The following is a 269,382-nucleotide window of genomic DNA, read 5'->3' as shown; positions in this document are numbered from 1 at the left end:
CCACTAACCACACTGGTCTAATTAGAAAATGTTCCATTTACCACCACTCTTTGTAATCTATCCTTCAGCCAGTTCTCTATCCAATTACAAATATTATGTTCTAGGCCAATATTCCTCAATTTGATCATTAACCTTCTGTGAGGTACTGTATCAAACGCTTTAGCAAAATCTAAGTAGATGACATCAACTGCCATTCCAGCATCAAGGTTCCTGCTCACCTCCTCATAAAAGGCAACTAAATTAGTCTGGCAAGATCTGTTACGCATAAAACCATGCTGGCACAAACTAATAGTATTGTGAACTGCAATGTATTCAACTATCCTATACCTTATTACCCCTTCCAGAAGCTTTCCTACTACTGATGTCAGACTAACAGGCCTATAGTTTTCAGGCTAAGAACGAGATCCCTTTTTAAATAACGGCACCACATTAGCAATTCGCCAGTCTCTCGGCACCATGCCAAACCTCAACGAATCCTGAAAAATTATGTGAAGATGCTTGGCAATCACACCGCTCAGCTCATTTAATACCCTGGGATGAATCCCATCCGGCCCTGGACCTTTGTTTACCTTTACATGTTCAAGTCTCTTTTGAATTTCCTCCTGAGTGACCCACGCGTCAGTAGCTAAATTACTAGAACTGGGTATATTAAAAGGAAAGCCTTCATTATCTGGCTCCTCAGATGTATAGACAGATGAAAAATAAGAGTTCAAAATTTCTGCTTTTTCCCCGTTCTCATCAACCAACGTACCCCCCCGTGATAATAAGTTTCCCACCCCTTCTTGCTTCATTTTTTTACTATTCACATAATTAAAAAATAATTTTGGATTCTTTTTACTCCTAGCTGCAATATCCCTTTCCATCTCTATTTTAGATTGTCTGATAGCTTTTTTGCGTGATTTATTTGCTTCCTTGTACCTGATGAAAGTTTCCGCTGTCCCAGCTAACTTGAATGCTTTAAAAGCACATTTTTTATTACCAACCTCGACCCTAACTCTTTTATTCAGCCATAAAGGTTTTGCTTTGCGATGCCTCTCCTTACTTACAAGGGGAATATACTGTTGTGTATACCTGCAAAGCAATGTTTTAAAGATGTTCCATTTTCCTTCTGTGTCTAACCCAGGGGTGGGCAAACTTTTTGGCTCACGGGCCACATTTACTCACCCCCGGGCCGGACCGGGCCAGGGCAGGCCCCCTTCTCTCTTTAATTCCGGCACGCCAATGACACCAAGTCTCGTGTGATGAGACTTGGCGTCGTCGGCGGGCCGGATTAAAAAGGCAAAGGGGCCAGATGTGTCCCGCGGGCCGTAGTTTGCCCACCCTTGGTCTAACCCCATGAAAAGCCTTTCCCAGTTGACACATTGCAGAGATGCCCTTATACTGGCAAAGTCTGCACGTCTAAAATTGAGCGTTTTAGTTACTCCCTTATAGTTCTGTCTCTGCAGCATTATCTCAAAGGAGACCATGTTGTGATCACTGTTCCCCAAATGCTCACCCACACAAATGTTAGAGATGAGTTCAGTATTATTAGATATTACCAGGTCCAAAATAGACTCATTCCGAGTAGGTTCTTGAACCACCTGAAATAAAAAGTTGTCATTTAGCATGTTTACAAACCTACTAGCTTTGTCTGACTTAGCCACCCCATTACTCCAGTCAATGTCCGGATAATTAAAGTCCCCCATAATAACAACTTGACCCAATTTTGAAGCCTCCTCCATTTGCAAAAGTAGCTGGGACTCATCCCCCTCATCTATACGGGGTGGTTTATAGCATACACCAATGATCATTTTCTTTGTGACCTTCAGCCCTACTGAAATTTCTACCCAAAGAGATTCAACGTTTTCATTGGTAATGTCTTTATTACATGGCTTTAAATCTGACTTTACATAAAGACAAACCCCTCCACCCTTTTTAATCACTCTGTCCCTCCTAAAAAGGATTCAGTGACTCTCTTCTTTGTTTGTTTAGTGACACCGTCTTCCCAAACATCTCTTTGTTTATTGTTTGTGACAGTGACAGTTGGAAGCTGATTTCCAAAGATTGCTTGGATACCTATCAATGTCTTTTTCACCAATATTATTTAATGAACATTGTCCAATATAACAGGTTCCCTCCTAGGAGAGAGCAGGAGGATCCTGGCAGCAGAGTTTAAGATTGATTGCAGGGGAAGGTGGGAGTCTGGGAGGCCAGTTAGTAGGAGATTGCAGTAATCTAAGCAGGAAAGGATAAGGGCATGTATAAGTGTTTTTAGCTATTACTTGTGAAAGAAAGGGGCGTATCTTGGCAATATTGCGGAGGAAAAAACGGCAGGTTTTGGCAGCGTTATTAATATGGTTAGAGAAGGAGAGTGACTGGTCAAAGATAACCCCATGGCAGTGTGCAGAATTAACAGGGTTTGATGGTCATGCCATCAATAGTAATGGTGAAAGGAGGAGGAGAAGGGCTAGGTTTGGGCGGGAAGACTATGAGCTCTGTTTTAGCTAGGTTAAGTTTGAGGTGATGTTGGTTCATCCAGGAGGAGATCGCCAGGAGGCAGTTAGCAATCTGGGTTTGAACATCAGTGGTTATTGCAGGGGTGTCTAAAAATATCTGGATGTCATCTGCATATAAGTTATATTTAAGACCAAAAGAAGAAATAAGGTCTCCTAAAGAGAGAGTGTACAGGGAGAACAGCAAAGGACAAAGTACAGAGCCCTGAGGCACTCCCACACTAAGCTGAACCGGGGTAGAGGATATGTTAGCAAGAGCAACAGAGAAGGAGCGGTAAAAAAGATAGGAAGAGAACCAGGATGCAGTCTGATCCCGGATAGCCAGAGAGTAGAGAATTTGCATAAGGACAAAATGATCGACAGTATCAAAAGCAGAGGAAAGGTCTAGGAGAATGAGGACTGAGTAGCATCCTTTGGCCTTGGCAGTCTGGAGTTTGTTTGCGATGAGGGCATAGGATCCAGTGAGCAGGTTGTAGGCGGAGAGGAACTACAAACTCTGTTACGAAATCAGCAAAGTACTGGGGGGGGTGTTCAGATACGATTGATTCAATAGGTGATCGTGCACAGGAGCACAGGAATCGTGTCTGAGGGTTATGCCAAGGACAGGGATTACGGGCACGACTGCGTTGTGGCTGCAGGGGGGAATGGGTGTTTATTACCGATGATAAAATAGAGTTGTAGATATTTACCAGTAACTCAGGATCAGAGGAAGCACAGAAGGAGGAGAGGTTAGAACTAAGAGCGTTAGAGAGAGCAGTTATATCAACCATTCAAGTGTTGCGAATCAGACTTACCAATCTATACTAAAACATACATAAACTATATATACAACCATTAATACTAACTGTAGATATTAGTATCACAATAGCCTTGGATTCTATGCTTGTTCAAGAACTCATCCAGGCCCCTCTTAAAGCGGACCTGTCACCTTAAGAAATAATTTCAAATTGTTTTCTATAGTGTTTGTCAAGCAAAATAAATTTGCTTACACTATATCAATTATTTTAATCTTATTTTCTTCAGCCTTGGAATTCACAATTGCAGCCAGCAGGCAGGTGCCATTTTATGGACACTGTTATCAAAGCAGGCATTGCATCCTGCCAACATCTTGTTTCTGTGCTAATATGGGGGGACCTGATACCCATGTCCATGCACTGGTTACATAATTACATGGTGAGGAGGGAGGGGGAATGTGAGGGGTGCAGCAAAATCTAAGAAGTTCTGAATTGAAAGTGAAAGTAACTGTCTGCCCCACCTCTATGCCTAAGGCATAGAGGCGGGGCAGGCAATATATGATTGACAGCTGGGATTTTAAAATGCCTTTATAATGGGTATGGATGTGGTAATAAAAAAAATATTTTGAGTTTCATGTTTAATTTGAAAAGGGCTTTTATTATACAGCTTTTTTTATAGATGCCTTTTAAGTGACAGGTCCACTTTAAAGGCATAAACAGAATCTGCCATTACCACATCACTAGAAAGGACATTCCACAACCTCACTGCCCTTACCATGAAAAACCACCTACGCTGCTTCAAATGGAAGCTCCATTCCTCTAATCTATAGGGGTGGCCTCTGGTGCATTGATTGCTTTTATGGGAAAACAACCCCAACCTCGACAGTCTAACTTCATAGCTTATATCTTCAATCCCCTTTACCAGTTTAGTTGCACGTCTCTGCACTCTCTCCAGCTCATTAATATCCTTCTTAACGGCTGAAGCCCAAAACTGCACCGCATACTCAAGGTGAGGCCTTACCAGGGACCTATAAAGAGGCAAAATTATGCTTTCATCGCTTGAGTCAATGCCCTTTTTTATACAGCACTTTATTTTTGTGCAGCACTTTATTTGCTTTAGTAGCCACAGAATGACACTGCTTGGAATTATCTACAAAAACCCCTAGATCCTTCTCCATTAAGGATATCCCCAACAAACTTACAAAACTACGATTCAGTAGATTATTCGCGTTTATATTATTTTTACCAAAGTGCATAACTTTGCACTTGTCCACATTGAACCTCATTTTCCAGTTTACTGCCCAGTTTTCTTAGCAATCCCACCCCCGTCTTTTTGTGGCACCACTCTGAATGCCCCAATTTTTCCATTGACAAGGAAGATTTTCAAACTGCTGCCACACTTACAGGCTTTAAATGAGAAGAAAAGGCTAATAAAGAGTTAATTTCAAGCTGTAGGCATACCTTCAGTTGTCTCAATAGTGCCCTTAAGTCTCCCCATATTTCACCTGTTCAGATGATCAGAAGCCAAACAGGAAGAAAAAACGCTGAGCTGTGTAAAGTTCCCATAATGCCTCGCTCCTGCACAGACACCCAGACCAAGTGAACATGCTCAGTTAGTTAGACTATAATCACCTTCCTGCTGATTGGCTCAGATCCACATTCCTAAGGGGGAAGAGTGAGTTCTTAGCATTTTTGAGGGAGGGGGGAGCAGGAGAGAGGAGACAGCAGGCAGCTGCGTGTCTCTGGCACATGAATTACAGACACAAAAAATCTTTTCACAAAGAAATCAGTGCAGCATTTCTGCTTATGGCTGTATTTACATAGACATTTCTGATAAAGCTTACTTAGTTTTTACCTTTCTTTCTCCTTTAAAGGTACACTCCCCAAATTTGAACAACACAATCACAGGGTCACCCCCAATGAAACAGCGAGATTTGTAAGATGGCCCAAAGTTGGAGGAGCCAACAACAGCCAATAAAATTTCACCCATTAAAATGGGGATATTGAAACTGCTGCCTCACTTACAGCTTTGAGACTACACTTGCCAAACTTGAATCACATTGAGCCATTCACACAGTAGTAATGCCAGGGTTCCCAAACTTTGTAGAGTTAGGCACCAGGTAACTGTGGTTCAAGGTTAGAAAATCTGGGCAGAGCTACCAACAGCCAATCATAAATTGCTGCCATTCAGACACTATTAAAACCAGGGTCCCAAACTTTGCACAGTGGTTTTTACAATATAACTGTGGTCCAAGGTTAGAGAAACTGGGGGGAGCCAACAACAGCCAATCAGATTTCATTCAGTGACTTCACATTTTTCACAGTTTTTTTTAAGTTATACTGCTCTTACCTGCAGTTGCTGTTATTAAGTAACAGTGGGTCTTCTGACCTTATTGCACTAAAGTAATGCATCATGGTAATGTATATAACTTTAGTTGTAAAAGGAACTGCTATACCAAGCTGTGGCTGAAGAGAAGGAACTATGGCTCAAAGCCAGGTGTTGTCCAGTATCTTCACGATCACACCACTGCCCCATAATCTTTCTTGCCTCACACAACCAGTGCAGTCTCGATTGTAGCCCAACATAGACAAGTTTGTTTTATCTGCACAACATAATCCAGGTATGACTGTACCAACATTTATTAAACACTTGCCTAAGGCAAGAGGAGGGAACCATAAAGTTAATAGCCCCTATGGGTTTAAATTCCTACAGGCTCAGTTCGCTTAGTTGCTGGACAGAATGGAATGGACAGAAAGTTCATTTCCATATAGTTACATAGTTACATAGTTACATAGGGTTGAAAAAAGACCTGTGTCCATCAAGTTCAACCCATCCAAGTAAACCCAGCACACCTAACCCACACCTACCAATCTATACTCACATACATAAACTATAAATACAACCACTAGTACTAACTGTAGATATTAGTATCACAATAGCCTTGGATATTCTGATTGATCAAGAACTCATCCAGGCCCCTCTTAAAGGCATTAACAGAATCTGCCATTACCACATCACTAGGAAGGGCATTCCATAACCTCACTGCCCTCACCGTGAAAAACCACCTACGCTGCTTCAAATGGAAGCTCCGTTCCTCTAATCTAAAGGGGTGACCTCTGGTGCGTTGATTGTTTTTATGGGAAAAAAGAACATCCCCCAACTGCCTATAATCCCCTCTAATGTACTTGTACAGAGTAATCATGTCCCCTCGCAAGCGCCTCTTTTCCAGAGAAAACAACCCCAACCTCGACAGTCTAACCTCATAGTTTAAATCTTCCATCCCCTTAACCAGTTTAGTTGCACGTCTCTGCACTCTCTCCAGCTCATTAATATCCTTCTTAAGGACTGGAGCCCAAAACTGCACTGCATACTCAAGGTGAGGCCTTACCAGGGACCTATAAAGGGGCAAAATTATGTTCTCATCCCTTGAGTCAATGCCCTTTTTTATACAAGACAGCACTTAATTTGCTTTAGTAGCCACAGAATGACACTGCCTGGAATTAGACAACTTGTTATCAACAAAAACCCCTAGATCCTTCTCCATTAAGGAAACCCCCAACACACTACCATTCAGTAGATAGTTTGCGTTTATATTATTTCTACCAAAGTGCATAACTTTGCACTTATCAACATTGAACCTCATTTTCCAGTTTGCTGCCCAGTTATCTAATTTTGTCAAATCGCTCTGCAAAGCGGCAGCATCCTGCATGGAACTTATAGTTTTGCACAATTTAGTGTCATCAGCAAAAATAGAAACAATACTGTCTATGCCCACCTCCAGGTCATTAATAAACAAGTTAAACAGCAAAGGCCCAAGGACTGGGCAAAGGCCCAATGTACGCTATTGGCTAGTGTGCTGCCACGCAGCTTTTACTGTCTAGCAATTGTTATCACATGTTATTGTTATAATGTTATTTGGTATCATCCTTTCACCCCTGCTGTTTCTTGCAAGATAGTTGCTCCCGCCCTCCATTTTGTTGCTGTAACTCCCCTTTTTGTTTAGTGTGTTATGATGGGACTGCAGTGTGTAAGCTGTGTAACTTCATTAGAAATTTACCTATGGAAAAGTCTCTTATGTTTATACCCTTGCTACCTTGAAGCATAAAAAAGCATTGGAAAACACCTCTGGAGTCTTTATTCATTGAGTAAGCTATCTGTTAAGGTGATCATTCATCCTCACAGACTGGGTCTACACTGGGCTTGTGGCAGGTACAACCGACGCTGAGACAGAACAGTAAATTTCTAGAAGAATCCATTGCATGGCTATACTCTGCAGCTTCACAACCGTGAGTAAATATTTGCCTGTGTGAAGAATAAACACCCTAAGACAGGAATTCATCTTCATACTCTGCACTGAGGCCTATCACTGCTTGTGTGTTACTGCTACACTTACCAGAAGCATTGCAATGCGCCAGAAGCCAGCTACCTGCTGAATATTTCCCACAGTATAACCTATTGCCGGTCTGTGCTGTTGGTCAGCCAAAAGTACACTCTGAACTGTGCAAAGACTGTCTATGATTGCTATATAAAGTCACTAGGATCCATTATTGTCAAGCTGTATGGACTGTGAACTCAATATCTGTACTTATAAGAACTACAGTATATTCTTGCCTTTCACAAGGTGATTTTGAACTGTGTTTTTCTTTGCCAAGAATCCGGTTTGAGCTGGCTTGCAGCTCCAGCTCCAAGGCACAGCCTGCTTACAAAGTATCAATACCTACAGAGCTCAGCTTTGCCAGATTTCCAAGACACTAAACTGCAGCACTTGTCATGTCTGACAGAGATTCTACTGAGCCTGCATTTGTTCATGATAAAGCAGACACCTTGCTTCATTCTGCTCGTCCAGTTAGGGCCCCTCATCCATCCTTGAAAGCAAGGGAGGCTTATGAAGCAAATAAGGAAGAGACAGCCGATAACCTGATTGCATTATGGAAGAAAACTTTAAGTAACAGCTGCTAATGAAACTAGCAACAACACTGAGTAATCGAACGCCACCCTCTCAAGGGTTAAGAAGGCATTTGAGAATTATAAAAGACTTTCTGAAAAGTACTTTTCCCTTCTGTCATGTTCCAAAATGGAGGGAGCTTCACTAGAATTAAAAGACTTTATTTCTACTGAGCAGCAGAGACATAGCACATATCTTGAAGCAAAGGTACAGATAGAGGGTAGATTAGCACAGCTTCATGAAACTACATCCTGTATATCTGCTTCTTCCAGACATTCAGGAAAATCATCTAGATCTGCCCTCTCAAATCATAAATCCTCTTCTAAGTCATTGCGGTCCTGCTCTGTAAGGTCATCACTGAGCGACCACAAACTCAAAGCTCGCTAAAAGGCTGCAGTAGCCCAAGTTCAAGCCACCTGTTCTGAAAGAGAAACAGCTTTCAATGCAGAAGCTAAATGCAAGGAAGCCGAAGCACAGGCAGAGGCTAAGCTTAAGGAAGCCGAAGCACAGGCAGAAGCTAAGCTTAAGGAAGCTGAAGCACAGGCAGAAGTTAAGCGGAAAGAAGCTGAAGCACAGGCAGAAGCTAAACGCATTCAAGCAAGAATACAAGCAGAAACAGAGGCTCATCTAGAAATCCTTCAGAAGAAAAGAGAAAAGGAAGTAGCCTTAGCGGAATTATTTGTCTTGGAACAAGCCCTATTGGAAGAAGAAGGAGCGTCTTGTCCTAGCTTGGCCGCCTGTCAAGACCCTGTTGAAAGGACACTACAATTTGTCTTGACCCAGAACCATAATGTCATAGTGCCGCCTACGGTAGTAGATCCATCTCATAATCCTCCAGCAAGTCAGTATGCACCTCCCAACACAGACACTCCACTACTACCGCATGCCACAAAATCAAATGTACCAACCTATGCAGCTCATGTGCCGCCACAACCCCTTGTGAGAAGAGATTACAAGGGCACAGCAGAAGACTTCAGAGTGAACTCTATGCCTCCTGCAATACAGCTCTCTTCAACTTCAAATGCACAAAGACCTTTAGACACCAGACTCTTGCCTGGACTGAACCCACCTGCTATACCTTTCTCTCCACCTACTGGCCAGCATCGGATACCAACCTTGATCCAAGATGGTGCACCATCAGTACTTCCTGTGGGTGTAAAAACCGAAAGCACCGACATTGCAGAGTTCAGCAAGTATATGATCCGGCGAGAGTTGATTGCTACCAGACTGTCTAGATTTGATGACCGCCCAGAGAACTATAGGAGTTGGAGATCTATGTTTAAGACAGTAACCAAGAACTTGGATATTGAACCCCAAGCAGAACTTGACTTACTAATAAAGTGGTTGCGGCGTCAATCCTCAGAACAAGTAAAGAGACTTAAATCTGTCTACATTCATAACTTTGAAGCAGGCCTTGATGCTGCCTGGGAACGTTTGGAACAAGACTATGGGAGCCCAGAAGTCATTGAATCTGCCTTATACCAGAGATTAAAAGACTTTCCTAAGATCTCCGTTAAGGACAATCATAAGCTTAGAGACTTAGGGGACCTTCTTCTTGAACTTGAAATTGCTAAGTCAGATCCTAGTTTGCCAGGTCTTAGCTATTTAGACACTGCTCAGGGCGTAAATCCTATTGTAGCAAAGTTGCCTAATTATCTCCAGGGGAAGTGGACTAGCGTATAAATATGAACACCATGTCTCTTTCCCACCCTTTTCTTACTTTGCAGAGTTCGTGAGGAAGATCGCAAGATCCATGAACAACCCAAGCTTCTTGTATCCAGATACAACCACCCTTCCTTCAACTACTTCAAAGGGTATTGCCACCAACAGTAAATTCTCAAGACATCCTATTGCTGTGAGAAAGACCGCAATTGCATCCAATGTCTCGGCTACAGATACTAAATTACAAGGTACCAAGGCAAGCAATCTTGATCAACAGTGTCCCATTCATGATACACCACATTCTCTCTCCATATGTCGTGCATTCAGGGGCAAGCCTATCGAAGAGCGCATGACATATCTCATAATATCTGTTTCAAGTGTTGCACATCCTCCGATCATTTAGCTAGAGATTGTAAGAATGCCGTCAGATGTTCCCTGTGTAACAGTGCCAGGCATGTGGACGCTCTTCATTCAGACTCATACAAAAGGAAACCTCCGCCTGGCAGCAACCCCAAGACTACATCAGATGATGGCGGGGAGAGAACTAAGCAAAATGCCAATCCTGTAACCACAAGATGTACAGAGGTGTGTGGAAAAGGGCTTCATACCAAGTCTTGCAGCAAGATATGTCTCGTTAGGGTTTTTCCTGAAGGATGCCCACAAAATGCCATAAAAATGTATGCTATACTCGACGATCAGAGCAATCACTCATTAGCCAGTACAGAATTCTTTGACTTATTCAACATTCATGGAGAGACCTGGCCTTACACCTTGCAGACATGTGCAGGACAAGTCAGCACTTCTGGAAGAAGAGCCCATGGCTTCACAGTGGCATCAGAATATGAGAAAATAGAGTTTCCTCTACCAACACTAATCGAATGTGATCAGCTACCGAATAGCAGAGAAGAGATCCCCACACCTGTGGTTGCAAGTCATCACCCTCATTTGAATTACATTGCTGACTACATTCCATCACTTAACAAGGACGCGAAGATCATGATTCTTCTAGGGAGAGACATTCCCAGAGTTCATAAAATAAGAGAGTTATGTAATGGTCCAGATGATGCTCCTCATGCCCAGAAACTTGATCTTGGATGGGTGATAATAGGAGAAGCCTGTCTAGATCGATTGCACAAGCACTCGGATATAGCTTCCTACAAAACCAATGTGGAGAGATCGGAACATACCTATCGGTCGATAAAATGTCCATTGCATCATGTGAAGGAAAGACTTGATTTCAAATCTGAAGCTCCATGTCAAGCACTCCAAGGTGTTACCTGCAAGTTCACTTCTCACATGGACCTTGGTGAGTCAGTGTACCAGACTACTTGTGATGACAACAAGGTTACATATAGTTACATAGTTACATAGGGTTGAAAAAAGACCATTGTCCATCAAGTTCAACCCATCCGAGTAAACCCAGCACACAACCTATACTAACCAATCTATACACTCACATACATAAACTATATATATACAATTACACACCAAAGAAGGGGGAAGGGGGAAGGAGGCTGTTATCTATTTTTATTTTTACTTTATTCGTATCACTGTCAAGCTCACACAGGGTGTTTCCCACCCATATCAATATCAAAATACAAAAAGATTTTTAGTGTGATACCCTAAAATCATAATCTTTATTAATAATACACTTAAAACTGGGGCTTAATTGCCACACACAAATAGCATCAAATATCAGTGATATTCACACTGACAAATGTAGTTTCCAAAGAAAAAGTGGGTAGAGTGATTGGGGGGGAACGACTAGTTCATTAGTGGGTACTTACATACATATATAAAGGTGCAGGGGTTTAATAAGGTTAACTAAAGAGGCTCACCAGAGCGACTGGCTAACTACGAGTCACAATGGCGCCAATTTCAAACTTTGCGGCGATTCACGCCGTTTTGCAGTGACTGACCCCTTAGCAGACGCCGCCTACATTCTCCGTGCGGGTCTGTACCCTGTCATATTCTTACTGAAATCCCAGCGTTTGTCAACTACTCGTCCCTCTCTCACTGAATCCTCAGCCTTCGCCAGATTAACAGGAGCCGCACTGTACTATTTATACTTGTATCTCCAGATATACCTTTCGGCGACCTCTTTACCCACCCCTGCACTGACTCAACAGCGGCTGAAACACAGCCACTTGCCCACCCGGACAGATCAGTCCTGTCCCCTTCATAAGAATCAGTCGCTCCCCTCCACCTCCACAATACCCCACCGCCCTACGCGTTTCGTCACGCTACTCGTGACTTCCTCAGGGGCTATCATTGGTCCGTATCGTATCAGTGTTAAGTATATATACCCTGTTCCTAATGACGTGTTGCCGAAATTTTCACCAGCCCCATCTATTGGTAAAAACTAGGTATTGCAGCCTATCATAGAAAGTGTATATCATATACTAAGGTCTCATAAGAGACAATGTTATAAGCAAGGATTTCAACCATATGTTGCAAGCTAGAAGACAAAGTATCTCTTCTTTTGCAACTTTATGTGTATAGTTAGATTAATTCTTAGAGATGAAAGGAGTAAAAGTAAAGCCTTCATTAAGACCAAAGGGTGACCGTGTTCTTAATTTATAAATCCACTCACATTCCCTTTTCAATAATAATTTGTCAATATCACCTTTCCTTGCCCCCAGCTTCACTTTTTCTATCCCAAAGAAAGAGATTGCTCCAATATCTGAGTTGTGAAAATCTCGGATGTGTCTTGCTAAGGGGGTATTTTTGTTGTTAACGATTGTTCCAATGTGTTCGAGAATTCTTTTACGTAATTCTCTGAAAGTTTTTCCCACATAAAACATGGGACACCGGCACATCCCTATGTAAATAACTCCTGTCGTACGGCAGTTAATGAACTGCTTAATTTCATACGTAATGGAAGAGCCTGGTCTTTGAAAGAATTTCCTTGGCTCCATGTATTGGCAAGCCAAGCAGTTATGACATTTAAAAGAACCCACCGTTGGGGTAAGAAAGTGAGTCGGTATATTGCGTTGCTCCATAAAATGGCTATGTACTAGCATATCCGATAAACTAACGGATCTCCTAGCTACCATCACTGGTCTATTAGGTAATATATGTCGTAAATCACGGTCACCTCTTAAAACGTCCCAATGTTTCCCAAGGATGTTCTTGATACTGGCCCATTGGTTATTAAACGTCCCTATACACCTAATTTTAGTGTGTTGTTGTCCTGTAGGCACTTCTTTTGCACCAAATAGGAGTGTCTCACGATCAGAGTTTAGAGCCCTCTGGTAGGCTCTCTTTAAACATCGTCTAGGATACCCCCTCTGTAAAAATCTATCACGTAGATCTAAAGCTTTACTTTTAAAGTCTTCAATATCAGAACAATTTCGTCTCAGTCTTAAATATTGTCCTACTGGTATACCTTTCTTCAAAGATGTCGGATGAAAGCTTGTAAAGTGCAAAAGGCTATTAGTCGCAGTAGGCTTCCGATAAATTGTGGTAGCGATCGAGCCCATAACCGTACTCTCCAATTGAAGGTCTAGGAATGGTAATTTATCCTGACCAAATTCGCTTGTAAACTGTAGACCAATATCATTATGGTTTAAATGAGACATCATGTTATGAAACTCAGTTTTAGTTCCCTGCCATATAATTAAAATGTCATCGATATATCTCTTCCATAATTTAATATGTTGGAGATACGGATTCTTTTTGGCATTTAAAGCTGTTTCCTGTTCCCACCACCCCAGGTATAAGTTAGCATAGCTGGGGGCACATGAACTTCCCATAGCGGTTCCCCTCTTTTGATGGTATATCTTACCATCAAAGAGAAAGTAATTATGTGTAAGGATAAAGTGAAGGAGGCCTGTCAGGAAAGTAGCTTGTTTTTCCCCATATTTTTCAACTAAGAAATATTTAGCTGCCTGAAGTCCCTTTCCATGTGGGATACTAGTGTAAAGTGCCTCTACGTCAATACTTACTAGATGGCAAGTGGGATCTATTCTTATCCCTTGTAATATCTGAATAATATCCTTAGTGTCTTTTAAGTATGATGGTAAAGTGAGAACAATGGGGGCTAGATATTGATCAACAAATTTGCTCACATTCTCTGTGAGGGATCCGTTTCCTGACACTATAGGGCGTCCTCTCATTCTTTCTGTTTGTTTATGGACTTTAGGGAGACAATAAAAAGTAGCTATGGTGGGGTGTTGATTATACATAAAAATAAGGTCTTGTTTTGATATAACCCCCTCATATTTGCCTTCATCCAAAAGAGTCTTAAGAGTATCTAAAAATGACAAGGTAGGGTCCCTTTCTAAGACTTCATAACTATTTCTATCCAATAGAAGGTCTAATACCATCTCTTTATAATCCGTTTTATTCATCAGGACAATGTTTCCTCCCTTATCAGCAGATTTAATCTCGATTAAGTCACAACTCCTTAGTTCCTCTAGGGCTTTATGGAGATCGGGGCTTAAATTGCCAACAGAGTTTTTAATTTTCATTCTCTCAATGTCAGCCGTCACCAAATTTACGAACGCGTCTATGTGCGAATATGCTGTTATATTTGGTGTAAATTCCCTTTGTTTCTTATAACGAACTATACCCTCATCATTATCTCCTTCATCGCCATTCTGTAGGGCTTCTAAAATTCTCAAAGTGGAAATGTCATCAACAGTAAGACCCATTTTCCTCATTTCAAGCTCATCTTTATTTCTAAAGAACTTGTATAGTGCTAATCTACGAGCGAACAAATTGATGTCTTTTACCCATTCGAACTTGTTTACATTCCTATTTGGAACAAAGTTGAGACCTTTTTGCAATAATTCAACATGGGACTTGCTCAGTTTAAAAGAAGACAGATTTATTATCTGTAACTGCTGTGTGGATTGAATGCTTTGTACATACGGGCCAGGGCATATCACCTGCTCCTCCTGCCCCTGGACCAGTGATACCCCCATGTAGCTCTGTCTCTTAGCTTTGAATTGGGTTCCTTCATGGGTGTTTCCTCTGGGGTTTCCCCCAAAAAAGACACCTCTTTTCTTCTTGGCTGTCTCTTGTCAGCTTTCAATATTGACTTAGGACCTCCGTCTTCACTGTCACTAGTTCTATACCTATCTTCATCCGAAGATGATTCACAATCAGAGACCAACCCATAGCGTCTCTGAAGAGGCTTCCTTGAAAATTTCGTATAAATATTACCCTTCTCATAATCAGCTAAATCCCTCGTAAACTTTTTTTGCTTACGTTCTCTTATATATTTACGGAAATTCTCAATAGAACTTTTGAGTTTTAATTCAAGAGTTTCAAAGCTGGGATTCTCGCACAAAGATTGTGTTTCCTTAATGGCACTTTCTAATTTCTGATTCGAGACTTCCAAAACACCTATCTCATGTTCCAACAAAATGCCCATCAAGTCAAGAGAACACTTTGTTAGAATGTCCTCCCATTTTTTTCTGAAAGAGTCAGATGTAATATGTGATGCTGGGGAGACCTGTATCCTCAGACCCCTCGGAATCATATCATGTTGTAAATATTTCTTTAAACTCGTTACCTCCCACCATTTTTTGATTTGTTGTTTGTAAATTTTGGTGAGTCCATAGAAAGTCCCTTTAATGTCTGAGGGATCATTATCTATCAGTGATGGATTCGTTTGAAAAGCCCCGTCTGCCTCTCTTTGCCAATCCTCTAAATTAATTGGAGTGGAGAGAAAGCCCGCCATTGTATGGGTAATTTTGGTGTTCACAAATGTCACCAACAAAAAACAGGGTATATGTATAAGTTACACAATAAATAGTATTGTAATTACGTGCTTAACAAATTTGCACTTCACATTTATTATAAAGATAACAGACTCATGGAATTGAATCCAAATAAACTAATTACACACCAAAGAAGGGGGAAGGGGGAAGGAGGCTGTTATCTATTTTTATTTTTACTTTATTCGTATCACTGTCAAGCTCACACAGGGTGTTTCCCACCCATATCAATATCAAAATACAAAAAGATTTTTAGTGTGATACCCTAAAATCATAATCTTTATTAATAATACACTTAAAACTGGGGCTTAATTGCCACACTCAATTAATAAAAACAATCAGAGCCAAATAGCATCAAATATCAGTGATATTCACACTGACAAATGTAGTTTCCAAAGAAAAAGTGGGTAGAGTGATTGGGGGGGAACGACTAGTTCATTAGTGGGTACTTACATACATATAAAAAGGTGCAGGGGTTTAATAAGGTTAACTAAAGAGGCTCACCAGAGCGACTGGCTAACTACGAGTCACAATGGCGCCAATTTCAAACTTTGCGGCGATTCACGCCGTTTTGCAGTTACTGACCCCTTAGCAGACGCCGCCTACATTCTCCGTGCGGGTCTGTACCCTGTCATATTCTTACTGAAATCCCAAATCTTAGTTTATCGGATATGCTAGTACATAGCCATTTTATGGAGCGACGCAATATACCGACTCACTTTCTTACCCCAACGGTGGGTTCTTTTAAATGGCATAACTGCTTGGCTTGCCAATACATGGAGCCAAGGAAATTCTTTCAAAGACCAGGCTCTTCCATTACGTATGAAATTAACCCTTTACGTGCCAGCCGAATTCGTCATTTCAGTTCCCCCCAGTGCCAGACGTTTTGTAAACATTCTGTGCTCTCTCAATATAGGGGCTTTTACTGGGGGCAGGGTTAAGTTTAGGTAGGCAAACTATATATTGTTTTTTTCAGGAGAATCTGAGCTTTCCAAATCTACCTGAGTTTTTGTGTATTTCCACTTCTGGAACAAGATTTAGAGCTTGAAATACAAAAAAAAAAAGAAAAAATGCTATTTTTCATGATATAAGGATTTCTACCAGAAACATATTTTATTTTATGGACAAAAATTCAACTGATTTGGAAAGCCTCATGTCTCCCGAATGTGCCAATACCCGATATGTATAGTTTTATTGAGATTTCTGACTTCTATAGATCAAAAACTCCCAGCAGTAAATTACTAAATTTTCAAAGCATTACAGCAGAATACGGCATACTTTACATTCCAAAGCCAAAAATCCTGGAACATTAGGTTTACCCCAGGAAACCATACATTTTTGAAAACTACACATTCTGACGAATCCGAAATGGGTAACTATGTCTTCCAACTCCTAAGTACCAAACGGCAATGCTTTACTGAATTTAGCATTTTCTATAAAAAATTATGAAAATTCTAAAAAATCACCTCAAATCTTCCACTTTCAAGCACCTTATCTCCCACATAACATTAGGTACCAAGAAAACACACCCTAAATATGAAAGCCAGGGGTCCACTGAACAGTTTGATGCCCATTGTGCATAGGATCACAGATGTATCTGGAATTTAGAAACCCCAAAAGGAAGTTAGTACATACAAATTGCCCAGGAGATTTTGCTACTGAAAATTCAATACATTTACTGCATTTTCTGTGGGGTAAAAACACAAAAAAATACATTGACCCCCCAAAACCATATATTTTTGGAAAGTACACATTAGGACGAATTCAAAATTGGTACCCATGTCTTTCTACTCCAAACTACTGAGTCGCAATGCTTTCCCAAAATTGCCAGTTTTGATGAAATACCTAAAAATCACATCAAATCTTCCACTTTCAAGCACCTTATCTCCCAGATAACATTAGGTACCAAAAGAACACACCCTAAATATGAAAGCCAAGGGTCCGCTGAACAGTTTGATGCCCATTGTGCATAGGATCACCAATGTATCTGGCATTTAGAGACCCCATAAGGAAGTTAGTGCATACAAATTGCCCAGGAGATCTCTTTAGCTACTGAAAATTCAACACGTTTACTGCATTTTCTGTGGGGTAAAAACACAAAAAATACATTGACCCCCCAAAACAATATATTTTTGGAAAGTACACATTCGGGCGAATTCAAAATTGGTACCCATGTCTTTCTACTCCAAACTACAGAGTCGCAGTGCTTTCCCAAAATTGCTAGTTTTGGTGAAATACCTGAAAATCACCTCAAATCTTCCACTTTCAAGCACCTTATCTCCCACATAACATTAGGTACCAAGAAAACACACCCTAAATATGAAAGCCAAGGGTCCGCTGAACGGTTTGATGCCCATTGTGCATAGGATCACCGATGTATCTGGAATTTAGAAACCCCAAAAGGAAGTTAGTACATACAAATTGCCCAGGAGATCTCTTTTGCTACTGAAAATTCAACACATTTACTGCATTTTCTGTGGGGTAAAAACACAAAAAAATACATTGACCCCCCAAAACCATATATTTTTGGAAAGTACACATTCGGACGAATTCAAAATTGGTACCCATGTCTTTCTACTCCAAACTACAGAGTCGCAGTGCTTTCCCAAAATTGCTAGTTTTGGTGAAATACCTGAAAATCACATCAAATCTTCCACTTTCAAGCACCTTATCTCCCACATAACATTAGGTACCAAAAGAACACACCCTAAATATGAAAGCCAAGGGTCGGCTGAACAGTTTGATGCCCATTGTGCATAGGAACAGCACTGTATCTGGCATTTAGAGACCCCAAAAGGAAGTTAGTGCATACAAAGTGTATACACTGCAATATAAGCTACCGGCATGTGCATTATGCGGCATAAGACCCCCTAACAGTACAGAGACCCTAGAAAACCATATATTTTCCGAAAGTACACATTCTGACAAAACAAAAATGGGTAAATAAAACTTTCTACTGCAAACTACCAAACTACAAAGCTATGCTAAACAGAACTGTTTTTGTGACATTTCTGAAAATCGTCACAAAGCTTGCATGTTGCCCCATTATGTACCCCACATTTAGTAACGTACCAACATAAAACACTCTAAATATGAACGCCACTAGTCTACTGAACAGTTTGATGCCCAATATGAATAGATTTACATAAACTATGTGGGGTACAGAGGATGCCAAATTGAAATACAGCAGACAAAATGTCCATGTGCAAAGACAAGTAACAAAGAACAATGTAAAAAGCAATAAAATTGATAAAGATAAAAAAAAAAATCACTAAAATCATTTTTTTTTTTTCCCTAATATCTGCGGGAAGAATAACAGTTTGAGTATTTTGGCTTGGGCAAATAAGTTTTACAGACAAAGTCAAGCGAACAACAACTATGCATAACTGAAAATGCTATAAAATGGCTAAACATGCAGTAAAATACCCAAAAATCCACCAAAATCACAGAAAATGTAGTAGAAACACCAAAATAATACACAAAAGGTATTGCGCAGTGCGGTTAGCGAATACATTATCCGCAATGGCAATAAAACATTTTTTTCAGGCAAGAATAAAAACGATGCGATTAGAAAAAAAAAAAATTACAAAATTACATAAGTGTGTAAGTGTGTGTGTACATGTGTGTAAAATGTGTTTTGTGTGCATGTGTGTGAGTATGCAACCAAGTGTGAGTTTTCTCTAAGTGCTGTAAGTGATGAATGTGTGAAAACCTCCCAAAAATGCATGTGTGTGTGTGTAAGTGTGAGTATAAGTGTGTATTAGTGTAATAAATGTGTGATTGTGTGTTTGTGTGTGTATTTGCCACTTACTTGGGGTCTAGGTGAGGATCTGCAGGAGAAACTCGATCTGGCACAGCAACAGCATCAGCTCATGTGAGGGGGCGTGTCAGGAAGCAGGGGGGCCAGAGGGGGAAGCTGCAGAAGGGAGAGGAGCTGCCGGCAAAGCCACGTGGATGTCAGGTAAGTCCCATGGGGCCCCTGGGCGATCGCTACCCAGGGGCCACTCGTTCCCCACCTCTGACTATTGTCTGGAGGCTGGGGAACGAGTGGGGAGCGAAGGAACGGCTTGAAAAGCCGTTCCTCCGCTCCCAAAACCGGAAGTGCAGCAGGACGTAGAATCTACGTTCTGTGGCACTTTGGTCCTTTGATACACAGGACGTAGATTCTACATCCTGTGGCACTAAAAAGGTTAAGCAGTTCATTAACTGCCGTACGACAGGAGTTATTTACATAGGGATGTGCCGGTGTCCCATGTTTTATGTGGGAAAAACTTTCAGAGAATTACGTAAAAGAATTCTCGAACACATTGGAACAATCGTTAACAACAAAAATACCCCCTTAGCAAGACACATCCGAGATTTTCACAACTCAGATATTGGAGCAATCTCTTTCTTTGGGATAGAAAAAGTGAAGCTGGGGGCAAGGAAAGGTGATATTGACAAATTATTATTGAAAAGGGAATGTGAGTGGATTTATAAATTAAGAACGCGGTCACCCTTTGGTCTTAATGAAGGCTTTACTTTTACTCCTTTCATCTCTAAGAATTAATCTAACTATACACATAAAGTTGCAAAAGAAGAGATACTTTGTCTTCTAGCTTGCAACATATGGTTGAAATCCTTGCTTATAACATTGTCTCTTATGAGACCTTAGTATATGATATACACTTTCTATGATAGGCTGCAATACCTAGTTTTTACCAATAGATGGGGCTGGTGAAAATTTCGGCAACACGTCATTAGGAACAGGGTATATATACTTAACACTGATACGATACGGACCAATGATATCCCCTGAGGAAGTCACGAGTAGCGTGACGAAACGCGTAGGGCGGTGGGGTATTGTGGAGGGGAGCGACTGATTCTTATGAAGGGGACAGGACTGATCTGTCCGGGTGGGCAAGTGGCTGTGTTTCAGCCGCTGTTGAGTCAGTGCAGGGGTGGGTAAAGAGGTCGCCGAAAGGTATATCTGGAGATACAAGTATAAATAGTACAGTGCGGCTCCTGTTAATCTGGCGAAGGCTGAGGATTCAGTGAGAGAGGGACGAGTAGTTGACAAACGCTGGGATTTCAGTAAGAATATGACAGGGTACAGACCCGCACGGAGAATGTAGGCGGCGTCTGCTAAGGGGTCAGTCACTGCAAAACGGCGTGAATCGCCGCAAAGTTTGAAATTGGCGCCATTGTGACTCGTAGTTAGCCAGTCGCTCTGGTGAGCCTCTTTAGTTAACCTTATTAAACCCCTGCACCTTTATATATGTATGTAAGTACCCACTAATGAACTAGTCGTTCCCCCCCAATCACTCTACCCACTTTTTCTTTGGAAACTACATTTGTCAGTGTGAATATCACTGATATTTGATGCTATTTGGCTCTGATTGTTTTTATTAATTGAGTGTGGCAATTAAGCCCCAGTTTTAAGTGTATTATTAATAAAGATTATGATTTTAGGGTATCACACTAAAAATCTTTTTGTATTTTGATATATATATATACAACCAGTAATACTAACTGTAGATATTAGTATCACAATAGCCTTGGATATTCTGCTTGTTCAAAAACTCATCCAGGCCCTCTTAAAGGCATTAACAGAGTCTGCCATTACCACATCACTAGGAAAGCATTCCACAGCCTCACTGCCCTCACCATGAAAAACCACCTACGCTGCTTCAAATGGAAGCTCTGTTCCTCTAATTTATAGGGGTGACCTCTGGTGCGCTGAAGGTTGCACCTTCAGTCGAAGACAGGGAATTCATCAAGATTATTAGTGAGGAGTTCTTCAAGGACAACTCCAACAGTTGGGTAGCTCCATTACCCTTTCGGTTACCAAGGCTCCCTAACAATCGAGAACAAGCTTTAGCCAGATTTGCTGCACTTAAGAGAACCCTCCGTAGCAAGCCTGAGATGCAAGAGCACTTTCTAGCATTCATGCAGAAGATTTTTGATAACCATCATGCTGAGCCAGCACCAGACCTTAAGGAAGGTGAAGAACGCTGGTACCTTCCATCCTTTGGAGTTTACCATCCTCGCAAACCAGGGCAAATCAGAATTGTTTTTGACTCAAGTGCTCAATTCAAGGGAACCTCTTTGAATAATGTACTTCTAACTGGTCCAAATTTAACAAACAACCTTGTAGGAGTGTTGATGCGGTTCAGGAAGGAACCTGTTGCTGTGACAGCTGACATCCAACAAATGTTCCACTGTTTCATAGACAGAGAGGACCACAGAAACTTTCTCAGATTCTTGTGGCACCGCAACAATGACATTAACGATCAGGTGATAGACTATCGTATGAGAGTCCATGTTTTTGGTAATGGTCCATCTCCCGCCGTGGCAACTTATGGACTAAGAAGAACAGCGCAGGAAGGTGAAAAGGAATTTGGATCTGACACCAGGCAATTCATTGAAAGAAATTTGCTAAGGATTTGAAAGACCTGGACTTGGGAGTAGATGCCCTACCCACGCAAAGGAGTCTCGGTCTTCTCTAGAATGTAACTTCAGACACATTTACGTTTCAGGTCTCAGACACTGAGAAGCCATTCATGAGACGAGGAGTCCTGTCAACTGTCAATAGCCTTTACGATCCCCTAGGCTTAGTAACTCCAGTTACAGGCCAAGGGTGATCCATACTTCGTCAGCTTACCGAGATAGTGACAGATTGGGATGCCCCTTTGCCAGTAGACCTACTGCCTAAATGGGAGAAGTGGAGAAACTCCTTGAAGGTTCTGGAAGAACTCAACATCCCACACTGCTATTCACCCACTTCTCTTTCAAGAAGTCAGAGGAAAGAGATCCACATCTTTTGTGATGCATCCACAGAGGCTATAGCGGCCGTGGCTTATCTCAAGATCATAGATCCCTCCGGAAGATCCCATGTCGGTTTCCTACTAGGAAGAGCCAAGTTAGCTCCAAAACCTGCTCACGTGATTCCAAGATTAGAATTGTGTGAGTCATTTTGCACAGAGTTTCCGCAAGTCCAATCTTGTCATGGATGGCATACCTGCAAAGAGTCACCTAATGTGTTAGAGTATCAGAAGGCTAGTTAGCATTTTAACTGCATGCAATGTTAATAGTATGTAATAGTATGTAGGAAAATAATTGTGTAGTGGTATCTCACGATACCAGGCGGGGAGTGTGCTGCCACGCAGCTTTTACTGTATAGCAATTGTTATCACATGTTATTGTTATAATGTTATTTGGTATCATCCTTTCACCCCTGCTGTTTCTTGCAAGATAGTTGCTCCCGCCCTCCATTTTGTTGCTGTAACTCCCCTTTTTGTTTAATATGTTATGAAGGGACATACAGTGTAAGCTGTGTAACTTCATTAGAAATTTTCCTATGGAAAAGTCTCTAGGTTTATACCCTTGCTACCTTGAAGCATAAAGAAGCATTGGAAAACACCTCTGGAGTCTTTATTCATTGAGTAAGCTATCTGTTAAGGTGATCATTCAACCTGATGCACTCATCCTCACAGACTGGGTCTACACTGGGCTTGTGGCAGGTACAACCGACGCTGAGACAGAACAGCTAGCTAGTAGGATGACCACTTCCTGCCTCACTTTGGTATAGTTACAGGTGTACCCAGTGCCAGTACCTCTCTAGGAGTGTGAGGCAGTTAGGGTTGAGTTAGAAAGAACAAAATAGGAGACACAGATTGGAGGCATCTCTTCCAGGCCATATTGTGTAGTGTGGGGATCCCAGTAAATAGGGCATCATGTGATCCAGGCCAGGGTCATACTGGGCCATGCTCAGGGGTGGACGTCGGGCGGGGGCCCCTGCAGGGGGTTAGGGAGGCGGCCGGGCGGGGGGACCTACAGGGCCCCTGGGGTGGAAGCCCCGGTGGGCCCTGCATCCCCCAGTCCGACCCTGATCCAGGCCACTATGAGGTGTTGCAGCGTAGTCTGTCCTCAGGGGAGTGTTAGCCTATATTTGGTTTTGCATTTGATATTACCTGTACCAGGTAATATCAGGAGTCTTTGAAGCCATGTTGTGAGTAACCCTGTGGATGTTCAATACATTTTTTTCTGTTTCATTGTTTGCAAGAACCTTTTGCACACTCTGCCTTTATCTTTCTGTATAGCAGCAAAAGAGGTGTAGTTGCACAACACCCTCACCTTCCTCTTCCACCACTTAGCCTATTCTAGGTAAGAGAGTCCATCCAGTGTGACCCATATTGTACTGGTACTAGTCTGTGAAGGCAATTATTGAGTCAAAAAAAGAAGCTACACAAGGTATTCAATTATATCCAGTTGGCTAAATGTCATGCCTATGAATATGTACTTGCTTGTGTTGATTAATTTTCTGGTTGGACAGAAAAATTGCCAGTGGTTAGGGTGAAGACACACAGAGCTACTAGTAGTAGCTACTTGTCACCACTACTAAAATGAACAATGCTGTTCATTTACTGATAATTGTCTCTATGTGTGTTTTAGCAGAGGCAATTCTGGCATTTACTAGCTGCTACTAAGTAGCTCTGTGTGTCTTCACCCCCAAGGTTTCAGTAGCAGCGACAACTAAAAAGACTGATTTTAAAGCAGGTATGGACTGCCTGAGGATTTTGTCCTCAGATCAAAGTACAGGACCCATTATCCAGAAAGTTCCGAATTACAGGAAGGCCATCTTCCATAGACTCAATTTTAATCAAATAATTGACATTTTAAAAAATGGTTTCCTTTTCCTCTGTAGTAATAAAAACAGTACCTTGTACTTGATCCCAACAAAGATATAATTAATCCTTATTGGAGGAAAAACAATCCTATTGGGTTTAATTACTGTTTAAATAATTTTTTGTAGACTTAAAGTAGGAGATCCGAATTATGGAAAGATCCCTCATGTGCAAAAACCCAGGTCCCGAGCATTCTGGATAATGGGTCCCATACCTGTACACATTTCAAGGTAATGCAATTAATCTGCAAAGACATTGTATATGTGAAATCTTCGTATGCCATACCACCCCCAAGCTAAGGGGAAGTTTAAAGGTTAAATGGTGCCATTAAAGACATGGACTCAGTAAAGTGGGTGCAGAGACAAAACTTGTGTCTTATGTCTCTATGAGACACACTGTAAAGTCGTCAATGCTCTAAACATCTGATGCTCCTTTAGATGTCCACACTTATGGCCAAGTACTTCCACCTGCTGATCTACTGTGCATAAACTATGGGTAGTGGAAGTCTGTCCCAACATTTCATTTGGTCACACAAGGAACTAACCAAACTGCATTCTTGAGTTTATTCTTCATTGCCAGATCAGCCTAAAAACGCCGCACAAGCCACACAGTCCCTGACTATGGCGTTTTTCAGCCTAGTACTGGTGACGTAGCAAATCCAGTTTCCCATGGTGCTAATAGTGCGAAATAGTAAGAAACGCCGCGTATTTCCGCTAGGTCTGGCATCTGCCTGTGTGTATACATAGGAATAGGTTGCTGTGCAAATAGCGGCGTATTTCGGCAAACGCTTGAAAAATCCGTGGTAAGGCGTTTTCTAGCGTATTTACTCATTGTGTGGTTTCCTTTGAGTCTTTTCAAGGTATTTCTATGGATGATGATATTGTGCGTTTTTCAGCTGCCTAGAGAATTAGAAAATACGCAGCGTAAAAACGCCATGTGTGGCATCAGCCTAAATGTAAAGGGCGGCCTGATAGGATTCCAGCGCAACACATATTTTGCAACTGTGGGGTAAGTCCCAGGGACCTCAGGTTCTGGTGTTAAGGCAGTAGGTCCCCGTCAAGTGAAGACTACCATGAGCATTACTAGGGTTATGCTAATAGGCCCTAGACCAAATTAAATGACTATACAGTGCCTTGCAAAAGTATTTTTCATGTTTTGTTGCCTCACAACTTGGGATTAAATTAGATTGTTTTGAGAGTTTGCACTATTTCATTTACAGAACATGCCTACAACTTTAAGGATGTATTTTTTTTTTGTGAAGCAAACAACAAATAGGACAAAATAACAGAAAACAGCATGCATAACTGTTCACCCCTCCTAAAGTCAGTACTTTGTAGAGCCACCTTTTGTGGCAATTACAGCTGTAATTAGTCGTATTGGATAAGTCTTTATTAACTTGCCACATCTTGCCACTGGGATTTTTGCCCATTCCTCAAGACAAAACTGCTCCAGCTCCTTCATGTTTGCTGTTCACAAGTGAAAACCATCTATCTTTGTCTGACCACAGTTCCCAATTGGATTGAGGTCTGGACTTTGACTAGGCCATCGCAACACATGTAATGTTTCCCCTTAAACCCCTTGAGTGTTGCTTTAGCAGTATGCTTCCTTTTCTCAGAACCCACGGACGTGTCTAATAAACTTTACCTATTTACCTCAAATTTCTTTTCGTATCTGAAATTTCCTTGACACCAGTATACACAACAGAATCAGCTACAGGCTCTTTGCCAGGGATGGGCTGCACTTCAATGATGATGAGGCAGCTGCTTTGGGGGAGAAGACGGCTAGAGGGTTGGAGATGATTTTAAACTAGAAGTGTGGGGAAGGGGGGAGGGTGCAGTGAGTAAACAGTAGACAAGATAGGATAGATGAGGTAATGGGCATAGTAAGGGAAAATGGGGGAGGAGACTTGCTTCAAGATACTGATAATAGTAGGGAAGGCCATAAGTTGTTTATGCAACATTCTCACGCTGGTACTAGTATTAAATGTATGTTTACTAATGCAAGGAGTCTGACTGGTAAAATGGGAGAGCTGGAGGTACTAGCGTTGGCATGGAAATATGATGTGATTGGTATTGCTGAAACTTGGTTGAATGAGTCGCATGACTGGGCAGTTAATATTGGAGGTTACACATTGTTTTGGAGGGACAGGGACAATAGAAAATGAGGAGGGAGTGTGTCTATTCGTTAAGCAGGAATTGAAAGCAAATATTAAGGACAAAGTGATGGGGGTAACAGAGGGAGCCTTATGGGTTGAGCGTCTTGCAGATAGTAAAGAATCCACCAAATTAATTGTAGGGGTATGCTATAGCCCCCCCCAATGTAAGCGAAGACGCTCAGCTATTGGGTCCCACGGGAGAAAAGCGCTTTACAAATGTTTGTTGTTGTTGTTGCAAATAGAAAAGGCTGCTAGTTTAGGGCAAGTGATAATAATGGGGGATTTTAATTATCCTGATACTGACTGGAGCAACAGTACTGCCAGGACGGTAAATGGGAACAAGTTTATAAACTTGTTGCATGACAACTTTATGTCACAGGTTGTTGAGGAGCCAACCAGGACCCGTGCTATATTGGATCTAGTGTTCTCTAATGACCCAGAACGTATAACAAATGTGCAAGTGGTTGAACCCCTGGGTAACAGTGACCATAATGTTATTTCAGTTGATGTTTGGTGCAGGAAATAAATATACACAGGGGCAACAAAGACCCTGAATTTTAAAAAAGCAAGTTTTAGATCCTTAAGGGCATAGATTGGGGCACTGTGTTTTCTGCTAAAAACACAGAGCAGAAAGGGTTGTCATTTAAAATCATATTAAATCATTACTGTTCTTAAATTATTCCATTAATAAGAAAATGTAGAAGTGTTAAAGATCACCCTATGTGGCTTAATTCTGAAGTAAAGAAGTTAGTAAGGAAACAGAGAAAGCTTTTAATAAATATAAGACAGAAGCTGCTTTTAATGAATATAAACACTATAACAAGTATTGTAAAGGTAGAAAACGAGGAGCCCATTGCAGGCCAAAAATAACCCCACAAAGTTTTTTTCAAGTATATTAATAGTAAAAAGATGCAGGTTGAGGGTGTGGCCTCAGTGATTTATAGTAACAATATGGTTACAGCGAATACAGAAAAGGCAGATGTGCTAAACATCCTTATTTGAAGGCTTGTTTAGGGATCACATACAACGTTATGTAGTGGAGAATGGCATTATGAGCCGTAATCAGCATGGCTTTATGAAGGACAGGTCATGTCAGACCAATTTAATTGCTTTTGATGATGAGGTTAGTAAGAAGCTGGACAGTGGGGATGCAGTAGATGTGATCTATTTGGATTTTGCCAAAACATTTGATACAGTTTCCCACAAACGACTGCTTTCTAAGCTAAGGTCTATTGGTCTTAGTGAAGTCGTTTGCACATGGATAGGAAACTGGTTATAGAGGGTGGTTGTTAAAGGTATATTCTCTACTTGGAATAAGGTTCTCAGTGGGGTTCTGTACTGGGTCCACTTTTGTTTAAATTGTTCATAAATTACTTAGGGGTGGGTATTATAAGCAATGTATCAGTGTTTGCAGATGACACAAAACTCTGCAGACCAGTCAATTCTATCCAGGATGTGGTATCCTTGCAGCAGGATCTTGACAAACTGGCAATCTGAGCAGCTAAGTGGCAGATGAGATTGAATGTGGAAAAATGTAAGGTCATGCACCTGGAATGTAAAAATATGCAAGCCACTTATACCCTTAATGGGACTGCACTAGGCAAATCCATAATGGAGAAGGACCTTGGAGTCCTTGTAGATAATAAACTTGGCTGTAGCAAGCAATGCCAGGCAGCAGCTGCAAGGGCAAACAAGGTTTTGAGCTGTATTAAAAGGGGCATAAATTCACGGAAGGAGGGTGTTATTCTTTCCCTTTACAGAGCACTAGTAAGGTCCCATCTAAAATATGCTGTTCAGTTTTGGTCTCCAGTGCTCAAATGGGACATTATTGAATTAGAGAGGGTCCAGAGAAGGGCAACTAAGCTGGGAAAGGGTATGGAATGTCTCAGTTATGAAGAAAGATTGGCCAAGTTGGGTTTGTTTACACTGGAGAAGAGGCGCTTAAGAGGTGACATGATAACTATGTATAAATATATAAGGGGATCATTTAATAACCTCTCTAGTGCTTTATTTACCAGTAGGTCCTTCCAACTGACACAAGGGCACCCACTTTGTTTAGAAGGGAGATTCCATTTAAATATTCGGAAAGGATTTTTTACTGTGAGAGCTGTACTAGCTGATACATTATATAGCTTTAAGAAGGGGCTGGATGGCTTTTTAACAAGTGAGGGAATTCAGAGTTATGGGAGATAGCTCTTATAACAAGTTGATCCAGGGACTGGTCCGATTGCCATCTGGTCCCTAGTTAAAATCGAGCATTGGATGAATTCAACCCAATATCATCAAATTCTTCAGGATAATGTTCAAGCATGAGTCACAAACTTGAAGTTACACAGGGGTTGGATATTCCAACAAGACAATGACCTTAAACACAGTTGGAAATCTACAAAGGCATTTATGCAGAGGGAGACGTACAATATTCTGGAATGGCCGTCATAGTCCCCCGACTTTAATATCATCAAAAATCTATGGGATAATTTGAAGCAGGCTGTCCATATTAGGCAGCCTTCAAATTTAACTGAACTGGAGAGATTTTGTATGGATAAATGGTCCAAATACCGCCATCCAGACACTCATCAAAGGCTATAGAAGCTGCTACATTTGCAAAAGTAGGCTCAACTAAGTATTGATGTAATATCTCTGTTAGGGTGCCCATTTATGCACCTGTCTAATTTTGTTATGATGCATATTTTCTATGAATCCAATACACTTTATGTCACTGCTGAAACACTACTGTTTCCATAAGGCTTGTTATATATTAAAAGGAAGATGCTACTTTGAAAGCTCAGTCAATGATAACAAATGATAGTCAATGAACAAAACTCCAAAGAATTAGGAGGGGCTCCCAAAATTTTTCATATGACTGTATATGCTTGAGACGGGCATTGTTTCTGGTAAGGAATCTTCCTTTAATTCGGATCACTATACCTCAAAACTGCTAAAAATAATTTCAACATTAAATAGACCTCATAGTAAAACATGATTTGGAAATAAGCACTTTGCAGGTTTACAAGAAACATCTTTATTTTAGTAAAGAAAATGTTTTTTTTCATTCAACATTAGCAACACTTTATAAGATTTTGATCAGAAAGAAATATTAACAGAAAGAAGTTTCTTTAGTTTAGCTATACATATAAATGACCAAGGATCATAGAAAAATAGAATTTTTCTATTTCAAATGATACCCGTTACATGCAGTACCTTGGTCCCTTTAAAAGCAATCATTTACAAAGCTTCTGTAAAATAAATGATAGTGCATAAACTTGGTTCAGATATTTCATGCTTCTCTTCAGTAAATAAAAGATTAACGTCACACATTTAAGAATTCACATTGTGTCCAGCTGATTCTAGTCGCCAACATGTCATGCATTTCCATTTTCATATACATCAGAGGACTCTTATCTCCATGGGTCAGAACCCAGAAATCATGGTCTCCATGATGTAATGTAATGAAGTAAAATGTGCAATATACCATTGTAAATAGTTACAATATTAATTACAAAAAGGATCCTAATTCATTCTAATTCTATTCTTGAGTCACAAGACTAACAAAATATGGGTTCCCTGAATTACAATATTTAATAGTTTTAAATCTAAAAGCAACTGGCCTTGCCAAGTAACTTTCAATACATTTCAATAGTCATTCAGTAGGCCTTTTTAATTCAACTTAGTGATAGGGAATTTCCTGGCATTTTTAAGGCTAATAGCACAATAGGTGTTTTCACCAATAGCATGGCTATGGAGGATACTCATATGCTATTGACTTGAATGCTGCCTGTGTGTGGTGTGTTTTGGCCTGAAAGTGTTTTCATGGATGTTATTAGGCTGAAATCTGTCTTTATTGGGGATGACCAGCGGTTGCAATTAAAATCACTGCAAGGTGGCACATGAGAATACTATTGTATCTGTGGGGTGCTGAAAAAAACACCTAGTTCATTCAAATACAAGCCAGAAAATGGACCACCACCATAAATTTAATCACACTAATTTAAAGGAAAACTACAGTTAATTACTAGGGCAGCCTCCAGTGACTGATACCCCAGGCCGGTGTCATGTGATCTTACTTCCTCTTTTGTCTTCTTTTCTCCAGCTTGGGCAAAAGCATGACAAAACTGACTTTTCAGACCTGTTTTTGTATTTCACTGCACATGTGTAGGTAGAAGCTGAAGAGGGCAAGAAGGATCTTCTGCAGAAATACCCCTTGCCGGTGCAGTTTTTAGCAAACTTGAGCACCGGCCCAGGGTATCAGGTAAGCAAGTATAATCACTAAGGGATGCCTAACATTTTGGCACCCCCAGTGTTGAACTTTAGTTCTCCTTGGATTTTTCAGACAGGTGTTCTCAAATACATGGATGTGAGAATGAAGATCATCATGATCCAATCACAATGATGCCAATAGTTAACTGAGGAAGGACGTAGTTATATGAACTGGCCAGTTGTATGACTGGCCAGGTGCAGTCTTAAAATCTTGATCACCATTTTATTCACACCTCTTGCAATATAATTTGAACAGTTGACGCTTACCTCAATAAATGTCAGTTGAAATCTGTTTTAAAAAAGCTCAGTGGTACCAGTGACTGGATTACAGTAAATGTTAACCTATTAAAGTTGTTAACATTTCTAGAAATTTCATTTCAGTTGATGGCACTTAAGATGGTGCTTGGATAAGTGCTGAAATGTTGTCAAGATTACTCAGCATGTCTAGTGGCTTTAGATTTACTGCTAATAAGTATGGAATACCTTCACCAAGGTCCTCTAATTTAGATACCAAAATAAGGTGAATGCCATCTACCAAGTATTTAGAACATTATCTTCTTGTATTTGGAGTTTGGAATTTGTCCCCGAGACTTTAGTCGCCTGAGGGCTTCTCTCATGTGCCTGGGTTGTAATGGAGGATTATCCCCCCACTTTTCGCATACATCCAAAGCTAGGAGAAAGAAGACAGAATTCAGAAAACAGCATATGGTTAAACTATGGTAAAACTTGTAATGATCAAAAAATTAAGAAGGATATCACCCGGTGCCCTTTAACAGTGCAACCCACTTACAATTTTTCTTAGGGAACAAGTGTGGGTCAAGGCAATGCTGAAAATTTAGACATAGTTACATAAGGTTGAAAAAAGACCAGAGTCCATCAAGTTTAACCCTTCCAAGTAAACCCACCACACACAAACCTATACTAAAGGCTACCTATCTAAACACTCACATACATATACCATATACACACATCAATACGAACTGTAGATTTTAGTATCGCAATAGCCTTAGGTAATCATGTGCCCCCCAACTGCATTTTTCCCCAGAGAAAACAACCCCAACCATGACCACATAGTTTAAATCTTCCATCCCCTTTACCAGTTTAGTTGCACGTCTCTACACTCTCTCCAGCTTATTTATACCCTTCTTAAAAACTGGAGCCCAAAACTGCACTGAGGCCTTACCAGGGGACCTATAAAGAAGCAAAATTATGTTTTCATCCCTTGAGTCAATGCCCTTGCAATGCAAGACAGCCTTGTATTTGCTTTAGTAGCCACTGAATGACATTAGAATTAGACAACTTGTTATCTACAAAAATCCCCAGATCCTTCTCAATTAGGCAGTGTTGGACTGGCCCACAGAGATACCAGGAAAACTCCAGGTGGGCCCAGGTGTCAGTGGGCCCTTTTGCTTCTAGCTATTTGGCCTAATTCATGGTCATTTTTCTATGGGAACAAAGCAACTAAATATATAGAAGAATAGATTATAGTAAGTAAAGATATAAAAAAGCTAGGAAAGTATAGAGACGGAGTAAGAAGTGGTGAAAAATAGTTTGGAGAGTGGGCCCATGGTCTAAAGTTTTCTGGTGGGCCCCTGGCATCCCAGTCCGACACTGCAATTAGGGATACCCCCAACTAACTACCATTTAGTTTGTAACTCGCATTTAAAATTATTTCTACTTTCTAAAATTATTTCTATTTTCTAATGCACTTTTCAACACTGAACCTCATTTTTCAATTTGCTGCCCAGTTTCCAATTTTGTCAAATCACTCTGCAACGTGGCAGCATCCTGCATGGAACTTAGTTTTGCACAATTTAGTATAATATGCAAAAACAAACAGTACATTTAATGTCCACCTCCAGGTCATTAATAAACAAGTTAAAAAGCAAAGGACCAAGGACTGACCTCCGCAGTACTCCACTAACAACATTGGCCCAATTAGAAAATATTCAATTTACCAACACTCTTTGTCGTCTATCCTTCAGGTATGGGATTCATTATCTGGAAAATCCTTATCCAAAAAGTTTTGAATTACAGGAAGGCTATTTCCTATAGGCTCCATTATAAGCAAATAATTTTTTTTATATATTACTTATATATTTAAAATATAATTTTGGATTAATTTGGATTAATTTTACTGCACAATCAAATATTCTTCCCACTTCTTCTTTTCAAATAGTAGCAAGTACTAGACATACTATTAAGCATGAGCCCTTCTTTTGATAGGACACAGAAGGTTTGAGTTCAGATATAGTGTGCATGTAGTCTAATTGTTGTTATGGGCACTGCATTCCAACATCTAGTCTAATGTTAAAAAAGAGGGTACCCTGAGATGGGTGATAGTAAAAGGCAGCATTTTTCAAGCAGTTGCTAAAGTCTAAATTTTATGTAATGTCTGAGATAAGGTACTGGGTAGCAGAAAAGAAAGAAATCAGATGGGCTTTTGGCCCCAACCACTTTTTCTAACCTTGAATACATAGTGACTGTGCAAAGTTTGTGAAGCCCTGGCATCAAACCAATAAAATTCAATAGTTGAAATCTGATTGGCTGTTGGTGACCATCCACTTTTTCTAACCTAAAACCACAGTTACCTGGTGCCTAACTCTGCAAAGTTGGGGACCCAGGTGTTATTACTGTGAGAATACCAGCATATTGAATTTCCTCCATTGAAAGTCAAAAGGTAAAATTGGATTGGCTGTTGCCCACTTTAGGACATCCAACAAATATATTTTCATTTGGGTTGACCCCATGACTATGTGATTCAAACTTGGTGTGTGTAGTCTCAAAGCTGTCAGATTCGCAGCAGTTTCAATTTCCCCATTAAAGTCAATTGTGAAATTTGATTGGCTTTTGTTGGCCCCTTCCACTTTTGGTCATCCAACAAATGTCGCCGTTTCATTCAGGGTGACCCAAGATTATGTTATTCAAGTTTGGGGGGTGTAGCTTCAAAGCTGTAAGCGTGGCAGCAATTTGAAAATCTTCCCTGTCAAAGTCAATGGAAAAATTGGGGTGTCTGGATTGGCCCCACAAAAAGACGGGGTGGGGTCGCTTAGAAAAGCACAAGCAAAATGCTCCACTATAGGACAAAGAAGTATGAAGAATCTGGGTGTTGTACCCCTAAAACTGTAGGAGGAGTAGCATTTAGAAAATGGGGGGCGCTAAGAATAAGAAGCCGAAGAATAAGCTGAACAGTGTGTTCATAATAATCAACTAAGCAAGAGTGGGCTTTCATATTATGTTAGGTTGAAAAAAAACATGCCCATAAGTCTATAAAAAACCTGCATCTATGTTAGTTAATCCAGAAGAAGGCAAATAAATCCTTTTGAAGCCTCTCCAATTTGCCTCAGTGGGAAAAAATGACTCCTAGATGGCTATTGGACTTTTACTCAACCTGAATCAACTTTTATTACAAGCTATTTTCAATAACCCTGTATTTCTCCACATGCTAAAAAGCCATCAATCCCTTCTTGAAGCTATCTTGATGTATCAGCCAGTACAAATGATTCAGGGAGAGAATTCCACAACTTTACCACTCTCACTATTAAAAATCCTTTCTGAATATTTAGATGGAACTTACTTTCTTTTTGAATTGGAATGGATGCCCTTGACTGATTTAAAAGTAGCCAAATTGAGTTATAGCCTCATAGGTGTATGTGTCTAAAAAGTAATTATAAAAGCCATGCACCCTCTTTCATTCAACTTTTGCTATATGTATTTTATTTATTATTGGGGTAAGCTGACAATTAACAGAAAGTATGTCAAAGAGACATGTAAAGGTTTTGGAGGCCCGCCACATAGTATGCTTTTGACCACTATGCAACATGGTTTCCCTGTCTTTCTGTCACAAGTGAACTAATTTGAAATAGAATGAGATGTGCTTGATGGTTTCCTCACTTTAGCTGGAGCCAGATGTGTACAGAAGAAGCTCTGCTGTGGCCTTTTATATGGAAGATACGACCACCACTAAGGAAGGGGGTGGGGGGCTTAAGGGGGAGAGCCAAAACTGCTGCAAACACACCAAGGGGATCAATGCTTATTTTTGTCCCCATATCTTATACATAACTAATTTTCTGCAAGTGCAAGGATCTGCAATAATTATAAAACTACTAAGCTAGTCAAGGTTAGTCATTAACCAATGTAAATACCAGAGGGAGAAGTAGTAATCTCCGCTGCATGCTGGCTAATGCACGGGAGCTTGTTGGGTAAATTAGGGGAGCTGCAGGCTATTGCATGTATGCATCTATGATTTAATTGGTATCACTGAGACCTGATGGGATGAAAAATGCGACTGGGCTGTGAATTTAAATGGTTACACACTGTTTAGGAGGGACAGAGGGATTAAAAGGGTGGAGAGGTATGTCTTTATGTAAAGTCAGATTTAAAGCCATGTGCTGAAGACATTACCAAGGAAAATGTGGAATCTCTTTGGGTAGAAATTTCAGCAGGGCTAAAGGTTACAAGAAAATGATCATTGGTGTATGCTATAAACTACCCTGTATAAGTGAGGGTCAAGTTGTTATTATAGGGGACTTTAATTATCCAGACATTGACTGGAGTAATGGGGTGGCTAAGTCAGAAAAAGCTAGTAAGTTTGTAAATATGCTAAATTATAACTTTTTATTTCAGGCAGTTCAAGAACCTACTAGGAATTACCCTATTTTGGACCTGGTAATATCTAATACTGAACTCATCTCTAACATTTGTATGGTTGAGCATTTGGGGAACAGTGATCATAACATGGTCTCCTTTGAGATAATGCTGCAGAGGCAGCTCTATCAGGAATTAACTAAAACACTCAATTTTAGACACACAGTTTTGACAGTATAAGGGCATCTCTGTGTCAGCTGGGAAAGGCTTTTTATAGGGTTTGAAACAAAGAAAATGGAAGATCTTTAAAACATAGCTTAGTAAGTACAAAGATCAGTATATTCCCCTTGTAAGCAAGGAGAGGCATTGAAGCAAAACCTTAATGGCTGAATAAAAGTGCTTTTACAGCATTCAAGTTAGCTGGAATAGCAGAAAATTTCATCAGGTGCAAGGAAGCAAACAAAGCATGCAAAAAAAAGTCAGGCAGGCTTAAATAGAGATGGAAAGGGGGGTATTGCAGCTAGGAGTAAAAATAATCCAAAATTATTTTTTAATTATGTGAATAGTAAAAAATTGAAGGAAGAAGGGGTGGGAACCTTATTATCACTGGGGGGGGGGGGGGGGGGGGGTTCAGTTGGTTGATGAGAACAGGGAAAAAGAAGAAGTTTTGAACTATTATTTTTCATCTGTCTATAAAACTGAAAAGCCAGCTAATGAAGGCATCTCTTTTAATATACCTATTTTTAATAATATAGCTACTAACGCATGGGTAACTCGGGACATGAACATGTAAAAGGTAAACAAAGGTCCAGGACTGGATGGGATTCATCGCAGGGTATAAAACGAGGTTAGAGCTGTGATTGCCAAACCTCTTTATTTAATTTTTCAGGATTAATTGAGGTCTGGCATGGTGCAGGGAGACTGGCGAATTGCTAACGTGGTGCCGTTATTTAAAAAGGGATCACGTTCTCAGCCTGAAAACTATAGGCCTGTTAGTCTGACATCCTTAGTAGGAAAGCTTTTGGAAGGGGTAATAAGGGATAGGGTACTTGAATACGTTGCAGTTCACAATTCACAATAAGTTTGTGCCAGCATGGTTTCATGCGGAACAGATCTTGACAGACTAACTTAGTCACCTTTTATGAGGAGTTGAGCAGGAACCTTGATGCTGGAATGGCAGTTGATGTCATCTACTTGGACTTTGCTAAAGTGTTTGATACAGTACCTCACAGAAGATTAATGATAAAATTGAGGAATATTGGCCTAGAACACAATATTTGTGATTGGATAGAGAACTGGCTAAAGGATAGATTACAAATAGTGGTGGTAAATGGAACATTTTCTAATTGGACCAGTGTTAGTGGAGTACCACAGTAGTCAGTCCTTGGTCCTTTGCTTTTTAATTTGTTTATTAATGACCTGGAGGTGGGCATAGAAAGTACGGTTTCTATTTTTGCTGACGACACTAAATTGTGCAAAACTAAGTTCCATGCAGAATGCTGCCACTTTGCAGAGCAATTTGAGAAAATTGGAAAACTGAGCTATCTACTAAATGGTAGTTTCCTGGGGGGATTCTTAATGGAGAAGGATCTGGTTTTTTTTTTGTAAATAAGTTGTCTAATTCCAGGCAATGTCATTCAGTGGCTACTAAAGCAAATAAAGTGTTGTCTTGCATAAAAAGGGCATTGACTCAAGGGATGAAAACATAATTTTGCCTCTTTATAGGTCCCTGGTAAGGCCTCACCTTGAGTATGCGGTGCAGTTTTGGACAGAGAGTCCAGAGATGTGCAACTAAACTGGTAAAGTGAATTGAAGATTTAAACTATGAGGTTAGACTGTCGAGGTTGGGGTTGTTTTCTCTGGAAAAAAAGACGCTTGCGAAGGGACATGATTACTCTATACAAAGTACATTTCAGGGGATTATAGGCAGATAGGGGATGTTCTTTTTTCCCCATAAAAGCTATCAGTTTTTTTTTAAACTCTCAGGCTTTTAATTTCATCTATTATCTGATTGCTAGGGCTTAAGGTCCCCATACATGGGCCGATTCTAGCCGTCGATATGGGCCCATGTATGGGCACTACCGACGGCATTCCCGATCGATATGTGGCCTAAAATCGGACAGATATCGATCGGGCAGGATAAAAAATCTAGTTGGATCGGGGACCGCATCGGCTCGTTGATGTGGTCCCCGAACTGACTGCCCCAATGGCGCCAATGTAATTCGATCGTTTGGCCCCAAGGCCAAACGATCGAATTAGCCTACACGTTCCCCAATATCGCCCACCCGTAGATGGGGATATCGGGTGAAGATCCGCTCGCTTGGCGATCTCGCATCTTCACGTGTATTGGGACCTTAAAATTATCAGACAGCAGTTTCAAAGTCAAAATGGAGAATAAATAGGCGAGAGACTGAAAACAGAATAAGCAATAAAATATATAAATGCAATCCACAGAGTCTGTGTGTTGCAACCAGAAAGTGTTTTCATTACAAGCTGGTAATAGGTAGGTAGGTAGGTAATAATTCACAAAACTCATAGAAAACAAATAACAATCCTTAAAAGATTTTTTTTTATAGGTAAGCCTGTATTTGAATTCCATACTTACCTTCTTCTACAACCTCACCCACAAAGACTTTGGAAATGCCAGACATTGCAATGACAACATTCTGGGAAACTGAGCAGCCTGTAATGTTCTGAATTAGCTGTAAAAGTAGTGGGAGATATTGATAATTATTAACAGGTAACTTACGAAGAAAACTTAAAAGGGATGGTTTACCTTTAAAGGGGACCTGTCACCTTAAGAAATAATTCCAAATTGTTTTCTATTGTGTTTCTCAAGCAAAATGAACTTTACATACACTATATAAATTATTTGAATCTTATTTTCTTCAGCCTTGGAATTCACAATTGCAACAGGCAGGTGCTATTTTGTGGACACTTATCAAAAAAGGCATTGCATCCTGCCAAAATCTTGTTTCTGTGCCAGTATGGGGGGACCTGATACCCATGCCCTTGCAATGGTTGCAAAATTACATGGTGAGGAGGAAGGGGGAATGTGAGGAGTGCAGCAACATCTAAGAAGTTCTGAATGGAAAGTAAAAAAAGTAACTGGGCATGGATGTGGTAATAAAAAAATGATTTTTGGGTTTGATGTTTAATTTGAAAAGGGCTTTTATTATGCAACTTTATGTCTGGATGACAGGTTCACTTTAAGTAAACTTTTAGTATGTTATAGAATGGCCAATTCTAAGCAACTTTTCAATTGGTCTTCATTATTTATTTGTTATAGTTTTTGAATTATTTGCCTCCTTCAAACCCTTTGCCGCTTTGAAATAGGGGTCACTGCCCCCAGCAGCCAAAAAACTATTGCGCTGTGAGGCTATAGTTTTATTGTTACTTTTTGTAACTTTCTTTTCTAATCAGCCCCTCTCCTATTCATATATCAGTCTCTCGTCCAAACCAGTCCCTAGTTGCTAAGGTAAATTGGACCCTAGCAACCAAATAGCTGCAGAAATTCCTGAACTGAAAATGAAACTACAAATAAAAATGAATACCAATTGTAAATTGTTTCAGAATATTACTCTCTACATCACACTAAAAGTTAATTCAAAGGTGAACAACCCCTTTTAAGTGAATATATATTTAAAGGTAAGACGCCAATGTTATACCCTTTTAATGGCAGCTTTAGGGAAAGCAGAACGCCTGTACATCTCATATCGATTTAGCTGTTCCTCAGAAAATGATGACACCAATATTCTGTGTGAATAAGAAGTTATAAGTGATTTGATGCAAACTTACTGAAAAAAAAAAAAATCATGTAAAATTAAATTATTTCGGGGGGCGCATGCGCGGCGCCATCAGGGAAAGACGCACCTGATGTGAGCTCCGTATCCAGGTCCGGTAAAAGTAGCATAAAACAGCTATAACTAAGCCAGCAACGAGCAACCCGACCTTCCTAACCTACCTACGCCAGAATGGCACCCCCGGGACCGAAAAAAAAGCTAACGGCCCAAAGCGCACACAAGTTTTTTCAACAACGGAGCCCAGACACTCCGCCATCTTTACCCGCTACGCAGGAACACGAAGAGACACTCTCGCAGGCCGAACAAACAGTAGCACCAATTGACGTACCAGAACTGCTGCAATCTATACAAAAAATGTTCCGGACAGAGCTAGCCGCTGCAGTGACAGAGTTCACAAAGCAAATACAGGAACTGGGCACGCGAACCAACGCCTTAGAACTCCGCACCGAGGAAATAGTGACGGCCATGCAGGCTGACCATGATACCCTTGAAACATACAGGGAAAAAATATACACAATGGAGGAAAAATTGGAGGACCTTGAAAATAGGTCCCGAAGGGCCAACCTCCGCCTAAGAGGAGTACCTGAGACTGAAACAGACTTGGAAAACTTTGCAACCCGCCTCTTCTCAAAATTGCTCCCAACTCTGCCACCGGAGCAACTACAAATGGTCCGAATACACAGAGCGCTTGCACGACCTCGCAATAAAGATTCACCAAGGGACATTGTACTTAAATTCCAATATGAAGCAACCAGGGATGCGGTCTTACAAGCCGCTCGCCAAATCACCAGAAAGGACACTAATCAACTACCTGCAGATATATTCGCTGACCTCGCTCCCACCACACTCCAAAAAAGGAGACAAATGAAGGAGGTTACCCAAATTCTGCAAAAAGCAAAGATCAAATACAGGTGGTGCTTCCCCTTTGCGCTCCACTGTATCATAAATAACAGGTACTACACCTTTAAAACAGCGGACACAGCTCTTCTGGCTCTAAGCAAAGAAGGCCTCACCACACCATCACCAGTGCGATCAACTACCAACAGCCCGAGACCACACAGTGAATGGCAAGCAGCTAGATCCCCGCGGTCTCCAAGCTCCTCCGATCGATCCACTTCCTCACCCAAACCTCAGAGGCCAAGAGCTTACAACCCACACGAGGACCCGGACGCCAACGGATAATTGTCAAACTTACCACTCACCCAATAATGCTGGACATAGCACTGAACATCCTAATCGTTACTTCGGACCTGGAACAGATGCTGCCCACACCACCTAACCCCGCGGCGACAACTTAATATCAGTCGCCACCTGGTCAGGTCATTTATCCCTCCAGAGGGATTTTCTACTGCAAAACATAGTATGTTGACAAACCTGCAACTATTTTTTTGCTTGTTTAGTTTCAATGTTATGCTTATATTAGTTAAAGTTCAAAAGTCTATAAAGCGCTCTAGGTCAAGTAAGACTGTATGGTACACTAATGTCAAATGTATGCATGTCTCTCCCTATCCGCACTCCCACTGTGAGGAATGCAGATACGGACCCTGTTATTCTAAAACTCAAGGTACACCAGGCCCACCCGGCTGCAGACGATCATACAGCATAACAAATAAAAAGCAATGGCATTAAAAGTAATAACCCACAACTCTAGCTCGTAGGCAAGCTTTCCAATGGTATGAACGTCTGCACCCGGATGTTATCTGCATTCAAGAAACCCACTTCACTAAGACCTCGCATCCACAATTCCTCCACAGACAATACTCTAGACACTTTCTAGCATCTGCCCCCCAGAAAAAACATAGGGGAGTTGCTATATTAATACACAATAACCTACCGTTAGTAATCACTGAAACAGAACTAGATAAGGAAGGACAATACATCTCTATTATGGGCACCCTATACGAAAGAACCATACGGATAACTGCTACCTATGCACCAAACGACAAACCTAAGGCCTTCTTTAACCGGCTAGCCAGGATACTTACCCAAACCCCAGTTAATATCGATATATGGTGTGGGGACTTTAATTTCCCGTTTAACCCAGTAATGGACAAATCCAACTCAACACACTCAACTAAAGATAGTAAGGCCGCAAGGGCAACCCAGGACATACTCAACACAACCCATTTTGTAGACACATGGAGAGAGCTACATCCTAAGACAAGGGAATACACATACTACTCTGCCCCACACAAACAATACTCTAGAATAGACACAATTCTACTAAATACACTAGCAACACCTAATCTAAAAGAATCATGTATAAAGCCATGCCCATGGTCTGACCACGACCTCGTTGCCACACTTTTAGTGGTACTAGATACCCCAATAAAACACACACGGTGGCGACTCAACGAAAGCCTCCTTAGCGACCCTCAATTAGTCATAGACTCAAAAACCACCCTGACTAATTACTTTAAAGAAAACAATACCCCAGAAGTAACACCAGATATCATCTGGGCTGCCCATAAGGCAGTTGCCTTATGGGCAGCCCAGATGATATCTGGTGTTACTTCTGGGGTATTGTTTTCTTATAGTTATAAGAGGATACTTCATCCAACAAGCAGCAATAAAACAAAAAAAATAACGAGAAACACATAATAAGCTAGAAAAATCCCTACAAATACTAGAAAAACAAAACCAAACAAAATATTCCCATCAAATAACCAAACGAATCAAGGCTATCAAACAAGAACTGAATACACTGCAAAAGCACAAGGTAGACAAAGCAATAAGATGGACAGACTTTAAATACTATAAATACTGCAACAAACCAGACAGATTTTTAGCAAAACTACTAAAGGACAAAACCCAGATTAATCAAATACCACGAATTAAGACCCCTCAAGGAGATATCACCTCCAACCCAGAGAAAATACGAGACACATTTCTTGAATACTACAGAAAACTATACGCCCAACCCCATAAACCTAACAAAAACGCTACACATAGATTCTTCGCACAGCATCCAACCCCAACCCTTACAATAGCAGAAGTGGAAAGATTAAACGAAAGCATTACACTAGAGGACATAGGCGATGCAATCAAAAACCTTAAACTAGGGAAGGCTCCAGGACCGGATGGTCTATCGGCTGGCTACTACAAAAAATTCTCAGAAATCCTAATACCACAATTGAAAACCCTATACGATTATATTGCCCAAGGCAAAAAAATAGCCCCAGAACTACTAGCAGCACACATCACACTAATACCAAAGCCAAACAAAGACCCTTTACATCCCAAACACTACCGCCCCATTTCGCTCCTGAACTTGGACCTCAAGATACTAACCTCAATCCTCTCCAAGAGACTAGCAGCACTACTCCCCAAACTCATACACAAAGACCAGGTAGGATTTATACCCTTTAGACAAGCAGGAGACAATATTAGGAAAATACTAAATATCATTCACCAAACCAAAAAAGCAGGCACACAAATGGGAATTCTGACATTAGATATAGAAAAAGCCTTCGACTCCCTTGATTGGGATTACCTAGAAACTGTCCTACAATCAATAGGAATAAAAGGCTCTTTCACAAATATCCTACAAACATACTATTCCACACCCACAGCCACACTAAAACTCCCGGCATCCACACAACAAAACATAAAAATACAAAAAGGCACAAGACAGGGATGCCCACTGTCCCCAGCACTCTTCGCCCTGGCAATGGAACCCCTAGCTATAGCGATTAGGCAACACCAAGACATTAAAGGTGTAAAAATTGCGGGGACAGAACATAAAATCTCCTTGTTTGCAGACGACCTATTGCTTACCATCACAAACCCACTCACTACTCTCCCTAATTTACTGAAACTGATTCAGGACTTCTCCCAAGTGTCAGGGCTTAAACTGAATCAAGACAAAAGCGAATTCATGCCATGTTAAATATCCCCAAAAACACGGTAAAACTTATTAAACTCAACTTTGAGTTCCAGATTAGGGAGAAGTACCTACCATACCTAGGCATAAGTTTAACCCCACCCTAGACACTATGTACACACGCAACTACCCCCAACTATATAGAAGTTTAACACAGGAAATGCAGGGCTGGAATAAGAAACAAATTTCTTGGATGGGGAGGGTTAACTGTATTAAAATGATGACTTTACCAAAACTGCTGTACTATTTTAGGGTCCTACCCATAGCAATCTCACAGAGAGACCTGCAAAGCTTCCAGAGAACTGTCATGATGTTTATTTGGAACAATAAAAGACCAAGGATTAATAAAAGAACAATGTGCCTACATAAATCAAAAGGAGGACTCGGAGTCCCAAATCTACAACAATATTACAGGGCAGCAAGATGTGCCCAAATTGCCCCACTACATGGAGAAACACTAGCCCCACTGTGGGTCGAAATTGAATCTGCCCTAATACAACCAACTTCTCTAACGAGCCTAATCTGGAATCCGACTCAAGATCTTAAAATGCTCAAAGACATATCACCAATACCTCGCCAAATGCTGCAATTATGGAACACACTTAAATACAAATATGAGCTAGCATCAAAGCCCTCAAGGCTGACACCAATATGGAGAAACAACCTTTTCACCCCAGGATACAATAAGGACTCATTCAAATGGTGGACTGAGCAAGGAATATCCTTTGCTTACCAACTCACAGACGGATCCAAACCTTTACAACTAACCCAAATAATGCAAAAATTCAAGGTACCCCCAACTGAACACTTCCATGCACTACAAATAACCCATTTTATACAACAACTATGGGGAAAAACAAACATGCATAAAACAGCAATGGAAACCATCTGCGAGGCCTCACCAATGGGCCGGAAAACGCTATCTCTACTATACCACCACCTAAATCATATACATACAAAAAATAAACTGCAACATATGCTAGACTGGGAACAAGACCTAAAAACAGAAATACCCAAAGAAACATGGCTTAAAAACGACCAAAATATATTCAAAGGTAGCTACAACGTAACTATAATGGAAACCTCACTCAAACTATTCCATAGGACATACTATGTCCCCGAACGACTTTCCCGAATTTACCCCACATCGTCACCACTTTGCTTCAGGAACTGCGCCACACGAGGCACTATGTGGCATATATGGTGGACCTGCCCAACAGTGCAAGAACTCTGGACAAAAGTAGCCACTATCCTTTCTAAAATGTTCCATACGGACATCCAACCATGCCCTAAGACAATGCTCCTAGGACACAAACTACAAGGCCTCAATAACTCTGCACAACGCTTAACACAACATATATGCATGGCAACTAGAATCCACATCGCAGCCCAATGGAAATCAAATCTACTATCCATAGAAAAAGTCCTGGACAAAATAGAATATATACACGCCAACGAAGCTCTCAAATATCAATTGGACAACGAAACTGACCTATACCTAAAGATATGGGACACCTGGATACTAAATAAGGACAATCTCTCTCGAACACACTGCAATGGGTAGGACCCCCTCTAAATAAAACGGATAAAAGTAAAAAATAAGTGAAGGTGAAATTGAAATGCTAGTAAGGGACGATAAGTACCAGCTTAGAGACCTAGAGCGCAAAATGTTAAAATGTTTTTTGACCCTTATACCCTCCCCGTTCCCCCCTCTTCCCATCTCCCCTAACCTTTTCTATAATAAACAAAATGATATACATGTAACATGTGAAATAAATGTACCAACGAAACATGTAAAAAAACAAAGTTTACAAAAAAATTAAATTATTTCATTGCTAGCACTGGTTTAAACAATTTTAAGTTTATGGAGTACTCTGGAGTCCGTACCTTTCAAAGCACATTAAAACCTCCTACTGAGACAATTTTTGATCTAAAGAACAATTTTACACTCGCATAGTATATGGTCATGACTCTCCTCTGATCAAACCAGTGATAGGGGTGTATTAATTAACACCGGACACAACCATCACCACTAATGTTGCCCATAGAATCTAATCAGCAATTAGATTTAAGACCTAATTGGTTGCTATGAACAACATAACCAGTGAGGATTATCTCCAGTGTTAATAAATACACCCCTTAGTGTCAACCTGCTATAGTTCCAGGAGCGTTTAACCCTTTAAGTGCCAGCAGAATTTGACATTTCTGTTCCCCTCAGTGCCAGACATTTTGTAAACATTCTGTGCTCTCTCAATTTAGGGTCTTTTATTGGGAAAAGGGTTAAGTTTAGTTAAGCAAACTATATATTGTTTTTTTCAGGAGAACCTGAGCTTTCCAAATCTGCCAGTTTTTGTGTATTTCCACTTCTGGAACTAGATTTAGAGCTCGAAATGCAAAAAAAAAAAAAAAGAAAAATTGATATTTTTCATGATATAGGGATTTATACCAGCATATTTTATTTTATGGACAAAAATTAAACTGATTTGGAAAGCCTCATGTCTCCCGAACGTTCCAATACCTGCTATCTAGTGATGAGTGAAAATGTTGTGCAGCAAAAAAAATTGTCGCCCGCGGCTATTATTTTGTCGCACGGCTATTTTGTCGCCCGCGGCTACTATTTTCACGCCGGCAATTATTTTTGGACGTGCAGCAAATTTTTCCGCGACGAATTTTTTCATCAGTTTCTCGAAACAATCTGCCAGTGGTGAAACGCGGAAATGCGCCGCAAATCCATGCCCGGCGAAACATTTTGTCCATCATTACCGATATGTATAATTTTATGGAGATTTCTGACTTCTATAGATCAAAAACTCCCAGCAGTATATTACCAAATTTTCAAAGCATTACAGCAGAATACGGCATACTTTAGATTCCAAAACCAAAAATCCTGGAACATTAGGTTTACCCCAGGAAACCATATATTTTTGAAAAGTACACATTCTGACGAATCAGAAATGGGTAACCATGTCTTCCAACTCCTAAGCCAAACGGCAATGCTTTCCTGAATTTAGCAGTTTCTATAAAAAATTAGGAAAATTAAAAAAAAAATCACCTCAAAGCTTCCACTTTCAAGCACCTTATCTCCCACATAGGTCTAGTGTGGTAAATACAATACCGTGTCCTCAGCGCTTTGTGGTTAATTATATTCAATGAAATAGAGTCAGTGAATAAAGTGACGAAAACTCCGTGTGATCCTGCTGCTCCTCCTCAAGTCACCCCTTTGACTGGGTCCCAAACGCATACAAAGAATGGCAGGAGCGCAGTTTTGGAAGTAAAGAACAAAGAACAAATAATAGTGCAATATTGTAATGCAAATCAGGGATCAGGAGTAATAACTACCGAATCCCAAAAAAGTGTGTGAAAGGCTAATTTGCTTAATGTATCACCACGTGCTGTAATGTTAAATGCTCACCAGATAGCAATATTGAATAGGCAAATAGAAATTTCTGATTCAACTTGTAGCCATCTTCTCGCATATAGGCACAAAATGGAAGAGAAAGCAGCAAATAGTGCAAATCATTTATTATAAGTAACAGAATAAAAAGGATCTACTTACACAGTGTAGATAATGTACAGGCTTTCAGAAAACTCGACGCGTTTCAAGTACTGGCAGTACGCTTTCTCAAGAGTGTTTACAGTGTGGCCTCCTTAGGGCCTTTTTACACAGTGCTACAGCATGGGGTGAGTGCCCACCCCCCTCGTAGTAGATGTGGCTGGTAATGATGACATCACCACTAGTGTGTGAAGTATAGAGCCCCTGCTGGCCACAATTGGGAAGTGCAAGGGATCTGTCCCTCCTCCAATAACTCAGAAAGGGCAGATTAGAAGAGTAGAGCGTTGCTTTAGCAACGCGTCACTGAACGAACTGAGGGCAGTCTCTTAGTGTATAATAACCAAGAGCTGCGCCTCCAAGGGGTAAGGAAAGTGCAGAAGTAAGCGCATAAGCGCTATTAACGGAACAGAAATCGCGTTGCCATAGTAACGCGTCTGTAACCCCAACGGGTTAAGGCAATGCTGCTATGTTTGGAGAGCCCCTTAAAGGAGGACATATCCGGTGGGGGCTAATAATAATACGGGAGTAAATACTCTAAATATGGTAAAGACTGGAGTAGCGAGCTGTAAACGCTAGTGGAGGCAAAGACGCGTTGCCATAGCAACGAGTCTATGAGCGCATCGGGCTGTGGCAATAAAACTATAGTGGGAAAGCCCCTCAAAGGTGGAGTAGTAAGGGGGGGGCTAACAATTAACGGGAGTAAGAGTCTTTCACCACTCTAAATGTCATAACAACGCGCGTATAATGGGCAAATTGTAAGTGCAGTAAAACTGTACCTATAGTATCCCATGCATATCAAGATGCTAGTAGGTGTGTTAAAACTAATGAGTATGTTAAAATGAAATTAAAACGTTATTTAAAAATTTTTCTTAACATTTTTCCAAAATTTTTTTAAAAAATGTAAAAAAAAAAAAAAAGGGATTTTCACTCATTCCCAGTACCAAGAGGGCAAAAGAGGGGGGCGGAACATATAGAGGAACTCGAGCAGGACAGAGGGTGCAGAAAAAGAGATTATCGCAGCTAAGTGTCACTCCCATCTTTAACTTATCAAACAAAATCCTTTCTATGAATGAAACCAGAGTCCTTAATAAGGGCCTCAAGTTTGCCCCCAGTAAGGGGCCAAACAAATTTGAGTTATATATAGACCTACATAAATTTACACGACAACTTACATTAAAGAGATATAACCTTACAAGAGCCCCTATAGATTCTCCTCAAATAGATACAAACCCTGATCCCGTTAAGAGGTTTAAATGTTATAACAAAAATAATTTTTATCCTAAGGATGCTCAGGGGGAACACATCAGGATGTTTCAAAAACTGGTACAACGTGATTTTGATATGCTCTTCACCACATCTCCCAATTTCAAAAACAACCTCACACGTGAGGAAAAGTTTGCCCTACAGAATCTTATGACAGATGGTTCCATAGTTATCAAACAAGCTGACAAAGGAGGGGGGATAGTCATTCAGAATATTAGTGATTATTATAAAGAAGAAGCGGACAGAATCCTTGGGGATGTTACTGTCTATGAAAGACTGGTACTGGACCCTACCAATTCATACACTAAGGAATTGGATAACTTATTGAGAACAGCTAGGTCTGCCAATACCATACAGGACAAAGAATATAACTTCCTTTTTACACGACATCCTAGGATTGCCATTTATTACCACCTTCCTAAAATTCACAAGAATCCTCTTGAGCTACCAGGGAGGCCCATCATCTCTGGTATCAACTCACTCACAAGTAATCTCTCAGAATTCGTTGACCATTTCCTACAGGAAGTAGTCATTAAACAAAGATCTTATTTACGGGATACAGTTGATTTGCTCAACAAACTAAAGAGCATTAGTTGGAAGAACACATACACATTGATTACGTGTGATGTATCTGCCCTTTACACGAACATTCCACATATAAAAGGCATAGAGGCCATTAAATCCAAATTGGAGATGGACAGTGATCTACCTTCAAATCTCCAATCCTTCCTAACTGATAGCATAGCTTACATTCTTACACATAATTACTTTATTTTCAATGATACATTCTACTTGCAAAAACAAGGTACCGCAATGGGGAGTAAAATTGCACCCTCATATGCCAATTTATACATGTCTTTCTGGGAGGATGGTTACATCTGGGGTTCATCTAAGTTTAATCAACACATCATCCTTTATACACGCTAAATTGATGACCTACTTTTTATTTGGGATGGCCCTAAGGAACTTGCTGATTTATTTATTAAGCATATCAACACCAATACCTTTAATCTAACCTTTACTGCCAACATTGACACTACTACAGTAGATTTTTTAGATCTCACGCTGTTCATTGCCAACGATAGGATAGAAACCAAATTATACCGCAAACCCACCGATCGGAATGGGTTACTCCATACCACCAGCAGTCATCACAAACAATGCATAAAAAATATCCCCAAAGGACAATTCTTAAGAGCAAAGAGAAATTGTTCAAGGCCAGGTGATTTCTTTAAGGAATGTGGTGTTCTAAAAGAGAGATTTTTGGAAAAGGGATACAAACCCTCCTGGTTAAACGAGGCAGAGCTAACAGCTATTAATAAAGATAGAGAGACCTTGTTAGTCAAGAAACATAAGGATGTGTCCTCTCCCCATGACTTTAATTTTAATTTCTACACTAAATTTAACAACTCTGCACATCACATCCGCAAGATTATCCATAGACACTGGAACATTGTGTCGGCAGACCCTTTACTGGGTAATTTGTGTAAACAAACCCCTAAGGTATGCTTCCGTAAATCCAGAACCATTAGTAACATAATAGCACCTTCTAAGGTCTGGGGCCGAGATCATCCACACACCAAACAAAATGCATTTGGCCTTAAGGGCACTTATAAATGCGGTAAGAAACTCTGCGCATCCTGTTCCTATGTCATGCCTAGGAAACACATTGTGAGGGATATTCCACCCCCAAAGACCTTCATTAATTGTTGTACTATATACGTGGTTTATATACTCATTTGTCCCTGTAATAAATTTTATGTGGGGCGAACCGTAAGATCGGTGGGGGTTAGGGTTAATGAACACATTCGCAACATTAAAGCAGGGAGGATGAACCATGGAGTATCCAGACACTTTAAACCGTTCCATAATAGTGACCCGAAAGGGATTTTCTTTATGGGACTTGAACATATGTCTTCAAAATTAAGAGGGGGGGACAGATTTACTAGACTTAGACAGCGTGAAACCTATTGGATTTTCAAACTGAATACACTGCATCCTGAAGGACTTAATGTGGATCTAGATTTGGCTGCATTTTGATTTTTATGGAAGTAATTGTTGTTGAAATAATTTATTGAAACAATTTTTAAGGGGAAAAAAAAAAATATTTTTTTTTTACATTTTTTAAAAAAATTTTGGAAAAAATTTTAAGAAAATTTTTTAAATAATGTTTTAATTTCATTTTAACATACTCATTAGTTTTAACACACCTACTAGCATCTTGATATGCATGGGATACTATAGGTACAGTTTTACTGCACTTACAATTTGCCCATTATACACGCGTTGTTATGACAACGCGTGTCGCCTTCACCACATTTAGAGTGGTGAAAGACTCTTACTCCCGTTAATTGTTAGCCCCCCCCTTACTACTCCACCTTTGATAGGCTTTCCCACTATAGTTTTATTGCCACAGCCCGATGCGCTTATAGACTCGTTGCTATGGCAATGCGTCTTTGCCTCCACTAGCGTTTACAGCTCGCTACTCCAGTCTTTACCATATTTAGAGTATTTACTCCCGTATTATTATTAGCCCCCACCGGATATCTCCTCCTTTAAGGGGCTCTCCAAACATAGCAGCATTGCCTTAACCCGTTGGGGTTACAGACGCGTTACTATGGCAACGCGATTTCTGTTCCGTTAATAGCGCTTACTTCTGCACTTTCCTTACCCCTTGGGGCGCAGCTCTTGGTTATTATACACTAAGAGACTGCCCTCAGTTCGTTCAGTGACGCGTTGCTAAAGCAACGCTCTACTCTTCTAATCTGCCCTTTCTGAGTTATTGGAGGAGGGACAGATCCCTTGCACTTCCCAATTGTGGCCAGCAGGGGCTTACTTCACACACTAGTGGTGATGTCATCATTACCAGCCACATCTACTACGAGGGGGATGGGCACTCACCCCATGCTGTAGCACTGTATAAAAAGGCCCTAAGGAGGCCACACTGTAAACACTCTTGAGAAAGCGTACCGCCAGTACTTGAAACGTGTCGAGTTTTCTGAAAGCCTGTACATTATCTACACTGTGTAAGTAGATCCTTTTTATTCTGTTACTTATAATAAATGATTTGCACTATTTGCTGCTTTCTCTTCCATTTTGTGCCTATATGCGAGGAGACGGCTACAAGTTGAATCAGAAATTTCTATTTGCCTATTCAATATTGCTATCTGGTGAGCATTTAACATTACAGCACGTGGTGATACATTAAGCAAATTAGCCTTTCACACACTTTTTTGGGATTCGGTAGTTATTATCTCCTACATAGCATTAGGTACCAAGAAAACACATCCTAAATATGAAAGCCAAGGGTCCACCGAACAGTTTGATGCCCATTGTGCATAGGATTACCAAAGTATCTGGAATTTAGAGACTCCAAAAGGAAGTTAGTACATACAAATTGCCCCGGAGATCTCTATCGACTGAAAATTCAACTTGATTACGGCATTTTCTGTGGGGTAAAAACACAAAAAAACACTTTGACCCCCCAAACCATATATTTTCGGAAAGTACACATTCGGGAAAATTCTAAATGGGTATCCATGTCTTTCTACTCCAAACTACAGAGTCACAATGCTTGCCCAAAATTGCCAGTTTTGATGAAATACCTGAAAATCGCATCAAACCTTCCACTTTCAAGCACCTTACCACCCACATAACCAAGAAAACACATTCTAAATATGAAAGCCAAGGGTCCACTGAACAGTTTGATACCCACTGTGCACAGGATCACTGATGTATCTGGCATTTAGAGACCCCAAAAGGAAGTTAGTGTATACAAAGTGAATACGCTGCAATGTAAGATACCGGCATGTGTATTATGTGCCATAAGACCCCCTAACAGTATGGAGACTCTAGAAAACCATATATTTTCCGAAAGTACACATTCTGACAAAACAAAAATGGGTAAATAAATCTTTCTACTGCAAACTACCAAACTACAAAGCTATGCTTAACGGAATGGTTTTTATGACATTTCTGAAAATTGTCACAAAGCTTGCAATTTACTTCATTATGTACCCCCACATTTTGTAATGTACCAACATTCTAAATATGAGCGCCAGGGGTCTACTGGACAGTTTGATGCCCTATTTGCATAGATTTACCAAACTACGTGGGGTACAGAGGAAGTCAAATTGAAATACAGCAGACAAAATGCCCATGTGCAAAGAACAATGTGAAATGCAGTAAAATTGCTACAATTCAAAAAGAAAAAATCACTAAAATCAATGGGTTTTTTCCCTAGTGATATCTGCAGTCAGGATTACAGTTTGGGTATTTTGGTTTGGGCAAATAAATTTTACAGACAAAATAAAGCAAACAACAACTATGCATAACTGAAAATGCAATAAAATCACAGAAAATATAATAAAAACACCAAAATAATACACAAAACGTAATGCGCAGTGCGGTTAGCGAATACACTATCCGCAATGGCAATAAAACAATTTTTTCAGGCAAGAATAAAAACGATGCGCTAAAAAAAAAACAAAACAAAACTACAAAATGACATAAGTGTGTGTGTGTGTACAATAGGTAAAATGTGTTGTGTACGCATGTGTGTACAAGTAAGTGTGAGTGCTGTAAGTGCTGTGAATGTGTGAAACTCCCCAAACCCCCCCCCAAAATGTATGTGTTTGTGTGAGTATAAGTGTGTATTAGTGTATTATGTGTGTGTATGTGTGTTTTTTTAACACTTACCTGGGACAAGCAGTGACACAGATCCTCTGGGATGGTGAGTCTTCAGAGGGCGGGGGGAGGGAGGGGGAGCAGGAAGTGTCAGGCACGCACAAACAGCGTCCCAGGGGCCACTTGGTCCCTGCCTCTGCTCGTTGTCCAGGGGTTGGAGCCGAGCGGGGAGCAAACCCGGAAGTGGCACTTAGGTACTTTTATACACAGGACGAAGATTCTACCAAATTAGTTCTATGTACTTACTATGCACAGTCATCAATCAGTTACATAATGATAATACCACGTTTACTTTGTAATACATATAACTCCTAATACATCTAAAATACTCCCACACCATGAAGTACTGGGGCACATTCCATTATTAATGGAATTAGATACACATGAATTATGTGGCATTGTCAAGAGTGTGCACTTTGACAGGTACAACACATCCAAACGTTAGGTTCTGCCAATGTACCTGCATGAACCATCAGAATTAGGTGTAGGCAAAAGAGGCATGTGCCTAGGGTGGGGGCCAAACATGGGGGCCTCGCAGGCTTGCCTTGGGCCTACTTGGAACATGGCCCAGATCTCATGTTCCAGACATTGCTCTCATGCTATTATCATAGCACAATTGGTATCATCATCACTGCCTGTATCCTTATATAATAGCCCTCTAAGAGAAGCAGATTAGTGATAGCTTATTATCAAAAGACTTGTTTATGAAACATATCAGTGTTAGCTTACTTATTCAAGACTCGTGAACACCTAAATTACTTAAAGCACTTCTCAGGCAGAATGAGCATAATACAAACGGTAACAAAAACTTCTGTGCAACAATATTATACAGACATAAGTTTGACCAGGGTAAGTTTGGAGTATACACATTTTTGTATATTTTGTGGTTTGTTTATGTTAAATGCAATCAAAATTTTGTTGATGCAATTTAGTCACACAGTTCTTTCCCACTACTAAGTGTTTTTAAACATAAACCTTGTATGCATATTTACTTCCACATAGGCCAGATTGCTGAAAAAAAAAAAAACAAATAATTATGCCAGAGTGTTCAAAATAGTAATGCAATAGTCTAAAAAAGTCTTGGCACAACACAGTCCGTTCACTAAAGTGTGTTAAATTGTGTAAGAGTTTCCGCAGGTTATCGCAGCGAATATTCTGTTGCCAGAATATTCGCCGCGTCAAAGTTACTAAGCAGCGATGTGCGTGTAAATCACTGCGATTATTTGCGTTAATTAGGCAAACGTTCCAATTTACGTTGGCGTTAATTTTAGCGAGTTGCGAATATTCTGGCAACAAAATTAACTTTGGGACTATTCTTGCTATAAAATAGTCTACCTTTATGGTGTTTAAGTTAGCGACTATACATGCTAGAAAATTGTTTTATGGCTAATATTATTGCCAATTTTAATGACAAATATATGGGCTGATATGCTTCTTCAAAACTTGAGCAACTTTATTCAAAGTTACACCCTGCCAATAAAATAGTAATCAAAAACAAAAATCCTTCTTAAAAACTTTATAAACTACACTTTATATACTACACTCTGCAAATAGAATCTAATCAAAATGTATGGCCAATACACACCTGCTATTTCACAGAAGACATCCCACTGATGGATTGACTGGATTCCTATATAAGTTACTGTGGCACTGTAAACAATTGACAGGAGTCTCAGTAGGAGAGAGAGACAGAGCCACGAGAGAAAGAGATAGAGCCAAGAGAGATTTGGGAAGATGTCAAGTCCTGACCAGCAGCAAGCAGAAGGAGAGGCTGCATCAGGAGCAGACAAAAAAGAGTTAGAAATGTAAAGTTTTCTTAATGAAAACTGTGCTCTTATTCATGGGGCAGTCACCCACTGGAGAGAGCTCTTTGGGCAGGATGCTCAGAAGACTGCAATGGCCCGCAAATCGTTTTTGTGGGACAAGATTGTAACTGCAGTCAATGCAGTCTCTTTTCATCAATGAACAGTGATGAACTGTAAAAAGAGGCTGAATGGTGTGAAGGGCAAACTTAAAAAAAAAATGGGCCAAGAGGCCAAGTATGCCAGAGGCATTGGAGGGGGGGCCACCAATCAATCTTAAATACCTGGATTATGAAGAAGACTTAAAGAAAGTTATTGGCCCAGATGTGGTAGAGGGGATTTCTGGTCAAACAGACACTGACCTACAAGGTAAGTTTCTTTTATTTTTTTCATTTTACAGTCTGTCAGCACTGTATTATACATATATATCTATATTGTTGTATCTGCCATTAGCCATCTTCTTACTAGCAGCCCCTCCCCTTCTTCAGTTGCTTATGTTTTACTGTAAGGCAAGGAAGCACTATTGGGTGTAACTGCCTTGTGCTGTATTGATGTATCTGCCATTAGCCTTCTACTTACTAGGAGCCCCTCCCCTTCTTCAGTTGCTTATGTTTTACTGTAAGGCATGTTAGCACTGTTGGCCTCTTGCATCACCACACACCTGACAAACACATATACACGTTTGCTTACATTATTTCAGCTGCCCTGCCCCCAGCCACATACAGTTGCAAAACTTTCATGGCCTCTAACCAGTGTGTTGTATACAAAAACAGTCTGTATAAATTAAAAAAAAAATAATAATTTATTTTGCATAGTTGTTCAGCAACATCTTGAGCAACATGAAGAAGCAGTCTGTGAAGTGGGCAGAGACCTACAAGAGGAAGAAAGTAATGGCGAAGGTTATTATTGGTCACGTATTCGTGTTGATGAGAAAATTAGCAATTGTGACAATTATATAATTTTATATTATTTTCTTTCAGAATTCATCACACTAGAGACTGTGGACTTTTTCTGTCGATAAGCCAGGTATATTCTTATAATACTTTGTACAATCAATAGGCCAACTTTGCAAATTGTGTGTGCCAACTTGTATGTGTGAGTGTTTATATTTATCTTGTTTATGTGTGTGTGTGTGTGTGTGTGAGTGTGTTCATCTGTCTTGTTCATGTGTGTAAGAGTGAGTGAGTGTGTTCATCTGTCTTGTTCATGTGTGTAGGAGTGAGTGTGTGTGTCTAACACTGTGCATATTTGTGTTTGTATGTTTGCCAACAAAGTATGTGTGTGTTATTGAATATTTTGAAATAACTTACATTTTTTTCCTTTATTTAAAGAAAAATGAAACTCACTGTGAGGAAGCCACCGGCTCAGTAGCACAGGAGGAAGGTGCTTCAACATCTCGCGAAGTATCTGCTGACAGTGGGTCCTGCAACTGGCACGTGATTTCCAGGGCGCTTCACTGCCAGAAGGCGGACTCCTGCACGCCCATCAGGACAGGACTAAGCCCAGCTAGCCAAAGCCTACATGATGAGGAAAAAAAAAAGTGGAGGCATGTGTCTCGCCACCTATCAAACATCCACAACGTGCAGCTCCTAACGCTCGACCGTTTGGACAGCATGATTGGTGTTTGGCAAGAAACAAATAGCATTTTAACAAACATAGCAGAAAATATGCGGGGGGTGGCAAGCAGCAGCATGAGTGCATCCACCCAAACTATTGTAGAAGCCGAAGAAGCAATACAGGTTGCTCCTACTGTCCCCAGGGGTGCCAGAACAAGGGGTGGGAGACATATAAGGCCCCCTAGGCTCACAGACCTGTAAAATTCTTTTTTCAGAATGCTATAATAAAAGTTTATATGTTTGTTGTGTTTTGTTAATTTTTTTCGTTTGTTAAAAAACGAAACTTTGTGGTTTGTCTTATTTACTACTAGAATTAAAGGACACATGGTCAATGTATTAGAAATTAACTCTTGTTTAAGGAGAATTTCTAGTATACATGGTGGAGGGCCGATAATGGAAACCAGTTTTGGTCACTCCTTTTTAACCACACCCACTTCAAACCACACCCATTTTATCACAATGCTGGTAGTGCAGTAAAAACCCAAATGCTTGGTTCTCACTGCGGGGATATCAACCATCATTGATATGTGAAAGAATTATATTATGTAACAAATACACACCCTTAAATCCATATGCCTCCTCCACCTCCCCTGTGGATAGCACAGCAACCCCCAGCACATAATTACACACCTTAGGGATCATTTAATGGCTATTTCCAACTGCTAACAAACTCCCAGATCAAACCCCTGCCAGGTTCACCTCCCGCAGGCAGCATAGGACAGACAGAGTATGGGACACACAGGCAGCATAGGGCAGGCAGAGTATAGCACGCATAGGCAGCACACTGCCTGCCTTATGCTGCACACATACTGCCTTTAGCTGCCTGTGTGCCATGCTCTGCCTGCCCTACCCTGCCTGTGTGAGCCATACCCTCCCTGCCCTATGCTGCCTGTGTGCCATACTCTGCCTACCCTATGCTGCCTGTGTGTGCCATACACACAGGCAGCATAGGTCAGGCAGTACATACAGATGTGAACAGATGTACAATGTGGGTGATTACAGTCTGAGGTGTGAACAATGCAGAGGGTGAACAATGCAGAGATTAAAAGGTGTGAACATACAGGGGATTGCATATTTAAACAATACAGGGGGATTACAGCCTGAATCTGAGGTGAGAGCAATGCAGGGGGCCAGGTAATCTCAGTACTGATACCATTTAAAGCTTACTCAAAAGTAAGCCTTTAAAGCAGCCAGACAGGTGGGGGCCACACAGAGGGGGGTTGCGGGCTGCATGCGGCCCGCGGGCCAGCAGTTGGACAGCACTGGTTTAAGCAAAGCTAGTAATTAGTTGTTATCTTTGTTTTGCCTTCAATAAGCTGTTATATTAAGGGAGGGCAACTGGTGAAAATATTGGTTTAACATGTCAACTTCTATTAAAGTGTATTCTGACCTTTAAACATATAGGGAAAATCTCTGTTTTAAGTGCAAGATGATAATGAACAGATTAAACTGAATAAGGTAACAATCTCCGGTTGAAACATAAGTTGATCATGAACTGGTTAAATATACAAGAGAGAGAGAGAAAGAATTAAAATGTCAACAATTAGTTTTTGATAATGCGACCACCACCAAACACCCTAAATAACACAAAAACCACTTACCTTATAAACAATTAACTTTAGTATCCATATTCAACATTTTCTCAGGTTGTCCTGTAAAATGAAGGACATTTGGATTTACATGAGACCGATCACAATAATCAGAATGCACAATTTTGGGTTAGTTCACATGGTGACGTGCCTTAAATTGTATTGTCACATATTAGATGCATAACTTCCATTATTTACATTTTAATTCTACTGCTTTTCAGTTACCAATTGTAGCAATCTGGTTGCTATGGTCCAAATTACCCTAGCAACAATGATTGTGAGTGCGGTACCTTCCATTTTTTGATACATTATTGCATTTTTTTCACACTGCACCCAGGCAATTTTGATTGCTTTATTGCTTTAACGTGAGTGCCTGTTCCATTATTGAAGAGATATACATATATACATACATATACATATATATATACACACACACACACACATCTATTTACCAAAACATATATACATGTGTCTATATATACACATATGCATAAATAAGTATATATAGATCTGTATGTATGTGCATATGTAATAGATTACGGAAATGCAGGACATTCATGGAACTATCCGTGATAGCGGAATGCGCTGGCTGAAGCCGGGTGCTCTGGCTCCTTGCCCAGCTGCGACAGGCCCTTTTATAAGGTTGCGCCCCGCGCGTAGAGGCACTGTCTATGGGGTCAATTGGGGGCACTTTCTATGGGGGGGGTTCTGTCTATGAGGGGCACTTTCTATGGGGGGGGTTCTGTCTATGAGGGGCACTTTCTATCAGGGGGGAACTGTCTATGGGGGGCACTGTCTATTGGGCCATTGGGGGCACTGTGTATGGGGGGCAAAGCTGGTACATAGTTATAACTCACTTATAACTGACTGCCTTCTCTCTCTATTTGTATTTTATATGTAGGAGTTGCTATATTGTTTTCCTTAGTTAGTACAGTATGAGGGTATAGCACATTTGCGTCTGATCCCACCATTACAACTATATAAAAGGAGTATTTTTAGAAAAAATGGGGTATGTTAATTGGGGCGTGGTCAAAAATTGCCAAGGGGGGAGGTATGTATACAGTATATGTATATGATCCGATATGTGGTATGAGCTTCCGTATTATTAGCGATCTAATAGCTCCATGTGAGAGTGAGTTACAGTTCTACCTTAGAGTGCACCAGCCACCTTACGTGTTTCTTTCCTGGTTTCTCTCCTTGTCTATATGCTATTTGATATCTTTTGTGTGTTTACACTGATTTTAATGTGTTTGTAATGCTTCACTGCTTGTTTTTATCTATGATTTACTTACATTGGTATATAATGTATTTTATGTGTATCCCTCACACTATGACGTCACTGTTTTCGCACCATTTTTGTGTTTATTAGTGCACATTCACTGTTTCACTTTGTCTTTGAGAAAGGCTGCAGTGGCAGCCGAAACATTAGATATAATTCTGGAATAAATATTTTTGCTTCCTGTTTAAGTCCTGTGAGTGCGGTACCTTTTTGTTTTTTGCTACACTATTCTTTTCTGGACTGCACCCAGGCATTTACATTTAATTTTTACGTGAGTGCCTGTTGATACATTGTAGATATACAGTATATGTATGGATAAATGTATAAATATGTATAATATATTAAAACAACATCTTTTAATATTATTTCGCAGAACTTACGCAAGATGATGTAGCTGGGGGTCCAGAGGCTCCACAAAATTCAGAGTCTCCAGAGGCCCCAGTGGCTCAACTGGACTGGGATGACTGGGAGGTGGAAGCTCCTCAGGGAACATCACATGAGAGCGAAGATGTGGGGACCCAGACAACACCTGAGCGGTCGGACCCATGTCTTCGCTCCATTTAGGAGGACATAGCCTCTATCAAGTCCGCTATAGTCCGAATCCAGCAGGACATTTCTGAGCTTAAGGCTAGAAAGGACTTGTAAATAGTTTATTTTTTAAAGAAACCTTTATTACATTACTTATGGTTTTGTAAATAGTTTTTTTTTTTCGAGGCTGGGAATGTAGACAGCCGTCAGTCGAGCCTCGAGGGCCTCGGCCTAGGTCAGAATCTGGCTGACCTCCTTGAGAGCCTAGCGGCTTCGGGTACCGCCCTGGTGATTCAGATAGGCGACAGTGGTGGCATTGTCGGATTGCACCTTGATGGCCTGACCCTTGAGAAGATGTTGCCAGTGGAGCAGAGCCAGGCGAACTACCCTGATCTCCAGAATATTGATGGGTAGACGGGCTTCGGATTTTGACCAAGTCCCCTGGGCCGAGAAATGGTCCAGAACAGCAACCCAACCCTTGAGGCTGGCATCTGTAGTGAGAAGGCGCCAGTTTGGTTCCTGGAGAGGACGTCCTTTGGCTAGGTGAGATGCGTCGAGCCACCATGCGAGAGAGAGTCTCGTCCTGGGGAGAATCTGAATCCGTTGGGACAGGCTGTTGCGGGTCCACTGATCTAGGTGATCCAGGTGAAACTGCGCGAAGGGAACAGCCTCTATGGAGGAGACCATGGATCCCAGAACTTGCATCGCAAAGCGGATGGAGGGGGATGAAGATTGGATCGGACGACAAGTCAGGTCCTGGATTTGAGATATCTTCTCTGGGGGGAGGAACACTCTCTGCTGTGCGGTGTCGAAGATGGGCGAGATGGGGTTGATCTTCCAGCCCAGAGAGGTCAGAGTTGCTGTGACCAGGCTCAGCTGAGATGTCGCCACAGAAGGAGATGGGGCTTTGAGAAGGAGGTCGTCAAGTTATGGTGTGATGGAGACCCCTTGAGACCTGAGGGATGCCGCCGCAGCCGCCATTATCTTGGTGAAAATGCGCGGTGCTGAAATGAGCCCGAGGGGGAGGGCCGTAAATTGGAAGTGGAGGTTTTTGACCGCAAATCGTAAGTATTTCCAGTGGGGAAGGAAAATGGGAACATGGAGGTAGGCGTCTTATGTCCAGGGCCACAAGATACTCGTTGAGGCCCATGGCTGCAATCGAGAGAACTGGAAGGAATTTAGCTGCTTGAGGTCTAGGATCGGACGAAAAGACCCGTCTTGCTTTGGGACGAGGAAAAGGTTGGAGTAGAATCCCCGAAACCTCTCTCCTGGGGGAACCGGCATGATCACTCTCTCGTCCAGCAGGTCTTGGACAATGGAGAAGAAGGCGGACTGTCTGAGGGGGTCCTGAGACAGAGACATGGAAAACCTGCTTGGAGGGTTGGATCGGAACTCGAGACAGTAACCTGAAGATACAACCTTGTGCACCCATGGATGGGTTGTGGAGTCTCTGGAAGAGGCGGGCTTGGAGCCCCTGGGACAAAAGAAGCGACCCTTACGAAAGGACGAACGGTTCCTAGGCTGGGGGAGGAAGGTGCTCTTCCCTCCTGTAGCCTGACTAATAATTTTGTCAAGCTCTGGCCCAAAGAGAAGCTTACCCTTGAAGTGAATAGTAGTAAGAGACTTCTTAGATGACATGTTGGCGGACCAAAGCTTAAGCCAAAGTGAGCAGCGTGCCGCTACAGCGAGAGCTGAAGTACGACCGATAGCCTGGGCAGTGTCCAGGGAGGCTTTGCAAAGGTATTCAGAGGCGTCACGAATCTGAGAGGCAAGGAGAGAAAGCTCCTTGTCTGGAATGCCGATAGAAATAGAAAAGTTGGACCCCCCAGGGATGTGGGTCCTGGCTGGAAGATGAGGCTTGCGCCTGAGCATCCAAGGCCATTGCGGGAGTAGATGCTGCCTCTGGAATCTCTGGAGTGGGAGGAGGAAGCACGTCCAGAGCCTGGGAAGGAGTCTCAGCCGGGAGTTTGGAGCAAGAGGAACAAAAGGGTTCCTTTCTGCCAGATGGGAGACGCTTGCAGCACTTGGCGCATGCTAAGTATTTGACCCTTGAGGAACTGGAGGCCCCCTGGAAAAGGGACCCTCTGGAATGCCCTCTGCCATGGTACACGAGACAGTACAGGCTAGGTCAAACAGGCAAAGAACAAACTCAGCAAAAAAGACAAGTTGGCTTTGATGCGGTAACACACGAGAAAATATATACTGGTATTTGCTTTTTTTTTTTTGCACAATATACAGTGGTGTGAAAAACTATTTGCCCCCTTCCTGATTTCTTATTCTTTTGCATGTTTGTCACACTTAAATGTTTCTGCTCATCAAAAACCGTTAACTATTAGTCAAAGATAACATAATTGAACACAAAATGCAGTTTTTAAATGAAGGTTTACGTTATTAAGGGAGAAAAAAAAACTCCAAATCTACATGGCCCTGTGTAAAAAAGTGATTGCCCCCCTTGTTAAAAAATAACTTAATTGTGGTTTATCAATTTCAATTTTCAATATCAATTTCTGTAGTCACCCCCAGGCCTGATTACTGCCACACCTGTTTCAATCAAGAAAGCACTTAAATAGGAGCTACCTGACACAGAGAAGTAGACCAAAAGCACCTCAAAAGCTAGACATCATGCCAAGATCCAAAGAAATTGAGGAACACATGAGAACAAAAGTAATTGAAGGTTATAAAGCCATTTCTAAAGCTTTGGGACTCCAGCGAACCACAGTGAGAGCCATTATCCACAAATGGCAAAAACATGGAACAGTGGTGAACCTTCCCAGGAGTGGCCGGCCGACCAAAATTACCCCAAGAGCGCAGAGACAACTCATCCGAGAGGCAACAAAAGACCCCAAGACAACATCTAAAGAACTGCAGGCCTCACTTGCCTCAATTAAGGTCAGTGTTCACGACTCCACCATAAGAAAGAGACTGGGCAAAAACGGCCTGCATGGCAGATTTCCAAGGCGCAAACCACTTTTAAGCAAAAAGAACATTATGGCTTGTCTCAATTTTGCTAAAAAACATCTCAATGATTGCCAAGACTTTTGAGAAAATACCTTGTGGACCGACGAGACAAAAGTTGAACTTTTTGGAAGGTGCGTGTCCCGTTACATCTGGCGTAAAAGTAACACAGCATTTCAGAAAAAGAACATCATACCAACAGTAAAATATGGTGGTGGTAGTGTGATGGTCTGGGGTTGTTTTGCTGCTTCAGGACCTGGAAGGCTTGCTGTGATAGATGGAACCATGAATTCTACCGTCTACCAAAAAATCCTGAAGGAGAATGTCCGGCCATCTGTTCGTCAACTCAAGCTGAAGCGATCTTGGGTGCTGCAGCAGGACAATGACCCAAAACACACCAGCAAATCCACCTCTGAATGGCTGAAGAAAAACAAAATGAAGACTTTGGAGTGGCCTAGTCAAAGTCCTGACCTGAATCCTATTGAGATGTTGTGGCATGACCTTAAAAAGGCGGTTCATGCTAGAAAACCCTCAAATAAAGCTGAATTACAACAATTCTGCAAAGATGAGTGGGCCAAAATTCCTCCAGAGCGCTGTAAAAAACTCGTTGCAAGTTATCGCAAACGCTTGATTGCAGTTATTGCTGCTAAGGGTGGCCCAACCAGTTATTAGGTTCAGGGGGCAATTACTTTTTCACACAGGGCCATGTAGGTTTGGATTTTTTTTCTCCCTAAATAATAAAAACCCTCATTTAAAAACTGCATTTTGTGTTTACTTGTGTTATCTTTGACTAATAGTTAAATGTGTTTGATGATCAGAAACATTTTGTGTGAAAAACATGCAAAAGAATAAGAAATCAGGAAGGGGGCAAATAGTTTTTCACACCACTGTACATCAGAAAGTCTATATATGCATATAATATTGAAGCTTTCCAGGGAGAATCAGTCCCCCACACAGTACACAGAGAGAGTATGAGGCCCCCCAACTGTGAAGTATGCAGCCCTGGCCTGATAGCCCAGTAAGGAAACAAACAGCCAAGTAACCGCCAAAAGTCCCAGCCCTGCCCGTTCATTCTATTCCCCTAATAGCGCCCCCTCCTGCATAGATACCATCCCTGTGTCTGTGTGGGGTCCAGAGGTGACCGCAGAGCTGGAGGAGTATCGCATCTCAGGAGGAGCTGTGGCAGAGACGCCCGAACAGGATGGAGAGCGGGAGCAGTGGCGTGAAGCAGAAGGCACGCGAAACAGGAGGCACTCGAGAAAATGACGGCGTGAGATGCCGTCATCGCGGCCCGCAGTGGAACGCATAGGCGAAGGCTGCAGGGCTGTGGGAAAGGCTGAACCAGGGCCGACAGAAGGGCTGACAGGGACTGACCTGGAGGATCCAGTACTGAGGGGAGAGACACCGGACAGCTTCTGCACTCGAGGTAGAGGCAGAGATTCCTGTATGGCCCGCTCCATAAGAGGCTTACTGACCCCGGTGCTGAGATCCCACGTAGGGGGAAGCCTGTTGCGGGAACTCTATTGAGGCCCTATAGGACAACCCTTGGTGCCAGATTAAATCTGGCCGCAGATAGTCAGAAAAGAGGTTAGATGATCCTGTCTCCTGAGGACACTAGACAAAACTGGCTCACTCAGAAAATGACAAGGGGTATAGTAGCAGGGAGGAGGGGCTTCTTCCTTTTCTAGTGTCCTGCCTCCTGCTGGTAGATACTATACCCACGGTCCCTGTGTCCCACAGACACCTGGAAGAGAAACTCTGTGCTCTAAAGCAAAATTGTTCAGTATAGCACATGCCTGAATTATCCACATCCATTAGATCTTGAAAGGCACCAAAATGTGGACTTTAAGACTCCAAAGGTGCGCTCAATAACTCCACGTGTCTTTCTATGTGCAATGTTGTGCCTCACTTCACCCGGTGACTGTGGATTAGCTACAGGAACCATAAACCAGGGATGATTCCCATATCCTGCATCTCCTAAAATTAAGATACATATAATTAATGATCTCTTGAATCAGTGCTGTCCAACTGTGTCAATGTATGTACTGTGTATGGCACACACAGACAGCATAGGGCAGGCAGCGTATGGCACACACAGGCAGTATAGGGCAGGCAGAGTATGGCACACACAGGCAGTACTCTGCCTGCCCTTTGTTGCCTGTGTGTGCATACTCTGCCTGCCCTATGTTGCCTGTGTGTGCCATACTCTGCCTGCCCTATGCTGCCTGTGGGAGGTGAATTTGACAGGGGTTTGAACTGGGAGTTCGTTAGCAGGGAAGAGAGGGCTGGTGGGGGCCATAGCTGGGGAGTGGGAGGAGAAGGCTGGGCCAGTGTGACCCCTGCTTAGATATTTAAGTGGTATATGTTGAGGTGATGCTAAAAGTTGTGTAAAGTTACGGTGAACTGGGATGTAGGACAACTGCAGCTCCTATGGTCCAACAAATAGTGTAGGTGCAACCCAGGCCCAAGACAACTAGGGACATTTTTAAAAAAGGGTTTTTTTTGGATGAGTTCATGGTCAGTTCAATGTGATTTATATATGGAGAGATAAATAGCTATATTAGTTCTGATTAGAGCGTGCAAATATAGCATTTTACTTACCAACCAACCAGCCCTCTGGCATTAGTCTGAGCTGAAAACGGTCAAAGAGAGATGACTGCCGCAGTATTTAAGAGTCATGACAACTCCCAGGGAAGCCAGAGTTCACACTCATTATGCGCTGGTGGGAGTCGCACACCACCTGCACATTCATAGAATAGAACTGCTCCTCCGTAGCACGCAGAGGTGTTCAGGTGTCCATGCGCTACATTGATAAAAGTTACTATGTGCAAACAAAACATTGTTACAATTAAAGCATGACATTTAAAGGACAAGGAAAGTCAAAATCTGTTAAGCACACTATTAAATAGTACTACTATTGCTGTGTAAAAACGCTATATTTATGGCTTGCCTAATGAAAGATTTACAGAGACACATACTAGAAACTACATACTTGTTTCAGTGAACGGTGCCGCCATCTTGTCCAGCATGTCTGTATGGGCTGAAAAGCAAAAGCCAGCAGACTCACAAACCGCCCCCCCCCCCCCCCCGCTCTGATCGCCTCAGCTGCCGGCTCACAAACTCCCCCACCCCCATCACCTCAGCTGCCGGGTCACGAACCCCCCCCCTGCTCTGATTCCTGCATCTGCCGCCTGCCGGCTCACACAATACCCCCCCCCCACCCATTCCTGCATCTGCTGCCTGCCATCTCACACAACCCACCCCCCCCCCGCTCTGATCCCCGCACCTGGCGTCTGCTGGTGTATATTGCAAGAGGTTCAGATTAAAATCTCCTACCAGAGGCGTGTCAAGTACTTAGCAAGTGGCAATACAAGTGGCACAGGAAGGGGTTAAAGCATCCAGTACATAGCAGGGATCCCAGCAGAATATCCCCCCCCCCCCCCCCCGCCGGCTGCGTCACCATGGCAACCAGGCACTCCTGCTGTGTGCACATGTGCAAGCTAAGGATCTGGTCGCAGGGTCTGTACAGGAGCGTTGCATTATGGGGATCTTCTCTACCCAGCTCAGTGTTTTTTTTTCCTGTTTGGCTTCTGGTGAAGAGGTGAAATATGTGGAGACTTAAGGGCACTATTGAGACAACAGAAGGTTTGCCTGCAGCTTGAGATTAACTCTTTACTAGCCTTTTCTTCTCCTTTAAAGGGGACCTGTCATCTTAAGAAATAATTCCAAATTGTTTTCTATTGTGTTTGTCAACAATATAAACTTTACATACACTACATACATTATTTTAATCTTTTTTTCTTCAGCCTTGGAATTCACAATTGCAGCAAGCAGGCAGGTGCCATTTTGTGGACACTTATCAAAGCAGGCATTGCATCCTGCCAAAATCTTGTTTCTGTGCCAGTATGGGGGGACCTAATGCCCATGTCCATGCACTGGTTACACAATTACATTCTGAGGAGGGAGGGGGAATGTGAGGAGTGCAGCAACATCTAAGAAGTTTTGAATTGAAAGTGAAAGTAACTTTCTGCCCCACCTCTATGCCTAAAGCTGGCCATACACGTGGCGATCTCACGATGTTTCGTACGACCGTCGGTCGCACGAAACATCGTCAGATCCGCCACACACCATTCAGGGCTGAATCGGCAGGTAAGGAGGTAGAAACAATAGGATTTCTACCTCCTTCTGCCGATTCAGCTCTGAAGGGAGAATTTTGGTCAGGCGCCTTCTATGGCGCCCGATCAAAATTTTCTAACTTGGCCGATCGGCGAGCCGACCGATTTCAGCAGCTTCCTGCGATATCGGTCGGCTCGCTGACATGCCATACACGCACCGATTATCGTACGAAACGAGGTTTCGTACGATAATATCGGTGCGTGTATGGCCACCTTAAGGCATAGAGGCAGGGCAGGCAATATATGACTGACAGCTGGGATTTTTAAATGCTTATATAATGGGTATGGATGTGTTAATAAAAAATTGAGTTTGGGTTTCATGTTTAATTTGAAAAGGGCTTTTATTATACAGCTTTTTATGTCTGGGTCACAGGTCCTCTTTAAGAAAATTGTAGCAACATTGTTAACAGCCAACCAGATATATAGTTAACAAATCTACTAGCAACCCCAGCAAATTTGGCACTGGGCCATTCCCTTGGTCACAATTCTCATACCACTGGTAACTGGTAACCCTTATATAATTTCTAAACACAAATAGTTATATGTCTAGTACCACATTCGCTCTTGGTATTTACCTCTGTGCACAGATGACAATGCGTTTTGCGTTAAAAAGCATGCGATAAAAACCCATTCATCAAAGTCATTTCGCATGCGTTAATCCACATATCACATGCACAAAGAAACGCATCATCGCAAAGCATTATTTCTAATGCATTGTGTTAATTAGGGAATAGAAATAATACTAATGCATGATCCACAAACACATGAGGGCTGATTCACTAAAGTGCATTAATTTTTATTGCACTTTTTTGCGTTAAAATTGAAGCAAAAAAATAACGCGCCATTCGCTACTGTATTACCGCGTGCGTTAAGTCGCACATCGCATGAGTTGATTTATGTGCAACCACGTGCGTTAGTTTTAACGTAATGCGGTAATTAGCGAATGAAAAGAATACGAACGCATGATTCACAAAAGCACCTAAAGCGTTAAATGCATTAATTAGCACGCGAATTTGTGCTTATTTTAGCGCCTAATTGGGGGAGGCGTTGGGCAGAGCACATTTTTCATTTTGGAGTGGAAAAACCTAAAATGTAGTATGCTATGGGGTTTATGCTTGACATGGAGGAGGAACAGCAAGACCCTCAGCCTTCCCCAGTCATGCGCCCTCGGATTTTCAGGGAAAGGGCCAATTTTGAGGGCTTAAGCGAGGATGAAGTGGTCAGGCGATACAGGCTCAATAGGGCAGTGAAATCCAGCCTGTTATGAGCTGCTTGAACCTTCCCTGCAACCACTGACTTGCATAAGCTGTACTGTCCCCGGGATGGTCAAACTGCTGTGCTCCCTGCACTTTTTGGCCACTGGCAGTTTCCAGAGGGTCGGGGGGGTTTATGGGGGGGGGGGGTCATACGCTCGGTGTCCGGGAATTTCATCTTGTTCCCCCAACATCAGAATGAGTGGAACGCCATGAAAAGGCATTTTTATGGGGAAAGTGGCATCCCCAATGTGTTGGGTGCAATTGATTGCACCCATGTGGCTTTAACACCCCCCCCCCCCAAGACAGGGAGCACATTTTCCGCAACAGAAAGGGTTACCACTCCCTTAACGTGCAAGGGGTGTGCGATGGCAATATGAACATCGTGAGCATCGTGTCTGGGTTCCCCGGCTCCTCTCACAATGCTTCTCTTACATCCTAAGGCAGGCCGCACTTTACCATTCTTTCGAGACAGGACAAATGCCTCACGGGTGGCTATTAGGTAAGTATTTATGTCACATCTAGCACAACTTGCCCACATTTGCGTTCTGTGTCCCACTGTATTTACAGTCCCTGCCTGCCATAAGCTTGTTTTGCAATTTGTAAAGTGCCCTCTTTTGCCACTGGGAGATTCAAAGCAGCTACTTGTAGTGTCACCTATCTAGCACAACTTGCCCACATTTGCTTTCTGTATCCCACTGTAAAACCAGGCCCTGCCTGCCATAAGCTTGATTTGCAATTTGTAAAGTGCCCTCTTTTGCCGCTGGGAGAGTCAAAGCAGCTACTTGTAATGTCACCTATCAGTCTCACACTGTCACATCTGTTGCAAAAGGGCCATGTTTTGACACAGGGAGACTGGAAGCAGCTTATTTGTTTGCAGCATCTTATTACATCTTATTTTATTTCAGGAGATGCTGGCTACCCGTGCTCTCGGTGGCTCATCACAGCAATTCACAGGCCGCGTTCACGGGCAGAGTGTGCACGTGAGAGCACGGTCTGTGATTGAGCGGACTTTTGGGGTCCTTAAAAACCAGTTCCGCTGCCTGGATAAATCAGGAGGCAGCCTCATGTACAGCCCCTCCAAAGTTTCCAACGTTGTGGCTGCGTGTGCTGTACTGCACAATCTGGCGAACCGGCACGGCTTACCAGGCGATGTGGCCGATGACCTGGAGAACCCCATCCATCCACAAGATCCTGTCCGAGGTGCGGATGCCAGAGGGAGTGAAGTCCGGGGACAAATCGTTACCAATTACTTTTCCTGTAAGTACCTACAATCTTTAATCCCATACACAAGAAATACCAAACAACTTCTCCAAAAAGAAAAAAAAAAAAAAAAAAGATTTATTCACAGGGAACCCACTTCCAAAATAAATGGTTTAAGCAGGTGATTCCCCCACCCGCAACACAAATAGAAAAAACACAAAGAAAGCTTTACAAGATATATATATTGCTACTCAATATATTAATTTTAATATACACTTATTGGTGTGGGTTATTTGTCTGCTTCTCAAAAGAACTGGAACCCTAGTAAGAGGGGTGATTATTAATATTATATTATTTATATAGTCAAAAATCTTACACATTAAGGTTCCTTAGTTCATCTGTAGATAATTTTTAGTTTTTTCCCCAATGAAGGGAGCTAAAACTTTATCTTTTCAATATCCATTTTTTATTGCCATACTCTGCCTGCCCTATGCTACCTGTGTGTGCCATACTCTGCCTGCCCTATGCTGCCCTGCCAGTGTGTCCCATACTCTGCCTGCCTTATGCTGCCTGTGGGAGGTGAATCTGGCAGGGGTTGGTTCTGGAAGTTTGTTAGCATCTGTAAAATAGTTATTATATGGTCCCTAAGGTGTGTAATTATTTGCTGGGGGTTGCTCTCCTATCCACAGGGGAGCAGCAGACATATGGATTTAAAGGAATGTCTTAATAAGACATATTATAATTCTTTCACATATGAATGAAGGGGGATATCCCTACAGAGAGCACCAACCATTTGAGATTTTGCTGCGCTACCACCATTAATGTGGGTATGGTCTTAAAAGCTCTTGTGATAACATGGGTGTGGTTTAAAAAGGGGGAGTGGTCAAATCCGGCTTCCATTAGCAGCTGGGCTAGAGGGATTCACCCTGCAGCCTATCCAATCTAAATTTATGTTCAGCTGTGCTAGGACTTAAAGTGGACCTGTTACCCACACATAAAAAGCTGTATAATAAAAGACCTTTGCAAATTAAACATAAAATCTTTGTTAATTAAATCACCAATCCTGTTATAAATGTATTTAAAAATGTTAGCTTTCAATCTTATTTTGCCTGCCCTGCCACTATTGCATTTAGCACTTCCTATCAATGGTCTCCTCACATTCCCCCTCCCTCCTCTACATGGTCTATCCACGCCTAGCCCATTCTGGCGGATACACAACATTTTGGGTTGATAAGACAATGTTATTGTCTTAACAGCGCCCACAAAATGGCACCTGTCTGCTTGCTGTAGTTGTGACTTCCAAGACTGAATAAAAAAAAAAAAAGTATATAATTTATATATTTTGAGTTTATTTTGCTCATCTAACATGATAGAAAAGTATTAGGAATTATATTATTTCTTAGGGTGACAGGAATGGCGCACCGTTAAGTTGCACATTTAAGTTAACTTTTAGTATATTATAGAATCTCCTATTGCTAGCAACCTTTATCTGCCTTTCTCTTCTGCCTCTTTCCAACTTTTAAATAGGGGTCACTGACCCCAGCATCCAAAACCTTTGCTCTGCGAGGCTAAAGTTTTATTGTTACTTTTAATTACTTATCTTTATATTCAGTACCGTTTATACTAGAGTATAAGCCGATGTACCTAATTTTACCTAAGAAAACTGGAAAAATGCATTGACTCAAGTATAAGCCTATAAGCTCCCAGCACATGAATCTAGCCGTCCCTGAATGAAGCCAATTGCAGTTACAGTGCCATGTAGTTTCTAAATACGCAAATCTCACCCAATGTAGTCTTCTGGTTTTGCCTTAAAATTTGGGAATCTAGTTGCGATAAGTCTAAAGCAAACGGGTTCAGTTGCTTTTGACTAATTTCCACTACATACTGTATATATTTGTTCCCTTTAGCAGGCATCTTTAAACCACATGCTGTGAATTCATTAAGAAACCTTAGAGTTGCCTATATTAGCTGTGGTGAAGAACATACTACTGTTCTGAGTAAGGTGAGACCTTTTTTACATAGCAGAATGTTCATGAATTGCCACTTATGCAATAGGCTTTAGTATGTTGTTATTTTAGCTACCACTCTACCACACTGCTGGGTGTATTTTAAATTGAATGTCACTTAGTTTACTGCTGTGCAGTTAAGTAAAGCAAATCCACATGACCAGCAAGTTGGCTGTATCATGTTTGCCATTTTGTTAGTAATAGATAATGTTAGAAACTTATGCCATGTTATACAGTCCAACCACTCTGAGAAATGCTCTGATATACTCCATATATCCATATACTCGAGCATAAGCCGAGGCCGACTTTTTCAGCACATTTTTGGTGCTGAAAAACTCTGCTTATACTCGAGTATATACGGTAATTCTACTAATCATCTCTCTCTCATTTAAGCAAATGTCTGGTTGCTACGGTAAACGAAACAGTAACAAACCACATAGCTGCTGAATTACCCAACTCGAGAGCTGCTGAACAAAAAGCTAAATGATACCTGAAAAAACACAATAAAAAAAAAAATTGATGATGAAATTGAAGATTATATGCAAAAATGTCTCAGAATTTAAATGTCTACATCATGCTAAAAGTTAATTTAAAAGGGGAACTAAACTTTTAAGCTGCAGTGCGGCATGTGAATACTCCTATTAATGTAGTTGCTAGATTAAAAAAAACGCATAAGATTACTCCAAAAAGTTTTTCCTCAATCCATTATTGCAGATAATTTTAAGGCCTGGATGCTTTTATAGCTAAAGATTCATATATTGAATATGACACAACAACCTCCCCTGCAAATTTAACAAATAAATTATATGCGACAGGTCCAATTTAATGACTATTTCACTCAAAACTCTTTCAGCACTCACTGCATTTTCTGGATCTCATCCTCGTCAACTTTTTGCTTCTTCTCTCTTCTCTCCTTGGCTTCCAACTTCACTTTTCTGCTAGCTGAAGCAAGATCAGAGGTTTCTATGGGCTCTGTAACACCAGAATGCTCTGGGCTTTCTGCAACTTTCACCTAAAATCCAATACACATAAACAAGGTAGACAGCTGTGTTAATATTGCGCAAATCCTGAAGTAAAAAAACAGGCACATATCACTGCATAATAATCATGTATTTGTAAAAAATGTATTTTCCAGTTTTGTATAGGTGTTGGACCAGTCCCTGGATCAACTTGTACTAAGAGCTATCTCCTATAACCCTGTATTCCCTCCCTTGCTAAGAAGCCATCCAACCCCTTCTTAAAGCTATATAATGTATCAGCCAGCACGACTATTTCGGGGAGGGGATTCCACAACTTTACAGCTCGCACAGTAAAAAAAATCTACTCCGAATATTTAAACAGAACCTCCCTTCTTCTAAACTGAGTGGGTGCCCTTGTGTCCGTTGGAAAGACCTACTGGTAAATAAAGCATTAGAGAGGTTATCATATGATCCCCTTATATATTTATACATAGTTATCATGTCACCTCTTAAGCGCCTCTTCTCCAGTGTAAACAGACCCAACTTGGCCAGTCTTTCTTCATAACCGAGACTTTCCATACCCTTTACCAGCTTAGTTGCACTTCTCAGAACCCTCTCTAATTCAATGATGTCCCGTTTAAGCACTGGAGACCACAACTGAACAGCATATTCTAGATGGGGCCTTACCTGCGCTCTGTAAAGGAGAAGAATAACACCCGCCTCCCGTGAATCTATACCCCTTTTAATACAGCTCAAAACCTTGTTTGCCCTTGCAGCTGCTGCATTACTTGCTACAGCCAAGTTTATTATCTACAAGGACTCCAAGGTCCTTCTCCATTATGGATTTGCCTAGTGCAGTCCCATTAAGGGTATAAGTGGCTTGCATGACCTTACATATATCCACATTAAATCTCATCTGCCATTTAGCAGCCCAGATTGCCAGTTGGTAAAGATCCTGCTGCAAGGATGCCACATTCTGGATAGAATTGACTGGGCTGCAGAGTTTTGTGTCATCTGCAAACACTGATACATTACTCATAATACCCTCCCCAAAGTCATTTATGGACAAATTAAACAAAATTGGACCCAGTACAGAACCCTGAGGGACCCCACTGAGAACCTTTCTCCAAGTAGAGAATGAACCATTAACAACCACCCTCTGTACCCGATCCTGTAGCCAGTATTCTATCCATGTGCAAACGACTATGTTACTATGTAACCATTCAGTGTCTTTGTTAATCAAGTGTAAATTGGTTTCCTGCACCAAACATCAAATGAAATAACTTTATGGTCACTGTTGTCAACCACTTAGCCACATATAGCACATTTGCTATACGTTCTGGGCCATTAGAGAACACTAGATCCAATATAGCATGGTTCCTGGTTGGCTCCTCAACCACCTGTAACAAAATTGTTATGCAGCAAGTTTATAAACTTGTTCCCATTTACTGTCCTTGGCAGTACGCTCCAGTCAATATCAGGATAATTAAAATCCCCCATTATTATTACTTGCCCCAAACTAGCAGCCTTTTCTATTTGCAACAGGAGCTGAGCCTCCTCCTCTAAGGGGGTCTATAGCATACCCCTACAATTAATTTGGTAGATTCCTTACCATCTGTAAGAAGCTCTACCCATAAGGATTCAGCTTCCTCTGTTACCCCCATCACGCCCTTTTAAATATTTGCATTTAATTCCTGCTTAACGAACAGACACACTCCTCTTCCTTTTCTATTGCCCCTGTCCCTCCGAAACAATGTGTAACCATTCAACCAGGGCTGTGGAGTCGGAGGCAATTTTGGGTACCTGGAGTCGGCAAAAAATGAACCGACTCCGACAAAATTAAAATGGGAATAAAAAAAAAAAAAATAAAGCAAGTTTAAATGTCCCAATTCACAAACAGTCATAATTAATTACTTCTCTGCTATAAGAATAAAGCCCAATGCACGCAGTGCATAAACGAACACGTTGAGTGACCATGAAGCTTTTCATTGACTGTATGCTTCACTAAATGGGACGTAACGCAGTTACGGTGCGGCAGCTCCACTGCGTCGTGTTCCTCTGTTACTGGGAACCCAATGCCCACTGGGAACCTAGCCTAACTCTCAGTGATAACTAATTAAGTAAAAAAAAATTGCAGGACTAGAAATACTTGTATACGTGAAGGGAATGGATAGTCAATAGTTTAAAGGAACAGTAAAACCAAAAAATTAAAGTGTATAAAAGTAACTAAAATATAATGTGCTGCTGCCCTGCACTGTGTGTTTACTTCAGAAAATCTACTATAATTTATATAAATAAGCTGCTGTGTAGTATGGGGGCAGCCATTCCTGCACTGGTACAGCTGGGGTGTTTGCTACAGAAATCCTACTATAGTTTATATAAATACCCCGCTGTGTAGCCCCGTGGGCAGCCGTTCCTGCACTGGTACAGCTGGGGTGTTTGCTACAGAAACCCTACTATAGTTTATATAAATACCCCGCTGTGTAGCCCCGGGGGCAGCAATTCCTGCACTGTTACAGCTGGGGCGCTACAGAAACCCTACTATAGTTTATATAAATACCCCGCTGTGTAGCCCCAGGGGCAGCCATTCCTGCACTGGTACAGCTGGGGTGTTTGCTACAGAAACCCTACTATAGTTTATATAAATACCCCGCTGTGTAGCCCCAGGGGCAGCCATTCCTGCACTGGTACAGCTGGGGTGTTTGCTACAGAAACCCTACTATAAATTTATATAAATAAGCTGCTGTGTAGCCATGGGGGCAGCCATTCAAAGGAGAAAAGGCACAGGCACATAGCAGATAACAGATAAAACACTATTGTATTCTACAGAACTTGTCTGTTATCTGCTATGTAACCTGTGCCTTTTCTCCTTTTTTCCAGCTTGAATGGCTGCCCCCGTGGCTACACAGCAGCTTATTATATAAATTATAGTAGTTTTACAGTAGCAAACACACCAGTTTTACCAGTGCATTATATTATTACTTTAAAGCTTTTATTTTTTGGTGTTACTGTTCCTTTAAGACTGAAGCTTTAAAACATTTGAAAAACTGCTGTAATTCAGCTGTAATGTTAGCTTAAACTTTAAACATGACTATGGGATTCTAGGGAAATCATTAGGAGTAGGAGTATAGATAAAATTGTCTATCAGTTTATTATCAGTTCAGTTGTGTTTAAAGTGCCCCTTCCCCTTCCTGGATGTATAAAATAAATTAGCATATTAAAAACAGAGGAGTCGGAGTCGTGGAGTCGGAAGTATCAGAAACTAAGGAGTCGGAGAATTTATCTACCGACTCCACAGCCCTGCATTCAACCAAGTTTCAGCAACACCAATCACATCATATTTCCGCTCCAACGCCAGTACCTCCAGCACTCCCATTTTACCAGTCAGACTCCTTGCATTAGTAAACATACATTTAATACTGGTACCAGAGTGAGAATGTTGCGTAAACAACTTATGGGCCTCCCCGAAGCAAGTATACTCCCCCATTTTCCCTTACTATGCCGACTACCTTGTCTATCCTGTCTACCACAGAATTACCCGCTGCACCCTCCCCACCCCCACCCCCCCACTTCTAGTTTAAAATCACCTCCAACCCTCTAGCCATCTTTTCCCCCAAAGCAGCTGCACCATCATCATTGAGGTGCAGCCCATCCCTGGCAAAGAGCCTGTAGCCGATTGAGATCAGCCCAGTTCTCCAGAAACCCAAAGCCCTCCTCCCTGCATCAATCTCTCAGCCATGCATTAATCTCCCTAAGCTCCTGCTGCCTTCTTAACGTTGCTCGTGGCACAGGTAATATCTCTGAGAAAATTACCTTGGAAGTCCTCGCCCTCAACTTCGCTCCTAGTTTTTTTTTTAAATCGTTCTTGAGGACTCCCCCCTCCTCTAACTTTGTCATTGGTACCTATGTGTACCAAGACTGCCGGGTCTTCCCCAGCCCCTCCCAACAATTTGTCTACTCGTTCCACCACATGCCGAACCCTAGCACCAGGCAAGCAACACACAATTCGGCATGTGGGGTCTTCGCGACAAATTACCCTATCCACCTTTCTAATAACTGAATCCCCCTACAACAGTGCTGTCCAACTTCTGTTGTACCGAGGGCCGGAATTTTTCCGACCTACGTGGTGGAGGGCCGATAATGGATGCCAGTTTTGACCACTCCCCTTTTTGAAACCACACCCATGTTATCACATGACCATACCCATATTAATGGTTGTAGTACAGAAAAAACCTGCCATACTCTGCCTGCCCTACCCTGCCTGTGTGTGCCATACTCTGCCTGCCCTACCCTGCCTGTGTGCCATACTCTGCCTACCCTACCCTGCCTTTGTGTGTGCCATACTCTGCCTGTCCTACCCTGCCTGTGTGTGCCATACTTTCACTGTGTGTGCCATTCTTGGCTGGTTTGTGCCAAACTTGGCCTGTGTGTGCTATACTCTGCCTGCCCTACTCTGCCTGTGTGTGCCATACTCTGCCTTCCCTACCCTGCCTGTGTGTGCCATACTCTGCTTGCCCTATGCTGCCTGTGTGTATGGCACACACAGGCAGCCTACAGTGACACAATGCTGGCACTGCTCCTACAGTCTGCACAATAACTATATATTAAAAAACTTTAATTGCAGTATCACCTCAGTATATGTTCTTTTTGTAGTATGCAGGGATTATTTGTGGGTTTCTACTGTTCCTGAGGTGTGAACAGGGGAACAATGTGGGTGATTAAAGCCTGAGCCTGAGGTGTGAACACTGCAGGGGGTGAACAATGCAGAGATTAAAAGGTGTGAACAACACAGGGGATTACATATTTAAACAATAAAGCCTGATCACAGCCTGAGGTGAGAACCATGCAGGGGGGGCAGTTAATCACAGTACTGATACCATTTAAAGTTTACACAAGAGTAAGCCATCAAAGCAGCCAGACAGGCGGGGGGCCACACAGAGGGGGGTCGCGGGCCGCCAGTTGGACAGCACTGCCCTACAACTATAGCCTTCCCTTCCTAGCACTGCTCCCCCCACCTGTATCAGAGGTGCCGGCTCCCAGGGTGCTCTGAGAGTCAGCCTGCTCCATACATGCTAGCTCAGAGCGGTCTTCCCCAGCATCTTCACCTAAATCTGCTGGTTTGTACAAGCTGTGAACCAGCCCCCCTACCCTTACTTCCCCTCTTAACTGTCACAAACTTGTCTCCCTCATTAACCTCCACTGTCCCTTCTCCACCCCCCACTACACTGGCCCCTGCCAGTGGTTGCTCAGTGAGCCTCCTGTTCTCTCCCAAACCTTCACACCACTTCACCTGAAACTTGACATTGTACAGTAATGACATTTCTTCCAGTGCCCGTTTGGAATTCAGCAGTAAGTTTTGAAACTAAGAACTTGCAAGGATCTGTGTTCTGTTTAGTAAAGTTCTCCATCAGTACCCACTTTACCATCAGTATGTAAGGCTACTGTTAAAAAACAAAAAAACGTACAACTTACTTCTTGAAGCAATACTAAGGAATATTATGGGAAAACCGTTTTTTTGTTAAAATGCAGTTAAAGAAGCTTCCCCAGTAGAATCCTGCATTGAAATCCATTTTTCAAAACTCACAGATTTCTTTATATTTATTTTGAAATTTCACATAGTCTTCATTTCCCATGGTGCTACAGCAATGTGACCTGTGCTCTTAGTTACATAGGGTTGAAAAAAGACCAGAGTCCATCAAGTTCAACCCTTCCAAGTAAACCCAGCACACACAACCCATACTTACCAATCTATACATAAACTATATATACAACCACTAATACTAACTGTAGACATTAGTATCACAATAGCCTTGGATACTATGCTTGTTCAAGAACTCATTGAGGCCCTTCGTAAAGGCATTGACAGAATCTGCCATTACCACATCACTAGAAAGGGCATTCCACAACCTCACTACCCTCACCATGAGAAACCACCTACGCGTCTTAAAATGGAAGCTCCGTTCCTCTAATCTAAAGGGATGGGCTCTGGTGCATTGATTGCTTTAATGGGAAAACACAACACCCCCTATCTGCCTATAATGCCCTCTAATGTACTTGTACAGATTAATCATGTCCCCTCGCAAGCGTCTTTTCCAGAGAAAACTACCCCAACCTCGACATTCTAACCTCATAGCTTAACCCTTTACCTGCCAAAGACGTAACTCCTACGTGCTGGCATAAAAAGGTGTTGAACGCCGAGCACGTAGGAGCTACGTTTTCTTTACTTTGCGCTCGTTCTCTGCGCTCGCTGCTTCATCCGAGCGCAGAGAACAATCGCAAAGTAAAGGACCCCCTAGGGAACGAGCGGAGGGGGGTACCCAGTGGCCCCATAGAAAAAGTCTACGTGCCTGACTTTTTCTGCTCCGTCCCTCACTTGGGTACCCATTTTAGATTCGGGGGAATGTGTACTTTCCAAAAATGGGGGTATGTTCACATTGGGGCCCCTACATGCATATTGGGCGTCAAGCTGTTCAGTGGACCCCTGGCATTCATATTTAGGGAGTTTTATCTGGTTACTTTATGACCTGTAGGAGATAAGATACTATAGACAGGAACCTTTGAAGCGATTTTTAAGAAATTTCACAAATTGATAAAAACCAATAACTTTAGGAAAGCATTGCAACTTGGTAGTTTGGAGTAGACAGGCAGTTCTATCCATTCTGGATTCCACCGAATCTGTTCTTTCTAAAAATGTATAATTTTTGGGGATAAACCTTATGTTAGTTGAATTTGTGACCTTGAAATCTAAAGTATGCAGCTTTCTGGAGCAATGCTTTGGAAATTTGGTAGTATACTGCTGGGAGTTTTTGACCTATGTCAGTGAGAAATCTCCATAAAACTACAGTGGCTTGCAAAAGTATTCGGCCCCCTTGAACTTTTCCACATTTTGTCACATTACAGCCACAAACATGAATCAATTTTATTGGAATTCCACGTGAAAGACCAATACAAATTAGTGTACACGTGAAAAGTGGAACGAAAATCATACATGATTCCAAACATTTTTTACAAATAAATTACTGCAAAGTGGGGTGTGCGTAATTATTCAGCCCCGAGTCAATACTTTGTAGAACCACCTTTTGCTGCAATTACAGCTGCCAGTCTTTTAGGTTATGTCTCTACCAGCTTTGCACATCTAGAGACTGAAATCCTTGCCCATTCTTCTTTGCAAAACAGCTCCAGCTCAGTCAGATTAGATGGACAGCGTTTGTAAAAAGCAGTTTTCAGATCTTGCCACAGATTCTCGATTGGATTTAGATCTGGACTTTGACTGGGCCATTCTAACACATGGATATGTTTTGTTTTAAACCATTCCATTGTTGCCCTGGCTTTATGTTTAGGGTCGTTGTTCTGCTGGAAGGTGAACCTTCACCCCAGTCTCAAGTCTTTTGCAGACTCCAAGAGGTTTTCTTCCAAGATTGCCCTGTATTTGGCTCCATCCATCTTCCCATCAACTCTGACCAGCTTCCCTGTCCCTGCTGAAGAGAAGCACCCCCAGAGCATGATGCTGCCGCCACCATATTTGACAGTGGGGATGGTGTGTTCAGAGTGATGTGCAGTGTTAGTTTTCCGCCACACATAGCATTTTGCATTTTGGCCAAAAAGTTCCATTTTGGTCTCATCTGACCAGAGCACCTTCTTCCACGTTTGCCGTGTCCCCCACATGGCTTGTGGCAAACTGCAAACGGGACTTCTTATGTTAACAATGGCTTACTTCTTGCCACTCTTCCATAAAGGCCAACTTTGTGCAGTGCACGACTAATAGTTGTCCTATGGACAGATTCCCCCACCTGAGCTGTAGATCTCTGCAGCTCGTCCAGAGTCACCATGGGCCTCTTGGCTGCATTTCTGATCAGCGCTCTCCATGTTCGGCCTGTGAGTTTAGGTGGACGGCCTTGTCTTGGTAGGTTTACAGTTGTGCCATACTCCTTCCATTTCTGAATGATCGCTTGAACAGTGCTCCGTGGGATGTTCAAGGCTTTGGAAATCTTTTTGTAGCCTAAGCCTGCTTTAAATTCCTCAATAACTTTATCCCTGACCTGTCTGGTGTGTTCTTTGGACTTCATGGTGTTGTTGCTCCCAATATTCTTTTAGACAACCTCTGAGGCCGTCACAGAGCACCTGTATTTGTACTGACATTAGATTACACACAGGTGCACTCTATTTAGTCATTAGCACTCATCAGGCAATGTCTATGGGCAACTAACTGCACTCAGACCAAAGGGGGCTGAATAATTACGCACACCCCACTTTGCATTTATTTATTTGTAAAAAAATGTTTGGAATCATGTATGATTTTCGTTTCACTTCTCACGTGTACACCACTTTGTATTGGTCTTTCACGTGGAATTCCAATAAAATTGATTCATGTTGTGGCTGTAATGTGACAAAATGTGGAAAAGTTCAAGGGGGCCGAATACTTTTGCAAGCCACTGTATATATATTTGGTATTGGCGCATTCAGGAGACATGGGACTTCCCAAATCAGTTGTATTTTTGTGCATAAAATAATTTTTGTTTCTGGTGTATGTGTTTAAAAAATGAAAAAAATATTTTCCATAATATAGACATTTAGAAGCCTATATCTTGTTACAGAATTGGAATTACACAAAAAATTACACCATATTTTGAAAGCTTAGGTTGTCCTGAAAAAAACGATATATAGTTTTCCTGGGTCCTCCCTAGGAAAAGCCCCTAAAGTGAAAGTGCAAAATGTTCAAAAACTGTCTGGCAATATAAGTTCCACTTTGTTAGCAAAGTCCAAGTAGATGACATCAACTACCATTCCAGCATCGAGGTTCCTGCTCACCTCCTCATAAAAGGCGATTAAATTAGTCTGGCACAAACTTATACTATTGTGAACTGCAATGTATTCAAGTACCCTATCCCTTATTACCCCTTCCAAAAGCTTTCCTACTACTGATGTCAGACTAACAGGCCTATATACACTGCTCAAAAAAAATAAAGGGAACCAAAAATAAGACGTCCTAGATCTGAATGAATGAAATATTCTTATTAAATACTTCGTTCTTTACATAATGTGTGTGATTTTGTTGTCAGGGCATTCAACTATCAATGGAAATCAAATTTATCAACCCATGGAGGTCTGGATTTGGAGTCACACACAAAATTAAAGTGGAAAAAACACTACAGGCTGATCAGACTTTGATGTAATGTCCTTAAAACAAAATCAGGCTCAGTAGTGTGTGTGTGTGGCCACGTGCCTGTATGATCTCCCTACAAACACCTGAAGATGCACCCACACAAATGGCTCAGGTAGTGCAGTTCATCCAGGATGGCACATCAATGTGAGCGTTTTGCTGTGTCTGTCAGTCAGTGTAGTGTCCAGAGCATGGAGGCGCTATCAGGAGACAGGCCAGTACATCAGGAGATGTGGAGGAGGCCGTAGGAGGGCAACAACCCAGCAGCAGGACCGCTACCTCAGCCTTTGTGCAAGGAGGAACAGGAGGAGCACTGCCAGAGCCCTGCAAAATGACCTCCAGCGGGCCACAAATGTGCATGTGTCTGCTCAAACGGTCAAAAACAGACTCCATGAGGGTGGTATGAGGGCCCGACTTCCACATTTGGGGGTTGTGCTTACAGCCCAACACCGTGGAGGACGTTTGGCATTTGCCAGAGAACACCGAGATGGTGCCCTGTGCTCTTCAAGATGAAAGCAGGTTCACACTGAGCACATGTGACAGACGTGACAGAGTCTGGAGACGCTGTGGAGAACATTCTGCTGCCTGCAACATCCTCCAGCATGACCGGTTTGGCAGTGGGTCAGTTATGGTGTGGGGAGGCATTTTTTGGGGGGCCGCACAGCCCACCATGTGCTCGGCAGAGGTAGCGACTGCCATTAGGTACTGAGATGAGATCCTCAGACCCCTTGTGAGACCATATGCTGGTGCGGTTGGCCCTGGGTCCCCCCCTAATGCAAGAGAATGCTAGACCTCATGTGCCTGGAGTGTGTCAGCAGTTCCTGCAAGACAAAGGCATTGATGCTATGGACTGGCCCGCCCGCTCCCCAGACCTGAATCCAATTAAGCACACCTGGGACATCATGTCTCACTCCATTCACCAATGCCACGTTGCACCACAGACTGTCCAGGAGTTGGTGGATGCTTTAGTCCAGGTCTGGGAGGAGATCCCTCAGGAGACCATCCGCCACCTCATCAGGAGCATGCCCAGGCATTGTAGGTAGGTCATATAGGCACATGGAGGCCACACACACTACTGAGCCTCATTTTGACTTGTTTTAAGGACATTACATCAAAGTCTTATCAGCCTGTAATGTTTTTTTCCACTTTAATTTTGAGTGTGACTCCAAATCCAGACCTCCATGGGTTGATAAATTTGATTTCCATTGATAGTTGAATGTCCCGACAACAAAACCACACAAAAATTATGTAAAGAATGAAGTATTTAATAAGAATATTTCATTCATTCAGATCTAGTCTGTGTTCCCTTTATTTTTTTGAGCAGTGTAGTTTTAAGGCTGAGAAGGGGATCCCTTTTTAAATAACGGCAACACATTAGCAATTTGCCAGTCTCTTGGCACCATGCCAGACCTCATTGAATCCTGAAAAATAAAGTAAAGAGGATTGGCAATCACAGAGCTAAGCTCACTTCAGGGCCGGGCCAAGGTATTTTGGCACCCTAGGCAAGGGCTTCAATCAGCGCCCCCCCCCCCCATTACAATTTCACACCTTACCATTATATGGTTTCAAATTTTTTTTTTAACTCTTTTTTTTTCCAGCATTTTAGATAATTTAATTGGTAGCAATACAATGAATGGTTTCATTTTTTTTAATAAAGAAAACTTACAACACATTTATGAAAGAAACTTTTAATTTATATAAATATGTAATGTTAACAAACAAAAATAAGGTACACTAAAAAATGTCAGAAAAACCAAAACACCTTTTTTCAGTAGGATAATTCTATCCTGTTAAACAATTTTTCAAATAAATAAATGTAAATAAATAACAATAAACAAGTGCAAATAAAGGGTTTAGTTAACATCAATGCTGGAATGTCTACAAAATTTAACTTTTAAGACAACACCTATAAAAAGAGTGCAATATAACATATTAAGCTAGCTCAAAATAGGCATGCTGGAAGTGAAAGCTGCAGATATTTCAGCAAATCCTTCTGCCACTATTTATACACTGAATTGTGCAAATATGAAAAATGGTCATGTCGCTGTGGCAAAAACACAAAGACATTTAACCTACAGTTGTAAACACATTCAACATTCAAGTAAAAAAGGTAATAAGTACAGTAGAACATAAAGAACTTAAAGTGCAATTTTTCTTGCTTTCATGGCAGCAAAATGATCTATAACATCATCGAAGTCTATTTTCCTTGCCATCTCATGCTCAATTGAAAGGATGCTGAGGTTTGAAAGCCTCTCTTGTCCCATAGATGAACGTAAATAATTTTTAATAAGTTTCAGCTTACTAAAACTTCTTTCGCATGATGCTACAGTTACAGGCAAAGTCAGGAATATGCGAAATGCAGTATCGATGTTTGGATAACAATCTGCAAGTGAATAGTCCTGTATCATCTGACACAGGTCTAAAGGTGTTGCAGACTTTGCATCTGGCAATATAGCTTCCACTTGATGTCTAAAGCTCTCAATCTCTGAGCACAATTCAGAAGCATCCAAATCCTTGTTGTATTTTAAAGCAAGATCAGATGCAGCTTTCTGTAATTGTGACAACTCAAATGTCACAAGGGCAGGGCAAGAAAGAAACTCAAAATCCACTGAGGTGTCCATTAGTGTTTTTGATTTTTGTTTTGATAATTTATATAAATAAGCTGCTATGTAGCCATGGGGGCAGCCATTCAAAGGAGAACAGGCACAGGCACATAGCAGATAAAACACTATTGTATTCTACAGAACTTATCTGTTATCTGCTATGTAACCTGTGCCTTTTCTCCTTTTTTCCAGCTTGAATGGCTGTCCCGTGGCTACACAGCAGCTTATTATATAAATTATAGTAGTGTTACTGTAGCAAACACACCAGTTTTACCAGTGCAGGGCAACAGTGCATTATATTTTTATTACTTTAAAGCTCTTTCATTTTTTGGTGTTACTGTTCCTTTAAAGTGGTCCCTAGCACCCATATAGCTGCTGGAAATGTTTGGAGAGCTGCTAAATAAAAATCTACATAATTGAAAAAATCACAAAGAAAATCAAGACCAACTGCAAATTGTCACTATCTACATCACAGAATGGTAGACACAACACAGAGCAGGACAGGCATAAAAATGTTACCCAGAGCCACGAGGCATCATCAACATTATAAAGGCACAAACATCATATTGATAAGCAACAAAACAGTGAGATCTGAAGCCCAGCCCTAGGACAAATAGTCAATGTTACACGAATGGCCTGATGATTTACAGTTAAGGCACACTAAATTCTTATTAACAGCCCATTTAGTGAAAAAATATTTAGCTCCATACATTAAAAACATCAAAAAGCTTCTTATTAAATCTTGGCAAATTTTTTATAATAAATCACACAAAACAGTCACAGGCAGCACATCAGCCCAAACTTAAAACCAAATAATCAGAGCACACATGAAACACCACCCCACCCCTAGTCACAACATGCATAACCCTTATCAGTGCTAAAACAAAAGCCCCTACCCCCTAGTCACAGCACACATAAACCTAATCAGTTCCAGCACAGCAGCAACCACCCCCAGTCACAGCATAGTCACATGTATTGCCCCACCCGAAGCCCAGCCACGGCCCAAGTAGATAGAACTAAAAAATGGGTAGCTGCCATTATCATACCACATAAAAAAAGCCCCCAATTGCCCCCATGTACCAGTACCAACACCCCTCATATTGCCCCCATCTGTACTGTGCCAGCAGCCAAGCCACCCCTCATATTGCCCCCCATTTGTACTGTGCCAGCAGCCAAGCCCCCTCATATTGCGCCCCCAGGCCCCAGCATCTGTACCTGTGCCAGCAGCCAAGCCCCCCTCATATTGCCCCCATCTGTATTGTGCCAGCAGCCAAGCCCCCCTCATATTGCCCCCATCTGTACTGTGCCAGCAGCCAAGCCCCCCTCATATTGCCCCCATCTGTACTGTGCCAGCAGCCAAGCCCCCCTCATATTGCCCCCATCTGTACTGTGCCAGCAGCCAAGCCCCCTCATATTGCCCCCATCTGTACTGTGCCAGCAGCCAAGCCCCCCTCATATTGCCCCCCATCTGTACTGTGCCAGCAGCCAAGCCCCCCTCATATTGCCCCCCATCTGTACTGTGCCAGCAGCAAAGGCCCCCTCATATTGCCCCCCCCCAGGCCCCAGCATCTGTACTGTGCCAGCAGCCAAGCCCCCCATCTGTACTGTGCCAGCAGCCAAGCCCCCCTCATATTCCCCCCCCATCTGTACTGTGCCAGCAGCCAAGCCCCCCTCATATTCCCCCCCCATCTGTACTGTGCCAGCAGCCAAGCCCCCCTCATATTCCCCCCCCCATCTGTACTGTGCCAGCAGCCAAGCCCCCCTCATATTCCCCCCCATCTGTACTGTGCCAGCAGCAAAGGCCCCCTCATATTGCCCCCCCCCAGGCCCCAGCATCTGTACTGTGCCAGCAGCCAAGCCCCCCTCTGTACTGTGCCAGCAGCCAAGCCCCCCTCATATTGCCCCCATCTGTACTGTGCCAGCAGCCAAGCCCCCCTCATATTGCCCCCATCTGTACTGTGCCAGCAGCCAAGCCCCCCTCATATTGCCCCCCATCTGTACTGTGCCAGCAGCCAAGCCCCCCTCATATTGCCCCCATCTGTACTGTGCCAGCAGCCAAGCCCCCCTCATATTGCCCCCATCTGTACTGTGCCAGCAGCCAAGCCCCCCTCATATTGCCCCCATCTGTACTGTGCCAGCAGCCAAGCCCCCCTCATATTCCCCATCTGTACTGTGCCAGCAGCCAAGCCCCCCTCATATTGCCCCCATCTGTACTGTGCCAGCAGCCAAGCCCCCCTCATATTGCCCCCATCTGTACTGTGCCAGCAGCCAAGCCCCCCTCATATTCCCCATCTGTACTGTGCCAGCAGCCAAGCCCCCCTCATATTGCCCCCATCTGTACTGTGCCAGCAGCCAAGCCCCCCTCATATTGCCCCCATCTGTACTGTGCCAGCAGCCAAGCCCCCCTCATATTCCCCATCTGTACTGTGCCAGCAGCCAAGCCCCCCTCATATTCCCCCCCATCTGTACTGTGCCAGCAGCAAAGGCCCCCTCATATTGCCCCCCCCAGGCCCCAGCATCTGTACCTGTGTCAGCAGCCAAGCCCCCCATCTGTACTGTGCCAGCAGCCAAGCCCCCCTCATATTCCCCCCCATCTGTACTGTGCCAGCAGCCAAGCCCCCCTCATATTCCCCCCCATCTGTACTGTGCCAGCAGCAAAGGCCCCCTCATATTGCCCCCCCCCAGGCCCCAGCATCTGTACCTGTGTCAGCAGCCAAGCCCCCCATCTGTACTGTGCCAGCAGCCAAGCCCCCCTCATATTGCCCCCATCTGTACTGTGCCAGCAGCCAAGCCCCCCTCATATTGCCCCCATCTGTACTGTGCCAGCAGCCAAGCCCCCCTCATATTGCCCCCATCTGTACTGTGCCAGCAGCCAAGCCCCCCTCATATTGCCCCCATCTGTACTGTGCCAGCAGCCAAGCCCCCCTCATATTGCCCCCATCTGTACTGTGCCAGCAGCCAAGCCCCCCTCATATTGCCCCCCATCTGTACTGTGCCAGCAGCCAAGCCCCCCTCATATTGCCCCCATCTGTACTGTGCCAGCAGCCAAGCCCCCCTCATATTGCCCCCATCTGTACTGTGCCAGCAGCCAAGCCCCCCTCATATTGCCCCCCATCTGTACTGTGCCAGCAGCCAAGCCCCCCTCATATTGCCCCCCATCTGTACTGTGCCAGCAGCCAAGCCCCCCTCATATTCCCCATCTGTACTGTGCCAGCAGCCAAGCCCCCCTCATATTCCCCCCCATCTGTACTGTGCCAGCAGCAAAGGCCCCCTCATATTGCCCCCCCCCAGGCCCCAGCATCTGTACCTGTGTCAGCAGCCAAGCCCCCCATCTGTACTGTGCCAGCAGCCAAGCCCCCCTCATATTCCCCCCCATCTGTACTGTGCCAGCAGCCAAGCCCCCCTCATATTCCCCCCCATCTGTACTGTGCCAGCAGCAAAGGCCCCCTCATATTGCCCCCCCCAGGCCCCAGCATCTGTACCTGTGTCAGCAGCCAAGCCCCCCATCTGTACTGTGCCAGCAGCCAAGCCCCCCTCATATTGCCCCCATCTGTACTGTGCCAGCAGCCAAGCCCCCCTCATATTGCCCCCCTCATATTGCCCCCATCTGTACTGTGCCAGCAGCCAAGCGCCCCTCATATTGCCCCCATCTGTACTGTGCCAGCAGCCAAGCCCCCTCTCATATTGCCCCCATCTGTACTGTGCCAGCAGCCAAGCCCCCCTCATATTGCCCCCATCTGTACTGTGCCAGCAGCCAAGCCCCCCTCATATTGCCCCCCATCTGTACTGTGCCAGCAGCCAAGCCCCCCTCATATTGCCCCCCTCATATTGCCCCCCCTCATATTGCCCCCATCTGTACTGTGCCAGCAGCCAAGCCCCCCTCATATTGCCCCCATCTGTACTGTGCCAGCAGCCAAGCCCCCCTCATATTGCCCCCATCTGTACTGTGCCAGCAGCCAAGCCCCCCTCATATTGCCCCCATCTGTACTGTGCCAGCAGCCAAGCCCCCCTCATATTGCCCCCCATCTGTACTGTGCCAGCAGCCAAGCCCCCCTCATATTCCCCATCTGTACTGTGCCAGCAGCCAAGCCCCCCTCATATTCCCCCCCATCTGTACTGTGCCAGCAGCAAAGGCCCCCTCATATTGCCCCCCCCAGGCCCCAGCATCTGTACCTGTGCCAGCAGCCAAGCCCCCCTCATATTGCCCCCCATCTGTACTGTGCCAGCAGCCAAGCCCCCCTCATATTGCCCCCATCTGTACTGTGCCAGCAGCCAAGCCCCCCTCATATTGCCCCCATCTGTACTGTGCCAGCAGCCAAGCCCCCCTCATATTGCCCCCCATCTGTACTGTGCCAGCAGCCAAGCCCCCCTCATATTCCCCATCTGTACTGTGCCAGCAGCCAAGCCCCCCTCATATTCCCCCCCATCTGTACTGTGCCAGCAGCAAAGGCCCCCTCATATTGCCCCCCCAGGCCCCAGCATCTGTACCTGTGCCAGCAGCCAAGCCCCCCCTCATATTCCCCCCCATCTGTACTGTGCCAGCAGCCAAGCCCCCCTCATATTCCCCCCCATCTGTACTGTGCCAGCAGCAAAGGCCCCCTCATATTGCCCCCCCAGGCCCCAGCATCTGTACCTGTGTCAGCAGCCAAGCCCCCCTCATATTGCCCCCATCTGTACTGTGCCAGCAGCCAAGCCCCCCTCATATTGCCCCCATCTGTACTGTGCCAGCAGCCAAGCCCCCCTCATATTGCCCCCATCTGTACTGTGCCAGCAGCCAAGCCCCCCTCATATTGCCCCCATCTGTACTGTGCCAGCAGCCAAGCCCCCCTCATATTGCCCCCATCTGTACTGTGCCAGCAGCCAAGCCCCCCTCATATTGCCCCCCATCTGTACTGTGCCAGCAGCCAAGCCCCCCTCATATTGCCCCCCATCTGTACTGTGCCAGCAGCCAAGCCCCCCTCATATTGCCCCCCATCTGTACTGTGCCAGCAGCAAAGGCCCCCTCATATTCCCCATCTGTACTGTGCCAGCAGCCAAGCCCCCCTCATATTCTCCCCCATCTGTACTGTGCCAGCAGCAAAGGCCCCCTCATATTGCCCCCCCAGGCCCCAGCATCTGTACCTGTGTCAGCAGCCAAGCCCCCCATCTGTACTGTGCCAGCAGCCAAGCCCCCCTCATATTCCCCCCCCATCTGTACTGTGCCAGCAGCCAAGCCCCCCTCATATTCCCCCCCATCTGTACTGTGCCAGCAGCAAAGGCCCCCTCATATTGCCCCCCCCCAGGCCCCAGCATCTGTACCTGTGTCAGCAGCCAAGCCCCCCATCTGTACTGTGCCAGCAGCCAAGCCCCCCTCATATTGCCCCCATCTGTACTGTGCCAGCAGCCAAGCCCCCCTCATATTGCCCCCATCTGTACTGTGCCAGCAGCCAAGCCCCCCTCATATTGCCCCCATCTGTACTGTGCCAGCAGCCAAGCCCCCCTCATATTCCCCATCTGTACTGTGCCAGCAGCCAAGCCCCCCTCATATTCCCCCCCATCTGTACTGTGCCAGCAGCAAAGGCCCCCTCATATTGCCCCCCCCCCAGGCCCCAGCATCTGTACCTGTGTCAGCAGCCAAGCCCCCCATCTGTACTGTGCCAGCAGCCAAGCCCCCCTTATATTGCGCCCCCAGCAAGGCCCCAGCATCTGTACCTGTACCAGCAATGCCTCGAAATCCCAGTCCCAGTCAGCCAAGGCCAGCGCCCAGCAGTCCTGCTCACACCACAACCGACGGCCGCCGCACCCAAGCGCCTTCTGCGCCTTCTGTTTCAATGACACGCATGCGTAGGGGGGGGCGTGCCCAATACGCATGCGTGTCATACAGGCGCACGGAGATAAGCGCCGCCAGTATAGGGAAGGGAGGGAAGGAAGGGCACTCGGTTCCTGGCTGGGAGGGACCTTAAAGAAAAGGTAATTATGCCAGAGGGGGGTTTGGGCGGCGGGTTAATAATGGCCAACTAGGTGGTAATAAATACTGTTACAAAAAAAAAAAAAAAAATTTTTTTTTTCCCCCCTTTAAAATGCGCCCCCAAGTGATTGCGCCCTAGGCAGGCGCCTACTCTGCCTACCCCTAGTTCCGGCCCTGGCTCACTTAATACCCTGGGATGAATCCAATTCAGTCCTGGACCTTTGTTTACCTTTACATGTTAAAGTCTCTTTTGAATTTCCTCCCGAATGACCCATGCGTCAATAGCTTAAGTACTAGAACTGGGCATATTAAAAGGGAAGCCTTCATTAGCTGGCTCCTCAGATGTATAGACAGATGAAAAATAAGAGTTCAAAATTTCTGCTTTTTTCCCCATTCTCATCAACCAACTTACCCCCCTGTGATAATAAGGTTCCCACCCCTTCTTGCTTCATTTTAACTATTCACATAATTAAAAAATATTTTTGAATTCTTTTTACTCCTAGCTGCAATATCTCTTTCCATCTCTATTTTAGCTTGCCTGATAGCTTTTTTGCATGCTTTGCTTGCTTCCTTGTACATGATGTAAGTTTCTGCTGTCCCAGCTAACATGAATGCTTTAAAACCACGTTTTTTTCTTACCAACCTCAACACCAACACTTTTATTCAGCCATAAAGGTTTTGCTTTGCAATACTCCTTGCTTACAAGGGGAATATACTTATGTATACTTGCAAAGCAATGTTTTAAACATTTTCCCTCTGGGTCTAACGCTATGAAAAACCTTTCCCAGTTGACACATTGCAGAGATGCCCTTATACTGGCAAAGTCTGCACGTCTATAATCAAGCGTTTTAGTTAATCCCTTATAGAGCTGTCTCTGCAGCATTATCTCAAAGGAGACCATGTTGTGATCACTGTTCCCCAAATGCTCACCCACACAAATGTTAGAGATGAGTTCAGTATTACAAGTTGATCCAGGGACTGGTCCGATTGCCATCTTGGAGTCAGGAAGGAATTTTTTCCCCTCTGCGGCAAATTAGAGAGGCATCAGATGGGGTTTTTTGCCTTCCTCTGGACCAACTAGAAGTTAGGCAGGTTATATATAGTCATTATGGTTGAACATGATGGACATATATGTCTTTTTTCAACCCAACTTTGTTACTATGTATGTTATTAGGTGTTACCAGGTCCAAAATAGAGTAATTCCTAGTAGGTTCTTGAACCGCCTGAAATAAAAAGTTGTCATTTAGCATATTTACAAACCTACTAGCTTTTTCTGACTTAGCCACCCCATTACTCCAGTCAATGTCCCGATAATTAAAGTCCCCCATAATAATAACTTGACCCAGTTGTGAAGCCTCCTTCATTTGCAACAGTAGCTGGGTCTCATCCCCCTCAGCTATACGGGGTGGTTTATAGCATATACCAATAATCATTTTCTTTGTAACCTTTAGCCCTACTGAAATTTCTACCCAAAGAGATTCAACATTTTTATTGGTAATGCCTTTACTACATGGTTTTAAATCTGACTTTATATTAAGACAAACCCCTCCACCCTTTTTAATCTCTCTGTCCCTCCTAAAAAGTGTATAACCATTTAAATTCACGGCCCAGTTGCATTTTTCATCCCACCAGGTCTCACCAGGTGATACTAAATCATAATTTTCAATACATGCAATAGCAAGCAACTCCCCTAATTTACCTGACAAGTTTTGTGCATTAGCCAGCATGCAGCGGAGATGACTACTTCTCCCTCTGATATTTACATTAGCTAACGAAGACTTAGAGCTGAGGTGAATACTTGTAAAAATGGAAGCTCCTTATCTGATAAACTATATGCCCCCTCACACCTCCCCCACAACCCTTTGCTAGTCCCACTGCCTCGTCTACACCAGCTTTCCCATAACACTCTAGCTCACTCACCCCACCCCCCTTGTCCCCCCCCCCCCTCCAGTCTCTTAACCATTCTCTCCCCTAGCACAGCGGATCCCCTTCCATTGAGGTGCAATCCATCATGGCTGTATAGATTGCACCCCAAAGAAAAGTCAGTCCAGTGCTCTAGGAACCCAAACCCTTCCTTCCTACACCAAGACTTTAGCCATGCATTTAGCTCCCTAAGCTCCCGCTATCTCCCTAAACTTGCACGTGGCACCGGAAAAATTTCTAAAAAATTGATATTTGAGGACCTTTCCTTAATCTTAGAGCCTAGATCCCTGAACTCACTCTTTAAGGTCCTCCAACTGCCTTTCATTTTGTCATTAGTACCAATAAGTACCAAGACAGCCGGGTTATGCCCAGCCCCTCCCAATAATGTGTCAACCCGATCAACCACATGCCGAACCCCGGCACCAGGAAGACAGCAAACTGTTCGGTTGAATCAATCCGCTCGACAGATAACCCTTTCCACTTTCCTAATGATCGAATCCCCTATAACCACCATCTGTTTAGGCCTAGCTCTGCTCTCCTCCCCAACACTACTAGAGAAACTGGTCTCCCAGCTGTTAGAGAGATCAGCCCCATCTGGAACTGCCAGTCCAGAGTTCACGCTCCCATCTTCTTCACACAATCTGGCAAATCTGTTGGGATGCGCAAACCCTGGCGCAGCCTCCCTCTTCCTTTTTCCCCACACTAGATTGTCTGTCACCCAGCTAACTGCCTTATCATCCTTTAGCTGCTACCCTCACCCCAAACTATCTTACCCCACAAGCTCCTGCTCAGTGAGCAAGAGACTCCTCAAAATTGTCAATCGAATGCAGTGTTGCAACTTATTCCTCTAGGGCTCTAATGCGAGTCTCTAAAGTGGCAATTCGCTCACATCCACAACAGAGGTATGCACTTTGGAACTGTTGTTCCACAACCGCATACATGTGGCAAGCTGTGCACTGTGTCAGACCTTCAATGTTGCTGGCACTCATTCTTCCAGTTATAGAAACAGTTAATCAAAACTAGGGGAAAAAAGACTTGGAATAATTGCAAACTTAGTGCCTTGTCTGAAACTCCTTTAGTTTGTAACTCCTGTGGTTTATAACTCCACTTACAGAGCCCCACTTAAAAAGTGATCACTTAAAGAGCACCAACCACCAGAGCAAGCTCCACTGGAGTGCCAGTGGTTATATTTATACTGTAAACTGTGAACTAATCAAACCCCACCCACCTCAAACTGAGGGTAATTACAAAGGATTGCAACTTCTGGCAAAACTGCTGAAAGCCTTATAGTTCACCAAACTTTGTAATTTAGCACCAAAAACAGCAAATACTTTTGAAAGAATGAAACCCAACAGTTAAACAACACAATGATTTTGAATGGAAGAAAAATACTCAGCTCTTCTCGTGGTCTTCGTAAGGTGTTAATTGTTTGTAGCCTCCTCTCAACAACTCCCCTTTGACTGGGTATTCAAAGATCTCCAAACAATGTGCATTGGAAGCGCATAAAAATAAAGAACATGTGAAACAATGGTGTAATATTTCTTAAATTAAGAAAACACCCACAAGTGCAAGCTTGAAAAATGTGACCATAAATGAGTTAAATTATAAATTTTGTTCACCAGTGCACAATGGTGAGCTGATGCACTCACCAGATGTAAAATACGGAAAGGCAAAGTAAATCTGCAGATTCATGATAGTAGTGATAAAGCGGTATCCTCAAATTATGATAAAATGAGGGAAAACAAACCTAGTGGACAAAATTTATAATTTATCTCATTTATGGTCACATTTTTCAAGCTTGCACTTGTGGGTGTTTTATTTAATTTAAGAAATATCACACGTTCTTTATTTTTATGCGCTTCCAATGCACATTGGAGAACAATGATTTTTAATAAAGTTAATAAAATATACTTATCCCCTATTTTGTTGAATTGAAAAAGCAAATTGTTTCAACCAGCCACCAGCCTGTTGTGCTGATAAACTTTAGTCAGCACTGCTGAGCTGCAAGTTGATATTACCTCCTCCCTTTCCCACTCAGCAAACGATCAGCAGAACAATAGAAGAGTAGCAAGATATCAGCTCCCAGTAGAGATCAGAATAGCACTCATTATTAAGAAGTCCGGCTTGGAACAACAGTTCCAATGTAAAGCTGACCATACATGCACCGATAATATCGTACGAAACCTCGTTTTGTGCGATATTTGGTGTGTGTATGGCAAGTCGGCGAGTCGACAGATATTGCAGGAGGCTGCCGATATCGGTCAACTCGCCGATCGGCCAGGATAAAAGATTTTGATCGGGCACCATAGAAGGTACCTGAGCAAAATCTGTCGTCAGAGCTGAATCGGCAGAAGGAGGTAGTCCTTTATCTGCCGTTTCAGCCCTAAAGGTTAGTGGCGGTTTTAACGATCTTTCATGTGACCATCGCAAATCGCCACTGGCTGCTTCTGAAAGCTCAGACTCAGGAACAATGTACTGAGATGGCTGCATACAAAATAACATTACAACTAAAAAAAAAAACAAAAAACCATTCATTGATTCAATACATATTTAACCCTTTCACTGCCAGCTGTTTTGAAAAAAGTTGAACTTCTACTGCCAGTTTTTGAACATTTTGCACTGTTTAACTTTAGGGGTTTTTCCTAGGGGTGACTTTTAGTTTACCAAGGAAAACTATATATCGTTTTTTTCAGGACAACCTAAGCTTTCAAAATATGGTGGAATTTTTGTGTAATTCCAAGATATAGGCTTCTTAATGTCTAAAAAATTAAAAAAATATACCGTATATACTCGAGTATAAGCCGATCCGAATATAAGCCGAGGTACCTAAGAAAACTGGAAAAACGTATTGACTTGAGTATAAGCCTAGGGTGGGAAATGCAGTCGCTACTGCTAAGTTTCAATAATCAAAATAAATACCAATAAAATTACATTAATTAAGGCATCAGAGGGGTATATATTTTTAAAATATTTATTTCAAAGAAAAACAGTAAACTAGCTCTGTAAGTGGAGAAGAGGGTCAACAAAAACAACAGGCACTGGAGGGTCTGGTTGTGGGTGGCCTAATTTGCACACAAAGGACAGAGGGTCCCTTGGAGGGACCCTTGGCACCCGACTCGAGTATAAGCCGAGGGTGACTTTTTCAGCACATTTTGGGTGCTGAAAAACTAGGCTTATACTCTAGTATATACAGTAATATTTTTTATAATATAAAAACACATACACCAGAAAAAAAAATAATTTTATGCACAAAAATACAACTGATTTGGAAACTCCCATGTCTCCTGAACGTGCCAATACCAAATATATATAGCTTTATGGAGATTTCTCAATGACATAGGTCAAAAACTCCCAGCAGTACACTACCAAATTTCCAAAGCATTGCTCCAGAAAGCTGCATACTTTAGATTTCAAGGTCAAAAATTCAACTAACATAAGGTTATCCCAGAAAACTATACATTTTTAGAAAGAACAGATTCTGTGGAATCCAGAATGGATAGAACTGTCGGTCTACTCCAAACTACCAAGTTGCAATGCTTTCCTAAAGGTATTTGTTTTTATAAAAATTTGTGAAATTTCTTAAAAATCGCTTCAAAGGTTCCTGTCTATAGTATTTTATCTCCTACAGGTCATAAAGTAACCAGATAAAACACCCTAAATATGAACGCCAGGGGTCCACTGAACAGTTTGCAACATGATCTATCATTTCTGTCATTCCAGCTTCTGCAAAATCAACACATTTACATCCTTTTGTGTGGGATAACGCTACAAAAAAGTACGCTCACCCCAAAAAGCCATATATTTTTGGAAAGTACACATTCCTCTGAATCTAAAATGGGTACCTGTGTCTTTCTACTCCAAAGTACCAAGCCGCAAAGCATTTCTAAAGTTAGCAATTTTGATGACAATTCCAAAAAATCCCCTCAAATCTTCCACTTTACAGCATCTTATCTCCCACATAGCATTAGTTACGAAGATAAGACACCCTAAATTTGAACGCCAGTGGTCCACTGAACAGTTTGATGGCCAATATGTATAGGTTTACCTAAGTATGTGGCATGTAGGGGCCCCAATGTGAACATACCCAATATGATCTGCCATTTCAGCTTCTGCAAAATCAACACATTTACATCATTTTGTGTGGGATAAAGTTAGTAAAAAGTACACTCACCCCAGAAAGTCATATTTTTGGAAAGTACACATTCCCTGAAATCTAAAATGGGTACCCATGTTTTTCTACTCCAAAGTACCAAGCCGCAAAAGCTTTCCTAAGTTTGCCGATTTTATTACATTTCCAAAAATCACCTCAAAACTTCCAATATGCAGCATCTTCTATAGGTGATTAGGTACCAAGATAAAACACCATAAATATGAACCCCAGAGGTCTACTGAACAGTTTGATGCCACTGTACATAGGTTTATCCAAGCACATGGCACTTACAGACCCCAAAATATACTTTGTGCACACTAATTTCATGGCTTACCTTTACCTAATTCATAAACACATTGCAGTTTTATGTGGGATAGAAACTGCAAGAATATAGGGTTACCCCTGAAAACCATATATTTTTGGAAAGTACACGTTCAGACAAATCCAACATGGGTAAAGAGTCCTTTCTACACCAAAGTACCAATCTGCAAAGCTTTCCTAAAGCTAGTGGTTTCTATGACATTTCAGAAAATCTACTAAAAATGTTGCAATTTGCCACATTTATCTCACACAATTTCTTGCGTACAAAGGAAAATCACCCCAAATAGCAACACCAGAGGTCTACTGAACAGTTTGATGCCCTATATGCATAGACTTACAAAACTATGCGGAGTAAAGAGGCACCCAAATGAATATAGTGCATATGAATTTTCACGAATGGCGCTCCGGCTCATGCAGTTTTTGCACCTGGTATGTTTATTATGTGCCATAAGACCCCATAACAGTACGGAGACCCTAGAAAACCATACATTTTCTGAAAGCACACATTCTGACAAAACAAAAATAGGTAAATACATCTTTCTACTGCAAACTACCAAACTACAAAGCTATGCTAAACAGAATGGTTTTTATAACATTTCTGAAAATTGTTACAAAGCTTGCATTTTGCCCCATTATGTAGCCCATATTTCATAACGTACAAACATAAAACACCCTAAATATGAATGCCAGAGGTCTACTGAAAAGTTTGATGCCCAATATGCATAGATTTACCAAACTATGTGGGGTACAGAGGAAGCCAAATTGAAATACAGCAGACAAAATGTCCATGTGCAAGACAAGTAACAAAGAACAATATGAAATGCAATAAAATCACTAAAATCACAAAAAAACCCTAAAATCAATGTTTTTTTTTTTTCCTAGTGATATCTGCAGTCAGAATCACAGTTTGAGTATTCTGGCTTGGGCAAATTAGTTTTACAGACAAAGTCAAGCGAACAACAACTATGCATAACTGAAAATGCAATAAAATGACTAAAAATGCACCAAAATCACAGAAAATGTAATAAAAACACCAAAAAAATACACAAAAGGTATTGCGTAGTGCCATAAAAACCACAACAGAATCCCTTTACGTTTACCCTTTCAGTGCTATTTGATTTTGAACAAAGTGTGAAATGCTACCCGATTTGGTTTGTTATTTTCAGGGCAACCTCTGCTTTATAAATCTGCCTGCTCCCATTTAGCATTAAGTGATGGGAGACTAAGGGCTTATACGTATCGGAAAGACAAGGCACAGGGTAAGAGAAAAAGATGAGAAGGGAAAATGTTTGGAATCTGAGTGAAATAATACACTTGGGGGGTTTATTTTGGGAGTTTGCTAGCAGGGCCGGTCTTACCAACTGCGAGGCCCAATTGGAACCATTTTGGGGGGCCCCCTCAGTACATTGTGAATTGTGCTTAGTACAGGGGAATCCCTATGCTGCCATAGTTTTATAGGCTATGCATACCTCCAAACATTTGAAAAATGTAAAAAGGCCCAAAAAGTTGAAAATAGTCACAGTCCATATTTGTCATCCCCAAAAAAACTTTTCATGCTATAGTGTAGCTCCCTAACATTTTTGATCTGAGTTTGGCTCATGAGAAAAAAAAAAAAAAGGTTGGGGATCCCTAGATTATAAAATAAGGTACAGGTCAACCAGTGCTGCAATGCCGCACCACAACCAGGACACCGGCCCACAGCTTTAAACAATACAGATAAAATGGCTGCAGCTTACTTATCTTTTCTTTTGTAGTTTCATGCTCATCTTTTTCTTTAACTATTACACAGGGGTCATTTATTAATGAGGTGCTAAATTGCAATTGGTCCGTTTTTCTCTCCTGCCCCTTTCTATATATAACATGCATTTTTCTTCTGATCATCAATACTCTACCCTTCTCTTTCGCACTGTTCTGTTTATTCTGCTGTAGTTTCTAACTGACATTATGCGTTTCCTCCCCATTTTGATTTGTTCTCTTCTAGTTTTCTGTCTTTAATCTCTCTTTTCTCTGCATTCTGTACTTTTCTTCTCTTCCTTTCCTCTCAGAAGTTTTTTTCCTGCTCTATCCCCCTCCACATTTCTCTTTCTCCTCTCGCAGTTATTCTTCACAATCAAGTTTAAAAAAAAAAACAAAAAAAAAAACCTGTGCACAGAATGCGGTTTACATTTGAACAGAGTTAAGCATACCTTATCTTATCTACTAGAACGGGAGAGCTCCTCTCAGACAAGGCTATGCGTGTGTGCTGTGAATTAGGAAGGTGAGTGGAGAGGTTCAAAGTTAATGCTTTGCAAACTGTCCAATGTGTGAAAGGAGCTTTCCCGTTCTGGTAGAGAAGAAGGTATACTTAAAGGAGACATTTTATATAAAGTTCATATTCAGTTATAATATTCATCCTCACTCAAAATGTGAAATGATGCAGAAAGAAATATGTTTTTAAAGCATTTTACCTCCTAAAACTGCCATTATATGAGAGCTGCACACACAAGCTCACTGATCAGAAGTCAAAGCCAAATGAGACATGGGAATGTCCTTCAGTCTCCCACAGAAACTGGTCACAGCATGACTGACAGGCTTTACTCAGCAGCAGCAGGGAAAACCCCTCCCTCCTTCTGTGTCTCTGCTTGTGCTGCTGCCTGGGGAGGGGAGGGGGGGGGGGAGAGAGAAGCGAGTAGAGCAGGAATGGACTGTCTGTGAGCTCGCTAAGCTCCGCCCACTCTATTAATATTCACTTCACTTTAAGTAGGTGAAGAGGGTGTAATTGAAGTCTATGAGGGCCGGCGGCTCTGAGCAGATATGCTGAAGAGTCTAAACCGGAAGCTGGCATAAGGTCTGCGTAGAGCACAGTTTTCAAGCAGTTATGGACATATTTGAACCCAAAGGTATTAAAATAAAAGCACTTCCTTCTATTTTACAGTTTTTTTTACATGGTTTAGTGCATTGTAAAAATTTATGCTATATATCCCCTTTAACTTGGTCTAAATGTAAGCAGCATTCTGAGCACAGCTTTTTGTTATGATGTAGTTTGGCAGGGAGAAAGAGTGAGCAATTAGAACTAGAAAGGGAAGTTTGAGAACTTTCGAATTGGATACGATAATTTCGGATGATCGCAAATATCACGAATATGCTTACGAAAAAATCATATCAGTCACGATAATATCGTATCGGCGATCCGATAGTCACTAAATTTTCGTATCCGAACAATCGTAAAATGCAGGAAAACCTTTCCGACTTTGATCCTTCTGTGCACGATTTTGGAAGCCTCCCATAGGAATCAATGGCACTCTGCAGCTCCAACATAGCTCAAGGAAAGTCACAATACCGAAGCTTGAATGAATCCGAAACTTTCGTACTCGTTGCAACAATACGATTTTGTCGCTGTTTTTTCTACGCACAGTACGAAAAAGTTGCGCTAGATAACGAAAAAAATACGCAAGGTACGAAAAAGTTGCAGGAAACACGACCGGTCTGATCGAACGATCAGGCCATTTGTGGATTGATAAATCTCCCCATTAGGGTTTTATTGTCACCTAGTTAATTGATGAAGGGGATAGGAATAAAAAGTTTTGTTTTAGATTGTTCTAAGGAATTTAAATCAACAGTGACAGGGAAATGCTTTAGGATTAGGAATGACATTAATTGTAATACTTTTACAGTTGTATACCTATTTATATGCCTTAAGGGAACATTTGAGCCAAATAACAAACCCACAAGCAGAGAAAGTAAAATTAGTAATGTGAGGGGATTATCTTTTTATCTTTTAAACCTTTTAGCTAGAAGAGAAGTTTTTTTTAGATCTTTCGTTAAAAAAAACCCCCCAAAAATTAGAATAAGTTTACCTTGTTTGAAACTCATTTTGTTTTTAACTTACTTTTAAATCCCCACTTCCAAAGCAGTTATCCACAAGAGCAAGCACCACAGGGGAACTACAGTGTGTTCCGGTTTAACAAGTCCTCCAACATCAAACTTAGGGAAATCTATCTGCAAAGTATTGTAGCTTCTGGTGAACCTGCTGTAAGCCATTTATCCCTACCATGTTTACATTTTCTTTAATAAAATGCATGTTGGAAAGTTGCTTGGAAAACACAAATATTTATCATCTTATGAAGATTTCTGACATGTATAGATCAAAAACCCAGCAGTACCAAATTTTAAAACACTTCTCCAACACAATCAACATACTTTAGATTGCAAGGCCACAGAGGTTTACCCAAGAAACAACAAAAAAAAATATTCTGAGTAATTCACAATAAGTAAACTATGTCTTCTCCGATATACCAAACTGCAAAAAGAGGGATGTAGGAAATGAACACCAGGAAGCACATGTAAGGGGTGACTCATCCCTACTTGTTGCCTAGAGGCTGGAGAACAAAGGGTGAATGAAGAAGCAGCAGCTTCTTCATTCTGCTCCCACAATTGAAAGTGCAGCAAAATGCACAGAACATAGACTTTACATATTGTGGACTGAACTCAATTATGGGTTCAGATTTAGTACAGCTGAACAATTCGAACTCATCTGAATTCACATCCTGCAAAAAAAGTGTGAAATCAACTGAATCCCAACATTACTATCACCCTTTTTCTACTTTTTCTTTATTTGGTTTTTTTACCTCATCCTCACCATCCTCTTGCTCACTTTTCACTTGTTGTACCAAGACTCTATCATTTGTTTCCTTTACTCCTTCACTGGGCATTTCTTCAGGCTGCTTTTCTTCCATGCTTTTGCTACTTCCTGTCCCTGATGGCAAAGCAGAGAGATTTATTATTACACAGATTAAGAAAGAATGCTATTGTGTTTGGCGAATGTTAAGGGAAATTAAAACCGGTATGTCCTCATACAACTTTAAAAGCACAAAGAAAGTCAAATTCACTTTTGCAATTAGTCAGGTATACCATTAATGAATAAAACTTTTTTTTCCCTGCAAAGGGGTAATTTCCTTCAGAAAACCGCACCCTCCGTCTGGGTCCTTTTCCAGGGATCCCTTATGCCATCATCGACTGGCACATGCACATTATAGTAAAGTCTGTTGACTATGATGACGTGTTATATAATGAAACTGTAAACCCCAATGACCCCAAGTGGAACTTGTGGCAAATGCAAGCGAGCCGCTGCAAACTTTCAAAAAATGAACGTCACCGAGCACATGCATTAACTCTTCTGGTCACCCATTGCACATTCACACATTGCAATTTCTACGCATGCCGATTTTTTTTCCCCAGAGAACCAAGCTGTGGTTCTCCTATACTGTCTGATCCTATATACTCACAGAATTTTGTGTAAATTTAAAACCACTATACACCTGTATACACTACAAATCACATTGCTACAGGTAATTTTGGCACCAAATTTGTACACTGGGGTATTTAAGTTGTAGTGGAGGGGGAGAACCTGTTTGTATGCCTTGAGAAAATTTCCCTATTGGGACTGAAACAATGACAAAAAAATGTTTACTTTTGTCACTGCGTTCTGCGTCCAGTGTGCAATCTGTTTGGTATTGCTTAGTGTCTGTCATGAGATAGGCCTGTAAGGGTTAATCAAGCAGGCCAAGGTATCACAAAAATCTTCCCCCTGTGACAGAAACAGATGTATAACAGGCCTCTGGTCACTAGGGTCTGGAACCAGCCATGTGTAAAGGCCTCACATCCTGGAATGCCCCACTCTAATCCCTGGCTGATAAGAGCCATGCCATGTGGGGGAGTGAAAGCCCACATGGGGGTGAATTTAGAGTTCACACTGACCCATCATAGGTGATGTGGAGGTCACACCATAACCCAACCTCACAAACATTTATTGTCCCAGAACCCATACCATTTATACTAGAGGTACCAAAACCTGAGTATATGTGTAATTTACTACGGCCGTTCATACCAGTCCAAACATCACTGGATTTGGGTACTCGGTTTGTCAGATAGGAGTATCTGGGCAGGGGCAGGTCACACAGTAGTGATGTTTAGTCTGTATGGGACCGGTGGGATCATTTAGAATTGATGAATCTAATTTCATCTTTCTATTATGTTCCCACAAGGAGTTATGGACATTGGTATCATTGGACCCGTCCCATACATTCAGTCCATACACAGGAGGCCATAAAACTCACACTGTGTCCTGCTAATGGCCCCGCCCCTTGCATTCCTGAGGGAGGGGGGAGTGTCCAGTTACCTTATCCCCTGCAAACTGGGATAAATAGTCAGCTCTTCTGACTATACTCGGATATTCTGTGGAGGACCAATTTCTATTGGAAGTTTATCCCTTGCCTCCAGGACTAGAAGGACTTTGCTTGGTATAGTATAGGACTTCTATATTTTTCCTTTTTATTTTAAAACTGTTTGTACTTGTTTTATTGTATGTCCCTTTTTTGTAACATCTTGTTTTAAACTTGCACTGTTATACTTTTATGTTATACTTTTTATAAATATAAAATTTAATAAGTTTGTCCTTGATGCTCTAAAACGTACCTAACCTCCGAGTGTGTAACTGTGTTGTGTGCCTTAGCCCTCTGTATGCTGTGTGCTGATTAACCCTGTGACTGCTGGTAAGGAGAGTGTGTGTGTTGGTTCTTTACATTAACCCTTTCTCTACCAGTGTGCTTGGCATCTCTAATCACCAGTGTAAGAAGTATGAGAGTGGTGGCAGCAAGTTGTGTATGAGTGTGTGAGCGTTGGTTGGTCTTTGGGGTGCTGTGACACTAGTCTGACCTGGGTGTCAGGTGTGTGAGACTGAGCAGGGGACCCTCTAGACAGCCACGCCTACAGTCACGTGCGTCTGAAGTGCCGTAATCGTGACAGTGTCATTTAAAAAGATATCTGTATTACCCACTATAGTGTACATAGTTGTGACAGGGATATCATTACACAGTGGTTAGTCACCACATCAATAGTATAAGTAAAAAAATACATGTTGGTTCAAGAAAAACTTTTTTTTTTCAACTTACTTTTTACAATACATGTAAATTATAATTACACTGCTTACTTTATCAATATCTTCAGAGAGAAAAGAAAAACACCATAACCCCAGACACATCAAACATAACTATAAATTATCAATACCAGAAATGTTCTTCAATATTTTTTGAGCTTCCTGTATGAATCTTCATTACGAAATATTTCTTGGACTTGCCATTTCATATTCTATATTACTTCTAATGTCTCTCATAAGCTGAAAAATGTTTGGGACCTCTTTGTTTTATCCAATTCCTGGCTAAAAGTTAAAAGTCTGACTGTATTTGATAATTGAAAAATGACTATTTCCAGAGCTTTGTTAGGAATTTTGTCATAAAATGTTTAATAACACCACTTTTGGAGATAAAACAAAATCTCATGAAATATAATGGCAGAGAAAATGCTTAAGTCCAGAATGATTGGATTGGAAACAATTGGAAATTGATTTTGAATTGAAATTGAAATTTGAATTTGAAATTGGATTTTGAATTGAAATTGATTGGAAATGATTGGAACAGGACCATGTGTAACATATCTCCTATTTCTTTGTTATATCAATAACTAGTATTAACAGTTCCTGGATATACAGTGGAGGAAATAATTATTTGACCCCTCACTGATTTTGTAAGTTTGTCCAATGACAAAGAAATGAAAAGTCTCAGAACAGTATCATTTCAATGGTAGGTTTATTTTAACAGTGGCAGATAGCACATCAAAAGGAAAATCGAAAAAATAACTTTAAATAAAAGATAGCAACTGATTTGCATTTCATTGAGTGAAATAAGTTTTTGAACCCCTACCAACCATTAAGAGTTCTGGCTCCCACAGAGTGGTTAGACACTTCTACTCAATTAGTCAACCTCATTAAGGACACCTGTCTTAACTAGTCACCTGTATACAAGATACCTGTCCACAGAATCAATCAATCAAGCAGACTCCAAACTCTCCAACATGGGAAAGACCAAAGAGCTGTCCAAGGATGTCAGAGACAAAATTGTAGACCTGCACAAGGCTGGAATGGGCTACAAAACCATTAGCAAGAAGCTGGGAGAGAAGGTAACAACTGTTGGTGCGATTGTACGAAAATGGAAGGAGCACAAAATGACCATCAATCGACCTCGCTCTGGGGCTCCACGCAAGATCTCACCTCGTGGGGTGTCAATGATTCTGAGAAAGGTGAAAAAGCATCCTAGAACTACACGGGAGGAGTTAGTTAATGACCTCAAATTAGCAGGGACCACAGTCACCAAGAAAACCATTGGAAACACATTACACCGCAATGGATTAAAATCCTGCAGGGCTCGCAAGGTCCCCCTGCTCAAGAAGGCACATGTGCAGGCCCGTCTGAAGTTTGCCAATGAACACCTGAATGATTCTGTGAGTGACTGGGAGAAGGTGCTGTGGTCTGATGAGACCAAAATAGAGCTCTTTGGCATTAACTCAACTCGCTGTGTTTGGAGGAAGAAAAATGCTGCCTATGACCCCCAAAACACCGTCCCCACCGTCAAGCATGGGGGTGGAAACATTTTGCTTTGGGGGTGTTTTTCTGCTAAGGGCACAGGACAACTTATTCGCATTAACGGGAAAATGGACGGAGCCATGTATCGTGAAATCCTGAACGACAACCTCCTTCCCTCTGCCAGGAAACTGAAAATGGGTCGTGGATGGGTGTTCCAGCACGACAATAACCCAAAACATACAGCAAAGGCAACAAAGGAGTGGCTCAAGAAGAAGCACATTAAGGTCATGGAGTGGCCTAGTCAGTCTCCGGACCTTAATCCAATAGAAAACCTATGGAGGGAGCTCAAGCTCAGAGTTGCACAGAGACAGCCTCGAAACCTTAGGGATTTAGAGATGATCTGCAAAGAGGAGTGGACCAACATTCCTCCTAAAATGTGCGCAAACTTGGTCATCAATTACAAGAAACGTTTGACCTCTGTGCTTGCAAACAAGGGTTTTTCCACTAAGTATTAAGTCTTTTTTTGTTAGAGGGTTCAAAAACTTATTTCACTCAATGAAATGCAAATCAGTTGCTTTTATTTAAAGTTATTTTTTCGATTTTCCTTTTGATGTGCTATCTGCCACTGTTAAAATAAACCTACCATTGAAATGATACTGTTCTGAGACTTTTCATTTCTTTGTCATTGGACAAACTTACAAAATCAGTGAGGGGTCAAATAATTATTTCCTCCACTGTATCTGTGACAATTTTAAGGGGGAGAGGTACCAATTGTAAACAATTTTGTAAATCTGATAATGATCTTAACTTTCTTTGGGGAAGAGATGTTAAGTATGTGTGTATTTGTAAATACTTGCAAAATTCAGCTTTCTCTAGGCCAGGGATCCCCAACCTTTCTTACCCGTGAGCCACATTTAAATGTAAAAAGAGTTGGGGAGCAACACAAGTATGAAACATGTTTCTGGGGGTGCCAAATAAGGACTGTTATTGGCTATTTGGTAGCCCCTATGTGGACTGGCAGCCTACAGGAGACTCTGTTTAGCAGTACTAATGGTTTTTATGCAACCAAAACTTGCCTCTGAGCCAAGAATTCATAAATAAGCACCTGCTTTAAGGCCACTGGGAGCAACATCCAGGGGTTTGGAGAGCAACATGTTGCTCACGAGTCACTGGCTATATTCTTCCTTTAGAAAAGTAAAAGTTTTAAGATGATCCACATTGTAATAAGTCTTTTAAGCTAGAAGAACTTTCCTTACCCCAACCTTTGAGATCTGTTTTCAGAATGGAAAAGGAGAGTATAATGTATCAATTTTGTTTTCTCTCCAAATTTTGACTGCAACTTTTACCGTAGGAGGCAAATTTATTATTCTTAACACTTGACCATAGTAGTTTATCCCATGAAAATGGTTTCAAAAGAGTAGTTTCAATTTCTACCCATTACTTTTGTGACTGTATGATTAATAAATCTATAGTTTGATATTAAAATATTGGCTTTAAAGTATTTCTTAAGATCTGGAGCTACCAGATCTGCTTCATCTTTATTTCTTTGAAGAATATATTTGGATGCTCTAGGAGCTTTCTTATTCCAGATAAATTGGTAAAACACATTTGTAACCTTTCAAAGAAAACTGGATTGAAATAGGAACGAAACAAATATAGTAGTTTAGGTAACAGCATTTTTATAGCAGCAATTCTTCCCTTCCAAGAAATAAAGGCATCCAAGTAATTTTTAAAAGTCTGCATCAATGGAAGAAAATTAAAATTAAGCAATTTTTCTGCATTTTTTGTTAATCTTATACCAAGGCAAAATATATAATCTTTCTTCCAGTCAAACTTAAACTGATGCTTTAATGGAGAATTATTTGATAGTAAGAAATGTCTCAAAATTCTTGTAATATTTGTTTAAGTATAGATAATCTCTCTTTGGGATTAGATAGTACAGGTATAGGACCCATTATCCAGAATGCTCGGGACCAAGGGTATTCCGGATAAGGGGTCTTTCCGTAATTTGGATCTCAACCCCTTAAGTCTACTAAAAAATCAATAAAACATTAATTAAACCCAATAGGATTGTTTTGCATCCAATAAGGATTATTTATATCTTAGTTGGGATCAATTCCAAGGTACCGTTTTATTTCTACATAGAAAAAGGAAATCAGTTTTACAATTCTGAATTATTTGATTATAATGGAGTCTATGGGAGACGGGCTTTCCGTAATTCGGAGCTTTCTGGATAACGGGTTTCCGGATAAGGGGTCCGATACCTGTACAATAATAATATCAGCATATAAACCTATACGATGATCTTTATCACCAATTTGAATACCAGACAATTTCACCTGTATCTCTAATTTTCTGAGCTAAGATTTCTATTACCAACTTAAAAATCAGTGGGGAGAGGGGGCATCCTTGACGTGTACCATTAGAAAGACAATATTGGTTATTCTAGCTGTAGGGTTATGATAGAATACAGAAATAGCATGTATAGTGGAGTTATCACAGCCTAATTTAAATAAAACCTTTTATATCAATTCATGGTGCATTCTATTGAATGTTTTTTCTGCATCCAACGAGATTATTAATGCTGGAATTTTAGACTTGTGAATTGTATGTATTAAATCTATAAATCTTCTGGTATTATCAGGGGATCTAGTATTAAATTAAAATATCCACCTATTACAGTAAACCCTGTTTGGCAATTTTATTAAAAAGAGGGGTTAAGAAATGAATGTGAGGAGTTGGGGCATAAAGATTACATAAAGTGAAGAGTTCATTATTCATCTTACAAATCAAAATCAAATACCTTCCCTCAGAGTCAGACTCTAAATGTATTAATTCAAAAAGGATCCTGTAACTAATCATGATAGTGGCTCCTTTCTTTTTCTCAGAAGCACAAGCATGAAAAATGTGAGAAATATGAGGAAGAAAATTTTGGGGCATTATCTTTCTGAAAGTGAGTTTCTTGTAGAAATATTACGTCTGCCTTCTGTTAATATGAGAAAATGTTTAAGAGCTTTTAAATGGGGAGTTAAAGTGGACCGGTCACCCAGACATAAAAAGCTGTATAATAAAAGTAATTTTCAAATTAAACAAGAAACCCAAATTCATTTCTATATTAACACATCCAAACCCATTATAAAAGGCATTTTAAAATCCCAACTGTCAATCATATATTGCCTGCCCCACCTAAATGCCTTAGGCATAGACGCGGGGAAGACAAGTACTTTAACTTTCAATTCAGCTCTCACTTTCCCCCTCCCTCCTAACCATCTAATTGTGTAGCCAGTGCATGGGCCTGGGCATCTGGTCCCCCATGCTGGCACATACACAAGATTTTGGGGTGATACAAAGCTTGCCTTAATAACAGTGTCCGCAAAATGGCACCTGCTTATTTGCTGTGATTGTGTAATTCCAGGACTGAAGGAAAAAAAGATTTATTACTTATATAGTGTAAGTGAAGTATATTTTGCTTAACAAACACAATAGAATATAATTTCAAATTATTTCTTATGGTGACAGGTCCCCTTTAAGTCCATTCACGTTAAGGGAAATCAATTTAAATGATGAATACATAGTCATCAATAATATTGTGAGTTACTGACCCTGAAGCTAGGTTAAAACAATATAGTATACTAGGTATAAAAGACATATGTATTGGAAAATTAATTATATAATATAATGTATATGGCCAATAGGAAATCTCATAGAAATTATGTACCAGGTAAGGGAGCTACCATAAAAAATAAGAATATCTTTAAAGTAGACATATATGTGGGGACAGGTTTAACCATAGACATAAAAGCTTTAGGCCTACTGATATATTTAAGGCCTGGTACTAGCAAGAAGTTGCAGAAAATGTTTTGTTCATTTAATATAAGTTGTTTACAGATAAGAAATGCTCATTTGCTATAACTTTAAGAAAATGCTGAATCATCTACCATCACCCCACGTTATCGAAAAACCCCAGATGTTTTGGAAAGTCCAAGTCAAGCGTCAGAAGAAGCTTCACGAAAGATGAACAGATAACAATGGGAACATTGGACTCTGATTGGACAAGATATGGGGGCAGTGGGGGCTATTGGAAATCCCCCACTGAAGGGTATAAGAAGTCATGATAGAATCAGATAGAGTCAATTAGAATGTAAACAATTTGGAAATCTAATGTACAGCATTGTATTGTACATTGGTTCCCCACCGGTGTAATAAAAGCATATCAGATTTCTGTAAACAGGATCCAGGTGGTGTTCTTGCATAATTTAACACAATTTTGGGCCTGACATATAGACAAGAAGACATTTAAGAAATAGATTTACAAGCTGACTCAGAACATGAGCCATTGTTAACATATTGACATATTCAAAGACAACATATCTCGGAGCAAATTTTTCATGGGAGCATGCAGATGTATAATAAAATAACTTAGTAAAGTTAATATAAACAAATTAAACCTTAAGAAGACCAACATCAGACTCTTTTAAATTTGCCTACATATGTAACAGGCAGGAATCAATAGTAATTATTCCTAAAGCTTTTTATTAGGAACATTTGTGTGGGTGAGCATTTGGGGAACAGTGATCACAACATGGTCTCCTTTGAGATAATGCTGCAGAGACAGCGCTATAAGGGAGTAACTAAAACGCTCAATTTTAGACGTGCAGACTTTGCCAGTATAAGGGCATCTCTGCAATGTGTCAACTGGGAAAGGCTTTTCATGGGGTTAGACACAGAAGGAAAATGGAACATCTTTAAAACATTGCTTTGTAGGTATACGCAACAGTATATCCCCCTAGTAAGCAAGGAGAGGCATCGCAAAGCAAAACCTTTATGGCTGAATAAAAGTGTTATTGTCGAGGTTGGTAAGAAAAAACGTGCTTTTAGGGCATTCAAGTTAGCTGGGACAGCAGAAACTTTCATCAGGTACAAGGAAGCAAATAAAGCATGCAAAAAAGCTATCAGGCAAGCTAAAATAGAGATGGAAAGGGATATTGCTGCTAGGAGTAAAAAGAATCCAAAATTATTTTTTAATTATGTGAATAGTAAAAAAATGAAGCAAGAAGGGGTGGGAACTTTATTATCACGGGGGGGTACGTTGGTTGATGGAAACGGGGAAAAAGCTGAAATTTTGAACTCTTATTTTTCATCTGTCTATACATCTGAGGAGCCAGATAATGAAGGCTTCCCTTGTAATATGCCCAGTTCTAGTAATTTAGCTACTGACGCATGGGTCACTCGGGAGGAAATTCAAAAGAGACTTGAACATGTAAAGGTAAACAAAGGTCCAGGGCCGGATGGGATTCATCCCAGGGTATTAAATGAGCTGAGCGCTGTGATTGCCAAACCTCTTCACTTAATTTTTCAGGATTCATTGAGGTCTGGCATGGTGCCAAGAGACTGGCGGATTGCTAATGTGGTGCCGTTATTTAAAAAGGGATCCCGTTCTCAGCCTGAAAACTATAGGCCTGTTAGTCTGACATCAGTAGTAGGAAAACTTTTGGAAGGGGTAATAAGGGATAGGGTACTTGAATACATTGCAGTTCACAATACTATTAGTTTGTGCCAGCATGGTTTTATGCGTAACAGATCTTGCCAGACTAATTTAGTTGCCTTTTATGAGGAGGTGAGTAGGAACCTTGATGCTGGAATGGCAGTTGATGTCATCTACTTGGACTTTGCTAAAGCGTTTGATACAGTACCTCACAGAAGGTTAATGATCAAATTAAGGAATATTGGCCTAGAACATAATATTTGTAATTGGATAGAGAACTGGCTGAAGGATAGAGTACAAAGAGTGGTTGTAAATGGAACATTTTCTAATTGGACCAGTGTGGTTAGTGGAGTACCGCAGGGGTCAGTCCTTGGGCCTTTGCTGTTTAACTTGTTTATTAATGACCTGGAGGTGGGCATAGACAGTATTGTTTCTATTTTTGCTGATGACACTAAATTGTGCAAAACTATAAGTTCCATGCAGGATGCTGCCGCTTTGCAGAGCGATTTGACAAAATTAGATAACTGGGCAGCAAACTGGAAAATGAGGTTCAATGTTGATAAGTGCAAAGTTATGCACTTTGGTAGAAATAATATAAACGCAAACTATCTACTGAATGGTAGTGTGTTGGGGGTTTCCTTAATGGAGAAGGATCTAGGGGTTTTTGTTGATAACAAGTTGTCTAATTCCAGGCAGTGTCATTCTGTGGCTACTAAAGCAAATAAAGTGCTGTCTTGTATAAAAAAGGGCATTGACTCAAGGGATGAGAACATAATTTTGCCCCTTTATAGGTCCCTGGTAAGGCCTCACCTTGAGTATGCAGTGCAGTTTTGGGCTCCAGTCCTTAAGAAGGATATTAATGAGCTGGAGAGAGTGCAGAGACGTGCAACTAAACTGGTTAAGGGGATGGAAGATTTAAACTATGAGGTTAGACTGTCGAGGTTGGGGTTGTTTTCTCTGGAAAAGAGGCGCTTGCGAGGGGACATGATTACTCTGTACAAGTACATTAGAGGGGATTATAGGCAGTTGGGGGATGTTCTTTTTTCCCATAAAAACAATCAACGCACCAGAGGTCACCCCTTTAGATTAGAGGAACGGAGCTTCCATTTGAAGCAGCGTAGGTGGTTTTTCACGGTGAGGGCAGTGAGGTTATGGAATGCCCTTCCTAGTGATGTGGTAATGGCAGATTCTGTTAATGCCTTTAAGAGGGGCCTGGATGAGTTCTTGATCAATCAGAATATCCAAGGCTATTGTGATACTAATATCTACAGTTAGTACTAGTGGTTGTATTTATAGTTTATGTATGTGAGTATAGATTGGTAGGTGTGGGTTAGGTGTGCTGGGTTTACTTGGATGGGTTGAACTTGATGGACACAGGTCTTTTTTCAACCCTATGTAACTATGTAACTAACTAACTATGTAACTATGTATCATGCACAGTTTCCCATTCTGGAGTGAGTCTAAGGGGCACATTTACTATGGGTCGAATCCGAGTCCGAATGGAAAAAATTCGGATTGGAAACGAACGTTTTGCGACTTTTTCGTATTTTTTGCGATTTTTTCAGCGCCTTTACGACTTTTCGGAAATTATCGCGACTTTTTCGTTACCAATACGATTTGCGCGAAAAAACGCGAGTTTTTCATAGCCATTCCAAAAGTTGCGATTTTTTCGTAGCGTTAAAACTTAAAAGGCGCAACGTTTTGCGCAAGTTTTCACACTACGAAAAAATCTCAACTTTTTGCACAAGTTTTAACGCTACAAAAAAATCGCAACTTTCGGAATGGCTACGAAAAACTCGCGTTTTTCCGCAAAAATCGTATTGGTAACGAAAAAGTCGCGATAATTTTCCGAAAAAATCGCAAAATACCGATCATTACGAAAAAAACGCAATCGGACGCATTCGGCCCTTTCGTGAGTAAGTAAATGGGCCCCTAAGGCTTTTTTGCAGGAAGGTCTGCAATTGAATCTCCATTATCCAAACCCCATTCCTGAACCCCATTTCTTAGCTTCCTCAGGAGTATTTAGAATGAAAGTATTGCCATTTCTGGCTACAAACAGTTTTGTATGGAAACCCCACTTGCATTGTACATTGTTAGCTCTCAGACGTAAAGTAACTTCTGCAAATTCCTTTCTTTGAAATAGAGTAGCTGCTGACAAATCTGCAAAAATATGAATGCCATTATGAGCAGTAATCAGCCATGGATTTATGAAGGACAGGTCATGTCAGACCAATTTAATTGCTTTTTATGATGAGGTTAGTAAGAAGCTGGACAGTGGGGATGCAGTTGATGAGATCTATTTGGATTTTGCCAAAGCATTTGGCACTGTTCACCAAAAACGACTGCTTTCTAAACTAAGGTCTATTGGTCTTAGTGAAGTTGTTTGCACATGTATAGAAAACGGACTACAGGATCAGGTACAGAGGGCGGTTGTTAATGGTACATTCTCTACTTGGAGTAAGGGTTCTCAGTGGGGTCCCTCAGGGTTCTGTACTGGGTCCACTTTTGTTTAACTTCGTAAATGACTTAGGGGAAGGTATTATAAGCAATGTATCAGTGTTTGCAGAACACAAAACTCTGCAGACCAGTCAATTCTATCCAGGATGTGGCATCCTTGCAGCAGAATCTTGACAAACTGGCAATCTGGGCGGCTAAGTGGCAGATGAGATTTAATGTGGATAAATGTAGGGTTATGCACCTGGGATGTAAAAATATGCAAGCCACTTATACCCTTAATGGGACTGCACTAGGCAAATCAATAATGGAGAAGGACCTTGGAGTCCTTGTAGATAATAAACTTGGCTGTAGCAAGCATTGCCATGCAGCAACTGCAAGGGCAAACAAGGCTTTGAGCTATATTAAAAGGGGCATAGATTCACAGGAGGAGGGTATTATTCTTCCCCTTTACATAGCGCTGGTAAGGCCCCATCTACAATATTGCTGTTCAGACCAGTTTTGGTCTCCAGTACTCAAACGGGACATTATTGAATTAGAGAGGGTCAAGAGAAGGGCAACTAAGCTTGTAAAGGGTATGGAAAGTCTCAGTTATGAAGAAAGACTGGCCAAGCTGGGTCTGTTTACACTGGAGAAGAGGAGCTTAAGAGGTGACATGATAACTATGTATAAATATATAAGGGGATCATATAATAACCTCTCTAATGCTTTATTTACCAGTAGGTCCTTCCAACAGACACCACGGCACCCACTCCGTTTAGAAGGGAGGTTCAGTTTAAAAATTCGGAAAGGATTTTTTACTGTGAGAGCTGTGAAGTTGTGGAATTCCCTCCCCGAATCAGTTGTGCTGGCTGATACATTATATAGCTTTAAGAAGGGGTTGGATGGCTTCTTGGAAAGTGAGGGAATACAGAGTTATGGGAGATAGCTCTTAGTACAAGTTGATTCAGGGACTGGTCCAATTGCCATCTTGGAATCAGGAAGGAATTTTTTCCCCTCTGCTGCAAATTAGAGAGGATTCAGATGGGGTTTTATTGCCTTCCTCTGGATCAACTAGAAGTTAGGCAGGTTATATATAGGCATTATGGTTGAACGTGATGGACGTACGTCTTTTTTCTTACTAGGTTACTATGAATTGTGCTGGAAGATCTGTTGCATTTCTGTATTCTCTTATAAAAGCATCTTTTATATGATAGAAATGAAACTGTGCAATTGTGTCATGGGGTGCCATGTTTGGAGCATTGGGACTTTGGTAAACAATGTGGACGATGAAAGATTAATAAATGCTCTGGAGCTTGTGGTAATACTGTGGAGTTTTGAGGAAAAAATTCAAGTCTTGCCCTTTGATTTCCTCATAAATACCTCTGTAACATATGTTATTTTTGTGAGATCTATAACTTTTCTCTGTAGTGAGATTGTATCTTCCTCAAGAGTAATACAATTATCAATTATTTGATTATGAGCAGTGACTGTTTCCTCTGCCTTGTTCTCTAAATGAGCAATTCTCTCTCCTAACCCCCATATCTCTGCTTTGATATCTGACAGGGATTGTTTCAAATCAGACTGTAATGTAATGCAAAACATATTTAGTAATTCTTAAAGTTTACCTTCCGTAACAGATTGAGTGTTTTCCCCATTTTGTTCAGAGGTATTTGGGAAAATTGTATATGTTTGAAGAGCAGGAGCGGTGCTCGTGCCGCTTTTGGTGCCATTTTGTGAGGGCTCTGGCTGCTTCTCCTTTATTGCACTATTAGGCACTGTTAACTTTAGTGGAGCACAAACTTTCTTTGACCTGCCCATTGCTGACATGCTGAGGACACCCTCTAGACCCTGTGTAATTATAGTGTGCAGACCCGGCAGTACCTCAACTAAATTGAGTACCAGAGGTGGCTTTTTGGTAAATGGCCTGAGCCAAGGTCCTCACACTGCCTAATGGCAGAAACAGCCCTACTGGAAAGTAGGGTCAAATGCTCTGAAGCAAGCCATAGACATTTTCAGTACAAGTGCTTATAGTCTCTTCAATACATTAATATAATTTGTCATCACAAAATTACCCAACATGAAATTCCACAACCTTACTGCCCTTACCGTGAGCCACCTTAGCCACTTCAAATGAAAATGCATTTCCTCAAGTCCAGGGGCGCTGCTGCAGCAGTACCCCACAAGTTATCAGGGGCGGCAAAATGCCACTCTTGGCAACTAATTTCTGTCTTTTAAACTTGAAATTCAGCTCTTTTAGTGCAGGGAGTTGCAGGGGAGGAGCATCTATGAGAAAAATATGGATTATAAAAAAAGAATCCATAGCTCCTCTGTTTTAGGGTTCACACCCTCATAAATCACATATTGGTTATGAGGAGGTTCGAGGAGGCTCTGCCGAGGTCTGATCCCAGAATCTCCTGGTTGTTGGCTGCTCTCCCTAACTATTCAGCCAGGAAAGCAACAGTGTTTGTTACATGTTTTTGATGCTGGATACACATCAATGCAACTGACCAAGCCCTTGTGGCTCAGTAGGTTAACACAATCACAGTTCAGCACATAGTCTTAAGTTTGATTCCCCACAGATCCTGACAATGGTGGGTGCAAAATTTGATTGGCTTTTGTTGGCTCCTCCCATATTTGGTCATCCAACAAATGTCACTGTTTCAATCTTATCCCTTATTACCCCTCTAAAAGCGTTCCCACAACTGATGTGAAACTAAAAACCTTACATAATTTTCAGGCTGAGCATGTGATCCTTTTTTGAATAAAAGCACGACAATAACAATTCACCAATTTCTTGGCATTGCCAAAACTCAAGAAATCCTGCAAAATTAAGTAGTGATGCTGAGAGGAATACCATCTAGACCCAGACCTTCATTTACTTTTACATTTACTTTTTTCTCTGGATTTTCCCTCCTGAGGCACCCATCTATCAATGTTACTGAACTATATTAACTAGTTCCTTTGTGTAAACAGACAAAAAAAAATTCGTTTTCTTCTCTGGAAAAGTGGCGCTTGCGAGGGAACATGATTACTCTGTACAAGTACATTAGAGGGGATTATAGGCAGATAGGGGATGTTGAGTTTTCCCATTAAAGCGATCAATGTACCAGAGCCCACCCCTTTAGATTAGATGAACGGAGCTTTCATTTGAAGCAGCGTAGGTGGTTTTTCATGGTGAGGGCAATAAGGTTGTGGAATACCCTTTCTAGTGGTGTGGTAATGGCAGATTCTGTTAATGCCTTTAAGAGGGGCCTGAATTAGTTCTTGAACAAGAATAGGATATAAGGCTATTGTGACACTAATATCTACAGTTGGTTTTAGTGGTTGTATATATAGTTTATGTATGTGATATTATAGATTCGTAAGTATAGGTTGTGTGTGCTGGGTTTACTTGGAAGGGTTGAACTTGATGGACTCTGGTCTTTTTTCAATCCTATGTAACTATGTACTATGTATGTCAACCAATTTACCTTCCCCGCTTCATTTTATTTTATTTTATTCTGTTTGCTTTCATATGCTTATTTGACTGTATCCTAAAAAAAGTCTCAGATGTCCCAGGTAACTTGAAGGATATGTTTTTTTGCTACCAACACTAATGGTGCTGTCAAACAGATATAATTTAAGACAGCAGGCAATGTTAACGTTTTGAGTATCCACTCCCTTTATCAAGCCCTAATTGTCTAAAAAGCCCATCACAACACTTTATAGCAAGCATAAGGTCATATGATCATATGATATGATAAGTGTCTTGCAAAGACTTTGTATCTATGTGTCTGAATAAGCCGTTTAAAACGTACTGTAATAGCTGCAGTTCACACAGAGGCATCTGAGAAAGTTTTTTTATTGCAGACTATTACCAAAAATTACTTACTCATAAGAAACTAAAGGGTTGATTCACTAAAGTGCGATAAAATGAGCGCTATTTATAGCATGCGCTAAAAATTTTATTGCGTCTTATTTTTCGTGTCTTAACACGATTCACTAAAAAGGATATTGGCTGTTTGCGTTATTTTAGTCACGAAGACTATTTTTGTGCGGTATTTGACGCAACACGCGCTAATTAACGCAACTTATCGCGTGCACGCCATATTAGCCATACACACCATTACGTTCGTAAAACTACTTTTTTGAAAATGACCATTTCCCTGCAAACTGGAGGCTACATCACTCTAGGGCCAACAAATACTTGAATAAATCACACTTCAAAGTCCATATTGTGTTGCCAGAAGCTTATGAACTGTACTTTTCTATAATAACCGCCTGCCCCAAGTAGGTGTTAATTTTCGCATAGACTAATGTGATATTTAGCGTGTCTAAGTGCTTGTGAATCATGCGTTAGTATTATTTCTGCGTGAGAATTAACACAATGCGGTAAAATTAACGCATTTGGTTGCGCACTATTTAACGCACACGATATGCGACTTAACGCATGTGATAATACTTTAGGGAATCACGTGTTTTTTTCACGTCAATTTTAACGCAAAAAAGCATGCGATAAGCATTATTGCACTTTAGTGAATCAACCCTTATAAGTGAAACAAATAAGCCATGTTATTTTCAAACAGTTAATAGTAGATTTAAATTTATGGAAGTCTCTTCCCGTATCCTGGGGTGGGAGAGTCTACATTCTAAAAATTAGAATTCTTACTTAGAACTATTCCTGCAGCTCCAAAACAGCTTATTGTCAAGTTGCAAATAACTTGTCAATGATTGTGTATTGGGCTCTAAACAGCCAAATCAGGCACAAAATGTAATAACCACACACAGATCATTGGGTGTGTTTTACACCTTCAGTAATATTATATTGCTGTTCAAACTGACCAGTTAATAAATGGTTTATAAGCGCAAACCCGCCTAAACTGTTAAATTAAACAAATACTAAGCAACTGACTTTATGGGAGACTTCCTATGATATTTAAGTATATAAAAAGCCTACAAATCATCCCATCTTACAGAGATCCTTGACTACAGCTTGAAAAATTAAGATTTGGTGTATATAAATGAATCGGAAGATATACTGTGAACTAACACCAACTTTTTCAGGGATAAGGGTGCAGGCAAGAGGTGTATTTTGACTCGGCTTCCTGCATTTTCTACAACCCGGAGCCCGCAATACGAGAAGTGTGCATCTACCCGAAGAGGAAGGGTAAACGGAACGACCATTAGAGCCCCTTACTGAATACAATATTGGGCTTCAGCCTCACCTCAGCCACTCGTGATGAGTCCAACAAGCAGAGCTGGTAAGTGCAGTAAAGCTAAACCCCTACGCTACCTTATCACATGACAACAGGTAGGTAGCATTTGTCAATCCTTCCAAGTGGGTGCTGGATGTACTACACGACTCTAACGCGGAGCCTACTTGTTGCATTACACATCTGCAGGAGAGGTATATGTAACATGTGCATTGTTCATTGAGACTAGAGGTATAGAGGGGACTAGTGGTGCCCCTGAAGTCCCCTTGATGCGCGAACAGAACATAGCACAGTGAAGCGGTGGAGGAAGTGCATTAGGGCATGGGCCTATGCAGCTCACTGACTGAGATCCTTCGAGCCGCTGCAAATGCATTAAGCCCAACCGGGAATGCATCCACCTTGACCATGCACCAGCCATTAACCTGCATTAATCCCCCAGAGCAGTGCTGTCCAACTGGCGGCCTGTGACATCCCTCTGTGTGGCCCCCCAACTGTCTGCCTGCTTTGATGGCTTACCTTTGTGTACGCTTTAAATGGTATCAGTATTGAGATTAACGGCCCCCCTACAGATTCAGGCTGCAATTCCCCTGTATTGTTTAAACATGTAATCCCCTGTACTGTTCACACTTTTTAATCCCTGCATTGTTCACACCTCAGGCTCAGGCTGGAATCACCCACATTGTTCACTTCTTCACACCTCAAACAGACTGTAGGAACAGTGCCAGCATTGTGTCACTGTATGTACTGTGTTTGGCACATACAGGCAGCATAGGGCAGACAGAGCATGGCACACACAGACAGCATAGGCAGAGTATGGCACACACAGACAGCATAGGGCAGGCAGAGTATGGCAGACACAGGCAGCATAGGGCAAGCAGAGTATGGCACACACAGGCAGAGTACTTCAGGCAGAACTGCTTTCAGATAATCTATTGTTTCTCCTACTCCTATGTAACTGGAGGAGTCCCAAGCCAGACTTGGATTTCTTTCTATTGAGTGCTATTCTGATATCAACTAGGAGCTGCTATTTTGCTACCTTGCCACACTGTTCTGCTGGTCAGCTGCTGTGGGCGGGGCAAACGGAGGTTCAACAGCTCAGCGTGTGTGAAGTTTATCAGGGCACAAGTCACGTGGCTGTCACATCCTGGGAAATGAAAAATATGGCTAGCCCCATGTGAAATTTCCCAATTAAATATAAAAAAAAAAAAGTTTTTTGAAAAATGTTTGAACCTCTATAAGTTTGACTGCAAAGCGAGTGTGGGAGCTGCTAAGCGAGTGTTGCATGTAATCTAAGTGTTGCATGTGAATTAAGTGTTTAGAAAGCGTTAAAAACAAAAAGGCCTTTGAAACTAAAAAGGCACTATACAAGGGATTGCACTCGGGAGACTAAGTACCCAGTCGCAATATGAGTTGCAGTATGATTGCTGGTGTGACTCTTGTTGTGCATGGTGTGCATCGTCGCATGTATGTTGTCCTGGAGCAGCAGTTCCATGCAGCATTTACTTGTGAGAGATGCAGGTGGGTTTTCCTCTTGGAATCGGAGGTGCAGAATCTAAAGGGGGGAACTAGCAGCACTGAGGGCAGCTGTAAACATGGGGGAGAACAGGAGGCTCACTGAGCAACCACTGGCAGGGGCCGGTGTAGTGGGGGGTGGAGAAGGGACAGTGGAGGTTAATAAGGGAGACAGGTTTGTAACAGTTAAGAGGGGCAGTAGGGGACACAAGGGTAGGGGGGCTGGTTCACAGCTTGTACAAACCAACAGATTTGCCGCTTTAGGTGAAGATGCTGGGGAAGACAGCTCTGAGCTAGCATGTATGGAGCAGGCCGACTCTCAGAGCACCCTGGGACCCGGCACCTCTAATACAGGTGGGGGGGAATAGTGTTAGGAAGGGAAGGCAGGCTATAGTTGTAGGGGATTCAATTATTAGAAAGGCGGATAGGGTAATTTGTCACAAAGACCCTACATGCCGAACTGTGTGTTGCTTGCCTGGTGCTAGGGTTCGGCATGTGGTGGAACGAGTGGACAAATTGTTAGGAGGGGCTGGGGAAGACCCGGCGGTCTTGGTACACATAGGTACCAATGACAAAGTTAGAGGGGGGGGGGGGGGAAGTACTCAAGAACGATTTTAAAAAGCTAGGCGAGAAGTTGAGGGCGAGGACTTCCAAGGTAATTTTCTCAGAGGTATTACCTGTGCCACGAGCAACGTTAAGAAGGCAGTGGGAGCTTAGGGAGATAAATGCATGGCTGAGAGATTGGTGCAGGCAGGAGGGCTTTGGGTTTCTGGAGAACTGGGCTGATTTCTCAATCGGCTACAGGCTCTTTGCCAGGGATGGGCTGCACCTCAATGATGATGGGACAGCTGCTTTGGGGGAGAAGATGGCTAGAGGGTTGGAGGAGATTTTAAACTATGAGTGGGGGGGGGGGGGGGGGGGGGGGGGGGGGGGGGGGGAGGGAGGGTGCAGCGGGAAATTCTGTGGTAGACAGGATAGATGAGGTAGTGGGAATAGTAAGGGAAAATGGGGGAGGAGACTTGCTTCGGGATACTGATAATGGCAGGGAGGCCCATAAGTTGTTTACACATCATTCTCATGCCGGAACCAGTATTAAATGTATGTTTACCAATGCAAGAATTCTGCCTGGTAAAATGGGAGAGCTGGAGGTGCTGGCGTTGGAGCGGAAATATGATGTGATTGGTGTTGCTGAAACTTGGTTGAATGAGTCTCATGACTGGGCAGTTAATATTGGGGGTTATACATTGTTTCGGAGGGAAAGGGGCAATAGAAAAGGAGGAGGGGTGTGTCTGTTCGTTAAGCAGGAATTAAAAGCAAATATGAAAGAGGAAGTGATGGGGTTAACAGAGGGAGCTGAATCCTTATGGGTTGAGCTTCTCACAGATAGTAAAGAATCTACCAAACTAATTGTAGGGGTATGCTATAGACCCCCTAATGTAAGCGAAGAGGAGGAGGCCCAGTTCCTGTTGCAAATAGAAAAGGCTGCTAGTTTGGGGCAAGTAATAATAATGGGGGATTTTAATTACCCTGATATTGACTGGAGTAATAGTACTGCCAGGACAGTAAATGGGAACAATTTTATAAACTTTCTGCATGACAACTTTATGTCACAGGTTGTTGAGGAGCCAACCAGGAACCATGCTATACTGGATCTAGTGATCTCTAATGACCCAGAACATATAGCAAATGTGCAAGTGGTTGAACCCCTGGGTAATAGTGATCATAATGTTATTTCATTTGATGTTTGGTGCAGGAAACAAATTTACACGGGGACAACAAAGACAATGAATTTTAGGAAGGCAAATTTTAGCTCCTTAAGGGCAGCACTTCAGGGCAGTAGGTTTTCTGATAAAAACACAGAGCAGAAATGGTTGTCATTTAAAATGATATTAAATCATTACTGTTCTCAATTTATTCCATTAATAAGAAAAGTAGAAGTGTTAAGAATCACCCTATGTGGCTTAACTCTGAGGTAAAGAAGTTAATAGGGAAAAAAAGGAAAGCTTTTAAGAAATATAAGTCAGAGGGGACAGTAGCTGTGTTTAATGAATATAAACACTATAACAAGTGTTGTAAAACAGCAATCCGGAAGGCAAAGATGGAAAATGAGGAGCGCATCGCGGCAGAGGCCAAGACAAACCCCAAAAAGTTTTTTAAGTATATTAATAGTAAAAAGATGCAGGTTGAGGGTGTGGCCCCATTGAGTTATAGTAACAATATGGTTACAGCGGATACAGAAAAGGCAGCTGTGCTTAACCAGTTCTTTTCTTCTGTGTATACAGTAGAGGAGCCAGAGTGCCAAGTCCCACCCAATAGCTGCACTGTTGCCTCAGCTCCAACTACACAGTGGTTACATAGTTACATAGTTACATAGGGTTGAAAAAAGACCAGTGTCCATCAAGTTCAACCCATCCAAGTAAACCCAGCACACTTAACCCACACCTACCAATCTATACACTCACATACATACACTATATATACAACCACTAGTACTAACTGTAGATATTAGTATCACAATAGCCTTGGATATTCTGATTGATCAAGAACTCATCCAGGCCCCTCTTAAAGGCATTAACAGAATCTGCCATTACCACATCACTAGGAAGGGCATTCCATAACCTCACTGCCCTCACCGTGAAAAACCACCTACGCTGCTTCAAATGGAAGCTCCTTTCCTCTAATCTAAAGGGGTGACCTCTGGTGCGCTGATTGTTTTTATGGGAAAAAAGAACATCCCCCAACTGCCTATAATCCCCTCTAATGTACTTGTACAGAGTAATCATGTCCCCTCGCATGCGCCTCTTTTCCAGAAAAAACAACCCCAACCTCGACAGTCTCACCTCATAGTTTAAATCTTCCATCCCCTTAAAGGGGACCCGTCACCTTAAGAAATAATTCCAAATTGTTTTCTATTGTGTTTGTCAAGCAAAATAAACTTTACTTACACTATATAAATTATTTGAATCTTATTTTCTTCAGCCTAGGAATTCACAATTGCAGCAAGCAGGCAGGTGCCATTTTGAGGACACTCTTATCAAAGCAGGCATTGCATCCTGCCAAAATCTTGTTTCTGTGCCAGTATGGGGGGATCTGATACAAATGCCAATGCACTGGTTACAAAATAAAATGGCTAGGAGGGAGGGGGAATGTGAGGAGTGCAACAACATCTAAGAAGTTCTGAATTGAAAGTGAAAGTAACTGTCTGTCCCACCTCTATGCCTAAGGCATAGAGGCAGGGCAGACAATATATGATTGACAGCTGGGATTTTTAAATGCTTTTATAATAGGTATGGATGTGTTAATGAAAAAATGATTTTGAGTTTGATGTTCAATTTGAAAATGGCTTTTATTATACAGCTTTTTATGTCTGGGTGACAGGTCCACTTTAACCAGTTTAGTTGCACGTCTCTGCACTTTCTCCAGCTCATTAATATCCTTCTTAAGGACTGGAGCCCAAAACTGCACTGCATACTCAAGGTGAGGCCTTACCAGGGACCTATAAAGGGGCAAAATTATGTTCTCATCCCTTGAGTCAATGCCCTTTTTTATACAAGACAGCACTTTATTTGCTGTAGTAGCCACAGAATGACACTGCCTGGCATTAGACAACTTGTTATCAACAAAAACCCCTAGATCCTTCTCCATTAAGGAAACCCCCAACACACTGGTTGGCACAGGATATGGTGCTTAAAGGGTTACACAAGGTAAATGTAAACAAGGCACCTGGGCCAGATGGAATACACCCTCTGGTACGGAGAGAGCTAGGGTCAGAATTACAGTGGCCCTTGTTTCGGATATTCTCAGACTCGCTTTCATCAGGTATGGTACCTACGGATTGGAAGAAGGTGAATGTCATTCCTATATTTAAAAAGGGAGTAAGATCTCAGCCTGGCAATTATAGGCCTGTAAGTTTGACATCCGTGGTGGGCAAGTTATTTGAAAGCTTGTTAAGGGATCATATACAAAATTATGTACTGGAGAATGGCATTATGAGCAGTAATCAGCATGGCTTTATGAAGGACAGGTCATGTCAGACCAATTTAATTGCTTTTTATGATGAGGTAAGTAAGAAGCTGGACAGTGGGGATGCAGTAGATATAATCTATTTAGATTTTGCCAAAGCATTTGATACCGTTCCTCACAAACGACTGCTTTCTAAACTAAGGTCTATTGGTCTTAGTGAAGTCGTTTGCACATGGATAGAAAACTGGCTACAGGATCGGGTACAGAGGGTGGTTGTTAATGGTACATTCTCTACTTGGAGTCCCTCAGGGTTCTGTACTGGGTCCATTTTTGTTTAATTTGTTCATAAATGACTTAGGGAAGGGTATTATAAGTAATGTATCAGTGTTTGCAGATGATACAAAACTCTGCAGACCAGTCAATTCTATCCAGGATGTGGCATCCTGCAGGATGCAGGATCTTGGCCAACTGGTAATCTGGGCGGCTAAGTGGCAGATGAGATTTAATGTGGATAAATGTAAGGTCATGCACATGGGATGTAAAAATATGCAAGCCCCGTATACCCTTAATGGGACTGAACTAGGCAAATCCATAATGGAGAAGGACCTTGGAGTCCTTGTAGATAATAAACTTGGCTGTAGCAAGCAATGCCAGGCAGCAGCTGCAAGGGCAAACAAGGTTTTGAGCTGTATTAAAAGGGGTATAAATTCACGGGAGGAGGGGGTTATTCTTCCCCTTTGCAGAGCACTGGTAAGGCCCCATATAGAATATGCTGTTCAGTTCTGGTCTCCAGTGCTCAAACGGGACATGATTGAGTTAGAGAGGGTGCAGAGAAGGGCAACTAAGCTGGTTAAGGGTATGGAAAGTCTCAGTTATGAAAAAAGACTGGCCAAGTTGGGTCTGTTTACGCTGGAGAAGAGGCGCTTAAGGGGTGACATGATAACTATGTATAAATATATAAGGGGATCATATAATAACCTTTCTAATGTTTTATTTACCAGTAGGTCCTTCCAACGGACACGAGGGCACCCACTCCGTTTAGAAGAAGGGAGGTTCCGTTTAAATATTCGGAAAGGATTTTTTACTGTGAGAGCTGTGAAGTTGTGGAGTTCCCTCCCCGAATCAGTTGTACTGGCTGATACACTATATAGCTTTAAGAAGGTGCTGGATGGATTCTTAGCAAGTGAGGGAATACAGGGTTATGGGAGATAGCTCTTAGTACAAGTTGATCCAGGGACTGGTCCGATTGCCATCTTGGAGTCAGGAAAAATTTTTTTCCCCTCTGCGGCAAATTAGAGAGGCTTCAGATGGGGTTTTTTTGCCTTCCTCTGGATCCTCTGGATCAACTAGAAGTTAGGCAGGTTATATATAGGCATTATGGTTGAACGTGATGGACGTATGTCTATTTTCAACCCAACTTACTATGTTACTATGTATTTCAATGCAGGATTCTGTTGAGGAAGCTCTATTGACTGATGCCTTTTAAAAAAAAAAAAAAAAAAAAAAAACAACCATGACAGTATTTCTTTAGGGTAGAAAATCAGAGCTTTGTTAATGTGATTTTTTGTGTATTTCCACTCCTGGAACAAGATTTAGAGCTCTAAAAACAAAAAAATTCAATAGCAGTGATATAGGAAATTTATACCAGAAAAATATTTTATGGACAAAAATTCTCATGTCGCTGGCACACACCAATATTATTTTATGGAGATTTTGGACTTCTATAGATTAAAAACTCAGAAGTAAATTGCTGCATTTTCAAAGCACTACAGCAAAATACAGCATACTTCCAGGCAAACATCGTGGGACATTAGGTTTACTACAGGAAACCATACATTTTTGAAAAGTACACATTCTACCAAATCCAAAATGGGTAACCATGAAAAGCAACACTTTTCTGAACAAAATTTCTGAAAATTCTTAAAAAAAAAAAAATTTGCCTCAAAGCTTCTGCTTTCAAGCATTTTATCTCCCACATTGCATTAGGACCAAGAGAAATTACCAAAGTATCTGGCATTTAGAGACCTCAAAATAAAGTTTGTGCATACATATTTCATGGCATACCAAAAACATTCGGCTACCAAAAACACACCGCCTGATTTATGTGTGGTAAAATTGGGAAATAAGTCATATTTTCAGAAAATACACATTCTGACAAATGGGTAAATGTGGCTTGCATTTTACCTCATTATATACCCCACATTTTGTAACATACCAACATAAAACATCCTAAATATGAACACCAGGGATCTACTGAATGGTTTGATGCCCAATATGCATCAATTTACCAATCTATTTTGCGTACAGAGGCACCCATATGGATACATAGACAAAATTTCCATGGGCACAAACAAGTAACAAAAGAAGAACACAAAATGCAATAAAATCACGCAATCAATCTGGTGTCTAGGGTTCAATTTGCCCTAGCAACCAGGCAGTGGTACACACAAAAAAGAGACCCCCTTGTAGGTAGACCTATTATCGCTGGTATTACCTCACTAGGAGAAAATTGATGTGAATTTGTGAACTATTTCTTACAACCTCTTCTACTCAGACTTCCAAGTTATCTAAAAGATAGTGGACACCTTATACACGCTTTAAACACCTTTATCTGGAATAATGATAAATACAAATGGGCATCTATTGATGTAGTATCCCTTTACTCATGTATTCCACATCATTTAGGCTTAGAAGCAATTCAATACCATCTCACTCACTATAGCACTTATAATGAAAATCTGATCACTTTTATGTTAAGTGGCATTCAATTTTTACTTACTCATAATTATTTTATTTTTGATAATAAATATTACTTACAAAGCTGTGGCACCGCAATAGAAGCAAAATTTGCACCTTCCTATGCAAATCTCTTTCTAGGATGGTGGGAAGAGAAACATATATCTTTAATAACAATAATTTTCAATCACTTTTTGAATACTATGGTCGTTATATTGACTATATCATAGTGATATGGTCAGGTACCATAGATCAGTTCAAAGATTTCATTTCTGTAATAAACACTAATACTTATAACCTAAATTTCACTTTTGAATTTAATCCCTCTTCTCTTAATTACTTGGACATCACTCTTTCATCTGAAGAACACAATGTAATCACAACAATCTTAAGAAAAGAATGTGCTGCTAACACAATACTTAATGCCACCTCTAGTCACCCTAATAATTTAATTAATAACATCCCATACAGCCAATTCCTGTGCCTTAAGCGCATTTGCTCTAAGGGCTCTGGTACACGGGGAGATTAGTCGCCCGCGGCAAAACTCCCTGCTCGCGGGCGACTAATCTCCCCGAGTTGCCTTCCCTCTGCCATCCCACCGGCGAACATGTAAGTCGCCGGCGGGATGGCAGACGCGGCGGCGCGATTTCGGGAAATCGCCGAAAAAGACTCGCGAGTCTTTTTCGGCGATTTGCGCGAAATCGCGCCGCCGCGTCTGCCATCCCGCCGGCGACTTACATGTTCGCCGGTGGGATGGCAGAGGGAAGGCAACTCGGGGAGATTAGTCGCCCGCGAGCAGGGAGTTTTGCCGCGGGCGACTAATCTCCCCGTGTACCAGAGCCCTAAAGAAAAAAATTTCTTTTGGAAATCTAGGGACTTCTTTCAGAGACTGAAAGGCTTGATTGAGGATATATCCGTTGCATAACCTCTCTTTTAGAGAGCAGCTTCTACTCATAGATTGGATCTTTTTAACAGATACAAGACAAAAAAATGATACAAGAACAACTCTTACTACAAATGTACCCTGTGCACAAAAATACAGACAAATACTCGAAGAATAAGGATGATCGGAGGAAATTCTCTCAGATGTTATCATAAGTACTTACTTATAGTCCTCAATATAAAGAGATTAAAAAGATCATTGATAAAAATTTGGGAATTCTTAAAGCTGATCCTACACTTAGACAAATTTTAGACAACGGATTCAATTATGTAAAAAGAAAGACTGAGACTATTGGTAAAAGACTTTCTCCAAGTTTAATTCAATCTAATAAACCTTCAACCACTTGGTTATCTATAAAAGAAACATATAGATGCGGCGCTTAGCACTGTATTACATGTAATTATATACAAAAAACCCAATCCTTCACTTCCACAGTTACAAATAAGACATACAATATTGTTCATCATATTAACTGTAACACTAAATACGTCATATTTATTGATGTGGAAAAAATGTGGAAAACAATATGTCAGCCAAACAAGTAGGAAACTAAAAGAGCGTATTAGAGAACATATCCTTAATATTACTGATGTAAATAGACACAAAACAGTTGCTAGACATTTGTCTGACTGTTCCAGTAGAGCTCTTACTAACCTCTCAGTTATTGGAATTGATAGAGTATACCCTGACCCCCGTGGTGGGGACATTATAAAAGCACTAATAAAAAAAGAAACCAAATTGATCTTTTACTTACGCAAGAGACAACCGGAAGGACTCAACTATGACTATGACGTTTCATTAATGTTATCTAATGTCCTTTAATAGATTTATCTTTATATAAATTATTCTAGAAATCTACCTGATGTATATATAGACATTCTTTATATACTTTATTCTTGTATTTACCCTTTTGTTCATATAACTTTCTAAAGACTTGGATTAGCACTAGTTAAACATTAGGCTTATGTTTACACATTAAATGCCCCCCCCCCTTTTTTTTATCTTGCTTCTGTAATTATCTACTAATTACACAGCTTTTTTACAATTGGTATGTACAGGTATGGGATCCCTTTTCCGGAAACCCATTATCCAGAAAGCTCCGAATTACTGAAAGCCCGTCTCCCATAGACTCCATTTTAATCAAATAATATAAAATTTTAAAACTGATTTCCTTTTTCTCTGTAGTAATAAAACAGTACCTTGTAATTGATCCCAACTAAAATATAATTAATCCTTATTGAATGCAAAACAATCCTATGTGGTTTAATTAATGTTTTATTGATTTTTTAGTAGACTTAAGGTACGGAAAGATCCCTTATCTGGAATACAGTTGGTCCCGAGCATTCTGTATAACAGGTCCTATACCTGTACTAATTATTCTAATTAATTGGCCTTAATGATTGGTCTGTACAACTACCTTGTGATTGGTTAGCTGTGACCTTAAATATTTCATGTGTGTAAGAGGTTATTCAGCCTATGATTAAGTGCCCAGATTGGCACGAAACGCACAAGGCTTAGCATTTATGTGTATTCCTCAATAAAATATTCTTGATCTATTTGAGCTTCTATGTTACTTCATTGGGTTCCCAGAGTGCCTGCCTGTCTCATCTATGTGCTTCCTAAGTGGTTTGAGCGAGACTGGAATATGAAGAATAGATAAGATAAGCAATAAAATGTAGCCATAACAATAAAAATTATCGCATCACAGAGCAACAGGTTTTGGCTGTCAGGCTCAGTAACCACCATATGAAAAACATGAAATTTTACAACATTTTAAAAATTAACAAAAATTAAAACCAATTAAACAGTTAAATAAATTGTCTCCATTGCTACACAGCAGCTTGTATATACAGGTATGGGACCGGTTATCCAGAATGCTTGGGACCTGGGGTTTTCCAGATAAGGGGTATAATTTGAATTTCCATACCTTAAAAGGAGAAGGAAATTTGGCATTTTACTGCCAAAAGATTTGCAACATTAGTGCCACCTAGAACTTATTATTATTTATTTATTCTGCAGAAAGCATTACCATGCCCGAGTAAACAGCTCCAAAAGCTTTCTCCATTTGCTAAAAGGTAAAAACTAAGTATGCGTTATCAGAAAGGTCAATGTAAATACAAGAAGCTATTGAAAATGGCAGCTGCTGTCTTAAGCAAACAGAGAAAGCTTCTAGGGCTCTTTATTCAGGTATAGCAAGGCTTTCTGCCTAATTAATACATTGTTCTAGGTGGCACTAATGTGGCAAATCCATTGGCAGTAAAATGCCAAAATCCCTTTCCTTTTCCTGTAAGACAGCAGCTGCCATTTTTAAGTAGCTTCCTGCTGCAGCTCCACATTCCTAAGGGAGCGGGAGGGAGTTCTTAGCATTCTTGTGGGAGGGGGAGCAGGAGAGGCGAGAGAGGAGAGAAATGCGCAGACTTTGGACACGGAATTAAGGATCTGTTCGAGAGGAAGTCAGACACCAGAACATCATTACAACATTACAAATAAGGAGACACAAAATTTTGTGTTTTTACAGAGGAAAATAATTTTAAAAAAAATTGAATTATTCGATTAAAATGGCAACTATGGGAGATGGCCTTACCGTATTTCAGAGCTTTCTGGATAACTGATCCCATACCTATATAAACAATTGAGTGTTTCTGAAACAAATTAGTTTTGCCAGTGCAGTGTTCTTTTAAATTTTAAACATTGAACAAAATCAATAGGATTGTTTTGCCACCAATATGGATTCATGCAGCTAAGTTACCATCAATTGCAAAGGTTCTCTTTTATTATTACACAGAAATAGAATATTTTTAATAATAATTGTTTGCTTTAAAATAAACTCTATTGGAAATTGTAATTCAGAGCTTTCTCAATAACAGATTTCCAGATAAGGATCCCATACATACACTCAAATTTTGCAACTCAGTTCACAAAAATGCTACCCAGTTGGGAGCGTGCTCGAGTTGCTGACCCTGATAGCGGCATCTTGATGTAGCTGCAGTCTTCTGGGATAACAAACCACACAAAGCACCATGCAGAAACATTCATATCGAGTACTGTTGGGGAGATTGTGTGTTGAGAACATAGTACCTGCAACCTTTAAAAGGCACATAAATGCTGCAAGAGGGAAAGAAAAGGACCACAACTCGACTCGCAACAGACCATGAGGAGTATCATTTCTCACAAGGCCACAAACTGCGTCACCACCACTAATGAAGTCTCAGGAAGATTCGTGGCTGGGCTTCGACTTTGAGCAAGAATCCTATGGCCACTCCGCAGCACAATCCAGAAGAAGATACAACTTTCCTTGATAAATTCAAAGTGATGCTTCAACAAGAACTGGCATCTACCGCAGCTTCTAGAATAGCGGATATCACTAAACAAATGCAAGAACTCGGCCACAAAACAGACATTCTGGAACAGAAACTAGACTACTGTATAACAACTGTTCTAGATGCACACGAACAGGATATATTTGATCATTAATCACACAAAAAGCCATGGATAAAACAGAGGACTCTGAGAATCGCTCCAGATGCAATAATTTACATATGAGGGGTCTTCCAGAAACAGCAACAGATTTACAATTAGCCCAAATAACTTTACTACACATTCAAATCTGGAAATTTTTCTGGCATATCCTTACTCTGCTGAAGCCTTCTTCTGGACCTCCACTTCTTCTCGTCCACCAATACATAGCCTGAGCCTGAAACACACATTGTCGCTATGGGATAGGTACGCAATCTCATATGCCTTGGTTTCCCCCCTCATACACCGGTAGCTCACTTAACTCGCAGGCTTATTCTTTTAAATGGTGGGCGGCTAAACGATTTACTAGCTTAACAAATTTACTCTCAGTAAGGGGTCCATATACACTTGATACACTTTGATAGAAACCTATAACCTTCCTATGACAGAACAGGGCTTTCCAAGCACTCCACTGGGCCAAAAAAATGTTGGGGACATTTGAAATCTTTCAGTACCTGCCACACTGGTTGTCCAGACGTTAATAGTAAGGCAGCAACATCTCCTTAATCATTTAGATTTCGTTCTCCTCCTGTAACCCACCCAGCCCCCCCTCCCAGGAATTTGATTTTATTTTTGGCTTGCCAGACATGCTCAGTTGTTCTAAGCTCAGATTACTAAGCACACCCTTCAGTCTAGCAGCCAGTAAAGAGATGGCATTGCTGGTTCTCAAAGAAACTCAGCTCTAGCAGTCTGCTTCAATTTTTTTTTCTCCTAACCTCCTCTCCTGAGCTCAGCACAAACAAAGCAGAATTTGTATTCGGAGAGAACAGTACCAGCCCGGGGTAGCTGCAGCGCTTCCTTATTCCTCTTTTTTGTGCGAGCGCATACGAAGTAGAGTGAAAAGCCAAACTTTAACAGGAAAGTCGGCTTTTCACTCTACTGTGCATGCGCCGATCGCTAGCATTTTAGGAAAAGGAAGCAGGAAGCACTCCGCTACAGGTACCCCGGGCTGGTGCTGTTTTCTCTGAACAGGGGCACCAGCCCGGGGTACAAGGCAAGCGATTAAAGTCACTTGGGGGTGCCTAACATTTTGGCACCCCCAAGTGACTTTGCCTTTCCTCCTCCTTTAAGATAATTTGTTTGCTGGCTGATTAATGCAAATGAACAGTTCTAATTCTCTCCTTAGTGGGGCACAGCACAGTTCATTCAAGTGGGAGTGGGACACATGCTCCTTTCCTTTCCTGACCCTAACCCATCCGTGCTTCAGCAGCTGTCTACTGTATTAAATCTTAGTTGCTATTGCTATGCTGAAAGAACTTGAGTGCCTAAAAACCTTCTCCTGTGAACCCAATAAACATCCCAAAAATACCTTTTGCTTGCCCAATTACCAGAAATTGCAACATGTAGAGCATTTTACATGCGGTGATCCCTGGTAACCGGCCCAAAATGTGGAAGGAGTAGTTAAAGTGAGGAGTAGAAGGAAAGCTACCGAGGCATTTTAGATAATAGATAGTCATAATAGTGCAAGCCAGAATGCTATATTTATTCTGCAGAATGCTTTACCATAACCTCAGTAAACAGCCCTCTGTGTTTAAGATAGCAACTGCCATTTTAGATTGGTCAGACATCACTTCCATGCAGCAATGCAGGTAGTGTACAGCTCTCAGCAGAGAAGGGGACAAACTGAGCAGACTTAGGGCTGCGGCACACGGGGAGATTAGTCACCGTGCGACAAATCTTCCTTGTCGTGGGCGACTAGTCTCCCCGATATGCCATCCCACAGGCTAGGCAACTTCGGCAATTGCAGCAAAACGCTGCGCCATGTATGCCATCCCACCCGGCGATTTACATTCTAGCCAGGGGGATGGCATTTTGTGGAGATTAATCGGGCGACTAATCTCCTCGTCTGTCACGGCCCTCACGCTGTGCTCTGAATAAATTAAGGAAGTCTGACAAAGATCATGTATACAGATTCAAAGGAGAGAAACATGGTGTGACCTTTCTGATAAAGCTTACTTAGTTAGTACATTTCCATCTCCTTCAAATACACTGATTCAAATGAATGTGAAAGGACAGGTATTTTAGGCTGATCACACATACAAGAGATTTCTTATGGGCCCCATCCATCATGACCCTTAGAAAGTGAAAGTGTCACAGGCATAGAGGCAATTTATGATCGACAGGGAAGCATTTTAGAAAAGTTCAACAGGTACTGATGTTTTAAACTTCGGTTTTATCTTTAAATTTAAAAAGGAATTTTGTTATATAGCATTTAATGTCTAGTTAAGTTACAGATCTGCCTGGTATAAAAACATAAAAAACATACCACCCATTTAAAATGTTATTTTAAAAATATATAGTTTATGTCTATACACACATACGCCTAGTTTTAATGAAGAGATCTGCTCAAAACGTTACACAGTTACATTGCTTTCCCCTTAAACTAAATTACACACAAAGCTTCGCGAGAGGCCAATACCAGTGGCTTACTAACCGACAGATGGTTCCGCTTTGCTTAAAACAGCGTGCTGTTCAGGATCGTTATGTAAACGTTCCGCAAAACCTTTGTCGCCTACTTTCTTGGGCCTTGCTGGAGAGTTAAACCCCACATTACAAATTCTTTCTGTCGAGACCATAGCGTCACGAGCACACGTATATAAGCGCATTGACGGAGGCACGTAGCCGCCTTGGGGGAGTGACGAGAAAGGACGAACGGGATTATCTACGCTAAACCGCTGTTAACGCGGTAGTCCGTGGGTGTTTGCGTTCACAATTTTTTTTTCTGTGCTTCTGTTTCTCTTATTATAAAAAATGCAAATTTTTAGGTTATTTACCCGCCATAGCCACTACCACTAGATCCTCGGCTCCCACTCTTTAGCCGTAGCTGTGTAATTATTCCCTAGTTGCAAACAGTACCTGTTGCCACCGTAGACTTTTCTCGCAATCTGACAAGGAACCGTTTTGTGCAAACTAGGGCCAGGCTAAATTAAAGGGATACTGTCTTAGCACGTTGTGCCTAATTCTGTGCTTTCAGAAAGAGCCAGCACTACACAGAACTGATTTCAAATAACCTAGGAGCACATTCATTAAAGTACAACAGGTCCAAATACAAAAATTTTGTATTTTTTCCAAATTTTACAACATTTGTGTATTTTCAGTGATATTTCTGTTTATTTGCACAACTTTTTCATGACAATTTGTGCGACAAAGTCGTATTTGTCGCAACAAGTATGAAAGTTTTGGATTCATTCAAGCTTCGGTATAGTGACTTTCCTCGTGGCTATAATATGGCCAACCCAGGCTAGTAGCGTGCTGTAGAGCATGTTACATGTGACCTTAACTATATCCTTACAGTAAGAGGGAATGTAGGATGGGAGCTGAGAAGGGTGGGCAATAATATAGCAGACCTGTGGTCTGGGCCCCTTGCGCCTTGGACCTGGGTGGCAACCCTACCTCAGGGTCTGCTGTAGTGTATTTATGGCACTAAGTCCAGGCCTGCACTAGGTTAGTTGGCCAGAAAGCCTAAACAGGGCAAAGCCGCAATCCCACTACACCCTTCCAGCTGTTGCTTCCAGGGCTACACAATAAGCCATTATTACTGCCCTTTTGGCTGTCTGTGGAATGTTGAGAGCTGCAGTTTAGCAACTACCAGGAATCTGCAAATCTGACTTTCTGTTGTATGTACTGAAATTAGCTAAAACCAGTTATAATAGAGCTTGTTTTCCTTGTTCGTGTATGAGGGGAGGGGGAGATGTAAGACCTGTGCAACCCTTGAGAATGTTTACTGGCCACAGACACCGATATCTGGCAAAGCTCCATAAACAGGCCTCAAGAACATTAAAAAAGTAAATAAATGGGAATATGTGAACAAGCCATATTTATCCAATTGCAATGTGAGCGATTCCAGGGCAAAATGATTGCATTCTTCATAATAGATTACAGGGCTGATGTATGAATATTATTGGTAACTTGCTCTCTGCATAGCCGCCCCTGCTGGGTTCTGTGTAAAACAAAAAACTTCACTTTCTATTATGTTTGCTTTGTGTTCCCTTCTATTCTGCCTCTTCCCATCCTACAATCTATTCTCCAATCTGATTTCGGAAGGTCCCGTGAATCCCCGCAGTCATCTTCATATTTGTATTTAGTTATGACATGGGGCATATATGTATGATAGAGCGTAGCTTGCTCTGGTGGGGGATCAGGCTTGCTCAATAATTCAGTAAACCTGGTATGTAGAACAGGCAGTGATGCCTGTATATCCAGGCAAGGCCTTTGCCATACTGTTTCAAAGTTCTGGTGGGAGGGGCTCAGAGGCAGCGGGTGACTGTTTTGTTTGGGGAGGCTAAAGATGGGCCATACATAGACGGACCTAAAGCTAATGTGAGACTAAGTGGATTCTCTGTGGTGTAAAAAATGACCCTCCCAACTACCTCTTGCGGTTCCCACTGACTTCCAGGGATACTGTGCAAAATTGCGGGTGTTAGGGCTTTTTTTTTTTTACCCTAAAATGCTTAGGATGTAAAAGTATTCTGTGAGGGGTTCTCCATCCATTTGTGTTTGTGATCAGTTAGCTTAAAGGGGTAGTTCACCTTTAAATTAACTTTTAATATAATGTAGACATTGATATTCTGAGACAATTTGCTATTGGTCCTCTTTTATTTTTAATGTTTTTTCAGTTATTTAGCTTTTTGTTGAGCAGCTCTCCATTTGGTATTTCAGCAGCTATCTGGTTACTAGGGTCTTATTTACCCTAGCAACCAGGCAGTGGTTTAAACAAGAGATGGGAATATGAATAGTTGGGGCCTGCATGGAAAAATAAGTAATAAAAAATTACAATAATAATAAAATTGTAGTCTCGCAGAGCAATACTTTTTGTCAGTGACCCCATTTGAAAGCTGGAAAGAGGCCACTTGCAAAGTTGCTAGGAATAGGCCATTCTATAACATACTAAAAGTTAACTTTAAAGTGAACCACACATTTAGATGCGTTTGTTAGTTTTATAGAGAGAGAGAGGATACCAGGAAAAAACCCGGTGTGCCCCTGCGGCCCAGATCCGATCCCCCCGAGGGCGCTCCCACGATCTGCCGTCTCCCTCCCCAAACGTGCTGCAAGTAAGTTTCTTACTTTCTTCTTAGGAGTGGTCGGGGGAGGGGGTGGATGGTGTTGGGGGCCTTGGCGGAAGGGGGGGGGTGAAGGCGTTGGGGATCAGTGGGGGGTGTAGGGACCCCTGAGGCAGAATCCCCGGTGGGCCCTGCACCCCCCAGTCCGACCCTGGAGAGAGGCAGCAGGTACTGACATCCCAGGCACATTATATTCAGTGAGATCCAGTCTGTATTTAGAAAACCAGCAAATTATATGCAGTTAGAAGCAGTGGGTACAGATGGCAGATATTCAGGCCCTGGCACTATAACACTGGCACTGATACATAACATTGGCCCCACTATTACTAACTAGAAATGAGTCAAACAATGACAAAAGTTAAAAAAATTGTAAGTACAGAAAAACAACAACTATATAAAAGTGCAATTAGCTTTTTCAGGGTGAAAGAGTTAACTTACCATCCGTCTGTTAGGATAAGTGATAGGGATTTTATAGATGTCAGGTCAGGCATAAAGCAATTTAATTTTAACTAGTGATTCAGCCTTTAGAACTGTGTAGCGCCTGTGTGTGTAGCGCCTTTGGGAGTGGGATGAAATCTGCAGCAAAAGTTCAGAGTTGGTAAGGTTCTTAGGTAAAGTTACATCCTGCAGATTCTTCTTTTCAGTCTTCATTTCTGCACTGCCTTCAGTTTTTAATATCTCCCGAGCCCTGTCTGCATCTGTGCCTTGATTGGTCAATTTTACTGTCAAGAAAGCTGTGCTCTGATTGGAGAATCCACAAAAAGAAAGATCCAATCAGAGCACAGCAGAAACGGCTTGAAGGAACAGGAGAAAATTTCCAGAACAGTGCAGAAATGGAGTGAAATTTTTTTTGTATTGTTTTATTAAGGTGCCAGGTTTGGGAAGGCTTAGCCTCCCCTAGCCTTATTGAAAATCTGCCTATGGAGGGGCTTGTATTACTTCAGCGGTACTGACTCAGTATTTTGGGTTACTTACAGATACCACAATGTGCTTGCAGTGTTCAGCGGATGATGGAACATACCTGTGCCTGGAAGTTAGGGATAGTTCAGCTTGGCTCAGGGATAGAAAAGCACTGGTACTCCAGATGCTGCACAATTACATAAAAACTCCCAGTGTCCCTACACCAGTAGGGCAGATGCATAAATGCTGGGAATTATGGTTCTACTACATCTGAAGCACCACTGTTTCCTGACCCTGGCTTAGATTCTAATGGCAGGGTGGAACCTGTCCTGCAAAAACCATTCTGCTAGATCTAGCTTGAAAAGGGAATTGTGCCATAAAAGCAGCTTAAATTTAAGTTGCAACTGTACACAAGGAAAGGTACAGCAGAATTTTTCTTTGATTCACACTATGAACAGTATGTTGTGTTCTTTCCTTAGAAAGTTTAAGCTGGGCATACATTCTCCTCATTTTTTGAGGTCACCCAACTCATAGTGGGCCAGATTGGGTATATGCAAGAATTTGCTTGTGGGTCAGTGTTGACCCATTGGAAGAGAAACACCTCAATGAGCCCCATTGGTACTTGCCCAACAAGATTTTCTAAAACCTACCTAATATGTATTTGCCTATGGTTGTCAGTCAGGATACACCTTTTGTATAGTTCCATATATGGACCAGCTAGCTACTATCAAGCTGTTTATGGCCATCTTAAAGGTGGGAGAGACTGGAAGAGAAATAGAAAAGCATCCTTCCGGCCTTCAAGTAGGTGGGCTGGGTGTGATAAGGTAGCAGCACTTTCTATAGTATGCTTATGGAACTCACACCCTAGCACCCTATCTCCCTAGCCCTGGTGGATGTCAAACATTTCCAGTTCAAGGCCCCTTAAAAGTCCAACTTTTTTCCAGGGCCCCTTTAGTTCATGAAATAAGTGCAACTATTGGAACCTTTGAGTGTATCAGTCATTCAGCCATAATTACAGGAATATATTGGGCTTCATTTACTTATTCACCCCAAATCCCCCATAACTGAGCTTTTACACTGGGCTTTCAGGTGTATCTATTAGAGCTAATGGCCATTCTCCCTTACTCTTAACCTGAGCCCCCCCTTCCCCTCCCCACAACTGCTCTGTATACAGGAATTTGGGATCTACTGTTGTACCCTGTTGTTGTTTTTTTTCCCCTGTAGTTCTCGTTACCTGCTATAGACTCCCCCTGACTTCTTTGTACCTGCCCCCCCTGTAGTTGCAGAGTCTGCTCCCTCTATAGTTCTGCCACTGAATCTAATGCTTTAAGCAGGACCCATTTCCCACTTCTGGCACCTTGTAAGATCTCTGCTGCCTCACGATATATGGATGGCTATGGACACATAAGATATATATACTAAGTTTGCTTTTACCTTAAAGGAACAGTAACACCAAAAAATGAAAGTGTATAAAAGTAACTAAAATATAATGTGCTGCTGCCCTGCACTGGTAAAAGTTCTGTGTTTACTTCAGAAAGTCTACTATAATTTATATAAATAAGCTGCTATGTAGCCATGGAGGCAGCCATTCAAAGGAGAAAAGGCACAGGCACATAGCAGATAACAGATAAAACACTATTGTATTCTACAGAACTTATCCGTTATCTGCAATGTAACCTGTGCCTTTTCTCCTTTTTTCCAGCTTGAATGGCTGCCCCCGTGGCTACACAGCAGCTTATTATATAAATTATAGTAGTGTTACTGTAGCAAACACACCAGTTTTACCAGTGCAGGGCAACAGTACATTATATTTTTATTACTTTAAAGCTCTTTCATTTTTTGGTGTTACTGTTCCTTTAAGTAAAAATAGTCAATAAAGTATGAGATGGAAGTGTTACTTATTGTATGAGCGTTTATCCCCCTCTCCACACATTTGCAATTATACATTAATGACTGGAAGCTGCCATCTTTAAAGAACTCCTAGGCAGATAAAACCTTGGGGTGGCTGATATGGGCAAATACAAAGATGCCAAGTGTTCCAAATCAATAAGCCTTTAAGTTAACTTTTAGTGTGTTATAGAATGTCCTATTCCTTGCTACTTTGCAATTGCTTTTCATTATTTATTTTTTATATTTTTTAAATTATTGGCCTTCTTTTTCTACCTCTTTTCGGCTTTGGGGAGTTACTGACCCCAGCAGCCAAAAGTGGTTGCTCTCTGAGGCTACAATTGTATTTCTATTTATCTATTACTTTTTTAATTCTATTTATCTTCCAATCTTTTGTTCAAACGACCTGTTGCTAGGGTAAATAAAACCCTACCAACCAAATAGCTAATGAAATACCATACTAGAGAGCTGACTAAACTAAAAGCTAAGTAAGAAAAAAGAAAAACCCTAAAGATAAAAAAATGAAGACCAAATTTTGTCTCAAAATATCAATGTCTACATTATACTAAATATGAACTAAAAAGTGAAGAACCCCTTTAAGGAGAATAGCTAAGCTATAAACAGTACATGTGCCAATGTTTCCGGCTATTCCTGCCTAACAAGGAAATAGCAGGCTTTATATAAGCAGGTCAGTGCTTAGTGATTTGCAAAGGGACAAAATGATAACATGGTTAGAAATATCCATTTATCTTGGAAGGATTAAGGAATCGGTAAAATGAAAGATCCCAGGCAGCTCACAATTAAGTGGCTGTGCCCTCAAGTCCTGCGTAGTGGGTGATTGTGAGCCTTTCTTTGCGAGCTGCACCCCCACGCTCTGTGCCACATCACTCACCCGCCTTTGCCAAGTGAAGCCCACACAGTCCTCACCTTCAGCGCTGCCTACAGCTGGGAAACAGATTCTGCGTTTTGTTGGAAACCTCAGGTAGCGACGACTGATTTGCCTTTGTGAGAGCTCATGCTTTGGATTTGAATGTAAATAGAATTCAGCTACTTATTGTGTGCTGTAGAATTGCTTTGGCTTTAGTGAATGCCATCTGCTGGATTGTTTATCCAAAAAAAAAAAAAAAAAACAAACAGGGCACAGACATGAATATGGTCCATGCTGGGGTCCTGTAACAAATTGAGGTTGCTATTCACACAATTTCTCTTTAACTTTGCTCTTATGTTTCCCTTTTGTCCTGACTAGAAGTCTGAATGGAAAACGCACTGATCGGTGGGTGCATCGCTGGTGGAGCCATTGGCTTCCAAGGTAAGAGCATTCCTTTCTATGGTAAGGCAGTCAGGCTTTGGCATGCCTTCTTTGCCTCACCCTTTACTATGAAAAGAAATGTTACTTTTATTGTTTTTTTTATAAAGCACCGGCATATTTATGCATCGTTCCCATCAGTCCAGGCCTGGTGGAGCTTACAGTCTAAAGTCTTTAGATTAACCAGAAACTGATTAACCTGCTTGTATGTATTTTGAGTGTGGGAGGAAACCTACAGATTCCTTGCAGGATGGAATCAGACGGTGGCCACTGTGCTGCTACAGAAGCAGGCACATTTGCTGGTGGATGATTTGCTGATTACTGTCTTTTTAGGTATCACAGCTGGCCTCTTGTGGTTGCAACTTGTAATGGTGCTTGTCTTACAGGTGAGACACACAAACCTACTGTCCTGCTTAGCACTGAGCCAACCATGTCCGGACTGGAATTCTAATTAGGCCCTGGCATTTCAAGTACACGGAGGCCCAAACAGCCCCCCACCAGCCCACTAAATTGTGACTGTCTGTGGCATCTTACAGCAGCCCCTCTGGCATTTGCCACAACCCACAGATTGTCAGTGCAGGCCTAGAACCATATACTTATTCCTTTGGCCAATAATCCATTACAGTATTGTCCAATAATGTCCAAGGCCCCAAGTTGAATTCTTATGGTCAAATTACCTTGTTTGTTCCGGTCTCTATTCCTTTTGAAATCCACCCTTTATATCATTTGTAGCAGTGTTCATGTGATCAGTATCTATTGGTCTTTGAGATGATACTGAATATTATTTCTCTAGGTTAATAAAAGGCTTAGTGGTTTCTAGCCTCACTAATCATAGCAACCAGGCAATTGATTGACTGTTAGGGTGAGTGCTAAATGGGAGATTTAACTCTCTCTCAAGAGAAAGTCAATAGAACACAATGCAAAACTAAACGTATGATCAGTCCAGGTTGCTGAACCCTACCAACTGGTATTTACTTTGAAAATGAAGACCAATTGCAAAGATGCTTAGATTACTTTTATTTGCAACATACTCTTTTTTCCTCTTTTGATACTGACTTGTGGGGTGATGTTTGCTTTACTATTAGACAATGAAAGCAAACGGCTTATTGGTTGCTATGCAAACATCTTATTGGTTGGATGCATCGGGTACACATGGCACAACATTTACTGTGATGAGAAAGCTGTGTGTGTCAGGTTTGCACTTAAGTAAGCAAGCAGATATTGGTTTAACCTTTTTACTGCCAACGACGTATGGGATACGTTGTGGCAGTAAAAGGGCTTAAATGCCAACCACGTGTCCCATACGTCGTTGGCATTTAAAGGCTGCTCTCTGCAGCGGCGGCATGTGCCACCACTGCAGAGTTTCTATCGATGACAGCCCCGCTGGGCAACGTGCCAGGGGGGCTGTCATGAGGGTCCTGCGAAGCGATCGTGTCGCAGGACCCTCCAGGAAGCAGACCCTCCAGGAAGCAGCGTCTGCTGCTTCCTGCTTCCCCCCCCTAGCGCTGGCCCACTGGAGGAGGAGGCGATTGAGTCTTCAGGACAGGTAATGTGTTTTGCATTTACACACTTACACACACACTTACATACATATATACACACTTACAGCACACATTTTAGCAGTTTTTTTTTCATTTTTCACACTTTTATACACTTATTTACACCCATATACACACTTACACACTGTCACACAACTTTTACACACATGTATACACAAACACTGTTTTTTTTTCTTGTTTGTTTTTTTCATTTTACTGTTTATTTTGACAGCGTGACTATTGGATCAGATATTCTGACCACTAATTACACTGTCATGTGACTTATTTTGTTTCACTGATTTGCACAATTTTTGTAGTTTTATCGCATTTTATCCCTGTATAAGTGTTCCTAATCTGTTTTTAGCGTAGGTTTGCTGGGTGTAACTTTGGTGTGCAAAAATAACTTTACCTGTTTTGAATTCATCAGAATGTGTACTTTCCAAGAATATATGGTTTTCTGGGGGTCTGTGTATAGTTAGGGGGTGTTACTGCACTTAATACGCTGTCAGGGGGCTCTGTGTGCAAAAGCTGAGTTGGCAGGCAAGAAATCCATATGCGCTATTTTCGTTTTGGGGTCAGTACATACCGCAGACTTTGGTATATCTATGCATATTGGGCATAAAACTGTTCAGTAGACCATAGGTGTTCCTATTTGGGTTGACTTGCCTTTGTACGCCAGAAATTGTGTGAGATAAATGCGGCAAATTGCAACATTTTTAGGCGATTTTCTGAAATGTCATAAAAACCAATAACTTTAGGAAAGCTCTGCAGATTGGTACTTTGGTGTAGAAAGGACTCTTTACCCTTGTTGGATTTGTCAGAATGTGTACTTTCCAAAAATATATGGTTTTGTGGGGGTCTCCGTATAGGTAGGGGAAGTTTCGGCACATAATACACTGACAGGGGGCTCTGTGTGCAAAAGCTGAGCTGGCAGGCGAGAAATCCTTATGCGCTATTTTCATTTTGGGTTCAGTACATACCGCATATATCTATGCATATTGGGCATCAAACTGTTCAGTAGACCATAGGTGTTCCTATTTGGGGTGATTTGCCTTTATCTGATCTTTATTAAGAAATTGTGAGAGATAAATGTGGCAAATTGCAACATTTTTATGCGATTTTCTAAATGTCATATAAATCTGCAAACTTAGGAAATCTTTACAGCTTGGTACTTTGGAGCAAAAATAAATGTTTACCCATTATAGATTCGGAGGGATGTGTACTTTCCAAAAATATATGGCTTTCTGGGGTGAGCGTATTTTTTTTGTGGCATTATCCCACATAAAGGATGTAAATGTGTTGATTTTGCAGGAGCTGAAATGATAGATCATATGGGGGTATGTTCCCCTTGGGGCCCCTACATGCCATATACTTAGGTAAACCTATACATATTGGGCATCAAACTATTCAGTGGACCCCTGGTGTTCAAATTCTGGGTGTTTTATCTTGGTACCTAATGCTATGTGGGAGATAAGATGCTGCAAAGTGGAAGCTTTGAGGGGATCTTTGGAAATGTCATCAAAATTGCTAACTTTAGAAAAGCTGTGCGGCTTGGTACTTTGGAGTAGAAAGACATGTGTACCCATTTTAGATTCGGGGGAATGTGTACTTTCCAAAAATATATGACTTTCTGGGGTGAGCGTACTTTTTACTAGCTTTATCCCACATATAATGATGTAAACGTGTTGATTTTGCAGGAGCTGAAATGACAGAAATGACAGTACATATGGGGGTATGTTCACATTGGGGCCCCTACATGCCACATACTTAAGTAAACCTATACATATTGGGCATCAAACTGTTCAGTGGACCCCTGGCGTTCATATTTAGGGTGTTTTATTTGGTTACTTTATGACCTGTAGGAGATAAGATACTATAGACTGGAAGCTTTTTAGCGATTTTTAAAAAAAATCACAAATTTTGATAAAAACCAATAACTTTAGGAAAGCATTGCGACTTGATAGTTTGGAGTAGACAGATAGTTCTACCTATTCTGGATTCCCCAGAATCTGTTCTTTCCAAAAATGTACAATTTTCTGTTAGTGGAATTTTTGGCCTTGAAATCTAAAGTATGCAGCTTTCTGGAGCAGTGCTTTGGAAATTTGGTAGTGTACTGCTGTGAGTTTTTGACCTATACAAGTGAGAAATCTCCATAAAACTACATTGTATATATATTTGGTATTGGCACGTTCAGGAGACATGGGACTTTCCAAATCAGTTGTATATTCATGCATAAAATAATTTTTGTTTCTAGTATGTGTGTTTATATTATGGAAAATTTGTTGGTTTTTTTTTGCATTTTTAGACATTTAGAAGCCTATATCTTGTTACAGAATTGGAATTACACAAAAATTCTACCATATTTTGAAAGCTTAGGTTGTTCTGAAAATAACGATATATTGTTTTCCTGGGTAAACTAAAAGTCCCCCCGAGGAAAGGCCCCTAAAGTGAAACAGTGCAAAATGTTCAAAAACTGTCTGGCAATACAAGTTCCGCTTTGACCAAAACGGCTGGCAGTAAAAGGGTTAAGTGCCTTTAGACCAGTACTGATTCTTGGTGTCATATGGACAGTGTATCTATGCTGATGGGCTGATTTTGTGACTGTCCGGGCACATACACAATCAGGAGGGGAAGGCAGCAGATTGGCTTTTTCACTTAGGCCAATGGTACCTGAGTCCTTTTTATCCGCTGGAGCTTACACAATCCCTGTGCCATTAGCCTAAACCAAATAAATGCGCCGCACTTCCGCATCCCAGGGCTTAGACGCAGTCCACCATAAATCCACGGGGGATCAACTGGTGGACTGCGATCAATGTTTTGGCCACCCCTTTTCTAAGGTAATGGAAGAATATTCCATTTCTGGTCATAACCAGAATAAGATCAAGTATGTTTCATAGCTTGCTAGACCACATGCCCTGCTGGCATCTTCCATGGGGTCTGTAATACTACTACATGAGTATAACAGTGTTGAGAATAACCGAAGGATTAATGACACAGTTGGTACAACTGTATGGAATCAGTAATGCCACAGACACTAGGGAAATCAATGAGAGATGTACTAATTACAGTATATATATTCACATACTAATATTCTCACACACAAAGCTATAAAACTGGTATATTTAGTATAGTGTCAGTGTATGGGTGGGAAGCTGATAAAATTCCAATATTCAAAATATAGAACAGTGTTATGGCGTAATGTAAAAAAAGGCACTAAGTTTACCCCAGGAGCAGTAACCCATAGCAACCAATCAGCAGGCACCATTTACTGGTCACCTCTTTAAAAGCAAACATCATATTTGTTGCTATGGGTTACTGCTCCTGGGCAAACTAAATGCCTTTTATTACATATAGGGGATATCATGGCAATTAGGCCCATAATCACATTTATACTGGGGTATATCTATAGCAATTTAATTACACAACAATATGACTTGGAGAACTAAATATGACTTTTCCAAACTAAAGTCTGTCTGTTGGTGTTGGAGATAATATTTATACATAGAAAGGGAACTGGATAAAGGATTTTAGATGGAGAGTACTTACACCCATGGACATTTATAGGAATTTTCCCAGGGCACCAAATTCGGTAGCCAGAGGAATGTCACTAGAAGCAGATAGCTTGGTCTATTTTGATAACCCTTGTCACACAATAGCTCAGTCACCTTTAACAGAATGAGGCACTGGAGCCCCCCTCAGCCCCTTAATATTTACCATGTGTATTCAAGAAAAACACAGAGACATAGTTATGGCTAAATCTGTTGGAATCACAGGATTTATTAATATCAATAGCCATAAATAAAAGAAGGTTGTGCATTCTCTGATGCCAGCTGCGACTCCCAAACATCTCCGCTAAAGGGCAAGGATTGGGTAGTGCGCCCACGAGAAACCTACCTTCTCCCTCTCCCTGCCCTTTAGTGTGCAAAAATGGCTCTAGCCCCGCCCTAGGGGTGAACCGATACCTTCTGGCTAGGCCTGCACGATGGGAGGAGCCAGAATGATGCCGGGACCAGCAGCTGGATGGAATGCACAGGGGAGAGGATCAGGGATGGAGAAAAGGGGGAGGATCAGGGATGGATAAAGGGGGTTGGATCAGGGATGGATAAAGGGGGTTGGATCAGGGATGGATAAAGGGGGAGCATCAGGGATGGAGAAAGGGGGGTGGATCAGGGATTGATAAAGGGGGGTGGATCAGGGATGGATAAAGGGGGGTGGATCAGGGATGGATAAAGGGGGGTTGATCAGGGATGGATAAAGGGGGGTGGATCAGGGATGGATAAAGGGGGGTGGATCAGGGATGGAGAAAGGAGGGAGGATCAGGGATGGAGAAAGGGGGGCGGATCAGGGATGAAGAAAGGGGGGCGGATCAGGGATGGATTAAGGGGGGCGGTTCAGGGATGGAGAAAGGGGGGCGGATCAGGGATGGATTAAGGAGGGCGGATCAGGGATGGATTAAGGGGGGAGGATCAGGGATGGAGAAAGGAGGGAGGATCAGGGATGGAGAAAGGGGGGCGGATCAGGGATGAAGAAAGAGGGGCGGATCAGGGATGAAGAAAGAGGGGCGGATCAGGGATGGATTAAGGGGGGCGGATCAGGGATGGAGAAAGGGGGGCGGATCAGGGATGGATTAAGGAGGGCGGATCAGGGATGGATTAAGGGGGGAGGATCAGGGATGGAGAAAGGAGGGAGGATCAGGGATGGATAAAGGGGGGGAGGATCAGGGAAGGAGAAAGGGGGGAGGATCAGGAAGCAGGAGGATTTCTAAGATGAGAAAGAAAACTTGGAAGGCGTCTTCTGGTGGAACTCTGAAAGTAAAGGGGAAACAATGGTTAAAATGATAAAAAAAAGAATAAATTACTAAAATGTAATTGTGTTTTTTTCATGTAAAAGGCTTAGTCTAGGTGTACAACATCTGGAATTGCACTGTCCATTAATCAACTTGGGACAGTTGTCCTTTAAGATACAGCTTAGTACACTGGTCAGAGTACATAACAATAATAAGCCCCTTTAAAAGTCTCTGTATGTAGAACTGGTCCCTTTAGTCTTTATATATAATTATGCAACTATGAGTGGACCACATGGTATTATTAAGATTGTCTAAAAGAGAATATCTTTGAACAGAGACATTACCCAAATCCTCCGGAATGTTGTCTTTATGGCTTTTACAAGCCTCTGCCTGGTGCTCAGCCTGGGCACCTCCACCACTGGGGGATCTTCTTGTTGTTCATGTCTCGTCCTGATAAAAAGAATAATGAGCTAATGTTGTTTTCCGTTTCAAAACGTTTTATACTAGAAACAATATCACTTCTTGTATACACTGATAGACATTTCCCACCATAATACAAATATACATGCAACTAATCTGTATCCACTGTACCAAATGTGGGTAACTACTGAGCTGAATGAATGTGCTGTACGTTACAGGTTCTGCTGTAGAGATGGGTCTCATAGCATTGAGGGAGTGTAGATAGGGATTCACTTGGATCCAGGGAATAAGAATAAGGAAAGCTCAATTGACAAGTACAGCTAGGGACAGGCCTACTGAGAGTCAGAGACCATGGGGCTGATACTAGCGGTTACTAACTATAGTTAGTGCGTGATTTAGTCTTATTTCTCTACTTTTAGTGCATGGAACTGTTATTCAGTGGAAGAATATAAAGGCTTCAGCATAACAATTCTGTGTTAAGGGTGGGAACATAAGTATGGGATAAAGAAACAGTTGTTCTCTGATCTAATTGCATTGAGTTATATTAGATTCTACATATGTTTATTCTGCTTGTACGTCTGAGCTGACTGAGATTTAAGGTAGAAATCTTGTTGCTGTTCCAATATTCTGCTTGGCTACTTGCTCTATCATTATGGGAATTGTAAGACTCTGGTTACAGGTTTACAGGCAGCTGAAACTATTTTCTTTATTTTGCTTTGTGTCAAAAATGGATAGATGTCACATGTAAAATACATACTTCGCAGCTTCTTCCAGCTCCTTTTGCCTTGCCACGATCTTGTTGTGCAAGGCTTCGAGCTTAGGACACAAAACCTGTGAGCAGGGTGAGAAAGGGGAAAAGAAATTAGACATTGTTACATAACCTGCACAGATATACACTATGCTTCTTTTTAAATGCGCACACACACAATACTGCATAGTGTTCCCTATAACCTGACCAACATTGAATGTGTCCTGTAGAATTGAACAAAAAATCCACACAGAAAAGCCTTATGAAATAGTGACAGTGATCAAGGAACTTACTCTCCAGGCTTGCTGTGTCTCCTCATATTGGGAGAGAATGTGGTCCACCTCGAACTCCTCCTGTGGCAAAAGAGACTCCATGTTAAACAAGCGCTGCACTGTACCAATTTCATTAATGTGCCCCTGTGGGCGCAACTACCGACAAGAGATACATAATGTCCCTGATAATATAAATAATGGCAGTTATTGGGCATATGGAAAGTAATAATCTCCCAAATGATAATTATGCTAGCTACAAGTGATACAGTATATAATAACCTCACTAATAATAATGACCTATATCACAATAATAATAATAGCACTTACTTCAGATAAAGCCAGGAGTTTGTGAATGTCGTATAAAGTCACCTCCAGCTCTTCAAGTTGTTTCTGTAACAAAATAATGTACCAGTGTCAGAAAGGAAACTATAAATCCTTGGCTAGTATAAAGCAGGAATATGGCACAAGGCTGCTGAGACAGACATTAATTATAGGGGGCTGGCATTGGCCTTCTGCACATTACTGCTATTCTAGGTTTACAGGACACAGTAGCCAAAACTTATATATTTTCCACCTATATTTTCATTACGCACACTGACACATAGGTCTAGCTAACCCCTTTATTATTAAAACTGGATAAAATGAATATTTTTAGTCTACTCATGCAGTGTAATATTCATCCAATTGCATTTACTAAGCCTGTGCCCTTTAATCATTTATAGAAAAGAAGCGCACATAACATTTGCTGGAAGAGTAGCTGGCAGTCTAAAATATTCTCCCCCAGTGTCGGACTGGCCCATCAGGATACCAGAAAAACTCCAGGGGTTAGTGGGCCCTCCTGCTCTTGAGCATTTGGCCTAATTCATGGTCATTCCCTATTTCAGAATGGGAACAAAGAGGAGAAATGGATGGAAGGATAGATGCTAGCATGTAGATAAAAGAGAATTGGAGAACTTATTGGTTGAGTGAGGAAAGAAGGAAAAATAGGTTGGAGATTGGCCCATGGTCTAAGGTCTTCTGGTGGGCCCCTGCGGTCCCAGTCCGACACTGTTTTTCCCTATTATCTATACTTTTCTTTTTGATTCCTTACCCAATAGGCATCCATCAAGATGAAATGGGCCATGTCCCGAAGGTGCTCCACATCATTATCGATGTAATATTGATTGAAGAAGTGTTCCCTGAAAAGCAAAGTCCCAATGGAGCATTAATGGCAAATCCTATCCACTATTCTACTGTATTTCTACTGTACATTTATTCATTTGAGTGGATACAAATGGGGCAAGCACAAAATGTCCCGTTACATTTGGCTCCCTGTTTGGGTGCTGCTTATTCTTTAAATGGTCCAAAGCAGTGAAATAGAAAACTAATTGACCAAAAAGGAAAACATTTATTTTTTAAATTTAAAATTGGCTAAAAAAAGAAAAGTGTGCCCAAATGGGAGGGTACGTTTATTTTAACATTCCAAATTGCTTACAATCCAATGGGAGAAAGATAAGATAATTAATAAGACTATTTCCATGTTACTTACAAGTCGTCGTTGTCTCCGTGTCTCCAGATGTAGTGATGTTCTGCAGGGAAAATACATTTCCATTAAGGCTAGGCACACATGCAGCACTGTCTCCACTGGTGTAGCTATGCCAGTGGGAAAAAGGACAATCCACTCCTGTCTGCCCAACTTGTATGCAAACTGAGGCATGGCATTGGCCCATCAGCGCACACACAGGGTGAATTTCTGCTCCATAATGCACAGTTTAGCATTCCTGTGCAAAAAACACCCCTGTGTCCACGTTGGTTATGCTAACCTGCCCCTTAGTGTTCTGCACTCCCTCCCCCCTCCTTGTCTATTATAAGTTATCCCTAGTATTCACCATAATAGGCAAGAATGGCCTCGTCGAAGGTGTTCTCCTTCATGTACTCCTCCAGTACACTGAATAGCACCTGTAAGTGAAAGGAAAGAGCCTTAAGGATTCAATTATAAATGGATCTAAGTGGCGCCAGATGCAAAGACTGTAACGGTATAGTGTGTATAGGAATGGACTGTAATTATGGCAAATTGTGTATAGTAAGACAAGAGGGTGTTAGGGGAAGGGCTGACTGTGTGTTATAATGTGCATGATAATAAATAACCAGCTTGGAAACAATACAGTTTTTCAATCTGAAATGGTTTCTGTGGGGTACTGAGCAGGGCCGCATGAGAATTGTCTGCAAGTACTTGGTCCAGTAAATGGCTTGGAGAAATCATCTTCACAAGTCCAATAAATTTCCCTTTATTTGAATTATAAAAAAAAGAGATTCCTTACCTTTACCTCTGGCATTCTGCTGCCTCAAAGTACAGCCACCTAAAGGCAAGTGATACAAAGGGGCATTATATTGGCAGCACAGACACAGGCAGTCTCAGCAATAGGACATGTGTATGTGTGGTTATAGCTTTCTATTCCCAGTCACATATCAGTATCAGACAGTATTCTGGGCAGACTCGCTACATAACAAATGGTTAAAGCCCCCATAAGATCAGAGAAATTACCTCTTAAAAGAAGTGTGCCAGAAGGTGCCGTTGGAACCAGAAGTGCCAGATGGTAAACTCTTCTGGTTCAGATAGTGAGGGGTTCCTCACACTTGAGGGCCGGCACAAGGCCGGGGCACCCAAGGGAGACCCTCAGTAGATAGTGGCTTTCCCCAAGATCAGATCAGAATGGAATTGATCAAACTAGAAGGGAAGCCAAAAATCTCTCAGGAATCGCTAGGCGAAATCGCAAGTCAACACAGACCGCAGGTATCTCGGCAGGAACAGCACTATAGCAATCTGTATAGAGAGACAAATGAATATAACGTAAATGTTAGAGAAAACGCATATTTCTGTAGAATTCTGATTAGGGCAGAGACATGTTTTACCTTATTGAGTTGTATGAGACCTATTAAACATGAGAAACAAATTATTTTATTTACATGAGGGCCACAGGTTTCCAGACTCTTTAGTTTAAATCCCCCCACGTGTGAAGTCCAAGTCTCACATAAGTTTCCATGAGAATAAATAGACACTGTAACCAGCTCTCACCTGAACTGGCCTTTAGGCTGGGCCCCATCAGGGGTAGGGTTGGCACCTGTCTGATTTGAACCAGATTGACAGCACGGTTATGAAGGGATTGTCTGATTTAAAACCTTCTGTATGATTAGTGCAGGTTTAAAAAACAGGCAAATTAGCCCCAAAACATTCTGTGTGTCATAAATGTCACTGGTTGTCCCTGAATGTCACCAGCCCACCCCTCATGGGCATAACTGAGTTTTGTCCAGGGCATATCTAGGCCGTGGCCATGCACATTAGGGGCCTGGATTTATGAACATAGGTGCTAAATGTCAGATCTTTCCATTTATTTTTTGTATTAGTCTGATGAAAGCTGGCTTTTGGTAACTGCCCTTGTTTAATTTATTATTATTATTATTAACATTTATTTATAAAGCGCCAACATATTCTGCAGCGCTGTAGAATAAGTGGGTTTTATACATTGGACATACAGAGTAACATATAAAGCAATCAATAACCGATACAAGAGGTGAAGACGGCACTGCCCAAAAGAGCTTACAATCTACATATAATTTAGCATCTATGTTAATTTGCCTATTTCAGCAATAAAAAAAAGGGTGTAAAGAAACAGCCACAAATGAATTTTAGGGGGCTGATTGCAAATATGGGGCAGTTTAATGCTCACAGAGCAAGTACCCCATCAGGCTGTATTACTGTGCAACTGTAAGGTGAAGCAGCTATATTTGTCACAATAAAGAGTTTTTTTTTAGTAAAGCCCCAATATGTACCCTACTGCCCCCAGGTAATTTTTGTTCAATATTCTAATGTAAAATATTCTAACACTGTGTATTAAGCAGGGCTAGGGGTAAATAAGTGCAATTCTGCTGGAAATAATAGATTTAGCAGACCACTTGTAGCCGCTAATACATCCCTGTGCAGCCATCAGGGGGAACATGGAGCCCAAATCTAAGCCCAATCATTTCTAAAAACAAAATATAAAATACTGTTGAGTACAACACGGGGGACCTAAGATATTTTATAGTAAAAGGTATGTTTTTGCTGGCAGCCCTGCCAAATGCTGCAGCTGTCTCTCAACCACCCACAGTCATCTCTAAAAAGTTATCTCCAAAGCCCATTTTAGAAGAATTCTGCCCAAATGAACTAAAATCCAATCCCCCACTAGTCTCAGGGGTACAGCACTATCACTATAGCCTCTCTTTTTGGAATAAAAAAAAAGGCAAAATAATCTTTCTGAAGGGAAGATCACTTACCTCTCACCACAATGCTCACCAACTGAATAACTGCTACAGCCAGCGCTTTAGCAGTTATTCAGTTGGTGAGCAGTGATGTCACAGAGTGAAATGTACCCTGTTCATGAGTGAGGTTTATATGCTATTAATTTGCCCTTACATGTGCAGAACCTACACAGCTTATTGTGTACACGGAACATTGGAACAATGTTTTGTATGTGTGATAGTTTGAGTCACTACATTTACTGTTGTGTTGGAAGGATCTATTAATTCATCAGCCATGGGTTATCTACCTGCTGCTGCTAAATCAGAGAGGAAATCCTTTTTCCTCTCTGGTTGCATTCCAGACACTACCCACAGGGCAATGCATTGTGGGTAGTGATGAGCAAATCTGTCCCATTTCACTTAATTAAAAAAAACACAACTTTTTTTCCCCCCATTAGAGTCTATAGGCATTTTTTGGTGGTGATACCTGGCAAAACAATTTCACTCATCAGAAAAGAGAGAGAAGAACTGTTTTGCAGCTGGATTTTTATATAAAATGGCTTGTATTCATACTTTTTAATCGGACAGATTACAGTGATAGTGATCTAGTTATTTAGCTTTTTAATCATTTGCTCTTCAATTTTGAATTTTAGCAACTATATGATTTATAGAGTCCAAATTACCCTAGCAACCAGACATTGGTTTAAATGGGAGCCTGAAAATGAATTGTAGCCTTACAGAGCATTTGTTTTAAAATATAACTTAAAGGTGAACCACCCCTTTAACAGCCTCATGTACTTGCACCCAAAACTGCCCTCCCTACCCAAAGTAAGAGCTTTCCAAATGTATGTTTCCTCCCTTTAGCCTGTGCCATTTTCCAGTACAGTATGTGTCCCTAATGCAGTAGATCAGGGAGCCCCAACCTTTTATACCCATGAGCCAAATTTAAATGCATAAAGTGTTGGGGAGCAACACAAGCATGAAAAATGTTCCTGGGGTGCCAATGAGAGCTTTAATTGGCTACTTAATAGCCCCTATGTGGGCTGGCAGCCTACAGAAGCCTATGTTTGGCATTATACTTGATTTTTATGCAACCAAAACTTGTCTCCTAACCAGAAATTCAAAAATGAGCCCCTGCTTTGAGGCCTCTGGGAGCAACATCCAAGGGTAACGTGAGTAACATGTTCTAGGAGAAGTGTTTGCAGGTACAGTATGTGGGGTTTTAGAGAAGCTTTACTGGTTCTTTGTCAGCATTGTGAGTGTCTGCAGGCTGCCTTCTTTGTCTCCCTGGTGTAGGAGTTACAGAATAAGGTGGACAACTTGGTGGCCATTCTAAATGGCAAACCCTGAGTGAGATGGAGGAGCCTATCTTATTGCCCCCAGAGCCTGCCTGCCTAACACCATAAATAATTTTTTAGAGATAAAAAGGCTATACGATAGATAGATAGATAGATAGATAGATAGATAGATAGAGGCATGCATGATACCCAATATTTTAAATATCTCTGAAAGCAGGAGGAGTTCTTGGCTGCAGAGGATTTGTTGCATTTTCTGCTGCCATAAATTATCTGCAATAACACCGTCGACCACAAGATGGCACTGCTCTCCTTTCCCATTTACTTATCTTACAAATGGAGAAAAATATCACTGAAGCTGCTTCTTCAGTTCTCAGAGGCAAAAGACATTGCAGAAAGGCATATCTTTCATCTGGGGATGCTAAAGAAAAACAGACTTTGTGGGACCTATTTTTCTACTTGTGGACTGTCCAACTCTCACAGCCTTTCAGCTGCCTGTAACCTAAGACACACAGAGCTACTTAGTAGCATCTATTTTTCACGGCTACTAAATGCCTGCAAAAGACAATACTGAGATTTACACATGTAGAGACAATTACCAGTAAAGGATCAGCATTTCCAATTTTTGACTAGTGGCTCCCTAAGGTTTACAACATGGTGTCACTCATATAAAGTGTTGCTCTGGCAGTCCCAGCCTAATGTACTCACCCACTTTCCCTTCTCAGAAGCTATTATCCCAATTTTAACAGTAAGAGTGAATATGGGGTGCATTATTGTGCTTACCCATATTCTAGCCTCCTCCATTACTGATGTTGTATTGGTCAGCTCCTTTTTTGGATCCCATAAAAATGCTCAATGTTTATAATCAAACCCAAATATCATAGCTCATCTGTTAAACCTGTAGTAACTTTATTGTGGAGCGATATGTATTATCTTATGAAGTCTTGCTGTATTTTGTAACTTATGAAATGATTTGGTTGCCCACCCTCCAGTGGTGCAGTTCCTCACACTTTAGGGTTTGTATCACAAGAACAGTCTGTGGGGTTGGGACCATTATTGTGAGTGATGGAAAAAGGAAATGAGAGATTGAGCCCCAAAGCACATATATTAATTACACAGAGCTCAGTATTAGGCCTCAGTAATTCCTTGTAGAGCATATGTACCCCAGTAGTGATACATGGGGGCCCCCTAAACCCAGGGAACTGTACAGCACATGTATATGCCAGATTGCAAGTAGCATGTAAAATTGCATGTTTGAGAGAGTGGCACTAAAGCCAGACCTCCTTACTCCAGTGCTCCTTGCTCAGTGGTCCCGTCCCTCATTACAGACTGGGGTGCTGCATTGGCCATCATCTTGGAATTCCTGGGGGGCACAATCTCACCAGACGCCTACTTAGTATTTTGCCGTGCCTTACTCCTACACTAAACAGTTCATCAGTAAATCTCTATTCCCAATACGCAGGCTGCTCACGATTCATTGGAAGTCGGCAGAGCCCTCGCCCCCTTCCACCTCTCAGTGGCTCACTGCAATGTCTAATATGTGCTCCATTGAACATACAATATACAAGTGATAGGGCCACTTCACCCGCACTTTGGGCCCCGGCTACAAAAATATCCTTTTCTGGCAATGAAGTTTCCCCTAATGCAACCAGATACCTAAGTGACCTGGGATCAGTTTTCTTAATGCAGTGCTATGAGATCAGTCCTGTGCAGTTGTTATATCCTATGCCTCATCCCCCTGCTATGTGATGTGCATGTATCAATAATATGCCTGAAAAAGAGAAGGGCCCAACTGTACTGAACTCACTGAGAGAAAGAGAAATTGTAGAGCTGTGGGAGGAACTTTATTTCTTCCAACCGCTCTGCTCACTGTGCAGTATGTGCCCTTAATATGAAATATTTGTATAAAGCCATTGCCCCTTCTACCCATGGAACAAGCAGTGGTTTTTGCCAGCTGTTTTCTCCATTTTCAGAATGTGGAGTCTTCACCCTCTGTATTATTTGCTGCCCAATGGAATCACAGGGCCTGGCGCATGGGGGCGTTCCATACACAGTCAATTCCATGTGATTCTCATAGGCAGTGATTGGGGCGAATGATAAAATGAGTGCCTTATTGCTTGGTATCTCAAGTCAGGGGACCAATGTACAGAGGCTGTTTTTGTGTCAGAGGGGGCTGAGGGGCCTCAGCCTATTAAAGCGCTGTCTGTATTAAATTATATTATAGTAACTCCCCCAGGAAATGTAAATATCTCTTCAATTAAAGGATTTAACATTGACTCTAGTATTTTCTATAGTCTTGCATTTCTTGAGATTTCCGATTGGTTGCAAATAGTGATTAGCCAATCTGTGAAATGTACAAATGCAAAGGGCATTAGAAATGTGTATATAAAGACATAAAAATTGTTACAAAAATTGCAAGCACTTGGCATCAACAAGATTAACGTCTAAACGTATCCCCTCCAATTGCAGGATCGCACAGTGTGGGGAGTGGAGCACAGACGAGGAGCGTCCACCTTTTGGGAAAAAAGAAAAGACTTTATTTAATTTTTTGTTATTATGTTCATGATGCCAGACAAACTTCATGGACAATAATGATTGTCATTTTTTGTAAAACAAGACCAAGTTTATTTTGACAAAAATATTTGTGGACATTGATTCATTCCAAATGAGGCAAAAAGGTAAAATCAAGTTGAAAAGATTGACTGTCCAAAAGTCAAAGATGAACTGACTGCACCTAACCCAGCAAGACACACTTGTCCAATAACACACCTATGTTCTTAACAATACACTGCACTTCTGGAATTGAAACAGCTGCAATATACATGGACAGAATTCACTATTCTGCCACTGCACAAGCCTAACACAAAACACAGGTCTAACCAAATTTGGTAACAAAAATACCTGGAATGGGAGCAGATGACGATTGTCTGCGTCTGCTCGTGCCAGGTGGTGTTAAGGATGAATCTGTTGGAGAAAAAATAATAATGTTTTACATTAATATTAAGCTTCTCTGCGAGAGTAAATACACTTGTATTACTGTAATTACAACTACCTTGGCCAACATTCCTGTCCGAATCGAACGTGCCGGACACACAGCTCACACTCTGTGTGTAGGAAAGGCAGCAGCAGCTCCTCAAACTTGGTAAAAGTTTGCAGGGCCACCTCCAATTCCAGATCTAAATAAAATATAGGAATGTTTTTATTGTGTTGGCTTCAATAAGCAAGCCATAACAACGCTGTCACTTTTTGTTACTCATTGTTGCCCCAATCAATTCCCTTCACTTTCAAGTGTAACAATACTAAGGCATGCTCTGACACAAGGAATGTAGATAAAGACGGAGCACTCCAGGACCTCTTTTCAATAAAAAATAATCTTTATTCGCGTGTCCATAAAAACATTCTTGTTGAACTACAACTCTAGCCTAAACGTGTTTCATGGCGTCTCGCCACTTCTTCAGACGCCATGAAACGCGTTAGGCTAGAGAATGTTTTTATGGACACGCGAATAAAGATTATTTTTTATTGGAAAGAGGTCCTGGAGTGCTCCGTCTTTATCTACATTCCTTAGCTCTGACTCACGCCTGGACCAGGGGCGTATCCAGACGTGACAGCACGGAACTCTTTGATCGTGGAACTGCTCCGGTGAGTGCTCCCCAGATATTACTAATATGCTCTGACACAAACCCTACTAAAATGCTGCAAGTTGCTGCTAAGTGGCCTCGCTAACTCCCAGGGCTCTCCCTTATACTCATCGCTCTGTATTAAACAATGCTTAAACGATAATCCTCCTTGATAAAGGAGAGTACAGGGCATTAAAGGGTCCGTTTACTTAAGTGCGTTAAAATTGTCTAAGAATTTCCACAGGTTATAGCGGCGAATATTCGGTCGCCAAAATATTCGCCGCCTCAAAGTTGACTAAGCAGCGATGTGCGTGTAAATGACAGCGATCATTTGCGTTAATGTGCGGTAATTTTAGCGAGTAGCGAATATTCTTGCGACAAAATTAACTTTGAGACTATTCTTGCTATAAAATAGTCTACTTTTATGGCGTTAAAGTTAGCGACTATTCATGCTTGCAAATTTTTTTATGGCTATTATTATTAATTCTCATTTTACTCTAAAATAAATAAAATTTGAGATTTGCATCAGAAAGAATAAAGTTATCATCTAGAACAATGCAATATTATACAAAACAATAAAAAGATCAATAAGGGCAATGAGAAATTATTAGGGTAGTGCATTTTCAACTCCTCTAATGCAAATATGCGACTTATTTGTGAGCATATAATTTAACGTACCCTTAGAATAAATATTTGGCGACAATTCTGACGCAAAAAATAAATTACAGGTTATATTTTGGCGACTATTCGGTGACGTCATTGTAATCACGCAATACGACTCAGAGAGCACAGTGACAGAGAGAGCTAACATGCCTGGGGTGACTGATCTGAGTGTTGAGGAGTAGCCGGTACATCATCAGCTTCCTGCTGTGCAAGGCTTATGACACGCAGCCGCTGGGGACCATAGGGGTCCATGAAAAGAAGCAGGCAATCCTCCGCAAGCTGATAAGGAGAATGCAGAGGAACTTCGGAATAGTCATGGACCTGCAAGATCTTCAGCGGCTGTGGTCGGATATCAAGCGCAGGAGCCACGATTTAGTTGCCGAGATTGCGGAGGGTAATTATTATACTTTATTAATGTTTTAAAGAATACGTTAATTAAAATAATTTCAAATTAATTTTACCTAAAAGTAAAAATGTAAGAAATGGATATTCTATATATATGTATGTATGCATGTTTTTTCAAAAACGACACACAATAAATTTCACAATAAAGAGGTAATTTTCAATATGTTGTGCCAGTTTGAAAAAATAATACATATACACATATATATAATCTATTTCCCAAAACATATATACATATGCATAAATAAGTATATAAAGATCTATATGTAGGTATATTTAGATGTATATATACATATGTGTATATACATATACTGTATATACTATACTATACTATTTTTTGGATATATTTATATACATATATATCCATATATGTGTGTGTGTATATATATAAATATATATACCGCTTCTTGCAGTGTTGGACATTGCGGAGACACACCCCCACACTATTAACGTGGTCCACAATGTCCCTCCAGGCCTTTGTTTTGACAGCAGTGGGTGTCTTACCGGTAGTTTCCCACCGTATGTGAGGACAGCTTGATACATAGACCAAGAAGTTGGGAGGAAGTAAAACTTTTGAACTATTGGTGGGAGGTCCTGTCCACGGGCCCGCAGGGAAGTTAACCCATTGGTGAATGCTGCCATGAAAGTGACCAGGAAACAGAAATTACAGTAAGTATAAACAATTTCCTGTTTTTTGTCTGTGTCTGTTAGCTGTGACCGTTTTTCTTTGGTAAAGTGCATTAGTTGTAGTAGGGGGAAAATGTTGGTTATTTTTGTATCAGGTTTGAAATGGCTAATGTTGTGAAGGTGTCTTTAGTTATGCCTTTTATGTTTTGTAGTCCTAGTGGTTGCCAGGTTTGGAATACTCAGAAAATGAACAGGGGAAGGTTACACTTTTATTGGCACACCACTGGGGTTATAGTTAAAATATCTTTATTAAAGTTAATGTTAAAATCACAAAATCATAAAAAGATAGAAAAAGATAAGAAACGGAGAAGATAAAAATTCTTACGCAGTCTCTGTACCAGAGTGTCAATTCGTTCAGTGCTGAACGAGTGAGAGGTTTAGGATAGCTGCTATAATTGCTACATTGGGTAAGGAGGCTAAAGAATGTGGCAATATATGTTGCCAAAACTTAAGGTTACTAATGTATCAGAAAACCACTAGAGAACAAGGATCCCAAGAGACTCTTTAAAATCGGCACAAATATATCACTCAGATACAATTGTAGCAAACAGCCCAGAGGCAAACTTCAGGAGACGGCTTCCGTGATCACTAAAGGTATATCAACTGGCTGGCAGTCTTGAAGGGATTCTAGCGATATGAAAGGCAAGTCTCATTGTAATCGTTGCTAAGGCTATATCACATAGTTTGTGACTAAATAAAATGCTTTTTAACTATGAGAATGCACATGTGGTTTTCTTATTGTGAGGCAAAGGTAGCTATGTCTTAAATTAAAGCTAACTGTGATACTTCAATTCAGCTGCGCTTTTACTACAAGTAAGCAGATTCGGCAAAGGTGCAGCAAAGTAGGTACAAGGTAAGTGACGAGCTAATTATGTGAATGCAGATTACTGGAGTGCTTAATTCCTACATCGCTTAGTGCACGGGTCGATGTTTGTTAAATAATTCCCTCCCCAGGTCAAAACACCGCAATCAGATATCAAGGTCCAAAAGCAGATTATAAGATACAACGGCGCGTACAACAAGATGAACTGATCAAAAAGGCCTGGGTTTTTTCACTTTTTTTGCCCCGTTGATATTATGGTTTTAAGCTGATATTTATATACATAAACTTCGCGATAGAATTTTCACTCGCTTATTCAACAAGGTAGCCCCGGGACTCGCTATTCATTCATTCCCTTTTCCCAGCAACTATTATCGGGTTGTTAGGAGATCGCCGTTCTTGTCACTAACTTATAGCTACCTACTTTCATTGCCGCAACATGACTAAGGACCTACATGAGCCAAATTCAATTTCTAAGACGAGCTCTGATTATAAGCTTTGTCGGTCCGTTACCATAGGACTATTATAGCGCTACAACGATTCTGTTCGTAATAAGCATGCAATTAGCTATTGGACTTCCGCCACCTATTCCGTAAGTTTACTCCAAAATCAACAGTTCGTCAACTCGATTTGCCCCACTGTTATTACACAATTCCCTTCTAGAGTCACAAGTCTTAGTTTGTATCTGCACATGCCTACTACCAACATACGGGATTACCTCGGCACGGCCAAAACCATACTTAGTTAGACTCTAATCTAAAGTATATCCTCCATTATTCAGCTATCATCAACACAAATCAACCGGTAACTAAATCATTACCTCGCTGTGCCTACTACCATTTGCAGGTTACCTCGGCACAGCTACATACACAAGGTACAAGAGGGTGCGAACGCCGACGCGCGTTTCGCTTGGAGCTTTTTCAAGGCGAAATGAGTTTTTTGGCGTTTCCATACGTCATTTTTTAAATGATTCCTGACCAATTCCTGACCAATCATGCTGTTCCTACAATTTGTTACGTAGGTCACATTATGTACGTCAGCCCCTAGAATGTTCATACATCGATTTAAAAGCTTCACGGCCAATCATCGATTTGGAAGTTCTACAGTGGGGTATTGGCCCCTATCTGGAGTTATACCACGGGGTTACTATGACCCAAAAATGCCTATAATCCTTGTTTTAAACATTGATCTAAGATTGCTATTTAATTACAAAGTCGATCTTCACATATCGATTAAGAATCGAACAAAAATCATTTAAAAGTTCTTCAGTTCCTTCCCACAAAAACAGGATATCATCGATATACCTCAACCACAATGGTATGTGGCAAGTGTAGAAGCTTAAATCATCATTGAAAACCAGATCTTCTTCCCATTTACCTAAAAAAATATTGGCGTACGTGGGGGCACATGCCGTACCCATCGCCGTACCATGTATTTGTAAGTAGAAGGTGTTCTCGAATACAAAGTAATTATGATGTAATATGAAATATAATAATTTCAAAATAAAATCTCCGAAATCCTGGTTTATGGTGCTGTCATTATGTATGAAGGATCGTACAGCTTGAATTCCTTGCTGATGCCGTATAGATGTATACAAAGCTTCAACATCTAAAGTTACTAACCACGTGCCCTTTGCAACATTGGTGCCTTCTAATTTGGCTAATACCTCCATCGTGTCTTTAACAAAAGAGGGCAGTGTAAGTACATATTTTCTTAGATGTTGGTCGACAAACTTGCTGGCATTTTCCGTTAAATTACCATTACCAGATACGATGGGTCGGCCCGGGGGCTTAGAACTATCTTTATGTACTTTAGGTAATAGGTATAGGGTAGCCACTCTAGGATTAACTGTCAAGAAAAAAGATTTTTCTTGATCTGTGATTAATAGATCTTTATGGGCTTCCTCAATTATTTTATTAAATGTAATTAAAAAAGAGTCTGTAGGATTAGAAAAGAGTTTTTTGTATGTGGCAGTGTGAAGCTGACGTTTTACTTCAGCAGTGTATAAATCGTTGGGCCAAATTACTACATTGCCACCTTTGTCGGAAGGTTTAAATTGCACATCCTGCCAGGATTTTAAATCTTGGAGTGCTTGCCATTCAGGTTTGGTGAGATTACTATCATGTAAATTTTGATCCATATTCAGAAAGGCTTGAGAAACCATGTCTTTGAATACCTGAACATATTTACTAATATTATAAGGGGGAGTAAAGTCAGACTTTTTTCGAAATTTTACATCTTGTGTTTTTCCCTTTGAATCATCAGCTAAGTTCTCCTTTTCCAAGCTCTTTAAAACTTTTAAAGTTTCTCTATCCTCTGTGGTATTAAGAAGGAGCTCTTGATTCGATTCTTTGAAATATTTTTTCAAAAGAATCTTTCTACAGAATAGATTTAAATCTTTTTCCATCTCAAAGTGGTCAAGTTTTGGAGTAGGACAAAAAGAAAGGCCCTTCGAAAGAATCGAAATATGGTCATTAGTGAGTATGTGTGTAGATAAATTGATAATTTGTAAATTATCAGGGGGAGTCATATCTATCTCCTCCGGTATGTACTTCTGTTGTTGTAATTGTAATCTCTTCTTTCCTGAGGTCTCAGACCTCTTGTTTCTCTTACCCCTTCTGATCTTATGGTGGGAGTGGTGCACGCACTTCTGTTTTTCCTTATGTGCGTTTTTTCCTTCCACAAACGATTTTCTAAAAAATCCGTTCTGCTAATGTCTCCCCCAGTTGCTATCTCTGTGTCAGTGTCAGAGGTATCTACATCAGTATTTCTATCTTTGGGGTGTCTTGTCTTATGCTGGGGCCACTTATATATTTGGCCAGTTTCAAAATCCTGTCTATCTCGAATTAGTTTTAGTTTCTTTCTATCGATAACGATTGACTCGAATTTATCTATTTCTGTAATAGCTGGTTCTAAAATATGTGTCTCTTTTATTAATTTCAACTTCATTTTGTGTCATTTCTAATTCCTTTTCAAGTTTTTGTAATTTTTCTTGTTCATTACTGATTAAAATTTCCATTAATTTCAACGAACATGACGTTAGGGTTTTTTCCCACTGTAATTTGAGGTCGGGGTTAATCAATTCATGTGTCGGGTATGTATTTATTCTTAAACCCCTAGGAATAAGTTGTTGCTTGGAATATTGTTCAAGGAAACTCTTGCTCCACCAAGTTCTAGTTTGTTGGAGCATGATTTCCTTTAAATTTCTTAAGGAGTCTCTGGGGTTTTTAGAGGAAGAGGCATTTTGTGTGGATGAGTCCGAAAAAAATTTGATATAAATTCTCCCTTCTCATTTCATTCCTTTCTTTAATATTGAAAAAGGAAAGAGAAGGGGATTCTTGAGGGCTGAATCCTTGTGACATGATGGGCAGGAGAATTTCTGTGCAGAGGTAAGGATAAGGGGAAGGAGACCCCTAATAATAAATACGTATTGCTATAACAAGAGAAACCTCGCACAAGAAAAAAAGCGGGTGCACAATGTGTATAATGAATTATTAATTAAGGTTTGGAATACTGTCTTAAGGTGGCAATACACGTAGCAATTCCGATGGCCACAGGAAAGATCATTTGTTTCCCCCACTGACGTTCAGGGCTGGCTGAACGCAGATTTTGTTCGGGCTCCTTCAGTGGTGCCCAATCAAAATATTTTAACTTGGGCGTTCTACAAGGCGACTATCCGCAGCCTTTGCGATATCGGTTGTCTTGACGATGCGCCATACACGCACCAAATATCGTACGGAACGAGGTTGGTTGGGTGGCTGTTAGGTATCAGTTGTAGTGTGTCTGTTGCGTCCTCTAATATATCTATATTGTCAATTTTTGCTGTAGATATGCGGCAAATGTCAGTGTGTGGTAGAAAAATGTAGTCTAGAGTGTAAGCCATGTGCTCCCAAGTAGAAGTTCTAGTTTTAGTGTCTTGATGTAGCGGTATGTGTCCTGTATGTGAAGGAATTTACTAAGTGTGTAAAGAGGTTTTATTATTTGTATAGGGTAGGTGGTGAGAGTACCTGACCTGTCCACAGAGCTGTCCCAAACTGTATCCATGTCACCCCATGTCACTCCCAAGATTAGATATGCAGTCTCCCAGGAGTCAAGTTTTTGCATGAGTTCTGTAAAAGGGAAGATTGTTTCATACCGTGATCTTTCTTTCCTAGACTCACTCCATGTCAGTACTTACCGAGAGAGCCCCTCCTTCCTGCTCCCATCAGAAGAACCTCCCCAAATCTTTAAAAGACCAACCCACTTACCGGGGTTCTAGTGACATGCTTCTAATTACCGGGAAAAAAGGGGGGGGGTTGCACTGACATGGAGTGAGTCTAGGAAAGGATGATGACGGTAAGTATGAAACAATCTTCCCTTTTCCCTCTCTCCATGTCAGTACTTACTGGGATGTAGCAAGCTTTTCCCAATGGGAGGGCAATAGGCTCTATAAGAAACATGTAATAAGAAATACCACAAATATGTAATCTCTAAGTGGACATAACACAACAATTCCAGATGGGAAGCTAGAATAAGACAAGGATAAGAATAATCCAACAGTATAGACCCTATACCCCAGAATAAGAGGTGCTAGCAAACCACCAGAATGAGAAAAACATAGGGTACATATTGTCAAAGGTGACACCCTAGAAGAGTCCATTAAACATAACACTTGACACTTCAGAAGTGAGAGACATCAAGACACATCTGCATATGGTGACATCAAATGAAGTGTGAAATACTTACTTCCCTACTCATCAGGAGATATAAACCACATGTATGTTTAGTTTTAGTGCAAATCACAAGGCACCTGTAAGAAACACTTAGTAGAAGGGACAACCCCAACAGGCCTTGAATAGGTATGATCCTATAGACATAGGATCATATTCTAAACCCCAGTCCTGGAGTAACTGAGCTTCATGAGGAAAACCCTTATAGAGCATCACATAATGTGATAACCCATGAACAAAAAAAATCCCACCGAGTGACCTATATCAGAAGTTACCTAGACAGAGAGCCCCTTAACCCTGCAACCCAGATACAATATATGCAGCCAGGGTAAATGACACTGTGAAAGGATCTGTCTTGAATGAACAGACAAAAGTCCTCCAAACATCCTGTTGGGAGCTCCACAAAATAGCATTACCAGCGGCCTAACAATTATCTCTATCTACAAGACTAAAACCTGCAATGCAGGTAGAAGCTGGGGCAGAACTACCCTGTAAGAACTGTAACACCTTAAGCAAGATGAAGACTACGATACTGCAAGTTGCTAAGGTTCGAAACATTATAGCCAGAGGCAATAAATAAGGTACAACATAGCTGCAAGAAGCAGATTCCACTAATGTCGGTGGCTTAGGAGGGCTCTGATATATAAGAAGAGGCAAGAGTCACCACTCACTAGATGCTTCCATCATCTGAAGTCTAAACCAGTTACCTATCTGGTATGCGCACACACAACAAGCCTTGTCTCGTGAATAAGCAGCTTTCAGTTTATACCATCCATACTTTCATAACCTGGCAAATCCCACTGCCAGAAGTGCTTATATGGGCTAATTAACAAGCAATGGATATCTACAGCTATGCATCTGTAGTATCAGAATACAAGCCATACAATAACATATCCAGTATCAGATACTCTACTGGTTGACAGACTCAATTGCCTGAAACTGCAGCTTAAAAAATAATACTGATACACCAACAATCCTACCATACTAGACACACAACTAGGCCTTGCCTAGACAATTCCTAAAACCTCCAGTGATCAGGCAGTGATCCACTGTATAGACTGTCTTCAGTATCACAAAAACAAATCTACATGACACCTGCCTATTGGTAAAAATAGAGCTCTATGAGACTTTTTAGGCAAGAATGCCTTGCCTAAAAAGGGGAACTATACCCTAGGAGGCATGGGGCACTAAGGAGAAACTATACACTAGGGGGCCCATTTACGTACTCACGAACCGGCCGAATGCGTCCGATTGCGTTTTTTTCGAAATGATCGGTATTTGCCGATTTTTTTGGAAAATTGTCGCAACTTTTTCGTTACCAATACGATTTGCGTGAAAAAACGCGAGTTTTTCGTAGCCGTTACAATGCGCTGGTATTTTGTCGCGACTTTTTCGTAGCCTTCGTGCCGTGTACGAAAGATTCGGATTCGTTCAAGCTTCAGTATGGTGACTTTACTTGGGCCAGGTTGGAGCTGCAGGGTGCCATTGAGTCCTATGGGAGGCTTCCAAAATCATGCTAAGTCTGAAAGTTTCGCCCGCCGCTTACGAGCGCTTAATACGAAAAAGTCACGACAAGATACGAGCGCATCGTAATGGCTATGAAAAACTCGCGTTTTTTCGCGCAAATCGTATTGGGAACGAAAAAGTCATGACAATTTCCGAAAAAGTCGTAAAGGCGCCGAAAAAATCGCAAAAAATACGAAAAAGTCACAAAATGTTCGTTTTCCAATCGGATTTTTCCAATTCGGATTCAAATTCGTGTCTTAGTAAATGTGCCCCTAGGAGGCAGAGAACCCACACAACTAAGGGCATACTCAAATGTAGGATTATCTCAGCCCAGAATTAATAGAGCAGTGTCCTTTAGTCCAGTTATCAGTGAGCAAACACATAACCTCACAATATGGTATTTCAGGTAGATGTAAGAGCGTCATTTCCATATATATACTGTGAACCGGTAACAGGAAAACAGGTGGAAGGGAGATATATTTCCCCTAGGTTCATCTCCTACTCCCTCATGTATAATGGTGCTGAGTGGGTTAATTCCCCAAGGGAGTCTCACCTGGGGAATAATTAGCGGCTAGATATGCTTGCAGTCAGAGAGAGTGTGGGTCTCAGACTGGGAACTGAAGTTGGTGTGAGAGGGTCTGTGCCTGCCTGAAGCAGCTTGGAGTGCTGCTGGGATTTTTCCCAAACAAAAGCACTCTCAAGGTACTGTGACTCTGGGGAGCTGTGTTTTGGTTTAAGCCGGCGATCCCAGTAGGGGACCGGTAATAGAGAGGGAAGCACCCTATGTATTAGTTAGAGCCCAAGTGTGGCAAGGGTTTTTGTTTATTTTTGTTTTGCCTATGCTCCTGCTGGATACCAGAGTCAGTCATTGTACATAATAAAATAGACTTTACTCGCCGAAAGGACTGTATGTATGTCTGATCTCGCTTACAATACATAAATACATCCCAGTGCATATGTACATAGACACATCTATATGCCAGTTTGGTAGGAATTTTTGTAGAACACTTAAACATGTCTTAGTTAACTATTGGTTAAGCATTCATTATGAATGTATACACTTCCTTAGGGTATGGAAAGACATACATGAACATTCTTTAGATGACTGTAGACCCCTAACCATATTAAATTAACCAATAAGGATCCTCTGAACCCACATACAGGACATAGAACTATGGCACTAGCATGTGCTAAGTCATATGTTCTATATTATAGCAGATATTAAGTATGCCTCTGCCAGGGCCCTGAGATACAGCTCTTGTGCTAGGTACAATGACAAACCCCATAGCTGCAGCCACAGACAGATAAATATACTGTACCTTTAATTTGTGATAAGAAGCCCACAACTTCACCATCTATTCATGACAAATGAATTGGAAACATGAGGCTGGATAATTTTACCATCAAGGGCCCCAGTATTGTGGTATAATAATACATGCAGTCCATATGCGAATGAAGCAAACCGTATAAAAGGCTGCTGTGTATCTTGATGAAACCTACCTACTGCAGGAAGAACACTGCCATATGAAAACATTTGTTGCAATTTGATTAATCAATACCATATCCCAGCATTACATTTGCTGAAATGTTTACATAGTAACATAGTAAGTTGGGTTGAAAAAAGACATACGTCCATCAAGTTCAACCATAATGCCTATATATAAACTGCCTAACTCCTAGTTGATCCAGAGGAAGGCAAAAAACCCGATCTGAAGCCTCTCTAATTTGCCGCAGAGGGGAAAAAATTCCTTCCTGACTCCAAGATGGCAATCGGACCAGTCCCTGGATCAACTAGTACTAAGAGCTATCTCCCATAACCCTGTATTCCCTCACTTGCTAAGAATCCATCCAGCCCCTTCTTAAAGTTATATAATGTATCAGCCAGCACGACTGATTCGGGGAGGGAATTCCAGAACTTCACAGCTCTCACTGTAAAAAATCCTTTCCGAATGTTTAAATGGAACCTCCCTTCTTCTAAACGGAGTGGGTGCCCTCGTGTCCGTTGGAAGGACCTACTGGTAAATAAAACATTAGAGAGGTTATTATATGATCCCTTTATATATTTATACATAGTTATCATGTCACCTCTTAAGCGCCTCTTCTCCAGTGTAAACAGACCCAACTTGGCCAGTCTTTCTTCATAACTGAGACTTTCCATACCCTTTACCAGCTTAGTTGCCCTTCTCTGGACCCTCTCTAACTCAATAATGTCCAGTTTGAGCACTGGAGACCAAAACTGAACAGCATATTCTAGATGGGGCCTTACCAGTGCTCTGTAAAGGGGAAGAATAACCCCCTCCTCCCGTGAATCTATACCCCTTTTAATACAGCTCAAAACCTTGTTTGCCCTTGCAGCTGCTGCCTGGCATTGCTTGCTACAGCCAAGTTTATTATCTACAAGGACTCCAAGGTCCTTCTCCATTATGGATTTGCCTAGTGCAGTCCCATTAAGGGTATACGGGGCTTGCATATTTTTACATCCCAGGTGCATGACCTTACATTTATCCACATTAAATCTCATCTGCCACTTAGCCGCCCAGATTGCCAGTTGGTCAAGATCCTGCTGCAGGGATGTCACATCCTGGATAGAATTGACTGGTCTGCAGAGTTTTGTGTCATCTGCAAACACTGATACATTACTCATAATACCCTCCCCTAAGTCATTTATGAACAAATTAAACAAAAGTGGACCCAGTACAGAACCCTGAGGGACCCCACTGAGGACCTTATTCCAAGTAGAGAATGTGCCATTAACAACCACCCTCTGTACCCGATCCTGTAGCCAGTTTTCTATCCATGTGCAAACGACTTCACTAAGACCAATATGCCTTAGCTTAGAAAGCAGTCGTTTGTGGGGAACGGTATCAAATGCTTTGGCAAAATCCAAATAGATTATATCTACTGCATCCCCACTGTCCAGCTTCTTACTTACCTCATCATAAAAAGCAATTAAATTGGTCTGACATGACCTGTCCTTCATAAAGCCATGCTGATTACTGCTCATAATGGCATTCTCCACTACATAATTTTGAATGTGATCCCTTAACAAGCCTTCAAATAACTTGCCCACCACGGATGTCAAACTTTCAGGCCTATAATTGCCAGGCTGAGATCTTACTCCCTTTTTAAATATGGGAATGACATTCGCCTTCTTCCAATCCCTAGGTACCATACCTGATGAAAGAGAGTCTGAGAATATCAGAAACAAGGGCCACTGCAATTCTGCCCCTAGCTCTCTCAGTACCCGAGGGTGTATTCCATCTGGCCCAGGTGCCTTGTTTACATTTATCGTGTGTAACCCTTTAAACACCATATCCTGTGCCAACCACTGTGTAGTTGGAGCTGAGGCAACAGTGAAGCTATTGGGTGGGACTTGTCCCACTGGCTCCTCTACTGTATACACAGAAGAAAAGAACTGGTTAAGCACATCTGCCTTTTCTGTATCCGCTGTAACCATATTGTTATTATAACACAATGGGGCCACACCCTCAACCTGCATGTTTTTACTATTAATATACTGTAAAGAAAAGACACTTACCGCGCTGTCATCGGCGGGGACGCCCGCCGCGCTGTTCTGCCTCTGTGCCTGCTCCTTCATAGTGTGCGCGCGCGCGCACTTCCGCATATTTAAGCGCATGCGCGCCGACGTAATGACGTCAGCGCGCAATGGTGCGAAATTCAAAGGTATTTAAAGGGACCTTGCCACTTTTTCATTGCCCGTGATAGGATTTGTTTCCTGGTGCCTTCCTGAGCCTTGTTCCTGTTGTATTTTCCTGTTTTTGACCCGGCCTGTTCCTGACTACTCTGATATTCGTGACCTGACCTTGGCTTGTACTCTGACTCCGATATTGCCTCATCCTGCTGTTTTGATCCTCTGGTTTTGACCCTTGCCTGTCTGACTATCCTTGATTACTGCCTGCCTCGACCCAGCCTGCCCGACTACGAACTTGCCTACTCCATTTGTACCGTGATCTTCGGCCTAACTGACTTTCTACAGTCGTGCCCCATTGCTAGCCAGAACTCCTGCTCTGCACCTCTCATATAAGTCCAGGTGGCATCCGAGTAGCTGAGGGCTCCTCCCAAAGCCAAAGGCGGTCACGCTACTGGTGAAGCACGAGCCGAGACCAGGGTGCTTGGCACTTGTTCTGGTATTGGGTGCCGACCGTGACATTATCACGGGCCATGGAGAACCAAGATCACGTTGAGTCCGCTGCTGCTCCTCCCACTCCATCTGCTACTACTGAAGCGCTTCTTACTGCCCTGCTACAGCGCTTAGAGGATCAGGAGCAAAATCAGAATTATCTCCTGCAGGGTTTTCACAACCTAACCCGCCAGCTGGAGACTACGCAGTCTCCGCAGCAGCAACCTGTTCCCAGTTCTTCCCCTTCTGTGGGGGCATCTGCTATGGGATGTAACACCTATAGGCCCCAGGAGCCTAAGATTGCATTTCCCGAGAAATTCTCTGGGGACAGGTCAAAGTTTTTCGTCTTCAAAGAGGCGTGTAAATTATATCTTAGCTTTTTCCCTCATTCGTTCCCCTCTGGTGAGGAGAAAGTAAAATTTGTTATGACCCTTCTTCTGGGGGATCCCCAAGTTTGGGCCCTTAGGCTGCCTCCCTCTGATCCAGCCCGTTTTTCCCTTGATGTATTCTTTCACTCCATGGCAGTCCTTTACGATGACCCGGATCGTGCATCGTCAGCCGAATCGGCAATTCGTAAACTGCGCCAAGGGAGACGTGATGCAGAAGTGTATTGCACAGAGTTCCGCCGGTGGGCAGGAGAAACCGAATGGAACGATGCGGCCCTGCGCAGTCAGTTCCGTATCGGGCTATCCGACTCTATTAAAGATAGCCTGGTGAATTACCCCTTGTCATCCAGTCTGGATGACCTCATGTCCCTAGCCATCCAGATTGATAGGAGACAAAGTGAAAAAAGGAGTGAAAGGGGTCATACTAATTTCTCTGGGGTTACTTATGTGAGACCTGACTTAGTGACCAATGTTAAGTCTTCGGCTTCCCCGGTGTCTCCACTTCAGGAGGAGCCTATGCAACTAGGCCTATTCCATCTCTCTCCTGAGGAAAAGACACGCAGGCGGACCCTTGGGTTATGTTTATATTGTGGGGACAAGGGCCACTTTCTCAAACAATGCACCAAGAGGCCGCGAAACGCCCAAGCCTAAATGAAGAAGGGGAGCTTCATTTGGGTGCAGGCGTTTCCTCTCCCCAATTTGCCTCCAAGGTTCAGCTACCGGTCAAACTGTCCTGGCCTACGGGCTCCGTTAACTTGTCCGCTTTCGTGGACTCTGGGGCAGAGGGTAACTTTATTGAGGCCACGTTTGCTGCTAAACATGGCATTCCTGTGGTTCCTCTAGGTGTTCCCATGAGGTTATTAACGGTGGACAAAAGACCTTTAGGGTCTGGTGTAGTAAATAAGAAAACTGTATCTTTATCCTTATGTGTGAACGATTTCCATGTTGAAGAGATAGTCCTTTTTCTTATTGAAGGTGCCTCTTCTCCACTCATTTTGGGTTTACCCTGGCTCCAGGTTCATAACCCCCAGATTAATTGGGTTACTGGGGAGGTTTCTCAATGGGGTTCTTGTTGTAGGGGTATCTGTATTCCCTCAACTATAGCAGCTACCTCACTTCAGGGGTTACCTGCAGCCTATTCGGCTTATGCCGATGTCTTTTCCAAAAAAGCGGCCGAGACCTTACCCCCACACAGACAGTATGACTGTCCCATTGATCTGGTTCCAGGTTCCTCTCCCCCTCGTGGTCGTACATACCCTCTTTCCCTACCTGAGTCCCAGTCCATGAAGGAATATATCCAGGAAAACCTCGAAAGAGGTTTTATCCAGCCTTCTAATTTTCCTGCAGGTGCTGGGTTTTTCTTTGTGGGTAAGAAGGATGGGGGTCTCCGTCCTTGTATAGATTACAGGGGCTTAAACAAAGTCACTATTAAGAATCGCTACCCTCTTCCTCTAATTTCCGAGTTATTTGACCAGGTTAAGGCTGCCAAGATCTATACCAAGCTTGATCTTAGAGGCGCATACAATCTCATCCATATTAGAGAGGGGGATGAGTGGAAAACTGCTTTTAACACCAGGGACGGCCACTACGAGTATTTAGTAATGCCCTTTGGGCTCTGTAACGCCCCCGCAGTTTTTCAAGAATTTGTCAACGATATCTTTCGTGACCTGCTGGGGGTATTCGTAGTGGTCTACCTTGACGATATTCTTATTTTCTCTTCTAATCTATATGAACATCGTAAACATGTGTGTGAGGTCTTAAAAAGGCTAAGGGAGAATAACCTGTATGCAAAACTAGAGAAATGTACCTTTGAAGTCTCTACTGTTCAGTTTTTGGGTTTTATTATTTCCGGCAAGGGTCTAGAGATGGATCCAGGCAAAGTGAGAGCTGTCCTGGATTGGGCCCAACCCTTTTCGTTACGCGCAGTACAAAGGTTTCTTGGTTTTGCCAATTATTATCGTCAATTTATTAAGAATTTTTCTCTAATTGTAGCTCCCATCACGAATCTAACTAAGAAGGGCGCTGATCCCAGTATATGGCCTCCTGAGGCTGTACAAGCGTTTGAAACCCTCAAAAAAGAATTTAGTTCTGCCCCTATCCTTAGACCTCCTGATTCCGCTCTCCCTTTCATTGTAGAGGTAGATGCCTCTGAGGTAGTGTAAGGTTACCTGGTGGTCCAGTGGGGCAGCGGGGACGCCCGCCGCCTCCTTCGTTGCGGGGACGCCCGCCGACTGTTCCTAGGGCTGCGCGCGCTCGGCGTGCAGCCCTTTAAACTCTGTGCCATACGCGCGTTTGGCGCATGCGCGTTCCTTCCCTGGCTGCGCGCGCATGCGCATTTGCTTCTAGCATCCGGCGCTGGGTGTGACGTCACTATGGCGCCAAATTTGAATTATTTAAAGCGGTTTCTGCAGCATAATGGTTGCCCAACGTAGGTTTTCCTCCTGTGAGTTCCTGGGTGTGTTATTCCTGTTTTGCTGATCTGTTTTGACCTCTGCCTGTCCTTGACCTTCCTGTACTGCTGCCTGAACCGACCTTTGCCTGAATTTTGACTACTCTTCCGGATTCTGTTGGTACCGCGCTGCCCTATTGTTGTTGACCCCGGCCTGACTACTGACTACCCTTCCGGACTCTGATTTGGTACTTTACTCTCTGAACGTTGTTGACCCTGGCCTGATCTCCGATTGTGTCTTCTTGTGCCCATTCTCCCTGTAGCGTGGTTCTGGTTCCCTTGACTGCTCAGAACCCTTTCCTTGGGCTCCTCACTGTAAGACCTGGCGGCATCCGAGTAGCGAAGGGCTCCTCCCGACGTGAAAGGCGGCGGTTATAGGCAGAAGCGTGAGCCGAGACCAGGCCCTTGGGAACTGTTCTGAGTTTTGGGATACCGACCGTGACAGGTAGGAGCTGGGGCAGTCCTTTCTCAAAGACACCCGATAACCAACAAGATGCATCCCTGTGCCTTTTTCTGTAGAAAGTTTTCACCTGCAGACGTCAATTACGACATAGGGAACGGAATTGTTGGCCGTGAAATTGGCCTTCGAGGAATGGCGCCATCTCCTAGAGGGGGCTAAACATCTAGTTACGGTCTATACCGACCATAAAAATTTAATTTATATTGAATCCGCTAAGCGCCTGAACCCAAGGCAAGCCAGGTGGGCTTTATTCTTTTCAAGGTTCAATTTTTCTTTAACTTTTAAGCCCGGTTCAAAGAATACCAAGGCGGATGCACTCTCTAGGAGTTTCGACTCAGTTTCCTCCGACTCTAGTGAGTGTACTCCTATCATTCCAAGGGAAATAATTGTTGCAACCTTGAGGTCTGACCTCTCTTCCTTATTGTCCCCTTTACAGTCTTCTGCTCCTGCAGAAACCCCATCTGGTAAATGGTTTGTTCCTGAGGTGCTTAGGGAGCAAGTTTTAAGAGAGGTTCATGGTTCTAAGGTGGCGGGTCATCCAGGTATTGCAAAAACCATTTGTTTATTGTCCCGACATGTTTGGTGGCCCTCCTTCAAACAGGATGCTAAAACTTTTGTCAGTTCCTGTTCAGTCTGCCAACGGTCTAAGTCATCTCATCATCTGTCCCAAGGTCTATTAAACCCCTTACCCATCCCAGAGAAACCATGGTCTCACATTTCCATGGATTTTGTTGTAGAGTTGCCCTCTTCTCAGGGTAAGACGGTGATTTGGGTGGTGGTCGATAGGTTCTGTAAAATGGCTCATTTTATTCCTCTTCCACATCTCCCTTCTGCTAAGACCCTGGCTGATTTATTTATTATGCATATTTTCAAGTTTCATGGGTTTCCTGAAAATATTGTATCTCAGGTGCTATGTATCCGATAACCAGTCCACATGGTCTGAACTGCTTCCCTGGGCGGAATTTGCATACAATAATGCTACCCATTCTTCCTCAGGGAGGTCTCCTTTCTTTGTCGTTTATGGGTTACATCCCAAAGCATTTTCTTTTTCTGGCTCTAATTCCCCTGTACCCTCTGCCAATTCCTCTGTCTTAAGATTTTCTGAAATCTGGTCGCTAGTTCATGATTCATTGTCTGCAGCTTCCCTAGCCCAGAAAAAAGCTGCTGACAAATCCCGTAGGGAGGCTCCCCAGTACAAGGTGGGGGATTTAGTGTGGTTATCAACCAAGAATATTAAGTTGAAGGTTCCCTCTCCCAAACTGGGTCCCAGGTTTATTGGACCATATCCCATCATTGCAATAGTTAACCCATCTTCTGTCCGTCTTCAGTTACCTCCTAATTTCAGAATTTCTAATACTTTTCATGTTTCTCTCCTTAAACCTGCTGCTAACACTCGCCATCAGTCTGTTCTTCCCCCAGTGTTGATTGAAGGTCAGCCTGAGTATGAGATCCAAGAGTTCCTCGACTCCCGCCTTGTGGACGCCCGCCGCACCGTCATCGGCGGGGACGCCCGCCGCGCTGTTCTGCCTCTGTGCCTGCTCCTTCATAGTGTGCGCGCGCGCACTTCCGCATATTTAAGCGCATGCGCGCCGACGTAATGACGTCAGCGCACAATGGCGCGAAATTCAAAGGTATTTAAAGGGACCTTGCCACTTTTTCATTGCCCGTGATAGGATTTGTTTCCTGGTGCCTTCCTGAGCCTTGTTCCTGTTGTATTTTCCTGTTTTTGACCCGGCCTGTTCCTGACTACTCTGATATTCGTGATCTGACCTTGGCTTGTACTCTGACTCCGATATTGCCTCATCCTGCTGTTTTGATCCTCTGGTTTTGACCCTTACCTGTCTGACTATCCTTGATTACTGCCTGCCTCGACCCAGCCTGCCCGACTACGAACTTGCCTACTCCTTTTGTACCGTGATCTTCGGCCTAACTGACTTTCTACAGTCGTGCCCCATTGCTAGCCAGAACTCCTGCTCTGCACCTCTCGTATAAGTCCAGGTGGCATCCGAGTAGCTGAGGGCTCCTCCCAAAGCCAAAGGCGGTCACGCTACTGGTGAAGCACGAGCCGAGACCAGGGTGCTTGGCACTTGTTCTGGTATTGGGTGCCGACCGTGACATATACTTAAAAAACTTTTTGGGGTTAGTCTTGGCCTCGGCCGCGATGCGCTCCTCATTTTCTATCTTTGCCTTCCGGATTGCTGTTTTACAACACTTGTTATAGTGTTTATAATCATTAAACGCATCTACTGTCCCCTCTGACTTATATTTCTTAAAAGCTTTCCTTTTTTTCCCTATTAACTTCTTTACCTCAGAGTTAAGCCACATAGGGTGATTCTTAACACTTCTACTTTTTCTTATTAATGGAATGAATTGAGAACAGTAATGATTTAATATCATTTTAAATGACAACCATTTCTGCTCTGTGTTTTTATCAGAAAACATAATGCCCCAATCTATGCCCTGAAGCGCTGCCCTTAAGGAGCTAAAATTTGCCTTCCTAAAATTCAGTGTCTTTGTTGCCCCTGTGTAAATTTGTTTCCTACACCAAACATCAAATGAAATAACATTATGGTCACTATTACCCAGGGGTTCAACCACTTGCACATTTGCTATACGTTCTGGGTCATTAGAGATCACTAGATCTAGTATAGCATGGTTCCTGGTTGGCTCCTCAACAACTTGTGACATAAAGTTGTCATGCAGCAAGTTTATAAACTTGTTCCCATTTACTGTCCTGGCAGTACTATTGCCCCAGTCAATATCAGGGTAATTAAAATCCCCCATAACTATCACTTGCCCCAAACTAGCAGCCTTTTCTATTTGCAACAGGAGCTGGGCCTCCTCCTCTTCGCTTACATTAGGGGGTCTATATCATACCCCTACAATTAGTTTGGTAGATTCTTTACTATCTGTGAGAAGCTCAACCCATAAGGATTCAGCTCCCACTGTTACCCCCATCACTTCCTCCTTAATATTTGCTTTTAATTCCTGCTTAATGAACAGACACACTCCTCCTCCTTTTCTATTGCCCCTGTCCCTCCGAAACAATGTATACCCCCCAATATTAACTGCCCAGTCATGAGACTCATTCAACCAAGTTTCAGCAACTCCAATCACATCATATTTCCGCTCCAACGCCAGTACCTCCAGCTCTCCCATTTTACCAGTCAGACTCCTTGCATTGGTAAACATACATTTAATACTGGTTCCGGCGTGAGAATGACGTGTAAACAACTTATGGGCCTCCCTGCCATTATCAGTATCCCGAAGCAAGTCTCCTCCTCCATTTTCCCTTACTATGCCCACTACCTCATCTATCCTGTCTACCACAGAATTTCCCGCTGCACCCTCCCCCCCACTCCTAGTTTAAAATCTCCTCCAACCCGCTAGCCATCTTTTCCCCCCAGCAGCTGCAGCCCATCCCTGGCAAAGAGCTTGTAGCCGATTGAGAAATCAGCCCAGTTCTGGAGAAACCCAAAGCCCTCCTCCCTGCACCAATCTCTCAGCCACGCATTAATCTCCCTGAGCTCCCGCTGCCTTCTTAATGTTGCTCGTGGCACAGGTAATATCTCTGAGAAAATTACCTTGGAAGTCCTCGCCCTCAACTTTGCACCTAGCTTTTTAAAATCGTTCTTGAGGACTTCCCCCCCTCCTCTAACTTTGTCATTGGTACCTATGTGTACCAAGACCGCCGGGTCTTCCCCAGCCCCTCCCAACAATTTGTCCACTCGTTCCACCACATGCCGAACCCTAGCACCAGGCAAGCAACACACAGTTCGGCATGTAGGGTCTTTGCGACAAATTACCCTATCCACCTTTCTAATAATTGAATCCCCTACAACTATAGCCTGCCTTCCCTTCCTAGCACTATTCCTCCCACCTGTATTAGAGGTGCCGGCTCCCAGGGTGCTCTGAGAGTCAGCCCGCTCCATACATGCTAGCTCAGAGCTGTCTTTCCCAGCATCTTCACCTAAAGCGGCAAATCTGTTGGTTTGTACAAGCTGTGAACCAGCCCCCCTACCCTTGTGTCCCCTACTGCCCCTCTTAACTGTTACAAATTTGTCTCCCTCATTAACCTCCACTGTCCCTTCTCTACCCCCCACTACACTGGCCCCTGCCAGTGGTTGCTCAGTGAGCCTCCTGTTCTCCCCCATATTTGCAGCTGCCCTCAGTGCTGCCAGTTCCCCCCTTAGATTCTGCACCTCAGATTCCAAGAGGAAAACCCACCTGCATCTCTCACAAGTAAATGTTGCATGGAACTGCTGTTCCAGGACCACATACATGCGGCAAGATGCACACTGAGTAACACCAGCAATCATACTGCAACTCATATTGCCACTGGGTACTTACAGTCTCCCGAGTGCAATCCCTTGTATAGTGCCTTTTAAGTTTCAAACGCCTTTTTTGTTTTTAACGCCTACTATACACTTAATCTACATGCAACACTTTAGATTACATGCAACACTCGCTAGCAGCTCCCAAACTCGCTGTGCAGTCAGAAACTTATTGAGGTTCAAAAAAAACCCAAAGTGGAAGCTTTGAGGGGATTTTTGGAAATGTCATGAAAATTGCTAACTTTAGAAATGCTTTGTGGCTTGCTACTTTGGAGTAGAAAGACACAGGTATCCATTTTAGATTCGGTGGAATGTGTACTTTCCAAAAATATATGGCTTTCTGGGGTGAGTGTACTTTTTGTAGCTTTATCCTACATAAAATGATGTAAATGTGTTGATTTTACAGAAGCTGGAATGACAGAAATGATAGATCATATGGGGGTATGTTCACATTGGGGCCCCTACATGCCACATTCTTAGGTAAACCTATACATATTGGGCATCAAACTGTTCAGTGGACCCCTGGCGTTCATATTTACGGTGTTTTATTTGGTTACTTTATGACCTATAGGAGATAAGATACTATAGACAGGAAGCTTTGAAGCGATTTTTAAGAAATTTCACAAATTTTGATAAAAACCAATAACTTTAGGAAAGCATTGTGACTTGGTCGTTTGGAGTAGACAGACAGTTGTACCTATTCTGGATTCCACAGAATCTGTTCTTTCTAAAAATGTATAATTTTCTGGGATAAACCTTCTGTTAGTGGAATTTTTGACCTTGAAATCTAAAGTATGCAGCTTTCTGAAGCAGTGCTTTGGAAATTTGGTAGTGTACTGCTGGGAGTTTTTGATCAATGCAAGTGAAAAATCTCTATAAAACTATATATAATTGCTATTGGCACGTTCAGGCGACTTGGGACATTCCAAATCGGTTGTATTTTCATGCATAAAATAATTTTTGTTTCCAGTGTATGTGTTTATGTTATGGAAAATATTATTTTTTTTTCATTTTTTAGACATTTAGAAGCCTATATCTTGTTACAGAATTGGAATTACAGAAAAATTCCACCATATTTTCAAAGCTTAGGTTGTCCTGAAAAAACCGATATATAGTTTTCCTGGGTAAACTAAAAGTCCCCCCAAGGAAAGGCCCCTAAAGTGAAACAGTGCAAAATGTTCAAAAAATGTCTGGCAGTAGAAGTTCCACTTTGTTCAAAACGGCTGGCAGTGAAAGGGTTAAAGCAGGAGAAGTCTCACCAGTAAGCACAATGAACACTTTACCAATCAAAATAAGTCTGGCTTATTTAAAATTATTACGGTACAACCGCATGAAAAATAGAAGTTTCAATATCGATCTACTTGAAACCATCTGAGTCAGTTATAGTGTTCATTTGTTATGCTTAATTATACTTCTGCAGTGGTGTCTCCTATTGCTATCATTATTGCAATAATAACTTCTAAGATAGTTATGGAAGAAAGGCAAAACAATAATAAAATTGGAAAGAAGAAGGGGGGAAAATAGTAATGGTAGGGGAATTAGAACCTGGAGTCAGAAAGTCGCTCAGTCGCTCCTTGATCAACATTTTGACATATCCATTAGTTGATATTTGACCTTTCTATTTTTATCCCTTTCTTTCAGTATTGGTACTCCAAGTACAATATAATTTGTTAACCGTTATACGTTTTTACAAATAGAACCCACGGTGACCATGTCAATACAAACTTATCTTGTGTCCCTTGTACACTGCTAAGCAGTTCCTCCATTCGCACGTTTCCCATCTAACATTAATAATTTTAATAAATGGAATAGCCAAAGGAACATAATATTTATGAACTAATACTTACTAAATTATCATATGACACACCTTACACTGCTGCCTGCAATGATTTCCTGGTCTGCCACTCCTTGTAGCTCCTTCCCCATTGGGCAAGGAGAATAGTCCTCACAGGAAGGGAGGACAGAGCTAAAAACTCTGTTAAGAAAAAAATTGTAAACTAAACCAGCAACGGAGGCCTTTGTTTGGAAGAAAGAGACATTTCAGTTGAAAATTTTTCTCCTCTTCCCATTCCCACAGTGCCTCATACATGCACAAAGCCCACATGTATCCCTCCAAGCTGCACACAGCTTCACTTAGTGACAAGTTCTGAACATAAAACTGAACAGACTACTGTTTTGGCCAGGTGAAGGTGATTTGTAGACTGGTTTGCACAGGATTAGCCTCCCCAAGCCTTCATTAAAATAAGTCTATGCCAACATCTCTGCTGAATGTGTGGAGTTGTAATAGGGGCTTTAGAAGTGGCAGGCATGGGAAAGGCCTCCACCAGTATCGAGCACAGAACCCTCTTCCACTGACCCACCCTCCTCTCTCTCTCTGACATAGTTACATAGTTACATAGGGTTGAAAAAAGACCATTGTCCATCAAGTTCAACCCATCCGAGTAAACCCAGCACACAACCTATACTAACCAATCTATACATAAACTATATATATACAACCAGTAATACTAACTGTAGATATTAGTATCACAATAGCCTTGGATATTCTGCTTGTTCAAAAACTCATCCAGGCCCCTCTTAAAGGCATTAACAGAGTCTGCCATTACCACATCACTAGGAAGGGCATTCCACAGCCTCACTGCCCTCACCGTAAAAAACCACCTACGCTGCTTCAAATGGAAGCTCCGTTCCTCTAATCTATAGGGGTGACCTCTGGTGCGCTGATTGTTTTTATGGGAAAAAAGAACATCCCCCAACTGCCTATAATCCCCTCTAATGTACTTGTACAGAGTAATCATGTCCCCTCGCAAGCGCCTCTTTTCCAGAGAAAACAACCCCAACCTCGACAGTCTAACCTCATAGCTTAAATCTTCCATCCCCTTTACCAGTTTAGTTGACTGAATAAAAGGAATTTTCCCAGCTTTTCCTTGTACTGTAGGTCTATCAGTGGAGCGACACAGTTATCATCCTGGTTTAGATGCTACTGAACTGGGGGTTATTTGTAGGGATCTCTGCATATTGGCAGGCATGTAGAAGAGGTGCCCTAGCCAACCATTGTCACAGGCCACATTACCTGCTTGGAACTGGCAGGGAATGAACCACTAATGAAACTAAGTTTGAAAGGTGTTCAGGAGCTGGTGTCAGAGGCCCTAATGGTCCCAGAAAAAAAGAAAAAAAAAAGAATTGATGAAAAAACATGCTGATCACTAATAGCACAAATCTTTAGCCAGTGCTGTCTGCACAACTTAAGAACCATCATCATAACCTCAGTGTGGCTCAGTCTCAGTGTGGCTGAGAGATTGGTGCAGGGAGGAGGGCTTTGGGTTTTTGGAGTACTGGGCTGATTTCTCAATTGGCTACAGGCTCTTTGCCAGGGATGGGCTGCACCTCAATGATGTTGGGGTAGCTGCTTTGGGGGAGAAGATGGCTAGAGGGTTGGAGGATATTTTAAACTAGAAGTGGCGGGGGGAGGGTGCAGTGGGTAATTCTGTGGTAGACAGGAAAGATGAGGTAGTGGGCAAGTAAGGGAAAATGGGGGAGGAGACTTGCTTCGGGTTACTGATAATGGCAGGGAGGACCATAAGTTGTTTACGCGACATTCTCACGCTGGTACCAGTATTAAATGTATGTTTACCAATGCAAGGAGTCTGACTGGTAAAATGGGAGAGCTGGAGGTACTAGCGTTGGAGCGCAAATATGACGTAATTGGCATTGCTTTAACTTGGTTGAATGAGTCGCATGACTGGGCAGTTAATATTGGGTGTTGCACATTGTTTCTGAGGGACAGGGGCAATAGAAAAGGAGGAGGAGTGTGTCTGTTCGTTAAGCAGGAAAAGATTATAAGATCCCCTGAGATTAAGCTTAGTGAAAATCTTAGCAGATCCAAACTGATCCAGCAGTTGTGAGACCAGGGGAATGGGATATCTATTCTTTATCGTGATTCGATTAAGTTCTCGATAATATATACAGGGCCTTAAGGAACCATCCTTCTTTTTAACAAAGAAGATGGGGGCCCCCGCAGGGGAAGTAGAGGGCCGGATAAACCACTTCTCCAGGTTTTCCTGTAGATAACACTTTAACTCTCTGAGTTCTGGTTCTGATAGGTTGTAAACACGTCCAAACGGAACCCGATAACAAATCTATTGGGCAGTCGTATGTCCTATGAGGCGGCAGTTTATCCGCTTCCTTCTTATCAAATACATCAAGGAACTCATTGTAATGTACCGGAAGTGTTACATGTAACCTTACAACTGCCGTTTGCGAACCCTCAGGAAGAAAGGTCCCTACATCCTGGGTACCATTCTTAGAGTCTTGAAGGACACTGTACCTTCCCTCCAATTAATCATTGGGTTCTGCTTTAATAACCAGGGGTAACCAAGAATTATTTCAAAAGACAAATTAGGAACAATATCAAAAGAAATCAATTCAGACTGAAAATGCCCAATATGCAGGATGATGTCTGGAACATGATGTGTAATCAGACCGGAATGAAGAAGGGAACCATCCACCACCTCAATGGCCACAGGGGTATCCTTTGGAACGCTAACCAACCCCATCTTGTCAACCATCCCAGGAGATATGAAATTCCCCCTGGCACCCAAATCCATCAGAGCAGTTCCAGTCATAATTCTATTTCCTACCTGTAACGAGATAGACAATAGAAGGCACTTGGAGGGAGGTAGCTCTTGGGTGGTTAAGGAAAAGGAAGGTAACTGCTTGAACCTACTTCCAATTGAATTCTCCTTCTGCTTCCTCACATCTCTACTGCCCTTCTTGGGACAGTTAACCGAAAAATGGCCCGGACTCCCACAGTAGAGGCACAAATTATTCACTCTCCTTTTTTCCCTCTCTAGTGCTGACAGGGGACCCCGAATGAAACCCAATTGCATTGGCTCAGTGTCTAAAGTTGAACTGTCGGATAACAGACTAGAGGCACCTTGGGAAACAACCGGCTGAGAGGAACATCCCTGACGCTCGCGCTGTCTCTCAGACAAGCGTCTATCAATCTTAACGCACAAGGCAATGAAATTATTAAGACCCTCAGGCAGGTCAACCCTGGCCAGCTCGTCCTTCACAGCCTCTGATAACCCCTTTCTGAAATGGAAACGCTGAGCTGCCTCATTCTAAGAGGTGTCAGCAACCCATCTACGGAACATGGCAGCATATTCAGTTACCGAACCGGCCCCCTGTACCAGATTTAAAAGGGAGGTCTCAGCAGTGGCTGTGCGATTAGGGTCATCGAAGATAACTTGCATAGCCTGAAGGAAAGGCTTCCAGATTAACCAAAAGAGGGCTCTGATGCTCTAAATAAGGTGAAGCCCAGGCCAGGGCCTCTCCTGACAGAAGTGTGAGAAGTTTAGCTCTCTCAGTGGGGTAACGCTGGGGTTGCAGATGGAAAATTAATTTGCACTGGTTGACAAATCCCCTAAACTGAGACCGGCCACCCTTAAATTTATCCGGCCATGGCACCTTAGATCAGGAATCCCCTACGCCAGCTTAATTTTCCTGCAAATTCTGCCCTTGCAGTTGCAGTATCTGATTCTGCAAGGACTGTACTGCTTGGGCTAACACTGACACTTGCTGACACTTGACACTGGGTTATCAGTGCCTGCTCAGATCCTGCAGACTCCATTTCGATCAGTGCAAACTGTTAGGGTTTACACAGAGCCCAGTTGCAGGAATGAGCACCGGAGTGTGGAAGCCTGAGTGGGTTGTCTAATTAGCGTGGAAACGCCACGGTTAATAGCCAAGCACTGCCGCGTGAATTAGCCGAGTGCGGCGCGTGAAATAGGCGAGCGGAAGCCGAACAGAGGGAAGGAATCGGGGTAACTGGCAACGCAGTAACAGTTACTTTCTAACAGGACCCAAACAACATGCAGCAACTTGTAACTACAAGTTACTTGCCAATGAATGGGAGGGCTACGTATAGCCTCTCCTCTCCTCCTGATTGGCCAGTTGCATCCCAGCTCCTTAACTCCTGCAGTGCTGGACAGAAAGATGCCTAACATCCAGCTCCTTAAAGGACATGTACACCCCACACACAAAAATTGAATCAGTGAACAGATCTTTGAAATCTTTCAATATCTGCCACACTGGTTTTCCAGAGGTTAAATAGTAAGGCTGCAACATCTCCTTAATCACTTAGATTTCCTTCTCCTCCTGTAACCTGCTCGCCCCCCCTCCCTCAGGAATTTGCTTTGGCTGTTGGCTTGTGGGCATGCTCAGTTGTTCTAAGCTCAGATTACTAAACACGCCCTCCAGTCTAGCAGCCAGTGAAGAGATGGCATTGCTGGTTCCCATATAAACTCAGCTCTAGCTGTCTGCTTCAAATGTCAATTGTCAGCTGAAACAAAGCAGAACTTTTATCAAAGACTGTTCTGCCTGTGTAAGTCTGTATTCTTGATGAAATGTATGCTGAATAAGGGTCTGTGTGTGTATGCTGTTTGCAGATTTAAATGTGATTACCGTATATACTCGAGTATAAGCCGATCCAAATATAAGCCGAGGTACCTAATTTTACCTAAGAAAACTGGAAAAACTTATTGACTCGAGTATAAGCCTTGGGTGGGAAATGCAGCAGCTACTGCTAAGTTTTGTTTTTAACTGTCAGGCAAGTTTGGGAAGGCTAAGGAAGCTGCCATACTAAGTATCAAGTACTTGCCATCCTGCTGTGTGCGCTCATATCGCAATGCAGCATGTCTCCCAGCACAACTGACAGCAAAGCTTGTACTTGTGAGAGTGCATCAGGGTAGACTTACAGTTTGTGCAGGTTCACAGGGGACTTATGCAGCCATGGAAAAGCCATCAATCGCATTTGTGCAGTGTGCGCTCACATTGTATGAAGCTGTGCTGTGTGCGCTCCCATCGTATTTGCGCTGTGTGCGCTTCCATAAATGAAGACGTCCATCAATTGTAGCCATTGCATGAATGGTGTCATATTTGCGCTGTATGCGCTTCCTCTGCATAAAGCTGTGCAAGCGTGGACGCACCAAACAACATCTTTAAATCCATATACTCGAGTATAAGCCGAGGGTGACTTTTTCAGCACATTTTTGGTGCTGAAAAACTCAGTATATATGGTATGTATCGGAGGAAAAATGGCCACCGGGTAAAAGCTGCTATTTGCTTTAGAAAAATGTGATGGTGCTGGCAAGTAGAGGGGATATATGTAGTATAAATAATGCCATTTGGATGGGGGAGACATGCCCAACTGACATACATTGTAGGCAAATGTAGGCTTTACGTGTCCTTTAACGCCTACAGTGCTGGACAGAAAGGTGCCTAACACTACCACTCCCTCAATGTACAAGTGGTGTGCAATGCATATATGAATATTCTGGGCATCGTGTCTGGCTTCTCCAGCTCCTCTTACAATGCTTACTTCTTAAGGCAGTCCGGGATCTATGATGCTTTTCAAACCAGACAAATGCCTCACGGGTGGCTGTTAGGTAAGTATTTGTGTCATGTCTATCACAACTTGCCCACATTTGCTTTCTGTCTCCCACTGTCAAACCAGGCCCTGCCTGCCATAAGCTTGTTTTGCAATTTGAAAAGTGCCCTCTTTTGGCAGTAGGAGATTCAAAGCAGCTACTTGTAGTGTCACCTATTAGTCTCACACTGTCACATCTGTTGCAAAAGGGTCGTGTTTTGACAGAGGGAGACTGGAAGCAGCTTATTTGTTTGCAGCATCTTATTACATCTTATTTTATTTCAGGAGATGCTGGCTACCTGTGCTTTAGGTGGCTCATCACCCCCATTCACAGGCCGCGTACGCTATTTACAGGGAAATTAGTTGTCCACTTACCCAAGAAATGCTCCTTTCTTTTATTTCTCACAGCAGTAGTGAGTGGCAACTAAGGCTGATGTGGATTTGAGCAGATGATTCCCCCACCCCCAACACAAATAGCAAAAAGAGAAATAACTATTTACAAAGAACATAGGCCTAAAAAAAAAGTTCCACAGATCCCTAATGTGTATTAATATTCTTTCTTAATATATCATATGGCAATTTAACCAAAAAAAACCCCCCAAATTTAATGGCACATTTATTTCCTTTTACGCAGCTGTCTAGTGGGAGCTGCAGGAGTGGTAGCTGAACTCTCACCACTATCTCTAGTGGTAGAGCGTGTTGGCTTCATTTCTTTTTCTGCTATGGTTTCTAGCAATGAAATTTGTTTCTTGAGAAGAGAATTTTGATTAGCCAACAATGCCACTTTTTCTCATTGGACTTGTAAACGCTCCTGTTGCAGGCTTAGCATAGCCGCCTCGTGCACAGCTTGTCATGCCTGACTCTCATTGTAGGCATTAGTAGCAACGCAAAAGTCCACATGCAATGTGTCCAGCTTTTTCCTTAAAGCTTTATTATGCCTAATTAGGGATTTGTGGAACCTATCTTTCTCAGGTTCCTTGGGGGGCACATGAGCTGTGCTAGTTCTGGTCATGGGTGTGACATGGTGTTCTGCAGGCTCCTCCTCTAAAAATAAGGCCATGTCACTGGCACATTCCCCAGACCGTCTCTCGCTTGCATCCCCACTAAAAGTTTCTTCTTCCACTGCAGGATGGCATTGTGGGGAGTGGAGCAGAGTAGACAAGGGCAGTCCAGCGAAGCATCTGTTTACCTGTTTACCTCGGTAGCCCTGATGTGTCTGATGTGGAGGGCACAGACAGGGATTATCGTCCAGAGGAAGCCAGTGGAGAGGAGAGTGAAGAGCTTCAACCACCATCATCACCAAAAAGGAGCAGGAAAAGCAAAAAGCAGGAGAGCAGGCTCCGTAATCTCAAATTGCGGAATTTGAGAATGAGGCATTGGTGGAGAGGCTTGTGCCATTTTTCCACAAGCTAATCGGCAAATATGCTTGCAAGACGCAGACGGCAGTCAAAACAAAGGCCTGGTGGGACATCACAGACCATGTTGATAGTTTAGGGGTATGTCTGCGCAGTGTCCAACACTGCAAAAAGTGCTATCAGGACATAAAGAGGTACTAAAGAAAAAGCTGGCAGAGGACTCCAGATACAGGTAAATATGTTACATTCATCTTTCTATTTAACACTTGCTCATCTGCTTTTCTCCTTAATCTGCTTTTCCTTTTGGCTTACTGTCTTTCCTTTATTTTTTTGCTTCTTTACTACTTACTTTACTTGTATGTAATGTATGTATGGCATGCCTATTATTATGTGCGCAACTTATGTCCTCAAAGCTGTGGAGTACAACAACAAATTAGGACAGTAAATAGGGGGGTCATTTAAGAAATATTTTCAAAAATACTTCATGCCCTGTACTCTCCTTTATGAAGTATAAGGGAGAGCCCTGGGAGTTAGCGAGGCCACTTAGCAGCAACTTGCATCATTTAAGTAGGGTTTGTATCAGAGCATGCCTTAGTATTGTTACACTTGAAAGTAAATGGATTGATTGGGGCAACAATGAGTAACAAAAAAAGTGACTGCGTTGTTATGGCTTGCTTATTGGAGGCAACACAATAAAACCATTCATATATTTTACTTAGGTCTGGAACTGGAGGTGGCCCTGCAAAAAAAGTATTTTTTTCCAAATTTGAGGAGATGCTCCTTCCATTCCTGCACAAAGAGAGCGTGAGCGGTGTGGTTGGCACCTTTGATTCAGACAGGAATGTTGGCCAAGGTAGATGTAATGACATTAATACAAGTGTATTTACTCTTGCAGAGAAGCTTAATATTAATGGAATACAATGTTTTGTTAAACAGATTCATCCTTACCAACACAGACAGTCGTCATCTGCTCCTGTTTTGTTGCTCCAAATTTTGTTGGACCTGTGTTTTGTGTTAGTCTTTGCAATGGCATAATAGTGAATTGTGTCCGTGTATATTGCAGGTGTAATGAATCACAGAAGTGCAGTGTATTGCTAATAAGATAGCTGTGTTATTAGTCTTGCTGGATTAGGTGCAGTCAGTTCCTCTTGTACTTTTGGACAGTCAATCTTTTCAACTTGATTTTGCCCTTGCACTCTATATGGCAAAACATTTTACCTTTTTAGCTCATTTGGAATGAATCAATGTCCACAAATAGTTTTTGCTAAATAAACTTGGTCATGTTTGAGAACAAATAACAATCATTATTGTCCATGAAGTTTGTCTGGCATCATGAATATAATAACAAAAAATTAAATAAAGTCTTTTTCTTTTTTCCAAAAGGTGGACGTTCCTCGGCTGTGCTCCACTCCCCACATCCTGATCCTGTAATTGAAGGGGAAACGTTTAGTGGGGAGGCAACATTCCTCAGCAGCAGCAGCTCCCAACCAGGCCAGAAGAGCTAATGTGGCCCCCCAGGAACCTGAGAAAGATAGGTTCCACAAATCCCTAATTAGGCATAATAAAGCCTTAATGAAAAAATTGGACACCATACATGTGGACTTGTGTGTGGCCACTAACGCCTACAATGCCAGTCAGGCACGGCAAGCCGCACACGAATCGGCCATGTTCAACCTCCAGCAGGCCAGTGAGGCACAGAAAGAACAACACGAGGCTGCCATGTTAAGCCTGCAAGAGGAGCTTTTAGAACTAAAATGCCAAAAAGTCTCATTGTTGGCTTAGCAAAATTTGCTCCTCCAAAAACAAATTGCCTTGCAAGAAAAGGCACAAAAGGCAACTGAGCCAACATGCTATACCAGTAGAGCTAGTGGGGAGAGCACAGCCAATGCTCCTGCAGCTCCCACCAGGCAGCTTCGTCCAAGAAAATAAATGTGCCAAATTAGGGATCTGTGGAACCTATCATTTCTTAGGCCTATGTTTGTAAATATCCTGACGAAGGGAGGGTGTATCCCCCCCGAAACGTTGATCAAGGTGGTCATAATAAATGGGGTATGCTCCCCAACTGCATATGTTTGTGTGTGCGGCTCCGTTACAGAAACAGTTTGATTGTAAATATTTGTTTCATTTTTTGAAATTTGTGTTGGGAGTGGGGGAATCACCTGCTCAAAACATTTCTTTTGGAAGTGGGTTCCCTGTAAATAAACCTTTTTTTTTGGAGAAGTTGTTTGGTATTTCTTGTGTATGGGATTAAAGATTGTCGGTACTTACAGGAAAAGTAGTTGTTAACAATTTGTCCCCGGACTTCATTCCCTCTGGCATCCGCACCTCGGACAGGATCTTGGGGATGTATGGGGTCCTCCAGGTCCTCAGCCACATCGCCTGGTAAGCCATGCTGGTTCGCCAGATTGTACAGTACAGCACATGCAGCCACAATGTTGGAAAATTTAGTGGGGCTGTACATGAGGCTGCCTCCTGATTTATCAAGGATAAAGCAAAAACCCCATTGCATACTCCATTTTAGGTTTTTCCATGAAAAAATGAAAAATGTGCTCTGCCCAACGCCTCCCCCAATTAGGTGCTAAAATACGCACACATTCACGCAAAAATTAACGAATTTAATGCTTTTGGCGCTTTTGTGAATCATGCGTTAGTATTTTTTTTATTCGCTAAATATCACAATACGTTAAAATGAACGCATTCGGTTGCGCGCTAATTAACGCACGCGATATGCGACTTAATGCATGCGATAATACTATAGCGAATAGCACGTTAATTTTCATGTCAATTTTAACACAAAAAAGCGTGCGATAAAAATTAACGCACTTTAGTGAATCTGCCCTATTGTATTCCATTAATATTAAGCTTCTCTGCAAGAGTAAATACAGTTGTAATAATGTCATTACACCTACCTTTGCCGACATTCCTGTCTGAATCGAACACGCCGGCCACACCACTCACGCTCTCACCAGGGATGAATGGTAAGAGCTGCTCCTTATACCTCGTGAAGAAGATTCTTTTGGAAGGGCCACCTCTAGTTCCAGATCTAAATAAAATATATGAATGCTTTTATTGTGTTGCCTCCAATAAGCAAGCCATAATTTTTGGTCCTCATTGTTGCCCCAATCAATTCCCTTTACTTTCAAGTGTAACAATACTAAGGCATGCTCTGACAGAAACCCTACTTAAAGGCTGCAAGTTGCTGCTAAGTGGCCTCGCTAACTCCCACGGCTCTCCCTTTTACTCTGTATTAAACAATGCTTCCACAATAATCCTCCTTCATAAAGGAGAGTACAGGGCATTAAGTATTTTGTGAAATATTTCTTAAAGGAGAAGGAAAGTCAAAATCTATTAAGCACACTATTAAATAGTACTACTATTGCTGTGTAAAAACGCTATATTCCTGGCTTGCCTAATGAAAGATTTAGAGAGATACACATACTAGAACCTACATACTTGTTTCAGTGAACAGCGCCGCCATCTTGTCCAGCGTGTCTGTATGGGCTGAAAAGCACAAGCCAGCCCCCCCTCCGCTCCCTGCTCCTGCCACAAAGCCTCTGCCGCTCCCTGCTCCTGCCACAAACCCCCCCAAGCTCCACAAACCCCCCAAGCTCTCCGCTCCTGCCAAAAACTCTCCGCCACTCGCCGCACCTGCCCCCCGCTCCTGCTTGTCTCAGAGTTCTCCGATGCTGCAAGTCTTGAAGGAGTGATGCATTATGGGAATCTTCTCTACACTGCTCAGCGTTTTTTTTTCCTGCTTGGCTTCTGATCTTCTGAACGGGTGAAGTATGGGGAGACTTAAGGGCACTATTGAGACAACTGAAGGTATGCCTGCAGCTTGAGAATAACTCTTTATTAGCCTTTCCTTCTCCTTTAAATGACCACCCTAATTACTGTCCTAATTTGTTGTTCTACTCCACAGCTTTGAAGACATATGTTGCGCACGTAATAATAGGCTTGCCATACATACATTACATACAAGTAAAGAAAGCAGGAAAAAAGCCAAAAAGGAAGAATAGACAGTAAGCCAAAAGCAAAAGCAGATTGAGAAGAAAAGCAGATGAGCAAGTGTTAAATAGAAAGAGGAATGTGAGATATTTACCTGTATCTGGAGTCCTCTGACAGTTTTTTCTTCAGGACCCTCTGGTAGCGCTACTTGCAGTGTTGGACACTACGCAGACAGACCCCAAAGCTGTTAACATGGTCTGTGATGTCCTTCCATGCCTTGTTTTTGACAGCTGTCAGTGTATTTGCCAATATTCCTTATCCGTGCCCTCCATATCCGAAACATCTGGGCTACTGATGAACCCAGGCCTCTCTCTGTCAGTGTCACTGCTAGAGCTATGTGACATGGCAGAAGCAGAAATACTTGCAGGTGTGGGTTGCTCAAGTATCCCTTCCTCTGCAGCTTTGGTGGTTTGGGTTCTGACATAGAACCTGCTTGGTTAAGTAGGCTTCTTTCAGGGTGCCTGTGCCTCATCTCAGACTCCTGTGGCCTACCATGGTGTTCCCTCCTTTTTCCCACGATTTTTCCTCTGCCACTGCTGGCTTTCACACTGCTCTCCATCACTTGGGTCGCCTTGTGTTGCTTTGGGAATTGCGCACCAGCACCTTACACGCACCTTCCCTCTACAGTCTCACAGCGCAACTGAACAAAATGGCGTTGGTCATGTGGTCGCGTGTGCGTCAATTTCCGTGCGTGCGTCAATTTCTGCGCGTTGCATAAAGTACTGCACGAAAACGCTCATTGCGAGTTAAATAACGCAAACAGCATGGCATCTTAACTTTCACGCATGTCCTTTTGGTGAAAAGTTGCGAAAAATTAGAAGCAATAAAATTTTTACCGCATGCTATAAATAGCGCTTGTTTTAACGCCCTTTAGTGAATCAACCCCATTGTGTTTTATTGTACTTGTATGTTAATGAGGGGATATTGGGCCTATTATAGTCATAGGTTAGGCTGGGAGATAATAGGAATAGCGTCTCACCTTAAGTTATCATTGTTGTTTTGTTTACTGTAACCCTTTAAGTGCCACAGATCGTAGCTTCTACGTTCTGCAGTACTTCCATGTTTAGGAGTGGAGGAGCGGCTTTTAAAGCCACTCCTTCACCTCCCCCCCATACCCCAGCCCCTAGACAACAACAAAAAGGCGGGGAACAACTGGACCCTGTGGCACGATCGCCCTGGGGGCCCATAGGAAACAGCACGCTACATGCTGCCGTGTCTTGCTCTCCTGTCCCGCCTCCCCCCAACCCACCACTCACCGATTCGAGGAAGAAACTGCAGCTCTGGTTCCTGGGTCTCTCCTGCCTCCTCCAGATTGATCTGTCTGCCTGCTTGTCCTCAGGTTAGTGTAAAAAAGCACACAAACCCACACCCCGTCCCTGGGTTAACCTCAGATGCGATTTCTGCACTCCTGTGCACGATCTGCACGCTTCCCAAATCTCCTCTTTCTGTATACAGCTCCTTTAATCTCGTAACAGAGTCTCTGTTTCTCAGCTTCTCTGATCCTCTCCGCCTACTACCTTCTCACTGGATCCTATGCCCTCATCGCTACTAAAACAATGTGCCCCTGCCCTGACTCCAGCTCTTACCCACATATTCAATTCCTTTCTGGCTTCAGGTGCTTTTCCCTCTCTATTCAAACAAGCATGTGTCAAACCCATTCTTATAAAGGCTACACTGGACCCGTCCTGCCTTTCTAACTACCATCCCGTCTCACTCCTACCCCTAGCCTATAAACTCCTGGAACGTCTTGTCTTTTCTTGTGTCACTAACTTCCTCTGCAACCATAATCTGCTGGACCCTATGCAGTCTGGTTTTCAGCCTGCAAACTCCACTGAGATGGCCTTATGTAGAGTGGCAAACGATCTCCAGACTGCCAAGGCCAAGGGACGCTACTCAGTCCTCATTCTCCTGGACCTTTTCTCTGCTTTTGATACTGTTAAACATTGTGTCCTTATGCAAATTCTCTATTCTCTGGGTATCCGGGATCAGGCTGCATCCTGGTTCTCTTCTTATCTCTCTAACCGCTCCTTCTCTGCTGCTCTTGCTAACAAATCCTCTACCCCAGTTCAGCTTAAGCTGGCCATACACGCACCGATAATTTCGTACGATATTCGGTGCGTGTATGGCAAGTCGGTGAGTCGCAGGATGCTGCTGATATTGGTCGACTCACCGATCGGGCCGGTTAAAAGATTTTGATTGGGCGCCATAGAAGGTGCCTGAGCAAAATCTGTCTTCAGGGCTGAATCGGCAGAAGAAGGTAGAAATCCTATTGTTTCTACCTCCTTATCTGGCGTTTCAGTCCTGAACGGTTAGTGGCAGATTGTAGATCTTTTGTGCGACCGATGGTCGCACAAAAGATCTATAATCGCCACGTGTGTGGCCACCCTTAGTGTGGGAGTGCCTCAGGGCTCTGTGCTTGGTCCTTTGCTGTTCTCCCTGTACACTCTCTCACTTTAGGAGACCTCAAACTTAACCTAGCTAAAACAGAGCTCATGACCCAAACCTAGCCCTTCTCCTCCTTTCACCATTACTATTGATGGCATGACCATCAACCCTATTAATTCTGCACACTGCCTTGGGGTTATCTTTGACCAGTCCCTGTCCTTCTCTAACCATATTAATAACACTGCCAAAGCCATTTTTTCCTCCGCAATTTTGCCAAGATACGCCCCTTTCTTTCACAAGTAACAGCTAAAACACTAATCCATGCCCTTATACTTTCCCGCTTAGATTACTGCAATCTCCTACTAACCGGCCTCCCAGACTCCCACCTCTCTTCCCTGCAATCAATTTAAAAGTCTGCTGCCAGGATCCTCCTGCTCTCTCCGAAGAGGGAACCTGTTCAGCCTTACTTAAGCTCTCTAGCATGGCTGCCTGTTAAGCAAAGAATAGCATACAAAATCCTTCTGATAACATTGAAAGCCCTTCACTCCTCTGCTCCTCTCAGAGCCTCCGTCTTTTTACACCATCCACACCCACTGCGCTCTCTCATCTTAAATTTTTCTATCTTGCTGCTCCTTACCTCTGGAACTCTATCCCTGAATCCCTCCGTAGGGAACAATCACCCACTCTCTTTAGGAAAAGCTCAGCTGTTACCTTCTGGAGCACTAAAACATTATTTTGCCTAGTCCTGCACTTTAAGGTAAATGCCCATACCTAGTGCACCCTTACCTTCCAATTTGTGCCTGTATGTTTATTTGTATTGCACTGCAACACCTGGCAATCACCAAGAATTCTGGCTCTCAAAGACCCATTACTCTGCCTTTAAATAGTCCACCTCTACTCCACTCAATGATCTAAATTAGTAGCACCTATCTGAGCTCTTTAAAGACACCTGTCCACCCCACAGTCAGTCAGACTCCAACTACTACCATGGGCAAGACCAAAGAGCTGTCAAAAGACACCAGAGACAAAATTGTGGACCTCCACAAGGCTGGAAAGGGCTACGGGGCAATTGCCAAGCAGCTTGGTGAAAATAGATCAACTGTTGGAGCAATTGTTAGAAAATGGAAGAGGCTAATGACGACTGTCAGTCTCCCTAGGACTAGGGCTCCATGCAAGATCTTACCTCGTGGGGTATCACTGATGATAAGAAAGGTGAGGAATCAGCCCAGAACTACAAGGTAGGAGCTGCTCAATGACATGAAGAGAGGCGGGACCACAGTTTTAAAGGTCACTGTAGGTAGAACACTACGCCGTCATGGTTTCATATAGTTACATAGGGTTGAAAAAAGACCATAGTCCATCAAGTTCAACCCATCCAAGTAAACCCAGCACACACAACCTATACTTACCAATCTATACACTCATGTACATAAACTATATATACAACCACTAATACTAACTGTAGATATTAGTATCACAAATAGCCTTGGATATTCTGCTTGTTCAAAGACTTATCCAGGCCCCTCTTAAAGGCATTAACAGAATCTGGCATTACCACATCTCTAGGAAGGGCATTCCACAGCCTCACTGCCCTCACTGTGAAAAAACACCTACGCTGCTTTAAATGGAAGCTCCATTCCTCTAATCTAAAGGGGTGGCCTCTGGTGCGTTGATCGTTTTTATACATACATATACACATATAATTACACTTACACACACACATACATTTTGGGGGGGTTCACACATTCACAACACTCACAGCACTTACACTTACTTGGCACTCACACAACACGCATTTTGCCAAGTGTACTTACACACACAATTTTGTGGATTTTATTTTTATAGCATCAGGGGTTTTTTTGCCTGAAAAAAACGTTTTATTGCCATTGTGGATAGCGTTTTTGCTAACCGCACTGCGCAATACCTTTTGCGTGTTATTTTGGTGCTTTTCATTTATGCATAGGTGTTGTTTGCTTGACTTTGTCGGTAAACTTATTTGCCCAAGCCAAAATACTAAAACTGTGATTCTGACTGCAGATTTCACTAGGCGGAAAAAAACCCCATTGATTTTAGTACATTTTAGCGATTTTATTGTATTTCACATTGTTCTTTGTTACTTGTCTTTGCCCATGGACATTTTGTCTGCTAAATATCAATTTGGGTGCCTCTGTATACCACATTGTGTGGTAAATCTATGCATATTGGGCATCAAAATGTTCAGTAGACCCCTGGCATTCATATTTCATTTTTGCGTTCCAAAATGTGGGGTAAATAATGGGGCAAAATGCAAGCTTTGTGACAATTTTCAGAAATTTCAGAAAAACCGTTATGTTTAGCATAGCTTTGTAGTTTGGTAGTTTGCAGTAGAAAGATGTATTTGCCCATTTTTGTTTTGTCAAAATGTGTACTTTTGTAAAACATATGGTTTTCTAGGGTCTCCATACTGTTATGGGGTCTTATGGCACATAATACACTTACCGGGTGCAATAATTGCACCAGCCAGAGCATCAGATGTGAAAATTCATATACATTATTTTCATTTGGGTGCCTCTGCATGCCACATAAGGGTTGATTCACTAAAGGTCGATAAGTTTTATAGCACATTTTTTTGCGTTAAAATTGACGCAAAAAAAAACGTTTCGCCAAAGTATTATCGCATGCGTTAAGTCGCATACCGCGTGCATTAATTTACGTGCAACCACATGCATTAATTTTACTGCATTGCGAGGCAGCCTCCAGTTTGCAGGGAAATGGTCATTTTCATAAAAGTAGTTTTATCAAAGTAATGCCGTGTATGGCTGATATGGTGTGTGTTTTTTCGCTATTTTTTACTATTTGTGCACGATGTGTTGATTAGCACGCTTTCCGTCAAATACCGCACAAAAATAGCCTTCGCGACTTAAATAACGCAAGCAGCATCGCATCTAAATTATCGCAATATGCTTTTAGTGAATCGTGCATTCCGCTTTTTCTTCTTCTTAGCGCCACCCATTTTCTACACTACTCCTACAGTTTTAGGGGTACAACACCCAAACTCTCCCCGTTCTTTGCCCTATTTGCTTGTGCTTTTCTAAGCGATCTGTGGCGCCTCTCTGAACACCCCAATTTTCCCATTGACTTTGAATGGGAAGATTTTCAAACTGCTGCCACTCTTACAGGTTTGAAGCTACACCCCCAAACCTGAGTAACATAATAATAGGGTCACCCCCAATGAAACAGCAACATTTGTTGGATGACCCAAAGGGGGAGGGGCCAACAACAGCCAATCAAATTTCATCCATTGACTAATGGGGAAATTGAAACTGCTGCCAATCTTACAGCTTTGAGGCTCCACTCCCCAAACTTGAATCACATATTCATAGGGTCAGCCTGAATGAAAATATGATGATTGTTGGATGCCCAAAAGTGGGCAGAGCTGTGAACAGCCAAGCAGATTTTACTTATTGACATATTGAATTTCAACCTGCTGCATTCTCACAGTAATAACGCCAAGGTACCCAAACTTTTCACAGTTGGTCAATATGGGACTGCAGTTTTGAATTTGAATTGTATTGGTTTGATGCCAGGGTTCCCAAACTTTGCAGAGTCAGTCACTGGGTGACCATGTATTCAAGGTTAGAAAAAGTGGGCGGGGGCGCCAAAAGCCAATCACATTTCTTTCATTTTTTTCAGTAGGGAAATTTTAACTGCTGCCATTCTCACATCCAATCAGACTTTACCTATTGAATTTTTTTTGGTTTAAATTTAAAATGCTGCCTTTCTCACACTATTTATGTCAGGGTTCCCAGACTTTGCACTTGTCAGTCACTGGCTGACTACGTATTTAGGGTTAGAAAATGTTGACAGAGCCACCAACAGCCAATCCATTTTTACCCATTCAATTTCATTGGTTTATATTTAAACTGATGCCATTATTTAAGTAGTAATTCCAGGGTTGTAAAACTTAACAAAGTTAGTCACTGGGTATGTGTTGTTCAAAGTTATTAAAAGTGGGCAGAGCCACCAACAGCCAAATTCATTTCATTTAAAAATTGCGGGACTGACAGCATTTTACACTTTACCATTAAAAAATGGTGAAGTGTATTATGTAACTGCCGCCAAATCCATGCCTAAACCTTGTACTGCTACACCTTCCCCTTTGATGTTTGTAACAAACCTTAAAGACAGACCTGGAAAGAAAGACCAGCATATATATATTTTTTTTTTATTGTAATGTTAAATGTGTTTTATGTTTTTGTTTGTATGAAAAGCAATAAAATATACCTTTAAAAAAAAAAATGGTGAAGTGTAAAATGCTTTCAGTCCTGCAATTTGTATGCCTGAGTCCCCAAACTTTGCAAAGTTGGTCACTGGGGGACTGCAGAAATAGGAAAATGGGGTTGGGCCACTAACAGCCAATACAATTTTATCCATTGTATTTTATTGGTTTAAATTTAAAATGCTGTCAATCTCACACTGTTTATGCCAGGGTGCCCACTGTTTGTTACTGGGTGACTTCGACTCAAGGTTAGAAAAAGTGGGCAAACCCACCAACCACCAATCACAATTTACCTATTGACTTTTATTGGTTTAAATTTAAATTGCTGCTGCATTCATTTCCTCTCATGGTATAATGTGCTTGTAGTGCCTGCATTCACAACTCTCTGTGTTAATTGTACTTGTGGTGCCAATACCCCTGCCAGAGCCTCTCACTATATAATGTGCTTACAGTGGCAGTTTCTGCTGCCATGCACTGACTACTAATTGTATATATGTTGATATGCTGTTGCTATTAACCATTTCTGTCTTGGTATAATGTGCTGGGGATGACCACAGCAATGTCATGTCTCCATGGCAGTGAGTGCTGCTAAAACATGCTACAAATCAACAGTGTCCTGATACCCATGAAAGTATTATTTCTTATGCAGCATCTGCCATATATTCCAAAATGCAACCCTAAAAGATTATTCTTACCCCCTTTGAACAAAAACTAAACTCACAAAACTTTCTCTATAACTTTATCAAAAGTAAAGAAACTTAAAACTTATTTACCTGATATATAGCTCTGTTGTTCCATCAAGTTCTACTTTTAAGCAGAAATGTAGTAAACGGTGCCAGGTGTGGTAAGGTCATATAACCCATACATAGCAACCAGCCATCTGTTTGCTAACTGCACTTATAATCTTACAATCGTTTTGTCTTTGGGACGAAACAAATTTTTGGTATTCCTGAAGATTATTTGAAAACACACATTAAAGTGGGTGGGGTCAAAGGGGCGTGGCCCCCAAAACCTTCTTTTGCTGCCCCTGGGTACATAGCTAGAACAGAACAGGACCAGCCCTAAAAAGCCTCCAGTGGTTCAGTTAGTAAGTACACAGTCCCAGAAATACACACAGCAGAGTTTGAAACCCAGCTGGTCCTGACACTCACATTGCAAATTGTAAAGAAACCTCTGCCTTTATGTACTCTCATTGTCTAAAAGTTAACATAAACTAAACTGATTATCTTCCAATTCTGCTCCTCTATAAACATATAAAGAGAAAGAGGGGTGCGCTCGTCATAGAGTAAAATCAAATGCTCAAATTTATTAAAAAAAAAATACATTTACAAACTCTGTTAGTACATTAAGCAATCAGCATCAAGTCTGCACAGCTTATTTAAATCAAGACCAACTCGTTTCACCCTGTGACTTCCTCAAGCACTAAAGAATTCACAGGACATAATGTGTTACGCCAAAGTGGAAAAAATTCCTAGAGGATGCATCTAAAATTGACTAGCTCTGTTAAAAGACAACAGTGAGTACTTGGAGAAGTGGCAATATATATGTGATGATGAGTGAATTTTTTTGCCAGACATGGATTTGCGGCGAATTTCCGCATTTCGCCATTGATGAATTGTTTTGCAAAATGTAGTGCAGAAAAGCGCAGAAAAACTTTGCGTGTGTCAAAAAAAGTTGCGGCTGCGTCAAATTGGGTGCTGTTGTGTCAAAAATGGGTGGAACCAGGCGCAACAAGAGGATCTGTCTATTGATTCTCATTCATCCAGGTCATGATATAGAGTATCTAGTAGAATTAAGTCTTAAACAATTGGACTTTTCTGGGTTTTTCTTAAAAACTTTTCACCACTCATCCGAGTGGCTTCTTCAGTTCAAATGACTAGTAGGGAATTCCCCGGCATTTAAACCCTTGAGGGTTGTACAGTCACAGACATCCAATCACAATGGTTCTATTAAACTTATTCAGTCAAGTGTTGGCTGAAACTGACAGGTGTAAGAAGGTATGATCCAGTCACAATGGTACCATGATTCTCATTGATGCAGATGTTAATCCTTGTGAACTATTGTGAAACCATCAGGGTAAGAATGTCAAAGTGGCATTGTCACAGGCCCCTTCCTCTGTTCAGGGATGGTTTTTCCAGGCTGGCATAAATGGCCTCTTTCATGACTCTTTTAAACCATCTTTCCTCTCGGCCCAAAATATGCATGTTGCTGTCCTCAAAAGAGTGTCCTTTTTCCTTAAGGATAAGGCTGAGTCTTGTCCTGAGCAGTTAGCCCTCCTATGTTGGGCTATTCTCTTACAGAGAGGTTGTTTTGCCTCCCCATTGTATTAGTCAGAGCACTCTTCACTACATTGGACAGCATAGACCACATTACTTTTCATTTGCTTTGGTGTAGGGTCTTTATGGTGCACCAGCTTTTGTCTTAGAGTGTTGCTGGGTTTGAAAAACACAGGAATACTATGTTTGTTGAAAATTCTCCTAAGTTTTTCTGATGTTCCAGCAATGTATGGGATGACTATGTTGTTTCGCCTGCTGCGTTCCTCCCTTCTGTTTGTTGGTCTGGTCTTTTTGCTTGTCTTTGATTTAGTTTTGATAAAGGCCCTGTCTGGGTACCCACAAGTTTTCAGAGATCCTTTTAGATGTTTGTATTCCTTCTCTTTAGCCTCTGCATTGGATGCCACAGTTTCAGCCCAATGATGTTGAGTCCCAATGACACCCAGTTTGTGTTCCAAAAGGTGGTGGGAATCAAACAACAAGTACTGATCTGTGTGGGTGGGTCTCCTGTATACTTCAATATCCAGGTCCCCCACCTCTTTGATAACTATTGTGCAGTCCAAAAAAGCCAGTTTGCTGTCTTTCACATCTTCCCTTGTGAACATGATGTTTTTGTCCACCGAGTTTATGTGTTTGATGAAGGCTGGAACCTTGGATGCTTTAATTTTGACCCAGGTGTCCTTTGAAGGTGTCAAGAGCTTTCTTTTCCACTTCTTCCATGTAAAGGTTCGCTACAATTGGAGACAGGCGAACCCATGGCACAGCCATTTTTTTGTCTATAGAAAACTTCCTTCTGCTTGAAGTAAGTGGTATTGAGACATAGGTCCAGTAAGGAACAAACTTGTTCTGGGGTCAGCTTTGTTCTGCTGCTGAGGGTGTTGTCTTGTTTCAGTTGTTTCCTCACTGATTAAAGGAGAAGGAAAGGGTTAAAATGGCTACCCCCTGATAAGAAAGGCCTCATATTTTTTTTTTTTAGCTTTTTAGCCTCTTTATTGCCTGCACTCATCGACTTTAGTAACCGCTATATCGTGCCTATTGCGGCCGCCATGTTGGATATTTAAATTAGTCCAACATGGTGCCGTGTAAGTAAACGCGCATGCGCAATCTTCTCCCTCCCCCTAGCGCGACCTACTCTACCCTACTCTAACTGTGCACTGCGCAAATACAGGCACGAGTTTGCTAGTAAGGTGCGCTTCCATTTCCTGTCCCTGCGCATGGGCTTACTGAGGAGCTAGTCTTAGTTTCGGTGCAGGAGCAATGCATTATGGGAATCCTCTTTACACAGCTCAGCGTTTTTTCTTCCTGTTTGGCTTCTGATCATCTAAACAGGCAAAATATGGGGAGACTTAAGAGCACTATTGAGACAACTGCAGCTTGAGAGTAACTCTTTAGTAGCCTTTCCTTCTCCATTAATTGCCTTGGTAGTGGGTATGCATGTGAACAGAGATGTAACGTCATAGGACACCATTGTATCATCGATCTCCAGCTTTAACTCCTGCATGGAGTTCTGAATGTGGGGTATTGTGTTTCCAACTAAGGGAGCTAAGATGTTGGCGAAAGTTCTGTGAAAATTCGCAGCAGGAAAATTTGGCACGCGTAAAAAAATTTCGTTGAGCATCAGATTGGGCGCGGTTACATCAAATTTGGCGCAGTCGCATCAGATTGGCGCACCACTTAAAAAAGTGGCACGGGCGAGTCAAAAAAGGACTCGGTCGCATCAAAAAAGCGCGGGCGACAAAAAAGGACGCAGTTGAAAAAAAAATTGCGCAAAAAACGCATTTTGCTAATTTTTCGCCATTTTGTGATTTTTCTTGCCGTTTCGTGAATTTTATGGCTCATCATTACTGATGACTTGTTGGATCTCTCTGATGTATTCAGTACCACTGTACATGTTCCTTTGTCCGCTAGCAGGATAGTGACACTTGAGTCCTTGGCAAGTGATGGATGTCTGTGACTGTACTTCCCTCAAGGGTTTAAATGCCAGGGAATTCCCTACCAGTCACTTGAACTGAAGAAGGTTGAGTGGTGAAGTGGAGAAAAACTCCACTTCACCAGTTGTTTTAGACTTAATTCTACTAAAAACAGGAGGATCATTTTTTGGGCAGAGGCCCAGGAAGCGCTCCTTCTATTCCAGTACAGCAGCCCCAGTGCCGGAAAAGACATGCAGAGGTGCATGCAGCTCTTGTCATAAAGATATCTTCTTTTCCTGGGAAGATATACTTGAACAAATACCTGAAATTAACATAGATAACAAGAGACCAATACATTCACGTAAAATTTCTCAATAGAGTGTACTTAAACCCCCACAGGCTGGTGCAAATGTATCAGGGCTACCCAGATGTGTGTGTGAAATGTAACCTAGACCAGGGCAACTACTTTCATTTGTGCTGGGACTGCCCCAAAATTTAGCAGTTCTGTGTCACGATACTTACCTACGTTAACTCCTCACTGGGATTTCCAAACATTCGGACACCTGCATTGTGCCTACTTAGGATATAACAAAGGCCTTACTTTATCTTCCAGTGACAGGCTATGCCTGCAACAGCTCCTGCACTACTCTAGAAAGGCCATCTTGCTGACTTGGAAAGCCACAGAGCCGCCTACCCTGGGATTTTGGATAAAGTTGGTGGATGACACACTCCCACGGCAGAAACTCACCTACCTGGCACAAGGGTGACCTGTCAAATTGAAGAAAATCTGGATTGTAAGCTCTTTTGGGCAGGGCTTTCTTCACCTCTTGTATTGGTTATTGATTGCTCTGTATGTCCAATGTATGAAACTTACTTATTGTACAGCGCTGCGGAATATATTGGCACTTTATAAATAAATGTAATTAAATAATGTAAATAAATAATAATAATAATAACCATGGGCTGGCAGACCCACAAATGAGCAATATGACATATTAACATACCCAGTTAGTTGTCTAAGAAACCTTAGTAATGTAGCCATGTAATGCTAAGCTTGGCTTTATCTGTGACATAGGAACACCCACCACCACCATTTATTATCTTTCTTCTTTTTTTTTTTTTGTTTACTCTTTTCTACTTCTTAATATCTTTGTAAAAAAAAAAGGCTCAAAAGGGCATTCCCAGCAAAACTTCTAAGCTTAAAAAGAGAAACCCTTACTATAAACCTGACATACAAAGTGGGTCTTTATGTCATTATTAAGATTGTGATACTGGACAAGGAATATTACCTAAACAACTTTCTGTTGCTAAACATTATATGAAATTAAATTTTGATCCCACTTCACGGTTTAAAGAAGGAATTGTTGCATTTATCAATGATTCTTATGCTCAAGTAGTCATTGATAAGGATTCAAGGGATTACCTTATGGATTAACCAATGACACCGGTATTGTATTTGTTACCAAAGATCCATAAGGATTTACATAATCCACCGGGACGTCCAATAGTCCTGTACTGCTGCCTTATTGCAACCTCTTAGTGTGTTTGTAGATCATTATTTACAGCCATTGGTTAATGACATGGACTGTTGCTTAAAAGATACCACAGATTTTGTTAATAGGATGAAAGATATGTCGGATATTGACATGTGCACATTTTTATGTACAGTAGATATACAATCATTGTATACTTGCATACCACACGGGGGGGAATCATTTATGTGGAAGAGGCTCCAGTATGGTTATGATACATGTAAAGTACCATTTTTGGCCGAATTGTTACTATTAGTTCTTACAAAAAACTATTTTCAATTTCACAAGGACTTCTTTTTGCAGAAGCAAGGCACAAGCATGGGGAATAATGTGGGCCCCAAGCTATGCCAATATTTTTGTATCTTTTATAGATCAACAGGTGTTCTTTGAACAGTCCTTTTCCATACACATCAAAAATTATTTTTGTTATGTTGATGATGTGTTCTTTACCTGACGTGGTGATAAGCACGAATTAATGGAAGTAAGTGAGATTATTAACACCATCCACCCCACCTTTAAATTTATCTTAAAATATCATCCTTATAGGATGCATTTTTTAGATTTTTTGGAGCCAGTGTCTCATGAGCAACATGTTGCTTACCAACCCCTTGGATGTTGCTTTTAGTGCCCCCAAATCAGGTAGTTATTTTTGAATTCTTAACTTGGTAGCAAGTTTTGGTTGAATAAAAACAACATTTACTACCAAATAAAGCCTCCTGTAAGCTGATAGTGTGCATAGAGGCTGCCTAATAGCCAATCTTATTTGGCACCTCCATGAACTTTTATGATGCTTGTGTAGCTCCATGTCTTTTTACATTTGACTGTGCTCACGAGTAATAAAGGATGGGGACCCCTGTTATGTGAAAAAGGCTGGATGAAAAGGCCTTAACTTATTGACCGTAGCTATGACCACACGCTTGTTAAGTCACAGATGGAAAAAATAAAGACTTCAGAGGATGAGTTGTTAAAACCCAAATCAGATAGAAAAGTAAATGATAGGATGCCCTTTGTGACCACCTTCGATTCTCTGATCATATTAAAGGAATCATTTTTAAGCATTGGGAAATCTTGGTTGTTTATTTAAAAGTAAACCTTTACTCTCATATAAAAGATCCCTGGGTAAATTGGGTGACATGCAAACAAAAACTGATCTACTACAACCAAGGAACAAGCAACCAAGACCATGCACATTCATGTGCTTATCCTGTGGATGCTGTAATAGAAGAAAATTGTATCATACTTACCGTGATTTTCTTTTCCTGGCCATCCCTATGGGCAGCATAGAACGAAAGGGTTAACTCCCCACAGACCCAACTAGACACGTCATAAAGCAGACTGATAAGAGCCCAGCTACCCCCACCTCCTGTGTCTTCGTAACAAGCTCTCACAAAAACCTCGGGCGGGTATGCTGCCCATAGGGATGGCCAGGAAAAGAAAATCACGGTAAGTATGATACAATTTTCTTCTTTCCTGGCCATCCCTGGGCAGCATAGAACGAAAGGGTTAGTGCCCAAGCAATACAATTACTGAAGGGGGGGAAAAAATGAATACCAGAAGGCTGCTTCAAAAATTTAATTCATTAACACAGGGCTGCCCGAAGGACTTTCTGCCCAAAAGAAGCTGAGGCTGAGGCTCTAACATCTAGTTTATAGTGTTTGATAAACGTGGTAGGATTTGCCCAAGTTGCCGCCTTGCAAATGGTTTCTGAGGAGGCCCCTGCTTCTGCTGCCCAGGACGAAGCAACCCCTCTGGTCGAATGAGCCCGAGCTCCAAATGGTCCCAGAACACCCTGCTCCAAGTAGGCCTTCTTGATTGCTAAGACAATCCATCTCCTAATCGTGGCCACTGAGGCTGCCTCACCTCTCCTTGAACCAGCTGGTATCACAAAAAGCCTGTCTGTCTTCCTGACAGATCTAGTCTTCTGGATATAGTCCTGAAGGCAACTCTTGACATCTAGAGCATCTAAGTTGTGAATCGACGTTCTCTCTGTCAATGGTTGAAAACCCGGGAGGATAATAGGCTCTTGAATGTGAAACTTAGAGACAACTTTAGGCAGGAACTGTGGGACAGGGTGCAACACCACCGAATCTGCTTGAAAAGATGTATAGTCAGGATTCACCGATAAGGCCTGAAGCTCACAGGCACGTCTTGCTGATGTTAGGGCAACCAGTAGGATAGTCTTCAGCGTTAAGTTCCAGAGGGAGACCATCTCTGGGGGCCAAAATGGTGAAGATCTGAAAGCTCGCAGTACCAGAGGAAGATCCCATGTGGGCGCACAGCTTTTAGCTGGTGGTTTTAACCTGATGGCTGCTTTAAAGAATCTTATTATCAACGGCTCTCTCGCATAGGCTTGTCCCAGGATAGCGGATAATGCGGAAATTTGCACCTTTAGAGTGCTGACACTGAAGCTCTTCTCCAAACCAGTCTGCAGGAAATGAAGGATTCCCGGAACTGAGGGTTGCATTACATCCACTGAATTCTTTTCTGCCCAGGCTTGAAATTGCTCCCAAATCCTCTGGTACCTTAGAGAAGTAATAGACTTCCTGGACTTAGATAAAGTCTCTATGATTGGCGATGAGCAGCCCTGACTCTTTAGCCTAGCCCTCTCAACCTCCAAGCTGCTAATTTTAAGCGATGCGGAGCTGGATGCAGGAATGCCCTCTGACTTAACAGGTCCCTCCTGAGAGGAAGGCGTATCTGGTCGCAGACTGCCAGACTCTTCAGCAGGGGATACCATGGCCTGCGTGGCCATTCCGGGACTACGGCTATTACTTCCATGCGGGACCTCTGAATCTTTCGGAGGACTCGAGTAATTAGAGGTAGAGGAGGAAAGATATAGGCCCAGAGACCTGCCCAAGACTGGGCGAGAGCATCTGTCGCTTGAGCCTGATGACACCAATTCCTGGAGAAAAAGTTTTCGCTCTTCGAATTGTGGGGAGTCGCCATCAAGTCTATCTGGGGTCGTCCCCAAATAGTTGTCAACCAGAAAAAGGTCTCCTGGTTCAGGCTCCACTCTGTCGGATCTAGCTTCTCTCTGCTCAACAGATCCGCCTGAGAATTCAACCTTCCTGGTATATAAACTGCAGTTATGTCCACCAGGTTTGCCAGAGCAAATTTCATTATTGGTTCCAACTCCACCATCATTGCTCTGCTTCCAGTGCCCCCCTGATGCTTCACGTATGACACTGCTGCTAGGTTGTCCGATCTGATTCGAATTGCTTCGCCCTTCAAATCTTCTCCTAGGACTGAAAGTGCTTCTGCGATCGCCCTTAGTTCTAGCAGATTGGAAGGTAAGTGACTCAGATCCTCCGGCCAGAAACGCTGGATGGCCGTATTGAGAAGGTGGGCTCCCCAACCTAGACCTGAAGCGTCCGTGAATAAATTGAGCCAGTCTGGATCTAGTATCGGTATCCCTTGACGTAAATATGCTGGATTCATCCACCATCGTAGTTGATGCCTCACTGCCTGAGACAAGACGATTTTCTGACCTAGGTCTTGGTGCCGGCCTGACCACTGGTCTAGGAAGAGGAGCTGAGCGGGTCTCATTTTCCATCTTGCCCAGCGCACTAGGCCAATTGTAGAGGCCAGAAACCCTAAAAATCTCATAAAGATTCTGGCAGACAAGACTTCCATTCGGACTATTGAAGTCACGATCTGTGTAATTTTTTGTATCTTTTCCTGAGGTAGAGAAATGATGCCTAGTCTGGAATCCATCTAAGAAGATGATTCTTTGGGTTGGAGTTAGCTGACTTTTGCTTATATTGAGAATCCACCCAAATTCGACGAGAGTCCTCTTGACCTCCTCTCTGTGAAGCAGTAAAGTATTTTCCGTCTTTGCCACAATTAACAGATCGTCTAAATACTGATAGATCTGGATTCCTCTCTCCCGGAGAAGTGCTATCACGACCACTAGGACCTTCGTGAAAGTCCTGGGCGATGTTGACAACCCGAACGGGAGGCACCGGAACTGGAGATGTAATGGGCCATAAGCGAACCTGAGAAAGCGTTGGTGACCTTGGGCTACTGGAACATGCAGGTAAGCATCCTTTAAATCGAGTGTTATCATCCAGTCTCCAGAGCCGATGACCGCTCTGATGGTCTGAATTGTCTCCATTTTGAAGGTTTGAACCTTCACGCACCCATTGAGCTTTCTGAGATCTAAAATCGGGCGAAGATCTCCTGAGGCCTTTCGAACCAGAAAGAGGGGGGAGTAATGCCCTCTGCCTCTTTGCCCTTCGGGTACATGGCATACTGCCCGCTTGACCAGCAACTGGGAAATGTACTCCTCTAATACTTGCCTCTTGTCTCTTCTTGCCGGGATATTGGTCTGGATAAAGTGATCTTGGAACGGAGTATCTGAAAATTCTATGCGATAGCCTTGAGACACCACAGAGATCACCCAGGCATCCTGGATATTTCCTGCCCACACCTCTGCAAACTTTAACAGTCTCGCCCCAACTGGCAGAAGTGCGGCAGGCAAGTCCTCATTGAGGCTTAGGTTGAGATTTCGGGGATCTAGATAGCCTGGCTCTGTTCCCCCGAAAAAACGAAGCCTGACCTGATTTCCAGGTTGTGGACCTGAAATTTTCCCTACCAGGCCTGTAAGACCTAGGATCCTCCTTCCGTCTGGGAGTAAATCTTTCCGAGCGCCTTTTAGAAGCTTCTCTGAATCTTTTGGGATTCTGAGGCAAAAAAGTACTTTTCCCTCCAGAGGATTTTGAAATGATATCATCCAATGATGCTCCGAAAAGCCTCTTTCCTTCGAAGGGCAATTTACATAGTGCATTCTTAGAAGCCGTATCAGCGAACCAGTTCTTTAGCCACAGAGCCCTTCTGGCTAACACTGAAATAAGCATATTCCTAGATGCCAACTTCGTCAGATCAGCAGCTGCTTCCAATGAAAAAGAAGCTGTAGTCTTCAGCTGGTCCACATACTCTAGGATATTTTGTCTGCTAACACCCGACCTTAGGGCTTGCTCAAGTTTCTCCAAAAGTAAGGATGAGGTCTTAGCGACTGCTATCAAGGCTGTAGAAGGCTTACACATTGTACCGGAAGTGATGTACAGCTTTTTGAGCTCTGTCTCTATCTTCCTCTCCATGGGATGTTTAAGATTAGTGACATCATCAATGGGAATAGCTGTTTTTTTAGACAACCTTGCGACCGGGGCGTCCACTATCGGAGGAGTCTCCCACAAACTCGCCGTCTCAGAAGAGAAGGGATACAGCTTCTCAAATTTTGGTTCAATGGGAACCTTCCTTGTTGTTTTCTGCCATTCTGCAGAAATTAGATCTTGCACCTCCTTATGGACAGGGAAAGTATGAGCTTTCTTCTTAGAAAAAAACAGTGACGTAGGTTCTTCTTGCTCTTGAAGGACTAGGCTTTGCCTAACCAACTTAGTAAGGCTAGGGACCATCTTGAAATCAAAAGCAAGAGGAGTATTATCCTCCTCAGCAGAGTCCGCCTCAGACTCTTCAGATGTGCCTGAAGATTCCTCCTCTCTGGATAGAACTGAGGCTGACTGGCCCCTGCTAGCCTCCTTGATCCCCTGTGAGAACGCTTGTCTAATCCATGAAAGGATATCAGCGGGTTGTACATCTGAGGTAGAAGGCATCTCAGGAATTGGAGAGTGAGAAACACGAGGTTGACGTACCTGAGCCGCAACCGCACGCCTAGGAGGTGACAGGGAGTCCTCACTAGCAGAATCAACAATACATTTGTTGCAAAGTCTCTTGTTTCTCTCAGTTGGGGCTTTACAGGCTCTACAGGTGGGAATCCCCTCTTCCTTCTCCGAAGATCTCTTTCTTTTATGGAAAGTAGAATCTTCAGGGTGTCTGAAAAAATATATACCCCTTTAGCACTCCTTGCTTTCGCAGTAGCCAAGCTTACCTGAACTCAGGACTCACCTAGTGGACTTAGGAGCAGCACCCTTCTCGGCAGCCGGATCCATGTCTGGGGCCAACAAAGCAAAAAGGCGATGTGGGCACCCAGGGACACCAGCGCCGGAAATAAATAACCTTTGCCACAAGGCACCCTCAGGCGCCCCGCCCGACGCTTCCCGCTGACGCATGATGATGACGTCAGCGGGAGCGCGCGCCGCCACACAGAGGAACCGGCAGAGCCGAAGCTGCAGCATACCCCCGGTGCTAGTGGGGATCAGGCAGAGGAAGGAGTGCGAAAAAGACTGTGCCTGGAATCTAGCCCATTGGGGCTAAGGTGAGCCCTAAAAGAAAAACTTCATGTCCAATTAGGTCAGTGAGAAAGAAAAAAAGACACAGGAGGTGGGGGTAGCTGGGCTCTTATCAGTCTGCTTTATGACGTGTCTAGTTGGGTCTGTGGGGGGTTAACCCTTTCGTTCTATGCTGCCCAGGGATGGCCAGGAAAGTATCATTAAAGGAGAAACCTTTAATCATCCTTCCAAAGATTATCTGATAAAACTAAAAGATTTTGCTACCTGCACCACTACCAGTGTTACCTACATGTTAAAATGCTCATGTGGAAAGGCTTATGTGGTGAGAGGTCAGGGCCAGAAACAGTGAACACAGAAGAACAATTGATAACTGTGATTTAGAAAAAATAAAGTATGTAACACCAGTGAGTAAACATTATAAGTAACAAGGACATAGTACTACACAATTAAGATGGTTGGCCTTAGAGGTGGTGAACATTCCCTCCCATGAAGGTGATTGCAATAGGGTGTTATTACAAAAGGAAATGATGAGGATTGACAAATTAAATACCATTGCTCATATGGGCCTGAATGAAAGTCAAAAATGTTATTGCTTCTTTTAATATGTGTAACCTTTTCATTTGTATCTGGATAATTGTGATTTCTTTATTTCATTATTATTGACTACATATCTTTCCTTCAACAGCCGCTACTGTACTTTTACAAATTGGAAATTTCTATAAGAATGGACTATACCTGAATATTGGAAAGTTCTAGCTATTTTTCCGTGCTTATAGTATATGTGTCACACACATGTATTTTTTCTTTACTAATATACTAATGTAATACCAATATGTTAATGTAATTGGTGTCTAAAGGTGTACACTTTAGAATAACTGCATAATTGAGGGGGGTGTATTTCCATTTATATACCTGTTTCCATTTGCACTGTTTGCAAGAGCACCTGAGGAAGGGGGGAGCATCCCCCATTGTGTGCAGAGATCTCAATAAACAAGAACATTTTTTAGCACATTTGCTGAATTTGAGTGCCATCTGTTATAGTCTAATGTTGTTGCTATGTATAGGGCTCCAGGGCAATGGAGCTTATAGATCTGAGCACCACATAACCACAGTTCCCCAGTCAATTTTGACTTTGCCCTCTATATAATTCCTTACATTTGATTGCTTGCAAAATCATGGCACATTGACCTTACATATTGTTAAAAAATCTGACGTTTCAGTCCTCACTAGGACCTTTCAAAAGGATAAAACAATAGTGTCCACACCAAATCTAAATACCATCTCAATTTCAACAAGTGGAAAAAGTGCCCAATCCCAATCATCAAACCATTATACCAGTGCTGTCCAACTTCTCTCGCATACATGGTGGAGGGCCGCTAATGGAAGCCAGTTTTGACAACTCCCCCTTTAAACCACACCCATTTCAAACCATACCCATTTTATCACAATGGTGGTAGTGCAGCAAAAACCCAAATGCTTCGTCCTCACTGCAGGGATATCAACTATCATTTATATGTGAAATAATTATATTATGTCATATTAAGACATACCCTTAAATCCATATGCCTCCTCCTCCCCTGTGGATAGCACAGCAACCCACAGCATATAATTACACACCTTAGGGACCATTTAATCGCTATTTCCAACTGCTAACAAACCCCTGCCAGGTTCACCTCCCACAGGCAGCATAGGGTAGGCAGAGTATGGCACACACAGGCAGCACTCTGCCTGTCCTATGCTGCCTGTGTGTGCCATACTCAGCCCTACCCTGCCTGTGTGTGCCATGCTCTGCCAGCCCTATGCTGCCTATGTGTGCCATACTCTGCCCTACCCTGCCTGTGTGTGCCATACTCTGTCTGTTCTATGCTGCCTGTGTGTGCCATACTCTGCCTGCCCTACCCTGCCTGTGTGTGCCATACCCTCCCTGCCCTATGCTGCCTATGTGTGCCATACCCTCCCTGCCCTATGCTGCCTATGTGCCATACTCTGCCTACCCTATGCTGCCTACACACAGGCAGCATAGGCCAGGCAGTACATACAATGTCTGTGTGCCATAATCTGTCCATCCTATGCTGCCTGTGTGCCATACTCTGCCTGCCCTACCCTGCCTGTGTGTGCCATATCCTCCCTGGCCTATGCTGGTGGTGTTTGCCATACCCTCCCTGCCCTATGCTGCCTGTGTGTGCCATACTCTGCCTATTCTATGCTAGGCAGCATAGAGTAGGCAGAGTATGGCACACACAGGCAGCATAGGGCAGGGAGGGTATGGCAAACACCGCCAGCATAGGCCAGCATAGGTCAGGCAGTACATAAAATGTCTGAGGTGTGAACAGGAGAACAATGTGGGTGATTAAAGCCTGAGCCTGAGGTGTGAACAATGCAGTGGGTGAACAATACAAAGATTAAAAGGTGTGAACAGTACAAGGGATTACATTTTTTAACAATACAGGGGGATTACAGCCTGAATCTCAGGTGAGGACCATGCAGGGGGCCAATTAAACTCAGTACTGATACCATTTAAATCTTACACAAAGTTAAGCCATCAAAGCAGTCAGACAGGTGGGGGACCACACAGAGGGGGGCCCCGCGGGCCGCTAGTTGACAGCACTGCCCTACTGCAACTTTCCCGATCTTGTAAGACCTTCCGTACTGCAGACCCTTAATTTCTGTAATCTGGATTTTCTCTAGATGAGTAATATTGCTTTTGAAATGTGGTGGTCATAAATGGGTCCTTCACACCAATTTGGCAGCTTAACTGCTGTATATGGGCCCCCTCCGATGGGCCTACTTGACCTGACATTTGGGCAAAAATCTGCCAGATATCAATCGTGCGGGTTTGATTTAACTGTCGGATCCAGGACCATATTGGCTCGTTGATGTGGTCCTCGCTCTGACGGCTGGCAGTCCCAGCGTTGTAAGGGCCAAGGGCCAAATGATCGAATTATTCCAATTTTACCCACCTTAGGTAAGTATATCAGGAGAAGGATCTTATAGTGTATGGCCACATTAACATTGTTCTGATTCTAGAAAATGCTTTACCAGTGCTTTGCAAATGAGAAAAATTACCCTGTCCTCCCACATCTATACCCCTTATAATACAGCACAACACATTGCCAGCTCTTGCCACTGCTTACTGACATTGCTAACTACAGCTTACTAACTACAAGTACCCATAAGACCCTCTCCATTAAGGATTTGCCTTATTCCCATTAAAGGAAAAGGAAAGTCATTTTGGCATTTTACTGCCAATAGATTAGACAAATTAGTGCAACCTAGAATGCTATATTTATACTGCAGAAAGCTTTACTATACCTGAGTAAAGAGCCCTAGAAGTTCCCTCAGTTTGTTTAAGATAGCAGCTGCCATTTTAGCTTGGTCTCCCGTAGCTTCCCTGCTGCAGCTCTAGAGGCTGGTACCATAGATCACACATTTTGATGGGAGGGGGAGTGAATGCCAGCTCCAGGGAAGTTTTTCTACTCAGGGGTATAATTCCCCTTACTAGGCAACACCTGTATATAGTTTTTGATTTTTATTTATCCGGAATAAAAGTTATATTTTAATGGGAACTTGGGGAGGTGTATTTACTGTCCATTTTTCAATAAATAGTTTCATATAATTGTGACTGTGCACACCTTTTGGAACTCTGGGTCTGTAATTGTGGTGGTGCTCCCCTTATATTTTATTTCTGTAATCTATTTTTAAATATGAAGTACAAATCCTTACATTTATCAATATTAAATATAATCTGGGACCAACAAGTGTATTTTTTTTCATTTTTTTAGTTGCAGGCAGGGACGTTTCTAGCCCGGATGCCGCCTGAGGTGGCTTTTGAGATGCTGTCTCCCCTCGGATCCCCGCACTTACCTTTTTAGCACTGGAGGGGGGTCTGGGGGGGCACATCGCTAGTGCAGAGAGTGCAATGCCGACACAGTAGTAGACAGAGGAGGAGACTGCCTGCAACTCATTTATGCCTCAAACTACGGCCTGCGGCAGTGGAGGTGGGGGGCCTGGTAAATGCCCGCGGGGGGGCGCATCCGGACCACGGGCCATAGTTGAGGACCCCTGATCTCGATTAAGATGACAAGGATGCTAGTAGGCTATTGTTTGCAGTGGCCAAAAAACTATTCTACAGGTATGGGTCTTTAAAACCCCCCTACTCTCATATTGTTCACAAAGATGTCTGGGAAACCTTTATTGATATCATTTTACATACAACGAAGAGCAAAATTCACACAGTTTTTTTTTTTCAATAATTGACTGGTATATAGGATGGACCATACATTAACAGGTAACCCACCAATAGATCTGCAATATGGATTATAGGCTGCACAGGTATAAAATCAAGAAGGACATTTCCCATAGACTCCAATTCAATAAAATAATTTACATTTTTAATCACAAAATTATTCCCTTTTTTTCTGTAATAATAAAACAGTACATTGTACCCAAGTAAGATATTTTTAGTCCTTATTGGGGGGAAATTCTGTTATTCCATTATTTAATGTTTAAATGATTTTTTTAGTAGACTTAAAAGGAGAAGGAAAGTCATTTTGGCATTTTAATGCCAATAGATTTGCCACATTAGTGCCATATTAGTGCCACTTCCTGCCTTCAGCTCTAGCCATTGGCATCTAGCCATTGGCAGCTCAGATTACACATTCCTAAGGTAGGGGGTGGGATGAGTACCCAAGAACATGTATGGTATATACCTGTTGTGACATGCTGACTGCCTGTACATGCAATTTTGGGGGAATTAGCAATGGTAGGTAAGCATGCAGAGGATCTGGAGCATAGAGACAGGGACACCACATCTTCAGGCAAAACACAGGTTTATTTTAGGGCCAATTCTTTCCAAACAGAAACATAAGACAGTTCATAAACAGCTCAGGGTTGTGATTTGTCCCTTCTTCAGGGTTCTCACCTTCCAGGGTTAGTTCCACACTCTGGAACACTCAGGCTTCACCTTAAGACTTGCTGACTCCTCTCAGCACTCATCCTCTGGTCATAACTCCCTCTGCTCCCTGCAGTGGCAGGTGGCACCCCTAGCTCCTCTGGGAGTTCCTGACACAGGCAGCTCTCCTGCCCTGTGCCCCGCTCTGAGAGGGACCTTCACTCAGTCAAGGATCAACCTCCAACTCTCCAACAACTGTGTAATCACACAGCCCTTTTATTGGCTGCTCACCTGCAGCCTAATCCGGCAGCTCCCTACAGCTGGCCAAATGAAAATACTAAAGGGAGAGGACCTCTAAAGGGAGAGGACCTAACCAATTAACCCTCCATTCACTCCAGGGACCTATTCATTTGGCTTTTTTCTAAGCCAGTAACATAAACCCAGCATCACCTGCTGCAAAACCAGACATTTTACCTGGTGCTATTTGTATTCCACCTTTAACACTGGTGGAAAACACACCAAATAATGATCTTTTCCATTGCATCTCTCACACTGTATATAGTGTATAATTTTTATTAGAGTCTACCAAACCAACCTATTATAATTTGTTGTGTGAGATGATGTCACATGAAACTATTAATGCGCTGAATTAATAATTTGTGAGATTTAACTGAATACCTAATTATTCAGAAAAGATTTGGAGAAATCCTGCACCATGATAGAATCTGAGAAAAATAAAAACAAATGTCACCGGTGGTAAACAAAAATGTTTGTTTGAAGTTTTTAGAGCTTTAAAGTCACATGACGTTTAGGACAATGGCACATGCAAGTATGGTGATTGCTGCATGTAAAAAACTTGATGCAATCCTGTGCAATCACGGAAAAAATAATTGCTTCTACCTACTTACAAATTTAAAGATATCCAGAAAATAAATTGTTGCATGTGCCATTGCCCCAAGGGTTCAGATTTGGTTTGGCTGAACAGTTAGGATTGGACTAAAACTGATTCTTACAAAAAGGTCTGTGTATTTTGCCTATTCCTGAACCTGTAATTGAAACATTGGTTTCTGCCCCAAAGGTGCTGGTGCTTTGCAAACAATAGACATAGCCAATAACACCAGTATCGCATTTTTATTAATCAACATTTTCACACATTGGATGCTTTATCAGACTGCAAATTACAGCTCAAATATAGTTTCCACGTTGCTATTTATAGAGATATTTTTAATTATAAAGATGATAGACCCCACATGCTTTCCTAAGCAAGGCCTATAGTCTAAATATACTTTTTTTTTTTGTTGATAACTTAAAAGATAATTCAATGTTTATATGAGATGTCTATCAGCTCCAGAGTTGGCACAAGATTAAGGCTCATATATAAAATGTACTTCCTGCACCCTTCGAGAGCATAAACAGGTGCAGAAGGGTGAAACGATTAAATCTATAAATATATTTAAGCAGATTAATATCTTGGTGTGAGAATAACATAATGAATTGCTGTAAGATAGGAAGATCTGCTGTTTAAAGCAATCATATAAACAGTTTTGTACAGGAAAGAGAAAAATTTGAACTGTAGAAATTTGCTGAGATTGATACCACTGTGATAAGTCCTAACGGTTTGATTTTACTCATAAACTTTTTATTGCAGTGGTTATGATTACTAGATATTACAAGTATAGGATGTATAATTTAGAATGCTTAGAACCTGGGGTTTTCCAGATAAGGGATCTTTCTGTAACTTTGACCAGGCCAAGGGATCACATACCTGTACTTCAATATCTTCCACATATATATCCACAAATTAAGCCATTAAAAATATAGTACCCAAAGTAGTTTATGAAGTGAACATTTCATGCAAAGTGAAGACAGAAAAACTAAGTTATATTTGGGACTAGAAATGTTTTTTGTCCATGCATTAATGCAGTGACCCCCAACCAGTGGCTCGTGAGCAACATGTTGCTCACCAACCTCTTGGATGTTGCTCTCAGTGCCCCCAAACCAGGTAGTTATTTTTGAATTGAACATTCCAACGTTTTGTTATCCACCCCCAGAGGAATTGGGTGATAAAATGTGGGTGAGTCTGCTTCCTTTATAGGGGGGCCTGGGGGTGACCCACAGCACACAATAAATCACAATTTTTGTGCAATTTCTGCCAGAGGGGGCCCAGAAAAGTTTTGCAGGGAAGTCTAAGCCCCTGAAGTTATTCCAGGTGTACACAACCATGCGTATTATCAGTTTACAAAAAGATCAATAATAACACAATAGTATTCAAATCAAACTATATGTTGCGAACTGGGTATGTTACTATTATCCATACTTGAGGAAAAGTTAATTATAATGCTGTGATCCAAAAAGGTTGCATGGTTGCAGTAAGAAGTAGACAACCTTATCCATGGTCACAGACAGGAAAGTGATCACAGAGGGGAGAATCCACAGTATTGCTGCAGTGTAGACTACTGCTCTCACAGGGCTGCTAGACTGGAAACTACTAAGGGTAGTGAGAGACCATCTTAGTTTAAATTGATCAACTCTTAGTTTGTTATGAGAGGCATGTTAAAAAGATGATGATAAATACAAGTAATAATAATAGTAATAAAAGTATGTCTATGAAGATTTTCATTCATCCAGGTCATGGTATCTCTAGTTTATGCAAAACTATAAGTTCCATGCAGGATGTTGCGATTTGACAAAATTGGAAAACTGGGCAGAAAACTGGAAAATGAGGTTCAATGTTGATAAGTGCAAAGTTATGCATTTTGGTAGAAATAATATAAACGCAAACTATCTACTGAATGGTAGTGTGTTGGGGGTTTCCTTAATGGAGAAGGATCTAGGGGTTTTTGTTGATAACAAGTTGTCTAATTCCAGGCAGTGTCATTCTGTGGCTACTAAAGCAAATAAAGTGCTGTCTTGTATAAAAAAGGGCATTGACTCAAGGGATGAAAACATAATTTTGCCTCTTTATAGGTTCCTGGTAAGGCCTCACCTTGAGTATGCAGTGCAGTTTTGGGCTCCAGTCCTTAAGAAGGATATTAATGAGCTGGAGAGAGTGCAGAGACGTGCAACTAAACTGGTTAAGGGGATGGAAGATTTAAACTATGAGGTTAGACTGTCGAGGTTGGGGTTGTTTTCTCTGGAAAAGAGGCGCTTGCGAGGGGACATGATTACTCTGTACAAGTACATTAGAGGGTATTATAGGCAGATGGGGGATGTTCTTTTTTCCCATAAAAACAATCAACGCACCAGAGGTCACCCCTTTAGATTAGAGGAACGGAGCTTCCATTTGAAGCAGCGTAGGTGTTTTTTTACGGTGAGGGCAGTGAGGTTGTGGAATGCCCTTCCTAGTGATGCTGTAATGGCAGATTCTGTTAATGCCTTTAAGAGGGGCCTGGATGAGTTCTTGAACAATCATAATATCCAAGGCTATTGTGATACTAATATCTACAGTTAGTGTTGGGGGTTGTATGTGTGGTTTGTGTATGTGGGTGTATGGATTGGTGGGTGTGGGTTGTGTGTGCTGGGTTTACTTGGATTGGTTGAACTTGATGGACTCTGGTCTTTTTTCAACCCTAAGTAACTATGTAACTAAAACTATATAACTAGTATAATTAAATCTAAAGCAACTGGACTTGTTAGGTAATTACCTAACAAGTCCCGTTGCTTTATATTTAATTATACCAGATAATAATAAAAGTATTAGGAGATTCTTAGGCCTAAAACCTTCACTGCCCCAGTCTAAAAGGGTCCAGCATTATAGCATCCCTTTTATTACTATCCCTGATAGATGGCACACAGTGGTAATATAACCTTCCACATTCTTGGACCAAAAGTAGATACCAGGTCCAGGGTCCCTGGTGGCTTAGGATCTACTTGCCTTACAGCTATTTATATAAAGTATAAATAATCTTTTATAAAGACATTAAGAGAATAAATGAGAACATAACTTTGGTTAATAATACAGAGGATCTGGTAAAGTATTTTACTATGTATATATATTTCTATATATAGATAGTGTTATTTATGTACGCATCACTATACAGCAGAAAAATACATTAACCCGTGCCACAGGACATAGAATCTACGTCCTGTGTATAAAAGTACCTAAAGGGACATACTTTTGATATTCCTCAGCAAGGAGAGGCAAATAAACAAATTCACCAGTTTATTATCACGTACCAACAACACCCAGCGAACAGACAAATCAACAGGGAGGAAGGAAGATGAAAAGAAGACATGCCAAAACATCAAGGATCTGTGGGTAAAGAATTTATCAGACAGGGAACTCACAGAACCAGAGAAGGATGTCTTAGCCAAGGGACTGAACTTTGCAGTGGCCCCACGGTATGTACCAGTGGTAGACTTCATCACAGCCACAGAATCATCCATCCACAACAATAAGATACCAGTGGATGAGGCTGAAAACATCCGGTTAAAAGTATCAGCAGCCCTAGCTAATGCTAAAGCTCCCCCTTCCAATCTAAGTCTGCAAGAGAGGAGGGCTCTGACATCACTTGCCAAGGACTCAAGTGTCACCATCCTGCCAGCAGATAAAGGAAGGTGTACAGTGGTACTGAATACATCAGACTACCATGCCAAAGTGTCCACACTGCTCAACGATTCAGACACATATGAGCAACTCAAGAGAGATCCAACAAGCAACTACAAGAAGAAGGTTATAGACTGCTTGCAGCACCTTGAGAAGGAAAAGGTCATCAGTCCAGCTTTGTACCGTCGCCTTTACCCAGGCGAAGCCACTCCATGCCTATATGGACTCCCAAAAATACACAAAGAAGGAGCCCCTTTGAGGCCAATTGTCAGCAGCATTAACTGTGTGACTTATAACATTGCTAAATATGTGGCCAACATCTTAGCCCCCTTAGTTGGAAACACAGTACACCACATTCAGAACTCCATGGACTTTGTCAAAAAAGTGAAGGAGTTAAAGCTGGAGATCGATGATACAATGGTGTCCTATGACGTAACATCTCTGTTCACATGCATACCCACTGCCGAGGCAATTGATACAGTGAGGAAACGGCTGAAACAAGACACCACCCTCAGCAGCAGAACAAAGCTGACCCCAGAACAAGTTTGTTCCTTACTGGACCTATGTCTCAATACCACTTACTTCAAGCACAAGGAAGTTTTCTATAGACAAAAACATGGCTGTGCCATGGGTTCGCCTGTGTCTCCAATTGTAGCGAACCTTTACATGGAAGAAGTGGAAAAGAAAGCCCTGGACACCTTCAAGGGAACAACACCAAGTCATTGGTTCAGATATGTGGATGACACCTGGGTCAAAATTAAAGAACGCGAGGTTCCAGCCTTCACCAAACACATAAACTCGGTGGACAAAAACATCACGTTCACAAGGGAAGATCTGAAAGACAGCAAACTGCCTTTTTTGGACTGTGCTATAGTTATCAAAGAGGGGAGGGACCTGGATATTGAAGTATACAGGAAACCCACCCACACAGACCAGTACTTGCTGTTTGATTCCCACCACCCTTTGGAACATAAACTGGGTGTAATTAGGACTCTAAATCATCGGGCTGAAACTGTGGCATCCAATGCAGAGGCCAAGGAGAAAGAATATAAACATCTAAAAGGAGCTCTGAAAACTTGTGGGTACCCAGACTGGGCCTTCATCAAAACCAAATCAAAGACCAACAGAAAGACCAGACCTACAAACAGAAGGGAGGAACACAGCAGGCGAAACAACATAGTCATTCCATATGTTGCTGGAACATCAGAAAAACTTAGGAAAATTTTCAACAAACATCGCATTCCTGTGTTTTTCAAACCCAGCAACACCCTGAGACAGAAGCTGGTGCACCCGAAAGACCCAACACCCAAGCACATGAAAAGTAATGTGGTCTATGCTGTCCAGTGTAGTGAAGAGTGCTCAGACTTATACATTGGGGAGACAAAACAACCTCTCTGTAAGAGAATGGCCCAACATAGGCGGGCAAACTCCTCAGGACAAGACTCAGCGGTCTATCTACACCTCAAAGAAAAAGGTCACTCTTTTGAGGACAGTAACGTGCATATTTTGGACCGAGAGGACAGATGGTTTGAAAGAGGTGTGAAAGAGGCCATTTATGCCAACCTGGAAAAACCATCCCTGAACAGAGGAGGGGGCCTGAGACACCGCTTGTCACCAACATACAATGGCGCGTTGACATCCTTACCCCGGCAGTTTCACAACAGTTCACACTTCCAGTCATGTACTTTGAAGGATTAACACCTTCATCAATGAGAATCTTGGTACCATTGTGATTGGATCATACCTTCTTACACCTGTCAGTTTCAGCTAACGCCTAACTGAACAAGTTCAATGGAACCATTGTGATTGGATGTCTGTGACTCTACTACCATCAAGAGTTTAAATACCGGGGAATTCCCTACCAGTCATTTGAACTGAAGAAGCCACTCGGATGAGTGGTGAAACGTTTTCAAGAAAAACTCAGAAAAGTCCAGTTGTTTTAGACTTAATTCTACTAGATACTGTATATCATGACCTGGATGAATGAGAATCTTCATAGAAGTATTTCAATTGTTTATCAAAGGGTGTCATATACCTTGCCACCTGTGAGTGTGGGGCCCAGTATGTGGGCAAAACAATCCGGAAAGGTGGGACCAGATTTCTGTAGCATTTGTCAGCTGTGGAAAGGAAGGATTCTAAGTCGGCGATTGCTAAGCATGTGATGGATAAACATGATAGTAGTGGCCGAGTGACATTTCAGATTATTGATAAGCCTAGAATGAATGTTAGGAGAGGTGATATGGATAAAAGGCTGTTGAAGAGGGAAGTTTATTGGATCTATCGGTTGAAAACCACTGAGCATTATGGGGGCCTTAATTGAGAGTGGGAGCTATTGTGTTACTGCTAATAACAATTAATAAATGGTTTTGTGATTTTTGAGATTAATATTAATAATAGTTAACGAATGCACTTATGATTTGTATCGTAAATAATAATGATAATATCATAATACCAGTGACATGTAAATTATTCTCCGTCAAATATGTGGGTAGATATTCAAATTCCAGGCATCCCTATGTGAGTGTAATATTGTAACCATAGAATTGTCTTGATGAGTATGTTACATGATATATTATATTGATCAATTTTGAGTTTTTACAATGGATATATCTTTATGACTTAACTACTGTTCTGGCTAAAATAGAGGGGGGTATATATTGATATGGGGTTTTCATATGATTTTCTTGCTTTTACTTATTACTTTTTCACTTATGGGGTAATGTTTGACAATTAAGTGGTTAAGTGGGTGTGGATTATTGTGCCTATTTAAACTTTTGAGGTATGGGTCACTGATTCAGCTTCTGAGGAAGTGGCATGTAGCCATGAAACGCGTTAAGCTGTGTGGTGAGGACGTTTTGCTATGTTTTTAATTATGGAAATAAACACATGTTTTTAAAAAGAAGCATACCAGTGCTCCACTTTTCAGTTACGATTTTTCCTAAGTGCCACAGGACGTAGATTCTATGTCCTGCTGCACTTCTGGGTTTGGGAGCATAGGAGCGGCTTTTTAAGCCTCTCCTTCACTCGCCGCTCGTTCACCAGCCCATAGACAACAAGCAGAGGCAGTGAACGAGTGGCCCCTGGGGTGTGATCGCCCAGGGGCCCCATAGGAAAAGCCAGACACATTGTTTCTACGTGCCTGACATTTCCTGCTCCCCCCACCCTCCCTCTGCACACTCATGGCTCGCAGGAAGAAGCTGCAGCTCGGGTTCCTGGGTCCCTCCTCCCACCTCCAGAAAGATCTGTGCGACTGCTTGTCCCAGGTAGAGATGTAGCGAACCTCACAAAAAAAGTTCACGAACCCTTTCGCGAACTTCCGCCAAAAAGTGCGAACGTTCGCAAACTTTGTGAACCCCATAGACTTCAATGGGAAGGCGAACTTTAAAACCTAGAAAAGCCATTTCTGGCCAGAAAACTGATTTTAAAGTTGTTTAAAGGGTGCCACGACCTGGACAGTGGCATGCAGGAGGGGGATCAAGGGCAAAAATTTCTCTGAAAAATACGTTGTTGACACAGCGTTGCGTTTTGTGCTGTAAAGGGCACAAATCACACTACATTTCTGAACTTGTGTAATAAACTGCTTTAAAACGTCCGGCGTCTACATGCCAATCAAGTCGTGTAAAGGTTCACACGCAAAGACAAAACACCGCGTTTACTGCAACGAAAAAAAACGCAATAAGCTTTAATGATACCGGCAAGTGAGCGAATAATAGTTTTTACTAGTTGCTTGTCACCTCCAGGACGTTCGTCCTGTCGGTGGGAATATTTCTGTAGTGGTGTGTTTAGCAGTCACCGTGCTTGTGCGCACGTGCTCGGTCAGGCAGAGGTAATTCAATGTACAGTGAAGTGAACCAAAAAACACTGATTCTGCAGTGTGGGCCCAGTTTTGGCCTACTTTATTGATCACCTGCGGTGACCATAAAAGATACTATTTTGCCGCTGTTGCAGAACCCTGAAAAATCAGGAATGTGTACATTCCTGAAAAATTAGTTTTTTTTTGTCGCAGCCACTGAAGCACAGAGGCCAGAAAAAATATAAACAACTGCAAAAAATCCTCTGCACTCACCCATTATCAATATGTAGAAATAGGAAATTAGGACATTGAAGTATATTGCAATGTACGGACAAACAATCCCTCTTTTTGGGGTGGGGAGGGAAGGCATTTCTTAGTAGCTGAATGCACAGAAATGTCCCTTTTTCTTGTGTTATTGTTTATACAGGAGCAGTGGCCAGCTCCATGTTGTAGCCCCCACTATTCCCAGCTACAGTCAGGTGATCCCAATGGAGCCAATAAAAAGGGCAACCATATGGGAGTTTTAACCTTATACGCAAGCATGTTGCAGGTAAAACTTAGTCCCTTTTGCTCAGTACTAATCTTTAATTACTTATATAGGTCAGTCAGTGTAGGACTGGCCAGAAGGGATGACTTTGACGTAGTTGGCCAGCTTGAAGTATATTGCAATGTACAGACAAACAATCCCTCTTTTTGGGGTGGGGAGGGAAGGCATTTCTTAGTAGCTGAATGCACAGAAATGTCCTAATGTCCTATTTCTACATATTGATAATGGGTGAGTGCAGAGGATTTTTTGCGGTTGTTTATATGTATTTTGTGGTCATAGCCTCATTGCACCCCCGCCTAATGGTTTACAATTTAGTGGTTGAGCACAACTTTCCCTTTTCCAGAAAAAATATGTTAGATAAATTTTGAAAATATTCATTTTTTTTGTTGTCGCAGCCACTGCAGCACAGAGGACAGAAAAAATATGTTAGATAAATGTTGAAAATCTTTGTTTTTTTGTTGTGGCAGCCACTGAAGCACAGAGGACAGAAAAAATATGTTAGATAAATGATATAACAACCATTTTCTCAGGCAAACCCTTTCCAAAAACTAATATAGCATACCAAAAGCACTGATCAACCATGTTTTAACAGCGAATTTCGATAGCTGCACATTGGAAAACTCCAACGCCAGCCTGACTGTTCCTTCTCAGCCTGTCAGTTATAGCTTCTAATGCTAACGGCCTAATGCTGCACAAATATGGCCAACCCCTCATAGAGGGACATGGGGGATCAGATAGGGAATGTAAAAGCTTGGACAAATATATGTTAGATAAATGTTGAAAAACTTTGTTTTTTTGTTGTGGCAGCCACTAAAGCACAGAGGATAGAAAAAAATATGTTAGATAAATGTTGAAAATCTTTGTTTTTTTGTTGTGGCAGCCACTGAAGCACAGAGGACAGAAAAAATATGTTAGATAAATGATATAGTTACATAGTTACATAGGGTTGAAAAAAGACCAGTGTCCATCAAGTTCAACCCATCCAAGTAAACCCAGCACACCTAACCCACACCTACCAATCTATACACTCACATACATAAACTATAAATACAACCACTAGTACTAATTGTAGATATTAGTATCACAATAGCCTTGGATTTTATGATTGTTCAAGAACTCATCCAGGCCTCTCTTAAAGGCATTAACAGAATCTGCCATTACCACATCTCTTGGAAGGGCATTCCACAACCTCACTGCCCTCACTGTGAAAAACCACCTACGCTGCTTCAAATGGAAGCTCCGTTCCTCTAATCTAAAGGGGTGACCTCTGGTGCGTTGATTGTTTTTATGGGAAAAAAGAACATCCCCCATCTGCCTATAATCCCCTCTAATGTACTTGTACAGAGTAATCATGTCCCCTCGCAAGCGCCTCTTTTCCAGAGAAAACAACCTCAACCTCGACAGTCTCACCTCATAGTTTAAATCTTCCATCCCCTTAACCAGTTTAGTTGCATGTCTCTGCACTCTCTCCAGCTCATTAATATCCTTCTTAAGGACTGGAGCCCAAAACTGCACTGCATACTCAAGGTGAGGCCTTACCAGGGACCTATAAAGGGGCAAAATTATGTTCTCATCCCTTGAGTCAATGCCCTTTTTTATACAAGACAGCACTTTATTTGCTTTAGTAGCCACAGAATGACACTGCCTGGAATTAGACAACTTGTTATCAACAAAAACCCCTAGATCCTTCTCCATTAAGGATACCCCCAACACACTACCATTCAGTAGATAGTTCGCGTTTATATTATTTCTACCAAAGTGCATAACTTTTCTGCCCAGTGCAGTTTTCTGCCCAGTTTTCTAGTTTTGTCAAATCGCTCTGCAAAGCGGCAGCATCCTGCATGGAACTTATAGTTTTGCACAATTTTGTGTCATCAGCAAAAATAGAAACAGTACTCTCTATGCCCTCCTCCAGGTCATTAATAAACAAGTTAAAAAGCAAAGGACCAAGGACTGACCCCTGCGGTACTCCACTAACCACACTGGTCCAATTAGAAAATGTTCCATTTGGGGGGCGTGTCCGACCACGATCCAACATGGCCGCATAATCCAGGCGCTCCCAGGGTCCCATATACAATCCTGGGCAATCCCTAGCCCATGGTGAATTTAGCAACACCATCTCTCTGCAACTGCCCTGGGGAAACATCCGGCACCCACTGAGCCCAAAACCGCCACTCCGGAACGAATCGAAACGCGGCGCAACCGGACCCGCACCGCCAGTCAAGCAGAGCGGGGAGAGCTGAGAGTGGATCCTCCGGACCACATAGAAAGGGGGTGAGTGCCTGCAAGACCCTGGGGGCGCCCCATATTACCCCTAAACCCAGCCACAGCCCGTGCCAACTGCCTCAGGCCTGGTAAGCACAGGAGGCAGCAACAAAAAACCAGACCACCTGGGCCCGCGCAGAAAGTGCTGCGAACACAGTCAGAGCCCACTAAGCCTATTAACCTATTACAACCACCAGTAGATCCTAAAGCCACAAGCCAGCTGACTTGGGGCAAATATATATACTACACAGTGAAGGTGGACTTAAACACCAACCCTTCTGTGTAAACGCTTCCTGCACACAATTGGTGGTGAAAGCATTTCTTATGATTACTGCTAAACTCACACCTCAGAGCCAACCCAAGGAAATACTGCAAAACCTGGCAAGGCTCTACAAAGCTGCACTCAATAGACCACCCTGCCAGCAGGGACCAGAGCAGACAACACTGGAAACCTACTGCTCCCCCACGCATACCGGTTTCAGCAGCACTATCCACAAGCTGCAATAACGGTCCAGAAGGACCCTACCAAACATATGAGGTGAAATAACTGTAAATAGACGGTTTCTCCTGGCAGTCCACTTGGCTCCGCATACCATACTAGAACTGTGGAGACCTAAGTAAAGATCTCCAGCATTAACTCTCTTTTGCAGTGGATTGAAGTGCCAGGAGGCAATGGGTTAACTGGGGACATGCTGCAGGTCATTTACACAGGCCTGCTTGAACAATGGGAGGCAGTACTAATGCCCCACCCTGGGCAGTTGAAGTGCATGTCCAGCCAATGGAACAATGGGATAAGTAACAAAGGGGGTGGAATCTCAACCCCCGGGACTTTCAAACTGGCTACAGAGGGGCTGGGGCAGGGAGTTGGTACTGAGTGTTGGGCATAGTGGCTGCGGTGCTACGTCTGACCGGATTATTGGCTAGTGGATCAGGGAAGGTCCAAGCAACTGACCCCAGCAGAACCACTGAGGATTTAAATTGCCTGCAGAGTGGATCACTGCTGGAATTGGGGAGCTGCTACAACCTTGGAGGAAGATGTACCAGGACTGCTTGCTCTGCTGGCCAGGAAGTACTGGGTTGTATTGTTGGGGGCATGTTTAACCCCTGTGTTGCTGGACATTCTGTAACTAATCTTTAAGTGTGGGACATTTCATCCATTGTTGGAAAGCTATTGGCTGTCTACCTGTGGAGTGTTTGCTGTGTTGTTATGCATTATACTGTTTAATTAAACCAGTAAAACCAAATATTGGAGTTCTGTGGCTTTGCCATATCCTGGCATCACAGAAGTTGGTGGCTAGCTGTGGGATAAGACATCTTAAACGGGATTGTCACGAACCCAGACGCGAGTATGGAGAGAGAACTGGCTGAGCTACGACTGCCTGTCCTACAGGGATTATGCTGTAACCGTGGCATTGACTCTACTGGACTTACAAAGAGCCAAATGGCTGCCATTTTAGCCCGATATACACGCACTCATCGTCCAGGCCAAGTAGATGTGGTGGATATCCTGTTAGAGCCTGAGGGAGATTCTTTAGCTGCTCCTCTACCCACACCGCAAGGTTTAAACCTCCATCTTTCCTCCCCAGACGAGTTAGAGGAGGAGGCTACCATTCAGGTCACAGCTCCTGAGCCATTAGCCACGGACCCGATGGATCGCTATCGCTCCCGCCTGGAGACTTTGGGAGCTGACCTTACAGGTGCGGAGAGACTCAAATTGTTGGAGCTGACCATACAGGAGAGCCAGGGAAGGGCTTCACATCACTCATCCCATAGCGCCCAGGTGCATCATGGGGGACCAGGCCGGGAGGCTCATAACCCAGTGGTAAGACTAACACATGCAGCCTTCCCTACTTTTGATGAACACAAGGAAAATATTGATGCCTTTTTAAGAACTTTTGAAATAATGTGTGAAGATTATGAGGTCCCTAGAACTGAATGGACAAAGATCCTGGTGGGTAAACTTACAGGCAAAGCAAATTATGTTTATCGGGAAATGCCGTACCCGCAACGCACTGACTATGAAGAAGTGAAACAGGTCCTGTTAGATAACTATGCCATTTCCCCAGAGTCATACCGCCACTCATTTCGCACTCTAAATCAAGTAAGTAGTGACACTTACTGGGACTTTGGGAATAGACTAAGGAGAACCTTTGATCAATGGGTCACAACCAGTCAAGTTAAAACTTTTGAAGACCTTCGGCAGCTGTGTCTATTGGAACAGTTTTTAGAGAAATGTTCCCCAGAGGTCAGAGGCTGGGTGTGGGACCATTCCCCTAAGACAATGGAGGAGGCGGCTAAATTTGCAGATAAATGTATAGAGAGCCAAATTCAAGCTCGCCGGGGACGTCTCAGCACATTACCTCCAACAGCTCCTGTTCGCAGTGAAGATCAACAAAGTAATGGGATTCGCCCACCCCAACCAGTCAGATCCTCCTGGATGGCCCCTCGACCACCCTCAAACCCTAGTAGAAACTGTTTCCGCTGTGGTTCCAGTTCTCACTTGCAAGTCCAGTGCCCATATCCTCCTAGGGTTCCAGGAGCATCAGCAATTTGGCCTGTTGCTGCAGTCACAAGGGAGGTCTCTGTGGCCCAACGGGAAGCAGTACAGGCTGCCCAGGAACATACCCAGAGTGTGCCTACCTACACCTGTACCGATGTTCCAAATCCTAAAGAATACGTCATCATGGGTATAAACTGGAATGATCAAAAACAGCGGCCTCGCCATGCCATCCCAGTCGTGATCAATGGCAAACCTGTTGAAGGCTTCTTGGACTCTGGGGCCTATATTACATTGGTGGAGCCCCATGTTCTCACAGCAGCAGATATACTGCCTGGGAAATCAGTTTGTATTTTGTTGCCTGGTGGAACCAGAAGGGAGATACCGGTGGCCCAGGTCATTCTGGATGTAGGAAATGGGCCTGGCCAACACATTGTGGGAATCATGGATCAGCTACCTGCCCCAGTATTGGTAGGAAATGATATGGGACACATCCGTTGCAGTATTACCCCAGCTGGTCTACAAGAACGAGTCGCAGCCACACTGGAGACAACGCACCCTAAGCCAATTGGACAGCTAATGACTGATAATATGGCTACTGGTTTAAGCACTTTGTCTAACAACTTTCAAACCAGTAACGTTACAGAAGCCCTAGAGACTGATCCCACCATAGAGGCCATAAGGGCAAGGGTTGGGAAGCAGAATGAACAACGAGGACATAAAATATGGAATGACCAGGGGCTTTACTATAGGGTTACTGAGGCTCCTTGTGACCAGCCCTGGTCTGGTACTAGACAACTAATAGTCCCTCAAGTCTATCACATGGAGCCTCGCTTTACAGCAGTACTCATGTACTATACAGCACCGTGGTGGCAAGGAACATGGCAATGCAGATGGCTTATCTAGGCAAGAAGAACCAGAGTTAGGCCATTCCGCAATGCCTCAGTCCCCACCCAACAATGGGGGTGACTTGTGGCATTTCAGAAGTGGGGGGGAGCATTGTGGAGACCTAAGTAAAGATCTCCAGCATTAACTCTCTTTTGCAGTGGATTGAAGTGCCAGGAGGCAATGGGTTAACTGGGGACATGCTGCAGGTCATTTACACAGGCCTGCTTGAACAATGGCAGGCAGTACTAATGCCCCACCCTGGGCAGTTGAAGTGCATGTCCAGCCAATGGAACAATGGGATAAGTAACAAAGGGGGTGGAATCTCAACCCCCGGGACTTTCAAACTGGCTACAGAGGGGCTGGGGCAGGGAGTTGGTACTGAGTGTTGGGTATAGTGGCTGCGGTGCTACGTCTGACCGGATTATTGGCTAGTGGATCAGGGAAGGTCCAAGCAACTGACCCCAGCAGAACCACTGAGGATTTAAATTGCCTGCAGAGTGGATCACTGCTGGAATTGGGGAGCTGCTACAACCTTGGAGGAAGATGTACCAGGACTGCTTGCTCTGCTGGCCAGGAAGTACTGGGTTGTATTGTTGGGGGCATGTTTAACCCCTGTGTTGCTGGACATTCTGTAACTAATCTTTAAGTGTGGGACATTTCATCCATTGTTGGAAAGCTATTGGCTGTCTACCTGTGGAGTGTTTGCTGTGTTGTTATGCATTATACTGTTTAATTAAACCAGTAAAACCAAATATTGGAGTTCTGTGGCTTTGCCATATCCTGGCATCACAAGAACTACTCCCCTCCAACCTCCCTACCAACCACAGCCATGAGCAAACATACACAACGTGCCCTATCTGAGGCTGCTGCCCGTCTGGAAAAATACGCACATTCTCCTAGCCAGGTCCCTCCGGATGAAAACTCCTGCCAATCCTCCATCTCAGAACCACCCGGCCCTCCGCCAGATATGGATCCCCCCCAACCCACAATGGGGGACCTTCTAGAGGCCATAAAGGAAAGCAGGGCAGCGACTACTTCGCAGTTGGAAGGGATCAAAATAGACCTTTTGATCCCTTCCAACTGCAAAGTTAATCCCTCCTGCGGCAGGATCTTCAAAACCTGCGTGAACGCACCACTGGAGTAGAAACACGAGTTTTATCCCTAGAGGACACAGTCAACCCCTTGCACAACACTATGCCCTCAGTAAAGCAACAAATCCAGACACTGATGGATAAAACTGAGGATCTGGAGAACAGGCTACGGAGGAGCAATGTCAGGATAGTGGGGCTCCCTGAGAAAGTGGAAGGCCAACACCCAGAAGCCTTCATCAGTAAATGGCTACAAGACACACTGGGAGCAGATATATTCTCCTCAATATTCGTGGTGGAAAGAGCCCACCGAGTTCCTCCCAGACCACCTCCACCAGGAGCACCCCCAGGACCATTCTTGCTTAAACCACTAAACTTCAGAGATCGAGATGCAGCACTGAGGGCAGCAAGACTCAAAGGCCCGATCCTGTACAACGGCTCTACAATCTCTCTATATCCTGACTTTTCTCCTGCCATCCAGAAAAAAAGAGCATCCTTCACTGCAGTTAAAAGGCGACTTAGAGAGGCCAACAAATCCTACAGTATCCTTTACCCAGTAAAGCTGAGAATACAGGATGGAACCACAACACAATTCTTCAACTCTCCAGCAGATGCGGATGACTGGCTCAACAGAAAGGGACAACAACATCCTGCACCAATAGGACGGCGCTCTCCACCCAATAGCCCACGCCAGCACTAAAGTCCACGGAAAACTTGACCTTATAACCTGCTTTTCACACATTGCCTTCCCCCACACTATCCCGGCCTTGATATACAGCAAATATGCAGACAGGTCCCTGTTGCCTTGGCCTCCTGGAAACAATAGACTTGGACAGCTTGGCCCCCAACACTACCAAACCTCTGTTGTCCTGTACTCTGGACCAGCTACCAACATTAGATCAACACTCCTGGCACCGACCTCCAGATATAGATGATCTAGGGGGGCCTGACAGATACTTGTCCCTCTATCCACACTGAGAGACCCCGCACTCCACCATACTGCTCTACACAAAAGGAACACCCAACCCTTTGAACCCTATCAAAGGTACCAACACTGCCATAATGGGACTCCCCACACACACCCCTTGCAACAGTACCACATTTAGGTACAGGGACCAGAGACTCCACCACTACAACAAGCTGACTCGGCCGGGATAGAAATCCAGCTTGTGGAGCTCCACATTTCTCCCGACACATCCAGGAGACCACCTACAACCACACGGTTAACCCACCTTGCCTACAGCAGTTATCCTGCTGCCACAATAACAAAACTTTGCGACACGTTCAAGTTATAACCCTAGAGGTATTCTGTTATGGGTATAAGACCCACCCAAGTTTGGAGGGTGAGTAGGAAAGTTATGGGTTGTTTTTACTTGTTTTGTTTGTATGTATATCAGTACTGCAACTTTTACAATGCTAATGGTGTCAGGTCAGGTGCAGGACGCAGTGTAAGCAAGTCACATCCCCACAGAGCCATATACAGTAACAATATTATCAATGGCTTTCTATAGTATTGTCTCATGGAATATAAGGGGATTAAATTCCAAATTTAAACAAAGTTTAATGTGGTCCTACCTAAAATGTTACCCCCCATCAATTCTCCTCCTCCAAGAAACGCACTTGGTAGAAAAAAACCATGGGTGGGCTGGTCCTTTCATGCCTCCTTCTCTACCCACTCCAGAGGAGTATCCATATTAATCAGAAAAAATATACCCTTTGAATTACTGCACTTGGCTACTGACCACTACGGTAGATACGTAATAATGGCATGCCTCATCACCAACAAACCAATGACAATAGTCAATGTATATGTACCACCCCCATTTAATATTACAGTATTGGAGCATATAGCAAAAAAACTTGCTGACTTGCCTCCTGCACCAACCTGCATATTGGGAGATACGAACCAGGTCATGGACCTACTCTGGGACAGACTTCACCCTACATCCTCGGGGCCCACAAACCTAACACAATGGGCAAACTCCCAAGGCCTCACTGACGCTTGGCGTTGGAAACACCCAGACGACAAAGTATACTCCTGCCACTCCCAGCCCCACAAGTCCTTTTCTAGGATAGATTTGGCCCTAACCTCACCAGACATCCTCCCGCTAAAAGAACACGCCTCTTATCTACCTCAATCCTTATCAGATCACTCCCCCTCCAACTCATATTTCGGTGGCTTCCTTCTCCCCCAGATAAACTGTGGCGTCTGAGTCGCAAGCACCCTGACATACTAGAACCACACATAGAAGCCTACAAAGAATACTGGGACATAAACTCAGGGTCAGCCCCTCAGGGAATGGTGTGGGACGCCTCCAAGGCAGCTGCTCGGGGCTCCCTGATGATCTCAGTGGCCCAGGCCAGAACTGCAGCAAAAGAAGCAGTTGCCACAGCTGGAAACACACTAACACAAGCACAACAACAGCACTATAACAACCCATCGGTAAACACTTATGAAGAGGTGAGACGAGCAGAAACAGCCCTAGGCAGAGAATCCACTGCTATAGCTAAAAAAGCCCTATTATACACCTCCCAACGAATCTTTGATAAAGGGGACAAAAACAGCAAAACATTAGCCTTCCTAGCCAAGCAACAGCAACCCTCTACAGCTGTGCCACGTATTCAATCTCAGGAGGGCAGAATTATAAATGAACCCCACCTAATAGCTGAAACCTTTGCTAAGTACTATGAAAACCTCTATAACTCTACCACCTCACATACAACACACCAGCTGAACAGATACCTTGACTCCTCAGCAATACCCACAATATCCTTGACAGAGAGAACCTGGCTTGACCTACCTATAACTGTTCAAGAGATTGAAAGCGCCATACAATCCCTTCCATCCAACAAAACACCTGGATTGGATGGGCTACCCACAGACTGGTACAAATCACTAAATAAAACAAGATCTAATACATCCAGACCAATCAGGTTTCATGCCAGGTAGGGCGACGGATTTCAACCTCCGTCGACTCTTCACTAACCTCCAACTCCCACATACCAACAAAGGATCCAGAGTTGTGGCCTCACTCGACTCCGAGAAAGCTTTAGACTCGGTGGAGTGGAACTACCTCTGGGAAGTGCTCCACAGATTTGGCCTGGGCACCAAAATTCATCCAATGGGTTAAACTGCTCTACAAATCCCCAGTCGCTAAGGTTAGGGTCAATAATTTCATCTCCCCCCCTTTCCAACTCCGCAGGGGAACCAGACAAGGGTGCCCCCTATCACCGATCCCCTTTGCACTGGCGATAGAACCCTTAGCTATTACAATAAGGGAGTGTGCATCCATTAAGGGGCTCCAGTTTGCCAACATAACAGAGAAAGTGTCCCTCTTTGCGGACGATATTTTAATATATTTAGCAGACCCCTTAGAATCCCTCTCCACCATGCTAACTGTTGTCCAAGAATTTGGCAAATACTCGGAACTTCGTGTTAACTGGGAAAAATCACAACTATTTAGCATTGACCCTACCCCCCCATATCCCTCCTCCCCAGCAGACACAATTGAAATGGGTCACATCCTTTAAATACCTGGGGATATGGATAAACCCAGACCCCCAACTCTTTCTACAACTCAATTTAGATCCTATAATGGACTCCCTGTCACAAGTCCTTAAGACCTGGGCCAAACTACCGCTTATACTTTGGGGAAGAGTGAATATCATCAAGATTATATATTTGCCTAAATTCCTGTATATATTCCACAACACCCCATTTACAATCCCTCGATCCTTTTTTAAAAAACTAAACAGAACTATAACCTCATTTATTTGGGCCAACGCTACCCCCCGTATTTCCTGGGAGAGGCTAACAGCAACCGTCGAAAATAGAGGCTTAGCCCTGCCACACTTCTACTTCTACTACTTAGCCTCCCAAATCTACTACATACACTGGTGCCTTGCTCCCAATCCATACAATCCCAATACACAACTCCAAGCATCCATCTTCCACTCAATAGAAGGCCTAAGCACCTATCCTTATAGACACCACACAGATATGACCAACCTACCACATACGCTACTGACCCCACATAAAGCATGGACCACAGCCTTGAAAGCTGTGCACCATCCTTGTCCACTTCTCTCACCCCAACTTCCACTCTGGGCCAACTCGCTCCTACCCGACCTACAGGAACTACAAGACTACACCTACTGGCCACGACTGGGTTTTAAGAAACTTGGAGACCGAACACTTGGTCCTCAGTTTCCCACATACCAAGACCTACAAGACAGAGCCCTGGGAAAGCAGATACAATTTTATAGATACCTCCAACTTAGGCACGCCTTTCACGCACAATTCCACACCCTTCCTCCCACAATAACCACAGTAACCCTAGAGGACATCCTGCTCTCTCTATCTCCAGCCAAACTATTATCCAGGCTATACAAAGAGATTATGACAACAATTAAGCCACCCTTTGATCGAGCCTACCGTCATTGGACGCAAGACATCCCAGAACTAGCACAAGACCAATGGGAGGAAGCTACCGAAAATGCCTATAATTTCCTAATCCCAATAAAGGATAGGCTCATACAGTACAAATTTCTGCACCAAACCTACATAACACCCCTCAAACTGATGAGATTTGGGAGGAGACAGGATGACCTCTGCCCAAGATTTAAATCCCCCGGGGCCAATTTCTTCCACATGATTTGGTCCTGTCCCCCCATACACGAATTCTGGTCCAAAATAATGGAAACACTAGCAAGTGAACTGGGTACACCGCAGATAGTAGACCCAATAACTTGCCTGTTAGGAGTCATAGATGGAATAATATGCACTAACGTGGCCAGAGTCAGACTGCGCACGCTCATGTTCTACGCAAAAAAAACAGTAATTATGCACTGGATGGGAGATACCCTCCCCTCCCTAACATTCTGGAGAAGGCTGGTGGATGGAGCTCTCCCCCTTATCAAATTAACCTATGAAACAAGGGGTGCATATGACAAGTTTGATAAGATCTGGGAAAATTGGTATAATCTAGACAATCTGGATGCACAACCTACCCCTTTACACTAAGTGTGACTGACCCGACAGAACTAAACACACCCACTTACACTGTGACAACTACAACACCTAGCAATAGTACCCTTGTCTGTATTGGCCTAAACCTGACTCGACACCATTTCAATTTCAATGTCAATATATTACACACTGTTTTGTATTTTGTTTTCTGATGTTGTAAAACCAAAAAAAATTTACCTTTAAAAAAAAAAGAAAATGTTCCATTTACCACCACTCTTTGTACTCTATCCTTCAGCCAGTCCTCTATCCAATTACAAATATTATGTTCTAGGCCAATATTCCTTAATTTGATCATTAACCTTCTGTGAGGTACTGTATCAAACGCTTTAGCAAAGTCCAAGTAGATGACTGCCATTCCAGCATCGAGGTTCCTACTCACCTCCTCATAAAGGCGACTAAATTAGTCTGGCAAGATCTGTTACGCATAAAACCATGCTGGCACAAACTAAAAGTATTGTGAACTGCAATGTATTCAAGTACCCTATCCCTTATTACCCCTTCCAAAAGTTTTCCTACTACTGATGTCAGACTAATAGGCCTATAGTTTTCAGGCTGAGAACGGGATCCCTTTTTAAATAACGGCACCACATTAGCAATCCGCCAGTCTCTCGGCACCATGCCAGACCTCAATGAATCCTGAAAAATTAAGTGAAGAGGTTTGGCAATCACAGTGCTCAGCTCATTTAATACCCTGGGATGAATCCCATCCGGCCCTGGACCTTTGTTTACCTTTACATGTTAAAGTCTCTTTTGAATTTCCTCCCGAGTGACCCATGCGTCAGTAGCTAAATTACTAGAACTGGGCATATTAAAAGGGAAGCCTTCATTATCTGGCTCCTCAGATGTATAATCTGGCTCCTCAGATGTATAAACAACCATATATAACAACCATTTTCCCAGGCAAACCATTCCCAAAAACTAATATAGTGTACCAAGCACTGATCAACCATGTTTTAACAGCGACTCGAATTTCGATAGCTGCGCATTGGAAAACTCCAACGCCAGCCTGTCCCTTCTCAGCCTGTCAGTTATAGCTTCTAATGCTAACGGCCTAATGCTGCACAAATATGGCTGCCCCCTCATAGAGGGACATGGGGGATCAGATAGGGAATGTAAAAGCTTGGACAAATATATGTTAGATAAATGTTGAAAAACTTTGTTTTTTTGTTGTGGCAGCCACTGAAGCACAGAGGACAGAAAAAATATGTTAGATAAATGGTGAAAATCTTTGTTTTTTTTGTTGTGGCAGCCACTGAAGCACAGAGGACAGAAAAAATATGTTAGATAAATGTTGAAAATCTATGTTTTTTTGTTGTGGCAGCCACTGAAGCACAGAGGACAGAAAAAATATATTAGATAAATGTTGAAAATCTTTGTTTTTTTGTTGTCGCAGCCACTGAAGCACATTTTGCTCTGCAAACTCTTTTCAAAAACTAATATAGCATAGCAAGCACTGATCAACCATGTTTTAACAGCGACTCGAATGTCGATAGCTGCACATTGGAAAACTCCAACCCCCCCACCTTAGCTGAGGTCAAACGAAGACGAGTAGAATTTAACAAGGTTTTTGAAGCTGGCATTGCCAGACTAGCTAATAGAACCCCCCCCTCTCAAAATTTGGACGCCCTGGGAACTGTACGCTAATGAAGGCTGAAAACCCTATTGTAGCGTTGAAATATAACTACCTAATATGTGTCTTACCAACTACCTTTTTTCATCTTATCTTGAACTGAGACATCATGGAATGCACCACCGTGAAAGCCTATATACACCCTTAATAACCTTACCATGCTGCACTGTTATTACATACATGTTTGCATTTATTACTGTCATTGTACAATTACCATTGTCGAAATCTAATAAAAAATATAAGTTACAAAAAAAAGTAAAAAAAAATTGCACCCTAGTTTGTACGGTGGTGGAGGAGGACGCTAAAGGACAGCTGTGTGGGGAGTCATGCGGCGTGCAGAGAAGGACAGCTGCATGGGGAGTCAGAACAAGTCTTCTGGCGTGCAGTAACCCTCCAAGATCCATGCCTCATTCATTTTAATAAAGGTCAGGTAATCCACACTTTTGTACCCTAGGCGAGTTCTCTTCTCAGTTACAATCCGTCCTGCTGCACTGAAGGTACTTTCTGAGAGGACACTTGAGGTGGGGCAAGACAAGAGGTTTATGGCAAATTGTGACAGCTCTGGCCACAGATCAAGCCTGCGCACCCAGGCGGAGTGGAGGGTGGTTGACACGGGTCAAGGACAGCAGAGGTAGAGCAGTAAGATGCTGGACCAGAAGGAGGGTGGCTTTGAGTTTGGCTGCTGCCTTTGAGGTGTTGCTCCCATAGTGCTTTGTGTTTGGCATTCATGTGCCTTCGCATAGCAGTTGTACCTAAGTGGGTGTTGGGCTTCCCAAGACTCAGTTTCTGACTGCACTCATTGCAAATTACAGCGCTTTTGTCAGAGGCACACACATTAAAAAAATGCCACACTGCTGAGCCTTTTGATGCGGGCTTTCTAGCGGTAACAGTAGAAGTTGGCGGGTGCATCTGGCAATAATGGTTGCACATCACTCAGTTCAACAAACTCATGTGAAAACAACTCCTCTGACTCATCCAGTGAAGAAGGGGCGCCGGTGGTGGAGGAAGTGGTACGTGGGGTGCCCATAGCAGAGGAGGATGAGGATGTTGTGGCAAAGTTAGAAACGGTAGAGGATGGGGTGTGCTGTGTAAGGCAGTCAACTACCTCTTCAGCATTTTTGGCGTTCAGGGTAAGTGCCTTCGGAACACTGGTCGATTTCCTAGGGCCACAGGATATCATAGCAGCACGGCCCCTAGTGCCTCTGCGTGGCGGCCTGCCTCTGCCTGGCATTTTTTCTATTTTTACAAAACAACAACAACAACTTGGGTGATGTTTCTGGACACGGAATTATTATTGTTATTTTTAGACAGAATGTGAAAAAGCTCACACAGCTAGGTGGCAGTTGGTTGAAAAAGACAGTGGGCAACAAGACCTGCAATGGCAAAGTTTACAGTAGTGGATACGGAATATATTATTGCTGGTGGAAAAACGTCACTCAGGTGGGTGATGTTTCTGGACACGGAATTATTATTGTTATTTTTAGACAGAATGTGAAAAAGCTCACACAGCTAGGTGGCACTTGGTTGAAGAAGACAGTGGGCAACAAGGCCTGCAATGGCAACGTATACAGTAGTGGATGTAGTATTGCTGGTGGAAAACCGTCACTCAGGTGATGTTTCTGGACACGGAATTATTATTGTTATTTAGACAGAATGTGAAAAAGCTCACACAGCTAGGTGGCACTTGGTTGAAAAACACACTGGCAACAAGGCCTGCAATGGCAACGTATACAGTAGTGGATATAGTATTGCTGGTGGAAAAACGTCACTCAGGTGATGTTTCTGGACACGGAATTATTATTGTTATTTTTAGACAGAATGTCTTATTCTCCTCCTGCCTCTCTGACTCTCTGTCTCCCCTTCTGAACTATTCTCCTCTTGCTCTCTTCTTCTGGGCACCCACAAAACATCAATCTCCTCATCATCATTCTCCTCAGATGCATCAATTTCTTCTGACAGCTCACAGAAGGCAGCAGCAGCAGCGGGGACCTCATCACACCTTATGTCCATCTCTGTTGTGTTGCCTGCCTTAATTATGATATCTGGTGTAACGTCCTCATCTCCTTCATCTTCTTCTGGCAATAATGGTTGCACATCACTCAGTTCAACAAACTCATGTGAAAACAACTCCTCTGACTCATCCAGTGAAGAAGGGGCGGTGGTGGTGGAGGAAGTGGTACGTGGGGTGCCCATAGCAGAGGAGGATGAGGATGTTGTGGCAAAGTTAGAAACGGTAGCGGATGGGGTGTGCTGTGTAAGGCAGTCAACTACCTCTTCAGCATTTTTGGCGTTCAGGGTAAGTGCCTTCGGAACACTGGTCGATTTCCTAGGGCCACAGGATATCATAGCAGCACGGCCCCTAGTGCCTCTGCGTGGCGGCCTGCCTTTGCCTGGCATTTTTTTTTTACAAAACAACAACAACAACTTGGGTGATGTTTCTGGAAACGGAATTATTATTGTTATTTTTAGACAGAATGTGAAAAAGCTCACACAGCTAGGTGGCAGTTGGTTGAAGAAGACAGTGGGCAACAAGACCTGCAATGGCAAATTATACAGTAGTGAATACGGAACATATTATTGCTGGTGGAAAAACGTCACTCAGGTGGGTGATGTTTCTGGACACGGAATTATTGTTATTTTTAGACAGAATGTGAAAAAGCTCACACAGCTAGGTGGCACTTGGTTGAAGAAGACAGTGGGAAACAAGGCCTGCAAATAAAAATAATAAAAAAAACAATAATAATTCCGTGTCCAGAAACATCACCCACCTGAGTGACGTTTTTCCACCAGCAATAATATATTCCGTATCCACTACTGTTAGTAGTGGATACGGAATATATTATTGCTGGTGGAAAAACGTCACTCAGGTGGGTGATGTTTCTGGACATGGAATTATTATTGTTATTTTTAGACAGAATGTGAAAAAGCTCACACAGCTAGGTGGCACTTGGTTGAAAAACACACTGGCAACAAGGCCTGCAATGGCAACGTATACAGTAGTGGATATAGTATTGCTGGTGGAAAAACATCACTCAGGTGATGTTTCTGGACACGGAACTATTATTGTTAGTTATTTTTAGACAGAATGTGAAAAGCTCACACAGCTAGGTGGCACTTGGTTTAAGAAGACAGTGGGCAACAAGGCCTGCAATGGCAACGTATACAGTAGTGGATGTAGTATTGCTGGTGGAAAAACGTCACTCAGGTGATGTTTCTGGACACGGAATTATTATTGTTATTTTTAGACAGAATGTGAAAAAGCTCACACAGCTAGGTGGCACTTGGTTGAAAAACACACTGGCAACAAGGCCTGCAATGGCAACGTATACAGTAGTGGATATAGTATTGCTGGTGGAAAAACATCACTCAGGTGATGTTTCTGGACACGGAATTATTATTGTTAGTTATTTTTAGACAGAATGTGAAAAAGCTCACACAGCTAGGTGGCACTTGGTTTAAGAAGACAGTGGGCAACAAGGCCTGCAATGGCAACGTATACAGTAGTGGATGTAGTATTGCTGGTGGAAAAACGTCACTCAGGTGATGTTTCTGGACATGGAACTATTATTGTTATTTAGACAGAATGTGAAAAAGCTCACAACACAGCTAGGTGGCACTTGGTTGAAAAACACACTGGCAACAAGGCCTGCAATGGCAACGTATACAGTAGTGGATATAGTATTGCTGGTGGAAGAACGTCACTCAGGTGATGTTTCTGGACACGGAATTATTATTGTTATTTTTAGACAGAATGTGAAAAAGCTCACACAGCTAGGTGGCACTTGGTTGAAGAAGACAGTGGGCAACAAGGCCTGCAATGGCAAAGTATACAGTAGTGGATACGGAATATATTATTGCTGGTGGAAAAACGTCACTCAGGTGGGTGATGTTTCTGGACACGGAATTATTATTGTTATTTTTAGACAAAATGTGAAAAAGCTCACACAGCTAGGTGGCACTTGGTTGAAGAAGACACTGGCAACAAGTCCTGCAATGGCAACGTATACAGTAGTGGATGTAGTATTGCTGGTGGAAGAACGTCACTCAAGTGATGTTTCTGGACACGGAATTATTATTGTTATTTAGACAGAATGTGAAAAAGCTCACACAGCTAGGTGGCACTTGGTTGAAGAAGACACTGGCAACAAGGCCTGCAATGGCAACGTATACAGTAGTGGATGTAGTATTGCTGGTGGAAAAACGTCACTCAGGTGATGTTTCTGGACACGGAATTATTATTGTTATTTTTAGACAGAATGTGAAAAAGCTCACACAGCTAGGTGGCACTTGGTTGAAAAAACACACTGGCAACAAGACCTGCAATGGCAACGTATACAGTAGTGGATATAGTATTGCTGGTGGAAAAACATCACTCAGGTGATGTTTCTGGACACGGAATTATTATTGTTAGTTATTTTTAGACAGAATGTGAAAAAGCTCACACAGCTAGGTGGCACTTGGTTTAAGAAGACAGTGGGCAACAAGGCCTGCAATGGCAACGTATACAGTAGTGGATGTAGTATTGCTGGTGGAAAAACGTCACTCAGGTGATGTTTCTGGACACGGAACTATTATTGTTATTTAGACAGAATGTGAAAAAGCTCACAACACAGCTAGGTGGCACTTGGTTGAAAAACACACTGGCAACAAGGCCTGCAATGGCAACGTATACAGTAGTGGATATAGTATTGCTGGTGGAAGAACGTCACTCAGGTGATGTTTCTGGACACGGAATTATTATTGTTATTTTTAGACAGAATGTGAAAAAGCTCACACAGCTAGGTGGCACTTGGTTGAAGAAGACAGTGGGCAACAAGGCCTGCAATGGCAAAGTATACAGTAGTGGATACGGAATATATTATTGCTGGTGGAAAAACGTCACTCAGGTGGGTGATGTTTCTGGACACGGAATTATTATTGTTATTTTTAGACAAAATGTGAAAAAGCTCACACAGCTAGGTGGCACTTGGTTGAAGAAGACACTAGCAACAAGGCCTGCAATGGCAACGTATACAGTAGTGGATGTAGTATTGCTGGTGGAAGAACGTCACTCAAGTGATGTTTCTGGACACGGAATTATTATTGTTATTTAGACAGAATGTGAAAAAGCTCACACAGCTAGGTGGCACTTGGTTGAAGAAGACACTGGCAACAAGGCCTGCAATGGCAACGTATACAGTAGTGGATATAGTATTGCTGGTGGAAAAACGTCACTCAGGTGATGTTTCTGGACACGGAATTATTATTGTTATTTTTAGACAGAATGTGAAAAAGCTCACACAGCTAGGTGGCACTTGGTTGAAGAAGACAGTGGGCAACAAGGCCTGCAATGGCAACGTATACAGTAGTGGATGTAGTATTGCTGGTGGAAAACCGTCACTCAGGTGATGTTTCTGGACACGGAATTATTATTGTTATTTAGACAGAATGTGAAAAAGCTCACACAGCTAGGTGGCACTTGGTTGAAAAACACACTGGCAACAAGGCCTGCAATGGCAACGTATACAGTAGTGGATATAGTATTGCTGGTGGAAAAACGTCACTCAGGTGATGTTTCTGGACACGGAATTATTATTGTTATTTTTAGACAGAATGTCTTATTCTCCTCCTGCCTCTCTGACTCTCTGTCTCCCCTTCTGAACTATTCTCCTCTTGCTCTCTTCTTCTGGGCACCCACAAAACATCAATCTCCTCATCATCATTCTCCTCAGATGCATCAATTTCTTCTGACAGCTCACAGAAGGCAGCAGCAGCAGCGGGGACCTCATCACACCTTATGTCCATCTCTGTTGTGTTGCCTGCCTTAATTATGATATCTGGTGTAACGTCCTCATCTCCTTCATCTTCTTCTGGCAATAATGGTTGCACATCACTCAGTTCAACAAACTCATGTGAAAACAACTCCTCTGACTCATCCAGTGAAGAAGGGGCGGTGGTGGTGGAGGAAGTGGTACGTGGGGTGCCCATAGCAGAGGAGGATGAGGATGTTGTGGCAAAGTTAGAAACGGTAGCGGATGGAGTGTGCTGTGTAAGGCAGTCAACTACCTCTTCAGCATTTTTGGCGTTCAGGGTAAGTGCCTTCGGAACACTGGTCGATTTCCTAGGGCCACAGGATATCATAGCAGCACGGCCCCTAGTGCCTCTGCGTGGCGGCCTGCCTTTGCCTGGCATTTTTTTTTTACAAAACAACAACAACAACTTGGGTGATGTTTCTGGAAACGGAATTATTATTGTTATTTTTAGACAGAATGTGAAAAAGCTCACACAGCTAGGTGGCAGTTGGTTGAAGAAGACAGTGGGCAACAAGACCTGCAATGGCAAATTATACAGTAGTGAATACGGAACATATTATTGCTGGTGGAAAAACGTCACTCAGGTGGGTGATGTTTCTGGACACGGAATTATTGTTATTTTTAGACAGAATGTGAAAAAGCTCACACAGCTAGGTGGCACTTGGTTGAAGAAGACAGTGGGAAACAAGGCCTGCAAATAAAAATAATAAAAAAACAATAATAATTCCGTGTCCAGAAACATCACCCACCTGAGTGACGTTTTCCACCAGCAATAATATATTCCGTATCCACTACTGTTAGTAGTGGATACGGAATATATTATTGCTGGTGGAAAAACGTCACTCAGGTGGGTGATGTTTCTGGACATGGAATTATTATTGTTATTTTTAGACAGAATGTGAAAAAGCTCACACAGCTAGGTGGCACTTGGTTGAAAAACACACTGGCAACAAGGCCTGCAATGGCAACGTATACAGTAGTGGATATAGTATTGCTGGTGGAAAAACATCACTCAGGTGATGTTTCTGGACACGGAACTATTATTGTTAGTTATTTTTAGACAGAATGTGAAAAAGCTCACACAGCTAGGTGGCACTTGGTTTAAGAAGACAGTGGGCAACAAGGCCTGCAATGGCAACGTATACAGTAGTGGATGTAGTATTGCTGGTGGAAAAACGTCACTCAGGTGATGTTTCTGGACACGGAATTATTATTGTTATTTTTAGACAGAATGTGAAAAAGCTCACACAGCTAGGTGGCACTTGGTTGAAAAACACACTGGCAACAAGGCCTGCAATGGCAACGTATACAGTAGTGGATATAGTATTGCTGGTGGAAAAACATCACTCAGGTGATGTTTCTGGACACGGAATTATTATTGTTAGTTATTTTTAGACAGATGTGAAAAAGCTCACACAGCTAGGTGGCACTTGGTTTAAGAAGACAGTGGGCAACAAGGCCTGCAATGGCAACGTATACAGTAGTGGATGTAGTATTGCTGGTGGAAAAACGTCACTCAGGTGATGTTTCTGGACATGGAACTATTATTGTTATTTAGACAGAATGTGAAAAAGCTCACAACACAGCTAGGTGGCACTTGGTTGAAAAACACACTGGCAACAAGGCCTGCAATGGCAACGTATACAGTAGTGGATATAGTATTGCTGGTGGAAGAACGTCACTCAGGTGATGTTTCTGGACACGGAATTATTATTGTTATTTTTAGACAGAATGTGAAAAAGCTCACACAGCTAGGTGGCACTTGGTTGAAGAAGACAGTGGGCAACAAGGCCTGCAATGGCAAAGTATACAGTAGTGGATACGGAATATATTATTGCTGGTGGAAAAACGTCACTCAGGTGGGTGATGTTTCTGGACACGGAATTATTATTGTTATTTTTAGACAAAATGTGAAAAAGCTCACACAGCTAGGTGGCACTTGGTTGAAGAAGACACTGGCAACAAGTCCTGCAATGGCAACGTATACAGTAGTGGATGTAGTATTGCTGGTGGAAGAACGTCACTCAAGTGATGTTTCTGGACACGGAATTATTATTGTTATTTAGACAGAATGTGAAAAAGCTCACACAGCTAGGTGGCACTTGGTTGAAGAAGACACTGGCAACAAGGCCTGCAATGGCAACGTATACAGTAGTGGATGTAGTATTGCTGGTGGAAAAACGTCACTCAGGTGATGTTTCTGGACACGGAATTATTATTGTTATTTTTAGACAGAATGTGAAAAAGCTCACACAGCTAGGTGGCACTTGGTTGAAAAACACACTGGCAACAAGACCTGCAATGGCAACGTATACAGTAGTGGATATAGTATTGCTGGTGGAAAAACATCACTCAGGTGATGTTTCTGGACACGGAATTATTATTGTTAGTTATTTTTAGACAGAATGTGAAAAAGCTCACACAGCTAGGTGGCACTTGGTTTAAGAAGACAGTGGGCAACAAGGCCTGCAATGGCAACGTATACAGTAGTGGATGTAGTATTGCTGGTGGAAAAACGTCACTCAGGTGATGTTTCTGGACACCGAACTATTATTGTTATTTAGACAGAATGTGAAAAAGCTCACAACACAGCTAGGTGGCACTTGGTTGAAAAACACACTGGCAACAAGGCCTGCAATGGCAACGTATACAGTAGTGGATATAGTATTGCTGGTGGAAGAACGTCACTCAGGTGATGTTTCTGGACACGGAATTATTATTGTTATTTTTAGACAGAATGTGAAAAAGCTCACACAGCTAGGTGGCACTTGGTTGAAGAAGACAGTGGGCAACAAGGCCTGCAATGGCAAAGTATACAGTAGTGGATACGGAATATATTATTGCTGGTGGAAAAACGTCACTCAGGTGGGTGATGTTTCTGGACACGGAATTATTATTGTTATTTTTAGACAAAATGTGAAAAAGCTCACACAGCTAGGTGGCACTTGGTTGAAGAAGACACTAGCAACAAGGCCTGCAATGGCAACGTATACAGTAGTGGATGTAGTATTGCTGGTGGAAGAACGTCACTCAAGTGATGTTTCTGGACACGGAATTATTATTGTTATTTAGACAGAATGTGAAAAAGCTCACACAGCTAGGTGGCACTTGGTTGAAGAAGACACTGGCAACAAGGCCTGCAATGGCAACGTATACAGTAGTGGATATAGTATTGCTGGTGGAAAAACGTCACTCAGGTGATGTTTCTGGACACGGAATTATTATTGTTATTTTTAGACAGAATGTGAAAAAGCTCACACAGCTAGGTGGCACTTGCTGGAAGAAGACACTGGCAACAAGGCCTGCAATGGCAATGTATACAGTAGTGGATGTAGTATTGCTGGTGGAAAAACGTCACTCAGGTGATGTTTCTGGACACGGAATTATTATTGTTATTTTTAGACAGAATGTCTAAATAAATATCTAAATATATATATATCTAATATATATATATATATATCTAAAATATATATATATCTAATATCTAAATAATAAAATAAACTAGAAAGGGAAGTTTGAGAACAAACTTCATGTTGGGTTGAAAAACATGAAGTCACTGAATGGGCTCCGCCCACTTTCTCTGACCTTGGACCACAGTTATACAGTAAAAACCACTGTGCAAAGTTTGGGGGCCCTGGTTTTAATAGTGTCTGCATGGCAGCAACTTAAATCTCCCCACTGAAAGTCAATGACATCTGATTGGCGGTTGGTGGCTCCACCCCCTTTTCCTAACCTGGAACTGCAGTTACCCAGTGACTAACTCTGCGAAGTTTAGGGACCCTAGGATAATAAAAGTCAATAGGTGAATTGTGATTGGTGGTTCCGCCCACTTTTTCTAACCTTGAGTCGAAGTCACCCAGTGACAAACAGTGGGCACCCTGGCATAAATAGTTTGAGAATGACAGCATTTTAAATTTAAACCAATAAAATTCAATGGATGAAATCTGATTGGCTGTTAGTGGCCCAACCTACTTTTCCTATTTTGAACTGCAGTCCCCCAGTGACCAACTTTGCAAATTTTGTATACGTATACTACTGTAACGTATACAGTAGTGGATGTAGTATTGCTGGTGGAAAAACGTCACTCAGGTGATGTTTCTGGACACGGAATTATTATTGTTATTTTTAGACAGAATGTGAAAAAGCTCACACAGCTAGGTGGCACTTGGTTGAAAAACACACTGGCAACAAGACCTGCAATGGCAACGTATACAGTAGTGGATATAGTATTGCTGGTGGAAAAACATCACTCAGGTGATGTTTCTGGACACGGAATTATTATTGTTAGTTATTTTTAGACAGAATGTGAAAAAGCTCACACAGCTAGGTGGCACTTGGTTTAAGAAGACAGTGGGCAACAAGGCCTGCAATGGCAACGTATACAGTAGTGGATGTAGTATTGCTGGTGGAAAAACGTCACTCAGGTGATGTTTCTGGACACGGAACTATTATTGTTATTTAGACAGAATGTGAAAAAGCTCACAACACAGCTAGGTGGCACTTGGTTGAAAAACACACTGGCAACAAGGCCTGCAATGGCAACGTATACAGTAGTGGATATAGTATTGCTGGTGGAAGAACGTCACTCAGGTGATGTTTCTGGACACGGAATTATTATTGTTATTTTTAGACAGAATGTGAAAAAGCTCACACAGCTAGGTGGCACTTGGTTGAAGAAGACAGTGGGCAACAAGGCCTGCAATGGCAAAGTATACAGTAGTGGATACGGAATATATTATTGCTGGTGGAAAAACGTCACTCAGGTGGGTGATGTTTCTGGACACGGAATTATTATTGTTATTTTTAGACAAAATGTGAAAAAGCTCACACAGCTAGGTGGCACTTGGTTGAAGAAGACACTAGCAACAAGGCCTGCAATGGCAACGTATACAGTAGTGGATGTAGTATTGCTGGTGGAAGAACGTCACTCAAGTGATGTTTCTGGACACGGAATTATTATTGTTATTTAGACAGAATGTGAAAAAGCTCACACAGCTAGGTGGCACTTGGTTGAAGAAGACACTGGCAACAAGGCCTGCAATGGCAACGTATACAGTAGTGGATATAGTATTGCTGGTGGAAAAACGTCACTCAGGTGATGTTTCTGGACACGGAATTATTATTGTTATTTTTAGACAGAATGTGAAAAAGCTCACACAGCTAGGTGGCACTTGCTGGAAGAAGACACTGGCAACAAGGCCTGCAATGGCAATGTATACAGTAGTGGATGTAGTATTGCTGGTGGAAAAACGTCACTCAGGTGATGTTACTGGACACGGAATTATTATTGTTATTTTTAGACAGAATGTCTAAATAAATATCTAAATATATATATATCTAATATATATATATATATATATCTAAAATATATATATATCTAATATCTAAATATAAAATAAACTAGAAAGGGAAGTTTGAGAACAAACTTCATGTTGGGTTGAAAACATGAAGTCACTGAATGGGCTCCGCCCACTTTCTCTGACCTTGGACCACAGTTATACAGTAAAACCACTGTGCAAAGTTTGGGGGCCCTGGTTTTAATAGTGTCTGCATGGCAGCAACTTAAATCTCCCCACTGAAAGTCAATGACATCTGATTGGCGGTTGGTGGCTCCACCCCCTTTTCCTAACCTGGAACTGCAGTTACCCAGTGACTAACTCTGCGAAGTTTAGGGACCCTAGGATAATAAAAGTCAATAGGTGAATTGTGATTGGTGGTTCCGCCCACTTTTTCTAACCTTGAGTCGAAGTCACCCAGTGACAAACAGTGGGCACCCTGGCATAAATAGTTTGAGAATGACAGCATTTTAAATTTAAACCAATAAAATTCAATGGATGAAATCTGATTGGCTGTTAGTGGCCCAACCTACTTTTCCTATTTTGAACTGCAGTCCCCCAGTGACCAACTTTGCAAATTTTGGGGACTCAGGCATTCATTGTGAAGCTGACAGCATTTTACACTTCACCATTGAAAGTAATAGGTGAAATGTTATTGGCTGTTGGTGGCTCCGCCCACTTTTTCTAACTTTGAATGGCAAATACCCAGTGACTGACTCTGGAAACTTTAACAACCCTGGAATTAATATTTAAATAATGGCATCAGTTTAAATATGAACCAAGGAAATCTAATGGGTGGAAATGGATTGGCTGTTGGTGGCTCCTCCCACTTGTTTGGGAACCCTGACATAAATAGTGTGAGCAAAGCAACATTTTAAATATAAACCAAAAAAATTCAATAGGTGAAGTCTGATTGGCTGTTGGTGGCTCCACCCACTTTTTAAAACCTAAAAATGCAGTTCCCTAGTGACCCTGGTGTTAATACTGTGAGAATGGCAGCAGGTTGAATTTCCCATTGAAAATCAATAGGTAAAATCTGATTGGCTGTTGTTGGCTCCACCCACTTTTTCTAACTCTGAACTGCAGTTACCAGGTGACTAGCTCTGCAAAGTTTGGAGACCTTAGTATTAATATGTAAGGAATGGCCGCAGTTTAAATTTAAACATATGAAGTCTATAGGTGAAATCTAATTGGTTGTTGTTGGCCCCCACCCACTTTTCTAAACTTGGAACATAGTCACCTAGTGACAAACTGTGCAAAGTTTGGGGACCCTGATATTAAACATGTGAGAATGGCAGCAGTTAAAATTTTCCCACTGAAAACAATGAAAGAAATGTGATTGGCTTTTGGTGGCCCCACCCATTTTTTCTAACCTTGGGTACAAAGTCATGCAGTGATTGACTGTGCAAAGTTTGCGAACTCTGGCATCAAACCAATAAAATTCAATAGGTGAAATCTGATTGGCTGTTGGTGGCCCCGCCCACTTTTTCAAAACTAAAACTGTAGTCCTCTAGTGACCAACTGTGAAAAGTTTGGGGACCCTGGTGTTAATACTGTCAGAATGGCAGCAGGTTGAATTTCCCCATTTAGAGTCAATAGGTAAAATCTGATTGGCTGTTGGTGGCTCCACCCACTTACAAAAATAAAAAAAACCTTAAATGCGTAGTCACCCAGTGACTGACTATGCAAAGTTTGGGAAGCCTGGCAACAAACCAATAAAAATTGATTGGTGAAATCTGATTGGTTGTTGGTGGCTCCGCCCACTTTTCGAAATTAAAATTGTAGTCCCCTAGTGACCAACTGTGAAAAGTTTGGGGACCCTGGTGTTAATTCTGTGCGAATGGCAGCAGATTGAAATCCCCCATTGAAAGTCAATAGGTAAACTCTGATTGGCTGTTGGTGGCTCCGCCCACTTTTTCTTACCTTGAATGCGTAGTCACCCAGTGACTGACTGTGCAAAGTTTGGAAAATCTGGCATCAAACCAATAAAAATCAATAGGTGAAATCTAATTGGTTGTTGTTGGCCCCACCCACTTTTCTAAACTTGGAACATAGTCACCTAGTGACAAACTGTGGAAAGTTTGGGGACCCTGACATTAAACATGTGAGAATGGCAGCAGTTAAAATTTTTCCACTGAAAACAATAAAAGAAATATGATTGGCTGTTGGTGGCTCCACCCACTTTTTCTATCCTTAAGTACGTAGTCACCCAGTGTCTGACTTTGCAAAGTTTGGGAAGCCTGGCAACAAACCAATAAAAATCAATAGGTGAAATCTGATTGGTTATTGGTGGCTCCGCCCACTTTTCAAAACTAAAATTGCAGTCCCCTAGTGACCAACTGTGAAAAGTTTGGGGACCCTGGTGTTAATTCTGTGAGACTGGCAGCAGGTTGAAATTCCCCATTGAAAGTTAATAGGTAAACTCTGATTGGCTGTTGGTGGCTCCGCCCACTTTTTCTTACCTTGAATGCGTAGTCACCCAGTGACTGACTGTGCAAAGTTTGGAAAATCTGGCATCAAACCAATAAAAATTAATAGGTGAAATTTGATTGGCTGTTGGTGGCTCCGCCCCCTTTTCAAAGATAAAATTGCAGTCCCCTAGTGACCAACTGTGAAAAGTTTGGGGACCCTGGTGTTAATTCTGTGAGAATGGCAGCAGGTGGAATTTCCCCATTGAAAGTCAATAGGTAAACTCTGATTGGCTGTTGATGGCTCCACCCACTTTTTCTTACTTTGAATGTGTAGTCACTCAGTGACTGACTGTGCAAAGTTTGGAAAATCTGGCATCAAACCAATAAAAATCAATAGGTGAAATCTAATTGGTTGTTGTTGGCCCCACCCACTTTTCTAAACTTGGAACATAGTCACCTAGTGACAAACTGTGCAAAGTTTGGGGACCCTGATATTAAACATGTGAGAATGGCAGCAGTTAAAATTTTCCCACTGAAAACAATGAAAGAAATATGATTGGCTGTTGGTGGCTCCACCCACTTACAAAAAAATAAAAAAAAATGTTAAATGCATAGTCACCCAGTGTCTGACTATGCAAAGTTTGGGAAGCCTGGCAACAAACCAATAAAAATCAATAGGTGAAATCTGATTGGTTGTTGGTGGCTCCGCCCACTTTTCAAAACTAAAATTGCAGTCCCCTAGTGACCAACTGTGAAAAGTTTGGAGACCCTGATGTTAATTCTGTGAGAATGGCAGCAGGTTGGATTTCCCCATTGAAAGTCAATAGGTAAACTCTGATTGGCTGTTGGTGGCTCCGCCCACTTTTTCTTACCTTGAACCACAGTTACCTGGTGCCTAACTCTGCAAAGTTTGGGGACCCTGGTGTTATTACTGTGAGACTGGCAGCAGGTTGGATTTCTGCCAAGTCAATTGGTAAAATCTAATTGGCTGTTCACATCTCCGCCCACTTTTGGGCATCCAACAATCATCCTATTTTCATTCAGGCTGAGCCCATGACTGTGTGATTCAAGTTTGGGGAGTGAAGCCTCAAAGCTGTAAGGTTGGCAGCAGTTTCAATTTCCCCATTAAAGTCAATGGGTACAATATGATTGGCTGCTGTTGGCCCCTCCCACTTTGTGGGTTTTTAAAAAAAACAAACCAAAAACCTGAATGCATAGTCACCCAGTGACTGACTGTGCAAAGTTGGGAAAATCTGGCATCAAACCAATAAAAATCAATAGGTGAAATTTGATTGGCTGTTGGTGGCTCCGCCCACTTTTCAAAACTTAACCTGTGGTCCCCTAGTGACCAAGTGTAAAAAGTTTGGGGACCCTGGTGTTAATTCTGTGAGACTGGCAGCAGGTTGGATTTCCGCCAAATCAATAGGTAAAATCTGATTGGCGGTTCACAGCTCCGCCCACTTTTGGGCATCCAATAATCATCCTATTTTCATTCAGGCTGAGCCCATGACTGTGTGATTCAAGTTTGGGGAGTGAAGCCTCAAAGCTGTAAGATTGGCAGCAGTTTCAATTTCCCCATTAAAGTCAATGATTAAAATTTGATTGGCTGTTGTTGGCCCCTCCCACTTTGGGGGTTATCCAACAAATGTTGCTGTTTCATTCGGGGTGACCCCATGATTATGTTATTCAAGTTTGGGGGGTGTAGCTTCAAAGCTGTAAGTGTGGCAGCAGTTTGAAAATCTTCCCTGTCAAAGTCAATGGGAAAATTGGGGGGTTCGGAGCGGCGCCACAAAAAGACGGGGGGCCAGATTGCTTAGAAAAGCACAAGCAACCTGCTCCGCTATAGGGCGAAGAAGTGTGGGGAGTTTGGGTGCTGTACCCCCAAAACTGTAGGAGGAGTAGCGTTTAGAAAATGGGGGGCGCTAAGAATAAGAAGAAGAAGAAGAAGAAGAAGAAGCGGAAGAAGCGGAAGAATAAGCTAAAGTCGAAGAACAGTATGTTGGGGTTTTCAACCCAACATAATAAAAAAAATAAATAATAATAAAACAAAAGTGATCTCTGGTTGGTGCTGGTGGTGAACTACTAGGAGCAGCACACCAGTCCCCAACACAGCTAGACTAATAGCACTGGGCACTATAAATTACAGTAGCAAAGTAAAAAAACACAAATAAAAAAAAAATGAGCATCACACCTGTCTCCAACACACACAGACGGAGCTGCAGTACACAATGAAAAGAAGACTAGAGTAACAGTAATCAGAAAATAAAAGCAGTCCTTACAAGGACTATTGGGTTACAGCAGATGATCAGCACAGGACAGCTGCCCACAGCAGATACATACAGAGCAGTAGAAAGTAGATTTCTAGTCAGCAATCGTGAAAAGTTCGTGAACTTGCGAACACCCGATGTTCGCGCGATTTAGTTCGCCAGCGAACAGTTTGCTACATCCCTACCCCCCCCGGACCACTCCCTTCCATATTTAAACCGAAGCACAGCAGCCATTTTACATTCTGCCTGTGTGTGCTTGAAGAGTTAGTATAGGAGGGAGTTGTGCAGGGATTTGAGGAAAAGTTTAGATAGCTTTGCTGACTAGTGATCTACTTTCTACTGCTCTGTATTAGCACATAGGGAGAGAGCTGTGCAGGGATTTGAGGGACAGTTTAGGTAGCTTTGCTGACTAGAAATCTACTTTCTACTGCTCTGTATGTAGCTGCTGTGGGCAGCTGTCCTGTGCTGATCATCTGCTGTAACCCAATAGTCCTTGTAAGGACTGCTTTTATTTTCTGATTACTGTTACTCTAGTCTTCTTTTCATTGTGTACTGCAGCTCCGTCTGTGTGTGTTGGAGACAGGTGTGCTGCTCATTAGATATAGATATTTAGATATTTATTTAGACATTCTATCTAAAAATAACAATAATAGTTCCGTGTCCAGAAACATCACCTGAGTGACGTTCTTCCACCAGCAATACTACATCCACTACTGTATACGTTGCCATTGCAGGCCTTGTTGCCCACTGTCTTCTTAAAACAAGTGCCACCTAGCTGTGTGAGCTTTTTCACATTCTGTCTAAAAATAACAATAATAATTCCGTGTCCAGAAACATCACCTGAGTGACGTTCTTCCACCAGCAATACTACATCCACTACTGTATACGTTGCCATTGCAGGCCTTGTTGCCCACTGTCTTCTTAAACCAAGTGCCACCTAGCTGTGTGAGCTTTTTCACATTCTGTCTAAAAATAACAATAATAGTTCCGTGTCCAGAAACATCACCTGAGTGACGTTCTTCCACCAGCAATACTACATCCACTACTGTATACGTTGCCATTGCAGGCCTTGTTGCCCACTGTCTTCTTAAAACAAGTGCCACCTAGCTGTGTGAGCTTTTTCACATTCTGTCTAAAAATAACAATAATAATTCCGTGTCCAGAAACATCACCTGAGTGACGTTCTTCCACCAGCAATACTACATCCACTACTGTATACGTTGCCATTGCAGGCCTTGTTGCCCACTGTCTTCTTAAACCAAGTGCCACCTAGCTGTGTGAGCTTTTTCACATTCTGTCTAAAAATAACAATAATAGTTCCGTGTCCAGAAACATCACCTGAGTGACGTTCTTCCACCAGCAATACTACATCCACTACTGTATACGTTGCCATTGCAGACCTTGTTGCCCACTGTCTTCTTAAACCAAGTGCCACCTAGCTGTGTGAGCTTTTTCACATTCTGTCTAAAAATAACAATAATAATTCCGTGTCCAGAAACATCACCTGAGTGACGTTTTTCCACCAGCAATACTATATCCACTACTGAATACGTTGCCATTGCAGGCCTTGTTGCCAGTGTGTTTTTCAACCAAGTGCCACCTAGCTGTGTGAGCTTTTTCACATTCTGTCTAAATAACAATAATAATTCCGTGTCCAGAAACATCACCTGAGTGACGTTTTTCCACCAGCAATACTATATCCACTACTGTATAAGTTGCCATTGCAGGCCTTGTTGCCAGTGTGTTTTTCAACCAAGTGCCACCTAGCTGTGTGAGCTTTTTCACATTCTGTCTAAATAACAATAATAATTCCGTGTCCAGAAACATCACCTGAGTGACGTTTTTCCACCAGCAATACTACATCCACTACTGTATACGTTGCCATTGCAGGCCTTGTTGCCCACTGTCTTCTTCAACCAAGTGCCACCTAGCTGTGTGAGCTTTTTCACATTCTGTCTAAAAATAACAATAATAATTCCGTGTCCAGAAACATCATCCACCTGAGTGACGTTTTTCCACCAGCAATAATATATTCCGTATCCACTACTGTATACTTTGCCATTGCAGGCCTTGTTGCCCACTGTCTTCAACCAAGTGCCACCTAGCTGTGCAAGCTTTTTCACATTCTGTCTAAAAATAACAATAATTCCGTGTCCAGAAACATCATCCACCTGAGTGACGTTTTTCCACCAGCAATAATATATTCCGTATCCACTACTGTATACTTTGCCATTGCAGGTCTTGTTGCCCACTGTCTTCTTCAACGAACTGCCACCTAGCTGTGTGAGCTTTTTCACATTCTGTCTAAAAATAACAATAATAATTCCGTGTCCAGAAACATCACCCAAGTTACATAGTTACATAGTTACATAGGGTTGAAAAAAGACCAGTGTCCATCAAGTTCAACCCATCCAAGTAAACCCAGCACACCTAACCCACACCTACCAATATAGATTGGTAGGTGTGGGTTAGGTGTGCTGGGTTTACTTGGATGGGTTGAACTTGATGGACACTGGTCTTTTTTCAAAGACTCACATACCATAGTTGTTGTTGTTGTTTTGTAAAAAAAAAAAATGCCAGGCAAAGGCAGGCTGCCACGCAGAGGCACTAGGGGCCGTGCTGCTATGATATCCTGTGGCCCTAGGAAATCGACCAGTGTTCCGAAGGCACTTACCCTGAACGCCAAAAATGCTGAAGAGGTAGTTGACTGCCTTACACAGCACACCCCATCCTCTACCGTTTCTAACTTTGCCACAACATCCTCATCCTCCTCTGCTATGGGCACCCCACGTACCACTTCCTCCACCACCGCCGCCCCTTCTTCACTGGATGAGTCAGAGGAGTTGTTTTCACATGAGTTTGTTGAACTGAGTGATGTGCAACCATTATTGCCAGAAGAAGATGAAGGAGATGAGGACGTTACACCAGATATCATAATTAAGGCAGGCAACACAACAGAGATGGACATAAGGTGTGATGAGGTCCCCACTGCTGCTGCCTTCTGTGAGCTGTCAGAAGAAATTGATGCATCTGAGGAGAATGACGATGAGGAGATTGATGTTTTGTGGGTGCCCAGAAGAAGAGAGCAAGAGGAGGATAGTTTAGATGGAGAGACGGAGAGTCAGAGAGGCAGGAGGAGAATAAGAGCAGGGACAGCTCGCAGGGAACAGTAGGGCAACAACATGAATCGGCACCTGTGGTCAGCCAGCCAACGCACCCGCCAACTTCTACTGTTACCGTTAGAAAGCCCGCATCAAAAGGCTCAGCAGTGTGGCATTTTTTTAATGTGTGTGCCTCTGACAAAAGCGCTGTAATTTGCAATGAGTGCAGTCAGAAACTGAGTCTTGGGAAGCCCAGCACCCACTTAGGTACAACTGCTATGCGAAGGCACATGAATGCCAAACACAAAGCACTATGGGAGCAACACCTCAAAGGCAGCAGCCAAACTCAAAGCCACCCTCCTTCTGGTCCAGCATCTTACTGCTCTACCTCTGCTGTCCTTGACCCGTGTCAACCACCCTCCACTCCGCCTTCCACCTTGACCACCAGTTCCTGCTCATCTGCCCCCAGCCAAGTTTCTGTGAGGGTCATGTTGGCGTAAGAAACCAATGCCTCCGAGTCACCCCCTTGTCCGCCGTCTGACAGCTGGCTTGTCTGCGCTCTTAGCCCGCCAGCTTGTACCATACCAGCTGGTGGACTCTGAGGCCTTCCACAAATTTGTAGCAATTGGGACACCGCAGTGGAAGGTACCCAGCCGCAATTTTTTTTCCCAGAAGGGAATACCACACCTGTACCAGCATGTGCAGAGCCAAGTCACCGAATCTCTGTCATTTAGTGTTGGGGCAAAGGTCCATATGACTACTGACACATGGTCCTTCAAGCATGGTCAGGGCAGGTATGTCACCTACACTGCCCACAGGGTGAACCTGGTGATGGCTGGGAAGCAGGGAATGCGTGGTTCAACAACAGTGGAGTTGGTTTCACTGCCACGGGTTGCATGCGGGTCTGCCACCACCTCTACTCCTCCTTCGCTCTCTAACTCGTCTTCTAACTCGGCTTCTTCTTTGGCTTCTTCCTCCTCTGCTGCTGTGTCCTCCTCCACACCTGTGCACCCCCAGCTCCCCATAGGCTATTCGACGTGCCAGGTACGCCGTTATTATGCTGTCTTGGGCATGACATGCCTGGAAAGCAGAAACCATACCGGATATGCACTCCTGTCATCTCTGCACTCACAGGCCGATCGGTGGCTGACCTCACACCAAATGAAGATCGGAAAAGTGGTGTGTGACAACAGAAGCAATCTGTTGGCAACACTGAGACTGGGCAATTTAACACATGTGCCCTGCATGGCACATGTTCTAAATTTGATAGTCCAATGGTTTGTCTCGAAGTACCCAGGATTGCAGGACATTCTCAGGCAGTCCAGGAAGGTGTCTGGCCATTTCAGACGTTCCTACACAGCCATGGCATGCCTTGCTGACATTCAGTGGCGGCACAAGTTGCCAGTCAGGCGTTTAATTTAAGACAGCCAGACTCGCTGGAATTCCACGTTAATGATGTTTGAACGTCTGCTGCAACAACAAAGAGCCGTCAACGAATACCTATTTGAACTGGGTGGTAGGACTGGATCTGCAGAGCTGGGGATTTTTTTCCCCCGTTACTGGGTGCTTATGCGCGACGCCTGCAGGCTCATGCGCCCTTTTGACGAGGTCACAAATATGGTTAGTCGCACCGAAGGCACCATCAGCGACCTAATACCCTTTCTTCCTGGAGCGTGCCGTGCTACGAGTGACAGATGAGGCCATAGACCAGCGTGACCAGGAGCAGAAAGAGCATGATTTCTGGGCGGAATCACCAGAACGAGCCCAGGCACCTGCTGCAACACAGGGAGAGGTCTCAGAAGTTGAGTCAGAGGAGGAAGGTGGCTTTGTGGAGGAGGAAGACCAACAGGAGCAGGCTTCCCAGGGGGCTTTTGGGGACCCCTGGTCTTGTACGTGGCTGGGGGAGGAGACCGTGGTGGATGACAGAGTCCTTGATAACGAGGAAGGGGAGATGGATACCTCTGCATCCAACCTTGTGAGAATGGGGTCTTTCATGCTGTCATGCCTGTTGAAGGACCCCCGTATCAAGAGGCTTAAGGAGAAGGACCTGTACTGGGTCGCAACGCTACTAGACCCTCGTTACAAGCATAAAGTGGCAGAAATGTTACCAACGTACCACAAGACCGAAAGGATGCTGCATTTCCAAACCAGCCTGCAAAACATGTTGTACAATGCTTTTAAGGGTGATGTCAGTCAACATTCCAGGGGCAGAGGTGCCAGTAATCCTCCCACAAGCATACCTGCAAGGACAATGCACTTTGGTCACTCTGTAACGTCAGACATGCAAAGTTTTTTCAGTCCAAGGCAGCGCCAGAACCCTTCTGGATCCAGCCTCAGAGAACTCTGGCGGACTACCTGGCATTAACTGCAGATATCAACACTCTGAGGAGCGATGAACCCCTGGACTACTGGGTGCTCAGGCTTGATCTGTGGCCAGAGCTGTCACAATTTGCCATAAACCTCTTGTCTTGCCCCGCCTCAAGTGTCCTCTTAGAAAGGACCTTCAGTGCAGCAGGAGGGATTGTAACTGAGAAGAGAACTCACATAGGTCACAAAAGTGTGGATTACCTGACCTTAATTAAAATGAATGAGGCATGGATCTTGGAGGGTTACTGCACGCCAGAAGACTTGTTCTGACTCCTCATGCAGCTGTCCTTCTCTGCACGCCGCATGACTCCCCACACAGCTGTCCTTTAGCGTCCTCCTCCACCACCGTACAAACTAGGGTGCAATTTTTTTTAACTTTTTTTTGTAACTTATATTTTTTATTAGATTTCGACAATGGTAATTGTACAATGACAGTAATAAATGCAAACATGTATGTAATAACAGTGCAGCATGGTAAGGTTATTAAGGGTGTATATAGGTTTTCACGGTGGTGCATTCCATGATGTCTCAGTTCAAGATAAGATGAAAAAAGGTAGTTGGTAAGACACATATTAGGTAGTTATATTTCAACGCTACAATAGGGTTTCAGCCTTCATTAGCGTACAGTTCCCAGGGCGTCCAAATTTTGAGAAAGTGGGGGGTTCTATTAGCTAGTCTGGCAATGCCAGCTTCAAAAACCTTGTTAAATTCTACTCGTCTTCGTTTGACCTCAGCTAAGGTGGGGGGGTTGGAGTTTTCCAATGTGCAGCTATCGAAATTCGAGTCGCTGTTAAAACATGGTTGATCAGTGCTTGGTACGCTATATTGGTTTTTGGAAAGAGTTTGCAGAGCAAAATGTGCTTCAGTGGCTGCGACAACAAAAAAACAAAGATTTTCAACATTTATCTAATATATTTTTTCTGTCCTCTGTGCTTCAGTGGCTGCCACAACAAAAAAACAAAGATTTTCAACATTTATCTAACATATTTTTTCTGTCCTCTATGCTTCAGTGGCTGCCACAACAAAAAAACAAAGATTTTCACCATTTATCTAACATATTTTTTCTGTCCTCTGTGCTTCAGTGGCTGCCACAACAAAAAAACAAAGATTTTCAACATTTATCTAACATATATTTGTCCAAGCTTTTACATTCCCTATCTGATCCCCCATGTCCCTCTATGAGGGGGCAGCCATATTTGTGCAGCATTAGAAGCTATAACTGACAGGCTGAGAAGGGACAGTCAGGCTGGCGTTGGAGTTTTCCAATGTGCAGCTATCGAAATTAGAGTCGCTGTTAAAACATGGTTGATCAGTGCTTGGTACACTATATTAGTTTTTGGGAATGGTTTGCCTGGGAAAATGGTTGTTATATATGGTTGTTTATACATCTGAGGAGCCAGATTATACATCTGAGGAGCCAGATAATGAAGGCTTCCCTTTTAATATGCCCAGTTCTAGTAATTTAGCTACTGACGCATGGGTCACTCGGGAGGAAATTCAAAAGAGACTTGAACATGTAAAGGTAAACAAAGGTCCAGGGCCGGATGGGATTCATCCCAGGGTATTAAATGAGCTGAGCACTGTGATTGCCAAACCTCTTCACTTAATTTTTCAGGATTCATTGAGGTCTGGCATGGTGCAGAGAGACTGGCGGATTGCTAATGTGGTGCCGTTATTTAAAAAGGGATCCCGTTCTCAGCCTGAAAACTATAGGCCTGTTAGTCATCAGTAGTAGGAAAACTTTTGGAAGGGGTAATAAGGGATAGGGTACTTGAATACATTTCAGTTCACAATACTATTAGTTTGTGCCAGCATGGTTTTATGCGTAACAGAGCTTGCCAGACTAATTTAGTCGCCTTTTATGAGGAGGTGAGTAGGAACCTCGATGCTGGAATGGCAGTTGATGTCATCTACTTGGACTTTGCTAAAGCGTTTGATACAGTACCTCACAGAAGGTTAATGATCAAATTAAGGAATATTGGCCTAGAACATAATATTTGTAATTGGATAGAGAACTGGCTGAAGGATAGAGTACAAAGAGTGGTGGTGAATGGAACATTTTCTAATTGGACCAGTGTGGTTAGTGGAGTACCGCAGGGGTAAGTCCTTGGTCCTTTGCTTTTTAACTTGTTTATGAATGACCTGGAGGAGGGCATAGAGAGTACTGTTTCTATTTTTGCTGATGACACTAAATTGTGCAAAACTATAAGTTCCATGCAGGATGCTGCCGCTTTGCAGAGCGATTTGACAAAACTAGAAAACTGGGCAGCAAACTGGAAAATGAGGTTCAATGTTGATAAGTGCAAAGTTATGCACTTTGGTAGAAATAATATAAACGCAAACTATCTACTGAATGGTAGTGTGTTGGAGGTATCCTTAGTGGAGAAGGATCTAGGGGTTTTTGTTGATAACAAGTTGTCTAATTCCAGGCAGTGTCATTCTGTGGCTACTAAAGCAAATAAAGTGCTGTCTTGTATAAAAAAGGGCATTGACTCAAGGGATGAGAACATAATTTTGCCCCTTTATAGGTCCCTGGTAAGGCCTCACCTTGAGTATGCAGTGCAGTTTTGGGCTACAGTCCTTAAGAAGGATATTAATGAGTTGGAGAGAGTGCAGAGACGTGCAACTAAACTGGTTAAGGGGATGGAAGATTTAAACTATGAGGTGAGACTGTCGAGGTTGAGGTTGTTTTCCTGATTTTTCAGGGTTCTGCAACAGCGGCAAAATCGTATCTTTTATGATCACCGCAGGTGATCAATAAAGTAGGCCAAAACTGGGCCCACACTGCAGAATCAGTGTTTTTTGGTTCACTTCACTGTACATTGAATTACCTCTGCCTGACCGTGCACGTGCGCACAAGCATGGTGACTGCTAAACACACCACTACAGAAATATTCCCACTGACAGGACGAACGTCCTGGAGGTGACAAGCAACTAGTAAAAACTATTATTCGCTCACTTGCCGGTATCATTAAAGCTTATTGCGTTTTTTTTCGTTGCAGTAAATGCGGCGTTTTGTCTTTGCGTGTGAACCGGCTAGTAACCTTTACATGACTTGATTGGCATGTAGACGCCAGACATTTTAAAGCAGTTTATTACACAAGTTTAGAAATGTAGTGTGATTTGTGCCCTTTACAGCACAAAACGCAACGCTGTGTCAACAACGTATTTTTCAGAGAAATTTTTGCCCTTGATCCCCCTCCTGCATGCCACTGTCCAGGTCGTGGCACCCTTTAAACAACTTTAAAATCAGTTTTCTGGCCAGAAATGGCTTTTCTAGGTTTTAAAGTTCGCCTTCCCATTGAAGTCTATGGGGTTCGCAAAGTTTGCGAACGTTCGCACTTTTTGGCGCACTTTTTTTGTGAGGTTCGCTACATCTCTAGGGGGGGGGTGGTCCAGGAGGGAGAGCTGCCTGATTGGCTGCCATGTATCTGCTGGCTCTGGGGTGAGAGGTCAAAATTTGGCGCCAGCTAAGGCGAACCCAAATTGCGAACATCGCAAAAAGTTTACGAAATTGCGAACTTCAGAACACCCGATGTTTGCACGAATTAGTTCGCCGGCGAACAGTTCGCTACATCCCTAGTCCCAGTAGGTGTTAAAAATCACACAAACATACACATATTACACTAATACACATACTCGCACTTACAAACACACATTTTGGGGGGGTTGGTGGGTTTCACACATTCACAGAACTCACACTTACTTGCACACACACACATGCACACAAAACTCATTTTGCCTAGTGTAAACACACGTGCAATTTTGTGGATTTTTTTTTTTTATCGCATCACTTTTTTTTTTGCCTGAAAAAAAATGTTTTATTGACATTGCGGATAGCGTATTTGCTAACCACACTGCGCAATACCTTTTGTGTATTATTTTTGGTGCATTTTTAGTCATTTGATTGCATTTTCAATTGTTGTTCGCTTGACTTTGTCTGTAAAACTAATTTGCCTAAGCCAAAATACTCAAACTGTGATTCTGACTGCACATATCACTAGGAAAAAAAACCCATTGATTTTAGTGATTTTGTTTTTGGCTTTTAGCAATTTTATTGCATTTCACATTGTTTGTTACTTGTCTTTGCACATGGACATTTTGTCTGCTGTATTTTAATTTGGCTTCCTCTGTACACCACATAGTTTGGTAAATCTTTGCATATTGGGCATGAAACTTTTCAGTAGATCCCTGGCATTCATATTTAGAGTGTTTAAAAAAAAAAAAAATAAATAATTGCATGAGCCGGAGCGGTATATGTAAAAATTCATATGCATTATTTTTATTTTGGTGCCCCTGCATGCCACATAGTTTGGTAAATCTATGCATATAGGCCATCAAACTGTTCAGTAGACCCTTGGCTTTCATATTTAGAGTGTTTTATGTTGATACGTTACAAAATGTGGGGGTACATAATGAGGTAAAATGCAAGCTTTGTGACGATTTTCAGAAATGTAAAAAAAAACTGTTCTGTTTAGCATAGCTTTTGTAAAGGTACCTGGTGGTCTAGTGTCCTCCGTTGCCGGCTCTTCTTAGGCGCGCTGCCCTCGGCGCGCACGTATGACATCACTATGGCGCCAAATTCAAATATTTAAGGCGCTTCTTGCTTGTAATCCCTGCCCAACGTAGGTTCTGCTTCCTGTGAGTTCCTGGGTGTGTTTCTCTTGTTGTTCCTGCCGTGTTTGACCTTAGCCTGTACCTGACCTTCTCTTGTTTGCTGCCTGTATTGACCTTGCCTGTTCCTGACTATTTTTGCCTGCTGCCTGGACCGACCATTGCCTGACCGACTATTCTATTGGATCCTGACTCTGTACTGCATTGCCCGATCGTTGCTGACCCCGGCCCGTCCTGACTACTCTAAAGTGTTCCCCACCTTCCTGTCATATGATTGGTTCCCGTGCCTGCTCAGAACTCTCTCCTTGGGTCTCTCACAATAAGTCCTGGCGGCATCCGAGTAGTGAAGGGCTCCTCCCGACGTGAAAGGCGGCGGTCATAGGCAGAAGCGTGAGCCGAGACCGGACCCTGGGAGTCTGTTCTGAGTTTTGGAATACTGATCGTGACCGCTTTGTAGTTTGGCAGTTTGCACCAGAAAGATGTATTTACCCATTTTTGTTTGGGTCTTGTGGCACATAATATTTACCCATTTTTGTTTTGGTCTTGTGGCACATAATACACATACTGGGTGCAAAAATTGCACGAGCCGGAGTGTCATATGTGAAAATTCATATGCACTATTTTTATTTGGGTGCCCCTCTACGCCAAATAGTTTGGTAAATCTATGCATATAGGGCATCAAACTGTTCAGTAGACCCCTGGCGTTCATATTTAGAATATTTTATGTTGATACATTATAAAATGTGGGGGTACATAATGAAGTAAAATGCAAGCTTTGTGACAATTTTCAGAAATGTCATAAAAAACGTTCTGTTTAGCTTAGCTTTGTAGTTCGGTAGTTTGCAATAGAAAGATGTATTTACCCATTTTTGTTAGAATATGTACTTTTGGAAAATATATGGTCTTATGGCACATAATACACATGCCGGTAGCTTATATTGTAGCGCATTCACTTTGTATCCACTAACTTCCTTTTGGGGTCTCTAAATGCCAGATACATCAGTGATCCTATGCACAGTGGGTATCAGGTATTTTATCAAAACCGGCAATTTTGGGAAAGCATTGCAACTCTGTAGTTTGGAGTAGAAAGACATGGATACCCATTTTGAATTTACCTGAATGTGTACTTTCCAAAAATATATGGTTTTGTGGTCAATGTATTTTTTTTGTGTTTTTACCCCACAAAAATGCAGTAAATGTGTTGAATTTTCAGTAGCTAAAGAGATCTCTGGGGCAATTTGTTTGCACAGTGGGTATCAAACTGTTCAGTGGACCCTTGGCTTTCATATTTAGGATGTTTTTTCTTGGTACCTAATGTTATGTGGGAGATAAGGTGCTTGAAAGTGCAAGGTTTGATGCGATTTTCAGGTATTTCATCACAACCGGCAATTTTGGGAAAGCATTGCGACTCTGTAGTATGGAGTAGAAAGACATTGATACCCATTTTGAATTTACCCAAATGTGTTTTTACCTGGCAAAAATTCAGTTATTTTGTTGAATTTTCAGTAGCTAAAGAGATCTCCGGGGCAATTTGTATGTACTAACTTCCTTTTGGGGTCTCTAAATTCCCGATACTTTAGTAATCCTATGCACAATGGGTATCAAACTGTTCGTTGGACCCTTGGCTTTCATATTAAGGATGTGTTTTCTTGGTACCTAATGCTATGTGGGATATAAGGTGCTTGAAAGTGGAAGCTTTGGGGTGATTTTTTTTGAATGTTCATAATTTTTTATAGAAACTGCTAATTTCAGGAAAGCTTTGCTGTTTGGTAGTTAGGAGTTGGAAGAGATGGTTACACATTTCGGATTCAGCAGATTGTGTACTTTTCAAAAATATATGGTTTCCTGGGGTAAACCTAATGTTCCAGGATTTATGGCTTTGGAATCTAAGGTATGCCATATTCTGCTGTAATGCTTTGAAAATTTGGTAATTTACTCCTGGGAGTTTTTGATCTATAGAAGTCAGAAATCTCCATAAAACTATACATATCAGGTATTGGCACCTTCGGGAGACATGAGGCTTTCCAAATCAGTTGAATTTTTGTCCATAAAATAAAATATGTTTCTGGTATAAATCCCTATATCATATAAATTTTCCTTTTTTTTGTATTTCGAGCTCTAAATCTTGTTCCAGTGGAAATACACAAAAACTCTGTCAGATTTGGAAAGCTCCTAAAAAAAACCCCAATATATACAGTATGCCTAAGAATAAATAGCAAAGATTTTCAGTGGAATAAACACAACAACATTTATTGGCTCAAATTAACAGCAACATAAATTATATGAAAAGCATACTATACCAAACAATGACCAGGTGCATCCTAATCTCCTAACGCGTTTCGCACCATATGGCGCTTCCCCCAGTAAAAGCCCCTAAAATGAGAGAGCACAGAATGTTTACAAAACGTCTGGCACAGAGGGGAACTGAAATGTGAAATTCTACCTGGCACTTAAAGGGTAAATAGAACAAACGGGGCTCATTATAATAATGAAAAATATTAAGAGCTAAGGAAGTAAGTCCCTGCCCTGTACTGTTTAAAGCCCAAGTGGGAGGGTAACTTAAAGACAAAAAATGGAATATATTACGTGCTGTAGGTTACAGTGGTTGACACTGCAATGTAAATGCCAGTTCCCAGTTCAGGTGCTATTCGGGTGCTCCAAGAGGCAGTCTGAGTTTATTTCTGAAAAGACTGAGGGAGGATTCTCTCTGGAGAAATCTAGGCATGACATTTCAAATGAAACGAACAGCAAGGTAGAAAGGTGGAAGGTGGGAAACAGTAGTAGTTGTGGGGGAGTTGCTCTGAGAGAAGTGGAGGAGTTGGCCAAGAACGTATGAAGACACAACAGAAGAGATGTAGTAAGGTGTAGAGGAATAAATCGCTTTGAAGGTTATAATTGTGTGTGATCCCCCAAAGACAGTGTACAGGGAAAATAACAACAGACCATCTTTCTTCTCTTTCTCTTGCTTTTCTAGAATGGTTTGTTGTAATAAAACATTTCTCCCTAATATGCATGTCATACATAACCTTTCACTTATTGTGTGCTCCTCTGGAAAAAAATGAAACCATTTTAACTTATGACATAACAAATATCAGACTCTCTGTACTTTTATTTTGTTGTTTGAAAATAAATAAAAACAGTTTCATAAAAAAGTGATAGTGAAGGGTCAGTTAGAAAGGTAACAAGAGAGCTGGAATGCAGCCTGATCCAATGCATATTATGATGCATATGACCAAGAAGAATACAGATAGAGAAGTGACCTTTGGCAGCCTGAAGATCATTTGTAACTCTGCAAAAGGCAGTTTTAGTAAAGTGTGCAGGCCAGAAACCAGATTACAGTGGATCTAACAGATCAAGCGAACAACAACTATGCATGAAAATGCATATATATAACTGAAAATGCAATAAAATGGCTAAGAATGCAATAAAATACCAAAAAATGCACCAAAATCACAGAAAGTGTAGTAAAAACACCAAAATAATACACAAAAGGTGTTGCGCAGTGCAGTTAGCGAATTCGCTATCCGCAATGGCAATGAAACATTTTTTTCAGGCACGAATAAAAACAATGCGATTAAAACAAAAATACAAAATTACATAAGTGTGTAAGTGTGTGTGTACACCAGGTCAAATGTGTTTTGTGTGCATGTGTGTGTGTGTGCAAGTAAGTGTGAGTGCTGTAAGTGCTGTGAATGAGTGAAACCCCTCAACCCCCCTGTGTGCAAGTGTAAGTATAAGTGTGTATTGGTGTAATAAGTGTGTGATTGTGTGTGTATTTGGCACTTACCTGGGCAGAAGAAGCTGGAGATCGCAGGAGAGACACAGGAGAGGCAGCTGCAGTTGATCCGTGAGTGGGAGGTGCAGGAGGGGGGGAAGCAGAGCGGGGAGCGGAGGTAGGGAGAGGTAGAGCAGTGAAAGCCACATGCATTGCCTGGCTTTTGATATGGGGCCCATGGGCGATCGCGCACCAGGGGCCACTCGTTCCCCCCATGTGCTTGTTTCCTAGGGGCTGGGGGAGCAAGCCGCTCCTCCGCTTCCAAACCCGGAAGTGCAGCATGACATAGAATCTACGTTCTGTGGCACTTAGGTACTGTTGCCTCTTTCCCTCTGGGCTCAGACTCTCATCCAGTCTGCTAGACACTGCGACCACCAGTCATCATGGTGCAGTTTTGCCACTCTAGGGCACATCTTGCCGCTTTAGTAAAAATGTGTATGTCTCTTTAAGGATCTGTCTGCCCGCATCCGAGCACCAATTGTGGGGATTTAGCTGGTAGCAGCCGGTAGCGGATGGTAATCTGGGCTTCACAGACGAGACAAACTCACATTGTCGGTCTGAACATCTCCTTCCACAGAATTTGGCAAAGACCTCATTACTTTGCCTTTAAGACATTCCTCAGTCATTTGATTCATCATTGATTCAAGGTTCTCACTGCAAACAGAATTTGGGGTGTCCAGAACACACCCAGGCTCACCTTAAATGCTTCAGCTGTTGCCTAATTGGCTCCAGCGTTCCCTAATTGGCTCCAGCATTTTCTAGCCATACTGCAGGGCACTAGCCTCTCCTGCCCTGGAGATTTAAAGGAGCCAGTACCTCAGCCTGGGCGCTATATACCTGCCATCCAACAGACAAGTCTCACTGAGACAAGCCTTTTTGTCACATACCTCCCCCCTCTGTTCGAGCCCGTGGGTTCGGACACTGATTCCCTGGTGGAAACACACCAAATAACGATATTTTCCATTGCCTCTCTCACAGTACTTTTAGACACAGGACGTAGATTCTACATTTTGTGGCACTTAAAGGGTTAAAACACTTCTAATTGGTTCTCCATCATCATGTTTGTCGTCACTGTTGCCTCAGCTCCAACTACACAGTGGTTGGCACAGGATATGGTGCTTAAAGGGTTACACACGATAAATGTAAACAAGGCACCTGGGCCAGATGGAATACACCCTCGGGTACTGAGAGAGCTAGGGGCAGAATTACAGTGGCCCTTGTTTCTGATATTCTCAGACTCTCTTTCATCAGGTATGGTACCTAGGGATTGGAAGAAGGCGAATGTCATTCCTATATTTAAAAAGGGAGTAAGATCTCAGCCTGGCAATTATAGGCCTGTAAGTTTGACATCCGTGGTGGGCAAGTTATTTGAAAGCTTGTTAAGGATCACATACAAAATTATGTACTGGAGAATGCCATTATGAGCAGTAATCAGCATGGCTTTATGAAGGACAGGTCATGTCAGACCAATTTAATTGCTTTTTATGAGGTAAGTAAGAAGCTGGACAGTGGGGATGCAGTAGATATAATCTATTTGGATTTTGCCAAAGCATTTGATACCGTTCCCCACAACCGACTGCTTTCTAAACTAAGGTCTATTGGTCTTAGTGAAGTCGTTTGCACATGGATTGAAAACTGGCTACAGGATCGGGTACAGAGGGTGGTTGTTAATGGTACATTCTCTACTTGGAATAAGGTTCTCAGTGGGGTCCCTCAGGGTTCTGTACTGGGTCCACTTTTGTTTAACTTGTTCATAAATGACTTGGGGGAGGGTATTATGAGTAATGTATCAGTGTTTGCAGATGACACAAAACTCTGCAGACCAGTCAATTCTATCCAGGATGTAACATCCCTGCAGCAGGATCTTGACCAACTGGCAATCTGGGCAGCTAAGTGGCAGATGAGATTTAATGTGGATAAATGTAAGGTCATGCACCGGGGATGTAAAAATATGCAAGCCCCGTATACCCTTAATGGGACTGCACTAGGCAAATCCATAATGGAGAAGGACCTTGGAGTCCTTGTAGATAATAAACTTGGCTGTAGCAAGCAATGCCAGGCAGCAGCTGCAAGGGCAAACAAGGTTTTGAGTTGTATTAAAAGGGGTATAGATTCACGGGAGGAGGGGGTTATTCTTCCCGTTTACAGAGCGCTGGTAAGGCCCCATCTAGAATATGCTGTTCAGTTTTGGTCTCCAGTGCTCAAACGGGACATTATTGAGTTAGAGAGGGTCCAGAGAAGGGCAACTAAGCTGGTAAAGGGTATGGAAAGTCTCAGTTAAGAAGAAAGACTGGCCAAGTTGGGTCTGTTTACACTGGAGAAGAGGCGCTTAAAGGAACAGTAACACCAAAAAATAAAAGAGCTTTAAAGTAATAAAAATATAATGCACTGTTTCCCTGCACTGGTAAAATTGGTGTGTTTGCTACAGTAACACTACTATAATTTATATAATAAGCTGCTGTGTAGCCATGGGGGCAGCCATTCAAGCTGGAAAAAAGGAGAAAAGGCACAGGTTACATAGCAGATAACAGATAATTTCTGTAGAATACAGTAGCGTTTTATCTGTCATCTGCTATGTGCCTGTGCCTTTTCTCCTTTGAATGGCTGCCCCCATGGCTACACAGCAGCTTATTTATATAAATTATAGTAGTGTTTCTGAAGTAAACACACAACTTTTACCAGTGCAGGGCAGCAGCACATTATATTTTAGTTACTTTTATACACTTTCATTTTTTGGTGTTACTGTTCCTTTAAGAGGTGACATGATAACTATGTATAAATATATAAGGGGATCATATAATAACCTTTCTAATGTTTTATTTACCAGTAGGTCCTTTCAACGGACATGAGGGCACCCACTCCGTTTAGAAGAAGGGAGGTTCCATTTAAATATTCGGAAAGGATGTTTTACTGTGAGAGCTGTGAAGTTGTGGAATTCCCGCCCCGAATCAGTTATACTGGCTGATACATTATATAGCTTTAAGAAGGGACTGGATGGATTCTTAGCAAGTGAGGGAATACAGGGTTATGGGAGATAGCTCTTAGTACAAGTTGATCCAGGGACTGGTCCGATTGCCATCTTGGAGTCAGGAAGGAATTTTTTCCCCTCTGTGGCAAATTAGAGATGCTTTAGATGGGGTTTTTTTGCCTTCCTCTGGATCAACTAGTAGTTAGGCAGGTTATATATAGGCATTATGGTTGAACATGATGGACGTATGTCTTTTTTCAACCCAACTTACTATGTTAATATGTCCCATTTCTGTATGCACAGCTTCAGTGTCTAACAGGACCTTTCAACTGGTTGATCATTCTTCTTCTGTATATCTTCTCTCATCTCCCTATACGTACCCTCCCAGGCCTTGTGTTCAGTTCTGGAAAATCTTTTGACAATAGTTTCAGAGCTGTCAACAAAACAGCTATGCAAGTTAGGGGACCTGCAGGGCACAGTTAGCTCTCCACATAAAATTTTCCCAAATACCCGTCAGTGACATCACATACGCTTCCACAAGTGATGTCACGAGCTTGCACAAAATCGCAGCTGAAGCTGAAAAATTCTCCTTGCACATGCCTAAATGCATCAAATTGACGTCACGGAATGCTTACAGCGCATTTGTGCCTGAAAAATTCACTTCAGGACTTTGTGAAAACTTTGGCAAAATTATGAGAATGCTGCTGGGGGATGGGTGAACGGAGGAGACCATCACATTAAATCTTGCTCCCAGTGTCTTCCAAGCAGGTGTTTATTTTTGGATTCTTGGCTTGAAGACAAACGTCAGTCGCATAAAAAGCATGTGTACTGCCAAACAGTGCCTCCTGTAAGCTGCTAGTTTACATATTAATTACCAAAAGCCAATCACAGCCATTACTTGGCACCCTCCTAAGATTTTTGTGTATTTGTTTTGCTCTCCCGATTATATAGCACTTTAACATATACAGGTATAGGACCCATTATCCAGAATGCTCGGGACCTGGGGTTTTTCGGATAAATTGTCTTTCCGTAATTCAGATCTCCTACCCTAAGGGGCCGATTCATTAAAACACGAGTTTGAATCCCGAATGGGAAAAATTTGGATTGGATACGATAATTTCTGAAGATCGCAAATATCACGAAAATGCTTACGAAAAAATCGTATTAGTCACGATAATATCGTATTGTCGATCTGTAAGTCACGTAATTTTCGTACCGAACAGTTGTAAACAGCGGCAGAACCTTTCTGAACTTTTCACACAAGCACACAAAAAAGTTGCGCAAGCACAAAAAAACAGCGAAAATACGCTTGGAGTGTTCAAATGAACGCTCCGAGTATTCGTGTCTTAATAAATCTTTCCCTAAGTCTACTAAAAAATTATTTAAACAGTAATAAAACCCAATAATATTGTTTTTTTCTCTACTAAGGATTAATGATATCTTAAAGGAGAAGGAAAGGCTAAGTCACTTGGGGCTGCTAAAATGTTAAACACCCCCAAGTGACTTTAATTGCTTACCTCGTACCCCGGGCTGGTG

The 269,382-nt window shown here is 42.3% G+C and overlaps 1 protein-coding gene and 3 long non-coding RNA genes across 6 annotated transcripts; 2 read left to right on the top strand and 2 right to left on the bottom strand.

Annotated features, from left to right (window-relative positions):
- Nucleotides 1-29,379: 29,379 nt before the first annotated feature.
- taf11 (TATA-box binding protein associated factor 11) lies at nt 29,380-132,671 on the bottom strand. 2 transcript variants are annotated; one of them, XM_012956662.3, is made up of 6 exons: nt 132,495-132,671; nt 100,490-100,617; nt 71,680-71,831; nt 38,894-38,981; nt 37,831-37,927; nt 29,380-31,308 (listed from the first exon to the last, which is right to left on the bottom strand). In XM_012956662.3, exons 1-6 carry the CDS (start codon nt 132,664-132,666, stop codon nt 31,181-31,183), a joined length of 765 nt encoding a protein of 254 aa, XP_012812116.1. In that variant the 5' UTR covers nt 132,667-132,671; the 3' UTR covers nt 29,380-31,180. The 2 variants fall into 2 exon arrangements, with proteins under 2 accessions (XP_012812116.1, NP_001120885.2); NM_001127413.2 differs by having other exon boundaries at nt 132,495-132,631.
- Nucleotides 50,449-56,072, top strand: LOC105948385. Its single transcript, XR_001171784.3, has 3 exons — nt 50,449-50,753; nt 55,196-55,241; nt 55,547-56,072. It is a non-coding gene; the product is annotated as an uncharacterized LOC105948385 (long non-coding RNA).
- On the top strand, nt 102,121-155,039 carry LOC105948383. 2 transcript variants are annotated; one of them, XR_004221286.1, is made up of 4 exons: nt 102,121-102,160; nt 117,242-117,438; nt 139,154-139,216; nt 154,999-155,039. It is a non-coding gene; the product is annotated as an uncharacterized LOC105948383 (long non-coding RNA). The 2 variants fall into 2 exon arrangements; XR_004221287.1 differs by lacking the exons at nt 102,121-102,160; nt 117,242-117,438 and adding an exon at nt 134,893-135,111.
- Nucleotides 148,846-149,695, bottom strand: LOC116408831. The gene is made up of 3 exons (XR_004221288.1): nt 149,502-149,695; nt 149,278-149,316; nt 148,846-148,915 (listed from the first exon to the last, which is right to left on the bottom strand). It is a non-coding gene; the product is annotated as an uncharacterized LOC116408831 (long non-coding RNA).
- Nucleotides 155,040-269,382: the final 114,343 nt, after the last annotated feature.

The sequence above is a fragment of the Xenopus tropicalis genome, chromosome 2 (genome assembly GCF_000004195.4).
Source record: "Xenopus tropicalis strain Nigerian chromosome 2, UCB_Xtro_10.0, whole genome shotgun sequence".
Lineage (NCBI taxonomy): Eukaryota > Metazoa > Chordata > Amphibia > Anura > Pipidae > Xenopus > Xenopus tropicalis.
Note: the sequence above shows the minus strand (reverse complement) of the source record. Positions and strands in the feature narration are given on the sequence as shown.

Excerpts from the sequence above, each read along its gene's own strand:
- taf11 (XM_012956662.3), bottom strand. The coding sequence starts at position 132,666 with ATGCGCTTATATACGTGTGCTCGTGACGCTATGGTCTCGACAGAAAGA. Across the intron at positions 100,618-132,494 it reads CAAAGCGGAACCATCTGTCG|GGACAGGAAGTAGCAAAAGC; the intron begins GTTAGTAAGCCA and ends CTTTGCCATCAG. Across the intron at positions 31,309-37,830 it reads GGGTGAGGTTGTAGAAGAAG|CTTTGGATGTATGCGAAAAG; the intron begins GTAAGTATGGAA and ends TCTTTCTCCTAG.